General features: G+C 44.7%; 5 protein-coding genes, 1 non-coding gene and 1 pseudogene across 12 annotated transcripts; 3 read left to right on the forward strand and 4 right to left on the reverse strand.

The window, feature by feature from the left end:
• The first annotated feature begins 5,809 nt into the window (after positions 1-5,809).
• Positions 5,810-24,263, forward strand: RAB15 (RAB15, member RAS oncogene family). The gene is made up of 7 exons (XM_053400223.1): positions 5,810-6,400; positions 14,224-14,284; positions 16,029-16,089; positions 17,956-18,033; positions 19,297-19,386; positions 20,650-20,715; positions 21,476-24,263. The coding sequence occupies exons 1-7, from the start codon at positions 6,277-6,279 to the stop codon at positions 21,632-21,634; spliced, it is 639 nt and encodes a 212-aa protein (XP_053256198.1). The 5' UTR covers positions 5,810-6,276; the 3' UTR covers positions 21,635-24,263.
• Positions 24,264-31,640: 7,377 nt separating this feature from the next.
• GPX2 (glutathione peroxidase 2) lies at positions 31,641-35,618 on the forward strand. The gene is made up of 2 exons (XM_053400270.1): positions 31,641-32,535; positions 35,053-35,618. The coding sequence occupies exons 1-2, from the start codon at positions 32,314-32,316 to the stop codon at positions 35,401-35,403; spliced, it is 573 nt and encodes a 190-aa protein (XP_053256245.1). The 5' UTR covers positions 31,641-32,313; the 3' UTR covers positions 35,404-35,618.
• Positions 32,693-32,764, reverse strand: TRNAA-UGC (transfer RNA alanine (anticodon UGC)). The gene has a single exon. It is a non-coding gene; the product is annotated as a tRNA-Ala (tRNA).
• A 3,863-nt stretch (positions 35,619-39,481) lies between the features above and the next one.
• Positions 39,482-45,938, reverse strand: CHURC1 (churchill domain containing 1). The gene is made up of 4 exons (XM_053400255.1): positions 45,797-45,938; positions 44,268-44,403; positions 42,926-42,996; positions 39,482-40,130 (listed from the first exon to the last, which is right to left on the reverse strand). Exons 1-4 carry the CDS (start codon positions 45,833-45,835, stop codon positions 40,038-40,040), a joined length of 339 nt encoding a protein of 112 aa, XP_053256230.1. The 5' UTR covers positions 45,836-45,938; the 3' UTR covers positions 39,482-40,037.
• Positions 45,939-58,352: 12,414 nt separating this feature from the next.
• Positions 58,353-167,251, forward strand: SPTB (spectrin beta, erythrocytic). 7 transcript variants are annotated; one of them, XM_053400290.1, is made up of 37 exons: positions 58,353-58,554; positions 61,547-61,615; positions 104,431-104,629; positions 108,753-108,904; positions 109,698-109,871; positions 112,456-112,547; positions 114,146-114,226; positions 115,387-115,502; positions 117,693-117,805; positions 118,745-118,932; positions 119,950-120,067; positions 126,871-127,029; positions 127,273-127,575; positions 127,978-128,128; positions 129,878-130,748; positions 131,370-131,507; positions 131,628-132,384; positions 132,919-133,121; positions 135,188-135,278; positions 135,759-135,905; positions 136,205-136,468; positions 137,288-137,503; positions 137,985-138,074; positions 138,657-138,941; positions 139,105-139,235; positions 139,464-139,668; positions 141,147-141,521; positions 142,198-142,442; positions 142,805-142,943; positions 144,030-144,114; positions 144,282-144,478; positions 145,282-145,391; positions 146,182-146,260; positions 155,892-156,154; positions 158,738-158,911; positions 161,251-161,293; positions 162,540-167,251. In XM_053400290.1, exons 3-37 carry the CDS (start codon positions 104,482-104,484, stop codon positions 162,705-162,707), a joined length of 7,071 nt encoding a protein of 2,356 aa, XP_053256265.1. In that variant the 5' UTR covers positions 58,353-58,554; positions 61,547-61,615; positions 104,431-104,481; the 3' UTR covers positions 162,708-167,251. The 7 variants fall into 7 exon arrangements, with proteins under 7 accessions (XP_053256265.1, XP_053256258.1, XP_053256314.1 ...); XM_053400300.1 differs by lacking the exon at positions 58,353-58,554 and adding an exon at positions 58,754-59,052; XM_053400283.1 differs by lacking the exon at positions 61,547-61,615.
• On the reverse strand, positions 114,589-115,083 carry LOC128419533 (40S ribosomal protein S24-like; annotated as a pseudogene).
• Positions 167,252-168,633: 1,382 nt separating the features above from the next.
• PLEKHG3 (pleckstrin homology and RhoGEF domain containing G3) lies at positions 168,634-195,801 on the reverse strand. Its single transcript, XM_053400361.1, has 19 exons — positions 195,691-195,801; positions 194,086-194,450; positions 192,717-192,817; positions 191,281-191,350; positions 190,965-191,011; positions 189,876-190,026; positions 188,021-188,152; positions 185,015-185,197; positions 182,817-182,909; positions 182,206-182,292; positions 181,645-181,678; positions 181,078-181,182; positions 178,404-178,475; positions 176,103-176,141; positions 175,445-175,452; positions 174,751-175,053; positions 173,756-173,857; positions 171,676-173,131; positions 168,634-170,092 (listed from the first exon to the last, which is right to left on the reverse strand). Exons 1-19 carry the CDS (start codon positions 195,752-195,754, stop codon positions 169,284-169,286), a joined length of 4,221 nt encoding a protein of 1,406 aa, XP_053256336.1. The 5' UTR covers positions 195,755-195,801; the 3' UTR covers positions 168,634-169,283.
• Positions 195,802-222,480: the final 26,679 nt, after the last annotated feature.

Here is a 222,480-nt window from a genome sequence, read left to right on the forward strand (position 1 = left end):
AAATAATTTATTTTGAAATCTGTAAGAGATGGTGTTCTATTTTTAGACTGATAACACAAACTTTGGAGAATATAAATATCTTTAAGGAAGAGCAGAAGGATGGGACAGACCAGGTGCAATAATCTTGCCAAACTCATTGCTTTAACATGGAGAACAAGAAGCTTAGAAATGCCATGAATGCTGTTCAGTTGAAAGGTATTCACTGTTTAATGTAAAAATGGATGGCGTAACTAACATTCTTGGTATTGAGAGGCTGGGAGTTAAAATAATATCACCTTCTTTTGACTGACACTGATAGCCTTCGCTGCCCTATGGTAAGTGAATATGAAGTAATTATAGAAATTCCTCTGGCTGAGATTAGTCAGCAGTTACAGATTTTCTCATCCTGACACAAAGAATATATCTTCCACATTTATCAGCAATAGTGAAATTCCACATTTTAAAAAGCTTATGAAATGTACAGTAGCTTAAAGTAGTGGTAAAAAAGAGCCTAAGCAGCTGTGCAGATTTATTTGTTTATACACAATTGCCCTTTTTAAAATAAAATTAAGAAATCCCCCCTGCCAGCACCAATGTCTATTGGACAGACATGTTTGTTGTTCACAGCATAACATAAAATTTGACCAACCCGTTTAGCAATTCAGTGTTAAAATAAGACGCTTCCTTTCATGCTATCTTTAATGTTGATGTTTTGTGTCATATTGCATGAGAAGCGCATATTACATGAGAGGGATGTTGAATGCAGGTGCAGACTGTGAGCACACAGCCAGGTTTGTTATTAAAGGTAAAGGGACCCCTGACCATTAGGTCCAGTCGTGACTGACTCTGGGGTTGCGGCGCTCATCTCGCTTTATTGGCCGAGGGAGCCGGCGTACAGCTTCTGGGTCATGTGGCCAGCAGGACTAAGCCACTTCTGGTGAACCAGAGCAGCGCATGGAAACACCGTTTACCTTCCCGCCGGAGCGGTACCTATTTATGTACCGTATTTTTCGCTCCATAAGATGCACCAGACCACAAGACGCACCTAGTTTTTGGAGGAGGAAAACAAGAAAAAAAAATATTCTGAATCTCAGAAGCCAGAACAGCAAGAGGGATCTCTGTGCAGTGAAAGCAGCAATCCCTATTGCTGTTCTGGCTTCTGGGATAGCTGCGCAGCCTGCATTCGCTCCATAAGACGCACACACATTTCCCCTTACTTTTTAGGAGGGAAAAAGTGAGTCTTATAGAGCAAAAAATACGGTACTTGCACTTTGACGTGCTTTCGAACTGCTAGGTTGGCAGGAGCAGGGACCAAGCAACGGGAGCTCACCCCGTCGCGGGGATTTGAACCGCCGACCTTCTGATCGGCAAATCCTAGGCTCTGTGGTTTAACCCACAGCACCACCCGCGTCCCTTAGGTTTGTTATTACATGCCTACAAACTGAATGATAGTGTAGAAAGCAAAACAGTAATCATAATCATTACTACTTTAGTGTTTCTATGCAAGTTTATTTATTGAGCATTTTCATTTAGGAGCCTTGATGTTCTTTGTTTCTATAGTCTCCATTTCTAGCGGCGGTGACTAAGATGAACCAAGTGTTCTAGATGCGGGAAGCAAAGTGAATAGATTACATTCAAGTTTGGTGGCATAATCTGAAATAGACCCATTAATAGTTTTCTCAGAGTGGCTGAAACTTTCCCAGTTATGTAATGTTTGAGATAAAAGTGTGTCCTTGGCCTGCTAGTCTCCTTAAGCATTACAGGTATTAACTGTCATGCAGTCTCCATCTGCTTCGTTTCCTCCCCTGTCAACAATCTGAAACGATTCATTCAAAATAGAACAGCAATGTAAGGAAGGTGTCGCTTGTTCTCATGCACCTTGTTAGTCACATGGAGCTGATCCTCTGTATATTTTCTGAGGGCTCATGCAATATTGCTTGAACTACAGATATAAAAGTCTTCCTGTGTACATTGAGCAGCTCAGGGAACACTCCTGCTTTTGGCAGAAGTGAGGTCACTGTCATAGAGATCTGCCATAGCAACCAACGTGGGTACTGACAGATTCAAAGAAGGAACACTCATGTCAGTCATTATGGAGCTTAAGATGCAAAAGAGAGATGTATTTGCACTAGTGAGATCCTAAACATACTTATTCTAAAGTAAGCTCCATTGTTTGCAATAGGGCTTACTCACAGATATGTGTGCATAGAGTTTCAGCCAATTCAATGACTCCATGCACATAATTTTCAATGACTCCATGCTCATAATTTTGCTGATATATAACCCTAGATTCTTAAGGAGTAAGCCAATGCTTGCTTGCATCATGTAATGCAATGATGTCATTTTGAGTTTGCTTGCCTTTTAATCTGCTTACAAATATGTACTGAAAAAGGCGGGCCTTGTTGCCTTGAAGTTGATCTATGGCAAACAGAGAAATGTGTTTATCAGGCTATGTATTGTGCAGCCTTGATAAAATATTACACCTTTTCTCTGCCTCTGCTCTCAATCTGTAACATGTAGATTAGCGGCTCTGATCCTCTGCCTTAGGATACTGCTTTGGGAGTAACACCACGAGCAGCTCAGGATGGGAAGAACTTGTCAAGGGGAGAAAATATGTTGATTATCACACGCTTATTCTGAATCCTCTTGAAATCAGCAATCATTCACTGCTGCTAACTTCATGCTTGGCTAGCAGAGCACATATCTAGTGGATTACATATGTAGCAAAATCCTATTTACTCAGAAGAAAACCCCATTTATTTCAACTGAATTTGGTCACAATTCTGTTCACACTTTCTGGGAGTAAACCCCACTGAACTCAATGTGACATACTTTTGTGTAGTCCTGCATACCACATGACCCGGAAAGCTGTCTGTCAAATGCTGGCTCCCTCGGCCTGAAAAGTGAGATGAGCACTGCATCCCATAGTCGTCTTTGACGGGACTTAACCATCCAGGGGTCCTTTGGCTTTACCTGTGTTGTAAAGCCCTCTCCCCACCCAGACTGTTCATTGCACTTTTCCACATTTTAAGTCATTATCTATTGAGCTTTTTTAAGGATTTTACCCCGGGAAATACGGTAAACAGTCAGATTAAACCGACTGGCGGGCCAGATTAGGTCCCCAAAATGGACTTTGGACATCCCTGTTTTATGGCATATTTCATGAAGACCCCATCCTACTTAGAATGCACACAGGGTGTATTCACTATCTCTAGGCCAAAAAATAAAAATAATCAATACTTTTAAGGGAAAGTACTTCAGTACTCAGTGCTTTTAGCAGGAAAATAATCACAGGCACATAGATCAATCAGGAAGCAAAAGAAATAAAATTGAAGCAGAATGTTGGCTTAGAATGGGTTACATTCACCTGCATTGCCTGGGAATTATAATTTACATACACCCCTAGTCAAACAGGCTACAGCACTTTAGCCACATACAGCAAAGCTTCTTTCTCCTTTTGTCCTAAGAAGGTAGCATGCATAGAATTAAGATACTGACAAACCAGATCTGTCAGTTTAGGGACCTGGGGCAAACTTAAGAGAAGAAAAGAAGCAAACAAAAGCAAAGGTGCAAAACGGGTGACATCAGTTCTAACCAATCTCAGACCTTCCTCTCAAGGTGCTCAATGTACGTAAAATATTTACATTTCCTAAAGCATGAAATGTCAACTAGTTTCCTTGACATTCACAAGTTACAGGGTTGGACAGATTTTAAGGCTGCTGTCTTGCTGATCGTAAATCCTGTTGAGATCAATTGGATTAAGTTTGAGTAAGTGTGAAATTAAGTTGGATTTCCCATCTCTTCTAGCAAGAGCTTTGGGTAACTGCTTATATAATTGATTGGCCATTGATTTGGGCAGGGAAATCAATAGTTCAGGAAGGACACCATTTAACATTTGACAATCCATAGGGGTTTTAAAAAATGATTTCTAAATTATACTCTTGGCATAGCAAACTGCTTATGCTTCCTTCTCCCCACTCCCTTGCAAGTTACCTTTCATTTAACTGGGTATGTATGTGGTTTATATGCTACTCATTATATAGCGCGCGCATGCACACACACGCACAGCAGCCCTGTTTAGGGAAGTTTTTAATGTTTGATGTTTTATTGTATTTTTAATATTTTGTTGGAAGCCACCCAGAGTGGTGTTGGAAGCCACCCAGAGTGGCTAGGGAAACCCAGCCAGATGGGCAGGGTATGTATGTATGTATGTATGTATAAATAAATAAATAAATAAATAAATATCATCATCATCATGGCAAACACTCATATTTCTATGGCAATCATATTTTAGAAGCAGGACCTGCAGTGTGGAGAGCTGCTGTTCAGGTTCCAGTCGGCTAGCCATGCACTCTTCCAAAATCTTCCATTGCATCCACTTGTTTTCCCACCCCACCCCCTAAACAGCTGGCATCCCATAGCCACTGAGAGAGTCCCCCTCCATTACTGCCCTTTCTCCTGAGCTGAGTCTCCAGTTCTGAACACAGCCCTAAGGAACTCTGGCTAATCCTCAAATATAATCCTGGATTTCCCACCCTCTCAACTTTCATGTGTGTGTCTTTTGGGGATGGGGAGTGGATAAAGAATTGACCAAGCAAATATGCCTATAAAATCCTTCTTAGTTCAGGGAACAAGAGAAGTTACAGAGCTCTCTGACCTTAAAGGTAAAGGGACCCCTGACTATTAGGTCCAGTTGTGACCAACTCTGGGGTTGCAGCACTCATCTCGCTTTATTGGCCGAGGGAGCCGGCGTACAGCTTCCGGCTCATGTGGCCAGCATGACTAAGCCGCTTCTGGCGAACCAGAGCAGCACACGGAAATGTTTACCTTCCCGCCAGAGCGGTACCTGTTTATCTATTTGCACTTTGACATGCTTTCGAACTGCTAGGTTGGCAGGAGCAGGGACCAAGCAACGGGAGCTCACCCCGTCGCGGGGATTTGAACCGCCGACCTTCTGATCGGCAAGTCCTAAGCTCTGTGGTTTAACCCACAGCGCCACCCGTGTCCCTTCTGTCTGACCTTAATTTCACGCAAACAAGGTGTATCCTGAGCAGATAACCACAGAGAAATTTGGTTCCTCGTTTATCCCTGATACCTGGAAACTGGATTTCTCTTTAGTTATCCATGGCAACCAGGGCCGGATTTAGGTTTGATGAGACCCTAAGCTACTGAAGGTAATGGGGCCCTTTATATGTCCAGCTGTCCTTTGTCAACAACAAATTGTCATTTTTTGTGTTGAATATATGCTAATGGTAATATATGGACCTAATAGGTATCGTATCTGAAGCTATTTGCACATAACAAAATATGTATTCTATCAAAGTAATTGTTGAACTGAAACACAATTAAGAAGTATATTAATGGTGAAATACAGTTAAGAAGTATGTTAATAGTTAATAAATACCAGTGATATTTTAGGGAGCAGGCTAGCAGGCGGGGTTCATTACTTACATCATAGGAGCCTACAAAACACTGTTGCTGTATGTAGGTTTTATATTATTTGTTTTTTATCTTATATTTTGGAAATGTACATCCAGGTGTTTTTTGCTTTAATTTTTTGGGGGGGGGGCCAAGAGAGTGGGGTCCTAAGCTATAACTTGTTTAGCTTAAACGTAAATCCGGCACTGATGGCGATGGAAACTCGTGATTCAGCGCCCGCTCCCGAGCTTCTCACCCCATCTTACTCGGCCTATGTTCCAGGGTCACACCCCGGCTTCGGCAACAGGCGCCGCGGCTTGGCCTGCTCGTCTTCATTTGAGCGGGCCGCCTTCTCTTCTTCTCCGCCCCTTCTGTTGGTTGTTAGGCACGTGGTGCAAAGCGAGCACGCCGGCTGGCTGGCGAGCGCAATTTCGCCCGAAAAGCGCCGGCTGCTGCGTCTCGACTCTGCGCGTCCGAGGCGCCCGCCTTGCGCGCCCCTGTTTCCCCCGCGCTCTCCAATAGGGAGCGGTAGGAGCACCTTTGCAGACCTCCTCGCTTGGCGCTCCGAGAGCGGGGAAGTGATTCCCTCCCCGGCGCCAGCGCCTCGGCAGCAGCAGGCTTCAATTTCTCCCGCTCTTCTGGAGATTCACCCCCGGCGGATCTCAGCAGCCGAGGCGTCGGCGTCGGTTCTCCCTCCTTCCTTCCTTCCTTCCTTCCTTCCTTCCTTCCTTCCTTCCTTCCCCCTCGCTTCGCCCGCCGGGTCTTGCGGCTGGGGCTGCCTCTCCCCAGACGCGCACGGACGCCGCGGGCGGAGGAGAGCGCGCTTAGCTGGGATGGCAGCGGGTGCCGCGCGGGGCTGAAGCCGGAGCGGCGCCCGCCATGGCCAAGCAGTACGACGTGCTCTTTCGCTTGCTGCTCATCGGGGACTCGGGCGTGGGCAAGACCTGCTTGCTGTGCCGCTTCACCGACAACGAGTTCCACCCTTCGCACATCTCCACCATCGGTACGCCGGGGCGGGTGGGGAAGGAAGAGAAGTCGGGGGGGGGGATCTGCCAGACCGGCCTCTTCCACCGTCTCCACCGGGAGCGGGGACAAAGGCGGAGGAGGGCCGACGAGATTCGCCCTCGAACGAGAGGGAGCCGCGGCGACTCATTCGTAGGTCTTCATCAGGGTCCCGGCTGGAGGGAGGGAGACCTCGTGGGTCATATTTGCGGCCTTGGGGGCATCGCTGCTGGACTGGGGAGGAGGGGAGGGGACGGGTGGCTGGGTTGCATCGCGCGTAAAGACACTGCGTCTTTGGCACGGATTAAGATGACTGTACCTGCACAGTTGCCCATAGCAAGCCCCAAGAGGGAATCGCCCCGGGCGATTCAGATCTGAGGCTCAGGCTCCCTGAAGCAAAGCTGACTCCCCCTTACTAAGGCAGGAATCTCGAAAAGCGCCCCTTCTCCCCGAAATCCCGGTCCCCCCCTTCTGTGCCTTTGCTTCCAGTTACCTGTTGTTAGATGCTGCACCAATACCGGGCCTTGGCTCCTGCGTCGCCTGTGTTGGGAGCTAGTTTTTGTTCAATAACCGCCCGGCTCTCCGGTCACTGTAAATGTTGCTGCTGCTGCTGCTGCTAAATGCAGTAATGCCAGCTCACCTCAAAGGTGAAAATAAATGCGACGTCATTGTTCGAAAATATGAGGTAGGCATAACACCGTGAGTCATATGGGGGTGGGGAGAGGATAGAAGAGAGAAAGCCAGAGGGAAGGCAGACCCGTTTTGCTCTCTGAAATCCCCAGTGGTGGCTATGCTAGTCCCAGGGAATAAAGTCGGCTCCTCATGGGCTCTTAAAAAAAACAGCCCTCTGATAAGTCCTACCTGAGCCTAAACCCATAACGTGGAATATGCCTGTTTCTTTGGAGCATCTGCTTTTTTGTGGGTGTTAGCAGGCACATATGTGTGCTGAGAATCTGGAAGCAGCTACTGTATGAGCCCGTTCTATTTTTAGACACAGGAGTGACTTGTGGGAGCGTGCTGGTGAGCTCAGAACATAACACACAAAGCATCCTTAAGAGAGACTAAACATTGGCTGTGCCCCGTTTTACTGAGTGATGTGCAGGGCATATCTGAAGTGGCCAAGAGCAGATGATGGGATAAACTGGGGTTTTAGCTGTTTGTAGTACCAAGCCTTTATATTTTGCATTTATATTCCACCTTTTCTCCAAGGAGCTCAAGGCAGTAGAGATTTTTGCGTGGTTTATTTTTGCTTTTGGGGTTTAGTTGGTTGGGAAAGACATTACCTGCTCCCCCCCACCTCCGTTTTATTTATTGGGAGTGTAGGTGTTTTGGTCAGTTGAGGGGCAGTTCTGAGCATCACCAGTTTTTCTTTTGTGAAATGGGTACTTTATTGTGCGTTTGACAGTTTCTTAGATTTCAGAATATGCCCTTGCGCCCCAAAAAGGTTGGGGACCCCTGCCATGACAGCTGCACCACACTAGCTCCAATGGTTTGCCTTCACTGTTGGACCCAGTGTGCCTCTGGATACCAGTTGCCGGAAAGTGCAGGTGTGGAGAATGCTGTTGCACCCGGATCCTGCTTGTTGGCTTCCTATGGTCATCTGGTTGTCCACTGTGAAAACAAAGTGCTGGACTAAATGGGCCTTGGCCTGATCCAGCAGGGCTCTTCTTCTGTTAGCTCTGTTGGTCATGAAACACATTACAGTGGTACCTCGGGTTAAGAACTTAATTCATTCTGGAGGTCTGTTAACCTGAAACTGTTCTTAACCTGAAGCACCACTTTAGCTAATGGGGCCTCCCGCTGCTGCTGCACCACTGCTGCACTATTTCTGTTCTCATCCTGAAGCAAAGTTCTTAACCCGAGGTACTATTTCTGGGTTAGCGGAGTCTAACCTGAAGCATCTGTAACCTGAAGCGTCTGTAACTCGAAGCGTCTGTAACCTGAGGTACCACTGTAAATAAAAAGGGACCTTTTAAAACATGAATGGAGGTTCCCAGAGAATGACCTCAGTCAGGCCCCACAGTTCTGAAATTAGGCACAAAGCTTTCATCTCAGAAGGTGTGACTACTAGCATGCCTTTCATTTTTAGAAATGTAGCGAACGTCCAAAAATAACTTGTAGATCGTGCAGGATTTTTTTGGGTGGTGGTGAGATAATGAAGCGTTGCCTGAAATGTGGTAAAAGAAGTCTGTGGCTGAGCTTCCCCACCTGCCTCTGACTTTGCCTGCCGAGGGCAACATGTTGATGTTTTCCTGTAGAAACCATTCGTTTCTACCATTGTGCTAGGCATGCATAACCTATAGCAGGGGTGGGGAACATTTTTTTCCGTCCAAGGGCCACATTCCCTTCTGGGCAACTGTCCAGGGGCCACATGCCAGTGGGTGGGGCCAGAGGCCAAGGTGGGTGGAGCAATGAAAGCAAATTTTACATCTATACAATAAGTTAGTTTGTTCACACATTCTCTATCCTCCATCCAGGCAAGCAAAAGGCAATGCAGGTTTTCAAGGACACATTCCAGGCAGTCAAAAGTATTCAAGGAAAGGGTTAGGGGTGTGGCCTGGGGAGAGAAGGTGCCATATAGAGAGGTGTGATTGGCTGTATTTGGCCTCTGGGCCTGAAGCTCCCCAGCTATGGCTCGATTCCTCAGGCTTGCATTCAGTGGCTGGAAGCTTGAGAAGAAAGCTGCTTTGGGGCATGTCCATATTGACACAACTCCATCTGAAAGAGCTCTGTAGCCCATATCAGGCATAGGACTTGCAAGTAAGGCCAACATGCATGTGGGGGGGGGGTTGGGCATTAGTATTGAAGCTATTAATTTCAGATTTGAGTATTTGGTCAGTTTGCAAGCTTATGATGGAATTGATCTGGAAAGTGAGAAGTCCCCATTTTCCTCCATCATCCCATCTGTTTGGGACTGATGGGTGTTGAAGTTCTGTAGCGTTGGGGTGGAGGACACAGGTTTCCCATCCCTGCCATACACTGAAAAATTGCATATTCCAGTATTTAGCTTTCTGACTAATAAGTTACTTTCCTATCATGGTCTATTTTAGGAAATAGGATGAAATTCCCCTTGCTTCCTGTTTAATTGCTTTTGTAGTCAGTAGTCAAGAAAAAAATAAATTGGGATTTTTTAAAGAGTAATTTGTAAGAGTAATTTAAAGAGAAAATTTTCAGTTTGCATTGGAAAACGTTCATTTGCTCTAGAGAGTGGTCTAAGTTAGCAAGTTTATATTACTAATATTTAGTAAACCAACCTAAAATCATTGATACTGCCAAGCTTGCATAATATTTGTTTGCAGTTGGCACCCATTGTTACTAGCAAACTTATGAAAAGGAAAATTGTCCATACAGAAATAAAGCTCTGGTTTTCAAAAGCTTTCTTGGAACTTGTGGTGCTAAGAAAGCAAGGTTTTCTGCTTAGTCCCATGATTTCTTGTAAATCATGCTTTTCCAAATTTCACCCAATTCCTCACTTGTGATATGCATTTGCATCCATATGTTACAGAGTCTCTCCTCTCTTCTGCTTCTCCAGTTGTTTAATATCCTCCAATAAGTCACTAATTCTTCCAGTAACTTATCTGGCCAGTGTGCAGGCTTTAAGCTTTATTACAATTTGTAGAATCCTGAGGGTCACCAACTGAAGCCAAGTGTAAAATAGTGCTTCAGGAAGGCAGACACACATTAAGAATCAAGCACATATTCAGTCCAGGGCAAAAATCCATTCCTGGTTTCCCCACAAGGTTTCTTTGTTCAAGCCCTTTAATTTAGTGAGGGAAGCCTTTTAGTTGTCAGGGGTCCCTTTACCTTTATCGTCAAACAATTGAGAAACACTTCCTGATCTACTGCAAAACACCCAGAGATCTACCAAGTGGATCGTGGCCTACCTTCTGCCTAATGCTGCTGCCGTCCAATGTACCATGGGAACAATGGTAGTAAACAAAGAATGGCCGAGCCACTTCCAGGGTGTGCCCTAACTACCCCATCTGTAGGCTTGTAGCAAAATATACTACTCACAATGGTGTTCACACAGGGAGATTACCTCCTTTTAGCAGGGGTGGATCCACCAGATATTTGTAGAATTCCAACTCCCATCAGTCCCAGCCAACATGGCAATGGTAAGGAATAATAGGAGTTGTAGTCCATCAACATCTGGAGGGCCACAGGTCCCCCACTCTGCTTTATAGGGCTGGGGAGAGCAGGGTATAAATAATTTTTTAAAATTTATTATTATTATTATTAGGTCTTCCAGGTGAGTAGGCAGTGAAGACTATCACTAGGTTGGGTTTTCAGCCCCCACTTCCCTATTCTCCTGAGATGGAACATTAGGAGGGTTGCGGAAGAGTGGAGTTAACAGAAGTGCCACCTCTCTTGAAAAGCTTGTTCTTCGTGTCACCTGCTGCTTAGATCTGCTTGAGCTTAAACCCACTCAGGTTGACCATGGCCGGTTTTAGCCAGGTAGCTTGTATGTATGAATAGCTATGTAATGGGATATGTTCCTCCTTGAGTTTATATTTTCTCCAGCAGTGGACCATTTCAAAACGGTCCTGTTCTCCCACACGGTGACGCAAGCACACAGTCCTCATCTGCATTAAGTTATTGAAGTTCTCATTGTGACCACAGAGCGAGTAGAAAATGCCTTGCGGAGTACAAAGGATCACTTTCAACTTGTTCCTGCTTGGTGAATCGTGCACGATATGTGAGTCACCCTCAGAAAGCTACACAATTTTCTGAGGAGAAAATAAACTTAATCTTGGATCAGGGAGCTTTTTTTGTGCAGAATGCAAGGCTTTGTTTTGCAGGATCAGGCCAAGTGTCCATCTAGTTCAGCAACCTGTCTCCCAACAGAAGCTAGCTGGGTTCCTGGAGGAAATTCATAAGCAAGGCATGAGGGTCACCATCCCTTTTGGTTTGCAATCAGTTTCTAATAATTGGAACTATACTGCCTCTTAACATTTATTTCTCATAGTTAACAACCACTGGTAGATGTAGGAACCTGCCTCACACTGGTCCACCTACCTTGGTCTTCTCTTCTCTACCCTGATAGGCAGCACCTTTCCAGGCTTTCAGATGGGGCACTTCCCTCAGCCATGTCTGAAGATGCCAGCGATTGGACCTGGGGCCTTTTCCATGCAAAGTACCTGCTCTCCCATTGGGCCACTGCCTGTTTTGTTGCCTCTAACCTGCCCGGTCATAGATCTAAAAATTGTTGTCTTATGGATTCACTTCTGGGTTCGATTGCCGCAGTTATTTAAGCTATAGCTAACATGAAGAAGGCCTCATGCAAGGCTTATAAAGCTGGTACTCTCAATTAGCTCTACCCTGCCCTGCAATAGAAGAAGGGCAAACTCAGAAGAGAAATATTGCAAGGCAGCAGGTAGGCGCTGCTTGGTTTGGGCATATGTGTTAGTGCTGAGGTGTTTTGTCAGCCAAGCTTTCTCGCACTGTGGCACACCACCTTGGAAAGACGGGTTGCGTAGGAAGCTGTGTGCAGCTTTGGTGGCATTTAACTTGCAGTCCCCTGTGCTGTTGAAAGGTACCAGCTTCTTCAGCAGTGTGGGCAAGCGGCTGCAGTAGAAACTTCAAAGAAACACACAGTCTTTGGTGCTTTCTGCTTTTGCTGGCTGTCTGCAGAGAACTGGGGAGTTGGGCTGTTGTTCTTATACGAGGAGAAAAGGCTTCAAAAGAATCTAGACCGGATCACAGATAAGTTGAAGTTGCACAGCCTACCAAGGTTAGATCTCCAGCCTCTGACAAAATGAAGGTGAATTCACTAGTACTTTCCCATGGTTCCTTTCACAGGTATGTTCCCTACTCCAGTAAGATTTTCTTGTCCTGTTTTTATACTACTTTATACACACACACACATCCCCCATGGCTGAGCATGCAAAGACAATATATATTAGATTGTATAGTAAACTATTCCTTTATGACCCACATTGGCCTAGACCAGAGGTGGACAGCCAGCGCCCCTCCATATGTTTTTGGACTCCAACTGTCATCAACCCCACCAATGGCCAGGTCTAGCTCTGGGATGGAAATAGCCTTGGTCACCCTGGTGGATGATGTACTCTGGAAGGAGGAAGGATGGAAGGAATGCTACCCAGTTAGTATCAAAAGCCACTGAGAAGTCCAGGAAAGCTATCAGCCATAGTATCCTTCTGGGTCAACTATTGGGTATTGGACTTAGTGGACACTTTATTACTTTTGTTCTTGTTGTTCCATGATGGAAGTTCTCAGGTGCTAATGTTGGGCAAATCTTACCCTGTGCCCTATGGCTTTCAGGGTGCCCCAGAGCTCTGTTTTGTCTTCCGTGCATTTTAAGAGCTGCATGAAGCTACTGGGAGAAGTCATCCAAAGGTTGATGACATGGAACTCTGTCTTTCTTTTCCATCTTCTGATATCAGGTTTTAGAAACTCTAAACTGGTGCCTGGAGGCAATTCTGAGATGGATGAGGGTGAACAAGCAGAGGTTAAATCTAGGCAAGACGGAGGTGCTGTGGGCTGGGATATTCCCCAGATGAGGTTCCACTTCACCTAAAAGACCCAAGTCCGCATTGCAAATGCTGCTGGCTTGGGTGCTGAATAGTGAAGCCCAAGTAGTGTCTGTAGCTAGGGTAAGGTTCCAGGCATCCCTGTTTCCCGGGGACAGTCCCCAGATTTACAAATCAGTCCCTTGACAAAATCCATCTATTTAGTAGGAAGTTGAAAAGTGTCCCTGGATTCACTGAAAAAAATCTGGTAACCTTAAGCTAGGGGTGTGTTTCATCCATTTCAGCTGGTATGCCAATGGTGGTCATTTCTGCAGAGGACAAAATTAGCCACAGTGATCTATTTCCAGACTAGACGCAGATAAGGCACTCTGCATGGGGCTGCCTTTAAATAGTGTCTAGAAACTTCAGCTGGTCCAAAAAGCGGTCGCCATAGTCCTGATGGGTATACTGTTGTCAGCGTCAACAACATCTATATTATAGCAAGTATACTGGCTTTGTAGACCCATTTTATAGGGCTGGTTTTAAACTTTGAAGCCCTAAAAGGTTTAAGCTGTGAGCTGTCTGGCAGCAGCTGTGACATCTTGCCCACACACTGAGACCTCAACCAGAGGCCTGCTTGGTGTGTTCACCCCATATTCTGTGAGATTGGTGACCATCAGAGTGAGAGCACTAGTTTGAGTTGATTAAAATGAGCTCTGCCTAGCTACTGACTCTGCTGTAGTGTTATGGAGTTTGTATGAATATGTCAACTGCTCAGAAGTTTAAAAGAACTGTCAGCGCTGTATGGCAAGGCCAGAGACAGGTTGGGCTGATGGTGAGAAGGAGTTCAGCAGAGAAGGGAGGATCCAGCTCCTTAACAATGGTGATCTACTCTTAGATTGTGTGTGTGTGAATGTTGTTTGCATATTCACATCGTGGGGTGGTTGTGCAGTAGACTGAAGAGAAGATAGATATGGGGGAAGAAATTCAATGTAGCACCATGGCATTGGTTCCATCAGTGCAAGCATTTCAGCTCATCAGATGGAATGATTCCCCCCCCTCTCCCTTCCCCCAAGCATTGTTCTGGGGGAATCTATCAAGCCCCCTAAGAGCCAATTTTTGGACGGGGGAAGCAGTGTTGCGCTAGTGGAAGGACTTGCACAATCTTCTGCTATCGGGACTCCATTGAATCAAGCCCAAGGAAGATGCTGCACGTGAGAAACACCTACATGGATATTTGTGGGTCTCCATATATATGTTCTAAACATCACATAACCTAATTACACTCAGCAGAATCTACTGGGTAGGGATGGAGTCGCCCTTGTAACTTATCCTTTGCTTTTGTTATTCACAGGAGTCGATTTTAAAATGAAGACTATAGAAGTAGATGGCATTAAGGTCCGAATACAGATCTGGTAAGTGATTTTAGCTATTGCAATGTAGATCTTCGGACAGAGAGCTGATCTGGGAGACCAGATGAGAGTTCCTTGGTGTGAATACATTGTGAGAACTTTGATGAGTTGCCCATTCTCAGCCTCAGTTCTTTTATCTGTAAAATGGGAATGGCAAGTAACTCAGCCAGCAAGATTGCCATAAAGTGAACATGCAGAGACTGTAAAGCACTCTCCAAATGAAGTGCTTGGTAAATTATCAAAAGTACAGGGAATCAGTAAGTGGTTATTGAACACCATCTGCAAAGAGAGGTCCAGTAGGACTGAGAGGGAGAGGCCATTTGGGTTCCTTGGCAGTAATGTAACAGGCTGTTATATACCATGTGTGTAGTGTGGCCTTCCTGTGGTTGCCTAAATGAGGACTGGGGTTGTTTTTTGGGACGTGGATTAAAGCTCCATGCCTAAACTGCAACAGAGGCCATTTCAAACTATTATTGTTGTTATTTCGAAAAACCTACTTCTTTTAGGTAGTGTTAGTGTTACCCCAGCACCACTGACCCAGGAAGTTTTCCACTTTATGGTGTTGGTTTCTAATGGGTGTGTGTGTGTGAAATACTGGAGTGGGGGTCTTAGATAGCATTGAAAGAACTAATTAAAAACAAAAATAAGTCTTTTTAAAATGGGACATGGATGCTTTGTTGTATGTCAGCATGAAAATAATGATATAGTATATCTTTTCTGGGAAGACCCTAGATGCAATTGCCTTCACAGGAGTAGATTTAAAACAGCCCAGCAGGGAGCAGTCAAATCGCATAAACCTCCATAGCTGAAGTGATCCTGTGTGTTCTTGGGTGCCTGTACTGCAAGGAAATTACCTTGTGACAATATTAGTGACGATGACCATTTGTGGATCAAAGAGCAAGTCGGTCATAAGATGATACTGCAGAGCAACAATTAGTCATGCCTTATGACGACTTGACTGCAGTTTAGCACAAATCTGCTGTTTGGACTTGTCTTCTGACTGGCAGAAAGTCAAGGCTGCATGTTAGGAAGTGTGTTTGGCAGCTACTTTAGCAGGGGTGAGGAAGAGGAATTTGTGCAATGTTGAGAACTGCTCCTGGCTATCCCATCGCTCACTTTGCATAATACAGAGGGTGATTTGGGATAGCGGGGCCCAGTCCATTACATCAGCTGAGGCAGTTACCATTTGGCTCCTCTTCTCCCTGAACTATTTCTGTTCCAGCTGGTCACTCTAAGAAGTACTATGTAACACTTAAAGAACTGATGCCCAACTTTTCTTATTTTCCTCTTCCTTTTTCCTCTTGCATCATGGATCTTAGTTTGCAAGCCCGTGGGTAGTGGCTCTTTTGTTCTTTAATCACTTTGGAAACGATTAGCAGAATCCCAACAGTGCACAAGGAGACCTCAGCTTGCACAACAGGACTTCGCCTTCCTCTCCTCTCCTTGCAGCCCCTTCCCCCCTGCCCCATGCTAAAATCTTCTCTGGAGCTTATCCCAACCCTCCCGTGCTGATTTTGCAGCAGGGAGGAGAGGATGGTGAAGTCCTGTTTCATAAGCAGAAGTCTGTTCCACTCACTCATGGGCAGCGCTGGATACAGCCCAATAGCTGATGATAATAATTCCCTTGTCCATGTGAGCACCAACTCTGCTGCAGTCCAGATGGATCATGTGGATAAAAATTGCAGTGCATGGCCCTCAGTCTGTGTGTAACTTGGAGTAACTCTAATCACATCTGCTTTTGTTCCAGGGACACTGCAGGTCAGGAGCGATACCAGACCATCACGAAGCAGTACTACAGGCGAGCCCAGGTAAAACTGTTTTCTCCTAGACTAGAAGTAGCACAAAAAGCATGGAGAGACCTGGGAAGGACTAGCTGACTTTTGCAGGAATTGTCCCAGCATTGGACTCAGTGCTATTTCTCTGATATCTTCATCTGTTGCCAGAGATACAAGCATAGTGTAACCAAAATTCATGGAAGTGACCTGACAGAGGTGGACATTCTCTCCATTTTTTGATATTGAGTGGAATTAAACATTGTGCTAAGGAGATCATCCTGCTGAATTGAATCTTGCCTCTCTTTCACCCATGCACTATTCTAGGGGTTTTCCCTACCCTCCGAAGCAGAATTGGGGGGGCACATGGAGAGGAGGGGGTAGTATTGTTGCACCAGTGGATCTTGTTGCAGTAGCTTCTGCAAGTGCAACAACTTAGTTGAATCCAGACCATAAGTTCCTACTTGGAGACAGACACAGAGAGAGACACACAACTTTGGGGCTAATGCTGACAAAGGTTAGCACTGGAACACAGAAAGGGTCCCAACATTAAACCTCAGCTAAATTGAAAGGCAGCAAGCCAGCAGTCCCGGGTTGGGGGTGTCAGATGGCCTCAAGGGCTTAAGACAAGCTGCATACTTTAGGAATTTAGTGTTACTGATGCTATCTTGGTGCATAAAATGCAGTGATGTTGGCCCATGAGAAAGCAGTCCAAAAATCCACAGATTGCATGCAGCCTTCCCCACGCAGCCTCTGCCTGTAGGGTGGGCAGAGTGGGAGGAGGCAAGCAGACTGATAATGCTCCAGGGAAAGGCGCTGGCTGCAGCGATCAAGATATCTCTCCCCTCCGCGCCTTTCCCGTGGGGCAGAGGCTGTGTGGGGGAGGCTGTGTGTGTGACCTGTTTTGTCTTTGCGCAGCTCCATTTGTGTGCGGGCGGCGCAACGTTACACAGAAGGAGCGCAAGGCGCGATGTTTCACTGATGTTAAAGACACGCCAGGGAGGGGATATTACTCCTCCTGTGTAACGTTGCGCCACCCGCACACAAATGGAGCTGCGCGAAGACACTGCACGGCAAAAACGGACTGCCTACAGCCTCCCTCCCCACTGTAGGGCGGGCAGAGTGGGAGGAGGCAAGCAGACTACAGAGGCCCCACGGCTTGCCACTACCAGGAGCTGCAACTGCTAGAGCAAGTTCCGTATTTATTTTTATATTTAATTGCTATATTCTGTGGATAAGACAACCCATGATTTTAGACCTAAAAAAAAAAGATTAAAAACCTCGTCTTATAGATGGAAAAATACGGTAAATGTTGTGCCCCCAGACTGCTGCCTGTAGGTCACCTGTTGCCTGCCGTTTGATGCCCTGAGCCATAGTGGTGCTAGATCTCTGAAACATGAAGCCTAGTGTATAAGGAGCGTTTAGTAAAACTGCAGCCAAAGAAACCTGCCATATTTCTGCAGGGAATGCAGACTGATTAGCCAGGTCCCCAGGGGGGAAGACTGACATATTCATTAAACAGTTGTCTGTTATCTAGTATGGTGGCAGCCTGCTCTGTAACAATCTTGTAGGAACAACTGTCAAAACACAAATGCTTTTGGTTTATCGGTAGTAGTTAAAGGCCACATCTGCCATGAAGATTTCACAATGAGCTTGGCCTACATGCAGATGCATGCAGAATCTAACAGGACAGAAGAAAGAATAATCCCCAAATGTCTAGTTCCTCTTCTTCAACCCTCCAGCATAATTCCTGGGCAGAGGGTGCATAGGGAATGTCCTATTAAATTAACAGTTACACACACACACACACACCCCTTCCCTGTAAGTAGAAGTCATTTCACCATTGGGTTTATGTTGCACGTTTTACTCCATTCTGTTTTCTTGACCTGGTTCTCTCCCCAGGGGATATTCTTGGTGTATGACATCAGCAGTGAGCGCTCATACCAGCACATCATGAAATGGGCCAGTGATGTAGATGAGGTAAGCAAGGAAGTCTCCCTGCTTCTTCCCCCTATTGTTGGGGACTGTTGGCCCCAGTGTGGGAGAAGTTGCCATGGCAAAATCGGATGAACTGCTCCTGCTCAAGGCCTGTGTGTGTATATACATGCACTCTCTTGTCTTGAGAAGCCTTGTTCAAACAGAGAAATAGCACGTTTGGCTTAGGTGCTTGGTTTATCTAGAGATTGTAGGATTAAAATAGCCTTGGGAATTCAACAGACAGTCCGGATGTACTTGAAAAAGGCATAACACTTTTGGGGTGTCCTTATTTCCTGTAAAAGGACTTATACCTTGTGTAAGCTCCTCAGTATTTAGCAAGTGCTAACTAGAAGATTATGCAGGGACTAGAAGAACATCTAATAAACCTTAACCATGTTTTAAATCTGAGCTGTATTATGCCATCTCTGCTGCAACAAAAGACTGTTCTTTATTTTTTAATAATATTATGTTGTTTTGCATGTAAACCATCCAGTGAATATTTATTGATAGGTGGCTACGTATATAAATGTAATAATAAATAAAATACACTGCTGTTGAATAACTGATGGAGGCATCTTGGATACTGCCAGGGTGCTAACTTTGTGTCCTTGTGCACATACATTCTGCCTTTACACTGTTAGGGAATTTTTATAGATTAGCCTTTGCCAGGTTGGTGCCCTCCAAATGTGTTGAGACTGCAAGTCCTATCAGCCTCAGCCAGTCCTGGGGCTGATGAGAGTTGTGGTCCAGAACACCTGGAGGCACTGGGCTGGTGAAGGTGGTGCACATTTTGACATGGTGACTCTTAACACTCTGCCACAACTGGCACTGAAGTAATCTGCTGCTTTTGCAGTGAACTAATGGGAAGATGAACAGATCTGGACTGAAGGAGATGCTGTTGGGCATGTGCGATCAACTCTGTTGGCCCCTGGGTTTTGGGTGGGGATTTTCTAGCTGCCCTGTTTCTTTGATTGGCTTTGGTCTGTGGAAGCCTTGTTTTCTGTAAGACCATCCTACGATTCTTTTAATTGCTTTGTTAAGATCAGAAATGTGTTGGGCGGTGCCATTTTCCAGATGTTTGTGTTGCAGTGGTGGAAGAAGCCATTTGCTATGAAAATTCTCTGCCCTGTGCAACAGTTAAAAGGCAACAGGAATGGTGCATTTGACAATCCCAAGTCTGAACAGTGCCGTACAGCTCGGCTTTTAACTATGCTGCTTCTAATCTGTGCTGATTGGAATGGGCTAAAGTCTCTCCCTTCTCTCCAGTATGCCCCAGATGGTGTCCAGAAGATCCTCATTGGGAATAAAGCAGACGAGGAGGAGAAGAGGCAAGTAGGCAAAGAGCAAGGCCTCCAGGTAAACTTCTTGGGTAGCTGCTAGTTGTTCTCCTTTGAGACCTAAGCCTCACTCATAGCAGATGATATAGTAAAACTGACAGTGCCAGGTGGGTCAGACCATCTACACTGCCTAGGGTCTCAGACAGGGCTCCCTTATAGCCCTACCTGAAGATGACAGGGATTGAACCTCAGACCTTCTATATGCAAAGCAGATGCTCTGCTACTGAGCTGTTTCTTTTCACTCAGGCCTTGTAAATAACGATGTGGTCTGGGCCTCTCTGTTTTTAAAATCTGTTTTAACTTTGGCGGTGCAGTGAGTTCTGCTTTCGTTGTATTTATGTTTGTGCTTTTTATTTAAATGGTTTTATGTTTTAAATGGTTTTTGTAATTAATAATTGTGAGATGCCCAGAGAACCTTGTTATGGTATGGTGTACAAGTGTCCACTTGCCAGGCAGGCTGTAATGCTAACCGAAGGCCTGGTCAATGGCAGTCTCCATGGCAGCTGTACTAACCACAGGCATTTTTATATGGCTGTAGTGGCAGCCCCCATATCCTCCATTTTTAGTGCCTTGTGGGAAACTTATTGGGCTCTGGGGAGGGCATTATTCAGGAACCTATGTTTGATTGAAGCCAACTTGTTCCACACTGTACCACTTCAAACGGCAAAGGGGGCCTCATATGTTTGGATCTTGCCCCAACCAAATTCCTCTATATAAGACAATGGCATTGTCAGGAACCCTTCTTGCTATAGGATAATTTCTGTTGCTGTTGTTCAGAAGCACATGCAGTTGTGTGAGACCCCCACATAGTCTGGTATAGTCAGGAACAGGTTGATTGCCTCATCTGCTGTGGGTGTGAACCAGGGCAGAGTCTGATCTAGAAAACTAGATGGTAGGAGCAGTTAAATTTTGTCAATGTCCAGGAACTTGTGGAAATGGGTTCTGGAAGCTGGTTTCCTTCTGGCAAAGACAAGCTCAGTTTTACAGTGTCCCCGGGTCACTGTTTATATTAGAGATGGCACTGGGGTCTGGAGCTGGACTTCATTTAACTAGTTTTTCCAGCCCTGGTTAATCAGAGAGAGACGCTGTGCCTGTAACAGTGCTCTTTTTCCCCCATTCAGAAACTTCAAATGTTACCTAGCCTGTTTTTTAAAAAATAATACAAGTTATCTTCTCAGTCTTGGAGGTGGTGATGTTCTAGTTTCTCCAGATCTATCTGTACAATCTATTGACAGTCACTATTACACCTGTATGTAAAGCTGTCGGAACTTCTGTCTTCCAGCTGGCCAAGGAGTATGGCATGGATTTCTATGAAACAAGTGCCTGCACCAATGTAAACATCAAAGAGGTAAGAACTCTGCATATGGAACTTCCAGGTGTCTGGTGCTTTGCAGCCAGTGTATCACCTTTGCAGAGCAAGTGGAGATACAGAACAAAAGAGAGTTCATGGTGGAAAATCCTTGGGCTCACCTGTAGTTTTTGACCATAGCAGCCAGTAGGCACCTCACCTTTGGGATAGAAAGCAAAGTTGTACTATATATTGTTGCAAATGTAACATATATATTTTATTTAATCTCAGAAGTACTTAACACTTATGTACGGTGGTGTATCAGGATTCACACACCCCCATCTACTGTAGCCTTTCGTGCCATATCCCATACCTATTCTGGATGGTCTCTAAACCCTCAGGAGTGGGCTACAGTGGGCAGCAGAATTGGCAAAAATGGGGTCCATTGGATACGCCCTTATGTGTGATAATGTTAGCAGTTAGTGTCAAAACTCATACATAGATGGAGCAGGAGCCCACTGTTAATCTCAGTGGGACATATTTAAGCATGCACGTAACTCCTGCTTAAAACTGGATTGTAAATTGACTCTTGCATTAGCAAATAAAAATTGCCATCAAGTGGGAAACCAAACTGAAAGTTTGAGAAGTAGTTTTTTGTTTTTTAATCTACCTCAAATGTCTAAAACATTTAGACGTGCACCCAAGCACACTAGTAAATACATTGTGGGCTAGTAACTTGTGTAGACTTGTTTGCTGATCTAAAGCTATGTACTAAACCTCACTTTTTTTAAAAAAAACCAACAACCCTCATCTCTTTCAGTCTTTCACTCGTCTGACAGAGCTGGTCCTGCAGGCCCACAAGAAGGAGCTGGACGGACTCCGCACGTATGCGGCTGATGAACTGAACCTGGTTGAGCTGGAGGAGGAGGCAAGCAAGCCAGAGGGCACAGAGCACTCCCCCAAGACCTGCTGGTGCTGAAAGCCTCCCAGTGCTCTTCCTTTTCTTCTGTCCCCCAGTGCAGGCAGAGAGGCTGCCACCTAGAGAGGGCTCCATCTCTTTGGTCTCTGGTTGCCTGCCTGCCTGCCTGCCCACTCTCTGCCCTGCTGGATCCTCTTTGGATTTCCTGGTGTTTCTCCTTGATTGGTGATTTCTGTTGTTCCCCCAAACTCCCTGGATCCAAATCTCTCTTCGGGGGGGCTCACAATATGCAGAACATCACCCCGCCACCTTTGCGGAAGAGCTGTGGTTGGCGATCGCAGCAGCCGAGGCCTCTTCAGCAGCCTCTCAACCTCCAGGTGCTCTGCAGCCTTGCCCTTTTCCAGGGGGCAGCTGAGCCGGTTGGCTTCTGTGCCTGGATGCAACTAGGCCTGTCCTCTGAGAACAGGGCGCTCAAGGAGGGAGGAATGTCCCACTTCATTCACTCTCCTCCAGACAGGCCGTTTGCTTGCACACCCTCAATAGCAGGCCTGCTGAAGGCTTGTCCGTTTGTATCTGCCCCCGCCCCCACCCATACATTGCCTTGCCATTTCAGCATCTGCCCTAATGCCTGCATAGCTTTGTGCAGGGTTGGGGCTTTGTGGCTGTATTGGATACAGTGTCTTGTACATACCTGGCTGCCTGGAGGTTGTTGTTAAAAAAAACCTCTCACCACGGCACCTCGCCAAATTGGGGCTTGTTCCAAAGTGCGCAGTGGCATCTCTTGCCCTGCTAAGTGTAAGCTGCTGGGAGCAGCAAGAGTCTAGCCCTGCTGGGAAAAGGGGTAGGATGATGGAAATTTGGGGCTTTAAATTCAGACTCGCCTTACCAGCTGCAAAGAATGTTTGCTTCTTCCCAGGCGAAACTAGGCTCCTATTTTGTAACTCCTTGGAGCCTTGTATTGCACACCAAGCAAAATCCTTGCCTACTATTATTTACTCGAAAATTTTGTAGGGCATCTTCGCTTGGCTCCCCTTGGGTATCTTTGGTGGTGCAGGTACATCAGGCACCCGCTTAGCCTATATCCCTGCACCAATGGAGGCAGAGAGCCCACCCTATCTGTGTGTCACCTGTGTGGACCTGGCTTTGAGAGCCCCCTTGGAATGACTTTCCCAACTATTCACCAAAGCGCTGATATGGAAACACACTGTAATCTGTGCATAGAGCCTTCCCTCATTTGTTTCTTCTCACTCTTGAGGTCCAACCTGTAAGAAGTTGCTCAAGACCCTTTCGTGGGCTCTTTTTAGAAGTTCCTCCACAGAAGGAATTTCCTTGGAATCTCAGCCTGGTAGATTCCAGGGTATCCAATTTATTTGGTTCTTTTGCCATGTGCTGCTTAACATGGCTTGATCCGAGCAAACTGAAACCAGCCTGCCTGCCTGCATGTTGTACCAGCATCCCCCTCTCGCCTTGACATGCTTGGCGGGGGAGGCCTAAAGACACTTGGCAGTATGCCATGGTAATTCTAATCTATATGCGCCTGCCTGCTCCAGAGTAGCTGCTCCCTGCGTGCCAACACCTTGGGGAGGCGAAGACTCCTTTCCCTTCCTACGTACATGCCAGCAATGGGCTACATTTGCGGATCTAGAAAGGATGGGTGTCAACCAGAGGCTTTCTGGGTGGAATGGCGGTGCATAAGTCCTCCTGCTGCCTGGAGAGGCTGCCTTTGATGGAGGAGGTGGGGCTTAGGCACAACCCATTTGAGCGATAGAAAATGGTTCTTATATCCATGTGATGATCTGCCCTTCCCTAGCCAGGTCATACCAGAGAGCAGACTGATCTACATTTCCCTGCTCGTTTTTCCTCTTCCTCCTCCAGTTGGTTTTCTTGACTTTCTCTCTCAGAGCAGATGAAAAATATTTTTACCCAGTGAAGGAGAGGAAGGATAGTAGTGGGAATAAAGTTGGCTGCACTGTGATGCTTGTCCTGAAAGCAAGGGTGCCTTGCATTTCCAAAAAAGGCTCCACTCTCAAAACCACCAGTTTTACCTCTTTCTTTGTGCTGGGTGGGTTTGAACAGGTATCAAGCCACTGGAAATGTAGGGGGGAAACAGTGGAGTTCTACACACAGTGCCTGCTGTTGGCAGGAGCAGCTCTCCTGTAGCCACAGTCCCCTGGGAAGACCCCAGTCCCAGGGTCTGGGAAGAAAGAGGCACGAAACGGCTTGACCACAAGGGATCGCTTCCTGCAAGACCTAGTGTGAAGCTGGAGATATTGTAGACACTAATTAGAGACACACGTAGCTGGTAGCCTGTTTAGTTTTTGAACTACAACTCCCACCATGCCTGACCATAGGGCCGTGCTGGCTGTGACGGTATGAGGGGAGCTGGAATCAAACAACACCTGGAGGACCAAAGCTTCCTCCCAGCCATGATGTAGTAGGACCCAAATTCTGTAAGAATAGGTGAAAATGCAAAGAAACGAGGACTTGTGCAGGTGGGGAACTAGGCATCTTTGCCCTGAGAGAGGAGGCATGTAGAGACTGAGGGAAATGGATGGGCCACAGCAAAGGAAGAGCTTTTTTGCCTCTTTTGTAAGCCCAAACTGTTGGGCTGATTGGTTGAGGCCTTGCTGGCTTTGGTCTGCCTAGCTTGTTAGAAGGTTGGAATGAAGACTGAGGGCCAATCCTTGCACAGAGAGTCTACGTGGCCTGTGTTGTCTTCTCTCCCCACCCTCTGCTCCTGTTTTCTGACTGGATTGCACTGCACCCAAGCTGAATGGGCATGCTGTGAGTGCAGAAAGCAGGTTTGCACGACCACTTAAACCTACAGCGTGGAAGGCCTGTGGCAGCATGCAGAACTGCCATGCTAAGGCATAAGTGTGATGAGAAATGTGGAATAACTCACTTGGCATGTTCTCAGTGCAACTGGGAAACAAAAAACAACAACAGTGGCTAGCTAGTTGCCTGCAGAGAGTGGTTGTCTCTTGCGCCCAGTTCTTTAAAGCTCTGTTGCTAGAGCTGCTCTCAAGGTGGTCTGCCTGAAAGGATCGAAGAGAGGGATGTCATTCTGTCCCTGAAATGAGCACAGGAGGCTTCCCAGTATCTCTGGCTCTGCAAGCTAGGAGGGCCCAAAGATGTCCCCACTGTAGCTCTTCCTTGCCTGCTGCAATTCAGCATCACATCGGCACTGCTTGCTCCACCTAGGACCTAAGACCATATCCCACCAGTATAATAGAAGCTGGGCTGCTGATGCTGTTAATTATAACGCACAAACTACTAGACTCCAATGTAATCTTCACAACACACAAGACCAGAAAGGGGAACAGGTGAGGAGCTCTTTGCCTTGCTTATGGCATGAGCTGGAGTCCTTATTGTGTAGAGTCAGCAATGGCCTCTTAACTGGGTTGAACTCACAAACAAGTGGTTGACGAAGCCTCTGGCTCCCAACACTGAGCAAAATGAGCCACACTAACAGTGTGCATTCTGGGTCATTAAGACAACTCTTTCAGTGCGAGAAAAGCTCCCTAATCAATGCTGATTTTTCTCTGTGCAGATTGGAGTGGTGCTCTCAGGAGGCCACAAAGTGCTTCTTGGTTTCAGGCCAGTGCTTGGGGAAGGGAAGATGAGTCTGGGAATCTAGCACTCTCCAGTATTCTGAGGCTCCCTTCGTCCTGTTGAGTCACGGATCATTCTGTCTGTAGCGGAAACCGTTGCATATAAACTTGTCATGGGATCCAGCCAAACTTAGAACTTTCTGAATCCTCTGCTGTGTCTGTAATTTGTGGACTTTGCACTTTGACTGGGTTTTCTTGTATGGCCTGTCATTGTAACTCATGATTTTAAACAAGAAAGATCTTTACAAAAATAAAGATTCTCAAAGTGGTTGGTGGCTGCTCTAGTTCCTTGCTGGGTGGCTAACCCGGTCCTCTGCAACGAAGAAGCTGTGTTGCTGCTAAGAATCTCACTTGAAGTGAAATCTAGGAGGCCAAGCAGCAAATGCTTCCCTATGTAGAGAACACATTCAGAGCAGAACTATGTTTAATTCATGCTGCAAATGGGCTCAGTTGCACAAGAAAGGAGCCAAAGAAGCAAACCAGAACGGATGTAGCTTGGCGCATGCATCAGTGCCACCAGCTTTTGTCCAGAAAAATTGCAACAAGCAAGGATTAGTTCTGCCCACATGGGACCACCTGGAATTGGCAGAGTCCTGGAGTGAACATTATATGTATTTGCAGCTATTTTTGTACTGTAGCAAGGAATATAAAATCCCTCATTCAAAAGGAGACTGCAAGAGCTCAAGCTGCCTGCTACACTCTGCATCAATTTACTTGGGTGGGGAATCTGTAGTCTGCTAATGTTTCTGAACACCTTTTGGGCCCTAGTCTTCATAGTCAGTCTCCAGGGGTGATGGAAGTTGTGGGTCAACAGGAGGACCACAGCTTAGATGTTTTCGAACAGATGCCGCAGGATAGTGGCATATTGTTAAACCCTATCTCCCTCTATCTTTAAATCCTGCAACACTACAAATTTAGAGGAAGGAAGAGCAAACAAGTCGTCATCCAGAGTTTCCTCCACACCCCATATTCTCTCAACAGAGTGAAATGTTGTAGGTTTTCCTACAGTAGCTACATCTGCTGTTAGACAGTGGATGTTCAGAACATCAAGTTCTACCTCCTCTGGTGGAGGCATTGTGCCTCTGAATACCAGCTGCAGGGAATCACGAGTGGAAAGAGTCCCATCACACTCAGGACCTGTGTATGGGCTTCCTATAGGCATCTGGTTGGCTAGTGTGAGAACAGGATGGGCCTTTGGCCTCACCTAGCAAGGCTCTTAGGCTGTGTTTTAGCTAGGTGTACACATGAATGTTGAGCTGGCCGTAAGCCTGTATTGCTGTCTGCCCTATTTGATGCACTCAATTCAGGCAGGGGGTGTGTGAATCTGGTTTCATAGTCTGTAGTATAGAGATTTCACATGGTTGATGTGTCTGTTTGGAGTCAGACAAAACAGCTCTTTGTGCTTTTCATGTTTAGACTACTTTGCTGAGGCACTGAGGTAACTTGCATTAAGGTAAGTCCTCCATCCTATATTCTTTTTTATTATTGTTCTGCTCATCAGCAAAATAGTAATAAGCTCCCAGAGCGCATCTTGCAGATCCATAAAAACAAGACAATCCCTGCCCTCGGGCTTACACTCTAAAAGGCACAACACAAAATGAAAATTGATCAGGAGGGAAAAGGAAATAAGCAAGCTCAAGTACCCGTTCTTCTAAGGGCCAGCTAGGATAGATACACTTTACTGGAAGGAGCCAGGAGTTGCTGGTGTCTGAGCTGTGCTGGTGGAGTTGCCCTGTATCCCTTCCCTCCTCTGCTACAGAAAAATATCTGATCTCTGTACTTTGGTTACATGCCCCAGCTTCCTCTACTTGAGCTTACAGGGAATCTGATCCAGCTGTTAATAATTCAGCCTGCTCCTCCTCGTGGCAGGAGAAGCAGGATTCTCATTAGAGGTTTTCATTATCAAGCTGTTTTTGGAAAGGGGACGTGCATTGCAGCAGTGGAAGTAATTTTTCTTTTTTCCTTTCAAAACACTGCTATAATTCTCAGAACAGACCTCAGCAGTCAATAAAAAAACTATTATGGGAAAGGTTTGCATCTATTCTAGGTTGACACAAGACATGATAAATACTGTAATGCCACCCCTACTTCATTGAACCATGAGACATTTCAGGGGAGTTGTTCTTAACTGGGCCGGGTCTCATTTTGGGATGAGGGCACTGGAGGCATGCCATTGTTTTGTAATAATACTTGTTCTTAATTGAAAATATACATGTTGAGCATAGGTGGAGATACAGTGTTAAACCACTCCAACAAATACAGAAGTTCACTGTACCCCAGCTGTGTTTGTGGTGGGTGAAACTGCCCCTTCTGACACCGATGTTGTTGCTGCTTACCTGGATGGGTGGGACAATGGTGAGTCCAGAGCTATGGGTTGACCACCAGCCAACCTGATATTCCCAGCGGTGAAACTGCATGGCCCCAAACGTCTTGTTCCCTCCCCATCCAGGTAAGCAACAGTGACACCCCTGACACTTAAGAGTCAGGGGTCCTTTTACATAGAGAAAGCTGGAAAAGGAAAGGAAAAGAGCAACCCATTTTGATCTCTGCCAACCATTAATGCAGACAGCCATTAAGAGTCATTGGCCTGCAATTCACTAACTATGGGGATCTGCTAAACGGTATCTTCTCTGCCAGGTCTGAAGCACCCAATTAGCCTCTCTCTACAATCAAAGAATTGGAAACCTCCCCCAGCCCAGCTCATCTATTCAATCCTGTAGCAATACAAATTGCATAAGGAATATATGTGAGGAAATGTTCTTTGTTCGCAAAACAATTTAGCAAAGCTAGTTACTTGACTTTTTTTTATCCTTTATGCTTAGCCGAATGATGTACCATACACTGCTACATACACCTGTGTGTGCCCTCAGTATGTCCAAAGGGGCAGTTTGCACACCCTTTCAAATGCAGAGTTCTTACTTTTGATAGATGGTTATCCTGAGTGGTAATTATAAGCATCAAGGAAAAAGCTAGTAGTCCTTACCGAGTTGGGTCAATTCACTAGCCCAGTTGTCAGTCTGTTGCCTTGCGGGAGACCAATTTGCTGTCAACCTCAATGGCTCTTTTTTGCCATAAAGGCTCAGAAAGAATCTGCTGCTTCCTCCCCTAGTATTTGTTCTATCTGTAAAATGCAGGTTCTTCATCATCATTCGTGTTTGAATAGGGAGAGAGTGGTGATTAACTGTATCATCAGCTGCAGGAAGGCTGACAAATGTGACTGTTATCTGGGGCCCTTTCATAGACATCTTCAGCAGACTGTATCAAATGGACTATCTCAATAGTACACCTCAGAGAGGTGGTTCAGAAAGAAAAAGAAGACATGACACATAGCTTCCAAGAGGGATGCCAATTCCTGTTTCAGACACCCTGCATGGTGCTCCCTCCACCAACAAAGTCTTATAATACTTATGTTTGGATGCAGCTTATTATTCCCAAAAGATTGGTTGATTTTTCTTTCTTTAAACAAGTGGTTCCCAATTAGAGGTCCAGGGACCCCTGGGGGTCTGCAGAATGCACCCGGGGGGTCCATGGCCCATCCCTTGCCTCCCCCCAACTATTTTTTGTCATTTTTGCATGGTAATAGCACAAATTTTATGGTCTGTTTTAGCGCTGAGAGATTTTTCAATATATTGGCCCCAAAAATTTTTTTTTAATTAAAAAAATATTTTTATTAAAGATTTTCCTGGTTTACAAAAGCACATGCCTTGTCTCTTTTTTCAGGTTGTACAGTCTTTCTTACAAATCAGTTACATTGGTTTTGAAATCACACCATGATAACGATTTTGACCTGGCAATTCACAGCAACGTATCGCTGCTAGCATGATATTGCTGCTGATTTGAGCTGCCTTCCCTCATGCTGAGGGAAAACAGGGTAGCTGACTGCCCTCGCTTCAAGGCACCATGGCACTACCTTCCCCTGGCACTGAGGCGGAACAGCTTTTCTCAGTCAGCAGGAAAGCAGCAGCCACAGTGGCAGCTTGATGCCCCCCATCCCCTCCCGCTCAACCCATGCAGTGGATGGAGGTGACTCTGCTTCCTCTCCTCCCCCCATCCATCCGATCTCTGCAGCTGTTCTTCCCCTCATCCCCATGCCTGATCTGCATCCACCCCACCCTCCCGATCTCCACGAATGCTCTTTCCCTCATTCCCACCTCTGATCTCCAATTTCAGACCTTGGGATAGTTCAGAATATCACCGTGTTTAGAATCATAGAATCATAGAGTTGGAAGAGACCACAAGGGCCATCGAGTCCAACCCCGTTTAGCTGCTGATATATCACAATGTTGAAAACGAGATATTGCTCAGCCCTAGTTTGTTTTCTAAGGTAAAGGTAAAGGGACCCCTGACCATTAGGTCCAGTCGTGGCCGACTCTGGGGTTGCAGCGCTCATCTCGCTTTATTGGCTGAGGGAGCCGGCGTACAGCTTCCGGGTCATGTGGCCAGCATGACTAAGCCGCTTCTGGCGGACCAGAGCAGCACACGGAAACACTGTTTACCTTCTCACCGGAGTGGTACCTGTTTATCTACTTGCACTTTGACGTGCTTTCGAACTGCTAGGTTGGCAGGAGCAGGGACCGAGCAATGGGAGCTCACCCTGTTGCGGGGATTCGAACTGCCAACCTTCTGATCAGCAAGTCCTAGGCTCTGTGGTTTAACTCACAGCGCCACCCACGTCCCAGTTTGTTTTCTAGTATACCTAAAATCCTCTACAGGAGGCAGTGGAAGACAGGAGTGCCTGGAAGGGAAGATAAAACTTTATTCACATTAGCCATTGGCCATAGCAACAGTAAAATATTACAGTATACGCAGAAAAGGAAGTTTGATATAAGAGCACAATTTAAAGTCCTGACTCAGCCTTCAGTTAGTGGCCCTTATTCTGATTGCCCCTGCCATGAACCTAGCAACCTTTGCTGTTATCTGCTCATTTTGATCTGATAGAAGAAAGGATATTGTGGCAGTGGTTGAGCGCCCTGGGATGGTTAGTACGAGTGGGGTGATGATCTTGTTCCTCAGGTCTTTGTAGAGAGTACAAGACAGGAGGACGTGTGCCGCTGTTTTGGTGCTACCATCTCCACAGGGGCAAAGATGTTTCTCAGGCGGGATCTTTTGGAATCGACCCTCAAGTACCGCAGATGACAAAACATCCAGTCTTACAAGTGTAAAAGCACGTCTGTATTTTGGGATAATAAGTTTGTGCAGATATGGAACCAGAGAATCAAAATGGAGAGGTGGAAAATGAACGTACCAAGGGCAGAATTTCCTTATAGTGGCCAGGTTGTTCTGATGCTCGATATCTTTTAGACATTGACCAATTAGACTGTTTGCTTTAGTAGGGCCCATAGTGAGTAGGTGTTGTGGGGATAGGCCACAAGAGTGAAGTTTTTGATAGACGGTTTTAAGCCAGGCACTTTTATGGGAGTCTTGAAGTACTAGGGATAGTAAATGGGGGCGGGATTTGAGTTTAGGCGGAGCCTTAAGTTAAGAGTTCTTTGCCAAGTCCGTACTTCCACTGAAGGGAGACTTGACAGGAGTGCCTGGCGTGCTCTGGTCCATGGGGTCACGAAGTGTCGGACACGACTAAACAACAACAAAATCCCCTGCTTACTAGGGGCTACCACCCCACATTTTGTTTAAAAAATTGCTTTGCAGAGGTAACTACCATAGAGTAAGCAACATAGCAAGCCCCTGGAGTGGGTGGGTGTGCCCTGCAGCTAGGCCGCCCAGGGGGGTGGGGCAAGCTGCCAGAACTGTGTCCCTCACAGCACCCTCCACCTGGATGGCCGCTGAGTAGGAGGCAGTGTGCATGCGCCAGCCCACCACTGCCTGCGAAAACAGGCAGCTCTGATGCCCTGCAGTCACTCACAGTCGCCCTCCTGCTGGAGGGCAGCTGAGGGGGAGGTGGCAGGCGGATGCCAGCCCCATGCTGCCTTTTCACTCCCAGGAGAGACGCTTGGGCACACTGCAGGCCCAGCCCCACTCCTGGTGCCAGTGCGTGCCAGTTGCATCCTTCTCAGCCGCCATTCGGAAGTTGAGGGGGTGGGGTGGGGGAGACACAGCAGCTCAGCGCACTAAGAGCCCAGCCCCAGGCTGTGCTGCTTTTGGGAGCAGTGCACCAGGCTCTGGGGTGCCTGGACTTGCGCTTCACCTTAGGATCTGGCATGCCACCCCCAATGTAAGTGCCACATGGGATTCCCTGCCCCCAACTACGCTAGTTATCAAAATTTCCAATTTCCAAAAGGGTCCGTGGCTTGGCTTTTGAAAAATAGGAGGTCCTCAGTAATTAGCTAATTGGGAACCACTGCTCTTAATGCAGACACTACTCAAAACACACACACTACACCTCAGTGGACATGAAATGCTCATAGGCTGTTGGGGGTGGGGATGGAAAACTGTGGGAGAGATGGAGCGTCTGGAACCCAGAAGAGAAGCACTCCACGCAGCAACACTTTGTTGCAGATTCAACAGGAAACAACTCTCAGGCCCTGCTATAAATGGTTCAAAACAGCAGCAAATTCTTACAACACACCAATTTTTCACACCAATTCCGGCTCTGATATCGTACTGCAAATGTGCCTTCACTGGGCTCCACAGAGAAATTTGCAGGATGAACTTATGCAGTACCAAGCCTATATAGTTTTGCCCGGCCTAACTATTTCCTGACCTCTGTTAATGATCCCGAAGTGCTACTACAAAAGCAACAAACCACTGCATTTTCAATTCTTGCCCTCCCAGCCCAGGCTGCAATGCTAAGCATGTTTCCGAGGGAGTAAGTTCTACTGAGCACAGTGGGACTTACTCCTGAGGATCACACTGGCATTCTCCGAGTCAAGCTCCTTTGTCTTAAGCAACATGAATTATTGAGAGCTGGCCTAAGTATCACCGTGGCTTGGATATCCTTCCTCAGCTACATGCTTGCAATGGAACACACCGTGGCCTGACCTGCGCCTTTTGTTCCGAATCAGTAAAGAGCTGGATCGATAACAGGCAATGGCTCCACTTTCCGCCCATCCCAGCAGGACCCGGGTGTAGCCAATCGCATGAACCCACAGAGGAGCATTTTAAGCAAGTCACTGTATCTGCAAGGGGCTCACTGCTGTCCTGTTGCTGCTGCCCGTGGTCCTTGCAGCCATGACTCCCATAGCCAAATCTTTCTACGATCTCAACGCCACCGACCTCCAAGGGGAGAAGGTGGATTTCAACAACTTCAGAGGGAGGGTGGTCTTGATAGAAAATGTGGCCTCCCTCTGAGGCACAACGGTGAGGGATTACACCCAGATGAACCAGCTGCAGAGCAAATACCCTCGACGGTTGGTTGTGCTGGGTTTCCCTTGCAACCAGTTTGGCTACCAGGTAAGTGACCTGGTTCATTCTCTCTTTGGCCAGCCTTTATTGGCAAAAGATGGCTCCATCTCTTAACAAAGTCAGACCATCTGGCTCAGTATTGTTGACACTGACTGGTGGCACGGCAGCAGTCCAAATCTTTAGACAGGTGTTTCCCAGCTCTACCTGGAGCTGCCGGGGATTGAACCTGGGACCTTTTGCATGCAAAACAGATGCTCTTCCGCTGAGCTACAGCTCCCCCGTCAAGTAAGCCCATTCTCTTCAATACCCTATCATCATTCCTTTGTGGATCCTATGTACACTTGTTTGAGAAGTGAGGGATTGCAGCCCCTTTTAACTTAATGGGGCTTTGCTCCTACGCAGGAGGGTCAAGCTGCATGTGTATCGTGTAGGAGGGATAATTTTACTTATCTGAAAGACTCCTGGACTGTGACTTCTGAATAACTGTTCAATCCTGCAGGATTCTCAGGAGAAGAGAGAAGCAAAGTGCCAGGTGAATAAAATTCAAATACATTGTTCAGAAACAATTCAATTGCTATAAATTGACACTTATTCTGGCTCTTCTGTTAAGATGTAATTTAGCATATTTACGACCCTATAATATTGCCACTTTTAAAGGCATCACAAGGGCTCTATTTGGAGCAAAAATGTATAAATTTATAAGAGAATGTCTGTGTACACATCATACATTTAAAGCACATGACTTCTCCCAAAGAATCCTGGGAACTGTAGTTTGTTAAGGGTTTGGGGAAGTGTAGCTCTGCCAGAGGAAACTTTGGATCACTCCTTGATTCCAGAGAAAGCCATTATTATCTATGCCAGTTACATTGTTTTTACTATTCCTATTATTATTTCATTTATGACACTCCACCCACCCTACAGTCTCAGGGTGGTGTTAAAAACAGTTTAAACTTACTATTACAAAACATGCAATCATAAAAACTAATAAAAAGTAACAAAAGCTCATACAATTGCTTATGTTATATTTAGATTTCCAATCTTTCTGCATTATAAATATTAGAGGCCAATTTCTTTTAAAAAAGCGGGGGGAGATGCTTGATTCAAGAAGGTGTATACCATCCAAATATTGACTTATACTTTCTTCTGCTATCAACTTAGATACACTGATTTTTATTTTTACTTTAGCTTTTCAGTTTTTTTGAGCTGCTTCATTTTGGCATCTATTTCTTCACTAGGGATCAGTCAGGAGTTTAATTCAGTCACCATTTGTGATCCTGACACTACTTGCATCAGTTCCTGAGCTTGCCCTTAATCCATATGAAGATTTCTGTTGCCCATCATGCCAGGTGCCCAGGAAGGAAATTACTCATCACCACTTGTTTGTTCTGGGATAAACTTTGCTTTGCTAGCAATAATGCATGGGCTTTGTGCTAGCACACTAAACACATGACTTTGTCCCTTCCACTGCAGGCAGCAGAGGAGATGGTAGAAGTAGCTCTCATCAGTCTAGGAGCCAGCTATGAGGATTTTGTAAGGATGTTTGCAGACATGGGAGCAATTTGCAACAGGACTGTTTGTCTGGCCAAGGCTGCTGCTACTTGAGTGTAAATCCCCCTGAACAAGGAGTTCTTGCTGAGTAAACAGGCACAGGATTGCTCTATAAATTGCAAAGCAGCAGACAAACCTAAAATAGGTCAGAAAGACCTACGGTCATTGCCAATCCACACTCTCAAACTGTCTCTGTGCTGTCTCCAGCAGGCAGCTCCTTCCTCAGTGCCAAACACTGAACACAAAGGACCTGAATATAAAACAAATGCCATTGGCCAGCCTACCCAAGGAGAAAATATTCCTGGCACTGAACCACAAATGCACCACACTTATTTCCAGTTGTGGAAACCTAACACCCTAGAATAGAGATAACAAGTTATTTTTTCCCCGAGAGCCACAGTCACTCTTGGCCAATCATCTGGTGGCCTCATGCTGCAGGCGGGCAACCCACTCCTCTCTCCCACATGCAACCCACACTCCTCACCACCCCAGATAGGATCCATATAAGAAGGTCTGAAAACAAAAGATGTGTTCATAAGACTTTTAAAAATAAAAAAACAAAGGTTCACTGCATGTAGCACTTGACAGAATCCAGCCAACTTTAGAGTCAGTATTCCACAATTCCAGAAAGACTTCTAGTCTAGCAGCGTCTGTGGGAGGGGGATACTGCAATATGCTAAAAGAACAGGAAAATCATCCCACTGGTCAAAATGAAGATGATTCAAAACCAATTATTGCTTATAAACACATATATGAAACTCTTGCCTTGAAAGCAATGAGAATCCTTGTTTCTCACATCTGTTCTAGGGAGCCAGCCCCAGAATGTTGTGCAATATCCTCTTGTATGAGCTTCAGCCCCTACAAGGAAGACTCTTTCACATAAGTCAAACCAGCCATGCATTTGAGCATAGCAGGAACCAAAGCAAGATTGCATCCAAAGTGCTCTGCTGGATAGACTGAGCTTGACCTGTACAGGGTGTCCCAATGCTCATTGTGCTTCCCGCTTCTCTCCATCAGGAGAACTGCACGAATGAAGAGATCCTCAACAGCCTGAAGTATGTGCGGCCTGGTTCCGGATTCGAACCCAACTTTACCCTTTGCCAGAAATGCGAGGTGAACGGCAAGAACACCCACTCCGTCTTTGCCTACTTGAAGGACAAACTTCCTTACCCAGATGACAACCCTTCCTGTTTCATGATGGAACCCAAGTTCATCATTTGGAGCCCGGTGCACCGCCATGACATCTCCTGGAACTTTGAGAAGTTCCTGGTGGGGCCTGAAGGCGAGCCTTTCAAGCGCTACAGCCCCCGATTCCTCACCACCAACATCGAGCCCGACATCCAGCGCCTCCTGAAGCTTGCCAAATAAGAGGAGAACAAGCATCCCCAAGATTATTCCATTGGAGACTGGACCATTAGGGCAACCTCTGCCTGCCCTCACCTTATTTCTTATAAATGCCCTGGGACGTGGCACAGCCTGTCAGCTTCCTCCTCTTCCTTCTCCGTTTTGCTCTTGTAGAACTCAGAAGGAAGGAGGCTAAACTAGAGTTAGTGGGCTATGTCTGTCATTGGACCTGGCCCCACTTACTGGCCCCAATGGGCACCAGCCACCACTGGATTATTCTAAGTGTCTTGATGGAGCAAGGCGGGTCATAAGAATGGCTTGACGTTCACTGCGCTGTGATCATGGGTATCTCCTCCCTGCCCACCTGTAGAAAAAAACCCATGCCCCTACTCCCTCACCTTCTTTCTGAGTGTATCAGGTGCTTCCTCCTAGCTCCTGACAGAGCCAACATCAGACTTTTACTGAGTGACGGTGCCCTCCTAAAGCTCAACGGAGGGGGCCCGAAAGGTGTAAAGGTGCTGATCCCCTGGCCCTTGCTTGCTGGGCACTCCTTGTTTCATGAGTCCAATAAATGAGTTGACGAATCCCCCCTTGTTTTCTTATCACACACCTTTAAAATGGTTGCTTTTGCTTCCTAGGCTGAAAAAGCCAAAAACCTCGTCTGTTTCCTATTTCTGGCCTTCGATGTCCTTTTTATTCCCATTTCCCATAAATCGTGGCATTAAACAAAGCAGTATGTGTACAAGACCAGGCCGAATCACCGGGGGCCATTTATTAGCTTAATATTTCTGTCCTTCCACATCCCCCAAAGGCGCCAACCATTCAACGAGGCTTGAAAAATGACCCTAAACTCTGCTAGGTAAAAGCATTCCCTGCTACAATTCATTCCCCCCGTGAAAGTATAGACTTAACAAATATGACTTGCAGTATTCTATCAGGCCCCTTTGTCTTAAGATATTGGGACTATACTTAGTTAGAAAATTTACATGCTGCCCCAGCTCCATGCAGGAAGTATTAAAATGCCCAGCTTTGTTAACACATATTGCTAGTGCAGCGCAAATAAATTGGGCTTTGCTACTAAGCAAAGTAAATCATAATACCAGTTGCTGGAAACCGCAGGAGAGGAGAGTACTCTGGTGCTCAGCTCCTGCTTACGGGCTTTCCATAAGCATCTGGTTGGCACTGTGAGATCAGAAGGCTAGACTCGATCCAGAAAGCTCTTCTTATGTTCTGATACTCAATGCAAGTGGCAGAAGCTCTTCCTAATCCAGAGAAAAATCAGGCAATTAAGATTCTAATTTTATGGAATCTACCACCTCCACTTCTGATTATATCGCTTTCAGTGGTACCAAACCTCCTGCTTCTGCTTTTGTCTTGCCAGCTGAACTCAGGTGAGCCATTTATGTCGCTATTTTTCTTTATATGCTTTTCCTGCTCACATCCAACTCATTGGAACCTGCTCTACTCTTTACCATACTCTTATGCACATCTCAGGAAACATCCAGAAGCCTCTTCCATCTCATAAAAGAATTTATATCATAGTTTACTCTTTGTTTAACCTAGGGCAAATAAAATGCAAAATGCCCCAATCTGGGATTTAGGTTTGAGGGGCATGCACCTGGCACCCACTGCAGAAAAGCTGACCTGGTCTCATGAATTCTGCAGGCGGATGAAATGTCTGCAGTTCTGTTTATCATTCCTCCTCCACCACCACCACCCGCTTTCATCTGTCAGTGGCAGACTGCAGCACTCCCCGTCGCTGGCACTCTGTCCAACCAGCCAGGGAGAGCTGGCCACAAAGGTAAAGCAGAATTGTGGGGTGCCAAATGACTCCAAAAACTGTCAAGGTGAATGAGAGGGCACGAAGCAGGTGCAAAAGGAGACGTCTGAGTTAGGAAATGTATGTCTTGACAAAATGCCTTTTGCTTAAGGGAGGCTAGTCTGATGTATGCCAGAGATGCACAGGAGATTTAATTGCTGAGATTCATTATGATCATTTTAAATGATAAGCCCTCCTTCCCTTCACCTGGGCTTGCCACATCACAAACTACATTCCCAGTCTCTATATGCATGCCCCGCTTATTCAGTAAACTTCTCTTAAAGATCATGGGGAGCCTAATGCAGCTCCAGTGGCTGTCCTTTCACCCTCACGAAGAGACACATTAGCAAAGTTTTGACTAGAGAGAGCAAAAGGAATGATAGAACAAAGTAGAGATGCCCCCCCCCCGGTCACGATACAGCTTTCTGCAGGTATCTTAATATGCTGTATGGAACAAGGCCAGCTTTTGCAAACTGGGTCAGCTGTACAATGCGACGTGACTTCCATTCAAAGCAAGGCCTGCTCTTAACGGGAGTCACATTGCCAGATGGATGAAGAGGGATATTCAACGCTTGCCATGTCCTGCCGCTGTCCACCTGTATGACCCTGGGAGAGCCTACGCTCTTCAGGTATTGTAGAACCATAAAAAGCAATAATAAAAGCATGCTGTGGACCACAAAGAAAGGATGGGCGTTTTGCACATCAACACAGCCCCTGTTCTTTGCAGGGTCATTATTTCCAATGCATCCCTTACACTGTTGATTGAATGAGGTGGCTGCTGTAGTTTTCTTCGTGCACTTCACAATATCAAGGCCTGTTTACTGTATTTACAGCACCATATTTCATGGCAAGTCCTTCAGCAGGAATGAGGAGACTGCGACCCGCCGCTACCACATTTTTGACTGGCGGCAATACAAAGACTTTCCCCTGAAGTGCTTAAAGTGCAAGAGGAAAGAAACAGACATCTAATGAGTCATGTCCTGTTAGACCCCTCCCCCCTTTTAGTCTAAAATATAAATAAATCTATGAAGCTCATTACAGACTCCATTTAGTCAGGCCTTCCAGGAATTAAAATCAATACAAGTCCAAGAAACAAACACTAAGTGGCAAGAACAGAGGGTTTCCTTCAGAGCAAGGAGAGCAATGTGCAATTCTGCTAAAAGAAGTGCTGGCTAGTGTAACACTTTATTAAAAAATGGGGCAGATTTTTTAAAAAGTTGCGCTTGCAGGAGCCAGCACAAGAAGTCCTGCTAGCACAACAAGGCTTCTACACCTCCCTTCCCCAAAATCAGGACTGTGAGGTTGGGAGAACCACCAGAACAGTACACAGGGAAAGAAGAGAGGGGATTGTTTGATCTGGCAAGCAAAAAATGCTTGTGCTGATGGGATAATCCTAATAGCACAAGGTTCAATCCCACACAATGGGTGCAGCCCAGGCTCATTTGCCTCATTTATTTCAATAGGACAGAAGCATAAGCTGTATTGCACCTACTATGATGTCCAACAAGATGGCTAAAATATGCTTTATTTTCACCATGAAGCTTGTCAGTGTACCCTTGTGATTTTCTAGTGGGTCCGGTTAGCCATTTAGGAAAGAAATAGTTCCAACACCATGGGTTTAAAGAAAGCTTTAATTCCAAATGCAAGAACCGTCTTGCTGGATCACACCAAAGACCCATCTCATTAAGCACTAGCAGTTTTGTCCCCAGAGTTGCTTGCTTTGAAATCAGTGGTTAAACTCAGCAGAGTTCTGAAAGGCTCAGTCCACTATCGTGATTCAAAGTGGCATCCAATAGTTTTCAAACATAGACAAAAACCTGCTCCTTGATCTCAGAAACCACCATGCAAAATTTGGTTTTGGTATCTTCAATGTCAAAACGCATAGCGAACAAAACAACTGTCCAAAATATATAGTATATTACACTTCCAAAATGGGCAATCCAGAGGCTGATACTCAAGAATTATCAGAAGCAGTGGCTGAAAAGTTACAGCACTTGGCTTTGTTCCTGAAGAGCAACTTCACATTTTACTCAGCCTCACACCAGATCCTCCCCACTCCCCGCCTAATTTCACAACCCAACCAAAGCCAGGTAGAACTAGACAAGGACCACAGGCTGGTACTGACTTAGGACAGAACTGTAATTGTTAAACTAACACACTAACACGCTTCAGGTATTAAGTGTGGGGAACCTTTGGCCCTCCAAATGTTGTTGAGCTACAACTCCCATCAGCCCCATCTAGCATGGCCAATGGCCAGAGATAATGGGAGTTGTAGCTCAACTCCCATCAGCTCCATCTAGCATGGCCAATGGCCAGAGATAATGGGAGTTGTAGTACAGCAACATCAGAAAGGCCAAAGGAACCCAACACCTCCCATACTTGAGCCAATTTACTAAATATGTAACACTGACAAAAGACTTTTCCTGACACTGAAAAGGAAATAATCTGGGCAGTCCTTGCCCAGCAACCTTCTTTCCTGCTGAGGATTAATTTCTATTATCTCTCAGATGATGTTATCACTTCTGCATGAAGCCAACTGCAGAACAACCCCTCTCAGAATTATTATTTTTGTTTCTCCTACCAAAGCCAGCTGACAATGGGTCTTAAAAATTAAGCCCTAAAGCCAGCACAGAGGAAATTGGCTTCTTTATCACCTACAAGTTTAGGAAGCAGTATGTACCTATAGTGGAGAGGAGGTAAGCAGCTTGTAACTTAAAAACATGGAGGAGGGTTATATCACTTGACTCTGCATGGACTGAACAGGATCCCCCCCCCAATCCATGTTTCATAACTTGCTGTTACAAAATTAACATGATACAATCGGCTAAAAACAAGAGGCTCAGAACAATGGAGTCATCAGATGAGGATCGTCTGGCAAGACACTGATAGAATCTTCTGCCCTGCCACAGAGCATGCACAGCATGGTGTATTCCTAGAACAAGAGACAAAACATACATTGGGAGAGTGAGAGAAAACACTTGCTGCCCATAACACGGGCCAGGCCCCATCAGGCTAATCTAGCATCTACCTAGTTGAAAACTACAATAGAAAGTCTCCAGGTCATCAAAGAATGCTGCTGTTTTACAAACCAAGACCTTTAATGTGCAGTTTGCCCATGTCACATCATACTGAAGCCATGTTTGTTAGAACTTGCTTCTACATGAGCCAATACTTCTTCTTTTTTTATTATTGTGAAGACATGCCTGTACAATTCCAGCTGCTCAGAACCAGCGCGACACTATGAAAATGAAGTACTGGGTGTAGTCTTTCGCATCCGAAAAACCTCAGATCTCATTTTTTTTCAACCTGTTGTTTCTTCTCCTTATGGTCACAAATACAATCTCTAAAATTTGCAGGCAATGCCAGAATAGGGGGAGAGTAGACAAAAAAGCAGGCTTCTATATTTCCCTGTCCCTTCTCAGAATTATACCAGAGACCCAAGTATACAAAAAAGCAAGCACCGTATTTTTTGCTCCATAAGACACACTTTTTTCCTCCTAAAAAGCAAAGGGAAATGTGAGTGCGTCTTATGGAGCGAAGGGCGCTGCGCAGAGAGGGAGAACTGCGAAGCGCCCCTTCAGCGACGAGCCTGTCCTGCAAAGCGGGAGGAGGAACAGAAGGGGCTCCTTCTGTTCCTCTTCCCGCTTCGCTGAAGGGGCGCTGCGCAGAGAGGGGCTCCTTCTGTTCCTCCTTCTGCTTTGTTGAAGGGGCGCTCCGCAGAGAGGGAGAACTGTGCAGCACCCTTCAGCGACGCACCTGTCCTGCGAAACCGGAGGAGAAACAGAAGGGGCTCCTTCTGTTCCTCCTCCCGCTTCACTTAAGGGGCGCTACACAGAGAGGGAGAGGTACGCAGCGCCCCTTCAGCGAACCGCCTCTCCTGGCTTCTGCCTTAGCCGTGTGCAGCCTCTTCCGGGCAGGGGGAGCCTTCATCCTGCTGCCCAGGAGAGGCTGCGCACGGCTATTCCATAAACCAGGGCAGCAATTGGGATCGCTGTGCAGCAATCCCGCTTGCTGTCCTGGCTTCTGCCTTAGCCACGCACAGCCTCTTTGGGCAGGGGGAGCCTTCATCCCGCTGCCCTGAAGAGGCTTGGCGCGGCTATCCCAGAAGCCAGGACAGCCAGAGGCTATCCCAAAAGCCAGATCCCTCTTGCTGTTCTGGCTTCTGGGATTCAGAATATTTTTTTCCTTGTTTTCCTCCTCCAAAATCTAGGTGTGCCTTATGGTCTGGTGCGTCTTATAGAGCGAAAAATATGGTATATGCATATTTGCTTAACTGTTGCAAGAACTAGAGTTCAGAATTCAACAGTTCTTGACCCACAGTTCTATTATTTGTTTTTTAACCATGGAGAGCACATAGACATGGCAATGCAGAATAACTGCAGAAACTGAACCCAAGACTTTTCACTTAAAGCAAGGAGCCACAATGGAAGCTCCTTATGGGACCCACCAGATCTTCCAAGACTCTTTACAATCAGTGCTCTTTAATCTGCATCCTCCCCACTATGCCCACCCTTACCACTTCTGATCATATCTTTTTATCATCTACTTTTGGTGACTGCATTTAAGAAAAAGAGAGAAATATGCCTATGTGAGAGGATTTTATTATAATGGAAACTGTGGTGGCTGTCACTGGGAGCAGCATGTACGGGTAGCGACCCAGGAGTAGTACTGGGTTGTGTAACCATCCAGTTGAAAATTTAATAAGCACTACCAATTGTGCATGAGTCATAAGGACTAATGAATTATCTGAGAGAATGTTAACAAAGATCCAATATCCACCCAGCAGAGGGAGACAGAGATACAACATTGCGTTCGGTCTGGGAAGTTGCACTCAGGAACATACAGCTCAGAAGCTGACCAACTCTTCTAAAGCCTGGCTTTCAGTATGGGCGAGTGGGTGCAGAGTGGGCCTGGGCCAGCACAGGAAAAAAACCTTCTACTTTACCCCCTTGCTTTTCTTTCAACTGGTTGAGGGCTAGAAACTTGCATGTCTGCATATATAATGAAAGCAGAGATTCTAAAAAGCAACAGTCTGTATTAGATGCTAAATACTGCTATGCACATCATGCCGAATGTAAGCAATTATGCCATCTGCCATCAGCACCCATTTTGAAAACACATTGTTTACATAAGCAAACAAAAGACAAAAAGGAAAAAAATACAGCTATAAGAGGGGATGTGGACAATAGCACTTATCACCACTGAACATGATGTAAAACATTAAGAGCTATCTTTATATTAGAGGCTATGAGCAAAGCAACATCCACCCCCCATGCAAAACATACGGTAACTGACAAAGAAGTTTGGTAGTATCTGTTGGATAGTCTGTCATTTGATATGGACCTCATAGTGCCTTGACATATTTCTTAAATGAAAGACTGTTAAAACCCACACAGAGAGAATGAATAACTGTAAGCAGTGTAGCAGCTGCAACATATTCTGCAGCTAGTACAACCCAGAAGCATATCAGGCATATCACACATGGTCTTTAGATTCCCCCCCACCCAAAGAGTTGGAAATTTTATATTACAACTATACACAACACAATTCTGTGCTTATGTATTCAAAATACATCCTGGTATGTTCAATGAGGCATATTCCCAGATATGTACGCACAGGACTGCAACCTTGGATCCCAATACTTCTTGCATCTTAGTGACACAGAAGCTTAACACAAAAACAAGCAAAAAAGTTACAGGAGACTAATGAATGTCACAAGCGTTTTACCTGGTAATCGTCCACTACACTGAAAGTATATTCGTGCCTGGCTATCACATGGTGACAGTTCTTACATACATCTGAAAGGAAAACCAATGGATTTAGAAAAGATCATTAGCCTGGATAGCAGGACCACTTAGGCCCCAATCATGCTCATGCTCTGAATCAATCCCTTGTTTCAAAAAGATATTCACCCACACACATAAGCATTTGGGGGTGCACAGCCATTATTTATGCTTTCTCATACTATGTACACTTTGCTTTTTCTATCACTACCATTGTCCAAACTGACAGGAGAGAAGCTGCACATATGTAGCTACTATAACGCCCTTCCAGCTAGAAACAGCCATTGTAGCAGCAGAAGCTACGAAAAACGGGAGTAGGAACAATAGAGGTGTACAGAGAAGTTGGAGGGGGAAGCAGCGCAGTTTGACACTTGGTTGCTCATTTAAAATTGTTTGAATAGCCAAGTGGCAAAATCCAGGAAGATACATCCAATCTTAGAATGATGTTCCAAAAGAACAAGTTTCTTTTCACTGCCACAGCTGCTGAACATGGAAGCTTTTTACAGCCTTTGCATTTAGGTAATTAATCTAATCGCAACTTAAATCTTTCACTGCCATCACAAATTTACGACAACTTTATTTGGAAAAATTTACATCTCTACATGAATTGAAGATGGCTGATTTGGTTTCTAAAGAGTGGCACTAGCCAGGCAACACAAGAGAAATACTGGTTCATTCATTCAATCATCACCCAAAGTTGCATGCATTACATTTCCAAGCAATTTCACTGAAGGGGGGGAGTTCTTGGGTTGTTGTTGTTTTTATTTTGATTATGTATTTTGTGGTTTTATATTTTGATTTTTATTCTGTGAATCGTCCTAAGACATGTGAGTATAGGGCAGTATATAAATTCAATAAAGAAATAAAATAAATAAGCAGCTTTCAAGCATGGTGAAAGAGATGGGGATAGAAACTATTCTTGGAAGCTATAGGAAATAAATAAGAGGAGGGCTGGTAGCCAGAATGGCACTGCAAGAGACAGATTTCCCTAAGAGCCAGATAGAAAGAAATGGGAACATAGGTTTTCTTTCAGTAGCAACCACAATTCCGAGAGAATCTGGTCATGTGGTTACGCTTACAACTGAAAATGACTACCTCCATCAGCTGCAAAAAGTATCCTGGAGAGCACCATGTCACAGTGGATCACTACCACCTATTTGAAAATGTAACCATCAAAAAAAGTGCTTCTTCTGAACATATTCAGCTTTCAACACACAGGCTTCTGGGAATGAGCCTCTTAAGCCCTGAGCACGTCTGTACAGTTGGTAAAAGTTCAGCCTCCTTACGATCATAAGTGATAATTTCCTCTCCATCATCATCTTCTGCTACCTTGTTTGCTATCAACACGAAATCCTTTTTTTTACATTCAATGCAACCCACGTAGTTCATCAAATAGGACCCGTTCTCCAAGCAGGTGTTACCCTAACAAGAAGAACAAAATTATTATTGTGAAACCAATGCTCTCTTCTTATAACAGCTTCATTTAATTTTCAAATTATGCAATACATGGGAGTTCTGCAACTAGAACAAAATGCTTTTTTCTTTTTAAAAAATCAGCAATGGGGTGATTTGATTCAGGGCTACACAGATTCCCATATATAAATCCCTTCGTTGCTATTAGCTATTAGCAATGAAGGTGGAAACTTAACAGACACAATTTATATACTAGGTGTAAAATCTAGTTTTGCTCTAACAGACGATGTAAAAGTTGTTAATAGCAATGACTGGGCCTCTCCAGTTCTAGTTTTAGGCTAACTACAAACATTTAGTGGTCTCAGGCAAGCCACTGTCTTTCAGTGCCAATGTCTGTCTGTTTCCCTCCAGCCATCCACACAGACCATATGGGGCTAGTAATACTGAATTACTTTACACACATATTCTCAATTATCCTAACATAATATATGTAAATATAGTCATAGATTATAACCTAAAATAAGGTTACCAGACGTCCCCGTTTCCCGGGGACAGTCCCCGGATTTACAAATCACTCCCCTGACAAAATCCATCTATTTAGTAGGGAAAAAATTCATTGAAAAAAATCTGGTAACCTTAACCTAAAACCACTCTGTCACCTGTAAACCGCAACTCTTGACACTTACTGAGTTCAGCGGTGAGGCTTTTCTGGAATTTCAAATGTTCTAAACCAGGCTCTCTCAAACTGGCACTCTCCAGACATTTTGAACTACAATTTCCATCATCCATGACCACTGGCCCTGTGGCTGGGGTGATGGCACACGGCTGAAAAGGCTAACCTAGGGTTGTACCCTTCCTGCAGAAAACTGGGGTGCAGCCACCACCCAAAATACCATCATTCAGTATTCTGCACGAATATGGTTAGTCGTTCTCAACGCAATCCCACCCACCTACTCTGAATCTGACTTTCCGCAGCTGCCTGGGGCATCGGATGTCCCAATTAAAAGTGAACAAATCATTACCAAGGTGAAGACACTGGGTGGGAACAGTGCAGCACCGAGGAGGGGGGCGAGAAACAGGCCTGACTTTGTAAGAAGTGGGTAGAGGTTAGGACTGTCGGCTGCAAGTCACTTTTGACCTGGAAGCCCCCGCTAAACCCCCGCGTGCGAGAGTGGAGTGTAGCTGCCCAGATCTAACGGAGCAGCACTTCCGACGGGCCCAGAGGCGAGGCCCGCCTTATATTAAGCCAATAAAGGAAGAAACTGGACACCCGATGGCTTCATGGCAGCCTATAGAGTGGCGGGTGCCAAGCTGATCTGGAGCAAGCTGGGGGCGGGTCATTCTCGTGAACCTGCGGAGAGAGGCGCCATTAAGGAGAGGGCGCCTGCTGCCCGCCCCTTACCCGCGACGGGTACTCGGTCTTCACGCAGCCCCCGCACATGTCGCCTCTGCAGCTGCTTCCTGGTTCCGCGCGTCCCCTGACGTCACACTCCACGCGAGAGACAAGAAGGAAACAAACGAGACTTCCTCGACCCGACTCCGAACGTTCCTCTCTGCCTTGGAAGGGGGAGTCTGGGCTGTGGGCGGGGAGGAGGGGTTTGCAGGTACGCGGAGCTGAGGAGGAGATGAGGTCATCTTTCGGGCGCGGAACGTTCTGCGGTGCCTAGCGGCGGTGCGAAGGTGGCGTCTTAACAGCAGACCCAGATAGATAGATAGATAGACAGATAGATAGATAGATAGATAGATAGATAGATAGATAGATAGATAGATAGATAGATAGATTTTCCCTTGCGCCGCTCAGCCTTTTTGCGGACTATGTTTTCTTTACTATGCGCTCCTAACTCGAGAAAAATATATATAATGGAGCTTAAATGGGACCTATATGTCAAGCTTGCAAAAATCTATCATTTGCCCGATAATAAATGTTGGAAATGTAAAGAGACTGAAGGTACATTCTTTCACCTTTGGTGGACGTGCCCAAAGATTAAGGCTTTCTGGGAAATGATATATAATGAATTGAAAAGGGTATTTAAATATACCTTCTTGAAGAAACCAGAGGCCTTTCTCTTGGGCATGGTCGGCCAAGTGGTGCCAAAGAAGGACAGAACTTTTTTTATGTATGCTACAACAGCAGCAAGGATACTCATCGCAAAGTATTGGAAGACACAAGATCTACCCACTCTGGAAGAATGGCAGATGAAAATGATCGACTGTATGGGACTGGCAGAAATGACGAGCAGAATCCGTGACCAGGGAGAAGAGTCGGCTGAAGAAGATTGGAAAAAATTTAAGGACTATTTACAGAAACATTGTAAAATTTAAGAAAGTTGGAGGGTGTTGGATTGAAATTGAGAGGTTTCTAGCTGCAATAATATATAAGAACATAGATGGGGAAAAGAAAGGGTTTGAAAAATAAGGTAATGTTATAAGCTGTAATGCTTTAAATGAAGGATTTGCTGAACAAATAATCTTAATTGGGATACAAGAAGGAGAAGTATGAGGAGGTCTGAGAAATTTGTTATTTAAAAGTATGGTTTATGAATTTTATGCCTGTGTTTAATGTTTCTGTTTGTTTTGTTTGTTTGTTTGTTTAAAAAATTGGAAAATTTAATAAATATTCCTTAAAAAAAAAATGGGACCTATATGTACTGCTGCAGATAAAATAACTCACTCGCCCAAGGGTTACGTATTTCTCATAGGTAAACACGGCGCGCGCCTCGGTGTTTTCCCTCTTCTGTAAAAAGGGAACTGGAGGAGGCTTTCAGTCACAAAACTGACATCAGCAAATGGCAACGTCTAGATAACTAACATCCCACGGACGGTCTGTTGCTGATACGTTTAAGTCACCATGTCTTTAAAAAAAATAAAAAGTCTTCAGAAAGTTGGCTCCAGTCCAGCACTAAACTGCTGAACGAGAATGTATCAGTTCATTCATTCTATCCAGTTCAGACTTAACACGGACTGTGAGACAGCAATCCTATGCATTTACCTCAGAAAAAGTCCCACTGAACTCTGTGATGAATGAATAGAAGAGGATAGTTTTGCGACCCCCCCCCCCCCAAGGATACAGTACAACAGGGGTAGCCAACATAGTGCTCTTCAGATGTTGAGACTACAGTTTCCATCGTCCCTGACCACTGGCTGTGATGGTCAGGGCTAGTGGGAAGGGGAGTCCAACATACGGTAATCTGGTGTGTACCATGTTGGCTAACACTGCAGTACCATATGCAGTGCGGCCCCTATATAATATACACAACTAGCAATAAGACCCACAAAACATGTAAATATACATACAATGTACATACAGTGGTACCTCGGGTTAAGAACTTAATTCGTTCTGGAGGTCCGTTCTTAACCTGAAACTGTTCTTAACCCGAGGCACTATTTCTGGGTTAGCGGAGTCTGTAACCTGAAGCATCTGTAACCCGAGGTACCACTGTACTTCAAAGAACAAGCACATAAAAACAAGACAAATGGGTAATAATAATACTTTGGGACTGTGCCAGTGACACTACATATAGCCTATTCATTCACAGGGGGGTTGGAAACATGCCTCCAGTGCACACCCCAGAATCACAACACACAAGATGGTGCGATGCCACAGTACCCCACTTTATCAACCCTGGTGCACAGCCTTCAATGACCCTACAACTGCCAGTCCCCAGACATTCCCTACACACGGGTTCAAATCCCCTTAACGCTCCACACATGGCCACTGTTTTGCAAACAAACCACAAAGAGAATACAGAAGAAGGTGCACAAAACAGCATCCACAGAGATTCCTGGATGGGATGCCTGCAAAGAGACCTCCCTGGGACAAGTATTCAAGTCCCACACAGGAAGCAAAGCACTCTTTGACAAGCAGCCAATAGGAGAGGCCAGGATACACAATGGCAGCCGCAGCTGTGGGGTTTGCTCCATATGATAGACCAGGAGTGGCTAACCTATGGTCCACTAGCTGTATCTGTCCCGCCCCCCCCCCCAAAAAAACACCCCAACTATGTACACCATAAATTTATAACTGGGTCAATGTGGCCCTGGCTCAGAAAAGGATAAAGTACAGATCTGGGAAGTAGGATATAAAAGTTTAATCCCGACCAGAAGAATATGGGTAACATGCTCCCATTACCCTCTTCCACAGCCTCTTAAACAATGTGATCCCAAGGCAAAAGAAGGGGCGCTCCCAGCACTCCAACTCATCATACTGCAAGCATCAAAGGCTAGCTCCCTAACTCTCCAACCACTGTAATCAGACACGTTTTATGAGGCATTTGTCTCCATGCACACTCCCAATACCCAAGCAACATTACCAGGCTCAGAGGAGATTCAGGAGAATCCATGGTCTGGTAGCCTGCTTATCATTTACATATTTTCTATTTATCATATTTTTACCTCAACTTTTAGACAATTATTGTCTCTCAAATTGGCTTTAATTAATTTAAAAGAGAGAGCTAGAGAATGTCCCTGTCATCAGGCTTACAAACTAAGGTCGCTTTCAAATCATATATCCATTGAGCATTCATCTGGACTTATTTAGGGGTAGATTAGATTTATTGAGAAATCATTCCAATTTATTTATGGGAACTTAATATGAGGTTGCATCAAGCAAATGTTATCCCACAGAAAATTACCTCATGAGCCAAATTGGGACTTCTGGTGGGCCAAGTTTAGCCCTGGGCTGGATGTTCCCACCCCTGTAGTAGACCTACTGCACAGGTCTTACTTCCAGGGAAACATAATCCAAGCATAATAAAATTTAACACCTGCCTCGGTTAGCTTTTCAGGTTTGTATTACAAAATGTCTGTTTCATAAATACCAATACTGAAAAAATGAAGGTGGTTAACTTTGTGCTCTTCTTCTGAAAACCTACTATCTTATTCCCAGTTTCCCCCACCCCTGCTTTTAATTACCTTTCTCCCACACATTGTTTGAGTGTTAGTTTAAGTGGAGTTTCCTGGAGCAATTGCAGTGCTTCAGCCAGAGCTGTTGTCTGCTGATGAGTTTCACAGAGTTTGGCTAATAGACATTCACTGCCAGATGTTAATTAAGCAAAAACAAGTCAAGCAAATAAAAATGCTGAGATTTTAGGCTTCCAAATGCTTGGGTTTGAGGTTGGTTGGTCACAGTAGTTATTTCTTAGGGGCAATTCTATCCTTTAGCTCACATTAAATTATTTTGATAATTATGTAGTAGCTCATTTGTTTTCCTGAAGGATTTGCTATCTATGAGTGAATAATGCAGAAAGTGACATGATAGAACAGAACAAGGCAGTCTAACATTCCCATCAGCACTGGGGCCCAGTCGTCAGATGTGCAACATATTGTGGACTAATCTGGTGGACATAGGCTCTCTGCACATCACCTAAATTTTGAGGCTTTTATCTTCCATATCCACACCTCTTAAAATGGAAGGATGCACTAATGGTAATCTATTTCAAGTTGTGAGCTGGTCCCAAAACTGTGAGGATGGGGGGGGGGGCAGGGAGAGATGGCAAGACACTCTAGATTCCTGCAGTTAGATCTTGAATGCATGGATTCATGTTCTCATTCAAGTTAAATCAAAATATATGGATTTAATGTGATCTTGTTCGATTTAAATTAACACAGATATGGTTAGAATGACATGCCATGACAGCAGGCCTGTTTCTTCAAACTCAAAGGTTCATGGTAAGCTATTTATTAATATTACAATAAAGAAAAGCACCAGAAATTAAAGAGTAGGATCACAGCTAGAAGTACAAAAAAATTAATTACAGGAAATAAAAATAACTATTTCCCAAGCACATACCCACACTCAGAATCCTGGGAATTGTAGTTTACCCTTCACAGAGCTACACTTCCCAGCAACTACAGGGCCCAAGATTATTTGGAGGTGGGGGAAGAGAAAGTGCTTTAAAGGTATGGTGCATATGTAGCCCTAGAATAAACCAATTTAAGTCAGTGGGACTGTTGCTGAAGAAAACGTTTGAGGATAGCCTCTTGACTGACTTTAATATTGCCATATAAATCTGTTTAAATCAACATTGTTTCATTTAACTTCACTGTGCATTGAGGGACGCAGGTCGCGTTGTGGGTTAAACCACAGAGCCTAGGGCTTCCCAATCAGAAGGTTGGTGGTTCGAATCCTCGCAACGGGGTGAGCTCCCGTTGCTTGGTCCCTGCTCCTACCAACCTAGCAGTTTGAAAGCATGAAGTGCAAGTAGATAAATAGGTACCACTGCTCTGGTTCGCCAGAAGCGACTTCGTCATGCTGGCCCCATGACCTGGAAGCTGTATGCTGGCTCCCTCGGCCAATAAACCAAGATGAGCGCCACCACCCCAGTCTCGTCCGCGACTGGACCTAATGGTCAGGGGTCCCTTTATCTTTAAGGTTGCAATCTTAATCTCATTTACCTGGAAGTAAACCCAATTGAATTAAGTCCTACTTACTTCTTCTGAAGAGACATGATTCAGATTGCAATTATTGTTTAATGAGACTTATCTCAAAGTAAGAGTGCACAGAACTGTAGCCCTCTTTTCATTATAAAAATGAAAGAAGTTTTGACAAAGTATACCCTTTCCCATTCTGTCCATTATTTAATTGAAAATGTTTGTGCTTCCTTAGGGCTCGGCAAATTGTTTTTGAGTCATTCTGCGGTGCTGTTCTGAAATATATCTTCAAGAAAAAAAGCTATACTAAATGTCATATTTGAAGCATTTCTGACATTTTGTGCTTTTGACTCCAGGCTATATAGAAGAGGACAGAGACATCAATATTAGTAAATAGCCTGTTTCCACCCCTTGTTACTGTGCAGCAGCAAATCATAAGTCATACAAGTTATATGTTTAAATTGATTAAAAACATCTGGAGCAGCCTCTCAGCTCACTACAGCTCCCATAGCTCCTTCAGTTTACAGAGCAGCCAGAAGTACAATATAATCAGCTCCTTTTACAAAGTAAGGACAGAGTACAAATATTATAACTAACTTAAGTAAGTGTTACAAGCTATCTCCAGCCTTACCATATTTTGTTACCTTCAACCATCTGCTCCGGCTATTAACAAAAATAAGTTCTACCTGAGAGCAAGTGCAGCTGTGCAACGGTTTGGTTTTTTTTACTCTAAAGGAAAAAAGTGTGAGTCTAGTAGTGCAAGCCTATCGTGTCTACTCAGAATTAAGCCCTCTACTAAGTTTAGTGGGGTTAACTTCCAGTTAATGGAGTACAGGATTGCACCCAAAGGCTCAAACCGTCTTCCAACAAGTGGATCAACTGCCCTGGGAATTTGCTTGAAGGGGAGGAGGATACACATATAATAACAAATAAAACAACCATAGATTTTGCTTCTCCTAATAAACAGGAACACCCCCCAATTAAACACCAGGTGTAAATGGCTGTCCCATTATGAAGGTCCTTGCTATTGTTATGAGAAAAAACACTGCTCCTTTTCCCTTTCCCAAGAGCCCATATAGAGTCCTTTTGTAGTTTCTCTATCGGTAGGAGAAAATAACATCGAGACCAACCAGAGAATAATGAGAAGCAAAACAGCTAGTAAGCCTGATCTTTATTAACTGTTGCAACAGGGTGCCCCCCAACATGCAGGAGAGAGGAGGAGGATCCTGAGCCATGCGCGCAAGTCCTTATATAGACATTTTAAATTGCCCGCCCTGGAGTCCAGGACCACCCCAGAAACATCTTACATACATCACAGAAGGGGTGTAGCCCAAGACCACCCCACAGGTACATTATACCTACATCACAGAAAAGGCGGTCTACAACAGAAATTTGAATGTTGTTGTTTTTCCTGTCTGCCAGGTTATCTGATAATGCCTTATCTGATTGCCTTTTCTGGTAGTCTGGCCATTCCTTTGAGATGGTAATTACTTAAACATTTGGTCAGTTTGGGAGTTAAAATGGTTTCAGGATTGTCTTCCTGTGCTGCTTCAGACATGTGGTTTATATATTTATGTACGGGTTTGCTTGGTACATTTATGAACATTTATTATACAGTATATCTAAGACCTTAAAATTCTTATAACACTATACTGGAGTGGGTGTCATTCACCAAATAGCTCACACAGTTCTACAGGTCTAAAATAGATAGCTAGCTAATGAAAGCTCTTGCCACTATTTATCCCAGGGCATACTAAGTGGGCTGCAAGAGTACTTTGACACGGAACCCACCCACGGGCCACACACTGCCTTGTCACATGATGAGGCTAAAAATGGACACCCCCACATCAGCCATAGCATTGCCTTCCCAAAGTCAGCTAAGCCAGCCAGGCACCAGGCTTGGGGAAGGAGGCACAAGGCTCTGGCAGGGTCCTAGAGCCCTCATAAAGGTAAAGGGACCCCTGACCATTAGGTCCAGTAGTGACCGACTCTGGGGTTGCGGCGCTCATCTCGCTTTATTGGCCGAGGGAGCTGTCGTACAGCTTCCGGGTCATGTGGCCATCATGACTAAGCCACTTTTGGTGAACCAGAGCAGCGCATGGAAATGCCGTTTACCTTCCCGCTGGAGCGGTACCTATTTATCTACTTGCATTTTGACGTGCTTTCGAACTGCTAGATTGGCAGGAGCAGGGACCAAGCAACGGGAGCTCACCCCGTCGCGGGGATTCGAACCGCCGACCTTCTGATCGGCAAGTCCTAGGCTCTGTGGTTTAACCCACAGCGCCACCCGCGTCCCTATTAGAGCCCACATACCGGTACCTTCTTCCCAAAACAGGAAAAGAGCCAATTAGGCTTTGGGAAGGAGGAGAGAGGACTCTGGGACCCTGTCAGAGGCCTCACACCTCCTTCCCAAAGCCCAGAGCCTCACTTAACCAGCTTTCGGAAGGCAGCCCAAGGGCGTCAAGTGTTGCCAGAGTACTGCCAGAAAGGTCTTGGGGGGTGCAATCATTGAACCGCCCTGATTTATCCTATCCACAAGCTTATTTGTCCATGATTTTGTATGTTTTCAATTCTAGAATGCTAATAAAGGTAGCACTGGGTTTAGAATCAGTGCCTATAGACCACAACTACAAATATTCTGAAGAGGAGTATCTAATCATAGTTCAAACAAACAAACAAACAAACAAACAAACAAACAAACTGTCCAGTAGCACCTTAGAGACCAACTAAGTTTGTTCTGGGTATAAGGTGCTACTGGACAATTTTTTAATTTATTTTGATGGTGTCAGACCAACATGGCTACCTACCTGAATCTATTCATAGTTCCTTATCAAGATCTATTGTCTACTTATTGCAAATATATAGTGTATGACTTTTTTGCCTCAATTGCACTGTTGTACTAATCTGAAAGAAAATATTTTGGTGTTATGAGATTGCTGGTTGCTAGATAAAGATGTGCCTCCTCTTGATTGATCTTGTGGGGCAAGTTACTCACACAGTCCACAAGCTCATGCCCTGGACACTGGTGTAGATAGGAACACAGATGGGACTACTTTGGCTGCAAGATACTAAGATGCTGCCTATATGATCTTGACCAGTGGTGGCTGACTCTAGTCTTGGGAAGTCTATTTAAGGTCCTATAAAACTAAGAATGGAAGGACGGACAGTCATCTGTGAATGGATGATTCTCTATGATACAAGATAATCCTGCATTAAGAGAGAACAAATGGACAGTGTAACAAACAAAAATGAGACATTAGTAGAAATGAGACAAGTTTGAATCTGAATTGGGGCAATATGAGCACTGTACACTTTTTTCTTTTTTATGACCTAAATGACTGAAGCAAAGAAAATGCTGCATAGGATTTAATGAGGAAATTATGGAGTGATTACAAATAGTGTTAATGGATTGAAGCTTGAGCTAAATGATCTCCTGGGGTTTCCCTTTCAACTCCATGGTTCTGTCATTGTAAGACTTTTAAACTGATTAAACCAGGCAGACTGCTGGAGATTGTGTTAATGACCCAGGCAAGTAACTCTTTTGTTATAAAGATGGCTGGTCAATAGCCCTAGCCTGTTCTGAGTCTGGAAAGAAGGAAGCCTCTTTTCCACTTCACCCATGGGGATGGGGTGTGATTGGTGTAAGCAAGGGGCAGGGTGGACAATAGATTTGGAGAGACAGAGGGCTAAAGAGCTAGATTGGAGCTGCATAAGTTTTTGAAGCGCATGTTGTGTTCTTAAGATGTCAATCTTGACCTATGCTCAGACTATATTGTATATTTGTAAATGCCTGTAAGTTGCCAGTGACCTAATTCCAAAGCCCCCATAGCAGCTTATCCTCAATAAATTAGAAACTGATTCAGATTTTTCTTGCTCCTGGGCAACTATTTCAGTCAGAAATAGAATGTTTGACTAAATGTGATCAGGCTGGGGCATTAATTTTTTGTAATAATTTTAAAATAGCTATTATTATTACACCCTAAAATTGGTTAATAAACCTACAAAATGCAGATGGAATGCTGAGAATGTTTTGAGGTCTAAAACATTGCTTCTGTTGGATTCCCATCCTGCTCAAGACCCAGGAGTATAATAATACCTTACATTGGGAGTGACAAAGCCTACGTACCAGATGGAGCTGGTAAGCAGCTGCCCTGGACACAGATTTGACCTGTGCCTCCATGGACAGCTGTGAGTCCAAAATGACTCCCAGGCTGCGCACCTGGTCCTTCAGGGGCACAGTTACCCCATTCAGGACCAGGGAATCCTCCACACCTGCCCGCCTCCTGTCCCCCAAAAACAGTACTTCTGTCTTGTCAGGATTCAACCTCAATCTGTTAGCCGCCATCCATCCTCCAACCGCCTCCAGACACTCACACAGGACCTTCACCGCCTTCACTGGTTCTGATTTAAACGAGAGGTAGAGCTGGGTATCATACTGATGAACACCCAGCCCAAACCTCCTGATGATCTCTCCCAGCGGCTGCATGTAAATGTTGAAAAGCATGGGGGAGAGGACAGAACCCTGAGGCACCCCACAAGTGAGAGCCCAGGGGTCTGAACACTCATCCCCCCCACCACTTTCTGAACACGGCCCAGGAGGAAGGAGCGGAACCACTGTATGACAGGGCCCCCAGCTCCCAGCCCCTCAAGATGGTCCAGAAGGATGTTATGGTCGATGGTATCAAACGCCGCTGAGAGATCCAGCAGAACTAGGAAACAGCTCTCACCTTTGTCCCTAGCCCGCCGGAGATCATCAACCAGTGCGACCAAGACAGTTTCAGTCCCATGATGAGGCCTGAATCCCGACTGGAAGGAATCCAAATGGTTACTAGGCATTTGTGGGGACAGAGGGAAGGGCCTTCTTGGTGGCTGCTCCCAGATTGTGGAACCCCTTCTCTTAAAAATTTGACTGGCTCCCTCCTTGTTGTCCTTCCACTGGCAGGTGAAGACCTCCTTGCTCCAACGAGATTTAGGAAATCGACTGCTTTTAATGAAAGGGCTGGTGTTGTGCTGTTTTTATCATAATTATTTGTATGTTTTGAACAGATTTTATATATGTATATAGTTTTAATTCTGTTAATGTTTAATTGTTTAGAATTTTTTGTTTTTAGCAATTCTTGTTTTTCTCTGTAAGACATCTTGACTTCTGCCTGGGGGAAAGGTAGGGTATAAATACTATTATTATTATTATTGCTGTGTATTGCTTCCAGAATCTGAGGTTGTATCCTTCTGATTACCAATTGCTGGTACAGTGGTACCTTGCAAGACGAATGCCTCGTAAGACGAAAAACTCGCAAGACGAAAGTGTTTTTCGTTTTTTGAGTTGCTTCGCAAGACGAATTTCCCTATGGGCTTGCTTCGCAAGACGAAAATGTCTTGCGAGTTTGTTTCCTTTTTCTTAAAACCGTGAATACCCAGGGAATCCGTGCTTCGCAAGACGAAAAATTCGCAAGGCGAAAAAACTCGCAGAACGAATTAATTTCGTCTTGCGAGGTACCACTGTAATTGCAAATGGGAGTGGGGTGCTGTTGTGCCCATGGCCTGTTTCCAGGCTTCCCATAAGCACCAGAAAAGCAGCTGTGAAAAAAATGGGACTTTAGCCTGATCCAGGAGGCTTTTCTTATGTTCTTTAGAAGATGTTGTTCTCGACCACCAGCAGGCAGACTTCAGCCTTGACAATATCTTTGCACTGGAGCCAAGTGCAAAATAGTATTGAGTGTGGGACAACATACCCTTAGGATTGAAGAGCAGGACACATCTGAGTAAATCCTAAAACCCCTGTAAAAACCTAGTTCTTGTACCCCATCTCCAAGCTTTCTTCATATTAGTAGCCTAATCTAGATGAGAGCAAGGGAGATATTTTTTTGCTTGTGTTATTTATTCTTAAACAACTAGGAGTCAGAATCCTTGCTGATCCTCTACAAATCACTCAGAGTTCTGGTAGATCCCTGTCTATCTTCAGCCCACTCCTTCTAGACTTTTCCTCTGCTTGTTGGTCCTGAATAGGCGTCAAGATGCCCCAGTGGTTTCCATTTAAAATATTCCAGTATTTCTGTTATGCACATAAATTCCTTAAATTTTGTTTATTACTTTTTAAAAACGTCTAAAGCTATCAAGAACGTTAATTCCTGCATGCAAAACCTCCTCTAAGCATGTCTTAGCGACAGGACATTAATGGGAGCAAACCATGTTTGTGTCAATGGTGACCGTCTGCCACACAAGCAACTTTCTTTTGGCGAACGGGATTTGTTGACTTGGGAGAAGCAGGAGTTTGCATTGCAACAATCCTGCTGCAGCCGGGACCTGAAAAGCGGATTCAGCCTTCGTCCGATGCCCGCGAGCGTCTCTGCAGCTCTTACGAGGTGTGAGTCAATCGCCTCCCTCCGCTTGCATAAATCCTTGTCTCGCGTGTTGCGTCTGTAAGGAGCGTTTCAGTCCTCGGCGTGCCTTTCCCTGGTAGTTTCGCCGCGTAGAAAAATGCTGCTGCGGCCGTGGTACAGCAGCAGGGGCCGTTGGGGATCCAGCTCTTGCTTCCTCTATTGCCTGCCGCGCTTTGGTTCTGATGCGGAACAGATTGTTGAGGGCAGCAGAGCTAGCAATCTGAAGCGCAGCTTGATCGATCGCCGTGACTTGGGATTTCTGCTGCAAGTGAAGGAAAGAAGAAGCTCCTCTCGAGACTTGTTCGGTGGGCAGCACGAAAACGCACACAAAAGCCCACCGGGGGCGCGCGCGGGGCTTGGAACCTGTAAACTTCCTATTTTCCACTCGCTGAGGAAAAAAAGCGGGAAGCAGAGATACAGCCGCGCGGGCGGGGCGCGTGTGCGTGAGGAAAACTGCCAATTTTTAACCAGTGAGGCTGTTTTCCTGGCATACGGCCACCCAGCAGCCGTGGACACGGCCCCAGCCAGCGCCCTAGCTGGCCGTTTAGCCGCGCGTGGTGGGGCAGGCGAAGGGGGGAGCCAACACACCGTCAGTCGCCTAACGGTGCGGCGCGCGTTTTTGCAAGAGGCGGGAGGAGCCAAGGCCGGCTTCCTTCCCTCCCTCCCTTCCAGTCATTTGCCCGGGGTATCCCAGGCGACTCCCGCCTCGCCGGAGCAGCATGCTGCCAGCCTGCCTGTGGCAGATCTCCCTCACAGCTTGGCGTTCACGCTCGCGCCTCGAGAGAGCGAGGAGATTCTGGCGCCTTTTCCCACTTGTGCCCCCCCCCCCGCCGCCTCTTTCTGCCTTTGCTTGTGGCTCCTGCGGTCTGGAGCGCGCGCGGCGCTTTCCCTGCTCCTCCTTCTCCCTAGAGCGCCTCGTGCAAGGGCTGCTGTGCCTGAGGAGAAAGCGACCTCACACACACTCGCCTTACACCGGGCGCCCCGCCTTAGGGGAGCGCGTGAGGGTGGGGGGTTTTGGGGAGGAACGGAGAAGGACTCCCTCTCAGCCTCTGGGCAACAGCAGCAAGAGGCAGGTACCGGCGGCGGCGGCGGCTGCTGTGCTGGGCATCGCCAGGTGCCGCTGCTGGCGCTGGCCTGGGGGGGCCGCTGTGCTGCATTGCAGGGCAAGCGCCTACTCCCCCGCCCGCCCGCCCGCCTCCCCCCCTCTGTTCCCTCCCCGGAGGGAGCAGGGCTATCTGGGCCGGGCAGCAGAGCTGTCCCTGGGCAGGAATGTCCCTGCTCAACCAGATAATGTTATTTATATCGCCGGCTGGCAGGGCGGCTCCGCTCAGCGCTCCCAGGACCACCCGGGCCCCCGCGGGTCTCTGTCTCGCCGCCGCCCCGCGCTCTGTGCTGCTGGTGCCCCAGGCAGGTGAGTCTGACCAGGGAGAGACGCCGCTTGGCACCTGGAGCGCACGGCGAGGGATGGAGTCGGGCAGGTGGTACCAGGCTCGGGCTGCTGGAGAAGGAGGAGGTGGGGAGGGGGAGGTGGCGATGTCGCAGGCATCTGCCACCCCAAGCAGGCGGGGTTCTTATAAGAGCGAACGGATGTTGTGGCGGTGAGGAACACCGAGGGGGGAATTAAGAGAGGGGAAGGCTTGCAGTTCCTTATTGCCGCCCCCCCACCTTCTCCGAGGCTGACAGCCAGGGGGTTGGCGTTGGCCCACTGAGAAGAGAAGTTAAGATTCTCGGCTGCCCCCCAGATCCGAGCCAAGGTTGCTGACGGGCAAGGCGCGGGAGCGATGGGGCTGAGGAGAAGGCAAAGTTAGGAGTTTGCGTGTGCGTGTGAATCTGCCTCTTACAAGATTTTGGAACTGTCCCATTCCCAGCAGCGCACCTGGAAGTGGAATCTCGAAAGGGAGTCTTTGTGGTGGGTAACCTTTCCCAGACACCTAACCACGTCTCCTTCTCCCACACACTGTTATGTTAGGGGTGTCGATGTCAGGACTTGGGAGACAGCATGCCTGCTTGAATTCAGCTGTGCTCCTACCGTTCCCCCCTGCAAGGTGTTTTGTGCCTTCAAGACAATAAATGTCTTGTGTTACAAGACTTTGTTGCTTTTGCTGCGTACAGTAGAATAAGAGGTCCGCCCCCTCCCGGATTTGCCTCTTGCACACTTGCCCCCTGGAACCTGTTTGGACGTGTGATTTATGGCTTGCTCGTGCTTCCTTTTGTATAAATGTATGTCCCAAACCTGGAAAGGAGCACTAGGTGATGCAATATTATATTGTCCCACACATTTGTAATACTCAGTTAATGGGATTCAGCATTGGAGCATCTCTGTTTTGGGGAGATCCTATGATAGAGGAGATGTGTGGGTCGCATGGGCTGATGTAAGCAAGCTGTAGTAGCTTTGTATCATTTGTTGGGTGCAGGCAAGACATTGTTTTATGTTGTAAATATGGCTTTTTTCAGTCATTCAATTTTAGAAAAGTGTGTTTGTGTTTACAGGAGTAAAGACAAGGTAAGGACAGAGCCTTCTGAGCTGATGTTACATAAAACCAGTAACGATTAACCTGTAATTTTTTTTGCACAGGGCAGGACTCTCCATTTAACTTCTTACCTAAATAGCGAGCTAGCATTTCATGTGCTGGATTTTTTTAGCCCCATAATTTGTTTGTCCTCACAATAAGCATGTGTAAGCAAACTGAAGTTGCAAGTTATCTCCCTCCGCATTCTACAGAAATCATTCTATTCTATAGCTCATACATTCTGTCAGAAGGGCATAGCAAAGATGTCACGAACCAAATCTGATTTTAAAGTTTTTGCCATTTTTCTAGATTTTTTAAAAATGCACTTTGTTATGTCACTGCTTTGTAGAAAAACCTCCATCAAGTGGTATATAAATATTATGAGAGAAATAAATAAAGAGATGCATAATGATGCAAGAGGCTGAAGCCTTAAATGTCATCTTGTGATCTGCATTGTTTATGTGGGTTAATGTGGTTGCTGTACCTACCTATCTATATAGATGTGGGCTTGTTTGTTCTGTACAGCTTTAGGCTTCAGTTTGGCACCTTCAGTGTTCAGAACAGCAGAGGCTTGAAACTGTCAAATAATGGACGAAGAGTATTTTACTTGCTTGGCCTGCAGGGGAACCTTGGGCTGCAACTTTTGTCTGCTCATATTTATTGGTGTGACAAATACAGTTAGTGTAGACTATAAGACTGTATCGTTTAGATGCCAAGCAATTCTCAGTCTGCAAATGGTATAGTATTGCAATTCCTGTTTCTTAATATAGTCATCTTTCACCCTAGGATTGCCTTCCTTCTTTCTTTTAAGTAAAGGTAATTAGAATTTTTTTTAATAACTATTGATATAAATAATGGTATACCTGTGGTTATAAATAATGTATGCAGAAACTTTGAATATGAGAGAATTGTGTGATATGCTTTGTGGATATCTCAGGGATTTCACTGTGCATGTTTACTTTGAAGTAATTGCAGGGAACAAGTTTAGGATTGCAGCCTTGGACTGTGATGTCATAGGGGAAATCATCAGTGACATTGAGGAGGACTCGTTCCCATCTAAATGTGATTGGGGAGAAGAGTTTGGGCATACACCATTTAATGCATTGTGTTAATTGAGCTTCTGCTTGTTATTTCTGTGGTGTGTGTGTGTGTGTGTGTGTGTGTGTGTACAATTCATAACTATATACAAAGTAATCTGTAAAAGCAGGGATGAACAAAGTCTGCCTATTAGCATTAACTCTCAGATTTATGGCTGCATTATATAGGTATCCTTTTCCAACACACATTTTTCATACCTATTCATTATCTGTGGTCAGAGTCATAAATTATTGTTATCACAAAACTTATAAAATAAATCTCTTGTCTGGGACTTAGTCAAATATCTATACTGAAAAGGGCAATGTAAGTGTTTCTCTCCTAGTCTCCAAAAACATGTTTCTTCTGTTGAGGGAGGAAAGGTCCAGTAGCAAGGCTGTTGCTATTTTCCCCCCTATCTGTATTGATAAAGAAAAAGGTTTGTGTGATATTCAGTGCCTGATTTATGTGTAATCTACACTATCCATCTGTGGAAAAGACAACTGTTATTGTTTGGTAATACGTTAAAAACCCCCAATTTGACTCCTTGCTATCTCTGCAAATTGTGCATCTTCTCCGATGTGTCAGAAATATAGAGAAGGGGTAGAAATATAGAAACAAAAGATATGGGACTTACAAAAAAATACCCTTGCTTTTCTTAGCCTAAATATCTGTTAACTGTTGTGGGCTGTGCTATTATTAGCTTTCTCTCTCTCTCTTCTCTCTCTCTCTCTTGTACCAACCAATTGTGTATAATGTGCTTAAAAACATCCTATTCTTAGTTCTTATGCTTTGTTCTTCATTGTGTTGTATCTGCAGTCTCTCTACAAACCATTCGCAGTGCCCAGATCAACCTCCTTCGCCAGCCCATCTTGTGCTCCCTCCACAGTAAGCATCAAATCTCCCTGTGATCCCATCTGTCTTGTGGCACGGCCTAAATAAGCTACCTCAAAATTAGCCAGGGATTTTTTCATCCATATATTCTGCTTTTCCATTTGTGCCACCATTGTTTGTGTATAATCTAAAGGACTGACACACAACTGCCCTGTGCCAGACATGGTGTTGTGCTGACACTATCCATGGCCCTTTGCAAATGGCAGGCACATCAGGAGTTGAACAATCACACTGCCTTGCTTCTTCCAGTGGTGCTGCTGTAACTGGGATGTGGAGCAATTTTGACAAATTCTGTGGCATTCTTTCACTCACTGGTGGCTGTTGTGATTGGAGGGAGTTATTGGTATTAGAAGATTGAGATGGGTCTAAGATCTATTTCGTATGTGACTTATCCTCTACTCAGGAGAAAATGTTCCATATAAAGTATCCTTAAATAAGAAAGTACTCAGGTATGTAGGTTAGGGTTGGTCAGCAGCATCACATTCTCAAATAAGATAGGGAGCTGTTTTATATCAAGGCAGACTATTTGTCCATCTGGTTCAGCGTAGGCTGCAGTGGCTCTCCAGGACTTCAGGCAGACTCTGCCACCTGAGGTTTCTTAACAGAAGATTTCAGGGATTGTCTGGAGATCATCTGCAGCAAAGCATGTGTCCTTCCCATTGAGTTGTGGTTCCTCCCCTTCCTTTAGGAAGCTCAGTGCAATGCATATAGTTTACTACCATATCAGTCTAAACCCATATTGGTTAGATACCAACTCATATCAGCTTTTTGAGGGGAGGAGTCAGCTTGCTTTTTTATTTTTCATTTTGTACTGAACATGTTGAAACTCTTGTAAGGCCTGACTAGTCTAGTCTCATACTTTAGCCTTGAGGTGCCATGCAACCATCTATCAAGGAACTATTTTCCCAAAGTTGGAGATCACTGGCATGCTAATATAATAGTATGCTTCATACAAGTAGATGTGATTTGTGTCTGTTCTGTTTTATGTCACCTTGGCAAATATTTCCTGAACCGGGACATGAAAGGATATACTTATGGCTTTCCTTTGATTTTGTTATGACTTACGGTAAGTTTGTATGTACCGGTAATTGATGGTGGTAGCGGTGGGGAAATCACATTTGCTGCTATAATAGTACTCAATAAATACATTATTTTCCTGAAATATTCTGAATACTGTTTTTCATAAGTTAGTGAACAATCTATATTAAATAATTAGAAGTTACTATGCAGTTTGATTCCCAGGCTAGCCCTGAAAAGCAATGAAGGAACTGAACCTGAATTTGACAGACTATGTCACTGTTTCCCCAGCTGGACGTTCTTGCAAGTGGGTGTTCTTTTCATATGGAATGTATCAACTTGTGAAATGTTGTTAACACAGGGGGAAAAAATATGGAGGAAATGCGTTTTCAGACCAAATACAGGTCCTAGCCAATATGTTTTATACTGAAATTAGAGCTGGAGAATATGCCAACTCTGGTTGAAGAGTCGCATCTGGATATGGCTTGGTCTGCTCAGGTTGTTTTCTTTTGTCTCCTGATCTTATGGTTCAGGAGACTGGCCCTAAAACCTTATGCTTCCATACTGATCCATGTGCTGGAGCCTACTGTCTAAGCTGGAACTCCTTCACAGATGCTACAGTGTGAACTTTTACTGAAACTGTGAAATAGCTGGGCAAATAATATGTTACGTACCTTTTCTTCTGCTTTCAAAGAAGAATTGTACAAAAGGATTGTGAGGCTATATTGTTTGAAATTTTGAATTCTTAGTGAGTTGATACAAGTGGTCTGAACCCAGTCCAACATATTTAGTGTGATAAAGCAAGAAGCCCTTCATTATTGGCTCACTGTTGTACAGTATTTGGTTTTTAAAGTTGCCCAATCTGATGCTAGCCAACACATCCATTCCTTTAAGTGCTGTGTGCTTTTTCTTACTGGAGAATCCACACCTGATGCACTCTGTCCATTGTAGAGCTGTTTTGGCATACAGTGGTATGTGAAATAATAATAATCTTAAAAGCAGGGGAGCCCTTTCCAGCATGGGCCAAACTCTATGTAATGAGTTCTCTCCTTTAATAATAATAAAAAAAATACAGTTAGATTATTATCAGAGCAATAAACATATTCTACAACAAACTTGGGGTACCCCATCCGAACATAGGAAGCTTCCTTATGCCAAGTCAGACTATCATTCCATATAGGTCATTACTGTCTACACTGATTGGCAGCGGTTGCCCAAGGTTTCAGACACTCCAAACCTTAACTGGAGATTTAACATGGGACCATCTGTGTGCAAAGTGTTCCCTCTGAGCTGGAGCCTTTCCCTGAGTCATCAACATGGATGGGAGTCCTGTGGTTGGAACTCTCTCCTTTTTTTTCTTGAAAAGAAAATGAGTTTTTGTGGTTGTAACAAAAGGGGAGAAGGCTAGGAAGAACTGCTGGCAACATTCCTTGTTGGCCAATTGTCTCTTAATTTCCCAATAGTTGCTGCCCCCACTGCTCTATTTCAGACTTACAGCTTCACATGGGAGGAGAACCTGGGGGTGCTTAAAGAAGTATTGGTGCCTGCTGTCCTGAGACTAACACCCTGTATTTCCAAGCCAGTTCCCTCTGTTAGCATCCACATCCAACTGCCTCTCCATGAAACCCACTCTTCTTCCCTAGTAGCACATGTGGGAAATTACCAGAATCACTGTGTTTGGCAAAACCACACTTCAAACCCCAGCAGCCAAATTATATTAGACTTTTTATTAAGAATAAACAAGAGAAGACAATTGGACAAAACAGAATGAAAACAAATGGAGCTGGGTGACTCAAGCCTGTCTGCTTCTATGTGAATTACTCACAAAAAGGTGTTTTCATCTTCTCAAGAGTACAGCTGTAAGGAAAGTCAATTGCAGGTTTTCCAGGGGTCACTGGGGGATCAAATGTACCCTTGATCTGGAAGGGATGCCTCATGCATTGTCTTCAGTGGCACCTGCTCCTTTTGATTAATCAGCACCATGTGATATTTGGAAGGTACCTAGTGTGACACCTCTGTGGGGGGGGGGCAGGTTGTTGGTAGACATTGGGGCAGGCATAGATGGCTATCTCTTGGTGGAAATCTGTCCTGAGCTTTTCCAAATTTCTTGCCAGACCATGCTTTTCAAGAGGTTGGTGGATTCAGGAGCTAGCAGTATACGTGCTGGCCTTATTTGAGGAAAATGGAGGGGAGAATGACCAGTGGCAGGATTAGGACTTCAGTTTGTGTGTGTGCTGCAGCCCCAATTCAAATTTCCCTCTGAAAGTGCTGTTGGGTGCAAAGAGGAAGCCTTAAGAAGTACACAGTGTTCATATGTTTCCCTCTTTATAGTCAATAGCATTCTTGGGAAGAGATTAGAATAAATACAGGTTCAAATAGTTAGATCCCTTCCCCCCTACCACATCCCAAATCCAAATTGCCCCACACCCTGTGACTACTTTTTAAGAAATTGGGAGGGGGGTTCAGGGAAACTCTAGCCACAGAACCCTTATGTATCATAATATACATATTTTAACTGCTAGCTTTCATGAGCCTCGTGTAAGATTTCTAATCTGTAAGCACTAGATGTCACTTCCCTTGGTAGAACTTGAGTACAGAAAACACACATTAACCTCATCAATGGGCTGAGCTTCCTAATGGAGCCCAGCACAACTTGTGTTCCATAAGGTCAAACACAACCCACCAGCCTTGAATTGTGTCCTGCCAAATGATTGGCAACACTCCTCTTCCACATCCCCAGACAGGCTGCAAAAACAGGTGGTTTACTGCTTCTGGTGGGATGGCATACATAGATATTGAGCTGTGTCAGTGTGTGGTTTGATGGGTCATAGATTAATCCAATTTACTATATATATGAGAGAGAAAAGTGGTTTTGCACTGGACAGGCAAAATAAATTTTTCATTTGCTGTTGTCAGACTTAACTATTGTAGCGCCTCTTCTGTAATCTCTCCAGTTTTCCAGTTTCTTTTAAATGTGGAACACAGAACTCTGTGCAATATTCTAGAAGGAATCTTGCCACTGCTGTAAACAATTAACAGGGGTAAATTGTTTTATGTTCTCATTACTTGATGTTAATACAACCAGAAACCACATTAGTCTCTTTGGCTATACCACAGCATTGGAAACTTGCATTAAATTGCTTGTCCACCGTAAAATCATTTGAAGAATTACCTCTGGTGTTGTAAATTCCCAGATGCTACCCTTCCTTAATTAATCATCTTTGTGGATCTTATTGATGATTTGCTGCAACACAACTATGTCGTTTTGCAGGCTTTTGTTTGTGTGTATGTGTGCACACATGATTCTCCTAACTGTTATGTCTAGCCTAATAAAGAGACAAATGGAAAGGTAAATCTTGAGTTCTTAATCTTCAGTCATGCCTCATAAGGTGAATTTGGTGTAGCATTTTCAATCTTGAAACAGGTTTTGAATTCATGGGAATCAAAATTTATTCTTTTTAAATGCAGCTCCTCTGGTTAAGGATTGTTTTGGGCATTACTTAGCAATATCCCCAAAGGGTTCACAATATGGAGCTTCTGTCCTCTTCATGGGTTCCTCTCATAGAGTGATTTTTTGAAGCTACATTTCTATCAGCATTACCTATCTGTTCTCATACCACACATGAACGTGAATTTGAAGGTCTCTTCTGAAAGCAGAAGCACTTTTTCCAGCCTTAATGAAGAACATGTCATGAGATCAGAAGTCTGTGTGACTTTGCACAAGCTCTTTCTTCAGACCTTGTTAGGGCCCACTGTAGAGTTTACATCTTGTATTCTTCACCATGTTGCTCATACTGTAACAGAACCCTCAATACATTGCGGCGCTACACCGTGAGGAGTCTGCTAGCACTTGTTCAAGAGCTTTCAGAACACCACTATCAATATTTTCTCCTTCTGCTCGTGGTTCTTTGGACCCAGAGTATACGTTTCTTTCAAAGACAAATCCAGGAGCAATTTTTGAAATAATCAGTTTCAAATTAAGTTCTGCAGCAGAGTTGCAAGTTAAAAGTTTTATAAGTCATATTAGTTTGCATAATTTATTTTGAACATAGAAGTTTAATTCCTTTACAGAATCGAGATACGTTATTATGTATGTTGAGTATTCATCCTGAATCATTTATGGGAGGTTAAATTACATTGCATCAAAGCAAGTGTGATACCACATGCTGTGAAGTTAGGGATTTTTAAATAATAAAAATCCTTCTATTAAATTGTAGCTCACCTCATGCCAAAAGTAAAAATAGGTTTATAAAACCATCCAATTACTGTAAATCAAGTACGGTAGCTACCTTCGCTACCTTCGCTGACTAGTCTAACCCTTGACTATCTCAAATGAGCTGATACCAAGAACGAAAGAAAAACACTATTCTTGAAAGAACCAGACTTGGATTTTCTTTTTCAGAAGAAGTTGAAGAGCAGCCACCCAAAATGCCTCTTGATGTGCTCTTGCAATTCTAGCTTAGTATACAGGTGGTAAACCTAGGAGGTGTGTTTGACTGAGTTTAAAAATCATAGTGAGACATCGGGGTGGAGTTTTTGAGCATACTGACACCGGCCTAGGTCTCACCAGTTGTTCGTATCATTCTGTGCTATGGAATCTGTTGACCTTGATGCATGTGGACCCTAAATTAAAAGAAGACAGGCACACTTGACTCCAGGAATGGAATTCTACTAGCCTCTCCGAAAGAGATTTGGACATGTAATATAAATTATGAGAGATGGCAGCACTGAAATTTGTGAGACGCTTGTGTGTGTAAGGGGAAATTTCCAAGGCATTTTGTGTATGTGTGTGAGAGATGCTGTTTTGTTTTATGTAACGCATCTATTTTTAGTGTAAGATGTATGCGGAGCATTTGTGTTTGTTCCACGCTGTTGCAGATTAATTGACACAGGACACTCCAGTCGGTGTGCCTTTTTGGAATGTACTGTATGTAGGTTAGAATTACAATATCCGCTTTGCAGTTTGTTTGCTCCTGAGAAACTGTTTTGTGTATTAACAGGTCTTAGCCCAATGCTTCCTTTGCTCACTACTCCTGCAGCTCAAGAGGGATTATTTGCTAAATTACTGCTCCCCTTGGCTTTACTTTGCAGTAGGGCAGTGTCACTGTCATGATGGATGAGTTAATATAGTCAGGAAAAATTAACTGATTTTTAATAGGACAGGGGAGAGCTTAGTAGTTCAGAGGAGTTTTGAGACTACCTTTGTTTCATCCAACCCTTCACCATGGATTAATTGCTTTATCTATGTTCCTGCTTGCCCTGTCTGACCAAGCTCTGTGTCTGTTAATTAATTTGTTTGTTTCATTTGTAACCTTTCCTTCCTCCAAGGAGCTCTGAGTGGCATTTTTAAAACTTTGAACTGCCCGCTGATTTTGGTTGAAAGAGACTTGCCCAAGGCCACCTAGGGAGCTTGATAGCTGAGCAGAGATGAGAATAATACTCTATTCACTTTTCTGCACTTCCTTTTGGCTGAAAGGAGAGGGAGCCCTGTACTCCAGAGGAGATGATGGTCTAATAGTGCATTTATATTGATGTAGTAAATGTAGCATGTGGCTTTGATATGAAACTACACAAATGCAAAGAGGGAGAGATGGCAGCACCAAACAGCATGACAACACTTCTAGACCAGTGCCTGCCAAATTTAAAGACACAAGCTCTGCAGGACGACATAGTCTTAATTAATTCCCAGCTTAATTTTGTTCAATAAAACTTTTAATTCCAGATGGGAGTCAAATGTGCCCCTTGGGGTGTAAGTGCCTGTAGTATAGCCTGTGGTGCAATGGAATTCTGTTGCACATGCACACAGAAACGCTGCTACAATGAGCTTTCTGCCCAGCACGATCCCAGAAGCTATAAATCGCTGTGAATGACAATAATGCACAGTGCAATCCTATGCAGAAATCCTATACAGTCAGAAATAAGCTCCATTCAGTGAAGCAGGCCATACTCACAGGTAAATAGGTATACAGTGCAAATCCTATACTATTCAGAAACTCAGTGGGACTTTCTTCCAGATAAGTCTGTGTAGGATTTCAGGCACACTTCCTTGCTTTGTTCACCTTTAAGTATTTTTCAGTATTCTCACCTAAAAATGGAGTGTCCTTGTTATAGAATTCAAAGGCTGCTTCCGATACTGGTATGATTGGAGTTAGCTAGTAATTCTCTTCCATTTGTGCAAGGAAAGTGCAGAACCAAGAGCTACATAACATCATTGGACAATTATAAGACAGTAGCAAAGAGCGGGAAAAGGGTTGCACTTTACAGCTGAACTGAATCATCTTATCACAGTGAGCACAAAAGGTGCTTGGAATTCAGTTTTCTTTTTCTTTTTAATGAGTCCATATACTAATCCCCATAAAATAAAGTCATTGTATACAGGTTGCATTTTCCATCTGAGGCTGTCTGAAGTTGCTTTTTTTAAAAAAAAATCTTTTGTAGAAAAGAAACGTTTTTCAGACCTTTGAGCTTAAATGTATTAAAAGTAGCACCACTTAAATTTAGCCAGGTTTTCTCTCTCAGAAAGAAAGACCAAAACTTTAATGTCTCTTTGGAGAAGCAGGTCCACAAACTGCTTTCATGCAATAGAAAAAGCGTGACACATGTATGAACCAATCTTCCAAACCCCATTTTTCTTTCATTGTGAGAGCTGCTCTTTCTAGTGGTACAAACAGGCTGTACCAGCACACAATGACAATCAGTTAGTGTGGTTGAGATCCTGTTTAGCCATTTTGTAGCTCTTGAGCCCAATCAGTTATTTAAAGATTTGTCTTTAAAAATAAAAATAATTTAAAAATCCCACTCTCCAGCCAAAACTGATTACCAGGGCAGCTTCCAGATCACTATAAACAAGGCTGTTTATACCTTACGTGTAGAGCCTAAAATGGCACAAAGTGAAAATGGATTGTGAGGGAAGAGGAAATAATCAAACTCGGGTGAAAGTTCTTAGTTACAAGTTCTTCTAATGACCCACTCGGTTGGAAAGGTTTCAAATCTTAAAATGCACACAAACAAAAATTGCGATATAAGGCCTCCACCTGGAAGCCAGGGCCTATGAAGAACCTAAAATCCTGTCTGGCTTAAGCCTCCTTGGACTCATCAGCTGCTCAGATAAGCCCAAATATCAGTGTGGTGTAGTGGTTAAGAGCAGTAGACTCGTAATCTGGTGAAGCAGCTTCGCATCTCCGCTCCTCTACATGCAGCTGCTGGGTGACCTTGGGCTAGTCACACTTCTCTGGTCTCTCAGCCCCACTCACCTCACAGAGTGTTTGTTGTGGGGGAGGAAGGAAAAGGAGAATGTTAGCCGCTTTGAGACTCCTTCGAGTAGTGATAAAACGGGATATCAAATCCAAACTCTTCTCTTCTTCTAAAGCATGAACCAATTTACAGTACAAGACAATTCTTAAGAAGGTGGCAGAAATCTATTGAATCCCAACTCTCAATAAAATGTATTTTAAAATATACAAGCATTAATTCGTTTTAAAGCAAAACAAATGAGTATTTGCACTAAGTGGTGAAGAAAACAAAAGAATGAATGCTCTGCACCATCACTAGCCATCCTAGGGCAATTTAACATGCACAGCTCAAATGATTTACGCTTTCATAATGAAATTAATAATTTTGTATTTCAGTGTTAACAACAAACATATGTTTGAATAATGAGATCCAGCCAAGTGTTGTTGCTCTAGATCTGGAAGACTGGATCTGCTTTTGCACCAATGAAGTAGCTCAGCCTTGAAATTTATGTAGGAGCTGGAGGCTCACCCTTTCCAGGCTCTTAGGCCATGATCCATGCAGGTGCTTCCATGTAATGTCTCAGGCAATTATATGGGCACTTTGGCATCAGTATTTCTGAAGTTCCTGCCTAGCTCACCATCTTCTCTGTTCCTGTGGACCTTGGGGGAGATGGCGGGTGAGTCTGAGAGCTGTGTAGTAATCCAGGCAGTGTTGTGGGGAGGACATCCAGTCAGGGATGTCCAGCTTCAGTGGCTCCTCAGAATCATCAGCATTGTAGAGATCTGCTCCCCAGCTGAAGAGGCCTTCATATGACACAAAGCTTGCGTCTTGCAGATTTTGTTCTATTTTACTCTTTCCTCAGATTTTGACGTTCTACTCAGGTTATTGTTTGGAAATGATTTTGAAATAGTTTTGTGATTTGCATAATCACTTAAGTCGACTTCATTATTATTATTTTTACCTAAAAGACTTTAACCCACTTTCTTACGTTATGATTTCTAAAGAATCTCAAGACTGGCATAATAACTTGTGTCTGTTTTTTTATTTTTATGTAATAGATTTTGACTCCACCTGCTACGGTATCTACCCTCATTTAAATCTGTTTAAATAAATAAAAAGCCTGGGAATGTACAGATACTCTGTCTACTTATCTCTAGCTCCTGTAAAACATAATATGATAATGTAAAAATGTGGGGAAGAGAATGCCCTTCATAGAGAGCAATAGACGCTTCATATGTTGCTGGCTATTCAAAGAAACAGCTGTCTTGTATCAGAAAGTTAGTTTCTATACTCAAGGCATTTCTCAAGGACAAGAATGTGTGGACTAGAATTGTTGTCATGCCAAATGGTAAAGCCAACACTTCTCTGTGTGTCTGTTTTTTTGCATGGATTCTAGTCCATGGTCTGCACTCTAAACAATGAAAGGATTTGTGAGCTTCGCACACATCAATTTGGCATGCCTGACACCCAGTGGCGTAGCGTGGGTTGTCAGAACCCGGGGCAAGGCAAGTAATTTGCACCCCTAACCCGTGGATTTGCGCCCCCTAACCCGTGGATTTGCGCCCCCTAACCCCCAGATGTTGCGCCCGGTGCGGCCGGCCCCCCCTGCACCCCCCACGCTACGCCACTGCTGACACCTGCAACGGTTGTGCCAGTTACCATGCTGTTTACTGCTAGCCCAAATATACTAAAAGAATCTTAAGCAATTATTAAGTAGGGAGGCATTATCAAAAGGTAAACTAGTACAGTGGTACCTCGGGTTAAGAACTTAATTTGTTCCGGAGGTCCGTTCTTAACCTGAAACTGTTCTTAACCTGAAGCACCACTTTAGCTAATTGGGCCTCCTGCTGCTACTGCACCGCTGGAGCACAGTTTCTGTTCTCATCCTGAAGCAAAGTTCTTAACCCGAGGTACTATTTCTGGGTTAGCGGAGTCTGTAAACTGAAGCGTATGTAACCTGAAGCGTATGTAACCCAAGGTACCACTGTATCTTGGTTACTGGGCATATTTATTAATTAATTGTAAGGATACCTTCAAGTTGGCATCTGTGATATATAGGAATATATACCGTATTTACTCAAATGTAATGCACACTTTTTTGGCTAAATGACATCGTGAAAATTAGGGTGCACATTAGATTTGATGCCGCATTTACATTTGCCAGCAAATACTTTATTGGTTTCATGAGGTGCGCATTAGATTCAAGGGCACATTAGATTCACTTTAAAACGGTATTTCTTAGCATACAGGGAAGCACTGGGATATGCATCTTAGCATACTTGGGTATTGAGACTAAGTTTCCATTGGTGGAATAAGATATGGCAGACGGTGGTATGTTCAGGGAGAAGGTTTATGGTGCCTCATTACTACTAGATTTGACTGAACTGGGAGGAAACATGCATTGTATTATTAAGCTGAAGTTAGCGCAGTTTAAAGATTTGGAGAAATGATACAATAAGTATGTTAACGCAATTCAGGAAACAATAACAACACTCACTGCACCCACAGAAAAATACTGAGTTGTGACCCACTTCTTAGTCATGAAGAAAAAAGAATGGACATCATTCATATTCCTGGCCAGGAGTCAAAAGCAAGGCAAATTGCTGAGGGTTTACTATGACCACATTGTATTTAATCACAAAATCATTATTCAATGTATTTTTAATCTATTTTTTGAGGTAAAATGCTAATCTGAAAATGCTAATCCAAATATAACTGCAGCTCCAATCCAAATAGTCATAGTTGGGTAGAAGAATCCCAGGAGGGGCTGGGGGTGGGCACAGCACAGTGGGTCTTCTGCCGCAGCTGTACTAGCCAGAGTGGAAGGGAGAGGGTACATTAGTACAAGGACAATAATGCAAAATAAAAAATAAAATATTGCTACAGCATAACACTAACAATTGAACAGTTAACAATTCATTTAAAACACAAGTAAATAAAATTAATTGAGCATAAAGCACACCAATAAGTCAGTAAATAATATTCCGTATTATCTCCAAAGTTAGTACCTAGCAATTTCCCATTTATACCAAGACCCCAAAGGCTTGAAACTCCTCTCTACAGAACCCTAGCTCCAATGGGCAGGAGGGTGGAACAATGGCAGATGGAAGTTGCCACCCTGTAGTAGTTTGCTTTCCATTTTCTACTGTGTTTGTGAGAGAGATGATGATGAGACAGAGGGAGCGTAGCAAACACTTTATTCCAGGCAGCTTTCACATCCACTCATCTTGATTTCTTGCTACCTTCCTATGTGCTGCCACATATCTATTGTTGAGGCTTTCTGCCTCTAGAATTATGGAATGTAGAGATTTCTCAGGGAGGTGAAGGGGTGGGGACATCTTGCTGAAGTGGCAATATTAACTTCTTTGTCAGGGGTAATTTGCTGGCTAAGGCTTTCTCAGAGTCTAGGACACAAGCTGAAGCTGCCAGCCCAACCTTGTCCCCTCCTCCAAAAATAAAGAGAACCAGCTGTCATTGAGCCAAAATGCATTTATTGTTCCCAAGGCCAAACCTGCTGTTAGTCCTCAGAGAATTGCTGACAAAAGTTAACCTGAATAATGATCTGAAGTATTTCAGAAACTAGATAGGGACATGTTTCTAGATGTTGATTCTAAAGGCCACAAGGGGATATTACAGCAGTTCTCTGCTCCCTGCTCCTGCCTAAAAACAAACCTCTGAGGTTGTGTACATACACCCTTTATAACAGGACTGGCCTTGAATCAAGCATTATTGATGCAATCAAATGATAGCCATGTAGCCTGATGGTAGAGTGGCAAAAGAGAAAGTGGAGCTGTGATAGAAACCTTGAGATGGTGCAGAGACACAGTATTCAGGCGTGTGTGGTAAGTGGGGAAGAGATCATAGGGAATGTCAGAACTGCTACCTCTTCCAAAAAGAGCAAAGCCTCTATAGTTGCTCATTTGCACATGTCAATTTAAACATACATTTGAAAACTGCCTGTTAATTTGTAGAGTCTGTCTCTCAGGCTGTAACTCTGAGAATGTCCAAAAAATCGGCACTTTTATCGGCTTTAACTTTCTGGTGCTTTGCCAAGATTGGTGTTTTATATTTGCGCTGGTATTATCAAACCACTTAGTCTCTCCCTTGCATGCTGTGGAGGCCTGGGTCAGAGCTGGTTGCTATTTATGGAGTTGCATGCTGTCTGAAGATTCTGCATGAGAAACACTTAGGAACTCTGCATCAGAGAATGAGGGAAAGGGAGCCAGATGAAAGTGTTTGCATTTGTGGGCAAAAGGGAGCTGCTTCTCAGTACTTAAAACCAATACAGTATATATTGTGGCCGATTCCAAAGTCTACTAACTCCTGAATCCAGGTGGGGTTATTTGGAATATTCCCGGTTGGATTGAACTAGAGCAGAGAGAGCCAGCATGATGCCCTCCAGAAGTTGTTGGACTCTAACTCCCATCAGCTACAGTCAGGGATGATGGGAGTTGTAGTTCAACAACATCTGGAGGGCACCATTTTGGCTGCTCCTGATCTGGAGCTTGCTTGTCACTCTATGGTTTTATGCATGTCATAAAAGGGTCACAGTTTGAGGAACTATTTGCACAGATACCTATTTTCCAGGACATGGGTATAAGAACACTATTCTCCCTCAGTTCCCCTTCCCCATTTTAAAAGAAATATGAATGTTAATTTGAATTCACATTCCAGTATTTTATGAATGGGAGCCTTGCTTCTTATCTGCGAAATAATTAGTTGCAAATGTACAAGAGCCATAAAATATTTTGTACTTCTGTTATAGCAAATAAATTTCTTGGCTGCCCTGAAACAGGAGATAAGGCAGCAGGTTTTCAGTGCTCTGCTAATATGATTTTGCTGCAATTAATAAATTTTGTAAAAACATATCCATATGTTTTTACATATGCTGTTTAGGGAAGCTTTTAATGTTTAATAGACTATTGTATTTTAATATTCTGTTGGAAGCTGCCCAGAGTGGCTGGGGAAACCCAGCCAGATGGGTGGGGTATAAATAATAAATTATTATTATTATTATTATTATTATTATTATTATTATTATTTAGAACTTATAAAAATTAACAAAATGACTCAAAAGCGTCATGAGCAATCTTATACTGAATATTTGCCGGCTGCAGAAGCCTCACTACACGGCAAACACTGGATAAGTTGATGCCATGACAAGTAAGCTAGTGAAAGGTAGAGCATCCTGACAGTGGAGCTGTTTTCCCAGTGGAAACAGGCCTGTGGAGTGGCTAAAATGTGGTGGAGTTGTGACTCTGACAGTCAAGGAGCACACACGCCAGACTGCATATCCATTCAGTTCAGAGCCACATTGATATGAAACCCCAAACCTGGCACAAATTTCCCTCCTGTGTTAATGACTGCCCAGCTCAGGCTGTCACAGCACAACTGGCACCATCCGTATATAGTGCCCACATGTGGAGATCATCTCAGATTATAGGGTCTGTCTGGCGTATGTCATGTACACTTCAGCTTTGCATGGGGGAGGGTTTTTTTGGGGGGGATGAAAAGAAATGACACTTTGTATGCAAAGAGAGCACTTTGTACAAAACTACTGTATAAGATTTATTTTGGGTTGGGGGAAAGGTAATGGGTCAAATTCAGCTAATGTGTTCTGCTAGTGGGATATTTTAGCAAGCAATCTTCTGTAGACTTGGTTGCACTTTCGGCTGCTGCTTAGCCTTTTGTGTATCTTGCACACTGAGAATATAGTGACGTAATGGATATGCTCCAGCTTTCTCCCATTTGAGTTGATTTTCCTCCATGTCCATATTGTATGCAGACATTGCCCTGATTAATGGATAGTGTTATTGTTATTATTTATTAAATTTGTATAGCACCTTTCATCTGAAGAGAACACAAAATACATAACAAAAGGAACAAAATTGAACCAATAACCCTCCCCCTGGCCTACATACATATTTAAAAGGCTGTAGATTGTTTAATCAGCCAAAGACCTGGTTATAGAAAAACATACTTGCCTGGTGCCTAAAGATATGTAATAAGGCATTGGGTAAGCCTCCCTGGGGAGAGCATTCCACAAACAGGGAGCCAACACAGAAAAGGCCCCTTGTTGTGTTGCTAGCCTCTAGACCTCTAGTAGAGGAAACACATGAAGAAGTGCTTCAGATGATGATCACAGGGTTTGGGTTGGTTCATATGAGCAGAGGTGGTCCTTGAGGTATTGTGGTCCTGAGCCCCTTAAGGCTTTATAGGTCAGAACCAGCACTTTGAATTGAGCCTGGAAATTGATTGGCAGCCAGTGCAGTCAGGCAAGGATCACTGAGATATACTCAAACCGACTTGCCCTGGTGAGCAACCTGACAAGGTGGACATGTCTGTAACTTTTCCATTTTAAAATATATTTTACATGTTCTATGTTTGTCTCTTTTCTTCCATGTCTGAGCACACATTTGATGCAGTATTCATTCCACCAGAGCAAGGGTGCTGCATCTTCCTCCCAATCATAATTTGAGTTACGGTTGTATACTCATTATGTGAAATAAGTCTTCAGTATTTTTTGCCTGCCCTGGAACCTCAGGGTGAATAATATTAATAATAGTAATTTCCTATTTTGATCTATAAGAAAATATTCCTCTGCAATTAGAACGCTGTCTTCTTAAAGATGAGGACATACTTATAGTTGGATGAAGCGGTCCCTTTGTGCAACATGCATTAGCAAGTAAAGTGCTCTGGGATGAAAAGATGCAGTGGAGATTAAAGCATATTGTCAGGTTACTGCCTGATGCCAGGGTTCTAAATCTACACTTTCTTCTGTAAACAATGAGAGATGACAGGCTTTGGTACGGGAATTGCTGTGTGAGTTTGCCATATGAGATCCTAGGCTATATGTTGTGCATAATACCAGAGTATGGTTATTGTTCTCTTTGTATGCACTACTATAATATTTCACAGGTGAGAATAATTTATCTGGCTTTAAGACTGAGCTGTTTCTGCATGCTTAGGTCCATTACTACCGTGAGAAAGTTTCATATTGTATTTAAGTTTAGAGAAATGTGTGAGATCCTTCTGAAAGCTATTCATTTATGCATACGAAGAACCAAGTGGATTAAAATGGTTCAAATTAGTCCCTGACCTTATCTATATTTCAACTAGCAGCTTATGCAACTTTCCATTAACTACCATAAACTACCCTTTAATTTACAGTGTGTGTTTCACATTCTCAACACAGAGTATGCAGTAGCAATTTTTTTTTAAAGCATTCATATTAAAAATCATGTTCAGATTTAAAAAAACCAAGTAAGATAAATTGCAGTTTATCTTACAGTGTTGTACTGTTCCATAAATTAAAAACTGGGCATTTTAATCTTTATACATAATGAAAGCAACTAGTAAATTACAATATGTGTGTTGTCATAATAATGTTGCATTTAAAATCCCTGTTTTAATTTTATTTTGATCATAAATTAAATCTAATGAGTTGAAGGAGTTGCATGAGAAGAATTTTACTCCATGTCCCAATACTTTTTGTCTATTTTATTGTTTTGAGGCATCTGATCATAGCCTGCATTTTTAATCAAGGCTTATATTTTGATCAGATTCCTGTATTCTAAAAATGACCTTAAAGAAATATATATTTGTAAATGTTTGTATCTCTCATGCCAGGCAGAAACCATACTCTGGCAGCTGTTTATCTTCTTGATCAAGGGCCCCCTGATTTATAGCAGTGTCTCAGGGTTGTAAAAGGAAATTAAAGCCTGGGAACAAAAGGTCACACTGACCATACAAATTATAGAATACAATCAAGGTTGCAAAAATAGTAATTAATTATGATGCCTCCCATTAAACTTGAGCCACATCTTCCTAAGGTTAAAAGGGCAAGAGCTAATACAAACAGCAGCTGGCCAAGGGAAGAGGTCTCTCTCTCTCTCTCTGAAACTGCTTTGAAGCTTCAGAGAATTTAGAAAACTTATAGAACTTAGCTTTTACTAAGTTCCTTTTTACTTAAACAAGATCTTTGCTTCTAAAAATCTATATATGTTATATGTATGAAATATTGGCTTAAATGTAATTATGCAAAGGATTTAGAAAGTAAGAAATCATAGAATCATAGAATCATAGAAGAAGTTGGAATAGACCATGAGGGCCATTGAGTCCGGACCCCTGCCAGACAGAGAGACGCCATCAAGAGCACTCCTGACATATGGTTGTCAAGCCTCTGTTTAATGACCTCCAAAGAAGGAGATATTTCATTGATAATGTGTGGGAAGATGAACAAAAGATCTGTTTAGATAAAATTAGCCACCATCTGTTTTGGAGTGAATAGGGCAATAGGGCAAAAGATGAAATGTTAGTTAAGGCGCCTAGTCTAGGGCAAAAGGTTATTTGGTAATTAAGGTGCCTTGTAGAGGTTAATGGCTATTTATTTGCCAATTATAAATAGAAGGAAATATAGCTCTTTGTCTCCCATAAAAGGTAATAGGAAATGGGTGTATCTTTTATGATTGGTTCTAGCAAACAGCCAATAGGAATTTTAACCAGGCTGATTGGACAGAGGCAGCCAAAGGAGGAGCAAGGGGGCTGAGCTGAGGGAATATAAGTGCTGGCCATAAGGGCAGGAAGGCAGGCCAGAGCTTGGTAACCATATACCACTGTGCCTCTCATTTATTTGTCTGACAAATAAATTATTATTTTAATTTCTCTATTGCTGCGTTGAATATTTCATTCCAGCTAAGCGTTAACCACAAGCAGGGTGCTACATTTTATGGTGCCTCTGTGACTCGGATAAGTGGTCTGCTGGAACGCAGCCCCTTCGCCTTACTGGGCAGGGTACAAGAGGGAGGACCACTAACTGCTTACCCAGCGCGCACTGGAACATTTTTTCCAGGGGAACGCAGAAGTCTCGTCTGTCTGATACCCTGCTCACCGACGGCGACGGACCGGGGGGAACCAGAGAAATAAAGAGGGATCCGCTAAGGGTAAGTGCACAAAGGGGTTTTGGCCCTCCAATTAATTGGGAGGAAGAGAAGTCTTGATCAAACTTCTGCGTCTCAGTAAGGGGGAAACTGAGTACGCTACATGGCTGGGTACATCAGATGGTGATCTGGTGTAGGGAAAAGGGAAAGGTTGGGAGGTAGAGTGTGGTGAAGTATCCAGCGCATTGTATGTGTGAGAAAGTACAACCTGAGTGTGGAGTGGGTAGTACTTCGGTTCCCAGTAAGGCGACTTCACTGGGCAAGGAACCCCACGAAGCGAGTGTGTAAGTGACTGAGTGGATACTTCACAGGGCCATACAATGGGAGTTGGAGGTTCAAAGGGGGAAAATACACCTCTTGAATGTATGTTAAATAATTTTAAGAAAGCCTTCTCAGGGGCATATGGAGTCAAAATGACGCCAGAGCGCTTGAGAACGTTATGTGAATTAGAGTGGCCGAAACAAAATACTGAATGGCCATCTCAGGGAACCTTTGATATAAATTTAGTAAGCAAACTTTGGACTAACATCGCCAAAGAAACGGGAGGATGCCCAGAACAATTTTCATATATAGATTCTTGGCTGAGCACATTAAATAAAAATCCTCCATGGATAAGGGAATGCAAAGTCCAACGATGCAAATTATTGGCTGTAAAAGCCGAAGCTAGGAAAGGAATCTTGCCAAATAAACTCAAACCCATTTTTGAGGGACCAGAGGAAGAGGTGCTTCCACCTCCACCCTATGCTCCACATCGAAGGGAGCCTAATCCAAATACTCCACCAGTTGTAACCCCAAGGCAAGAAAGTGGAACGAATAATGGGGGTGGAGTCACAGAACTTGATTCCTTGATAGATTATGATAAATATCTTCAGGAGGCCTTGGAGTCCTATAATAAAGCCCAAGCAGAAGTGGTTATTCCACCTGTGAGTCCCAGTAGAACTCCATCTACAGTCTCCTTTAGTGGAACAACCAATTGCCCACCCCAAACCCCTGTACATCCAAATCCTAGAGAACTATTACAGAAGTTACAGGAAGACCTTGATCGGTCAGCAAGCAATACAGCAAGGCGTATAAAGCTGCTAAAAGAACGCCTTGGGACAGATACCATCCCCTATGATTTGAGGCCCCTAGAGCAAAGCGAAGAGAAAGGTCACGTAGTAGCCCCTCTTAGAAGAGTATTTGATGCACTTGAGGAGCCTGTGCTGGTTAACGGGCAACCCGGACCACGGCCACCTCGAACTTCGACCCTCCAGTATATTCCATTCACAACTACGGATCTGATGAATTGGAAAACACACACCCCATCTTTCGCAGAAAAACCTCAGGCTATGATGGACTTGGTGACTTCAATAGTAAATACTCATAGTCCTACTTGGACAGATTGCCGCCAACTCCTGAATACTCTGTTCACCACTGAGGAAAGAAGAGACATAATTGAAAAGGCACAGATATATTTGCGTGAGCAGGCCAGAGTGGGAAATATTTTTAATATTGACCGTCATCTCCAGGATAACTTTCCTTTGGAAGATCCTAATTGGGATCCAAACAATGCAATTCACCTGGCCAGGCTTACCACCTACCGCCAGACGCTTGTGCAAGGTATCCGCAGGGCATGCCAGAAGCCCACTAATATGTCTAAAGTCTCAGAAGTAGAACAGAAACCAAATGAGAGTCCGGGAGACTTTTTAGAGAGGCTGCAGGAAGCCTATCGTATATGGACTCCTTTTGACCCTGAAGCCCCTGAAAACAGCAGAATGATTACTGCTACATTTGTGGCCCAGTGTGCTTCTGATATTCGTAAGAAAATTCAGAAATCAGAAGGATGGGAAGGGATGCTGATGAGCCAAATTATGGCCATTGCACGCCGAGTTTATCGGAATAGGGATGAGGCTGAGAAACAAGAGAAGAAGAAGTGGCAGAAGGAAAAGATGGTGATGCTAGCCACAGCAGTGAAGCAAGACTACCGCCCCTTAAATGGAGGGAGAGGGCGGGGAAGGAATCCACCACTGGGAAGGAATCAATGTGCGAATTGCAAGAAGGAGGGTCATTGGAAGCGGGAGTGTCCTGAACCCCTGAGGTTGGAAGAAGTACGCCCAGGTCCAGGCCCAGGCTCCGGCCCAAGAAACCAGGGACGGGGACGGGGAATGATCCGAAATGGAAGATATCAGAGACCTGGACAAGGACAGAGTAGAGACAATTTCATTGGACTGGCAGAGGAGGATTTTACCCAAGACTAGGAACGACCGGACTCCATAAAGTTAGGCTTCCAGGAGCCCACGGTCACGATTCAATTAGGGAGCCATTTAATAGACTTTATGATTGATACTGGGGCTGAATACTCAGTACTCCCAGAACTATTGCAGAAAAAGGCATCCAAAAGTGTAGTCATTAAAAGTGCCACTGGTCAGTCAGCTAAGAGGTCTTTCCTCCAACCTTTGGAATGCCAGATTGGGGGACATCGTTTAACCCATCAGTTTTTGTATATACCTGAGTGTCCAATACCTCTCTTAGGTAGAGATATGCTGTCCAAATTGCAGGCCCAAATCACCTTCACTCCTCAAGGTCCAGAAATGAAACTGCCATCAAAGGCAGCAGGAATAATTACCCTCTCAGTACCTAAGGAACAATCATGGCGCCTAATGTCAGCCCTGCAAGTCCAACCCACATTGGATACAGAATTAAACAAGCTCCTCCAAACCTTACAGGTGCCACCAGGAGTATGGGCCGAAAATAGCCCACCAGGAATGGCTAAGAATATAGCTCCAATTGTAGTAACCCTAAAACCTATGGCTACCCCTGTATCTGTAAAACAATATCCTTTACCCCGGCGAGCAGCAGAGGGCATCCAGAAACATTTGGACCGCCTATTAAAATATGGTCTGCTTAAGCCCTGCCAATCAGAATGGAACACACCCCTTTTGCCTGTTCGGAAACCTGGGACAGATGAATACAGGCCAGTACAGGACTTGAGGCTCGTAAACCAGGCTATCGAGACCTTGCACCCAAATGTACCAAACCCATATACCCTGCTGAGTTTGATCCCACCAGAAGCAACATTTTTTACTGTATTGGACTTGAAAGATGCATTCTTCTGTTGCCGGCTGGCACCACAGAGCCAACCTATATTTGCCTTCCAGTGGGAAGACCCTTTGACAGGAACAAAAGGCCAGCTAACCTGGACAAGATTGCCCCAGGGATTCAAAAATTCCCCAACTTTATTTGGTACTGCCTTGGCGAAAGATTTAACAAGTTACCCCTCAATACCTGGAGAAAAGGTGGTTCTGCAATATGTAGATGACCTTATACTAGCGGCAAAGGATTTTGATACCTGTAAAGAAGGGACAGAGGAACTGCTCCACTTGCTCTGGGAAGCTGGCTACCGAGTTTCCCAGAAAAAGGCACAGTTATGTTTAGAAAAGGTCAAATATTTGGGCTTTGACATCTCACACCAACAACGAGCATTGAGACCAGAGAGGAAAGAAGCTATTTGCCTTATTAAGGAACCTACCACAAGGAAACAACTCAGAGGATTCCTGGGAACAGCAGGGTTTTGTAGACTATGGATACCTGATTTCAGCAGTCTGGCCAAGCCCTTACATGAAAGCACTCGAGGTGCAGAAAAGGACCCATTCGTATGGGGACCTGAGCAGCAACAAGCCTTTTTAGCTATCAAACAACGACTTATGGAGGCCCCAGCCCTTGGACTGCCTAATTCGGAAAAACCCTTTCAGCTGTATGTACATGAACAGAATGGGATTGCAGCGGCAGTCCTGACCCAGAGATTAGGAAGTTGGAACCGTCCAGTAGCTTATTTGTCAAAACAATTGGACTCAGTAGCAAAAGGATGGCCTCCATGCCTAAGGGCAGTAGCGGCCACTGCAAGCCTTGTCAAAGAAGCTGATAAATTTACCTTTGGCCAGACGATGTATGTGAATGTACCTCATGCTGTTCTGACACTTATGGAATATAAGGGTAGTTATTGGCTAACAAACCCAAGGATGGCTAGATACCAAGGCCTATTGTGTGAAAATCCCAGGATTCATCTACGAGTAGTGAATATGCTCAATCCAGCAACTTTGCTGCCCCTACCAGAGGTAGATGATGAAGAATCACATGATTGTCTCCAAATAATGGATGAAGTTTATTCCAGTAGACCCGATCTGAAAGATGAACCATTGAAAAATCCAGATGTTGTATATTATACTGATGGTAGCAGTTACCTGCATGAGGGTGCCAGACGAGCAGGATATGCTGTGGTCACCAATGAGGAAGTTGTGGAAGCTGAAGCTTTGCCTGCTGGCACCTCAGCACAAAAGGCTGAACTTATAGGTTTAACTAGAGCTCTGCAATTGGCAGCCGGATGTAAGGCAAACATCTATACTGATTCTAAATATGCCTTCTTAACCCTGCATGCACATGGAGCTCTATGGAAAGAAAGAGGTCTAATAGGAGCCCACGGGAAGGCCTTGAAATATGGACCTGAAGTAGAAATCCTGTTGGAAGCAGTATGGGCTCCAGAACAGATTGCTGTAATGCACTGCAAAGGTCATGGACGTGGAAGGGATCCAATAACCAGAGGAAATCATGCTGCTGACAAAGCAGCCCGAGAGGCAGCCCAAAAGCCTGTGGGAGGATTTATAGCAGCCCTCATACCAGAGGTAGTTCCAGAAGAAGTTAAACCTCACTATACCCCAGAAGAGAGGAAGTGGGCTGAACAGGAAGGGGCGATTGTGAAGGACGGTTGGATGATCCTGCCAGACAATAGGATTTATGTACCTCATCACCTAGCAGGTACAATTGTAAGAAATTATCATGAATCTACTCACCTTGGCGGTACTGCAACCAGAGAGAGTCTCAGTCGGAAGTTGTATATTATTAACCTATCACAATTAGCAACTTGCATTTCCCAGAAATGTGTTCTTTGTGCTAAAAACAATCCCAGGCAGGGACCGGTACAACCTCCTGGAATCCAACATGTGGGATACGTCCCCATGGAAAGCCTAATTGTGGACTTCACAGAGCTGGTCCCTTCTAAGGGATTCAAGTATCTCCTTGTGTTTGTAGATACTCTTACCGGATGGGTTGAAGCTTTTCCCACCAGAACTGAAAAGGCACGAGAGGTAACTAAGAGACTCCTCACTGAATTGATCCCAAGGTTTGGATTACCTAGATGCATTGGAAGTGATAATGGGCCAGCGTTCATTGATCAAGTAGTACAAGAAGTATGTCGAGTCCTACAAGTGAAGTGGAGACTGCATGCAGCATATAGGCCTCAGAGTTCAGGGAAAACTGAAAGAATGAATCGGACTCTGAAAACCCAATTGGCAAAATTAACCCAGGAAACAGGATTGGGATGGGTAGATGTGTTACCCATAACACTGTTTCGTGTTCGGTGCGCACCCACAAAAAGACTTAAGTTGTCACCTTTTGAGCTCCTGTATGGGAGGCCGCCCTCCTTTGTTCAGGATATTCCAGCTGACCTCAAACAAATAGGAGACTATGTGACACAGGGACAAGTGCAATCTCTCTCCCGTGTTTTTGTTTCTCTTAACAGGTGGGCCCTCGAGCGCACGCCGTGCAGCATTGCCGAGCCGATTCATCAGTTCCAGGCTGGCGATAGCGTATGGGTGAAAGAGTGGAAACGCGATCCACTTGCACCTAAGTGGCGTGGACCTTACACCATCTTGCTCTCTACTCCAACAGCGGTGAAGGTAGCTGAGGTGACCCCCTGGATTCATCACTCCCGTTTGAAGAAGTCCGAAGGCAGTTGGACGTGCAAAGGTGACCCCTCTAATCCTTTAAAACTGACTCTCTCCAAAAACCCCTGTATCTAGCCCTACGGGGAACGGGCTAGGTCACGGGCAACATTAGACGACAGGCCTGCTGCAGCCACAACCTGGAAGCTGGCTGACCTGCGCACGCCTGAAGCTTGAGGAGCGTCTGAACCAGCGATTGTAAACGGGAAGATTCTCTTATACAATTGATTGACTGCCCCCCCTGTGGAACAATTATCAGAGATATTACTCATTGGGGATCCTTGGGACATATGTTTTGGTCTTGGTGGTTCCCCATTTCTGTCACTGGGGGAATTATATTGGGACTAATATTTTTTTGTTATCACAATAAGGTAATCTTTTGTGGAAGGAATGCATATACTAGACATCAACATGATTTTATTATTAATCCTGATCCCTTGGGAAGGGGAAGGGTCCTTGAATTTGAGCAAATTTGCTAAATATGGATTCCGCCATGACCACAATATGTGGGTAGGCTTAGCTGAGATGGTAGCCAATGTTACAAATAGGACCAATTGCCTTGTTTGCTCTCTTGGGCCAGATGATTCAGAGGGAGGTATGCCCTTATTACCAATACCATTAAATGCCATTGGTATGGTAAGCGAAATGCCACACCAAACAGAAGTACAGAATTTCCCCGGATGGAACTCAACTAAACCAATACGAGTTATACCTGTACAAGGGGAAATCTGTGTACATAAATCATCAGAGGCAGCTGATTCTACCATGATAGGCTCTTCTCATTGCCACTATACTTGGGATTATATTAAGAATAGTCAAACCTGGGCAAACGGTACTACCTATCGAACTCGGAATACCTTGCCCTGTGCACCTCCTTTTATTCATGCATGGAAAATGGTGTGGAACATAACTGTGACAGAAAAAGGCAATCTAACTTACTGCACTGTGAACTCTGTACCCCTTTTGATATTTCGCCTTATGCACTCCACGTACCAAAAACCTCAGACCCGATGGTTGTGGTGGATATGTGGAGAATGGGCATACAAGAAACTCCCTTCCAAATGGAGTGGGACTTGTTTCCTGGGATGGGTATTACCACCAATGTGGATTATGCCCACTAGTTCAGCCAAGCGTACACGAAGAAACGCTGATATTTCTCATATAGCAGGAGGAAGTACCCAAAGTTGGAGCGATACTGATGATTGGCCACCAGAGCGCATTATAGCCTATTATGAACCTGCCTCCTGGAATCCTGATGAGCTCATACAAGGGGCTCGAGATCCTATTTATAATCTAAACAGAATAATTCGATTGCAAGCAGTAGTGGAACTTGTAACCAATGCAACGGCCCAGAGTTTGAGACTTATTGCACAACAGTTGGATGAAAGTAGAGCCGCCATTTTGCAGCTGAAAATGGGAATGGATTATGTACTTGCCAGGCAGGGAGGCCTATGTGGAGTCTTGAACTTGACAGGGAATGCCTGTTGCTTTAACATTTCTGATAATGGTGAGGCAATCCGTGTGTTGGCCACAAAGATGGAGAATATAGCACATGTCCCAGTACAAACATGGGAAGGATGGGATATGGGATGGCTCACCAACTGGTTACCAAATGTCGCAGGACTCAAAGGGATACTATTGTCTTGCTTGTTTTTCTTGACGGTAGTAGTAATGGTTTTGTGTATGGTGCCATGTATCATTTCATGTTTTAGAAGTACAATTAGCAAGATGATTTCAAATGAAACTCTACCTCATATCATGGCCCTATACAGAGCTTTACCTCAGGAATATGATGAAGATCAAGCTATCAAGGACACTTGGGAAGGTCCTTGAGCTTGAAAGGGGGGAATGAGGCATCTGATCATAGCCTGCATTTTTAATCAAGGCTTATATTTTGATCAGATTCCTGTATTCTAAAAATGACCTTAAAGAAATATATATTTGTAAATGTTTGTATCTCTCATGCCAGGCAGAAACCATACTCTGGCAGCTGTTTATCTTCTTGATCAAGGGCCCCCTGATTTATAGCAGTGTCTCAGGGTTGTAAAAGGAAATTAAAGCCTGGGAACAAAAGGTCACACTGACCATACAAATTATAGAATACAATCAAGGTTGCAAAAATAGTAATTAATTATGATGCCTCCCATTAAACTTGAGCCACATCTTCCTAAGGTTAAAAGGGCAAGAGCTAATACAAACAGCAGCTGGCCAAGGGAAGAGGTCTCTCTCTCTCTCTCTGAAACTGCTTTGAAGCTTCAGAGAATTTAGAAAACTTATAGAACTTAGCTTTTACTAAGTTCCTTTTTACTTAAACAAGATCTTTGCTTCTAAAAATCTATATATGTTATATGTATGAAATATTGGCTTAAATGTAATTATGCAAAGGATTTAGAAAGTAAGAAATCATAGAATCATAGAATCATAGAAGAAGTTGGAATAGACCATGAGGGCCATTGAGTCCGGACCCCTGCCAGACAGAGAGACGCCATCAAGAGCACTCCTGACATATGGTTGTCAAGCCTCTGTTTAATGACCTCCAAAGAAGGAGATATTTCATTGATAATGTGTGGGAAGATGAACAAAAGATCTGTTTAGATAAAATTAGCCACCATCTGTTTTGGAGTGAATAGGGCAATAGGGCAAAAGATGAAATGTTAGTTAAGGCGCCTAGTCTAGGGCAAAAGGTTATTTGGTAATTAAGGTGCCTTGTAGAGGTTAATGGCTATTTATTTGCCAATTATAAATAGAAGGAAATATAGCTCTTTGTCTCCCATAAAAGGTAATAGGAAATGGGTGTATCTTTTATGATTGGTTCTAGCAAACAGCCAATAGGAATTTTAACCAGGCTGATTGGACAGAGGCAGCCAAAGGAGGAGCAAGGGGGCTGAGCTGAGGGAATATAAGTGCTGGCCATAAGGGCAGGAAGGCAGGCCAGAGCTTGGTAACCATATACCACTGTGCCTCTCATTTATTTGTCTGACAAATAAATTATTATTTTAATTTCTCTATTGCTGCGTTGAATATTTCATTCCAGCTAAGCGTTAACCACAAGCAGGGTGCTACATTTTAGACCATCCCATTTTTCTTGTGCTAAAGAATGTTTTCCTTTTTTGCTCTGTGGGAAACCCAAGCTATATTAAATGGAAATGCTGCATTGAAGATTCTCAGAGAACTGTCAGGTACAAAGAAACTCACTCCTCTCAGTCCCTGTCAAGCTCTATGAGAAGTATACTAATAATAGGAAAAACATTTTCAAAGAGAATCCTTAATTGAACAGAATTGGTTTGAAAAGCAAAGTGGAGAGAGGAACAGGCCTGTTTGACTTGCATAGTTTTGCAGCAGAGAGCTACTTAAGGGCCAAACTAAATGAGACACCATTCATGCAATTAGCAACTGAGTGAAGGACTTAAAAATAAATAACAAGTGACAGGAAACCCCTGGCATATGGGTAGCTTTAGCTATTTACTCTTCATAGTCCCTATGTTGTAGTCGTTATCACAGGGGGTGTGCATTGGGTGCATCAGAATAACAGCTATTATGCAAATGGAAGATCCCACCAATGAAAATAGCAGATACAGGGAGCCAGCGCTAGATCAGGATCTCAGCTGGGGGTGGGGTGTAGCAAAGCGAGACCCACTATTCCCCGTGCTAGGTGCTCAATCCATATTGTGCCCTCACATCAGCTATTCACTTTAAAACACCATTCACATTATTACTAATTGCACAAATGATGTCTTCTCTTCTCTACGTAGTTTGGTTCCAATTCTCTCACCAGTATGAGCTATCTAATGATTTCCATCAAAATTGAATGTGCAGTTTTTAAAAAAACACAAACCCTTTGTGGGCCAGTTTGGGATCACCACAAACCATTTTGTATCATGATGGGAATAACCCACAGCAAGCCTTGGTCTTGCACTCTACTGTAGTTTTCCTTCTCTAGCACAGATGTAAGGAGGATTCAGGAAGCTTTTGCTTGCTTTAGATTCACCATAGCTTGTCATTTCATCCGAAACGAAATTGTGTTTAATCTTAACTATCATTTGTTTGTAGCAAGCCTTCAACTTCAAACTATGAATAATGGAGCTGTTTGTTGCAACAAACCATAATTAAGATCAGGCATAGGCAAACTCAGCCCTCCAGATGTTTTGGGAGCACAATTCCCATCATCCCTGACCACTGGTCCTGTTAGCTAGGGATCATGGGAGTCGTAGGCCAAAAACATCTGGAGGGCCGAGTTTGCCTATGCCTGATTAAGATTAACTGCAGATTACAGTTTGGATGCAATGCTGCACTGCGGTTAACCAAAACTGAAAGCCACAGAGGAGATGGAAGGGGGAAAGTACAAACCTGAGTCTTGCTGCAGCTCATTCCAATTGCAATAAACCATGGTTTATCTTGACGTACGAACCACCTTGGTGTGTTTCAGAAAAAGCTTCATGCAGGTTTATTAAAAAGAGTTACAGTACAAGTCCCTAGTAAGACTATAAAACACAGGTCTGTAAAAGGCTTTCTCTAACCCAAGGAAAGAGGTAGGCTCTGAAATTGGATTCTATTCAAGGAGATGGTATGCATATATAGCACAGCTGCAACCTATCCCCTTGGCATCTCTCATTCAATCTTATTACTCAAATAAAGGCACAATCCCCTCCCCATTGAAAAACAACTGAGGAGAAGCTGCTCTTGCCTTTTTTTCCTTGGGCAAGGAGAATAGGATGAGTCCTACCCACGTTGAACCAAAAGTAAGACTAACAAAATTTAGACATTAACTTTGCAGATTTTTGCCTCTGCTTACGGTATATAAAATATAGGGATGCGGGTGGCACTGTGGGTTAAACCACAGAGCCTAGGACTTGCCAATCAGCAGGTAGGCGGTTCGAATCCCTGCGACGGGATGAGCTCCCGTTGCTCAGTCCCTGCTCCTGCCAACCTAGCTGTTCGAAAGCACGTCAAAGTGCAAGTAGATAAATAGGTACCGCTCCGGTGGGGAGGTAAACGGCGTTTCCGTGCGCTGCTCTGGTTTGCCAGAAGCAGCTTAGTCATGCTGGCCACATGACCTGGAAGCTATACACCGGCTCTTTCGGCCAATAAAGTGAGATGAGCGCCGCAACCCCAGAGTCGGTCATGACTGGACCTAATGGTCAGGGGTCCCTTTACCTTTTTATACAAAATATAAGTATTTGATAAAATTATTTTAGACAGTTCAGGCTTTTCTAGTGACCAGCCCTACATCAGCAGTCCTACAACAGGTATTGATTCATCCTCAGGAAGCTTACTCTCCATACTCTTTGTCATTTGTGTGTTTTTCTATTACAGGCACAGGCAAACTCAGCCCTCCAGATGTTTTGGGACTACAACTCCCATCATCCCTAGCTAACAGGACCAGTGGTCAGGGACGATGGGAGTTGTAGTCCCAAAACATCTGGAGGGCTGAGTTTGCTTATGCCTGCTCTATTACAATACTGACACGTTTACTTCCAATCTTGCTTTCCTCTGTGTATCAAGCTTGCTCTTTCCTGGCTCCAGGCTGTCGCTATTTTGGGTGGAATTCAATTACGGTACATACCAACATATTTGGGTTGCATAATTAAAGTTGATTTGGCATCCTTGCACAATAAACCTGTACACACACACACACACACACACACACAACTCTTTGCAATAAGGAAAGTGATGGGAAACTGCACTGGAAAATATGGAATAACACATGCTAGGTGTGTTGTCATTTAACCTCCCTGCAAACAAATCAGAATGAATGCTGGGGGAAAATAACTGATGTCATAGAAGAGCCCCACAAATGCACAAATCAGGATTTGATGCTAAATAAACAGGCAGTCTGGAATTGACAATAATCTGTCACTACTACTAATCTGTGCCATTGACTAAACCCCTTCAAAAATATTTGAAGAAGGAAGAGTTTAGTCCATCTTGAGGTGCCACAGTGTTCTTGTATTGGCCCTGTTAATTTGGGGATCCAATCAAAGCTAGTGCATACCATGCCAAGTCTTAGCCAAAGTGCCAACAGTACTTGGATCCTGTTGGAATTTGCTTGGCAGCAGCCCAGTGAAACAAAATAAAATAAAGCACAACCAATGATAACCACAAACTCAAGATTGTGACAGAAATAAAAATACTTCATCTGATCATAAGCATTTAATCTCAGTTTTCAGCATGCCAAGGCTGTGGAATTTTGCTGTGTATAACCTTTTAAGGGAAGGTATCAGTTCATGATTTGCCATGCAATCCTATATCGTGTAGCCATTTACAGTTCATGAAAATGACAACTAAAGAAGACAGATTTGCATAACATGTGCATATGCTGATTCAGGTGCTCACTTTTGATGGGTTACTTCTGCTGCCCCTTCTTATCTTTAAACCCCGCTTGGACTGCTCAACCCTTGAAATGGTGGAATGACTATGGCAAACATCTCCTTGTTTGAATTAACCTGTATTACTGATAATTAATATTTTATGTTGAAAATAAATTTGTCTAACCTGCTGCCAGCCAGTGGTTCTTAATTCCTGGAATTACGTACACAAATGAAAAATGCAGTCTTCTAAAACTACTCATGGTATTTTCACATTCACATTCTTGTTAATTAATATTTAAGTATGCAAAAAGTGCTTTATAGGCTTTTTCTTGTGCCAACTTTCAACAACCCTGTAAGGGAAGGGTTTTGCTGTTCGCATGTTCCAAACTGGCAAAACTGAAGGTGCAAAGCAGAGCTTCCTCAGGGCAGAAGTCTCCAGCCCTCCTTGCAGGACAAAATGTGCAGATACCTTCTGAATTATGCTATAATTTCTAAACAATTTCTGTAAAATGAGAGTGGTGTGCTACTTTGTATGTACAGTGGTACCTCGGGTTACAGACGCTTCAGGTTACAGACTCCGCTAACCCAGAAATAGTACCTTGGGTTAAGAACTTTGCTTCAGAATGAGAACAGAAATCATGCGGCAGCACAGTGGCAGCAGGAGGCCCCATTAGCTAAAGTGGTACCTCAGGTTAAGAACAGTTTCAGGTTAAGAATGGACCTCCAGAACGAATTAAGTTCTTAACCCGAGGTACCACTGAATTTCCTGGAATTGGGAATGCTCCCTGTCATTCTTTGACAGCAACAATCTCTCTCTCTCTCTCTCTCTCTCTCTCTGTGTGTGTGTGTGTGTGTGAGAGAGAGAGAGAGAGAGAGAGAGAGAGTCTTCAAAAGACCAGTGGGACATAGCTGACTTCCCATGGTAAGCACATGGTTGTCTCTCTAATTTTGTGTTCTGTCACGCTTCCCTTGGCAGCCATTTTGTGTTATGCTACACACACATACACCCCACATGGCAGTCATCTTGTGAATAGTGCCCTAGCACTCTCTCAAAATTTGAAATGTGCCCACTAGTCCAAAAAGGTTGCTGACACCTAATTTATGGCTTATTGAAATTTATTGGAATTTTTTCAAAGTACTATGTGGCTTACAAGCTATAGCTATCTCCAACTTTAAAAATACAGTGTTTTTAAACAGCTGGAAGTGGTTGAGAGAGACATCATTTTCCTTGGTACATAGATTCACAGAATTGTAGAGTTGAAAGAAACCACAAGGGTCATCTAGTCCAATCCCCCTGCAATGTTCGTCCAGTGTGGGGATCGAAATGCATTTATTTTGTTCCCTGTAACTTCTGGAATGCTTACAAAAACAATGCAAAACCTATTTACAAGAAGCAAAAAGTAAAATTAGCATCTTCACCAGAAGCAATGACCCTTCTTTCAGAATGCCTTCAGCTCTCTAATAAAACTATTCTCTATCTCCAGCCTTTGTTACATTTCATTAACCTCATAAACAGTTACTGTCCTTGATGATGCTATGGGATTGGCTTAAGATGTAGCTGCATAGCAGCCTTGGTGATTTATGCTGCTGTTACTGCTGGTCTTGTGGCTGAATTATTCCATTAACTTGAGAAATGGCTTTCGTGGATCAAAAAAGTTCACAGGGTGCCATGTAAAGGGACATTATTGTTGCCTTTTCCACTGTTGCACTTCAGCTTTTGAATGCTACACCTGTGCTGCACAGGATCTGGGAAGGAAGTGCTGGTTCTGGGTCTCTCCCACTGGAAGCTATGTACTGTTGCCTTGGCTCCACATGATGTTCCAGCACTGGTTCATTAAATATATTCATTTTTGAAGGGAGGAAGAGAAAACAACAGATATATTTAAATAAAGGGAGGCTGATCGTACTGTCCACGTAGTATACTCTGCTGCCTTTTTTTAAGATTCAAAATTAATACATACCAGTCTTTCTAGGGACTTAAGCATTTTTGGCTGTTTGTTTTGTTTTGCTCAATCTTCATTAAGGGCTGACAATTGTAAAACTGCAATGTGCAGCTTAGCAGAATAATGTTTTTTTATTGTTATTGAAAGCGGAATAAATTTGAACACGGATTTTAGATGAGCCAGCACAAATTGTAGAGTGCTTAATGGTATCTGTCTGCATTCAGAAAAGCATTGAGCTAGGAGAGAGGCTTCACGTGCCAACATGGAAAAGCCTTCATGCTAATGTGATTGTGCTGAGAGTTGTCAGGAGGTGTGGAGGGAGTTTAATGTCCAAGAGTGGCTGACAACTGTTTAAAATATCAACTGTGAGCTCTTATGCTCCAGGGATGTTGAGCCCAAAGCAGTTCACAAGTTTTATTGAATATCTGTCAAAACAGAAATAGGGCACAAAAATGTTTGTACTTGCCTGGTGTTTTCCTGGCATTAATGTGATTATATAAAAGCAAAGTAATAATGCTGCTCAACTGATACCAATGCACAAGTTTCATTGGAAATCAGTAGGGTTAGCTTGTTGGTAACTGTGTGCAGGATTGTGGCCGAGAAGAGAAAGCAGCCTTCCACATTCTTATGCATAGGATGTAGCGCCTCCCAGTCAGCCTGCGATGGAAAATGATGTGCATTCCCACTTCTTCAAGCAGAGTGAATGAAAACCTTGGCTTTTGTTCTCATTAACTGCTCTGAAATAGCTGACATAGCTACCACTTAAATTTTGTATGAAAATTTGTTCAGTGCAGTTCAGAAAATGATGCCTGCGGTACTTGACATGGAATTAACCCATGAACATGTTGCCATGAATGGAACAATGTGTGAAGGCTGCTGCTATTTGCATGTACATAAGAGGGATTATATTTGCCAGAGTTCTGCAATGTGGTGCTTCATGCTTTCTACCCATTCAGCAGGCAGATGGAAGTTATTTGGTTTAGGCTCTGTCCCCAAGCAGCCGTAACTGGTATAATCCGTTGGAGTGATTTACATCACCTGGCAGGAAATGAGGTCTCTTCTACAGAAAAGGCAATTAATTTCCTGGAAATATGTTTCTTCCACATTTTGTGAAATAGGCATGTTTTCCTCCACCTCACTTAGCTCAAGGAATCTCAGCTAGGGAGATTTGCACATGTAGGGCCCCTATTCAGACTGGGGGCATGCTATTCAGGATGGGCAAAGTGAGTCACTTCTGTCCACATTTTGGAGTCCCCTGTGCCTGTCTCGCCCATCTAATTGTCTTGGCATGGTGTGCATTTTCCCAGTTTACAGTCTGGTATTGTGCAGACATTTTGCGTGCTGTAATTATGGCACAGATAACAAAAAAGGTGTTACATTGGCATCTGGGCCCCCCCCCGACAGCTGAGAGTGGTGGTGAAAAGCTGGCTTTCTTTAACAAAATTTGCTACAAACATAGCCTTGAACTTTTCTCATACGGCAGTAGTAAAGTGAATACTAGGGTAACAGTAACCACTGGCTGCAAGAACCCTTGGCAGGAGCTACAAACACAACGCAGAAGAGGAACTGCAGAATTTCCCTCTCCCGTGAATTAGAATCTATTTAATAGATACAGTAGTCTGAAGGGAGGGAATAGGCAACTTCTTTGCTGAATAGATTAAAATGTTGGACTAACACTCCTGAGACTCCACTGCCCTTCTTCCCAACTTTGGCTTCTATATTTCTGGTTCTTTCTTTCCAAAAGTTGAACCCAGGGGTGAGGAACCTGTAACCCTCCAGATGTGTTGGACTCCAACTTCCACCAGCCTCATATTAGAATAGTTATGGATGATGGAAGCATCATGTTAGCAATACCCACTCTTTAATGTGTTTCCATTCAGTTTTATTTATCTCAAGCTTTATCTCCAAAATGGCAGACCATCCTTATTATGATGTTTCTGGCAACCTATTCTTCCTGTTGTTGCTACGCTTCTTAACTCAAATTTGGTGAAGTGGGTGGAGAGTTGGAATTTGAGTGTAAGGAGATCAAAGTGCAAATTACCACTGAGTCACTAAGCTTGCCTTGGGCAAGTTGCTGTGTTGCAGTCTAACCCACCTCAATGGATTATTTTCAGGATAGACATGGCAGTTGTACAAGACTTCACACGCTGAAAGATGCTGTATAAACTAACAGTGTCTTTGTTGCTGCTCATACTCCACAGATACATGCTGGGGCTGCAGGAGAAAACCTGATCCTCTTAGAGCTGTTCTGAACTAACAGCTGCTTGCAGACAATTTTAGATATATGTGCACACACTTGCTATCTATATCTTTCAAATGACCTGCACTGGCATGCACATACTTCCCCCACCCTCTCTATCGTGCCAGCCTGGAGTGACAGAGAAAGAGAGGGAGAGAGACTTGACAGTTGTCATTCATTGTTGCTGCCTTTGGAGCTGGGAATTGTTTGCAAGAGGCATACCACAAACTTCTTTAACTAATTCTGGGCTGAAAGAGAGCTTGAGGTAAGCAGCCTTTCTGTGTAGTTCATTTTGTGTGCTTGTGCGACTGTAGTCCACCAACAGCAGCTGATTGGAGTGATGTAACACTTATCTTCTTCAGTAAATGTTATCGGCCTTGCATGTACCTTGGAATTACCGTACTTCGCTTTAGGCAGCGGTATTTGATGCGTTCAGCGTGGTGTCCAACACTTAAAATCCTGACACGCTTGAAAGGAACAGGAGCATGATAGACTAGGTGATCTTGGCTAGAGTTTTCCTCTTTAAATGCATTGGAAAGTGTGGATATCATTGTTCATTTTTGACAACAAAGCTGCCTTTGAAGGCAAATGGCTGGCATGATTCACCTCTGGTTTGGTAATGAAAATATGGTTCGGAAAAAAGAGAAGTTGCAGACAGGCTGCCTTCAAAGGAGACTGGTAGTAAAAAGTAGAGCATTGTATAGTTGGAATCCGTAGGGTGGGAGTACTGATGCCGGTCTGCCTCACTGTGTGCCCAGTGTGTAATGGGAGTGAAACAGCTGCCTTGCACAGATCCTGCATGTCGGTGATGTAGCATAGATGCATTCCACTGAAAGTATGGGTTGGGGCCTGCCAAGAACATGTGCACCACCCAAAAGTACTGAGAAAGATGTCCAAAAGAGAATAGGTAGAGGCTGCTTTTCTCCAAAAGATCATTTGATTTGAATTTTCTTAAGGGAAACAATGGATTGTGAGAACCCAGCAGACTGAATTACATATTGGAAATTCATAAATTTAGATGGGAAAATCATTTGCATGCTGTTTCTTTAAACTTAAAGAGCTATGAAACCCTGGTCTGACCTGACAGGGAATAAAGAACTTTGCTGGATTCCAGGACAGAATCTTCTGAAGATTGTATTTTGATTTTGTGTTCTCAAGTCTCAATTCTAGTAAATCTGGATCAGGAAGAGTTCCTTCCTTGCTAGTCCTGGGCACTCTTGGATTCTTCCCACCACTGGCCCTGTGGTGCCTAGCTCCCCTGCCTTTGTACCCTCTACCTTCCATGATGATAAACAGTAAAGATTCCACTGCCACCCCTAAAATAAAATAAAGTGAAGTATATGGATGTTGGAGACACCATTGATGCAAGGAGGAAAAGGGGGCAGTTTTGAATACAAAGTTATTCACTTGGGATCTAGTACCTCATGGCTCCATTTGCTCACCCAGCAAAAGGAGCCAAGAGACACTGGATCCTGAATGGAGATCTGTGTACTTAGTGGAACATTTTTTTAAAAAATACCCCATTTAATTAGCACTAGTTAATTAGTTTAATTTAATGGTGCAGGAAGCATTCCCAATACACATTAATTATACTTCTGTACATTGCCTGTGACAACAGCAAGTCACGAAGTGCTACTATCAATGCCTGCACATGGATATACATGGGTGGGGTTAGAGGAGAGGCTAGACCAGGCATAAAAACCCAGATAACACTCCTGGGTTAAGTTGCAAGGGGTTATGCCTTAAGTGGGTGTGGCTCAGTTCTTGAACTGACGTTTTGGATTCTTGAGAAACTTTTCTTACTACTGGATAGGTTTCTCAAAGAAGCGAAAGTAAGAGAGGGACTAATGTTCATCCCATTTTTACTTCTGGTAAAAAGGTTTTGCAGGGTTTTATATTCTTTCAAAAACCTGATTGACCATAGGTAACAATGGGACAAAGTAAATAATGCCTCTCTCAAGGCATCCAGTTTCCTCCAAACCTACTGCCTCAGACCCTCCAAGTGTCCCTATTTTCCAGGGACATCCCTGTCCTGGTTTCTGATTTGATCCCGGAATGTCCTGATTTTCCTTAGGATGTCCCTATTTTCATTGGAGAAATGTTGGAGGGTATGGAGTTATCCAACCCCCAAGCCATCTGAAGGCAATCCTGTATAGGAAAGTTTTTTTTTAAAGTGTTTAATGTTTTGTTATGTTTTTATATATGTTGGAAGCTGCCCAGAGTGCTGGGGCAAACCAATAAGATGTGTGGGGTATCAATAGTAAAATTATTATGGAATGGGATGTCCCTATTTTCATCGGAGAAATGTTCAAGGTATGTGTTCCTGGCTCCTGCTTGAGAATTGGAATGTTCATGTATTCATCCTCTCACATGTTCTATACTTCCTGCAAAAAATTAAAATCTTTTAAAACTAATTCAAAACTTTCTCTACATGGGAAAGTGATTTTTCCACCGTCCAATAGTTTCCCATGATATTCACATAAGCGGGGAGCAACCACTTGGAAGGGGCAGACAAAGAAGGGCCTCCCTGGGATGATGAATACAGGGTCTGGGCTGCTTCATGAGAAGAGATGAAGTTTCCAAGGTTTTGGGACTGTGAGCCACATAAGGCTTTATAGGTTAAGCCAGCACCTTTAATTAAGTCCAGAGATAATTGGAAGCCAGTGCAGTTGTGCCAGAATTGGTGTTATATGTTCAGACCTTCTTGCGTTGGTCAACAATCTAGCTGCCGAATTCTACATCAGGTGCATTTACTGATCCATTTTCTTAGGCGAAATTATATAATTCATTTTTGCTTGGGGCGGCGTGCATGTTCACATGTCTTCCTTTAGCCATTTGTTCATCCCACACTTTTCAACGCATTTCTCATCACTTTCCAAACTGCAAAAAGTCAGGTTCTTTTTTAAAAAGTGAATTAGTTGCACCAGGATGACAGAGCCCTTTAATCCACTTTAAATGCATTCCCCCCAAATAGTGACCATATGGAGGCACCTTTGCTCTACTTCAGGTAGAGGATGCCCATTTGACTCACAAGGTCATTTCTGCTAAACCAAGCCAAGCCCATCTGTCCTACACCTGATGTCATATGTGACAGCAGATGTGGGACTATTAATGATCTAGCTTAGCCAAAAGGGACTTTGTAGGCACTTCAGCTGAATGGCAGTGCTCCACAAGCCCTGTTAACAGTGCTCCACAAGCCCCAACTGTCAACTGATGGTTGGGTATTGCACAGAGCATTGCAAGGGTCTAGTGAAATTCTTTGCGATGTACTCCACCATACCTGTGTGGGCAAAAAACCAAAGAGGTCCCTTTTGGGTGAGCTAGATCATTAGTTATCAGGTCAAAGATGGGTGGGTGACCCTCCCCACCTGTCAGACTTGGCCCACAAGGGATGGGGGAGATAACTATCTGGCTTGCTGGCCAGATCCAGCTCCCCACCCCTACTTTACTTTTATAAGTAGATCTTGTAGCCCAGCCTTCCATCTTAATATGGAATTACGGTATAATGCTGGCCTGAGGATTGTTATTTGGCTCAACATCCCCGGATAGTACTAAGTGCCTAGCAGCTTGCAGCATATTGAATTCCCTTGCCTGGCTTCTTTCTTTCCTTCCTTCCTGAAGTTGAGGCCCTGAAAATCACTCCTTGTAGGGCTCTGATAAATTGCTATGGAGACAGCAAACTTTTCCTCTTCCTTACTGCACAGGTGGCTGTTTTGTCCTACATTCCATCCTAGCTCACTTCCTGTTGAGGGCTGTTCTAGGGTCCTGTTTCAGTGATCATAGAAGCAGTTCCAGTACACAGAAATATCTGAACACTCGGGTATCCTCTGATGACAGGAATGTTGGAGCTGGGATGGTATTATTAGAATAGTGTTTGGCAAGGAAGTCAGAGCAGGGAGCGTGTTTACTAGAGAGCTTTGTGCCCAGGCCAAAGGCATTAAAATGCTTGAAGATCTGCAAACAGATAAGAGAGAGTGGAGAGAAAGTACTTAAGATGGCAGAAAAGGTGGCTGTAAAAATAATCTCTATCTGGTGGGAATTTTTGGTCCGTTTCATAAGACAGAAAAATCTCCATTTCAGGGGACATGGCCTAGAAAAGTTTTTACATCTGAACAGGAAGACACAGCTCAACAGCAGGGAACAGCTGCCTACACATAACTGCTGACCAGACAGAGAGAATCTTGCAAAAATAACTTACCTATCTGCACAATTTTCCATATTTATACATCTGTCTGTGTGTCCACCTTTTCCTCCTGGACTCACTTTGCTGACGTGGGAAGTGATGGAGAATATAAAAAGCGGCTTAGTCATTAACTTGAGACAATAGTTTATAAGCTGGCATGAATGTCTTCGTGACAACCTCAGCCATCTCCTCCTCCTTTGCACACCTGTTCATATGTTTACCATTCTGCTGCCATCAAGTGACATGGAACTGCTGAGGTATTTCAAACTGTTGTGGCTCTCACCTCAGACTGTGTGTTCAAATGAATTCTGGTCAAAAGGAAATGCCTGTCATGCGTAACAAAAGCCGAGGAGCAATTATAATTATAAGTGTTATAGGTTCAGGCTATCACAGGTCCAGTCTCTCATTCCTTTCTCCCAAACATAATCACAGGACAGGTTGAAGCAAATTGTATGTGCAACTGTATAGGGTTAGAGCAGCTTACCTGTATGCTTTATTATGCTGCCTGTGAGGTCTGGCTGAGGGAAATACACAGAGTGACTGTCAGACAAATTTTATACCTGCCCCTTAAAGTGCTTTTGAGCTTCTTTCCATCTGTTGGTGTGAATGTGTGAAATGCAAAACTGCTGTTTTAAATTGATTGTATTGGGGTTTTTAAATTGATTGATGACTAATGAAGGAAGGTGGATTTATAATCTTATTTCAACTTCTGTGTGCTTTTATGTCACCTGTGAAAAGACACATTCTTTCTGCTTTTTAGTACCCCACCCATCATTTTCCTCATCTCACTATATGTATTTGGGATTCCCCCCCCAACATTTTAACCTTGGGGAAGGCCTCCTTATGTCATAGTTAACAGGCATAGTTCTCTTGCCCAGTTCCCTCTCCTTCCCCAGGGTTGCCTGCTTCATACCATCCCCTTTGGTATTTCTCCCGTCTGCCTGGTCTGGGTGAAACTTGACAATCTGGGGTCAAGCTCTGCCAGTTGTGCTAGCATTTGTTTCCTCCAAGATGATTTGCAAATGCCCAGACGGCTTTTTCAGACTGTGTTCATCTCAGGGATGACCAGAGAGTGGTGAGAGTTGTAGGAATTCTCATGGGTGAAATCGGTTGTTTTCCTCTCAGTCTTGTTAGTTACATCGGAGGGGCAGAGAAATGGTGAAGGAAACTGCATTGTGGAACAGGTAATAGTGAAAGAAATGGTGGCAAGACGGGGAGGAGAACGGGGCAGGCAATGAAGAAAGGGCAGTACACAGTGTTCGGCTCTGGCAACTACAATAAGCGATAGGATTATATTGGAGTCTGGTCATAGGGAAGTATGGACCAGCATCTGAGAGAGGCAAGTAAGGTGAACATCTTTTGCTTGAGCAGCTAGACATTTAAAGTAGGAGACCCATGATTTCTAAGTGGTGATAATGCACACTCACTGAAACAAAGGAAGATTCCCAAGTGCACTGTGATATGCCTGTGCTAGATTATGCCAGTGCGATTTCAACCTAAGTGTGTGTGTCAGGGGTGAGGAACCTATTGCCTTCAAGCTGTTGTTGAGCTCCAATGTCCCAGCCAGCACAGAGATGTTGAGAGCCATATGTCCCCAATCCCTGGAATATGGGCCATGGAGTATGTCTGTGCATGTGCATGTACAGATGAATATGTGCATATATAGACTAGATAAATAGAAGCTGTAGAGCGCAACCATGGGATGCTCGAACCAGAGTGGGAGAAGAGAGCAGTAGATGTGAGAGAACAAGGTGGTTATCCACAGTGCAGCTGTGAGCAGACTTTGAGAAATATTGTCCCAGAGGAAGAGGTAAATATGAAAATAAAGATAAGCATTATTCGTGGAGTCTCCCACCCTTACATGTTCCCACTGTTTGCTGGGAATCTGGCTAGTAAACAGATAAAATGGGGGAGAACATCCTCTCATAGGCCAGCTGAAAGATAACTTTTCCTTCAGTCTGATACATTGGGAATGTGGGTCTTGTCTGGTAAATATTGAAGAACACTAACACACCAGCAGAATTTTTTAGTCTTTTGGCCATACTCTCAGCAATCATGGATCACATGAGCACTTACTAAATTGTGTGAGACATTAAATCCTTATTAGCAGCTTAAACATAGCCTCTTAGCCATAATTTCACATTTAGGTTTGCTGGGCCAATTTCTCCACTTTAGAAGATCTGATCAATTAAATGTGTGTTACTTGTGTTCTGCAAAGCCCCTGGCTTGAAGCATCATGCAGAAAAAAAGATACAGTTAAGAGAAAGTGAAACACACTTTAAGTCTCGCTGAAATAAAAAATAAAATAACACTGTGCTTAGATCATGCTGATTTCAGTGGATTGTATTAGTTGGGATTGTAAAGAACTATGGGTTCTATCCAAGTTCAGATAGAAATTAATTAGCCACATTAGTTTAGTTTTCTTAAATTTTTCCATCACTTACCATGACCAAAGGAAATCCCAAAGAAACTGAGCAGAAAAAGTGGAAAAAATGAATTCTGATAAACTATGCAGTATAACAGTATATAATGCAGTTTCTGTGCCCTATCTTCCCTCAGTTTATCACAGGTGTTACAAGAAACAGTAGTGCCAAGGGAGAGAAGCAAATCTTAAATAACAGGTAGCTGTGTTGCTATTTTAGCATTAGTGGCATGTTTTGGTTTGGTTTGGTTTTGAAATCCTAAAAGAGCATATTTGGTCCAGGACTGCAGTCTTTACAAATGTTTCAGGAAAGAGGAAGTTTTGAGTATGTCCATTCTCTTGTAGAAGGCCTTGTATAGATTGTAATGCTATAAGCACAGTTTATCTGTAACACTGTAGACAACTGGGGATGCAGGGATTTCTTGAGCTGCCCTGCTTTCACTATAATGTCAGCAGCTACAGTATAAATTAGGGATTTAAAGGCTCAAAAAATTGCATCCCCTCTCCAAAATTTTCAATTTGATTTGGCAATGCATAATCAGAAGCATCTAGTCCACCTTGACGGATTAGAGCTACCAGAGCAGGTGTTTTGGTTTCATTCTTTCAGACAGTTGGAGGTGGTTCTGTTTTTATTTTTTTGGATGGGGAATGTAGTGCCAACACCCTGAAATGAAATGCCGATCTGATTCCTGGAGAAAAAGTGGTAGGAATCCAATTTGGAATTTAGTGAGCGTAACTGTTTCCTGATTTTGAACATGCCTTTTTTATGCAACATATTTTAGCGTATTGTGGCATCTCTACTCCATGTATTTCTGGATTAAACTGATTTTTAAGATCCTTTCTGGACTGGTTTTATGCCTGGTTTTGGAATAAAAACTTTTGATTGCATTAGTGCATAAGTAGCCAAGGCAATGCCTTCAAAGTGTTATTATACTACAACTCCCATTATCCCTGACCATGTTGGCTGCGGCTGATGGGTGTTGCAGCCCAACAACAACTTGAGAACATCAGGATGGCTCCCCCTGTGTAACCCATATCAGTAAATGGACATAATGAGTGTGACCTTGTTGATTGTCCTGGGCCTCTCACATAACTTGCAGTGCAATTTACTATGGTATGTTTCTGGGTACTTTGTGGTGGTAGGATTAGGGAACACAGTCTTGCAGTGGTTCTGATCATTGTGGAGGATTGATCCTAGAAGGTGGTGCTGGGAGATTATAGACTTTATAGCCTTTGGCATTCAGGGTACCACAAGTTTTCATCTTGTCCCCATTGCTTTTTAATATCTGTATGCAATTACTGAGAATGGTCATCCAGAAGTTTAGGCTGAAGTGTCACCATACACGGATGAAATGCAGCTCTACCTCTCAATATAAGCAACAACCCTGAGTAATTAATGTGGGTGAACAAATTCAGTGCAGATAAGACAGAGGTGCTGTTGACTCAATGCAGATAAGACAGAGGCTCTGTTCCTCTGCGTGACTATAGTCAAATCTGTTTGGGACTTGGTTATCCTTCCTTGTATCCTTACCCCTTCCTTCCTGGATTTGCTGGTTGTAGCTTTTTTCCTGTTGCTTCATGATGAATGGAACAAAGTTTTCTCCATTCACTTGTAAGGAGGAGGGAAAGGGGGCTGAAGCAGGAAAATCCCTTTAGCGGGAAAACAATCCCTACCCTTGCATACAATAAGATATGGCAGATTGTATAGGGTGAAAATCAAGTTTTAAATTTTGCCTAGGATTGCAAAAGAGCTTGCACTTGTGTGCATTATCTGAGCTTTTCTTTCTGCTCTTTTAGAAGGTTGAAGAAGGCAGTCAGGATTCATGTTACGTCTTTCCTCCCAAAAAAGGACAGAAAATGTGGATTGTCAGAAAGAGAGAGGACCAAGTCCTTCTAGCTCCTTCCTGTGTTCTTCCCAGTGTGAATTCATTTCCCCCTTTTGGAGAATATAGTGTCTACAACTCCATTTCTGTGTCATGCCGAGCCCACTAGTAGCCCACCCACCCTGTTCCAGAAACAGGAGTTCCATTTTAGGCATGCACACAGGCATTTGTTTACCTGTCCATTGCCATTTTTTAAAGAAAACAACAACAATGAACTATGTTTTCTAGTATAACAGACTTGCACAAAACAGTAGGTTAAAAAATAAGAAAGTGTGTGTGTTGTGCCTAGATGCACAAACAGTCCACCAATGGAAGTAGAGAGAATAGTCCCCACCCACATTGAAAGAACCCACACAATGTGCTTCAGTATGTCCACAGTTGGGTAACATGAAAAACATGTTCGTCCCTGTCCCCCCTGAAAATCTCAGTTAAAGTTGGGAGGATGGAGAACAACCCCAGCACAGGCTGCCACTTGAATGAGGACAGTTTCGTGTGGACAGCGTGAAAAATATACACACATGGGATGCATCGATTCCACTTCAAAGTAAATCCTGAGACTAGCAGAATGTTTTTCTGAGAGCTCCACACAAAGGCAGGCTGTGCTATGTGAAATGCAATCTTCCTGTAAGTTATATCCCCACCTACTGGGCACGGTTAACTCTGATGCATTCAAATACCCTGCTGGTGGCTGCTGCAATATTTCATAACGTGCAGAAGCCAGGAGTTAGAAAAATATGTAAATGGCAGTTGTGGCTTGTAGCTTCCTTGAATTATCTTGAGGTGTCTTGTTTTGCTTTTAGATATGTGTGTGTGTGTTTTGGTGGCAGTGGGAGACTAAGAACATGTTTTCCTGGGAGAGGTAACACTTTGCTTTGCTTCCCTTCAGGGGCCTTTTCATGCTAACTAAAACAAGAACAGCAGCCAAACGCCCAGAACTATGACATCGGCCACTGATTTTGATCACTTGGAGATTCAGCAGCAGTACAGTCGGATCAACGCTCGCTGGGACGCATCTGACGATGAGCTGGACAATGACAACAGTTCTGCTAGGCTGTTTGAGAGATCTCGGATTAAAGCTCTGGCAGGTACACACGGCATTGCCTCATGGAGACATTTCTTTATATGCTGATCCCTAACTTTTCTCTCCTCACTGAGTAGTAGCACACGTTGGTAGGATCTGTTTTTGCTGCTATCCCTTCATTTTTTAAAGAGCCCTCTTAAGAGCTCTGCACAACCTGCAGGCCGCCAGCTCAATTACCAAGCACCAGTCTGCCAAGTTCTTGATGGCTTCTCTGTTTTTGTAGTCCCAGGCAGGCAGGCAGGAAAAAACAAGAGCTTTCTTAAGACTCTGGCAGCCTAATGTATGTGGCTGGTAGGTTGCATTTGGCTTGGGTTGGTCAGGTTGTCTGGGGTTGCCTTAGAGCCTAATATTATGTTAGGTGGTGCTTATATGATTCTTCACCATAGGCTAGTGTCAGAGCATCTTGGAGGCTTTAATGTAGCTTTGCAGATAAATACTGAGGCCATATATCACCTGCTGTGGCCATCTGCCCCTCTCTCATCCATCACTCCCTTTTGCTACCATCATATCAAGGACAGTCTCTCAAAGAGAAGGGGAGAGAGCTCACACACTTAAGTAGCTATATAGCAGGCTGCTGTTTCCCCCCAGCTGGGGAAATGCTGTATGGCTACAAGACCCTGCAAGCACATACTCACATACACACATGCACTTGGAAGGAAAACAAGAGACAAGGTGTATGCAGCAAACATATTGCTGTATTGTGTTTCCTTTGTGGCCAATAATCAGGTGCAGAGAAGTCTGAGTAGGCAGGTGGCAGTGGGAAAGGTGGACAGACAAGGGGGTTTGTCAAGTCAGGCACCCACTAAAAGCTTTGTCTTCCAACTAGAAAGCCAGTGCTTGCAGAACAAGACTGTTAAGTGTTTTTAACAGGCTTCTTTGCGCTTGGGAGAAAGAGAGATGGCATATACATTACCTACTGAACCGCATAACTTTGGGCACAACACAGCCGTGTGGAATGAATGAAAAGCTGAGTGTAGACAGATGAAAGTGGTAGGAATTTATGTTTTGGCCAAGGAAAGGCCTTCCAATTCACTGAGAGAGGAGGCAGAAATAGTGGGAGATTCTATTTGTGAATCTACATGGGTTCTTTATTTAAAGGGATATTGCTGTATATTACAGGCCAGATTTCAAGGGCAGAAGAGTGGCCACCTAACTTGGTAGCCTTCTGGATGGAAGCAAGAAACTCTCCCCATGTCATTCATATATCTGGCCTGAAATCTCTAATTTTTAGCAGAAAAAAAACATTTTTCAGCCTTGATACAAAATGCTAATTTCAAACCAATACAAATCTAAACAAGTTTCAGACTTGTTTAATTATTGCAGCTTCCGGCCTAAGATCTTTAAAGTTTATAGATCTTGGAAGTGGTAATGAAGTTTTAACAAATGATCCTCAAAACAGCTCACATTTGCAGTGTAGAAACATAGCTCAAGAATTCCATATGATGAACCACCTGCTGTATCTTCATGTGAATTGTTCATTTAATAACTGGGGTGCAGGATGATAGTTCCCAGCCTGCGTTTTAATGCTTTATGTGCAGCCTCAGTCCTCTAATGAAGGCTTGAATCTGACATGTGCCTCAAGTCACGACTCTTAACAAAATCTGAATTAGCTGAACACTAAACTGAGATCATATTGTCTAAATATTACTCACTCCCCAGTTCACTTTTGTATTTGAACCCATCAGTTTGGCTAAATAGAATTTTAAGCCCTTGGGAGCCTGGAGCTCATCCAATTAAGTCGGGTGGGTGGGAGGAAGAATCTAATGCAATTAGAGGGGTCCCAAGTCAAATGCACTTTCTCCCTGCAGGGGAAACATGCAATAAACAGGCAGTAATGTTTCTTAGCACAATATATTGGGGAATAGGGGAAGTGAATTCTGCATTGGAGGATTCTAGGGGAAATAGGAGAATGAAGCAGTGATAGTTCTCAAGAATTTGGAATTGCCTGCAAGCTTCCTGTTGACAATACACCCTGTGGCAAACCCAGTTGCCTGGGTCTTAAGAAGCAAGTTTTCTTTAAGCATGCCTTCTGTGTGGCTTCACAGCAAGTTCAAATGATGTGGGTTAATTATTTCTGAACCTACATTGGGTGCTTCCAGATGGCCTGTTTTATTGAACATTTATCCTGATTTCTTCTTACGGAGATTAGATAATGTTGGCTATCTAATGAACAGCCATTCCAGTTTGTTTGCAGGGAGGTTAGATGATGTGTCAAACCATTATCCTGCACTTTCCAGTATATTTCTCCATCACTTTCCTTAGCACAACCTCCCCACCCTGTCCCCCATCCTTTAGGGAAGTGAGTTTGTTGCACAAGACCTCCAAATCAACTGCAATTTCAGAATCTGAATTTGCCAGTATGTGATTGGATCCAATCAGTATATAGTGACAGCCTGGAAGTGACCATGATGTACCATGACTGTGAGGACAAAAGAGTGGTGAAAAGGATGGATTTTTCTTTGAGTGGCACGCAGGTGTGCCTTGTGTTTGTCAGAATGCTTGAAGGAAGGCCAAGGAAGTGCCTGAGGGCTTATCCACACTCACCTTTCCTCCACTGTTTCTAGGCATGGTCCATGATTTAAAACATTGTGTCCAAGCACACACACACACACTGCTTTTTTTTTTTCCCTCTGGCATTTTCTCTGCAAAAACCTGCTCTTTAAAGTTCAAAAAGAGCAGGACAAAGAGTAGGAAAGAGCAAGGCAAAAGGTAAGTGTGGATAAGCCCTGCGTATTACTGTGCCCCAAAGCACAGTTTGTCCCTTCTTCAGATGGGTTCAAACAGTACCCTGCTGTTATCAGTGATTCTGGTAACTGCTATAGCTATTTTAGTCACTCTGACACATGACTTGAGAATTACGTTTTGGAAATTCCGGTCTTGGATTCCTGACACATCGCAAGCCCTGTACCCAGTAGCTAGCTTTCTAAAAGCTGCCTGATTTTCAAATGGGAGTGCACCTTAGCTTCTTTCTCTTTCATGGCTGGTCCTTGCCTTCCATTCTTCGCTTTACACAAAGGAGGGGGAGGCAGAGTGAGAGGAAAGGCTTAGGATAGTTTAAATTAAATTACAGTGATGATGCAATTAGATGAGCTGTGTATTGTTCATTTAGTTTTCTGGTCCTGGGAAATGCAATTAGCATCAGAGTAAGTGTCAAATTGTGGACATGCTGCACCTAATAAAAAGTTCTCAGAACAAATTCAGACTCTCTCTTTAATTGATCTGTGTAACTGAGCTTCAAGAAGTCTATAAAGATATAATAGTGAAGAAGCCAAGTTCAGGAACATATCTTAAACAGCTCTTGTTCTTACTGCAGTGTCTTTTTAAGCTTCAAAGATCATTAGTGTGAAGGACAGGAGGCAAAAAATACTGTAAGGACCAAGCAAGGACCAAAGTTCAATATCCTAATACTGAAATCCTAATATTCATATCAGGCCTGGCCAATCCAGAGCTTCATACTGCCTGAAAGTCACATTTGCCAGTTTTTCAGAGCCTTGTTCTGTACTGTGCCTTAAGATGGTTCTGATTTGTCAGCACATGCAGTCTTGATTGGCTCAGCCTCAGCCAATGTGATTCCCAGTTCAAGGCTTTATGTCCCTGTGACAGAGTGGGCCCTGGAGGGTCACATGCACCACACAAATTAAATGGAAATGCAAACAGCTGCTGTCACAGAGTAGACTCCAGTGTGGGCAAACCCCCAGGGCAGCCATACTGCTTTGTTTCCAATAAGTGCATGTCCAGTAGCTGCCTGCTGAAATGTTGTAATTCCAGAATGGTATTCTGGAGAGTAGTGGTAGTTGGGCTTTGGAACCTGAGTGCTAGAGAATAATAGTTAGAGGTACAAGGAACTGTGCAGGGCACTAAATTCTGACCTTTACAAAGCTCCTGTCTGGCTTTGGGGATCTTTCCAAATACTGTCCAAACATTTAAACTTTCCTTGGATGCTATAAGGCCTAGAAGCTGACTAGTTTTAAAACAAAAACAAATCATTGAGATTTTCAGAATACAAAATTTCCCACCGCATACCAGAGTTTGCACCTGTGCAGCAGTTTTACAGAATTCATGTGGGTGTGCATTTTTATTATGAGTGTTTGAGTTCAGTGACTAAGATAGTCTTCCCTTGTTTTCAGATGAGCGGGAAGCTGTGCAGAAGAAAACCTTCACCAAATGGGTGAATTCCCACCTGGCACGTGTGACCTGTCGCATTTCTGATCTCTACATGGACCTCAGAGATGGAAGGATGTTAATCAAACTGCTGGAGGTTCTTTCTGGAGAGCTGCTGGTAGAATTCTCTCTTACTTTCGCTCTTCTATGGAAGTAACAGTGCATAAGATACATGAATTCTTGCCCTAAGGAAAATAATCATGCTCTTCCTAAGTATACTTCTCGGATTACAAAATTATTTTTCTGCATAGAAAACAAGGTGCAGATTGTGTGTAAAGCATCAGGAGTAATGATTGTGGATACAGGTTTTTCACAGCATATATTGGTACCAGGAAGCCATTTTGTGTTTCCGATTTTGGAATTAGTTTAACCTATAAAGTTACTCTAATGCAGGCTGTTTTTCAACAGCCATCCCTTGCGTGCTGTCCTTCATCTTCTCCTTTCAGCACATGGCACATTGTAATCTAGATGAGATAAGATGACCATTGGAGAACAAGATAAATGGAAGGTTGTGCTTTGGTGTTGTGGACTGGGTCTCACAAAAGTGAGCTTTGTTCTGGTTCCATGGTTGTATGATATCAGATATCATATACACATACTATGTTTTGCATTTTTTGCTTTTGAGAACAAAAAGTAGGCAGCACGTTTAAGTAGGTGAGAAGAATTAGTAGGCAACTTTGTAATAGCTGAAATGTATGTATGTTCTGCGTATTTGGAAACCTACCATTTGTCATTATTTTAGCAAAGGTTTAGAGTCTGTGTTATTGAGGAGATCCCCTTTTGCTATTGCAAGAATTAGAATTTGTTTCTTAAAAGAGAGTAGATGCAATGTGGGTGTTCTCCCTTCAGGGAATTGGGTGATGGCCAATCACTCTTAGAAGTCTAAATACCACCTTTTCCTCACTTCATAGCCCAAACCCACTAAGGGGCGCATGCGGATCCACTGCCTGGAGAATGTGGACAAGGCCCTGCAGTTTCTCAAGGAGCAACGGGTACACCTGGAGAACATGGGCTCTCACGACATTGTTGATGGCAATCACCGTCTGGTGCTGGGCCTTATCTGGACAATCATCCTGCGCTTCCAGGTGAGTGCTAGGCCAGAACCCCCCAAAAAGACGAAGAGGAGTTCTGACAGCAGCAATAAACTAGGGTTTATACCTGTTGGCAGATTACTATTTGGGGTTTTCATATCCACACTCTTGCTTGTCTAGGGTTGCAATATTTCAGAAAGTGAAAATCTGGACAGAAAAGTATTTTTAGTTTTGCCCAAAGTTGATGAATTTTTTCAGTAAAAAAAATAAAACAAATGATGTTTCTGAGCTATTTTTAAGGGAAATTGGCAAAAACAACACTGCCGACATTGGTTGCCATACGTTCGGATTTCCCCGGACTGTATTCTAGGAATGTCCATGAAATTCCAGACATATACCAACCCTATGCTTGTCATATGCTGAGAATTAATTCTTCCAGGCTGGAGCAAGTTGCCAGCGTAGAGTTTTTATAGAATGGATGAAGCCATGTCTTTTATTGTATGTTAATAAATGTTGCTCCATTGAATTGTAGCCATTAGCACTCTTTGACTTTTCATGCCGCTAAAGGACGTAAAGAAAGCAGAGAAAGAAGCAGGGAGATCTTGCCACCCAGGGATGGGAAAGTCTGCTGTGAGGCTTGGAGGAAGGAAGAGCAAGCATACTCCTGAACTCTTGAGCTCCCAAAGCATGAAATTCCTCTCTCTCTTTCTTATAAAAGCAGCATCCCCATCACTGTCAAAAGCCCTGTTTATGGTTTCCCCAAGCTCCACTGGAAGGTTTCAGTGCAACTCTCAATGACAATTTCTTCAAGGATGAAATGTTGCTTCCATAGTATTGTAACTTCTGCTGCATCGACCATTGTGCCAGAGATAAGGCTGTCCCATAATCTGAGTATGTGTGCTAGAATTGCTCTCAGGTGTCATTTTAGGCTGGATCATGTCTATTTGTTCTGAGGCTTGTGCAAGCAAGTTACACATACAACTGCCGCTGTGGGCAGCAGCTAATCCCTTTTTGGTTGTACTAATCTGACCCATTGTGATATGAAAGGATGCTGGTGGTTTTCAAAGCAGTTCAAGTGTAAGCCTTTTTGGAGCAAGACTGTGCCTTTCTGCACTGTCCAGCACAAAAGCCGACATGCGGCAGTTTATACTTAGCAATGTTAATAATACCCTAGCTGAGAATCCATCTTTTTTTTTAACGCTGCAAATAAGATGTCAGGAGAAGAATGAAATGTTTGGTATGTTTGCAACTCGTTCAGTGCAAACCTATGCATGTTTACTCAGAAGTAAGTCTCACTGTGTTTATTGGGGCTACATAGGATTGCAGCCTGAATCACTGGGAGACCAGTGACTGAGGGTAGGGTGGGGTTTTTCTTCTTACCAGAAATAGGCGCCCTGAAGTGTGCCTGTCTTACAGTTTTACATTGTATTATAACATTTATATTGGATTTTCAACTTTACGTTATAAATAATTTTGAGAATTTAACTTTAGTGTGCGGTGGTGGATAATCTAACCACCCTTATGTGATGCGTCAGATGTGCAGAAACAGCCAGATCCTGAACTTCCCCTTGCCATCCTGTCAGGCATGGTCCCTTGGAGTCTTTTTTAGTGGGAGGTGATCTCTAAATGGCCAGCGGTAGACAGCATGGTGGTTAGATCCTTATGAATAAGGGTAGGGTCTAGATCAGTGTCTTAATGACAGAAGGGCCAAAGCTGGGCTTGGATTCAGAGGTTGACTAATAATTTTGGAAATGACATCAGAAATATTTTGCCAAGAAGCTTGTCACACTCCCACCCTAAATGTATAAAGCTCCCTCTCTTGTTGCGGCCCCACCAACATTGGGATGAAGTCGCAAAGGTGATGCGAGAGAGCTTGACCAGAGTCCAGTGCCAGCAGAGCACTACCTTCAGCATTGCCTCCTGGACTTTGGCCAAAATGGTCTTTATAGGAGGCTTTGCCCATATTTTACTCCAGGGGTCTTCATATAGTGTTGAGCCTGGGTCGTATTCTCATGCCTAGTGCAATCCATCTGCATTTCCCATCTTGCAGTCAATCAGCAGTTTATAAATAAAAGAAACAGAACCCTTTGAGTACGAAGCAGAATGTTCAAAAACCGTGGTGAAGCACAGACTAGTCACTTCCTTGAATAACCTTTTAAGGAATGTCCTAATCTGTAACGACTTAAGCCAGGAGTGTTTAACACCCTGAAACTTGTCATGTAAGACATTCCTTGTCTAGGTCTCCCTCTAGTCATTAAATCTCTAATTTTGTACAACCCTTTTTCCTTCCACCCCTGATATGGAGCATATGTATCTTGAAAGTGGAAAGCAGGGTGGTCAAGAAAAGGTAATAAGGGGGAGTCCCTGGAACAAATAATAGTGTTCAAGGTGGAGTGGAAATGGTGCTGTGCAAAGTACACTTTGGAATGGCAATATTGTTCAATAGAAGAGGCATCATAATCCATTTACTGTGCAATTTCAGCAGATTCCCTCTTCCCCATGTTGTAATGATGTGAAAGGACTGTTACCTTTACTAAGTTGTGTGTGCTAAGAACCTGAGATGCACATACTAATACACAAAGCATCTGTAGTGATGCAGAATACTGTAGTGAGTGGAATATTTTTTATTTCAATTTAGATCCAGGACATCATTGTTCAGACTCAAGAAGGCCGGGAAACCCGTTCCGCGAAGGATGCATTGTTACTCTGGTGTCAAATGAAAACTGCTGGGTATGATGACTGCTAATATTTCCAACTCAGTGAATGCACTGTAACCAGTTGACTTAAGCCTGCAGAACCCAGCTAGGGAAACCTGGATGGGACCATGATGTTGGGCCATGTTCCTACTCAGTTCTTACCAATGATATAACTAAATCTCTCGATCAAAGTATACCACAAAGGACGGAGATCTTTCAGGGCTGTGTCATAAGGTTGTTTTAAAATGGGACATATGACTGTTTTTATAATTGTCCTCATAACATTCTCCTTTGTGCCACAACGGCCCCGTTCTCTGTAAAGAATCCAAGCACAGCTTCTCTCCCCTCCACCACCATTACCCTGGTATCTTTCGCTTTTCATGAAGGCTTAGGCCTTGTAATTGATTCCTTATATTTTTGAAGGAATCTCTGTTGGATTGTCCGATGTTTGGGACAAGGTGAAAATATTTAAAGTGTCTTCCAACATTGCGCTTTGGTGGGTATACAAATGCTCGCAGTGGAGGGGAGCAAGAATCCCAGGCAGGGCATCTCTGGGGGCCTGTTCTTTCAGCTCTGTCTGTAATGTAGCCACTGCACTTGCTGACGTCTTGTTTCAAGTGCCATGAACTGAGTCATTTGTGGGTAGACTGATAATGCATGGAGAACTCTCTATAGGGCCTTTTTATTTATCACTTTATCACTTGAAAATCTACTTCAGGAGGGTGCAAAAAGCCCAAGCATCCCACGATATGTTGACCTTGACATGACTGCCTGAGCGCAGATGAAACTAGGAGCCAGAACATTTCCATTTTCACAGTGAGGAGAATCAATTGCAGGAGTAGCCCCTCTGATCCTCATCATTATTTATTGTTTTAAAATGGGAAAACTGCTTCCAGTATGATTAAGGGAGCATATATCTTTGTGCATTTTTGGAGTGCATAGAAGGAAGTAGCTAGAAAGGATGGAAACAGCCTGTGGGCCAGAGTCAGCATTCCGCAACCCAGTGCCCTTCAGATATTCTGAGCTACAACTCCTGTTATCACTAGCTATGTTGGTTGGGGCTAATGGAAGTTACAGTTCAAAGCAACTGGAAGGCACCAGGTTAAGGAAGGCTGAGCTTGTCCATCCCATGGAATGCTAATTGGTCTTTGCTGGTCTTAGAGCAGAATTCAGGAGCTACTAACATGGTGCCTTCCAGAAATTGTTGGACTACAGCTCCCATCATACCTGACCATTGGCCATGCTAACTGGTGCTGATGGGAACTGGAGTCCAACAACATCCGAAGGTAACCATGTTGGCTACCCCAAACCTGGATGATCAGAATTGTCCATCCAGACCAAACATCCTTCTTTTTATAGAGCAGCACCTGCACTTTGACATGCAAACTGTGCCTGATAGCATTTCCCACATCTGCCTTTTAATTAAAAGTTAATTCTGATGTTTTCCAAAGTACAAGATGTGGCTCGAAAATGTAACTTGTGCCAATCGAATTGTTCATTGGTTGTTTTCTCTTTTAGAGAAAAGCTTTTCCTCATATAAAATAATGTCTGTAATTGGATTACTGTTTTGTAAACTCTTGGTCTGAATTATAAATCCTTTTGTCTTCCCTGCTATTTCCCTTTGTAATGCAGCTATCCCCATGTTAACGTCACCAATTTTACATCCAGCTGGAAGGATGGCTTGGCATTCAATGCCCTTATTCACAAGCACAGGTAAGGCCTGGGGACAAGCCCTTCAGAGAACTTAAGTGCAGTGGGTTGATGGACACCTGAATGTTTTGCTGGTGTGCCTGAGCTAGCCTAGTAATGATGAGCATACGTGCACACATTTGGCCTCATCTTTCCTCCATGAACTCTGCCTCCACTAGTTTGCTATAAGTCTCAATTATCATTCTTGCTATTTCTGCTATTTGGAGGTGAGTGTCATTTCTTATGTGTCCAAAATGTCATGATCCATGAACACAAAAGAATGAGGCCAATGAGGACTGAGCATGCCCAGCAGTCGTGGAAAGCTGAAATAGACTTGCATTCAACCAACTTTTTACTCAGAGTAGACCCTTTTTAATTTAATTTAATTGAGTTTTCACAGAATTTATTTGACCGGAATGCAACACAACAGTACAATCTCCATATATTTTCTGCGAGGATAATTTAATTTCTGTTAAAATCCACTGCTGGCTCACTTCTTGCCAGCTCCAACATTTGCTTTAGCTGTTCCTCTGACTTTCTTCATCCTGTTCTTACGTTCTTTACGCTGTTTCCTTGAAGTCTTTTTCTTTGCCTGGCTAGTCTGTGCTTTGGTTCATTTTTCTTTGCATAGTTGAGGGAATCGTAGATCATGCCAAAGCCTGTTGTCTTCCCACCTCCAAAATGACCTGAAGCCAAAGATGAAAATGACATCTGGGGTTGTCTTGTACATTTTGGCCAACTTTTCATGGATTTCAGTTTTGGGAACAGTGGCCTTTCCAGGATGAAGAACATCTATCACCATCTGCTTACACTGAAGCAGCCTGTTGGTCATGAACTTCCTTGTTTGGGTGGTGACTGTGTCGTTCATCTTGGCGGCGTCTCTCAGAGTAGACCCATTGAAATGAAAAGTCCTAGGTTATTTGTCGCCATGAATTCCCATGGGTCTATTCTGAATAAAAGTTAGTTGAATATAACTCTGAATGTTGGGGAGGAGGGGGATATTGTGTGTGAGGAGGAACAGAATGGAGTATCTCACTGACAGAGACACCGAAGAGGAGCAGACCACACTGCAGCATTTTGTTGCAAGCCTCACTGGTAAACTTAGCTTTCACTTCCTTTTGCATGGTCAAGTTGGCCTACCATACTGCGTGCTTTAACTTTCCCACTGTCCTCTTAATTTTTAGGCCTGACTTGATTGACTTTGAAAAGCTGAAGCACTCGAACGCCAGGCACAACTTGGAGCATGCTTTCATTGTGGCGGAACGGCAACTTGGCATCACCCAGCTTCTTGACCCAGAAGGTGAGTTTGTTTGGCTCTGTGCCTGCCCTTTTTAAATTGAGAATTGAGCTGACGAGGCAGATGAGAATTATACAGAAGAAGTGTCTGTAAGTGCTGAGGAAATGGTGGTTCACCTGAGGAAGCCTCTGAATTGGCTGCAGAATGTCTGACTATAGAATATCATGAAGTTATGTATACATAAAGGGGGATGCAAAGCTCTGAGTTTTTTTTGCAGCTGTAAGCTCTCCCACAGCACAATCCACCAGAAAGCTCTTCTGTTGCTGCATTGCTCTGAAATGAAAGGGAGTTACAGGGATAGCTCAGTCAGCAGAGCATGGGACTCCTCATGTCGTGGGTTCAAGTCCCATGTTGGACCAAAGATTCCTGCCTTGTGGAGGAGTGGACTAAATGACCCTCACGGTCCCTCCCAACTCCATGATTCCTTGATTCTAAATCTTTATTCTGGTGCATGCATTTTTTAATCAGAGCCTTTGATGCTGTATTTTTAGCCTGCTGTTCCTGATCATGGGTTTTATTATGATGTGTTATGTGTGCTTTGTTGTTCAGGTTGTTTTCCTTCTTTCCTATATTTTTATTTATGAGCCACATTCAGTCTGATTTTTTTATAACAGAAAGGAAGGCTATAAAGTCCAAAATTTAAGCCCTGCTGCATGCAGTATGATAAAGTTCTTGGTGGAAGTCGTTCCTCCAGTTGTGCTCCATGAATGTTTTTCTGTAAAGCCAGCATAGCTAATGGCTAGGAGTGATGGGAGTTGTAGTCCCAACAGCAGAGAGGACCACAGATTCCTCCTGGTTTGACAGCTGTGGAGTACATTAAAAAAAAAACATCCCCGTAGCACTAGTCACAACTTTGGCGGTTTAGGCCTTGGGTGGAATCCTATAGTCTTCATCCAGTTGGGTGGTGGTGGTGGTGAAGTGGTTCTCTGCAGTGGCGATAACAGGGTACCCCATTAGAGGGGTCTGGAGGAAAGTCTCTGTCCAAAGAGCCAGTTGCATAGGGCCAGTGGGCCATAGAGCTTCCCTCGGCATTGGGGGGCCATCCATGTGAACTTGCGTTTTGCAATGGATCCATCCCCAGAATAGACTCTGTCATGCCTCAATTCCCCAGTGTGGGAGCTGGCAGGGATACACACCCAATGCCTATGCCAAGGCTTCCTACATCTGAATTCAATAAAGTTCCATCCATATTAAATCGCAGACCGTTGTTGTGTCCATTCATTTTCCCTGTGTAGCCAGGAGATGGGTGGATAGGTGGGAAGGGGAAGAAGCGAAGATCTTCCTGGGACTGGTCCAGGCGGTCTATCAAGTGACAGAAGTGGAGTGGGAGCAATGAAGCTGAGTGTCAGCTCAGTTGCAATCTGAGTAGGCTGTGGAGTTCTTTTGCTGTGAAGAGCGAGGTGTGTGTATCTGAGTGTGCTGTGTTGCTTTCAAGGGGTGGGGGGTGGCAGTGCACACCAACTCAGCTCTGCTCCGTCCACTTGCTGTGTCCTGGGCTATAATGACATGGCAGATGCTACAGTGATTCTCAGGTATTGGTCATCACCTGAATGCACAGGAGGCACTGGATCGGGTTGCTCTCACTTCTTTCTAGAGTTCTCCCAATGCTGGTGGTGCATGAAATCTTTTCCTCCCCCCCCCTTTTTTTTTACACCAGCAACTTCTTGTGGGTGATAAAATTGCTTGCAGGGCCTATAGTTCACCATGCCTGGTTAGGTGAGAGGGAGTTTGTGCCCAGCAGTAAGTCAGCTAATTAATTACCAAGCAGGGCTTTCTTGAAGTCAGAATGCAGTGGTGCTGAACCCCATGATCCAGTTTAGATGACACACCTACACCTAGAAATTGTGAGAAGTGTTCCTGCTCCTCAGTAAGTTGTCGTACTGTTAGAAGGCACATACCTTTTTCCTTTTGACATATCACATATCCTCCCCATGGAATTCAGTACAGTTGAGGTTGTAATTATTTTGCTTTTGTTTATTTATTAGAGAGTCAGGGCTGCTACATGCATTATTCCATTTAGGAAAACAAGTTCTTATGCCTCTATCTTTCCTCCCATGCATTCCATTGTTTTCTTATCTGAGGTTGGCTGGGTGGTGAGGTGGCTCGTTCTGCTACATTGTGGTGTTCTGCTACAAATTGGAAAACAAAGAAAACACAGTGCAGAGCTCTCTTGACATTCTGTTTTCTATTCAGATGTCTTCACAGAGAACCCGGATGAGAAATCCATCATCACCTACGTAGTTGCTTTCTACCACTACTTCTCCAAGATGAAGGTGCTTGCTGTGGAGGGGAAGAGAGTTGGAAAGGTAAGGGCATGGTCACATAATACCACCGTACAGCAGGCAAGTCCCCTTTCCGCCCGCAGAAAACAGTCTCTTTACTACTTCCTTACTAAGCCATAATGACTGATAAGCAACAAAGGCCAGTAATTTGCTGTAATGGCAGCCTTGCCACCTCTCAACCTCCTCTTCTGCTAGGCTGGCTTTCTTCACATATAGGCTAGTCCATTTAATAGCTCTTCTTTGCATCTATTCTAGTTTGAACTTGTTATTACTGAATACGAACAATATTGTATTATTGTTTATTTGACATAGCCATCCCTTTCCACAAAAAATGCCTCTAAACTACTTAAAAATCCATTAAATACATAAAAGCATTACAATAATTTAAAAACAAATGTATAAAGAACCCCATTCCGCTTTACTCTTTGATTCCCAGAATGCAGCTGATTTACTCAAGCCACTGAGAACTGAGGTAGCCCCTATCATCATATATAGACCCAGCTTGGTTCTGTTAGTATCTTGGTTAGGCCCTAACTGCCAGAGGTTGTGGAAACTTCTGACAGAAAAATAACTGTGAGGGGTGAGAGACTGTTAACTACCAGGGAGTGGCTTTTCCCATGTGCCTTGCCCCGCCCTCAAACCCTAGGAGCCTTCATAAGGGAGTTGTATGGTTATAAAGAAGTTTGTGTGTGATAACTCAGTTTTAGTTCCTCTGCCTTAACATTTGGTGGCATCTTGCTATTCTCACACTTCCTTTTACAGCTGGACAGGTGGTTCTTGTTAATCTTCCCTGACAGGCCTGAGACTTCCAGCCTGACACGCAGCCCAGAATTTCTAACGTCAAGCTTGTTGACAGTGCAGAAGATTCCCATATGCAGGATCTGTAGGTTGACAACGGGCTTGACATATTTCCTCGAGCAGCAGGTGCCAGGGGAGCAACACTTTGTTTATTCCTTTCCTCAGGTAATGGACCATGCAATGGAGACTGAGAAAATGATCGATAAATACAGTGGACTGGCTTCAGACCTGCTGACGTGGATAGAACAGACCATTACCATTCTCAACAGCCGCAAGTTTGCTAATTCTCTGGCAGGCGTGCAGCAGCAGCTCCAGTCCTTCAGTACATACCGCACAGTGGAAAAACCGCCCAAGTAAGCACCTGTCAACTGGAAGGAGGATGTCCTCCCCCCGCTTTTTGCTGATGTTTACCATTTCCCCCCCAGTAGCTTAAACTGTGCCCATCTGCATTGTGACTCATTCGGTTGTGATCCGAGGCTTTCTGTGCAGATTGGCACATCGTGATGATGATGATGATAATGATACTGTAACAAATAACAGTGAGGAGCCAAGCTGAAGGGGAACAAGGCAGTTGATGTACCCTGAATTGCATTTTGTTATGATGCCAAAATAAAATGCAGTTTCAGTGGGTTCTTTTGGTGCAGTTCTGCTGCCTTCCTTCTTTCAAACAGGAGGAATTTGGCAAATGTTGCTTTGTGAATGCCTAGCGATCCCCTAACCTTGAGTTTCAAAGAGAGGAAAAGGAAAAATGCTTCCCCTTCTATAACTGTTAACCAAGGGTTTCTAAACATAAAGATGACAACTTGATGGTAGCTTGAAAAAGATACTACGTAGTGCTGGTGTTATGTTTTAGAGGCTGTAATCCCAAAGATGCTATTGCATATGTGTAGGTTTGAATCAACCCCAAATAGCTATAAGGTGTTTGTGTTCCAGTTTTTTAAAAGGACTTTTGTCACCATCATTCTTTTTAATCTATTTTTATTTATTATTTATCTGCATGCAAATTGCAATAACTGCCCTAAACGTGGGGGCGAGCCGGCGAAAAGAGGGCGAGCCCCCTCCGTGCCGGCCCTAAATAGGGCAGGCCATGCCCCCCAGCCAGCCAGCTGATTGGCTGGGGGGGGGCAGACCCGACCGGGATTCCCCTGCTCTCGCGGGGGCTGGGACCAGCCCCCGCTCACGTGGGGTGGGCGTGAAGCCCGCAACCCCACCTCCTGGGCAGGCCGGAAGTGGCTTTACCGTTAAGCTTCTATGGCCTGAGCTCAGAACACACTGTATTTCAGTGACACTAATAGACATTGCTTGTGTTGCTCATTGTATCTTCTTCACCTAAAAGTATGTTTTCTCATTTTTGCTGTGTTCTTGGGCAGGTTTCAGGAGAAGGGGAACCTGGAAGTCCTGCTGTTTACCATCCAGTCAAGAATGCGAGCCAATAATCAGAAAGTGTATACGCCTCACGAAGGAAAATTAGTGTCTGACATCAACAGGGTACCTAATGCAGTCCCTTAAAATGGTTAACAGAAATGTGATATATTGAGAATTTCAGTGATAGGACGTTTCTTCTAGAATTTTTTTAAATTCTTGTTTAATTAATTTAGCTGGTTGGGAAAGGGCCATAGGTTAGTAACAGGGCACCTAATTTGGACTCATAACATCCATGGTTCAATCCCTACTACTGCATGGCAAAAAAATGATACAGCAAGATTAGAGAGGTGATCAGCAGCTAATGTGGAAACCAAGGAGGAAGCTACAGGGACAGCTGGATGTGATCCCACACCACAAGCTGAATATGTTTCCCTTCAAGTACCGTATTTTTCGCACCATAGGACGCACTTTTTCCCTCCTAAAAAGCAAGGGAAAATGTGTGTGCGTCCTATGGAGCGAATGCAGGCTTTCGCTGAAGCCTGGAATGTCGGGCCAGCCGTTACAAATGGCGCTTAATTCAGCATAAAATAAAGACGCAGAGAGCTAGCTTATTTCCTTGGACTGATGGAGCAGCTCTTTCAGACATCTTCTCCTCTCCAGTCCGTTTTTATTACCCTTTGTTCTCTCCAGCCGCATGGCTGCATCCCAGTGTCTCATGTTACCTCATCCGGCCAAGCTTAAACCCACCCACACCATATAGGGTCAACACTGCCCAGAGGAAACACAACTCCTTTTAAGGTCAATACAATCCCAATACACTGTAAGACACAGACATGCTGGTCACTGGGTCAGCAAGACACCAGGTGGCACTACAAACCTTGCCAGGGCTTTCTGGCTCCCACCCTGGCTCCCACATGCCCTCTTTCTTTATATTTTAAGCATAATCATATATATCAGTACCAATGGCTTTGTCGAGCGTGATAAGCGACTCTTTTGACACCGGAAGCGGGCCGTGGACTGGAGAACCATGCAGTACATACAGAAATTAAGAATGAATACATTGTATATAGCAACACAAAATAATGCAAATAACTACTATAATAATCACTATAATCAATAAATGTCGAAGCCAACTTCCATCTGGAAGCCAAGAATATAAGAATTCTGATTCCATGCTGCATGGTAGGCTTCCTTTCTAGTTTATTAGCCATGCACTGGTGTCACTTCTATAGCACTGAGATTGGTCACTGTATGTTCCTGTAAGAGAACAAGAGCTATTAAACATGAATTTCAATGTATATTTACAGTTTGGATATATGCCCCATGATTCTTTCCCCTCTTTAATTTGAAAATAACTGGGGGCAGGCATACATACCCAACATTTAGAAGCATGCAATAAACTAGTAAACTTAATCATAACTTCTACAAAAATATTATTCCTCCATATCTTATGATAATTTCACCCCTAAAAGTCTTATTCAACAACACTGTTCTTCTAGTTCGAGAGTGGCTGAGCCGTGAATACTGCCAGCCAGTGTAGGATTCAGGCAACTGCTGCTTGCCAGCCAATAAGGTGAAATATGGTGGTTTCAACTGGACTGTGTCCTCTGCTTCTCTTCCTTGTATAACGGTGCAGCAAAGGATGGCAAGGCAAATGGTTAGGAAGCACTTCTGCAGTTGAAACCCATAAAGGCTTGTCCTCGATGTCCACTGCCGCGTACCCTCGTCCCCACGTGATCAGCGGGACAGGTCCATGCCATGCGGGATCAGGCAAGCGTCTGTACACCACCAAGGGGCAAGGGAGTGCCTCCTCCTTCCTAAAATGCAATTCCGCGGGAGTATGGGTCCTAGTATTTGGATATAAGAGAAGGTTAAACACAAAAAGAACTTGGTGAACAGCTGAAGGAATGAGTGCTGTTGGATGTTTCGGCCGCCAAGCTGTTTTAGCAATAGTGTTTTGAACATCAGGTGCGCTCTTTCCACTATCGCTTGCCCTATGGAGTTAAAGTGTATACCATGAGTTAATTTCACATTCCACAACATACAAAATTCTGAAAATGTTTTAGAAATATATGCTGGACCAAAGGAATAGAAAACTGCTTAGCCAATGCTTTTGCAGGGAGATGAAGGTTGTTATAACATAGTATAGGATCAGAAAAGAGAGAAGGCAGAAATGTTCTTCAGAGCTGAATCTGCTCTTGAATTTCCCTCTGCTAAATACCCTGGGTGTGATGTGTGGGAGCGAAGATGTGCAACATAATAAGGAACTCTCTGTGCTGAAGTAAGGCCTACAGGGCAAGAAACAAGGAAAACAAGTCAGAATCCAAGGAAGGAGTTATATAAGATATTGGTAAAATAGCAAAAAGCGATATACATACTGAGTATCCACAATAAGATTGAAAGAATGAGTAGAAAAGGATTGAAAGGCAAGAATCACAGCCGCTAGCTCTGCTCGCTGGGCAGAAGACTGTGAAGAGGTAAATAACCTTTTCCATTTTCCTCCCTCTTCCCATGTCACCCCCCCCCCTATTTTTCGTTCCATCCGTGAAAAGGGTTAGTGCAGAGGGGAGAGGTGTGAGAGATAAAGGGTTTGTCAAAATATAAGTGACTTGTGTCAGAAATGTCAAACGGTCATCCTTTGGAGGATTAAAAATGATGACCTATAAAATCAGCCAAAACAATTTGCATGGCAGCATTTGTGATCAATAAATGCTGCTGTTCAGTCTGTGAAAATGGCATATAAATTGATGCAACATCAAAACTGCTCAAAGTTATAGCACGTGAACGTCCTTTGATAACAATTGTCTGATGTGGATTCATTTGCTGAATAAATGTTCTTCAAAGGGGTATGAGGTAAATGTAAGCATTCTATAATGCAGATAGTCTTCTTCTTGTCCGTCTGAGCATATAAATTTCCTGTTGGCAACAATGGTGTAGCAAATATTGCCAGATGCAGCTTGTGTTCAGCACCTCTAGGTGGCGCATGCGGAAAGGTTTCAATGCTTCATTCACAAAATTTTGGCAAAGTGTAGGGGAGTTCCACATGCTGTTGTGGCAGAACAATCCACTGATATCACTGGGTGGATTGCAATTTGTTATATACTGGCAATGTAAAAGCAAACTGTTCCTGTCTGCTGGATCCAGTGGGATAAAGATGTTTCAATGTAGCCAAAAGTTAATTGTTCAGAGATAAGCTGTTCAGAAACGAGATGGTGCCATTGCTGCGGTTTTTTCTTTTGGTGGAGGCCACTGTTCTACCCACACTGAGGTATCAGTGATCTTGGTTTGCCATGCTGGAAATGTTGTATTCATGGCTACAGGCTGGTTTTTATCTTGCGCTGCTGCCAGCAATTGAGCCTTGTGGGTGGCTGTACCAACAGACTGACAAATGCGTAGCATCGTAGTGGCAGGAAGGTGTATTATCGGGCGCGACGCAACCTTACAATCCTCAGTGGCATTTTCAAAGGCCAATTGTTTGATAATTATTTGTTTGGCTTCAGGATTTTCAATTTGGCTACTCACTGCTGTAATCAGCCTGTCCATAAAGGAAGGATATGATTCTCTAGGTTCTGGGATTTTTCTCATTGCTTGTTTAGCAGCAAGAGCTGTATCCCTCAATAAGATCTGCAGCAGTGTGGCTTGTACTGAAGCCTGAGCAATGGGGCCATGCTCCATCATAGCATCCATCACATCTGCGAGGGTAGGATTAGGATTTTTTCCTCTGATTTGTTGCAGTAAAGCAGGAGCATAAACACCACAGGCAATTTCCCATTCGTGAGCAAACAATACACCAGCTGATGGGGGTAAAACTGTACGTGCCAAAGGCTTGAATTCATCTGGAGCCAAAAGCTGGGCTTGAATTCCTGCTGGAACACCAGGGAATGCCTTAGTATCCTGAGTTAAGGAACAGGCAAATACTGCACGTTGCAAAGGGGTAGCTGCTTTTGCTGCTGCTGAAAGAGCAGGATCATTTCCAGCCAGACCACGGTATTTTTGCAGATTTGGGTCTTCTGGTGAGGAACTGCAGTCTGGAGGTTTGGGATCTGGGGCTGCAGGCAAAGCAAGGGCTGGAACACATGGCAGGATAGCAGGCTGAATTAAAGAAGCTTGAGCTTGTGTTGGCAATGCAGCTATGGAGATATTTTTTGGTGATAAAGAACCCATAGCATATCGAACCTTGCACCATGCATTTAAATTCCGTACACCAATGCTGGGAAGCCCATGAAAATGTGTTCCAATATCATCCCAATGTTTTAATTCCAAAGTTCCTTCTGCAGGAAACCAGGGGCAATGTTCATCGATTGCCAGAATGAGCTGTATCAAATCTCCCTCAGGAACTTCCAATTTGTTGCAGGAGAGGAGAAATTTTAAGTCTTTTAAAAATTTCTGTTGGGGAGTAGTCAAAGAGCTGCCCATTTTTCTAAAATCAATATTTAAGGGATCGACTAACCTTGGATCCGTAGATGAATAGCGCTTGCAGCCTTTTCCAGGCGAGGTAAGTCGATGAATATCCACTGCTTGGATCAAAAATCTTCTCACAGTCTTGCCCAGACTGTTTGCTTCAATCTTGCTTCTTTAGCTCTCTTTTAAAAACCTCAGTCGTATCTTTTATTCAGCCTCACACGGGGCACCACTTGTCGGGCCAGCCGTTACAAATGGCGCTTAATTCAGCATAAAATAAAGACGCAGAGAGCTAGCTTATTTCCTTGGACTGATGGAGCAGCTCTTTCAGACATCTTCTCCTCTCCAGTCCGTTTTTATTACCCTTTGTTCTCTCCAGCCGCATGGCTGCATCCCAGTGTCTCATGTTACCTCATCCGGCCAAGCTTAAACCCACCCACACCATATAGGGTCAACACTGCCCAGAGGAAACACAACTCCTTTTAAGGTCAATACAATCCCAATACACTGTAAGACACAGACATGCTGGTCACTGGGTCAGCAAGACACCAGGTGGCACTACAAACCTTGCCAGGGCTTTCTGGCTCCCACCCTGGCTCCCACACTGGAATGTGAGAGGGGTGGGTGCGCACCGACCCCTCTCGCTCTCCAGGCTTCAGGAAGCTATCCGCTAGCCGTGGGAGACCCAGCTCTCCCACGGCTAGCGGAGCGCTGCATTAATCCCGAAGCTTGGGGCGTGCGGAGCTCAGCGCGCCCCAAGCTTCTGGGTGCCGGCAAGGTCTCCGCTAGCCGTCTAGACCTTGCCGGCACCCAGAAGCTTGGGGCGCGCTGAGCTCCACAGCCCCAAGCTTCGGGATTAGCGCTCCGCTAGCTGTGTCTAGGCTGCGGATAGCAGCCTGCTTCCCGGAGCGTCGGGCGCCCTGAAAGCAGAGCGCCCGGCGCTTCGGGAACTCATCCGCAGCCTAGGCAACCCTGCGGGAGGTCCCGCAGGGATGTCTAGGCTGCGGATAGCAGCCTGCTTCCCGGAGCGTCGGGCGCCCTGAAAGCAGAGCGCCCGGCGCTTCGGGAACACATCCGCAGCCTAGGCAACCCTGCGGAATGTCCCGCAGGGATGTCTAGGCTGCGGATAGCAGCCTGCTTCCCGGAGCGTCGGGCGCCCTGAAAGCAGAGCGCCCGGCGCTTCGGGAACACATCCGCAGGGTGGGGAGCCCTGCAGGAGTTCCCTGCAAGGCTCCCCAAGCTGCGGATAGCAGCCTGCCGCCCGGCGGGTGGGGCGCCCTGAATCAGAGCGCCCCTCGCGCCAGGCAGACATCCGCAGGGTGGGGAGCCCTGCAGGAGTTCCCTGCAAGGCTCCCCAAGCTGCGGATAGCAGCCTGCCGCCCGGCGGGCGGGGCGCCCTGAATCAGAGCGCCCCTCGCGCCGGGCAGACATCCGCAGGGTGGGGAGCCCTGCAGGAGTTCCCTGCAAGGCTCTCCAAGCTGCGGATAGCAGCCTGCCGCCCGGCGGGCGGGGCGCCCTGAATCAGAGCGCCCCTCGCGCCGGGCAGACATCCGCAGCTTGGGGAGCCCTGCAGGAGTTCCCCGCAAGGCTCTCCAAGCTGCGGATAGCAGCCTGCCGCCCGGCGGGTGGGGCGCCCTGAATCAGAGCGCCCCTCGCGCCGGGCAGACATCCGCAGGGTGGGGAGCCCTGCAGGAGTTCCCTGCAAGGCTCTCCAAGCTGCGCATAGCAGCCTGCCGCCCGGCGGGTGGGGCGCCCTGAAGCAGAGCGCCCCTCGCGCCAGGCAGACATCAGCCAGCCCCACAAGCTCGGGGGACAGCAGGGAGGCGCAGCGCCACTATCCCGCTGTTCCTCGACCTGGTTCGGTTTCCCTGACCTGCTTTTGGGGGGGGAAATAAAGGGAAATTTTTTTTCCTTTATTTCCCCCCCAAAAAACTAGGTGCGCCCTATGGTCCGGTGCGTCCAATCGTGCGAAAAATACGGTACCTTAGATCTGCTTTGTACAATACTTTTCCTATTCATTCTAGCAACACTGAATAAATGCTCACATGGACAATCACATGGACCATTTTCACATATATAGTCTGCAGCACTTTCCATGAGTTTAGTGGGGTTTTTTGGGGTGGGGGGGAGTTTTGTTGGGACCATAGGAGTTGTTACCAACTAGTATCTGTTATTGTTCAGTTCGCCACTCTGTGTGTTTGTGTGTGTGTGTGTGTGTGTGTGTGTGTGTGTGTTCACATGAGCAGGTTCACATGAGCCTGGAAAAAAACAGGGCTACTTGCATATACAAGAAAAGTGTTGTGAGAACAATCCCTTAGAGAAAAATACAAGGAGGAACAATAGCTCTTTATCTGGCCAAGCAACATTTTGCTGATGTGAGGTTGGTTAGCGCAGCCTGTATAAGAATGGAATGCTTTGTAGAATGTGCCACGCGGCATTACATAGGAATTGCTGCGGCCTCTTGATCGTATATTCTGTACCTGCATACTGAATTCTCATTCTCCTGTGTGCACACATTTGCACAGGCCTGGGAGAAGCTGGAGAAGGCGGAGCATGAACGGGAGCTGGCGCTGAGAAACGAGCTTATTAGGCAGGAGAAGCTGGAGCAGCTCGCCCGGCGCTTTGATCGCAAGGCAGCAATGCGGGAGACGTGGCTTAATGAAAACCAGCGCCTTGTTGCACAGGTAATGTATGGCTTCAGGGACTGTGCTGGCTCCAGTCTCTGATCTGCCTGGTGGCATCAGAAACAGCAGGGGATGTTGGGGGGACACAAGCACTCTCTTGGCACCAGCTTAAAATGGTACCCAGATCCCTTCTGGGGAATTTGGCATGACCACCCCCCGTAACCCTTTGCTCTATAGCATGCACAAGAAAAGGCAACATGCCGCCACACAGTTGCTAACCAAAGGCGAATTTAATTTGGGCAGGATAACTTTGGAAATGACTTGCCAGCTGTGGAGGCAGCAAAGAAGAAGCACGAAGCTATTGAAACTGATACAGCAGCCTACAAGGAACGGGTCCAGGCCATAGAGGAGGTGGCCAAGGAACTGGAGATGGAGAATTACCATGACATCAAGCGCATCAATGCTCGCAAGGACAACATCCTGCGGCTCTGGGAGTACCTGCTGGAGTTGCTGCAGGCCCGGCGGCGGCGGCTAGAGATGAACCTTAAGCTCCAGCAGCTGTTCCAAGACATGCTGCACAGTATTGACTGGATAGATGAGATGAAAGTAAGGAAGGGCTTGGGTGGAATACTGCAGGTTGATAGAAAGAAGCCAGCAAATTGAGGTGGAGGCTCATCCTGTGCTCCCATTGCCTGCCATTTCCCCAAGACAGATCGTCTTCCCAAGTGACTCCCCCCTGCACACACACACCTCCGGGTTCAAAATGCATCATTATAAACCCTAGGGAGGCAAGCTGTGTGTGGTAATTTGGAATGAAGAAATGGCAGGCAGGAAAAGGATTAAGCTTTATTTCTGCTACTTTTCTGCTCAAAATCAATTCATTCTGAAGCTGCTTTTCTTAAAATAACAATCGCCATCAGGCTGCACTACATGTGGTTGTACATAATGTGTAGCCTGCCCCTAGCAGAGGCAGAGAAAAGGGTACATTCTTCCTTTGTGCTTCTATAGGCTAAACTCCTGTCTCCTGAATTTGGGAAGCACCTGTTGGAAGTGGAATACCTTCTTCAGAAGCATAAACTGATGGAGGCGGACATGGTCATCCAGGCTGAGAAGGTTCGTGATGTCAGTGCAGCTGCCCTTAGATTTGCCAACGGAGATGGTAGGTGTTTGTTTTCCAAGGAGAATTTTATGACTTCCGTGAGTGAGTGAATGATGAATGATAATTTCTGAGTTGAGAAGCCCTAAGTATAAAAGGGGAAGGAGTGAGGGGAGACCATCTGTATCCTTGCCTCTTCCTTTTAAGAAATGGTTTAAGGAAAATGCCTCTGTCCTCTTAGAATCACAGAGTTGGAAGGGACCCTGAGGGTTGTCTTGTCCAACCCCCTGCAATGCAGGAGTCTTTTGCCCAACGTGGGGCTCAAACCTGCGACCCTGAGATTATGAGTCTCATGCTCTGCCGATGGAGCTATCCAAGTCATCTCCTGTTCCACCTTAAATTGACTGAATTTATAGTAAAACGGGTCCAAAGTGCACAAATTAATTCATAAGTAGGGCCTTTAAGTTCAGCTAGAATCTATAGCACTTGTTTCCTTGAAAACTGCTGGGTCCTGGCGTTTCAGGCGGCTACCTCTTGGGCCTAGCTGGTGCGATAGTAGAAAGAAGGATTGGGAGGCAGAGTCTGGATGATATTGGAGGCTGTTCCAGATAATGATTTTCAGTGCAAAAATTGCACAGTTGTTGCTCATTTGTTGTACTGCTTCCCATTGTCTTCCCTCAAAAGATGTGCTTCTCTCTAGGGAATATTACATTTACTCAGGATGTGAATGTCAGTGTATTGTGTGTGGCAGAAGTGCAATTCTCACCTCTACTGGTTGACGAGTGTGGGTGGGAGTGCTGACTGAAATGTGGGTGTGTGCCAGTACCCCAGCAGCTTACCTAATAGTATTTGTGACTGGGGATGGGGAAGAAAACTGATTCAGTTCATGTTTAAAGGTGAACCTACATACCGGTAATTCATACATTCTGAAGCTATAGGCAAGCTGAAATGTAGCCATCCTTTAGAATTCTAACTTTTCCCAATGTTGCAAGGCAGTTCTTCAGCCAAGTACTTTGTAAAAAAAGGGTGTTGTTGTTTTTTTAAATGCAGGCACTAGGGCAAAACGTGCACGAAAATGCATGTATTGATGAAAATAACATACAAAAATGCATTTTATTAGGGAACATGGCTTTGTAAATATGTGCGCAATAAGCAAATATGTTATATGTTAGGAGAAATTCACACTAAAATGCTGATGAGTTTTCCACAAAGTGTTTGGAAATTTGTAGAACTGAACTTAGAAGGGAAAAAAATGAAAAACTGAGAGAAACCAAAACTGATAAATTCATCTGTCTCTGTTTGTTGAGTGCCACTAATGAAAAATGACATAGTTCCTACACTCTATGTGCCATTTTTTAAAAGTCCACTTTAAACTATTTAGAGTCTGTCCACTGTGCATCTAAAGCTTGCAAGCACTCATGTAACCTTTTAAAATAAATTTCAGTAGCAAATTCCATCGGAGCCACTTTCTCCACTCATACCTGTACTCCACCATTTCAAGCAACAATTCCTTTTTCTGTTTCCTTTTTATTTTTGGGATGGTGTGCATTGTCTTTCTGAAGCTCTGCAAAGCACATATCTCCTTTTGCTTTTTTGTCAGAATCAATTAACAAATGGAAAGCACAACTATAGTTATTCCCCCATAGCTGTCTGTCTTCATGTCACAGCTACTTAACCACCTGTTAGGTGGGCTGGTCCCTAGCACCTGAAAAGTGCCTTATAGATGTTGTGCCTTTTCCCTTTCTGACTTAAAGGAAAATGCATCGTGCATGTCTGCTGATAGTAGCTTTTTGTCCACACATGCTTGTACAGGTTATCGGCCTTGTGACCCAAAGGTGATACAGGATCGGGTGAACCACCTGCAGCTGTGCCATCGAGAGCTGATGGCTTTGGCTGCGGAAAGAAAAGCTCGCCTGGAGCAGTCCAAGCGCCTTTGGAAATTCTTTTGGGAACTGGATGAAGCTGAAAGCTGGATCAAAGAGAAAGATCAGATCTATTCCTCCCTGGATTATGGGAAAGACCTGACCAGCGTTCTCATCTTGCAGAGGAAACACAAGGCTTTTGAGGATGAGCTGCGCGTTCAGGAAACCCACCTGCAGCACACCATCAAAGAGGGAGAAGCTATGGTTGCTCAGAATCATTTTGGTGCACTTAAAATCCGCAGAAGGATTGAGGAAGTGAAAGCCCTCTGGGCCCAGCTGCAGGAACTGGCAGCTTTCCACAAGAAAAACTTGCAGGATGCTGAGAGCTTCTTCCAGTTCCAGGTTGATGCGGATGACTTGATGGCCTGGCTGCAAGATGCCCATCGTCTGGTGTCGAGTGAGGATGTGGGGCATGATGAATATTCCACTCTAGCCCTTGTTAAAAAACACAGGGACCTTTTAGATGATGTAGCAGACAACAAGAGAGTCATGTACAACCTGAACAGGCAAGCACAGAACTTCCCCACGGAGTTTCGGGATGATCCAGGATTTGAGAACAGACTGAAGGCCATCCAGGCAATGTACAATGAAGTTGTGTCCCTAGCAGATCTGCGTAGGCAGAAGCTGCAGGATGCCTTGGATCTCTACAAAGTTTTCAGTGAGACAGATGCATGTGAACTTTGGATGAGTGAGAAGGAGAAGTGGTTGGAACAAATGGAGATTCCTGATACCTTGGAGGACCTGGATGTTGTGCAACACAGGTAAATGTCTGAGATTGTTCCCTGGGCAGTGTATGTTCGATGTCTGGAACATTTGTCTCAAACTAAACGAGTTAAGGGTGTGGAGGGAGTGCTTCATACATTAACTGCAACAATTAAGGAGCAACTGCAGGATCTACAGTAATTGTGGAACACGTTTTTGTGGGTTACAGTCCACTTTGTAAAGAACTACACATTACCCTGGCAAACATGATTTCTTTTGCATGAAATGACCTCAAAAATATAGCACTAAAGTGCAGATGAAGGGCTTAATTCAAGGTTCAGTGTGTCAGGCCTAGTCCTTAGCAGCCTGAACCTCCTCCATTGTCTTCCTGTATTGCCATACTGTACTATATGAAGATAGACTGGAATCAAAATTACCATGTATGCAAGACTCAGGGCCACAAGGGCATGGGGAAAGGCTTTTTACTCTGGATTTCCTTTCCCCTGGTGACCTACCAATACCTGAGTTTAGGTGTTTTTTGAATGTGGCATGAGACTTTATAATTCAAATTGGGTTTTGGAGGAATAGGACAAAGACAACACATTCAAAGTAGGACTTTAGAAATTATCCACTGTGCATCTTGAGTTTTCAATTAATTAATTAACTGATCTTGATTTCAGGTTTGATATTCTGGAGCAAGAAATGAACAACCTGGCTTCTCAGATTGAAGGGGTCAATCAAGCTGCCTTTGGACTAATAGAAAGTGGGCATCCACGCAGTGTGAGTGTGAGGCAGTGTCAGCAGCGTCTGAATGCCAGGTAAGTTCCCCTTAAAAGGACCAAAACAGATGCATGAAAAAGAAGGACCTAAAGAAAAGATCTATGCTGCATTCAATGCAATGATTCTTTCATTCATTCATTTTGCTCTGCTTCTTTTAGATGGAAAGTCTTCCAGGAGATGGTAGCTCAGAGGCGGAAAGCTGTGGACTTTGCCCTTAGCCTCCACAATTACTGTGTGGATTGCGAGGAGACAAGGAAATGGATCCTGGAAAAAACCAGTGTCATCGAATCTACGCAGGACCTTGGCAAAAACCTGGCAGGCATGATTGCCATGCAGAGGAAGTTATATGGCATTGAGCGTGACCTAGCAGCTATCCAAGCTCGGCTTGCATCCCTGCAGCAGGAAGCACACCGGTTAGCTGAAGAGCACCCTGACCTAGCTGACGACATCTACAGTCGACTGACAGCTGTCACTGGAGTCTGGCTGGACCTGCAGAATACGTTGCAGAGCCAGGAGGCCTCTCTTGGAGAAGCCAGCAAGCTGCACAAATTCTTGCAGGACTTAGATGACTTCCAGGCATGGCTCTTCAAGGCCCAAAAAGCTGTTGCTTCAGAAGAGGTGCCCAACTCACTGGTAGAAGCTGAGCACCTCCTGCAGCAGCATGCTGCCATTAAGGAAGAAATTGATCAACACAAGGATGATTACCACAGTGTCAAGCAGATAGGAGACAGAGTGACCCAAGGACAGACAGATGTTGAGTATCAGCAGCTAGAGCAGCGGCTTCAGGGCATGGATACAGGCTGGAATGCCTTATGTAAAATGTGGGATAGCAGGGAGAAATTCCTCAACAAGTGTCTTGGCTTCCAGGAATTTCTTAAAGATGCAAAGCAAGTGGAAATCATTCTTACTAATCAGGTATGGCAGCAGGGAACATGCATCTTATAACTTTTATGTATGTTACATCAGTGTCTCAAGATTGCATCCTGGTGCTTGAGTGTCGTAAGTGTTGCACTCTACAGAGAAGCAGTAGTGGAATTTGCCATCTGAGCACTTGGATGTCTTACAAAGCTTGTCAGCTGGCATGTGGCAGCCACAGAAAAATCCTGCCCATGCTGTGCACCCTCTCCTGTACAGGAGCTGCATTTCAGCACATATTGAGAAATATTGGAGAAACAAGTCTTCCTGATGCATGCTGAAAGCCGAATCCTGTGCTTAGCGGCAAGTTGATAGAAGAAGTTTGCAAAAGCTGAGCTCTATTTTATGCAGGCATTTCAAGTGCTTTCTCTTTAGCTGACATGCATATGATGGCTGCAGTGTGCCAAACTAACATGCAGACTGTTGTGGACTAGAATTCGCTTTAGGCTTTGCAGAAGAGAGTTGTTGTTTTTTAACTGCCTGTGCTGTTTTTCTGAGTAATTGACTTGTTTTCTTCCACAATATCTGCTTTAGGAATACACTCTGGCTCACATCGAGCCCCCAGACACCTTGGAAGCATCAGAGGCTGCTATCCGAAAATTTGAAGATTTCCTTGCTACTATGGAAGCAAACGAGGAAAAAATTACTGGGCTGGTGGCCAGTGGGAACAAGCTGGTGGCTGAAGGAAATATTTACTCTGATAAAATCAAGGAGAAAGTGCAGCTGATTCAAGAGAGGTAATTTTCGTGGAATAGTTTCAACGGGACAGCTCAGGACTATTGCTCACATTACAAGATACAAAAAAATAAAAAATTTTCCAGTAGCACCTTAGAGACCAACTAAGGATGTTCTTGGTATAAGCTTTTGTGTGCATGCACACTTCTTTAGATACACTGAAAAGTTGCTGAATTACAACTTATCACTAAACTGATGGTTATGGAGAAAACTGGTCTTAATAGAGATATTGGATTCCTGTCTCATTACATGTGCTAATTATCTGCATACTATCCCTTGCTTTTTCCTGTAGGACTAATTGCAGTCATTAACAGTCATCAACAGGTTTACCATACCCATTGAGTCAATCACCCATCTCCTACTACCCTCCTGAGAAAAACCCCACCCCACCCTCCCACTATATATAAGGGTCTGGTCACTTCTGTTTCAGTGCATATGAAGAAGTGTGCATGCACACGAAAGCTTATACCAAGAACAAACTTAGTTGGTCTCTAAGGTACTACTGGACAATTTTTTAATTATTATATATATATATATTTCTACTGTGTCAGACCAACACCTCCCTGAAATTACAAGATACTGCACTGTACTCTGATATCACAGTGAACAGCACTCTGGAGAAGGTGTGTGGAAGGGGGGTGGGGAGAGAGAAAGGGAGAGATTTGGTTATCTCTTCAAACAGAGCAAAACCATCACCCAGATTTTTGTTCTGAGGCAATAGTAGCCCAAAACAAGAGATGCATATGAGGAGATCTGGGGAGGCCTTTTCTGAGCTGCAAACCCTTCCTTCCCCACAAGTCCTATTAAAAAGGAAAATCCATATATCTTTAACCAGGATAATAAAAGACAAGCATGACAACAGTCTGAGCTTGCAGCTCCAAACTGAAAGCTGCCATTTGAGGAGGAGCAAAAATGTAGTTAAGGCAGGGATGGAGAAGTCAGTTTACTTGCTTTCACTATTGTGCTGTGCCCTGTTTACATTGCAGTGATTACTGTATAGAATCATAGAATTGAAGAGTTGGAAAGGGACCCCAAGGGTCATCTAGTCCAACCCCTGGGAATGCAGGAATCTTTTGCTCAATGTGGGGCTCAAACCCACGACCCTGAGATTAAGTGTCTCATGCTCTGTCGACCGAGCTGCCCCATTTCTAGCCTACATAGCAGCATTCTGTTTTTGACCACATACAAGGTTTGAGCCCCATTGATGTGTGATTCTTATTTTCTGCCTCTGTGCTTGAGATATGGAATGATTCAGGAGTTTAGGAAGCAGCTCATCTAGCTCAGTTTTGACTATGCTGACTGGCAGTGGCTCTCCAGGGCTGCAGGCAGGGAGTCTCTCCCAGCCCTACCTGGGGAGATGCCTGGGGTTACACCTGAGACCTTTTGCATACAAAGCAGCTGGTTCTACCACTGAGCTACAGCCCTTCCCTAAAGGGCTGTCATTGGAAATCTACAGTGCGCAGCTGCTTTACACAAATACAGACAAATGTAGCAGGGTTCTCTGGGTTGCTGGGACCAGTGTGTTATGATTCTGGCTAAGCCAGTGGTTTTCACTGTGGCACCCTGGGGTGCCTTGAATGATGGTCAGGGATGCCACGGGCAACATTGGCCTCTGTCCCTCTTTCCTTCCCTCCCTCCTCTGATGCCCTCTCGCGTCTCTGCCTCCCAACGGTTGCAACAGCCCAGGGTATAAGCTCTGCAGGTGAATGGTGCCTCTGGGAGGCACCTCCATTTGGGGTGGGGACTCAGAGACCAGGGAAGGCAGCAGCAGCAGCTGCCCAGAGGACTACCAAGGGGGGTGGTGAGGAGAGGAGGTTGAGGGAACACTCCACAAGGGAGGGTGTTGGAAAAAGGGAGAGAGGCTGCCAGCTCTGCAGAGAAGGGGTGACATAACTGGGCTCCTGAGCCCCACAAGGTTGCTGCAGAAAGAATGTAGTTGGTTAAGGGAGCCGTGGACTCAAAGAGGTTGAAAACCTCTGAGCTAAGCTATTGGACAATTGGGAGGAAGGGCAGGATATAAATTGAATAAATAGTAGCCATTTAACAATGGCACTGTTGTTGTTTCTAGGTACAATAGAAACACTGCAAAATCTCAAGAGGCCTTGGTGCTGCTGAAGGACAATCATGAGCTGCGGAACTTCCTACAGAATTGCCAGGAGGTAAGGATGCCAGGCCTACTACTCCTGCCTGCTACCACTAATCTAAGGTGCATCTGCATTTATCCTTCTTCTCCAAATGGTGGTTATAACTTTGGATTATGCCAGCAGTAAATACTTCTCACTGCAACTTTCAGCTGTCAAAAAGTTATTCCTGATGTTTAGTCGGAAACTCTTTTCTTGTAACTTGAATCCAGTGGTTCGGGTCCTAGCCTCTGGAGCAGGAAAAATAAATTCCCCATCTCAGCCCTATGATTCCAAGTACTTCAGAGAAGCACAAGCAGTCATTAAAAAGTGGCTGAAATAAAGTGGGTGGGTGGGGAGAGAATTAAGTAAGAATATGAGCAAAACAGTATTGAGTTTGTTTAGCTAATTATTTTACCCGCATTTATCACTTAGGCTTCAAGTACTAGCAAAATGTTAAGGGAGTTTGGCAAAAGTCTATAACCGTCCTTTGTAGTATTTAACTTCCTTTGTTTACAGCTTACTATCTGGATTGATGAGAAGATGCTCACAGCGCAAGACATATCCTATGACGAAGCCCGGAACCTGCACAGCAAATGGTTGAAGCACCAGTCTTTCATGGCAGAACTTGCTTCTAACCAAGGATGGCTAGAGAATGTAGATGAGGTAAGTTCTTGCAAGACTTGGAGTAGTGTGACATCTCTCCCAGCTCTTTTCTCCCATTGTCTCTATACCTTAGTGACTCTTGATATTTCGGAGCATTATCCTGTCCTCATCCAGCCACCAGCTAATGTTGTGTTGCCTGCAACCACTTGGAGCACTGCATGTAGTTGACTACAAAGACCCATCTCCTTCCAACCCTGTATTTCTTACTCTGTATTTTCTTGATGAGAAATAGCCAGTCCTTTGCTCTGACAAGTGCTTCCATGTCTCTCCCCCCCCCATCCCCTCTCTCTTTTCTCCAGGAAGGGCAGAAGCTAGCAGAGCAGAAGCCCCAGTATGAACACATTGTTTGCCAGAGGCTAGTGGAGCTGCACCAGCTTTGGGACAAGCTGCAAGCAACCACAGATGAGAAGGCTCAGCACCTGTTTGATGCCAACCGCTCTGACCTTTATGCACAGAGTTGTGCTGACCTTGATGCATGGATTAGTGAGATGGAGGAGCAGCTGAAATCTGATGCCCAAGGGAAAGATCTCACCAGTGTCAACATCCTACTGAAGAACCTGAAAGTAAGTCACAGGGGGTGGCATTCGCCGATTAACGAACATGACTAAATTAGGTACATTATTTTCAGTGGGTCTAGGCTGATAAAAACTTAGTCAAATACCACTTCCAGGGTGGAGGGAGGAGTCGATGCAGATACCCATTTCCGGGGGGGGGGGGGATCTGGAAAGTCAGTTCAAAGCCCTGCTGCCAGGCGGCAGGGGTGGGGGTGGTTATCTGTTAACAACCCCCCCGCCCGCACTAGGGGGTGTGGCAGGGCTGTGTCCAGCTTTTGAACTGCCCCCCTTTTTTTGCTCCAGAACTTTCCTTGTTAAAACACCTCTTTAAAGTTCATTCGGAGCAAACAGCAATCCACGAAAGCCTGACTTGACATTTGTTCCAATTGAGTGCTACAGAGTGGGTTTTTGTGGGGTAAGCTCCAGGGCAAAAAAACACACCAAACCAACCAGCACTCAGACACAGAGCTTAGGTCGTGTGCCTGGAAAGACCTTAGATACTGCAATAATCCCTTTTCACCCTGATTCCAGTGTATTCTTTCACCTTTGCCATCAGAACAGGGGCTCTCCATTTTTTGCTGAGACCACCATTTTCTTACCCCTCACAAAGAAAGGCCCAACCCTCCTCAATTACTGTTTCCATGATGGTTCTCTTCAAGTCTCTCCAGTCTCAGGTGTGAATAAAAAGGGTGTCCTTGTTTTTCTAGGAAATGAAATGGGAAAGTCAGGCTGGAAATTTGTAAATATGTCACCAAGCCCAAAGCCTATGCCCCCAAAAATATAAATTTTGACAAGATGGCTGAGTTAATAGAGGCTTTCTAATTTCAGCGACTAGATGAGCAAGTAAGTGTGAGGAAGAAAGAGATGGAAGACTTGCTGTCTCATGCCTCTTCAACCAGCGGAGACCTGCATGAAGCAGATGGCAAGCATGAGATCATTGAGAGAAGGTTCCAGGATCTTCTGCAGCCATTGGATAAGAGGAGGAAGGAGCTGGAGACAACCAAGGCTCGATACCAGTTGGACCGGGATCTGGAAGATGAACTGGTGAGCTATCATCTGAATGTGCCATTAGGAAGGACTTCTAGTCAACCTTATTACTTTAATTTAGAGGGCAGGGGGCTCTGTTACAGTACAACTGGTCCCCATGAGACACATAGGCAGTCTGTGTTAGATAAACAGAGTAATGCAGTTGTACCTTGGAAGTCAAATGGAATCCGTTCTGGAAGTCCATTCAACTTCCAAAACGTTCAAAAACCAAACTGAGGCTTCTGATTGGCTGCAGGAAGCTCCTGCAGCCAATCAGAAGATGTGAAAGCCCCATCGGACATTCAGGTTCCAGAAGAAAGCTCAGAAACCAGAACCGTCACTTCCAGGTTGCAGTGTTCAGGAGCCAAAACGTCTGAGTTCCAGGATGTTCAGGATCCAATATACAAGTGTTACTTCATCCCCCACCCACCCCACTTGTGTACACATATATAGCCTGACTTTTCTGTACCTGCACTTTAGTAATTCTTCTGTATTCCAGCTTTGGGTACAAGAGCGATTGCCCCTTGCTCAGTCCACTGACCATGGCACAAACCTCCTGTCAGTACAGATGCTTACGAAGAAAATGCAGGTGAGTCTGTCCACCACCTCTGAGTTTTGTCGTCCCGTCCCCCCCCCCCCAATTTAATTTAATTGCATTTTGGAATGAACACATAGGCTGGCTGGGTGGATTTTGGCTGTGGCTGCAAACATCCAAACGTTCAGTGGTGTCTGTATAATAGCTGTTAGCAAATGGAGTGGGAGGATTTCTCAAATATGCATGTACCAGGAGCTCTCCAGCTTTGCCTACTCACCACTCTCTGCCAGATGCCTCATCCCCTTGCCAAGCCTCCTCCCTTTACAGCTTGATTTGAGAGTGATGTTGTATGGACGATGCTGCATAAATGGGGACACAGGCAGACCCTAGCCCATGCTAAACTCTGGTGTGTACAAGCCCTGAGTCAAAGGATTTCCCTCAGGGTGGGTGAGGATGCAGGTAGATGCCAAAGTGCTTCCCTTTGCAGCAGCCTGCAAGACCTGAATATTGCCATCATGTTAGACATTGTTGTCAGTAGCCCCTATTAATGACTACTCAGTAAATGGGAAGAACTCCCTTCAAAGAGGTTTCTGATCTTAACCAAACCTCCTTAAAAGTGCCTCTGTCCCTTGCTAGACACTGCAGAAAGAAATTGCTGGCCATGCCCCACGCATTGAGGACGTCCTTTTCAGAGGGGAGGCCATGCTGGCTGGAGCGGAGGGGGATGGAGACTTCCGGGATACCGAAGAGCGCCTGAATCAGCTGAGGGATTCCTGGAGCACTTTGCAAGAGGAAACGTCAAAGAGGTTGCAGCGCCTGGAAGAAGCAAGTGAGGCTCAGCGATATTACTTGGATGCTGGTGAAGCAGAGGCCTGGATAAGTGAGCAGGAGCTCTATATGGGGACTGATGAGAAGCCAAAGGTAAAGGTGCTAATATTGCCGGAAGCTGCTGCCACATCCCCAGGTCAGGGGGGGGGGCAGTGATGGGGCAGCACAGTGAAATGGGATGCGCCACTCCTGGGTTGGCTCCACTCCGGGGCAGGATAAGATGCCATCAGTAACTGGAGGGGTTTTCTTTTCCTAGGATGAAGAGAGTGGCATTGTGATGCTGAAGAGACTCCTTCGCCAGCAGCGGTCCATAGAAGAGTACGGGAAAAACATCAAGCAGCTGGCTAGCTGGGCTCAGAAGCTGCTCTCTGCTGGACACCCGGAAGGGTAAGTATGTTTGGCTGCTGTTTCCCAGTCTCTCAAAGCTTTGGAAGAGAACAGCAAGGAGATTTTTTTAAAGTTCTGTGGAGCGTGGTATCAACTGACCCATCATAGATCCCATATCTTGTCATTTGGCTCTCCGGAAATGCAGCCCACTGCATATCTGCTGGATTGTGTCTTTCTTCCTTTGGCGGGCGATATGGCTCAGGCACGTCCTCCTTTGGTGTTTTTCAGGGAGGAGATAATCCGGCTGCAGGGGCAAGTAGACAAGCAGTATGCAGGCTTGAAAGACCAGTCTGAGGAGCGCAGGCGTAAGCTGGAGCACATGTGCCACTTCTTCAAGCTGAAGCGAGAAGTTGATGACCTGGAGCAGTGGATCGCAGAGAGAGATGTAGTGGCATCATCCCCAGAGATGGGCCAAGACCTCGACCATGTCACTGTGAGCAAGCACTGTCAGAATGTGCATTAGGCAGCCCATTGTGGCCAGGTGTCTTAGTCCCCCATCTCTCTTGAGATGCCAGTTCCACTTTAGGGGTATAAGTACCATGTGAATGAGGACAATGGGTGGTGAGTGGTGTTATTTGACTGCACACGGTCATGTGGTGGCCAGATGAAACATTGGTGCTAGGTGGTACAGGGTGTGTTAAAATTCAATTGCATTTAACATACAGGGAACCCCCGATGTACAGAGGGTTTAACCACTGCACGTTTACAATGGGAAGTTATCATTTATTCTTATGCTGAAAGAGTGGCTTGTTAGGGTATGGGAATCAGCCCACATGGCAAAGTTAACTAATGTTATAAGTTGGCGTAAAGGCACAAACAAACAAGTAATTGTTTTTTAAGTGGAATAATCTTACCATGTACTGGTGCAATAAGGCACAAGAAAATAAGTAACCGCATATGCTGTTGCAAACTATTTAGTAATTTAAAGGATAATTTAATTTTCTTATTTTGTCCTCTTGATTACATATATATTTACATATTCACATTTTTTCTTCTTTTTTCTCTTTTACCTGTTAAAATTATCCTGTGTTTAATATATCTTTTTGTGTTTACATGTTTAGGCACTATCTTTTTTTTATAACAAAAGACATGCAGCCTGGAGTGCAGAAATCACTATAGTTTTCTTCAAATATTAGGAAAGTAAAAGTGTGTTGGAGACATGGCGCTGTGTCACCTCTACTCCTGACTTTACCACATTCAGCAGCAAGGTCACAATTGGGCTCGCAAATGTGTTCCCTTGAACATGCTTACCAGCCTCCCTGTCCTTGGGATCATTCAGGCTTCCCAGCCACAGGGGGGACTTGTAAGCACGCTCAAGCAAACTTGCTTAGGAGCCCCCTTCAGACCATGTTGCTATGTCTAGTCAGGGACAGGCTGGAGCGCATGGTGCTGTCACTCCAACATACCTGCACTTGGCTAATGTCTGAAGAGAGCTTGTGTTATGACAAGAGTGGCTGTTGTAAGCTGTTTTCAGAAAATCAGCCACATTAGTGTGCTGCAGAAAGAACATTGTGGTACCTTAAAGGCTAACAAATGTCTTATGGCATAAGCTTTCATATGTTGGTAGGCTTTTTCAATTTTGGGTGACAGTCTGCAACTGAAAACAACAACGCTCTTTTACATCACTATGCAAAATAAAAGAGCCCTACGCTCCTTTGCATATGGTTATCCTAGAGAGAAAAAGGAGAAAATTGGCAGATTCTCTCTCTCTCTCCCTCTCTCTCTCTCTCTCTCTCTCTCTCTCTCTCTGTGTGTGTGTGTGTGTGTGTGTGTGTTTCCAAGTAAGTCTCATGTTGTAATTTGGGACTGAACATGGGTTCTGGATCTACAGAAAGTGACATTGCATCCATTGTTGAATGAGATTAGACCTCTTAGAATGCTCATGTTCTCTCTGGTTTGTTTCTTGGCTAGCTACTGCGAGATAAGTTCCGTGACTTCACCCGGGAAACAGGAAACATCGGGCAGGAGCGGGTGGACGGTGTCAATCTCATAATTGAGCAGCTGATTGATGCTGGCCACCCGGAAGCTGCCACGATTGCGGAGTTGAAGGACAGTCTGAATGAGAGCTGGGCTGACTTGTTAGAGTTGATTGATACCAGGATACAGCTGCTGGCTGCCTCCTATGAACTGCACAAGTTCTTCTATGATGGCGGTGAGATCCTGGTTCTCATTGAGGAGAAGCACAAGGAGTTGCCGGAGGAGTTGGGCCGGGACGTCAACACAGCAGAATCTTTCCACAGGATGCACACAGCGTTTGAGCGAGACATCCACTTGTTGGGACAGCAGGTAACCACATACCTTACAAGTCTATAGCTCACTACTGGACGACATGGGGAACTGTATTGGTATAATCCCTGGTATAGATCAGAAATATATGTGTTTGAGCACTCCAGGGATGCTCGGCCTTGACCTTCCACATTTTTCTGTCATCTGTGTGTCTTGGCTAAAGGGAAATTGAACAGGTTTATGTGGTGTTTTCCAGAGCTGATTGAAGTTAGCATCCTCCCTTGAAAGACTTTGGAACATAAGGAAAACAGTCTCTTCTGGCTTAACTGGCATTCTTGATTTATTGCGCTACGGAGCCCAAACCAGATTCTCAATGTTTTCGTTTCCCTATGAAACTGGTCCTTTGTGCTTCCATTTTAAAATTAGGAAACCATGTCTGGGAGAGACTTGCATAGCTAGCATGCTTCCATACTACCCGTATTTTTGAGCAGGCTTCTGTCGCGTCTAACAAATTCAGGCTGCAAAACAGACACTTGATGTGGACATCCAAAACAAATTTCCCCCAAAACCGAGACTTTTTGCAGTAGGGAAAGTGTTGGATAATGATGCAACATTGTCTAATCTCCCCACAGACAGGCTGAATGCCCATTAAACAGGTTTCCTGGAAGTGACTCTGGTCTTAGGTGTGAAGTGTACGTTCTTGGGTTGCAATATAAAGTTCCCTCTTCTCTGGCAGGTTCAGCATTTCCAGGAGGTGGCGGTACGCCTGCAGGCAGCCTATGCTGGGGAAAGGGCCGTCGCTATTCAGAAGCAAGGGCAAGAGGTGGTGAAGGCCTGGAAGGCCCTGCTGACTGCCTGCGAGGGGCGGCGGGCTCAGCTGGTTGACACGGCAGAGAAGTTCCGCTTCTTCAGCATGGTCCGGGACCTCATATCTTGGATGGAGAGTGTGATCCGGCAGATTGAAACACAGGAGAAGCCCAGGTAACAAGATGGAATGGGAATGGACTCCCCCCCCCTTTTTTTTTTCTTTTCCCACCCAGATGCTAGAGAAACCATTTGTAGTTCCTGGCATGCTGATGCAACCCTGAAGAGCTGCTTACCAAGTTCATAATCTCCCCCCCCCCTTTTTTTAAATCAGCCCTGTGAACTGTAACATTCTGGGAAGCAGCCTGGCTGGAAGCCAGTTGCACATCACATTTGCTGATTCAGGCTTTGCATGCCTTTGAGACTGGTTTTCAGGAGATCTCCTACAACTTGAGAAAAAGTCCTTGGGCTGAGGACCGCTTGGGTGTTAGTAACGTTCTGCTGCTTGTTTATTCTTCCATCGTTTTCCCCGTTTAAAGGGATGTTTCGTCTGTGGAGCTTCTGATGAAACACCACCAGGGCATAAAGTCCGAGATAGACACCAGGCAGAAAAGCTTCACCACTTGCTTTGATCTTGGCAAAGCCCTGCTGCAGCGCAGGCACCATGCTGCAGATGAGGTGAGGGCTTCCCAGCACAAGCTTTGTTGTGACAGATGACTCATATATATGCAAGACTGCATTAAGCATGGCTGCTCCCCACCTTGGGTTCCTGCGGGTGTAGATGGAGGCACTGGCTTTCTGGAACTAAGGTGCTTCCTCCTTCAGCCCTGAGTCCAGGTGGCATTTATGAAAGAGCAGCCCCTCTCCCCCTCTGACATTTTCAGCAACCCATTCAGAATTCAATTTAGGGGAAGGGGAGCCTTTTTCACTCTGGGGAAATCTCATGAACATGTGTGACAGATGAGCGGGACGACCTGCCTGACAATCATTATGTCATCATATGAGTGACCGGTAGTTTGTCCCATCTACCTGTTAAAATCCCTTATGTGAGTTTCCCAAGCACCTGAGAGCCAGATGGGAACCATAGCACACGGGGCATTGCCAGCCGTATGCTTGGCACTTCAGAAAGGGATGAGCATAGGCTGGCAAAGCACTTCTTTCTCCTGCCCGTCAGCTGATGGGGAGAGTGGAAGGGGGTTCTCCATTGCACAGTGCATGCCTGCAACCTCACGGTGGGGGTGGGGTATGTGCATTGCTCCAAGAGGGGGAAGAGGATCTGTGGAGGGTGCAAAAAGCATGAATAGGTAGGACAGTTCAGTGCCTACCACATACATGGAGCAAACTCTCATTTAAAGACGGGGTCTGCTGCCATGGCATAAAACATGGGCCTGAGCTGCTCCCTATTTTGCCTGTGTTTTTTGCTCATGCACAATAGTTTTAATTGTCCCAAGAAACTACAGAATGAAAAATCCCCACACTTCATCTATATTATGTGAATATCTAATAGGCATTCCATGCCTTCTGTCCACAACCCAGCACAGAGGGAAATCTAAGGCACTTAGGTGTGCTTAGCTTTGAGCATCTGCCCATGTCATCATTGTTGTGTGTGTGCGCTGTCTTAGGGTTTTTTCTGGTAAGAAAGAAAAGCGGGATTCGTGTAAGCATTATACATAATTAGAGCAGGAAACTCTGTGCACTTAACCTAACTGCCATGAAACCTGTGGCAGGGATGGAGAGATAAAACTTTCCTCCCTCTCCTTTTAGATAAAAGAAAAACTGATGCAGCTGGCAGAGAAGAGGAGGGAGATGGTGGAGAAGTGGGACAGGCGTTGGGACTGGCTTCGCTTGTGTAAGTATCCCGCGAGGTGTTTCCTAGGTGGGCTGACTGGAATGAGGCTTTTCCACCCGAGTGGGCACTTTTCCATGTAGGGCAAGGCCCAGCCATCAATGTGTGTGCATCCTACATGCTGAGTCATGACCCTCTCTCTGGTTTCCCTTCTCCTCTTCACACACCAGTGCTTGAGGTGTGCCAGTTTTCCAGGGATGCCTCAGTGGCCGAGGCGTGGCTCATTGCCCAGGAGCCCTATCTCTCCAGTGGTGATTACGGGCAAACTGTGGATGCTGTGGAGAAGCTACTGAAAAGACACGAAGCCTTTGAGAAATCCACAGCCACGTGGGAAGAACGTTTTGCTGCCTTGGAGCGTCTGACCACAGTAAGTAGCCCACAGAAGGAGGAGCCTGCCAGCACTTTGTATGGTTAACAATAATGGAAACCTACTAACCAAGCTGGTTTGGAATACGGGGATCCAACTGTTGCTTCTTATTACTACAGTGGTACCTCAGTTGTCGAACGTAATCCGTTCTGGAAGACTGTTTGACTTCCGAAACGTTCAACAACTGAGGCACAAAGGGCGGTTGGCAAAGTCAATGGAGAAAAAAGAAGAAAAATGCATCGGAAGCCGTTTGACTTCTGAGGTGCATTCGAAAATGGACGCAATTAGTTTTCGGTGATTGGGTTCCGAAATGTTTGGCTTCCGAGATGCTCAAAAATTGAGGTACGAAGTTAGAAAGCCTAATTTGTGTTCCATTTTATTTTAATGTGAAGCTTTTCAAAAATGCCTTCTTGAATATTCCTGCAGGGAGTTTTGGGCTGAAAAAAATAATAATTTGAAGATGAATATACGTATATTTGTCAGGAAACAAATATTGGCCGAAGCACTGCTTTCAGTGCCTGTTATAGCACCCTAATGCCTTCTAATACCTTTCTCAGTAAAACCAGTGCTAGACCCTAGAGCAGTGATATGGCAACATAAAAGGCAAATAGCACAGTGAAGAGCAATATGGGGGAAATGTGTAGGTGTAGGAAAGGCAAAACTGACCCCTGAAGGGATGGGATAGATGAAAATGAGGTCACAGGTGCAATAGGGAATGGGGAGTGGCCTCTTTGACATCTACCTATACAAAAAACCCCACCCTGTGTGTTCTTTAATACCCCCCCCCCAATATTATTTTTCAGCTTGAATTACTAAGGAATAGAACGATTCCAGAAGACCTTTCTCAGCACAAAGTGGCTAGGACCACAGACCTGGAGTTTGACTTTGAGACAGAGCCAGAAACTGAGATGGGGTAGGTCACATGTATGTAAGTTGCCCTTTGGGCTGTTACTTCCCCGAGTGTCAGTAGAACTCCATCAAGAACAGGCCAAATCCTCAATTCCCAGACACAAGAACCACCCACCAACAGCATCTCCATTTTGTTAGGATTCCACAATTAGGATTAACATTTCTGTCCTATGCTGGAGTGCAACCTGAGACTATTTTTTTGAGTCTGGTGTATTAGCAGAGGAAACAGCTATCTCATGAATGAAGAGTTGATCTTTGTTGAGTTGGAAAGAAAAAAAGGACTGATATGCTGCCCTCTTGTGGTTGTGAAAACTATCCTACTTAACCTAGGGCTGAAATTCCTAGTGTCTTTGTTGCTGTTGTTCCTTACTGAGTTTGGTTGTATGGGGTTGAGTTCTGGGTTTTGCATGCACATTGTTTACACAACTGGAAACGTCAGCTCCACACTCTTCACCGCTGCAATTATATGGTTTTCTTTGCATAGACACTATATATATAGTTTTTTCTTCTTTAAAAACACACACAAACAACTTCAGCAGTAGGCTGTATCTAATTGGTGATGTTGCACAGGCAAAGGGGCTTTTGATCCAGCAGGAGGCATTCACTAATGGAAGAGGGTAGGCAATTTTTGCTAATTTCTGGCAGCTCCTCCCTCCCCAATCTGTTCTGGAAGGTCCCTCGTCAGCTATTAGTGGACATCTCTGCTCAAGCAATAGCACAGGGAGGATGACTTATTCTGCTCCATGTTGTTTCCATTTTATATACTGGACTATGTTCTTCTGTGTTTACTGTAGGCCTGAAGAAGAGAGGGAGAAGAAGGAGGAGTTAAGTTTAGAAGATGCCATTTCTCCTGATGCAGAAGACTCATCACTGGTCAGTTATCAGTTTTAGTTCCTCCTTCCTGGAAACCTCCACAGCTTAATTCAGTTATCCAGTTTTGTTGCATCTTTGTAAAAATACACAAAATGTATTTTTCTGGCAAAAGAAAGAGAAAAAGAATTCTCTTATGTTCAGTTATTTAGAACTTTAACTTGCAATGCTCTTCAAAGTCTTCTTCTTTGATAAATATAGTAAACATCAGGAAATTTGGAGCCAATATGTATATCTGCAAAATGGATCTGTTAAATAAAGATTAATGTTACTATTTTAATATGTACTTTCTCAACTTGGTGCTCTTGAGATGTTGCTGGACTGCAGCTCCCATCATCCCTGGTCATTGGCCATGCTGGGTGGAGCTGATACTTAGTTGGAATCCAGCAGCATCTGGGAACACAAGGTTGGGAAAGGCTGCTCTACGGTTCCCCCTAAATTATATTTTTGCTGTAACAGATCCTTCAAAGACTCACTTGCATATATGTTTGAACTGGAGAGCTGCTGTATTCTCATTGAAGGAGCTACTGTATCTGACGGTGTCTAATGCTTATAGCATGGTGCACAGTTTTGACCGTACATGATTAGTCTGTTAGCTACATACATTTTTCAGTTAGGATCCTGGCAACAGCACACAAGCCTAGCAGTGTGCTTTTTGGAATCGTTTCTGTGTCAGAAACCTTAAACCCAGGGTTATCGTAAGTAGTGTAACTAGATGGAAAAGAAGATAAGACTTCTGGTCATTTAATAGTGGTGTAGAGTAAGGCATTTGTGCAGAATAGTGTTGGGTTTAGAGCTCTAGATGGAGGCACAATATCTGATAGTTCTTGTAGAAAAAGTGTGAAGCCAGGTGGAGAGAAGAGTACAAACACTCTTAGCTTAATCATTGACTCACCTTCTCTGGAGTGATTCCTGAGGCACTTTCCTCTTTACAGGCCTGATCCTGATCTCTTTATAAAGCCAAAGAAGCTCCTGGCTTCCAAGTGATTTTAATTAGTCCAGCCGCATCAAATGAATGAATGTTTCAAAGATATTCACCACCTGATCTCCCTGCTGTTCCTGTGGAGTCTTTCCTGTTCCCTACCCACAGCTCCGAATGCTGTCTGGATCAAGGAGTCAAATGTTTATTCGAAACCCAACTGTACCCAGAAGAGAGGGTTGTTCTATATATATTTTATTTTTCAGGCATTTGGGAAACCCTTTTGAAAAGAAGATCTGATCTGTCTGGGAACTTTGTATCCAACTTGGCCTCTCTAACAACATATTTTTTGTACGTTGTTTTTAATAAGCATTTGCTTTCTTCTTTATTCCACTCTGCCCTTATAAGGAATCAAGATAGGCCTTGTTGTACTCATGATGAAAAGAAAGTGATGAGCAAAATTCCAGCGTGGGCTACTCAGGCCCACATCCCAGGTTGCTCTGTCATCTTAGGATCCAAGTTTCATTCTCTTGCAAGGGAAGAATGTGTCAGGTGTATTGATGCATAAGTCAATACATTTTCACGTGGTGCAATGCAGTGGCCTGGTGAGAAGAAGAGTGGAGTGATTGAGCCTACAGAAATGCATAAAATACACCCTATAGTTAGTGAAGAGAAATCACAAGATGGAATTCATGTCTGCATTGCTGTCTTTGTTAGCAATTTATAGAGTGACCTTGCCCTTTCTGGAAAAGTGGGTTGCTTTTTGTGCTTGTAAAACGGAAGATCATGGGCAACGAATGGACGGTGATGAAGGTGCTGTGATCATGACCTTTCTTAAAAGCAACTGAGAAAGAACCATACCTAAAAGATTTCTTCCAATGTAGCTGTGATACTATTAATCTTACAGGTGCTTCCAGAAACATCAAAATGAATTGTTAGGACGATCCCTGCTATACCAGAGGCACCCAAACTCATGGAAACTCTTAATTCTTTTTTTAAAAAAGTTGGGCTTACTTTATGACGCAGGGTGCTCCCTGACACACAGGTACAAAGGAAGACCTGTGGCAATGCACCTCAGTATAACATGCCAACAAAAAGCAGTTCTGTGGTTGCTTTTCACTTTTGCTGTAAACCAGGTCTAAAGAACCTATGGCCCTCAGATGTTGCTAAACCACATCTCCTATCAAACTGACCCATTGGCCAGTGACATCTAGAGGTCCACAGGTTCCCCATCCCTTCTGTAAATGGAGGTTTGTTACTGCAGATAGATGTGGCAGTAGCTCTCCTTCCACATGTACCTCTCGACGTGATTCGGAGGCACCGTGGCTTCACAAAACAAGCCCAAAACATGCAGTAAAAGTTTCCCTAAGCAACAGAAGCACAATGCAGCCAATAAATGTTCTATTTTGTTCTAAAAAGGCTCATTTGTTGGAGTGTGAAGACACAGCATTAAGGCACAGTAATCTCAGTCCTGCACACTCACCCACAAGTGTGCATCCACATCCATTTTCATGTTGTATTTATCCAAGGCAGTTGTGTATCTGAACATCTAAAAACTACACAAGTATTTACACTGGGAAGCACAAGCCATCATTCCGAGAGGATCAGTCTTCGCCACATACACTAATCAGGTCTTTGCTCCTACATGATGATTGATAGGTGCTTCCTCATTAACAGTGCAAGACATGCAGCTCAGCAGATAATCTGCAGGCAGGCCCTTCTTGCTGCCAACTTTTTTCCACTGCTCCTACTCATCCCCACCATACTGTCCAGCAAAATATCCACAACTCTGCCAACACTTTTGTTGCTTTCTGTAAGCCTTTGCGCTTCTCTGTGCCATTGTTTCTCTCAGCCTTCTTTCACTTTCCCCCTTCTTCTTAGTCTTACTGCTCTTTTTCCCCCCTTAAGCAGCATGCTTACAATATCTTGAAAATTTTCTTTGTGTCCTGTTGCCGCCAGCTTAATATCTGAAGACAGACTTTCAATGTGCCTTTAATGGACAAGTCATCCAAAGTACTCCCTGGGAGTAATTATTATTATTATTATTATTATTATTGTTATTATTATTACTACTACTCCTCCTCCTCCCTGGCTCAATCTGTGCCTGTCGTCCCCTCTTGTGCTTCTTCCCATGCATCCTTGCCTCTTTCTTCCCAGAATACATGAGCCTCCTTCCATTCTTGCCCCGCAGGCTTTGGGCCATACTTGGGAGTGGGGTGCCAAGCAGCACTGACGTCTTCTCTGAACCTTTGTTCAGATCAGCTGATGCCAAGGCTCCACCTCTGCAGTAAGTGCCTGTCTGAAACAGCCTCTCCAGTGGTCAAGCCATTTTGCACGACCAGATGAATGATTGGTCACATGTAAGTCTAGCAATAGAATGGTACCGTGGAGCAATCCCTCACAGGTTCACTGTTAAGGATAAGTCCTGGAGGCCTGGAGCAGTGTTTTGAAGGAGGCCATCCTGCCAAAAAAAGAGAAGGGAATCTCTGCTTCTGTTGCTGCTTTTCTCTCATATCTGCTTCCATCCAGCCTTTTCTACTAACTTGGTAGCAATTACTGGCCTTGACATTTGTGGCAATTGGGTATGCATGCTACACACTGCAAAGTAAGTTGTGGCTAATCACAAAAGAAGGCAGCAACTTGAAGCCACTGTTTTCTCAGTACACACGCTTGCAACAAACCCTCACTTGTAAGCATTTTGTTTTGCAGGCAATTCAAAAGCCATTTTTCTTTAGTCCCCTGGGGACTGACTGTTCTGTAATATCAGTTTTCTTCTGGGACTGGTTTATTGTGACCATCTACTCTCTGCAGGTATTTAAGGTCTTGGAGCTTTGCTGCTCTCTGTGGAATAGCTGATCACTGTCACAGTAGCAAAGGCCAAGTGTCTGGATAAGGTGCCCTGCAAAAGAGTGCTTGTGAGAAAACAAGTCTTTGTGGAGCTGTTCACAAAGTTGAGTTTCTATGGATTCCTGCAGGCATTGGGACAGCTCGTTCCATACTTTGTCTTGTTCACTGTGATGCACCAAGAAGGCCTGTTGCAATGAGATAAGGAGGGCAGAGGGCACCAGGAAAAGGAAGCACAGCTGTAGTTTTTATAGTCAAAACGGTTTAGATTTTTCAGGTGTTTCTGGCACAGCACTGAAAAATAACTGCACTCGGGAATCCCAGCCAGCCAGCAGATGCCAGCACGAAAGGACAAGGCATTGGACCTAAGATTGGGGCAGGGACGATTAAGACTGAGGAACACTTTGCTAGGGGCTACCTTTGGACGAATTATTTATTCCACTAATTTAGATTTTTAACACCCTCCCCCTCTTCCAGAGACTCAGTTGTTGAGCTGTGGCGTCTAGGTGTATTTTGCCATGTGCCTCAAATCAATAAGAGTTGCGCAAGGTTTTTTGGAATTACATTCAAAACTGTAGAAGCAAGAAGCGCTTTGCTAAAAAGATTCCTCAGAAGTCATACATGGAGTTGCCTCAGGTAGCCTATTTATTTGTCCCCGGAGCACTTTTCAGCCTTCCCCTAAAGCTGGGCTAGGAGTTCTGTGGCCATCCAAATGTTGCTGGGCTACAACATCTGAAGGACCACAGGGTCTCCACCACAGCCATAAAGCCATAAAGGCCAGGTCACAACTGATGAAATGCATGTATCATTCCTATAACTTGCCATGTTATGACAAAGCTGCTTTCGCTGTTGTTGTGCTCATGGCAAGAAGCCTTGATTAGCAGGGGTTTCCTACAGCATGCTTACGTGGTGAAATAGGCACCTGTGCTCTTTTATCACAAAATTTATTCACACAACAAATGGTGAGGAAAATACTCTCCCCCCCCAAGCAGGCAAGCTTTTGACATTTTGAAAAGTATACCGTGGAGTTATTGAAGATCTCAACAAAATAAGTTCTGGCCTTAGCACTGCTCCATTAGAAGTCAGCATTGGTAGGAAGACAAGAAGAATAGAATCCTACCTTTGGCATCAGGCCCAGTAATTTCTCTGACCTGACGCAAGCACAGATCTACTGGTGTGCTTTACATTCAATGTGTGATGCCAATGCAGAATTAGCCAGTATAACCTAAAGAGCCTTTGGCCAACCTGGTACCCGCCAGATGTTTTGGACTACAACTCCCATCAATCCCAGCCAGTGGGCACCAAGTTGGCAAAGGCTGACCTGCACTACTCTGCACAGCTGGTTGAATGTTGGATGCATGCTGGGGATAGTTACACTGTGTGGTCCAAGTACAGATGTCTTAGGCTGCACTCCTGGCCACACCTGGCAATGTTCTATTGAAGTTAATGGAACTTAGACACGCATAAGATAGAGCTGTTGATATTTTCCTGGCACCTAAGCATGCTGTTGGCTCCTGAGTCTCGAGTTTAGTGCCGTTGCTTACCCTGGGGTTCGTTCCAGCTTTGTGGTTCTATGGTTACATTCTGCACTTAGACCCACAATCACACAATGCACTTGCAGCTCTCAGTGTTGCAAACACAAAGGAAATTCAGTTGATAATGAAGTTCTTCTACCAGTTATTCAAAGGTAAGTCCACTAGGCCTCAATGGGGCTTATATACTTGCAAACAACAGCAGCATCATAAACCTATTCTGTGGTAACAAAAGCAAATCTTAACCAAAAGAGTTTTAATTATCTTTCTGAAGGCTGGGAAGGGAGTCTGTGAGCCTGGGCAGCACAACCATGAAGATATTCATCAAGCAACCTCAAATGATAGTAGGGTGAACAGCAGAGCATCCAAGAGGATCTTAAAAGGAGGGCAGAATCATGAGTGGGGAGCAGATAGCCCTTCAGATTTCCCAGACCTAAACTATATATGGCTTTAGAGGTTATAGCCAGGGATTAATTGGGTTTGGACACACGCCACAAGCCAGTGCAAAAAGCAATACAGTCAAATGCTCCAAATAAAAGACCTCTAGTAATTGCCTGATATTCTGAGCCAGCTATAGTTACTGAACAGTTTTCAAAGGCAGCCTCACATTAGAGTGGCCCAAAGGATGTGTGGTAGTGGCCAGATCCCCCCTTTTCTGGAAGGGACTGCTCCTGGCACACTAAGTGAAGCTGTGTGGGCCCACTCCTGGCCATGGCTGAACCATGCCCCTCCAAGCACTAGCAAACTGAATAATCACTCTCTGGTTAGCTTTCCAGCTGACCATAAGAACTCTGTCTCACCTGGTTTAAATTTTATGTAAAACTGGGAGCAATATTGCAGTCAAATATTACAAACCAGCTTACAGGTTGCCTTCATGAGCTCAGATTACGTCCACCATAGATTCGTGATAAATAGTTTCGCACAAGTATGAAACCGACAGCTGCAGTTTCCACAGGAATGAAACAACTGCATAAATTGGTCCTTGGATGTGACCTTTCCAACATCCTCTATTCAGGCTTTCAACATTGCAGCTATGTTGGTGACTTGTGTGGTGCTGGAAGTGTGTTGGACAGGAACGACGCTGAGACTCACATTGCATATCTGTGCTACACCTTTGTAGCAGTATTATATCAGTTTAACGGTCATGGCTTCCCCCCAAAGAATCCTGGGAATTGTGGTTGCTGCTGAGAATTAGCTATTAAGAGATCCCTACCCACTGCCCCCCCCCAACAAAACCTCAGTTCAGTGGAGAGGTGGGATGACAACTGAAGCCACTTTAGGTGTCCAACTATATATTGCAGAGAATACCTGGATGTCAAGGACATCCCCCTGCCAACATACAACTCCCAGTATTGTTTGTTAAAAGAAAAGTGATGTCAGTATTTCTCTGCCCTTACTTATGCTTATCTCTGCATTCCCTGCCGGCTACTGCTCTTCTCTGGGATCACACATTCCTAACAGAGACATTACAATATGCTCTCTCTTCTTAGCTGTGCTGTGGACTATTGACCTCAGTTCCTTTTGCTTCCTCTGACCCACTGAATTGGTGGCAGTATGAGATGCAAATATAAGCCTCAAGAAGTGCCTAATGTTGCTGGCTTTATATGCCCCTACCGACACAAAGCACTTCTCTGTCCCTCTTGCCCTGTAGCAGCTGATCCATTTAGGCAGCTTGGAATCGTAAGAACATAAGAGGAGCCTGTTGAATCAGGTCAAATGCCCATCTGGATGCTCTCACAGTGGCCACCCAGATGCCTTTGGGAAGCCCACACGCAGGACCTCCCCACTTGTGATGTCCAGCAAGTGGTATTCAAGAAACACACTGGCTCTGACAGAGAAGGTAGAACATGGCCATCGATAGCCTGATCCTCTAAGGTTATCCAAGTTGGCCACCACTACATCTTGTGGAACATCTAAAACGCCGGACAAAGTGAAGCCAACTCCAGCCACTGTACAGCCTATGATGGTTCCAAGCTAGGATCATCAGTTGTGTGGACCACTGCAAACCAAAGCATCCTTGTGCATCTGGAATGAGGGGCCTTGCAAGTAAATGCCAATCTACACATTCAGAAAAATCACATGACACAGTCTGTAAGGCACTATAATACTGGTGTGGAAATTCCACAGTGGAGTGTTCCCTTGTGGCAGAAACACTGCTTACACAAAGAGTGCTATTGTGTTAGGAAGACAGGATCTAAACCTGTCTGGCATGCTGGTTAGCTAGACATGCACCAGAGATTTTGTATGTCAGGGAAATACTTAAAACATGCAAACTCCACCGGTGCCCTGACGTATGATACCAGGGAGGCTGCACTATATTGTTTCCCCAGGCATGTACCGGTAGTTTGGTACTGAAAAACTGGACAATAGGATATGTGGGAGCCGCCCAGAGTGGCTAGGGAAACTCAGCCAAATGGACAGGGTATAAATAATAAACATTATTATTATTATTATTATTGGAGAGCTGAGCCCACCGGTTTCTGCAGAATTAATGTTTGAGTTGTGCCCATTCATCCTTTTCATTAGGGATTCCCACTTAGCTCAGGTAAATTACTGAAATGTACTGCTTGTGCATGATGGTTGGAGGACTTGTCTGTGAATTGATAATGTGCCTGGCTGATGTTATTGTTGATGGAAAAGAGAGGGCACTAGGATTTGTCTTAGGCTAAGTCTTTTGGTTTGTGGTTGACTGCTGGTCATGAGTAGGGATTGCATGAGTAGCTGTCCAGCTTCCCAGCAATCTATCATCCAAAGGTTGTCTCCTGCCCTGTATGCTCAGAACTGACTCCCATAACATGTACATGGTGACACCTCTCTTATTTGAAATCCCTCACCAGAAGTAATATTTTCTGCCCACAGTCTTTAGCACAAACATTTTATTTCCTATGTATTCCACCTAGTGGTGCAGCAATAAAACTGCTAGCACATTTGCAAAGCTCAGCGGGGTCTAGTATGCTTTCAAGTTGGATGGGTGACCGTGTGTTGAGATTCCAGCATTGCAGGGGGGTGGCCTTTGCGGTCCCTTCCAACTCTACGATTCTATGATTATAAGTCATAATGTAGTCTGTTGGCTAATTAAGCCTAACCGTGTGTATTTGAAACAACCATATATTCCTTCTCTGCTAACTTCTGCAGCTTTTCCTTTCATATTCTCTAAAGTACCATGCACACTAATGGGGCTACATAAATCAATGCATGAAATATATTGCTGTCTGTAGACTATTACAAACTTAGCCTTCTTTGAAATAATGGTCATTTCCCAGGAGTAGTTGTAGATCCTCTAAGATGGCTTTCCCCAACCTCATACTTTCCAGATGTATTGGACTAGAGCTCCCATTAGCCCTAGGCAGCACAGTCCAGCTGGCTCAGGCTGATAGGATTTGCGTTCCAAAACATCTGGAGGGCATGAGGTTGGGAAAGGCTGCTTTAGGATGCGTCAGCAGGATTTTAGGGTTCATCCATACTTATCTTTGCTTTGCATTTGTAGGCACAGGTTCAAGCTTTCCAGATCCAGATCTGAACTCTTTTTTGCCCCACGCTTTCCCTGCAAAACCCTCTCTTTCCCATTGAATTGGAGCAAACAGCAATCCACTGAAAACCCAAATTGCCATTTGCACCTATTTGTTGTCAAAGAGTGGATTTTCCTGGGTGAAGCACTCAGACATGGACTGGAAAAGTGGGGGGAGGGGAGAGATGGGATGGGATGGGTGAGTTTCAAACCACTGAATCTCTGTGGCTTTAGTGTTGCGATTTAAAGCTCAGTGTTCAGGTTATCCACTGAGATCACTGCATCTACAATCAGATTTTAGGTGTTGGTTTTAAAAATAAAGCAATAATATAGTATTGGCAGTGTTGGCTGCCACCCCCCTACACACACACACACACACACACACACACACACACACACAGGCTTCTCCATGTACCCAAATAGTACAGGAAGGAACTTGGTTGCAGTGGCATCTCTTTTTTACAAACATAATTTGAGTAAAAGCCTTGAGATGATAAGCGTGGTAGAATTTTGCAAGTGAGGGGTTATATTTTGATTCCTACCCCTCTGAAAAAGCTCCCTGCATGTAGTAAGGGAGAGGGCTATACAAAGCAATCCCCACTGCTGTGCCAGGGGAACCTGTGGAGTGATGGGCATTTCAATATATGCTTCTCTCCAGCCCTCTGAAGTGGTATGGTACAGCATTTGTTCACTACAGTCAACTGCCTCAGTCTACATAATATGAAGAAAGACTCTCCCTTCCTTCCATGGAATGGAGCAAAAGTCAGAAACACACACACGCCATCTTGAATGGTTCTGTTTTTGGTTGAACAAGTTGTCCCTCTCGTGCAGATGCAAGAAAATGAGAAACCACATCACGAATTGGTTTCAGAAGAGCTGCCCGAGGAAAAACTGCCTGAGATGGAGATCAGAGTGGTTGGTGAGGAAACTTCCACAAAGGAATCCCTTTTCAAAGTGGTCCAGACCCCTGTGAGCGAGATCGATGAGACAGCCACCCTTCCTGCACAGCTGGATAGATCTCACAGCGTACAACTTGAGGGCTACCTAGGACGGAAGCACGATATAGAGGCACCTAACAAGAGGGCTTCCAACAGGTACAGTTGAATGTTTGCATGGCTTCTGGGCTGGTCTCTTGTATGAAGAATTGGCAACAGCTTCCCTAATTAACATAGCAGCCATTGCCTACCTGGTGCCTTCTGGTTGTTTGGAACTACAACTCCCATGATCCATGACCATTGGCTAGGCTGATGGGAATTGTAGTACAAAATTTCTGGAGGGTACCACATTGACAAAGGCTGCTTTACAGAGTTGCTATTGCTGGGGGCAGGTAGGTCTCCACTGCAGGACAAATGAAACGAAGTAAAATCCTATGAGTTCACAACAGATCGAGGCAAATGATGAAGATTATATAGGTGGCGGGACCAGCATTGTCGCCCCTGCTTGTGTGAAAGGTTCTTGGCACGTTGGGCTTTATGGAAAGGAGAGGTGAAAAGCTTTCCTGCAGTGTAAGGCCCATGCTGGCAAAGTCTTTGTGCTTGAGAGGAGATGGGGCCGAAGCAAGTGTGGTTGTTGTGAGACTTTTCTTAGCATGACTGTAGCATTTGTGGCATCCAAATGCAGGAGCCCAGTGAGGTCAGCTCAGAAAGGCAATATCCTTAAATTCAAGAACAAGGTGTGGTCCACAGTGCCTGTAAGTCAGGGGTCAGCAAGGTTTACCTCACCTGGGCCGGTTTGCTCCCGCGGAGATCGCTCTGTGGGCCAGAACACATCTGCGCAGATTCAATTTCCGGCATCTGAGCACGCGCAGACGTGATTTCTGGCGCCATGGAAGCGAGTCCCCGCTCTGCACTGTGCTGGTTTAGCGCAACACGTGGGGACTCACCGAGTGCGAGGCTCGGTTCGGGGGCAGCTCTTGGGCAGCTCTTGGGCTGTTTAAACGACCCCGTGGGCCACTTGTTGCCGACCCCTGCTGTAAGTCCTTACAAGTATCATGAGCTATTTTAGCCCAAACAGGTGGAATCTGGCACTTATTGGCTGGTTGTGCCGCTGTCTCATAGTTGGGATATGTTGTGGCCGCTGTAATATACTTGTGCCGCATCATCATCAGAAAAAGCTGCAGGGTGTGTAACTCACATCTTTGTGTTGAGTAGCCAATGAGCATATTGAGTAACAGGTTGGAAGAGAAGAGCAATCCATGGTGTCACTGATTCTGTCTGTAGACTCCTCTGACCCCCTTCTTTTACCACATGTATTTTGCAATCCCTTCCCGCCAGGTTACGCAAAGGCTTTGTCTTCCACATGGAATGAAGAAACTTTTTTTCACGCTTTCAGATCTAAAATTTATTCCTCCCCTCACAGTTCAGAATACATAAATGTATTTTTCTTTCTACAATTACGGCATTTTAAAAATAGTACTCTGGTACTGCTTTCTGTACTTTCTCCTCAGATCTGATGGTTTACTATAAATGTGCCCCAATGTGAACCAATGATTCAATGTGCCTCAGGGTCCCCTCTATCAAAATTAGGCTTGAAACACTCTATTGTAACCAATAGAATAAGCTGCTCTCTCTGCCCTCAACAGTTTCTTTGGTATGGAGATTTACCCACAGTTTATTCCCCTCCCTGGAAATAAGTGGAATAGCTATTGTTAAAAGTTCACTCTTCACTTCCCCAGCTGGTGGAAACTTATGGGAGTAGTACTAGAGAGTTTAGTTTTTTTTGGAAGAGAGAGCACTGAAGACTTATAGGCATACTTGTAATATTTGTTTTATTTACAAATATACAAGTAGAACATATTGGAAGCAAACTGACCCTTCTGAAGCAAGCAGAACATCGCCTAACACTGCATCAGTTTTCCAGGGGGCAGCTTCTGCAGCCCCCTCCTATTAAACTGCACCTCATCATCTATAAATTGTGGATCTATTTCAAACTGCAAACTGGCCCAAAACTGTTTCCTGTTCTCTGGAGGTTATCACCTTCCTCAAATGCTGAAACCATTTCATACCAAACATTGGATTTTAGGCTTTCAAGAAAAACTCCTAGACATTCATTTTAAGCACCATAGAGTTTATTTTGTTAAATTCTCTGACCACTTACAGTGATCAAGAAAGATGGCCAAACTCACAATCTGCTTTCTGGGATATTTTTATTAGACACAGAAACATCCAGCTGGTCTTGGCATGTTCTGTTTCATTTTGTTCTCTTAATAGACACTCCTGAACAAAGATCCTTTTAGGAATAAGTCTCTTTTGCTTTTCTTTCTCTGAAAGATCTTTTGTTTTGTTTTGCCTACTACAAAAAATCATTTAAAAAAAATTATCTTCATGTATATTTAGCTTTTGCCCCTCCTGGGGAATACAATAATAATAATGTTCTTCCAACGCCAAAAGTTAAATCTGATATTTTAAAAAACTTGTTTTACCAAAGACACTAATAGCAAATTCTATTTAAGAGATCAAAATCAAACCCTGTTTTTCTGATTCTAGAAAGTGAGCTAGGAATGAACAAAACAAATCTTTTGAGTCTGATGGGGGGTGGGGAGAGTCATGCAACACAATCCTATAAAAGTTTACTCAGAAGTGAGTCCTGTTGTGTTCAATGGGCTGTGTTTCGGAGTGTGGCATGCAGCATCAGAAGAGTTTGTGTCCCCTATTGTAAGCCATGTTTCTTCTTGGCAGGTCCTGGAATACGTTATACTGTGTGCTCAGAAACAGTGAGCTGACTTTCTTTAAGGATGCCAAAAGTTTGGCTTTGGGTGTGCCTTACCATGGAGAGGAGCCTTTCCGGCTGAAGAATGCCTTCTGTGAAGTAGCTGCTGGTTACAAGAAGAAAAAACACGTCTTCAAGTTGAGGTAAGGCCCCCAACAGCTTTCCAAAACTTTGTTCCAGTGTGAGCCAGTTTGGGTATAGGCAATCTTCCGTCTGAACAACCAAGAGGTTATCTGGGGAAATGGTGCCTTTCAAGGTGTGACTCAGAGTGGAACGCATATTTTATGGTCATGATTTCTGGAAAATGTTTACTCAGTCCAAAGTGATGAACGCATAAGAGAACTCTTCGTTGCATCAAACCACAGGCCCATCCAGCCCAACATCCTGTTTCCCATAATGCAACCAAGATGCCTAGGGGAGCCCACAAACAAGGCATGAACACAATAGCTAATCCCTGCCTCTGATCCTGGAGGCAGCATACAGCCAGTGTGCCTTATCCCCTGTGCATTTGTCTAATTCACATCAAAAATTAGGTTGATAGCCACCAACAGCTCTTGTAGCTGTGAGTTCCATAGTTTAACTATGCATTGTGTGAAGAAGTGCTTCCTTTTGTCTGTCCTATATCTACCACCATCCAGTTTCACTGAATGAGCCTGGGTTTCTAGTATAATGGGGGTGGGGGCACGACACACTTCTTTGTCTTTTACACGCCACTCCAAACATGGGCATAGCTAGGATTTTTGTTGGTGGGGCAGAACTGACGTGATTGGTCAGTTAGTTAAGTATTTCTATTGTTTTACTTGATCTAGCTCCCCCCCCCAGCTATGTCCAAGACCCCAAATGTTGTAACCTTTCCTTCTAGGGAAGTCCCTCCAGCCCCTTGATAATTTTGAATCCCCTTTCCTGCAGCTTTCCCAGCTTGAGTTACTGAGATGCTCTTTTGTTAATCCATCTCAGCCTCCCAGACACCAGCATTTTTGCTTTTTATTAATTGTGTGCTTCTCTTGTTGCCTCAGATCTTTTTAGTGCACTTTGGTACATTAATTAAAACACTTACTTACCAGAGTCAATTCAAACTGTTTGTTTGCTTATGATGACCTTTATAACCTGCCCTTCCTCCCAAATGAGCCCAGGGCAGAATTAGTTCATTGAGCAGTTTGTATGCACTGCGCTTACTCTTCACAAGGTGCACATACTGTACAGGATTGTGAGGCAGGGCAAGGGAGTTAAACGAGGTGATGTTTTGGTATCTTCCAGCTCTGTAATGATTGGGTTCTTAAAGCATGCAGTAGCACATATTTGCACTTCTCACTGTATTCAGAGAAGGATGACAAAGATGTTGAGGAGCCATCTTTGTAGAAAGGTTAAAGGAGTTTAGCCTGGAGAAGAGATGATTGAGAGGTGAAATGATAGCCATCTTCAGATGTTTGAGGGGCTATCACATAAAGGATGGAGTAGATCCCCCCCCCCGTTAACTCCAGTGGAATAGGGTCTGAACCAATGATTCATTAAAGGAATTTTTGACTAAACCTTAGGAAGAAACAAGCGGTTGAAACAATGGCACGGACTAGCTTGGAAGGTGTGGATTCTCCTTCATTAAATGTTTTTAAACAGAAGCTAGATAGCCACTTAGGCACTGTGGGTTAAACCACAGATCCTAGGACTTGCCGATCAGAAGGTCGGTGGTTCGAATCCCTGTGACGGTGTGAGCTCCCATTGCTCGGTCCCTGCTCCTGCCAACCTAGCAGTTCGAAAGCACATCAAAGTGCAAGTAGATAAATAGGTACCGCTCCAGCGGGAAGGTAAACAGCGTTTCTGTGTGCTGCTCTGGTTCGCCAGAAGCGGCTTAGTCATGCTGGCCACATGACCCGGAAGCTGTACGTCGGCTCCCTCAGCCAACAAAGTGAGATGAGCACCGCAACTCCAGAGTCGGCCACGACTGGATCTAATGGTCAGGGGTCCCTTTACCTTTACAAGATAGCCGCCTATCAAGGATGCTATAGCAGTGGATTTTCTGCAACGTCAGGTTACACTAGATGACATTTTGAAGTCCCTTCCAACTCTCTGTGTGGACCCAGGGGCGGAGGAAGGGGGGTGCGGTGGGGTCGGGCCACCCTGGGTGTCACCACTGGGGGTGACAAAATGCCAGATGGCACTCCTGGGAGTAATGTGGTGGCTTGGGTGCCCACAGGCTCTGTGCTGCCCCAAATGGTCCGCCCTCCATCTCCACCTCAGCTGTAGGGTGGCTGAGTGGGAGGAGGCAGGCAGACACCTTGGAGGCCCCGTGGAGCATCCTGCCCTGGCTGGCCCTGCCCCTGGGTGCACGACATGCACGCTGCCCCAGGCGCCCGATTGGCTTGCTGAGCCACTGTGTGGACCTCCTGACAAGAAAAGCAAACTCTTAGAGTCACTCTTAGAGCCAGGTGACTTTTTTTTTTTTAAAGTGTATTATATAATAACTGCAGCTTCTTGTACTTTGCAGACTCAGCAATGGGAGTGAATGGCTCTTCCATGGCAAAGATGAGGTAGGTGCTGTCATGAATCCTGGGCTTAAGAAATGAACTGTGTGTCATTGTATGTCACTGTTCCCATGTACTGAAGTAAATGGTACCACTTTGCATCATACTGTTTTGCTAATCAAAGCTTTGACACGGCTGGGCCACTAACCATGACTGCTCATTGAATCAGCAGTCAAGTACAGCTAGGGTCACACCCACTTGATGGCGTGGGAAGGAGCTGGAATATATTTAGGTTTTCATAGGGTAGGAGAGAAGGAGTTTGTATTTCATCAAATAACTATTTTAAGTTACTAGAGCTGGCTAGCAAAATGCCACCTTGGGGCTTGCTGTTGCTTTTTGAGGACTGAGTGTATTAAGACTAGTTGCACCTGTGTGTCTGCTTGCATCTCAACTGCTCCATGTATATATTTGAATTACCAGATATTAGAGGGAAAACTCCTCAAGTGTCCTGTATTCTCATAAGGGATATTGCCTTTAAATGACTGTTCCTGGAACTTTGGGGAAGTCAGGAAAGCTCAGCATTCTATTCAGAGCCAACTGAATGGCTGCAGCCATATGTAGAAATACTGGCATTAGATTGAAATGCCATGTGGAAAGCAACTAACATTGATTTCTAACAGAAAAGGAAGCAAAATAAAATGGATCTCTAGGTAGGGTTCCGTGAGTAGAATTAATGTGCAACCTTTTTTTTAATAAGGAGATTGAGGCTGCAATCCTATGCCCATTTACCTGGGAGTAAGCACCAGTGAACTTAATGGGGCTCACTTCTAAGTAGACACATATAGGCAGTGCTTTTTTCTGGGGGTACACATACCCTTAAACATTTTGTGACTCTAAGTTTGGCCTCATTGAGGGGTAGTACTTCAATATGAGTAGGAAAATGAGAGTACCCCTAAACATTTCTTTTTAGAAAAAAAAGCACTGCAGCTGAGTATACATATCTACTCAGATGTATAAATCCTTATGTGTGAACTTGGTAATTGAATTTATTGGCTTCTTAATCTATTTTGAATTGTTCTACTTTAACATTTTTTCCTTCCTTAGTTCAATGTGTTCCTGCCCCTCTGCTTTTCTCTGGGGCAGCTAGCCACAATCAGCCAATATTTTGGATGTTTTTGAAGAAACATTTAAAAATGTAGAAAGTACATAGTCAAAACTGCTGAAATGTCTTTTTGTCTTTTCTTTTGGCAACATTGCTTTGGGTAGCAATTGGCAACTGAAGTGTGTGTAAACCGGATTTTGTTGTTGGCAGGATGAGATGCACACCTGGCTTCAGGGCTTCAGCACAGCAATAATCGAATCCCAAAGCATTAAAACCAAGGCCCAAAGCCTGCCTCTGCCTTCCATCACTACCATGGACGTGAGTCTGACCAAGAAAGACAAAGAGAAGAGATTCAGCTTCTTTCCCAAAAAGAAATAGCTAGACAGGTGGCTTGGTCCAGCCAGATGCCTATGTTCTAATGTGCATAATGGGGGGGAAACCTGCATGTCCGAGTGTCCCTGGGCACTCCTGGCACCACTCAAAACACTGTTCTCATCTCCACAACACAGCCCTGCTTCTCATTTCCCACCACATCTCCATCTCTCTCCCCCACACAACCCAGGGCATCAAGCCAGTGTTTCAGGTAACAAGGCAACATCCCTGCTGCAAGCAGAGCTGCAAGGTGTGTGTCCTTGGTTGGTTCATTGGGAATGCAGAGTTCAGCAAGGCTGACCTTGTGCGTGATCATGCTTTGTACACCTGTGAACAAAGAACTGCTTCAGGGGAGAAAACAGTGTGTCGATTTCAGGGGCTTTTTATGGAAAAAAGGAGTGAAGCAGGAACCTAGCCCACCCCAAAAGAGAACTGAATGAAAACCATGATGGCTCTGGAGCAATTCTGCTTATCTCGGAGTTTGGGGAAAATATGACCTCAGCTCATTGCCAAAAGCCCTGGTTCCCAGAAGCTGCTTTCCCAAATCGTCTGTTGGAATAGAACCGTCATGTGGAATTTCACCGTCATCTATAGCACAGGCACACCATGCATCAAGATCCAACCCTCATGCTGGAAGTCAGTTTTCTCTTTTCAGCAGGTCTGATGCTCTTCTTTGCAGGGGCATCTGTGACGTACGCACACACGCATGCACAATACCGTGTCACAAAGCACAGAACTTTCTCACCAAAAGGTTCCACCCAGAGTCCACTGCGTTGGTGGCGGAATCCTTGCTCGATTATAAATGAATCAGGGTTGCAACCAAAGAGGAGAGCATGACCCATGTTCAGACTTCTGCACTAAATTGGTTAGAATGGAGATGTGTTAGAAATGTGTGTGTGTGTTTGTGAAAAAGAGAGGAAGTTTGCTCACCCGCTGCAAGCACTAGGAATACAACGAAGCTGAAGTTAGTTGCAGCTACGCCCCACTGAGAAGCAGCCTGTTGGGTTTCAGTGGACTTTAGCCACCATTAACTTTTGCTGAATTGTGCCCCACATTACTTAATGAGGTTTTTATCAGCCCCACTATATTTATGCCAGGGTTAACTTTGTGACTAGGCTGAATCCAGGTGCCCTCCCCTCCCCTGAGCTTTCTGTAAACATCTGTTCTGTGTTGGCTCAGCTCTCCAGAAGCAAATGGCTCCTCTCTTATCCCTCCAAGGATGCGTTGTGCCCAAGCATGGCCTTTGGTAATCCACTGCACTGCTTACACTTCTGTAGAATGGAGTGTGGCTTTCTCAGTTACTGTAAATGCAGTCTTAATCCCAACTGCTCCCTTCTGCAGAGACCTCTGCCTGTGATGTGTGGGTGTCTGAATGGCTGTTTAAAATATATACAGGCACATCTAGCTCTGACCTTATGATAAAGTTCACACGCCCCTTATCCAAGGAAGGAATTCATCATCCCCCCTCCCAAAGACAGATGGCTGCTCAGCTTATTTGCTCTTTTGGAACATATTGCTGGAGAGCTAATTGCTTTTGACATTGAGTGGAGCCTGGAGATTGCCTTTCCTGCAATGGCCTCTTTGCAGCGATAGTAATACTAAGGATTCTGAAAACAGCAGGCTCCCATTCTTCAGTTGTCTTTTGAGCACCCCACCCCTAGGGCTCATTGCAATTTCTAAATCATGTTTTCTTTGTGGGTGCCATATACCATACAAAAAGTGCCTTAACCTAGGGGCATCCCATTATCATCACTCCAGGAGTGCGCAGGCTCTGTAAACACCATGAACAGATTGGTTTGGATTCTCCTCGCTCGAAAAGGAAGCTATGAAACTGTCTCTTTAAGCAAAAGAGATGGGGATCCGGGGGGGGGGGGCTGTCTTTGCCTCACACCCACAGCTGTGGGAAAAAGCAGGGCTTGGCTTGACACTTACTGTCATGGATCCAGGCACCAACAGCTGAGGCTTGAGGTTTTTCCACATGTTACCTTTTGTCAAGTCTCAAAAGTGTTAAATTTTTCCAGATCTCCTGGGCTGTAATGGGTAGCTGACAATCGGCTGCCTCACTATTGTGATGAGCAGAGCAGATTCTTCCACAATGCTACATTCGAAAAGCCAATACATCTAAATGGTTTTGAATTATAGTGTTCCGGGTTGTGGAGTCTGGTAGCATTAACCCCACTGAACATTACCAGTGCAGTTATACGACAGCTTAGCTGCCAGTCTTCTCCTTTCTGCCATTATAAAACATCACTGCCATAAAAGATGATCTTCCCCCTTTTATGTTCAGAGTAGGATGCACACCTAGGTGACTGCTGAACAGCAGGTTGTACCACAACCCACATATTGCAAAATTGGATTTTTAAATATGAAATTAATCAGTAGGTGCAGGGATGATTGCAAGGGGAGGTGGAGAAGAAAGTTGAAAAGCAGAGCAGGCAGCCTTACTAATTAAGCATCCCTCAATGATGCTGGTAACTGGTGCCAATTGGGGGCTGATAGGGCAAAAGGCAAGGAGACCTGCAGTAGGCTTAGCTAGAGCCAACTAAATCTGGTTTTGCCACTGTGTTCTACAAGTGCAACACCAAGACTGAGGAGCAGTGCCACACTCTTGATTGGTTCTAAGTGGAAAGGCCATGAGAGCCCCATTAGTTCTAATGGAGAAGCTTCCACTGCTTCCATAAGCCTTTCTTGCTTCCAGAGGAAGAGCAAGCAGCGCCCGTAAAGACCCTCAGTCAGAGCAGTCAACCCACTAATACTTCTCTGTTGCTGCACAGTTTGGACACTAGTCAGTGATATAGCATGCTATTACAACAAAGACTTAAATATTGTGGATAATTTGCCACAGCACTGATATTCAAGGCATGCAGCCCTAGCCTGTGCAGATAAAGCTCACTGAAAGCAGTTAGCTTAGGCACATGTGAAACAAGGCCTATTTAAGCAGAATTCCTTTATGCTCCATTTCAAGGCTAAAACATGGAAGGATTCTCTCCACCAGGGTACTGATGGTTATTGCTAGGGAGACCTCAAAGGTGCAAAAGGGAGAGGGAACTCTTCTCTAGCAAAAACAGTGGGCACTCTTAGGAACAAGAGCCCCCAGCCTGCCTGGAATCGGCATTCTTCTGGTGACCTTGCAAAGCCGTGCTGAAAACCTGCGGGCTGCTTATCGTCAGCCTGTTCATTGGTGCCCAGACGACGATGCCAGCACTGGGGAAGAGCAGTGCGTCTTTGAGCACATGCAGAGAGGTCCCGTCCCCCCTGCCTGCCTGCCTCCCTGCTTGCAGCTGAGCAGTACTGGCACCTTTTTTTCTAGAAAAGAAAGCACTGCCTGCCATACTTACAATCTGAATGCCCCCAAAGTGGTATTTTCCCCACTCTTCCAGTCCATGCTTATAGGGGAGAGATATACTTTATCAGCCTGCTGAAGTGAGCACAGAATGGCTCAACTAAGAAAAGGGGGAAAAAGCAGGATGTTTTGACTTCATTGTGGGATTTAAAAAAAATAAAATCTTATGTGAGGCAGCTCTGTCTAGGAGAGGCACCAGGCAAGGAATAGTAGGGATCCTGCAAGTTTAGGGTGACCATTTTCTTTTAGACAACAAAGCACATGAGAATTAGGAGGAGCCGATTCTCCAGCAAATGCCACCAGGAAGAGAAATATTTACTAAACATGCTACCCGACTGCAATTGTACAACAAATATACCTTTGGGACCTCATAAGCATTCTGGCTTTAGCAAGCTCAGCCATCCCTTCCCTTCCTGGAGGATATTTTCACCTGTCAACTCCTGAGTTTCAGGTATGGTAAAATGCTCCTTTTCAGGAAGCTGAAAACACACAAAGCTAGGCTGCAATGTTATTTGAGACTATTCCTGCTGTATGACCACTGCCCTATACTAGGCTATGTGCTAAATAAGGAAGTTGCTTCAGACCTTATGTGTACTTGTTCTGCTCCCCCGTTTCTTTAACCTTTTGCTTGTGCACAGCACCATAAGCTGTGCTCCCAGACCTCTGTTTGGTTTCAGCTTGGCACGTTTCGAGTGCAGTCGTTGTCGGTGTGCCATTATGTCTCGCTGCATTGTGCTCCTACCCATTACAGACCCAGGGAGTGTTATCATTTCCCTAGCAGGAACCATTTGCTGTCTGGCAACATGCAGCCTTCCCATGCCTGGCTGCGCCTAGCTCTTCCTTCTTAGATCTAAAGCGACTTCACCTCCGTCAAGCGGCTCCTCCATCAGGCTTAGCTCTCCAAGACCCCACTACTAACGCAGAGGTCAGGACCTGTCAGAAGGGAGCTCCACATGCACCAGGCCTAGAAAATGTTTGCTTCAGAAGAGCAAGGGCTGTTTCTTGGAGATACGGAGAACAGCTAAAGTAGCCCAGGACCTCTCCTACAGGTTTATAGGGTTTGGGGGTTCATACTCTTTTAAAAACAGCTAGGCACCAAGTTCCACCTGCTCCAATGTGCTTCCACTGTCCAGAGAAAAGAGCTAAAGCTTCAGAATGTGCTTCAGAAGCAATTTAATAACATTTTTCTAATAAATGAACAAATAAACCCTTCTTGGCTCCTGGATTTTGTGTGCAATTTCTGTTCGTTAAGGGCTCACCCACAGTTACCTGCAGTGTGGTTAAAGACACTTGTGAGAGCCTAGGGGCCTGTGTGTAACACCTCTGCTCAAAACTCTAGATGTCCATTTTCTAACAGGCCAAGTTCAAAGTGTTACTATTGGTACGTAAAGCCTTTACCGGATTGGGACCAGTTTACTTGCGGGATCACCTTACCCCACATGTGCCCTCTTGATGGCTTGGGTCTGCAGAACTGCCGCTGTTACAGGTGCAACATAAGACCTGTTCTGCACTTTTAAGAAATCCACCTTTTCATATTGCAGCACTTGCACTTTGAAACTCCCTTCCTATTGACATCAGGCTATATTATTTTTGGCGCTTGCTTAAAACATTTCTGTTTAGGCAAGCCTACCCAGACATGGAGCAGTTACATGTGTTTTCTCTCTCTTCAGCTACTGTTATATTTAATAATGCTCTGGATGTTTTAAAATGTCCATACTGAGAATTTAAATGTTTATATTTTTGTAAACCCCTCAGTAAACCCCTTACGATCAAGCGATAGATAAATTTTGTCAAAATTAAGGAAAAACAAAACACTATGCAGTCATTTTGCTGCCTGGAACACCCACACCGTTTCAAGCTTACAAAAGAAAAGGGAGCACCCCCAAAAGTTATCTTGAATAGCTTTTAATGCAAAGTATCCTTGAACATGTCCAGAGATGATGCCTAAGGACCTCTAGGATAGTCTTTGGCAGGCAGAGGGAGGAATGGAGCAGGCCCTTGACATTTTCTGTTGTTTGAAACTCACCCTAAGAAGGTGGGCATTGCTTCTCTGCTGTTTGGTGGAGAAATAACCTCAAATACTTCCCACCCCAGCTGATGAAAACCCACCATTGCACCCTGAATCCTGCCCCCGAAATCCAGAATGTGTTTGTGCCCCCCTTCTCTCAACCATCACTGCCTACCCTTCAACCCAACATTCGATAATTAGACTGGGCAGCTGCAGCACTTTCCTGACTTGTTCCTATTTCTCCATTCAGAGCTCTCCTCTAGTGGAGCTGCATTGCTTCCTTTGGCAAAGTGTCCCATCTTAAAGACATCCAGTAGTGGGGGTGGGGACAGTGATCTTTCCAGCGCTGACCAGTGAATAGAATAAATCTTCTACCAAGGGATGTGCAGGTCTTTTAAGACCTCCTGGCACTATAGTGGATCAGAACCGCACTAGCGTTAGCCCATGCCACTAGTGAACTTAAGAGAGCTCTGTGATGCTCAAGACTCTTCTCAATCTTACTTCTGCAGTGAAAAATCATAGGCTGCAATCCCCCCCCCATTCCCCCCACCCACCCTCCTAGTGAAGAAACCACAGCCACATTTTCTGGTCAAAAGTGGTTATTGCACAGTGCGTACAGACTGAAATGTGTACACAACCAATATTATTAAGATTATATACTATCAAACTGGAGTCTTAGATCAACCCTCTGCCAGCCACAGTAAAATCACGCTCTTAAAAATAAAAAAGTAAAGACAAAAGATAATTTGGAACAATAACTTATGGTTATCCTATGAGACTGAGCAACAGAAGGCTCATTCATTTCTGCTGTGGCTTGGCAAAGCAAGCATTTGGTCTTGAAGGGAAAGGAAACACCTTTTCTTACTGGACCATATGGGTAGCTGCAAAGGAGTCTCTGATTTGTGGTATGCCTGTCCTGATGGGAAGCTTCTCAGTGCTTCCCGGAAACGTGTGAAGAGTACTTCCCAACAGCGTGGCCAATGAAGGACAGCAACCACCTGGCTCAGAATGCACAGCCATGAGCTCAGCAACTTCCCAGAGGGTAGAGGCAGCTGGACACGAAGGTTGGAGCACAATGAGCCAGGTGGCAATCCAGGTTGGAGGAGGAGGAAGAGACTGTCACCCGTCCTTTCTCCTCTCAAGGACCTGGGGGAGAAAATGACGTCAACTCCAGAACCATCCTAGTTCATAAAAGAGGGCTTAGCAGCATGGGAGCAACAGACATAGGAGCTCAACTGTTGGAATTGAGGGTCTGGAATTTCTCCCTCAGGTTCTTTACCAGGCTCTGCTGGCTGCTGTCTGTTTTCTCCCGGCAAACCTGCTGAAGTGCTTTGTGGGGAGCTGCTTCCTGGAGGTCCTCCTCACGCCTGCGGTATTCTTCTGAGTCCTGGTAGGCCTTGCACCTCTCCACCACGGCCTTGAGAGAGATCTTCTCCCGGGACGTAGGGGAGCGAATCTGCACATAGCTCTCGTCCGGGTCGACAGTCACATCCAGCAGCTTTTCCATGACAACCACTCGCTGACGGTTCTCCAGAGAGGTCTCAGCCGTAACGCTCAATTCCTTGTGCGCGTCGCAGGCGTGGCCCTGGAGGATGGAGTCCGGTGGAGCTTCCCTTTTGCAGCCTGGCAGGCCCCCTTGCTGGGGTTTGTCCGCTGCCTTCACAATCCTCTTGGAGCACTGGTGCTCCTCCAGAGCTCTACCAGCTGTATCCACCATTTTTTCAGGGGCTGAGCGGCTCCTGTTGACGGGTTGCGGCCTGCACTTCTGATTCCCTGATGGACAGGAATATTTGGACCTGAGCTCCCGCACGTCTGGCCAGTTGAACTTCTCAGCTACGACGGGGCTGAGGGGGCTGCAAGACAGGGTGCTGCTGGTGGGGGAGGCAAGCCGCGGGCTGCTGGAGGAGGGGCTGAAAGAGAAGCGCTTGGGGGACTTCTCCAGGGACGAGGTTGACGATGTGGGGAGAGTCAGTGGGCTGGCCTCCTGCAGCAAAACTTGCTCGTAAGTATTGGGGAGGGTCAAGGCTGGCTTCCGTTTGCCTAGAAGAAAAACCAGCAAGGAATGAGTGAGGCAGCAATAAGGCAAGGGGTTTGCTGGGTGGGCAGGCTGCAACGGTGGTCCCCCTCACTCCCCAATCTCAGCAGCTCCATTTTTGTCGGCTGAACAGCAGCTATGCTGTTTCCCTTTAAAACAGCAAGGAGGGAAAGAGGCTCCCAGAGACTGTTCAGCTTGAGGAGTTGAGAATTGCCAAGTTCTTGGGCACTTTGGTGAGGACCCTTGTTAAAATATCCTAGAGGTGGAGGTTTGTCCTAGTGGAAACCTTTCGTATTCAGATATATCCAAGCCAGAAAGTTCCCTCCCCCTTTACCTCTGCAATCCCCTCTGGGGCCTCCATCAATTCCATCTCAGATATACAGTAGCTGAATGGGGCACCTGGAGCTTCTCCAACAGAGGGAGAAGCAATGGAATTAATTGAATTAAGCTAAATCAGGGTGGAAAACCTTTCTTGGCTCAAGGGCCAGAAACGACTCCTACCTTTGCACTGTAAACTACATTTCAGAGGTTGTTATAATCCCCCCTGCCCTCTCTAGCCAGGCAAGAAAAGAGGCATTATCACACTTCAAGGGCACAATCTGGTCAGGAAAGAGCACCTGAGAAGGTGTGGAGCAGGCCTGGATAAGGGCTGTGGCCAGGGGAAAGAGGAAGGTGTGTGTGGCTAGGACAGAGAGCTCTGAGGAGACTGGATACACTGGGGCAAGAGTTCCCCCAGCACTGAGAAAAAGGCAGAGTTCAGCAGTGAGTGCAGCCCAATGCAGGAACAGGCTAGAGAGATGGAGCCCCCTTCCTTCAGTTCAGACCATTTCAACTTTCTCCTAGATGCCAGGAAAGAGAGTTTTCTCCCCAGAACGTCTCTTTCTATCTCCAGAATCTCCAGATCTGCAAATCTGTTCTCTTTGCACAATGTTTACAAATTGTGCTTTTTCCTGGTTTGGGGGTTGGACAGTGCTCACCAAACACAACTGCCCCAGGGAAAGAAATAGGAGCATGGAAAGCTGCCTTGAGGATGCTGGGAGGTCTGAAAAACAGGCCACCCACTTGGGCTTTTGCCATTAAAGTAGCACAGGTTCATGGTTTTGAGCAGCCACAAAAATGTGGCGTGTGCACTGCCTCTTGGGTCCTCCCTGCCCAGGTGATATTCCTCTGGCCCAGCAAGTGGTGCCTGGCTCCGGCTGTCAAAGAGTTCTGCTCTAGAATATAAACTCCTCTGAAAACAGAATCCACTACTACTATTGTAATAAGCACATTTCAGTATTTTTTTTTAATGTGGCTCTTAAAACATTCAATATATTATATTTTACAACTGTTTTATATCTATCTGACACTTTGTGAATCTTTATATTTGGTGGATGTTGCTGGTGGGGTGTTTTTAATGAAGGTTGCTACCACCCACGAGCCCAAGAGGAAAGGACAAGTCATTAATCTAAAACTTTAAAATTTAAGTCACAATGAATTTCCTATATTTATGCTCACAGCTGTGGCTTCTAGGCACTGCTGAAATTCATATAATATGAACAATGAGGTCCTGCCTGTGATAGCACAGTGCCCTCTGGCCAATACATACCCTTGCTTTTCTTATCTGCCTCCGGCTGGACAGTCAAGGTATTGCCTTTCATCTCCTCCTCCAGCTCAGCAAGCCTCCTATGCGCTGCAGGCTTCTGGCCCTTGATTCGGAGGCTGTACTGGCGGGCCAGCTGGTAGACCTTGTTCTTCACCTTCTCCGCCAGCTCTGCCTCCGTCAGGTGGGCCAGCTGCATTATCCGGGGGTGCAAGCGGGGGAGATACCGATCTTGCTCAGAGCCCCCTAGCTCATGGGCCAGCTTCCAGGGCTTCCTAGAAGGCGCAGCCCGCTCCACGGGAGACTTGCTCTCAGGCGAGGGCACCGCCGACTCCTCTGTGATGGCCCCAAGATCCTCGTCCTCCAGGATGAGAAGCGGCTCGTGGAGGTCAAAGCCGTTCTCCTGGCCACGGAGCCTCTCCGCGTGCCGCAGAGAGGAGCCCCCGGCCACCTGCCCATTCGTCGTGCCTGGCCGAGTGACACCTTCAGGCCTCCTACTCCAGCCCTCTCCACTCGGCTTCTCCATCTCCTCCCAGATTTTAATCATCTCAGCCGGCGGCCTGAACTCCGCTTCCGTGATGGGCAAGGGGCTTCCAGCAGAGGCTGCCTCGGAGCGGGGGGCCTGTAGCCCAGCCCCGGGTCTATTTGACAACACCCAGGCTGCTGTGAGGCCAGCCCCACCACTGGCAGGGCCCCCCAGCCTCTTGTGCTTCAGCCCCTCCTGCTCAGGCTCTGGCTGGGGAAGGCTGTTGATCCTGAAGACGGAATTCCTCACCATCCCTTTGGGGATGTAGGACAGGCTCTCCCGCCGCCTGACGCTGAAGCCGGCATCCTGGTGCTCTGCGTAATCATAGTAGTTCTTGATCTTGTCTAGCAGCAGCCGGTCCTGATGGGAGAGCATGGACTCCTTCCGCTTGCAGGAAGCATGGTCCGTCTCGAGCAGCCCAGGCGAGGCAGCCCCGCTGCAGGCACTGCTGGGCTCACCCGGGGGCTCTTGCAGCAGGGAGTCTGTGGTGCTGTTCGTGCGACATCCGGCCTTCTCGCTGCCGTCCAGGCTCAAGACGCTGCCGCTGCGGCTAGCCTGCTTTGGAGTCAGGTGGCCCTTGCCCTCTTCGAGTGCCAGGCTGCTGCGGCGAGAGAGGCTGCTGGCAAAGCGCTCTGCAATGACGCTGGCCTGATCCAGCACAGAGAAAGGGAGGATGCTTCTGGTCTGGGGTGCACGTCTGTCCTCCTCCTCTTCCTCCTCTTCTTCCTCCTCCTCCTCGCTACTAAGCGGCTTCAGTTCAGTATGTTCAGTGGGCTCCAGGCCATCTGAACGCTGTTGATTCAGGGTCCCCCACTGGCCTGCCAGGACTGGCTCCGGGTTGCCCATCAACTCGGGGTCTGAAGGACCCTCTTCCAGGTACTCTTCCTTAAGGGGAGACGCTTCTAAGACCATGCTGAGTTCGATGGCTGACCGCGCCTAGGAAATGTGCCCCCAAAAAGAGAAGGGAAATTTTGCAAACTTAACGCACAACCCATTAACGCACAACCCAAAAAATGGTGGTCTTGCAGATAAACAGTTTAAGGGCTAAGTTAATAGTCACTACTCAAATGCAACCAACTCTTGTACCCAGCAAATATGTTGGCTTCTAAGGCAAGGAACCCACCAACCACTAAGCTGACTCAACAGCAGACAGAAATATTGCTCATTTTTATGTCGTATCTTCTGGGAACAATGTGGAGCATCCATTGGAAAGGACAATGGCATAGAATACCCAATATGGGCACTGAGTCTGGGAAGTGGAATGTCCAGGAGCCTTTGGCTTTGAATCCTATTTTTAGTGTTAAGGGCCAACAGTTTCCTTGTCTCAGAATTGGCATGAGCAGAAATTCCATTCTCCCCAAGGAATGTAAGAAGCTGCCTAACAGAGCAGACAGCCCTGACCTGGATGGACCTGTGATCTCCCTGGTTGAGGTTCCCCAGGGTTTCAGAAGGGACATTCCCAGCCCTCTCTGGAGATGCCAGAGACTGAACCTGGGAGCTCTACCCACTGAGCAATGGCACTTCCCCAAACAGCACCTCCACCAACCACCAACCACTCACCTTTGGGACAGATGAGACATTATCCCCGGCCCTGTTTTTCTCACCACTGCTGCCTGGCGACTGGTATTGCTTGGGCCCTTCCTGTGCCTTGTGGCTCTTGGCCTGAACCAAAACAGAAACATTAGAGAGTTGAGTACATGCTACTGGGAAGAAGCCATTGGACAAGAGCAGCCAAACATCCCTAGCCATTGTTATTTGTCATTCTGAAAAACCATATGACTTTACAGAGGAAGTCAGAGATCATAGCTTGTCCCAGATAGCTAAAATGCATCACGTGCCCACGCAGGTCCAAGTCCAATATTCTAGCCATTGGATGCAGCAACAAAAACCACCTGATGTCGCATCCATCAGCCTTGCAAGCAGCAGGTGAACGCAAGTACTGGTGGCTCTGGTTCACTTGCTGCCCTGGCACAGAGGAGCCTTGCAGTTGCTTAAGCCAGTCCCAATTTCATCCAGGAACACAGCTTTCCCGAGCAGACTCTCTACACGTCTTGCAGCACTTTGGTGTGGCTGGTGGAGTGCACTAGTTAAAAACTGCAGGCTGATAAACTATCTGGAAGGTGCACAGTTAGTGCTGGATCCAGGGACAGTCCAATAGCACAGGCAACAGGACTTGGAAGAGGATCCTGCTTAACGTTAGCTTTGTCTCATTATCAAGCTGCTAACGTGGAAGAACCTTCCTGGCAAGAGGACAGGGAACGGCAGGAAAAGGACCTCCCACAGATACAGAGATGGTAAGACCTAAAGAGCCTCTTTTGTTATCAAGCCACAAATCTTGTTAGCCCCCGTGAAGGACTGCACAAAAGCACCAAGTCAGTCAGTAGTATCACCGAAGGGTTAAAACAGCTGCAAAAGAAACCACACGGGAACCTCTGGGGCTGTCCCACATCTGATTAACAGGAAGATGGCACAGAAGGAACGGAGGGCAGCCGCGAGCCATGCAGCAAGCCAGCATGCAGGAGGGAGACGCAGCAGGGGTTGAACAGGCACCTCACCGTGCTGCCCCAGGAGAAAAGCAAAGCGTTGGCCCGATAGTGCCAGCAGTGGAGGACGGCCATCAAGGAGCTTGCAAAGTCTGCCACCTGCTCCGTTCCTACCAGCCTCTCCTCCTCTTCCTCTTCCTCCTCCTCTTCGTCTTCTTCCTCCGGCCCCATATCCTTCTCGCTGCCATCGCTTTCAGCCAACTCTTCCAGAGATTCCTGGGGAAGGGCCTGCCGATCCTGCTGCTGCTGCGGCAAGCTGTTGGTGGGGTGCGAGGGCTCCCCAAACTCCAAAAGGGCTCCGTCACTGCCTGCATGCTACGTGAAGTGAGGGCAAGCAGGGGCTTTTAGAAAGGCCCCAGTGCTGGGGCACCAACAGAGACACCGCTTAGGGTGCCCTTTCCTTAACCTGCGCTCTATCGCTGCCTGCTCAACATGAGAGCAGAAGCACACAGCTTAGCGCTGTGAGAAGCTTACTGGCCACCCTATGGGAGATGGCAGTGGTCAGAGGGAAATGTCAATTTGTTATTAAAATGAATAATGGCCCCTGCACCAACATTTACCCCAGAGCAGTTTACCTTTAAGGTGGTGTTTTGGTAAGGGACCCAAAGCCCATCGCATGTCACCCAAGACTTTAATTTCCTTAGAAAGGGAAGACCCTTCTTCTTTTCCCTCATTTATTTTGTCTTCTAGAATTTCTGTCTCTTACCTTTAGTCCTATTGCCAGATTTGCAGCACAGGAAGAAGGAGGGGGGAAAAAGAAGCCATTAGGGAAAAGGTGGGGTCTTGTTTCCCTGCCCAGGTAGTCTTCCTCTCTATTTCCCAATCTCCATTTCAGGCACACTCTTACTCAATATAAGCAGCAGACACAGCAAACATGCTGGCAGAGAGCCATTTTTACATCACTTATATCTTATTACAGTCCCTTCCAGCGGCTGTGGGTCCCCTGAGAAGGCAGTGGGTCAACCACAAGGCAACAGGAAGAAGTCACTGCTGAAGGAGTGACTGAGTAAAGGAACAATTCAGGCTTACACACTTTGAGCAGGGGTGGGGAAACGTCATCCCTTCGCCAGCCTTGCTCTCTGGGGCTGGTGGGAGTCCAGTCCAACAACATCTGGAGGGCTCCAGGTTCCCCCATCCCTGCCTTTCAGCATCTAAGGTGCCTTGTTTAGCAATATAGAATTGCCCTGGGCTCAAAACTGCTAGCTGTAATAAATCTGAGATAGGAGTGACCATTGGCATAAGGACGGGCACCTGTCAAATCCCACCCACACTGGTCAAGTAAACCTGGGACTGGGAAATCTACTCAGTACAGAGCTTCTTCCTCCTAGGCTGGGGGGATGTGGGAAAGGGGGACATCCACTCACCTCTGTTGCTCAGTTGCTTGAGAATCTGTTTTGTTGGTTCTGCAATGAAAGGAAAGTTTGCGAGATGAGTTCTTGAAATGCTGGTTCAGAGCCCAGAAATACCAGAAAAGGTGGGGAGAACCCCAGCACCAGCCTCAGCCCGCCACCTCTGCCCCTCCAGAAGGAAACACCTTGAAGCATCTGAGTGAAGTGCAGAACAGCACTAGCCTCCTCTGTGCAGTGCAGAACAAGCCTCTCAGAGAACAGCATCACCAGTCTTTCATCTGTCAAGGATCACCTAATCCCTCCATCCCTGCCCAATCACAGGCCTTCAGGGGAGTCCCGGTTAGTAGTTCTCCGTGGCTCAGACGTATGGCTCTTATCCACAAAGAGCAGTGTGTTCAGTATTGTGGACCCAATTTTATGGAATGCCCTTCCAGTTGAGGTCAGACCGGACCCCTCCCTGTTGGACTTCCAGTGCCTACAGATGACTTTTTAAATTATTGTTCCAACAGGCACTTACTGAAGTTGGATTTTCTAGTTTTAACCAGATTTTACCTTTTCTGTATCCTGTTCTTTGCACACTGATTAAAGACTATTGTAGCAGTATATAAATTGTTTAAATTTAAATAAATAAATCTGTGCTTACAAGCCACCAAGACTGAATGAACTAGGAGGCCAAATAAACCAGCAGATTTTTAAAAAGTGAGCCCTGTCTCTCACCCAGTCTTCTACAGAAGGGGCTGTGTATACTCCAGCAGCAAATAAAAATAAAAATCCAGATTCTGCTGCCCAGAATCAGACACCTCCCCCTGCAAACTCAGCAGTTTCTTATTATGCAGGATTTATTCCACTTTGACAATCCAAGTTGGACTGCAGGGAGCAGCAAATAAGATGAAAGGAGGCCAAAAGCCCAGGCAGGAAACAGGGTGTCCCACTTTCCAGGTGCCTGAAGCCCTGTTTGCCCTTCTTAGGCTTCCATGATTTCGAGAGACATTTCCCACACCTTTTTGGAAGCCACAAGAACTTCACATTTACTGTGCCTGGTGCTATTGCATTTCAATACAGAGATGGGGTACTTCAGGGTCAGGGGCCCAAATGCAGCCCCCTAGGCCTATCTGAACTTCCAGTCTCTCTCCAGGCCTCATCTTTCAACAGTCTTGCTTTGACCCTCCCTTGAGTGTTTTTGCCTGGCTGGAATGTGTCCTTGAACCACGCTAATGCCCCTTTATTTGCCTGCAGTGTGTGTCAAAACTGGCCTACTGTACAAACGTAACCTTCAGCCATTGCGCCACCCACTTTTGCCTCTGGCCCTGCCCACCAATGACATGTGGCTGCTGGAAGATTGTCCGAAAGTGAATGCAGCCCCTGAGCTAAAAGGGTTTCCCACCCCTGATTTAACATGCACCAATGTAGAATTAGGGAATGTAAAATTAGGGACGCGGGTGGCGCTGTGGGTTAAACCACAATGCCTAGGACTTGCCGATCAGAAGGTCAGCGGTTCGAATCCCCGTGACGGGATGAGCTCCCGTTGCTCGGTCCCTGCTCCTGCCAACTTAGCAGTTCGAAAGCACCTCAAACTGCAAGTAGATAAATAGGTACCGCTCCGGCAGGAAGGTAAACGGTGTTTCCGTGAACTGCTCTGGTTCACCAGAAGCGGCTTAGTCATGCTGGCCACATGACCTGGAAGCTGTACGCCGGCTCCCTCGGCCAATAAAGCAAGATGAGCGCCGCAACCCCACAGTCGGCCACAACTGAACCTAATGGTCAGGGGTCCCTTTACCTTTACCTTTAATGTAGAATTAATCTAAATAAGCAACTACGAAGAGGGAATGATGTTGGGTAACATATGGGTGTGATCAGATTTTTGAATATTGAGTTGACTGTATACTGTAATTAGTATTCTTTTGACACATGTGCAAATTAATCGAATTATTGTTCTCCTTGTAGAACATGATTTATTTTCTATGCTGACTTCGCTAAATGAAATTAACTATGTAGGTTCTATAATTAGTAGTATAGTTGATAAAAGAAAAAGAGAGGAGGAAAAAATGGGATTCCCGCAATTCTGTGTCAGATACCAATTTGTGAACTCATGGAATAAACACAGCCCTGCCTATAGAGCTTAAAAGCCAGCATCATCTATTACGTTTGCTGGAGACTGAGAGGCATGTTCAGCCAAAATTGTGTCGAGGAGGCAAAGCCCATAAGCTACTCCGCAGTAAGGTTTGACCCAAAGAGCTCCACCTGCTTGCTCCCAGCCCCACAACACCAGATGGCAGAGCCCCTTCGTGCCACATGCTAAATGAGTGGAGCCCGCACCAGATTTCCTGCGGCCTTTACGCTCGAGTCCATCTAGGAGCCTCTCAGCAGTGTTTTTGCCACGGAAAGGCTCTAAGGATAGGATATAAGATACCTGTTAGAGTCAGTACCATTCTGCTGTGGGTGTTACTAAAGCCCTGCCTCCTGGGGCCTGCACCACACTAGGGATGCTGTGACTCAGTGCAGCGGTGCACCTGGACCAGCGTCAGCCGTCAGCATCCTTGGGCACCTGCTGAGGATCCATCTGCTGTCCCAGATTCCCTTGTTTGCCACTTTGATGAACACAATGCTGAATTGCCCACAATGCCCCAGAACAATGTACTGGGGGCAAGTACAATGGCAACGGCTTGGTACCCAGAGAGGTGCTGCTACCACTGCCCTTGCCTTCCTCCTTTGGTAAGCGTACTTGCCCGCCTCATGTCCATTGGAAACAGAGGAGGAGGAGGTGGTGATGCTAGGAGAGAAGAACTGCCTGCTGCTGGGGGGTGGGGGGAGCCTAAGAGGAACCTATGCTGTATGGTCCTATACTGCTGCCAGTTGCAGTGTGAACTAGATTATTTGTAGGTTCTCCTTCCAACTCTCTGGGTCATTCTAGATTATTTTCAGGGCACAAAGAGCATGTTGTTTTGACACTCTTGTTGCAGGCATAAATATTACGTTGCGTTTTACTCAGAGCAGACCTGTTGAAATTAATAAACATGACTACATTAGGTCCATAATACCACCCAATAGCTATTTAAGAGGCCCATTTTCTCAACACTCCTGGATAAAACCTTTTAACGATCTGCTTTTAACAAGCAGGTGCCCTTCAGAAGATCCTCTAGTGAGCTCTCTTTTTAGAAGCTGTCTAGGCTTGCAGCACCCAAGACTTGAGCTCAGCAGTTCTCTCTTGACACAGCAATCAAACAATGCACACAGGACCTCAGCACACTTTTACACGCCACAAACTCAGCCCAGCACACAGAGACCCATAGGCATCTACTAGAGTTGCGAGTCGCAAAAGCAGGCCATGATGTGTGTGGTTCCCCCCCCCCCAAAAAAACCCCTATGCTGTGTAAGGAGTTGTTGACAGCAAGAGCACCCTTTGTTAGGATAAGAAGTCAAGGAGGAATAAAAGGAATTTGGAACGGCTTCCATGTTTTGGTATGAAAGTACAACACCCAGGAGAGTCAACGAAATGGAACCAGCCTGCCCTGACTTGCACAAGCTTGCCTGACACATTGGTGGAAGGTGGTTGTTCTACACAACAATCTGAAGAGCAGTCAGAGGGAGCAATGAGAGAGGGGTCACTAGTTCAGTGGTAGACTTCCCAATTCAGCTCCCAGCCTGGATTTCAGGTAGAAGGAATGGGAAAAGCCTCTCTACCTGACACCTTGGGATACTGACTCAGATCAAGGACTAGCCCGGTTGAAGTCTGTCAGCTATGTGTCTTCAAGTCCACCTATCCTAGCCTCCTGAATTTGGAAGCAGATTGGCCTGAATGTTGTGAAAGAATGGTAAATACTTCTTGAGTGTGGAAACTGCATAGGATAGCATTTGCCAAACATTTGCCTCCAGATGTTTTTGACTACAATTCCCAGCGAAGACTGCCCTAACAGCAGCACTGATGGATCAGACCAAAAGGCTGAACCAATTCATCACCTTGCTGCCAATAAATAGTCAGGTTGCCATTGCCACAGTTTTTCCACAGTTTAGGCTACTGATGGCAGATGCAAGAGGGACTAGGTGAGGGGAGAGGACAAAGTTGTTTACTGGCATGTTCCAACTCTGAATTACCTGTTTCTGAAGCAGAGGTTCAAAACAGGAAGGAGAACAGGCTCTAGTACTTACTTGAAACAAGACCTCTTTTTAGCTCTATGTGTGTTGTTGAATAGTGTGTTTTTTAAAACAAAAGTTCAATATGGTCTATGACAACCAAAGTTTTGTAGTTTTTATTTTGCATTTATGTATGTAAACATGTATATGGTATAAATGAGTATTATCCTATGCTTAAGAATCAGTATTTCAATGTCCATTAACTCCATTTATAGCAGGTATGGGGAATCTTCAGTCCAACAGATGTTGCTGAACTATAAGTCTCAACATCCCTTGCCACGCTTTCTGAGGCTGATGGAAGTTGTAATGCAGCAACATCTGGAGGGCCAAAGCTTCCCTATACCTGGTCTACAGCTCCTGAAGGGGGAGTATCTCACTCCAAAATGTATAGAACGAAAATGAAAAAGTATTCTACCAGTAAGCACTGGACCCGTTCTCCTTTCTGTTTTGATTCTTCATGGTGCTTCCTGTATTGCTGAAGTGAAGGTGACAAGTTCACAGTGACACTGGGAGAAAAATTCCCATAGAACTGTCCAGAACAAACAAAGGTATGTTCTCTGAACATTGTCTGTGTGTGTTTGTGGTGTGCCAGAGGTCATTAGGCCTTGGCAGAGTAAATGCTCCAGCACCTGTCAGCTGCACTAAGCTCCAAGGCCAAATATTAATTGCTATCAACAGACTACTGGACAAGCCACTACAGAAAACAAAAACTTCTGCCCTATAGTCAACAGCAACAGGTACACACAAGGTATGCCATCAGGATACAGTAACAACAGCTACACCTACACACAAACACACACCCCTACACACACACACACACACCCCACTGCTTGGATAGGTACATCCCTGCCCTGTTTACCTGATTGCCGGCGCCCCTGCCGGCCATACTGAGGAATGTCTTCTGTAGGTTGGTATGACCAGGACTTCTTCAGCCTCTCTGGACTATATTTGTAGCGAGAAGGATCTAAAGGAAGTGGCAGGAGTGTTTGAGAACCTGTTAACTGCCCCCACTTGGTATGACCAACCCCCTAATGCATGAACCAAGCTAACACCACCTTAGCATTCTAATCCCCTGAATATTACATTTAGCAGCAGAGGCCCCAGCAAGCAAACTCAGGCTTGGTTCGCAATCCGAGGAGGTGACAATTATATTCATTACAAGAGACAGAGAATTGGATCATCAATACAGCATCACATCTCAGAATCACATTCCACTTATTGTTGATTTCTGTGTTGTGTAATCTTCCTGCAACCAGATGAAAGAACCTAACCCCACGAGGCAGAGTACATTCTTAGACTTGTGTTGGGAAATTCCGACATGTCTGCTGTCTTGCCCTGATGAGGACACAGTAAGCAGAAGGAGGGTTTCTAAGAACAAACTACTGGGACAATTATTATTTTTTTTTAGAAAATAATGGAAACTTACAGTATGAGTCCATTTCCAAGATAGCTTCCTTGGCCTGAAGAAAAGAAGGTATTGGCTTAGCACTAAACTGGAAATCCAGGATCCTGAAACCTGAGGCAATGGGGGGTTCCCACCTCTCTTCCCTCCCCCAGAGAATAGCAGAGAGATAGGAAAGGAGAAAGGAGGTTCCCCTCAGCCCCATCATCCCTGGACACTAGGAACCAATTCCACCACAACTGTTGCCCCTTTCTCGGTTGGACAAAGGAGAAGACAAAATTCCAAACCCCAAACCTTTCATACCCACGTTATGGAAGCTCCTAGGCCTAGGCCTAGCTTGATATGGCTGGGCTTTGTATGATTCAGTAAAGAGAACCAATCAAGCCTATTCAAGAGTAAAGAAAAAGCAAAAATGTATAGAAGAAAGAACACCTCCGATAGCACACCTCTGATTCAAAAAAGAAAAAGAGCATTTCTTGAGACATGGCTTAGACTAAGCTTTAAAGAAAGGCAGAGAACTCCATGGGGTCTCCAGCATCCATTCTACAGGCATGCGAAGGAGAAGGAAGGAGACCCTCCACTTACTTTCTGAGGGATGATGGCATGGTGGTTTTCCAGAATCAGGCGCTTGATGTGATGAGTCCAAACCCGCTTCTCCTCCCCTGATTTGGCCTGGGAACAAAAGTACGCCTTATGCATCTTGGAAGCCAGGATTACTCACCTGACTCAACTACACCTCAGCCCTTTTTGAGTGTTGCCACTCTTTCTGCTGTTACCATGCAAATGCACACACCAGGGCTCCTTCCCAAACCTTGCCACCAGCCCCACCTGTTGCGGACACTTAACAACTCACACTCTTTTGATAATCCCCAATTGGCATTCTTATCACCAGTATCTCCACACCGCTGACAAACATTGGTGGCATTGCAACACACCACCAAACTGCCCTAACCCCTCATTCACATCCTCTTCCTTCCAAAACACACAACCTGACCCTTGCATTCTCTGCCCCAAAACCAATCGACCCATTTTCTCAGGTCCTGTTACTGGCCCTCTTATTTCCACTGGGAGCCTGCCCTTATTCAGGCTGCCAGTTCTGCATCAGGCACCCCATCAACACATGTTTCCAACTATCTCTGCACCTTGCCCCCATATCACTTTCAAACCCCCTTATAAAGGACAGTGGCTTATCTCACCTGGATGTTGTACTGCTGTTTGCTGTGCTTGTAATGGGTGACGGTGAAGCACAGTGAGTCTCGTGTACTCTCAATCAGCATCAGGGAGGAGCACTGAAGGAGCAGAGGGAGAGGTGTCAAACCAATGTACCCTTTACAACGTCAACAACAAAAGTTCGCCAAATCTGCCATCTCTCTGAATCATCCAAGGGCTGCCAGGATAAACAGAGAGGCATCCTCAGAAGGACGACAAAGACCTTTTAACTTGACCAACTTTGGGTGGCCAAGGTTTGGGGACGACGACCATAAGGTTTGTTATAATATTTATAAGTGTGTGTTTGTCAATTCCTGTGTTGTTGTCAGTTCCTTTTTAAAAACAATGTAGTGTACTGAATTTTAGAACAGACATAAATAATATAAAGAAGAAAAACATACTGTATTCAGAACTAAAAAACACCAGTCCCCCTCCCATCCCATCATCCACTGACCCTCTCTCCCCACCCCTTCCACAGAGAATTTGATGCCATCAGCACATCCAAAGCATATTCATACTTGGTTATGGTAGGGACACAGATTCAAGTAAAGAAAAAGTATCTGGTGCATACACCTCTCAGGCTTAAAACAGCCAAACAGATTTGTATTGGGTTGGAACAGATCTATTATCACCTTGCATATGCACATGTTGTTGTTGTCGGTTCCTGTGCCTTTGAGCTGGGCGAGAGGGGCACATATAAATATATAAATGTTTGATGTACAGAAAGATTAAGGGTAGCCTTTCTTGGCAACAGCAAACAAAGAGAAAGGAGATGGGGGTGAAATTTGGGGCAGTCACTTCACACCATCACATTGTGGGGTCAGCAGGTGCCACTGCAATTTATATACAAGCCAGTAGCAAGAAAAATGGATTCCCCCCCCCACTCCCTTTTGGCTGTGTGGAAATAGCAGCACACCCATTGATAGCCTTTTCCTCTTAATTAGTCTGGAAAAGCCACCACTCCTTTGATTTTGCATTCAAAGTCACTAATGCAAATGTGTCTGTGGAGCAATCCTCCTCGTTTTCTTGCAACTGGGTATTTGAAGGGTAACAAATTCACACTGTTGCTCTCATGTATATGTCCTTTGAGAAATGCCCTCGCCATCCCTCTCCCCTCCTGAGTTATGCCTAGGATTGTGCTGGAAGACGGAAGGCGGCAGCAGTGGGAGAGTCAGGAGTCAGGTAGAGAAAAGTTTGCCTTGGGGCCTTCTACCCTGGATCATAAATTCACATCTGTTTCAGCTGTCAGGTATGAGTTCCAAGCCTATTGTGTGGGTGGCGCTGTGGGTTAAACCACAGAGCCTAGGGCTTGCCGATCAGAAGGTCGGCGGTTCAAATCCCCGTGATGGAGTGAGCTCCAGTTGCTCGGTCCCTGCTCCTGCCAACCTAGCAGTTTGAAAGCACGTCAAAGTGCAAGTAGATAAATAGGTACCACTCCGGCGGGAAGGTAAACGGCGTTTCCATGTGCTGCTCTGGTTCGCCAGAAGCAGCTTAGTCATGCTGGCCACATGACCTGGAAGCTGTACGCCGGCTCCCTCGGCCAATAAAGTGAGATGAGCGCCGCAACCCCAGAGTCGTCTGCGACTGGACCTAATGGTCAGGGGTCCCTTTACCTTTACCTATGAGTTCCAAAGTGACAAAGAATGATTCATGCTCACACCCCTCCTACCCTGATACCCAAGATGCCCTCCTGACCCCTCAAAAACAGGGAGGAAGAATTAATCACACTGCCTACTCATAGGGAGGAGGGGGAGATGAACTTCTTTTCAGTTCACGTTTAATAGTGAATCTACTTATTTTGCACTTGTCAAAACAACACATGAAACGAAACTCCATCAGCCTTTGGAATTCGCATTTCTCCAAATTTTGCAGTGCAGTCCTCCAGCCAAGTAATGTGTACAAAAATGCAAATATTAGGGCAAAGTGTGCATAAAAGTACATGGATCAGGGTAAATAGCATAAAAAATATGCTAGGTTAGGGGAAATTGCTTTGCATAAATGTGTATATATCAGGAGAAATTCACACTAAAATGCTGGTGAATTTTCATGGACTGTAAAAAAACAAACCAACTGATGTGGAAATGTGGATGACTGGACTTAAGATTAGAAAATTGACAGAAACCAAAACTGAAAAGATTCACTCATCCCCGTGAATGAACAGAATTGCAAGGTTGGGACCACTTACTGGAATGTGGCTTTTGTATATATAATGATCGCCCCGTTTCTTTGTTATCAGCAAAATCTTGTCAAACAAGAAGAAGGTTCTCTCATTCCTGACCCGATGGACCCGGAAAGTACCCTCCAGCACAAGCTCTCCATAAGTGGTCAGGTCAGGACCCTTCCAGTTTATAAGCAATGACTGAATCTCCTGTAAAACAGCAAAAAAAGGGGGGTGTCAGAAAAAAGGTGAAATATTTCCATCCCTATTAGGAACCATTTCAAGGCAACCCCAAACAGAGTTACGAAGATGTCAGCATTGGTTGTAGTCTGTGCTGTGACAGAATTACAGCCACTTGAGAAATTTTTTTTGGCGGGGGGAATGTTTTATGGTATGTGGGTAGTGCCCAATGCCACACAAATAGTGTTCCACTAGTGCAACAGGGCTTCCTCTCCCCACATGTCCCCAAAAGTTGCTCCAGGAGGTCTCCCTACCCTCTGGAGCAGATTTTGAGTATGTGCAAGGGGCTTGAGGGGAGATAAGAGCAGAGAGGGGGGAAGTCCCATTATACAAGAGGAACGACAGCATTGGATACAATGCTATACATTTAGCCTGCAGAATACATTCATTTCAACACAACTCAGAATATAAGTCCCCCCCCCAACACTTCCACTGTTTAACCTTCACAAACATTCAAAGTATTTTCGAAATCTGTCAGCAGTCTTGAAAATAAATGCCTAGCATTACCAACAACAAAATGATCTGAATGGTTTTGTACCCAGAGGGTCTCTTTCATCTGCAAAAGTTAAAGAAGGGAATCTTAAATATTCTAAATATTTGTCCCTTTCTCCTACTTAGTTTGAAAGGTTCTAAGGATCTTCCATATGAGACACTGGAAAAGTAGATTAGTCCAGTGTAAAGTCACTCTGTGAGGCTGAACCAAAGCAGAAAGTCCCTATTTTTATATATTTCTGTCATTTATACCCAGTCTTCTAATGAACAATTCAAGGCTGCTTCTCTCTCTGCCTCAATGTTCCCTCTGCTATCCATGAGAACATGTACACCTCCAAACTGGACTCCAATTCCCTTCAGCCCCAAGTCAGCACGGCCAATGTTCAGGGATGATGGGAGTTACAGTCCAGCAACATCTTAGCATGGGCACAGGTTCCCCATTCCTGAGTCAGAGGGTTCTAATGTTACAGGTTGAAGCCAAAAGGGGCATCGTGACAAATCATTCAGCCGGAACTCCGGTATTATTACAGGACATTCCATCAGCAATTCCTGCATCTTGCCCGAAGCCCAGTAAAGAAGCATTTGCTACACAGCCCCCACAGATCAGAATATGATCCACAGCTTGTGTAATATAAACCACCAACCCATAAAAAGAGTCATTTAGAAATTATTTTGCTCCCACCATCTTCCTTCACTCTGGACAGATCGCTACAGGTGGCAACCCTTCATTTTTAGTAACTTGCTCTTTCTTTTTAATCCTTATGCAGTTTCCAATTTGTGGATGTTTTCATGCCATTACAGTGGTACCTCGGTTTACAAACTTAATCCGTTCCTGAAGTCCGTTCGTAAACCAAATCCGTTCTTAAACCAAGGCACGCTTTCCCTAATGAGGCCTCCCACTGCCGGTGCCCTTCCACCATTCGGTTTCCATTTGTAGACCAAGGTAAAGTTTGCAAACCGGAACACTACTTCCGGTTTTGCGGAGTTCGTAAACCGAATTGTTCATAAACAGGACTGTTCTTAAACCGAGGTTCCACTGTATATTGCAGATGACTAAAGAATTGATTGCCCCAGATCAAATTACTTTTGTAGTTATCTTAAAGCTTGCCTACTGTTTCCATAGGGTGCCATCATCACCTTGCTCAAATTCCCTGCAGAAATAAATGAATTGGCTGAAAACACAGATGAAAACTAAGGTAAGGCCTGACACCACCTACAGCAGGCATGGCCAAACTTGGCCCTCCAGCTATTTTGGGACTACAGCTCCCATCATCCCTGACGACTGGTCCTGTTAGCTAGGGATGATGGGAGTTGTAGTCCCAAAACAGCTGGAGGGCCAAGTTTGGCCATGCCTGACCTACAGCAACCTACGTGCACTTCTAAAACCTCAAGAAGAGAAAAATTTAAATTCAATGTTTGGGAACTTGTCAGTAAATATCCATGACACTAATGCTGATAAGGGTGGAGTCCTCACAAGGGTGTTTGCAAGACTGAATAATGTAAATGAAATCTGGAACGATGAGAGGATAAGGAAGTGCAAGCAAACTGGGAATGCACTTAAAATCTGCTGGGGTGATATTTTGAGGCTATTTGCAGGACTCTAATTGTGTTAAGGCTCAGACCAAAAACTGATATTCAGTACTAGGGGGTCAGTCCCTGAACTTGTTAAGCATCAGAAAAGAAATGCAGATAATCACTTCCTCATCTGGATTTTCCAGGCTTGTGTCTTGTCGCATCTCCTTGATGTTAAGCTCCATGGGTATTGTTGGAAGGGCCATGAAGTTAAACATTTTATGAAAGGGCTTAAATGACTGGCACAAGATGTTGAAAAGTGTGCTGCTGTGATGTGACTGAAATAATGGGAAGTGGGGGGAAATGCAGCACAGGAAAAACAACACAGTGTATGTGTGTACTGAGGTCTGAAAAAAAGGGGAAATTAGACATTGCAAACTGGAATGAGGAAAAGGGAATACTGGACCAAAAATGCCTTTTATCTATTGATCTATCTTAAAAATCCCTTTAGCTAGCAACACCTCATGGTAAGAAATGTTGCAGTGCTAGGAAGCAGCAGGAAAGAGAGCAAACCACTAAAGATAGTAATAACACACATGGTTGCCATCGTGTTTTGCAAGTCAGTTTCATTTTGCATATACGTACTTAAGGGAATTTCCCTTTATGGGTTGTGAAAGGTGGCATTGCCTGATGCATCAGCCAGTGTGAATATACAACACTTACTTGTGAATTGCCACAGCTCTCCAAGGATAATGCCACACCTGGGACAACTTTCCCCTTTCAAATTACCTGCAGGCGCACAGCATGCTCATGCTTCCGTTTCATGTCATTGATATACCAAGCCACACAGGTCATGGTGTCAATCGCCTCTTCCACCACTTCATAGCCATCCTCTTCTATGTCGAAGTGCTTTGCTATCTCCTAGGACAAAACCACACAGCCAAGAAGGTAAGCCAAGAGTCGTAAGGCTCTCTAACACAAATTGATTTCACCAGTTTGTTGTCTCTTGACCACTGCCCAGTTTACTAAGCTCTGGGGTCCAGGAGAGTACACAAGGGTCAAGCCAAGTAATAATTTAAAGCCATTTAAAAAACCCCATTATGCTGAGTGAGTCAGATCATTGGTCAACCTAGTTCAGCACTGTCCATAGTGATTGACAGCAGGTCTTTCGAGTTAGGTAGGACATTCCCACCCTACCTGGAAATGCCAGGGATTGGACATGAGACCTTCTACTTTTGAAGTTGATACTCTTATCACTGAACTATGGCCCTTCCCTAAAGCCTTGAGAAGCATAAATCATGACATAAATACTGGTTGTCTCCATTGGAGCCCTTTCCATTCATGAAAAAGGCTTCCTGATCCCAGGGGAAGCTTCTTTGAACAGTTGGGATGTATGAGACAATGTCCGTTGATTCTTCTTCCCTATGTAACACCATGATTCCTCAAAAATCTGCTCCAGAGGGTTGGGAAACCCTCTGGAGCAGGTTAGGAAGATGGCACGGGAGCTGTAGGTAGAAGCAGCTCATTTCACCCTTTCATGGAAACTTCTGCTGGATCAGTGAAATTTCCATAGGTTTTTGAGGAGAATCTTTGAAACCAAAGTCCCATGCTTTCTTTAAAAATAACAATGCAAAAAAACTTTTTCAACATGGTGGCATGTTGATTGCAGCAGTGGCAACAACAAAAGTCACTCACCTATGGAAGTACAAAAAGGTGACTATTATCATCTATGGTGGGATTGCTTGGTAGAGTCTAGGCTAGCAAATTCAATTAGACCTGGTCTTTTTCCTTTGAACCATATTGAAGGATCAGTCCATTGGATAAATACGAGCAAGAAATCGTAACTTACTGCAAGAAGTTCAATTTACACAAAAGATTGTGTGGGATTTGGCCATTATGGCCATATTAATTGGAGAAAGGATCAGGGGTGGAATCATTTCAGTGGTTATATTAAAAAAGCACACCCATTAAGTTACTCAAATGTTATGTCTATTGTTGTTAAACTTAAAATATGACAGTATCAAGAACGTTTTATGAAAATCAGCGTAGGAAGATGTAGGCTTTAGTGGTATGATGAATTGCCTGCAGGCTTCTGACAGGCTAATCACCAATTACAGGGTGCTGGGACAGATGGGCCTTTGGCCTCATCCACCAGGGCTCTTCTTACATTACTTTTTTTGTTATTTATTTGAATTATGAAAAACATAATGTTGGGGAAATTGGGGAAAGTCTCCTATCTCTGCATAAATGGATAAACACTGGTAACACTGGGGCGGGGTACAAATAATAAATTATTATTATTATAACATACAAATCTGATTCCTTCACAGAAATAGGGCTGGTTTTGAAATACATACAGAGATGCTGAGAAACCATTTTCTTATATAGCTAATTCCTACAATCTATATTTCCTCATGTGTGACCCACAGAGGCTATTTGTATAATTGCAAATACTCAAACTCTGTATTAGTTCTCAACTGTTCCCACTTGACTAGTGGCCAATACATTTTCTAAGAGAGAGGTGATATTTGCTTGAACACAGATCTGCACATTTTATGGTTGAATTTTAGACAAAACAGGTAGAGTTTTGGTTGAATTTTAGACAAAATGGGTAGACAACACAACTAGGCTACTGCTATATTACCTGAAGGAGCAGGTGATATTTGAGAATGCGCTGGACAGGCTTGAGAAGGTAGGAGCCAAGGGGCAATGAGTGACGGATTTGCTCTTGCCGCTCGCGAAAGAACTTGGCCAGCTGTTTGTTCCTCATGCATTCGGTCAGAGCTGCCACAGAGCTAGAGGGTCAAACCCATCATGGTATAATGAATAGCACTGAAGATCAAAGCAGAGAACCTCCCACCTTCCCTTGAAGATGAGTTGACGGACAGGCATGCTCAAACACCCCGACAAGGGACTGCAATGCAAGGGTTTAAAAACAAGATCCGGAAGCCAGTGACAGCCAGACTAGCTAACAGAGAGAAGCAATCAGACTTTGGCAATATAGCACATCCTGTACCTCCTACAGGGAATTTCCTTTGATGAATGTGGGGAAACCTGGAAAGTCAGCCTGTTAGAGGGAAAGAAGAGGAAGACCCCTGGAGGAGGACTTTTGAGAACAGCTGTGGGGCTTCATTGCCTTGCCTTGTTCTTTGCCTCTTGCTATGATTTGCAGAAACTTTTATGAAAGATAAACAGATTTATATAAATCATGCAAATCTGCTTAGCTTTCATAAACATGTTTTGTTTCTGCTAGACTATATAAATCAAGGGCAGCCAACATTAGGTGCTTTGTGGTTTTATTCTGTATTTTTATGCTGTGAAATGCCCTGAGATCTTAGGACGAAGGGAGTATACGAATTTTATTAATACAAACAACAACATGTTGCCCTTCAGATGTTGCTGGACTACAGCTCCCATCAGCCCGGACCATAGGCTAGGCTGGGTGAGGCTGAAGGGACTTGTAATCACACAACATGTGGAGGGCACCACAGTGGCTATTCCCAATATAAGATGTACAGTCTGAAGAATTCAGCTGGTTTTAGTGCAAGATTTGGGTTATCTTGTCACTGAACGCTGACTTAAAAAAGAAAGCACCTACAAACTATTCTGTGTTCCCCAGAGACAGAGGCTGACCAAAGGTTTCTTCTGTGTAAAAAGATTAAGTTATTAGAGGGGAAAGGGTCACCCAAGGCCCCATGAAACCAGTTCTCCCTTCACTGCAAAGGATACTCACTTAGGGTAGTTGTTACAGTATTGAGTGTAGATATCAAAATCCTGACTCTGTTGCAGGGAGAGAGAGAGAGAGAGAGTAATCAGTAAAAGATGGCTGGATATTCACTTAGCAATAATCTCAGCTTGCCTCTCAAAACATGCCCAGTACAGCTGTATAAAAGGAATGCCAACCTCACCCTACGTACTGTTTGTTTAAGCCCTCATACCTAATGGAAGCACCCAATAAGGGTGTCGAAAGGGCTTGTGCAGCAGAATTCTGTGACACTCCATTATATAGTCAGAGATTACCACAACACAGTATCTGCTCATCTCCTTACCCTGTCCACAAAACATCTTGCCACGGCAACAGGATCATTGTGGCAGCTGTCCAGATCCTGCAGAAGCTCACTGAGCAGAAATTGAGAAATGGAAGAATCAGTGAGTCAGACAGACAGACAGACAGACAGACACACACACACACACACACGGTGAAGCCTCTTGTGTCACATATTCTAAGCACAGCATCTCAGTAGCATAGGCACTCAAGGGACAGGATGGGTACATGCGGGAGGCAAAATGCAAACAACATTTCCCTCCCCTCCAAGTCCCAAACATAGAAGCAAAATTCAAGGCATGCAAAGATTTGGGAACAGTACTCACAGCACCCACCTGCACAGGGGAAGCCCTTCCACTGTTGCCAGGGAGCCAAAAACACAAGGCAGCCATTACACAGAAAGAGGGGCACTCATTGCTTAAAATGGCCAACTAGCTGCTCCAGCAACTATTCGTGTAGCCTATTTGTTACAAACAGCATTTCCCCACTGCCCAAAGTGTCTTGCAGTGACAAGCTATGAGCTCATGTCTGCCCCAAGGAACTTTTTAATTTGGGGAGGGGAAGCTAGTTCACAGAACAGGCAAGCAACAAAACCAAGAACGCCCAGTAAGCCGGGAGCAATTTGAACTCAGTCTGCCCCTCTGACCTCTCCTCTCCTCAGTGCTTCATCATACAGGGAAGGATGTTGCTTCCCTGCTCTGAGACCAACACTGTCTCTCCACTTTCCTTTCTGCAGCCATGTCTGCCCAAGACTGTTCAAATAAACCCCAAGGGTCAAACATCCATGCTGTTATTTTGCAGACTTTCAGAATGAGACAAACCTTCTGGCTAAATGTGAAAGAATGTTGGCTCCCGCTTTCCAGCAATAGGGGAGCTGGATCAAGCGAGGAGCAGAACTTATAGAAGCTTGCCGCCCACACAATCCAAGCTTGGTAACACAATCAGTAGGCATTAATCTGCATCTATCAGCTTCCATAAGATGCGTAAAGTGTTTCAAGTTCACGGCAAAGAGGTGACAGGAAAATGCCTGTCCCAAAGCAGACTTCTGTAATGTGGAAAACACAGGGCTGGCTTCTCATTAATAACAACGCAATCTTAAATGACGTCTACTTAGAAGTTCTACTGATTATCCCGGGTAAGTGGGATAAGGGGATAAGGGGTCCAGTATAGTTTCAAATTGAATGGGGGAATGTTGAGATTCCTTCATTGCAGGGGGTTGGACTATATGACCCTCAAGGTCCCTTCCAACTCCATAAAAGCAAGTGAGTCTCCTGCCATCCACCAACCTGTCCCACTGTCATGATAGGACTGTGACCATTTAGGGAGGGGGTACCTTCTGCTGTGCTTACAGATTTTCAGTCCTCTCTGGCAAATACAGAGATAAGGGGTGGGGCAGGGGCAGTTGCCAGTGAGGCCGTGTTGCTCAAACATCGCACTCACCTGTTCAGTTCATAGATATCCTCGATGTTCCCAAAGAGTGCACTAACTTGTTCTGGCCGTAGAAGCAGCTCTTGAGTGTCTATGATCTTCGCCAAGTAATTCTGCCAAGTCACATTGTGTCATAAGTATTGCCATGTAGCAAAATAAGCAAGCAAATACGACAGACTGCCCCAAACTCCAGCCACCTAAACATGTGGTGGGGGGGGGTCTAATCAACCTAATCAATGTTCTAGGGAATTCCCATATTATCCAGGGGTGAGGAACCTGAGGCCCTCCAGAGCTTGTTGGACTGCAACTCCCATCATTCCTGACAGTTGACTCTGCTGGTTGGGGCTAATTGGAGGCCACCAACATCAGGAGAGCCTCAGACCTGCCCCCCATCCCCAATATAATTCATTATTATTATTATTAATTTATTATTTATACCCCGCCCATCTGGCTGGGCTTTCCCTGCCACTCTGGGTTGCTTCCAACAGAATATTAAAATACAATAATCTATTAAACATTAAAAGCTTCCCTAAACAGGGCTGCCTTCAGATGTCTTCTAAAAGTCTGGTAGTTGTTTTTCTCTTTGACATCTGGTGGGAGGGTGTTCCACAGGGCGGGTGCCACTACCAAGAAGGCCCTCTGCCTGATTCCCTGTAACTTGGCTTCTCGCAGCGAGGGAACCGCCAGAAGGCCCCCAGTACTGGACCTCAGTGTCCGGGCAGAACGATGTGGGTGGAGACGCTCCTTCAGGTTTACTGGACCGAGGCCATTTAGGGCTTTAAAGGTCAGCACCAACACTTTGAATTGTGCTCGGAAACGTACTGGGAGCCAATGTAGGTCTTTCAAGCCTACAGCTTTCAAGCCTACAGCCATACACTCTCTGTTTCCTACACTCAGCCTAAACAGTGTCCCAACAGGGCAGAAAGCCCCTTTCTATACTCTAAACCAGGAAATAATTAGCACCAGAACTACCTGGCCCTTCAGCCATAGCATGCAAATAAACAAGGTCCATAGCAGTGCACACAATGCGCTGCATTCGCACACTGCAACATGGCAAGCAGGAAGTGTTTTGTGCCTCTGAAAATAATGATCAGTACATCCCTGTTTGGGAAACAGTGTGTGAAGTTTGCCGCTGAGGGCAAAGCAGAAGGACTCTGCACAGTAAAATACTGAGGGGTTTTCTTGGCCTGAAGGCTGATGGAAGGTGTGCAGGCACCAGCTCCTAACCTTCTGTCCAGGCCAGGTTTTCCTACAGCTAGATAGAATACATCTTTAATGCCCAGATCAAAAGATGGGAGGCCCTTATATGACAGAACAAACTGCAGCAGTGAACTGAAGAACTCCATCCTCACAGGCAGGCAAGCATTATGGGCGCGCTTACCTCTATGATACTTCGCAAATCCCGCACATACATGCGTTCCGACTCCACAATCTCCAAGACCACACGCTCCAGGTAGCTTAGTTTGGAATGGGAGACAGCAGAAGAAAGGGATGGGCTCTTCAGGCCTCGCCAGGGCCCTGAGGAGGCATTGTTGTTGGCATTGTGCAACAGTCCAGCCCTCAGTGAGGTAGCATCAGAAGGTGTTTGGGCCACATCGCTCCAGTCCTCCATAATGTGGCTAGCATTGGTCAGGGCTGCAGGCGGGTGGTTCAGAGGGTGCTCTGAAGAGCTCATGCCTGAGGCAGCAGAGGTTGGAACCACGTCATCTCTGCCAGGAGACGGGGTAAGCAGGAACCGAGGGAAGTCTGCACGGAGAGAAAGTTTTGTCAGGGAATCCTGAAATGTTAAGGTTCATCTTACACAAATTATACCTGACACATAAATTAGAGGGAGTTGCTGGGAACAGCAATTTTAATCAAAGTGAAAACCACCAAGATGAAAGGGCTGCTGTACATAATTGATTTAAACATTTTCCAGCTTTCTAATTCAGCTATTTCCTAAATAAAGCGTATCTATTAACTAGTGCAAAAACATATTCGTTTGCAACTCAGCAGAGTTTTTGCACTATCTAGGAGTATGTTCCAAGGAGACATATAGTTCATGTATCTTTTGCTCAATAAATTTTATGTACATTTATGGAAGCAATCGTGAAATTAAGGATTTCTACTAGGTTTTCACCATACATATGAAAGGATGATAAACAAGTTCTTGGAGACTAAGTGCCCAGAACACTCCACAAGTGAGGTGTTCTCAAGGCGGAAGCTGAGAGCAGGTCAGCAATAACTCACAAAGTGCCTGTGAGGTTAACTCTTTATTCAAAGAAACAAAACATCTCAGGCCTAGTGGTCACAGCAACTGTTCCCAGCACATCTTGCCCCAATGAGGCAGCTGCAAGGACTGAAGGGTCTCTGCTTCTCCACCGCTCTCTAAGGCTCCTCCTATCCTGAGGGTCCTTTGTCTTGTCTCTCTTTGATCTGCCCTCTTCATTCCTCTGCATGTTCTGGAAGACCAGGAGGGAGGAGAGCTGATCACAGCAGGAAGGGGAGACCCCCTGGCATCTTCAGCAGCCTGCCTCCACTCTGCCTCTGGGCCTCCCTCCTTTCCAGACTCCACTTCTGACTCTGACCTGCTCTCTGCCACAGCCTCTTCCTACACATTATACCTTTAAAGCTTATGTGAAACATATTCATTCCCTCAAAGAATTCTGGACACTGTCATTTACCCTTCACAGAGTTATCATTCCCAGCAACTCTGAACAAACTACATTGCCCAGAATTCATTGGAGGGGGGCAGGAATGCACTTTGAGTGTCCTTCAAGGGTATAGCGTAACTCTGCCTGGCTTTCTCCACTAGCTCCAAGCAGGTAGACAAGCGAGTGGCAACAAGCCCATGTTCTGTCAGCTACTGTAACTTCCATCTCTATCCAGATTCCTTCTGGCTGCCAGGAGGAAACTTTCCCTGCTCCTAGACCCATTTCACAAAGTCCTAGTACCTGAACGAGGGGGCGGGGATCACTTTTTCTTCAAGAAAAACCCAACTCCTCACCAAACAGCTTAACAATCTGCGACGGAAGCCATTCCAGGGTGCTCTTCTCCTCCCAGATCAACATCCCTCACTCGTTTGTCTGCCAGGCTGTCTGCGCTGCTGCGCAGGTGACAAATCTGCCAAATAAAGCTGGGAATGGCCTCTGAACCCTGAAGGTGTGGAGGCTGCTGACGTCTTTCTCCCCCTGCCCCCCCCAAACACTCCTACATGTGAGCACCACGCCCAGAACAAAATCTGGCTCCTCATTTCCCACTGAGGACTTCGGCTGAGACACACACACACTTCCTCCCACACAAACAAGAGAGGGAGGAAAGAGGACACAGCTGGTCTGGCTTGGAAGTGTCCGGAAACACTTTCGTGTGCTGGCAAGCTGCTAAAATAGCACTGATTCTAATCATGGATTTCCCCATCCCTCCAAGTGTCCTAGGAGGCATGGGTTATTATGGCGTTATAAAACCATTCATCTCAAGGGATTTCACCAAATTTGACACTGAGTAACTCTGAAATCAGGAACCTCGCAGGGACTTTCTGAAGACTGACAACAATAAAAATTGCCTCTAAAAGGTAACTGCATACTTCTGTATCGTGTAATACTCAAACTTATTTACTCAAATATATGGCACACATAGTATGCTTGTTATGTTTGCCACTAAATGTCACACACGCACAAGAATGGGGCGATCTTTTAAATCTCAGTTTCTAATTCTTTTGAAAAGGCTTCTCTTTTGGATTTTTTAAAAATAAAACCAAAATTAAAAGTAGTTTTAAAAAACATACTGGGGTCCAACTGCAAAAAGTGGGTTCATTGTGAAAACCATGAGAGCTGGATGTCCACACAGCTATCAGACACCACGATAACACTGCCATGAACAGTTTCAACAATTCCTTAACTCTTAACACACCCTTGAGTTCCCATGATTTCATGGTGGACCTATTTGCCTCTGACACTGAGCACCCCATTGTATGCACCAACATATTACCCATCATCTTCCAAGCTCATCACTGACAGGCAACACACCTTCTACCTTTAATTAAGGGTTCCTTGTGTAGAGGGACCCACTGGAATGTGGTGACATAATATTGGCGTGCTCATTTGATTCTGCACTAGAAGCAACAAGCTCTCCTCAACAAAAAAAATCCAAGGTCTCTCCTTTTATGACTTGGAAGACATGAGCCTTTGCTCTTATCATAGGGTAAGGCTGGGCCCTGCAGAGATTCTATCCAAGAAGGGTAGGCTGAAGCCATGAGACTGGATGCAAAAGGGATGGATGCTGCCGTGAAAGGCAGACCAGGGAAAAACAATGAAAAGGAAGTGTTTCTGGCCAAGTGTCTGGGAACCTGCTTGGCCTGAGTCTCCCTGCTAAAGTGCTGTTTATTTAAGAACCACTTAACCTGACAGCAGTTTGCAAACTAGCTGGAGGAGCTCATATGACTGACTAAACAGAAAAAGCCCACGTTCTGAAGGACCAATGCCTATAGTGTCTATTACTTTTCACAGCAGGGCAATCCAAAAGTGGGAGCCTCAAGAGAAGTGTTAGTCATGTGCTCCAGTCCCCATATTTGTCCTGGAGAAAGGTTGTTTGCACAATGTGCCCTTTCCCCATAATTCTGCTCCCTAAGGTTCCCCTTTATGAGCTCTAAGAGTACACAACCAGGCAAATATAGCCCCACCTTGCATGGACTATCACCAGTTATGGTCTCCCTGTGTGGAATTTATACATCTGTGGTGGGGTGCTGATACTAAGAGCTGAGATACCACAAATAAGCGTAGCACATGATGTTTTGTGGTGGGAGGAGTCGATGTGGGGAAAGCCATTTCCCCTCCTCCCACTGAACTTAATGAGAAGGGAATTTCTTGAGCCAGGTCTGGAGCCAGTGTAAAGTTACACCATTAATGGGAGTGTGGGTGTGGCCTGGAGGACTGCATAATATAGCATAATTGTGCTCCTTCGCTGCTGCTCTGTCCTGCCCATGGCTTCACCCCATTTTGGTCATTCTGAGAGCATGTTCACGGGCAGAATACTTCAGATAGGCCAGTGAAATGATCTGCCAGTATACATTGAGTTCCACTAGCATAGTAGGGCTTCTGCCATATGCTAAAGCCCCTCAGACAGCATTACTCAATGAGAGGATTGCTCAGTTAGTCCCAATTTCTGCTAGGGGATTTACTTCCAATGAAGTGTGCACTGGATTGTGGGCTAAAATCAAAGGAATCAAACACCTTCCTACAAGGAATGTCTGGTTTTCTAAACTAACAAACTCAAGAGGGAGGGGGAAAAGGGTGGGATAATAAGAGTTCCATAAAATATGAGTGGGAAAGCAACACAAAGATAAATGTTTCTCACACTCTCATAATGCCAGAACTTGGAACACCCCTGAAGATGATTGACAGTAGGTTCAAGACTGACCAATGTATGTACTGTCTGAAGAAGTATCTCATGGAACCCTGAGGTATGAACTTTTACCTCAGGTGACTTTTTTGAAGGACTGGAGAAATTCAGAAAGAATAAATCAGTCAATGCTGGATAGTGGAGGCAGCCCATTGATGTTAATGGGCCCAAATTAGTCGTGCCTATTCCCTTCTATGTGTCTACTCTTGAGTAAGTTAGAGGCAAGCTTTTTTGGGGGGGGGGTGTCAAATCCCATCCAGGTGGATTATGTCTTCACACACACAAGGTTCCTGATTGGTGCAAGGAGAGTCTTATGACAAAGCTCATTCCAGACTTCTAGGCCTGGTCTGGATCCATCCCTTGCACGCATGTTCACACTTCCTCCCCTGCTCTTTTATGACTTGTGGCTTTGCTTCAGAAAGGTGTTTGTCTGTGAGAGAGGGATCTGAGGCACTGTGTTTGTTTCTGTGTTAATTTAAATCCCAACCCTCTTGTGGCGGAATCCTCATTAAAAGAAGGAGAAATCGCAAAAAAAAGAAAGAAAGAATAAATCAGAAGCCATTAGCTAAGGCAGCTAAATGAAACCTCCATGGTCACAGGCAGTAACTCTCCCAAAGCCAGATGCTGCAGACAAACTTCCCCCTTATTAATTTTCAGAGGCATTTGATGAATAGAGCTGATAGAAACAGAAAGCTGAACTTGCAAGACCTTGACTTTATCTAGCAAAAACATTTGCATCTTTATTTTCACTTTTGCTGAGATCAAGCTTACAATTTTTTTAAAAAAGAAAGTCCAGGTAAAGAAAGAAGTTTGTAAACATTGCTTTGACCAAAGGTCTTGTTTCCAGGAATTCTCTAGATACTTTGCAGAGTAACTCAATAACATTTACTGAATAGGTTGGACACTGCTGACTGGAAAAGTAAAATCATATCTCATTCCTCATTTGAAAAATGTCTAAATAAATTTCAGGTTAGTCTTACTTAACTACACTTAAGTAGAGCAAAATTCTCATCTTTAAAGTTAAATTGTATCTGCTTGTTCAAAGAACAATCTTAGAACATATAATACATCCAACTGATTTATACTCCTAGCTAAAATTGTATGATAGTAGCAGTTTTATCTTGAAACCCTTTCCTCACAGTCCTCAACAGTGAATCTACCTTTTTCACTCCTGCCACATACTGGGAGTATTTTTGTTGAGCTGTGCTCCACGACTCCAAAATCTCTTTTCTGGTCAGGAACCACCAGCTCATAGCCACCATATGTGAAGTTAGGATTTTTTGCCCCAATTCAAATCACTTTACACTTGCTTAGACTGAATTGCGGTTGCAATTTTAATGCCCATTCAGCTAGTTTGGATATACCCTTTCGGATCTCACAATCCCTTGTTATACCACACTGAACATTTTGGTTTCCTCAGCAAATTTGGCCACCACACTGCTCACTCCAAACTCCAAGTCACTTAGGAGCAAGTTGCAAAGCACAGGAGCCAATATCAATCCCATTGTTTTATCATTGTTATTGATATGTATATATACACACACACAATACAATACAACCTAACCAGGGATGACAGGGACTCTAAACAAATTTTCTCAGTTGATACAAAATCACAATAGAGAGACACAATAATATATAAAACATTCACATATTCTTACATACAGTATGCCATGTATGTAAGGGACGCGGGTGGCGCTGTGGGTAAAAGCCTCAGCGCCTAGGACTTGCCGATCGAAAGGTCGGCGGTTCGAATCCCCGCGGCGGGGTGTGCTCCCGTCGCTCGGTCCCAGCACCTGCCAACCTAGCAGTTCGAAAGCACCCTCGGGTGCAAGTAGATAAATAGGGACCGCTTACTAGCGGGAAGGTAAACGGCGTTCTGTGTGCTGCGCTGGCTCGCCAGATGCAGCTTGTCACGCTGGCCACGTGACCCGGAAGTGTCTGCAGACAGCGCTGGCCCCCGGCCTCTTAAGCGAGATGGGCGCGCAACCCTAGAGTCGGACACGACTGGCCCGTACGGGCAGGGATACCTTTACCTTGCCTTACCTTTATAGCTACAATGTCCTGAAGGCTATTTGTAGCAGTGTAAGAAATGAACTCTCCTCACACGGGATGGAAATGTTCCAGTGTTTTGAATCCCTTGGAAGCATTCCAATTATGCACTATTTTCCTCACTATCCCAATGTTCCATACATTTTTATGCCACAGGAAAATATGTACCGTATTTTTCGCTCTATAACACGCACCCGACCATAACACGCACATAGTTTTTAGAGGAGGAAAATCCGTAGGCATGCCACCCGTAGGCATTCCCTCCATAACACGCACAGACATTTCCCCTTACTTTCTAGGAGGAAAAAAGTGAGTGTTATGGTGCAAAAAATACGGTAATCCTTGCAATGTCTTCCACTTTTGTGCAAGTAGATATCCTGGCTGCTGCCAACAACCACAGTTTTGTTCTTGTTGTGTCTGATCATCCCATACATTGAAAAGTGAAAGTTGCGGAGTTATTTGAACAGGAGTCCTACAAACAGTAGAAATTCCCAGATACACCTCAGACCAAATGTTCTGTACAAGAGGACACTCCCACTGTAAATAGAAAAACAACAACCCTTGTGCCTCCACAGCCACACCAACAACATGATGTAATTTGTGAAGTTATATATGAAAGATGAAACAACATGCACCAACATCTTTAGATGTTCAACAAACATACCTGCATATAAGCCAATATAGTTCATAGGTCCATAATTTCTTCCACTTAGTTTCTGATACAGTGGTACCTCAGGTTACATACGCTTCACGTTACAGACCCCGCTAACCCAGAAATAGTGCTTCAGATTAAGAACTTTGCTTCAGGATGAGAACAGAAATCGTGCTCTGGCGGCGCAGCAGCAGCAGGAGGCCCCATTAGCTAAAGTAGTGTTTCAGGTTAAGTATAGTTTCATTTTAAGAACGGACCTCCGGAATGTATTAAGTACTTAACCCGAGGTACCACTGTATAACCATCCCCATATCCATGTCCCATAGTGTCTTAGTACTATAAGGGATCTAGTAGACAGATCTAACAATTTCCTGTATATTGCAGATACAAGCCCTTTCTCTAAAACACCCTGAGTTTTCACCCCAAGGTTTCAAATTTAGTAAGATTACTATTAGGTGTTGCTAGTAGGTGCATAAGTTGAAGTGTTTAAAACCATTGTGAGAACTTCTTTTTTTCCTACTCTCTGCTTCCTTTTCCTTAGCCAATTACTGATCTATAAGAGGACCTTCTCCTTTTATCCCATGACAGCCAATCTTACTCAGGAATCCTTGGTGAGGGAATTTATCAAAACTTGTTGAAAGTCTAAGCACAGTGGTACCTCGGGTTACATATGCTTCAGGTTAAATGTGCTTCAGGTTACAGACTCTGCTAACCCAGAAATAGTACCTCAGGTTAAGAACTTTGCTTCAGGATGAGAACAGAAATCGTGCTCCAGCGGCGCAGCAGCAGCAGGAGGCCCCATTAGCTAAAGTGGTGCTTCAGGTTAAGAACAGTTTCAGGTTAAGAACGGACCTCCAGAACGAATTAAGTACTTAACCCGAGCTACCACTGTACATAATTCACTCCTCACGATAAGCTACTGAACACCATTCAAATCTAACTTACAAGTTCTCACGAACTGGAGATGCACTAGTCTAAATCATCTATCCTTTATCCACATACATTTTAAGCAAGAACGTGCCCATGACCTTAAATTTACCAGTCTCATTTTCAACTAATTCTGTTGCCTTTTGCTTAGGAGGCTCAGAGCCAGACCAAAGCCACAGCACCACCCAGTGGATAGGACACTATGTGAGATTAGCAGTCACCCTCACCAAGCCACACTCAAAACTTCCGATTAGTGAATCGAGAAGTCCAACCCACTATATTGTTTTTAAGTGGCTAAGAATTATGCAGGAAGCAATTCTTTCTGTTGCTTTACTATATAGTTTTTGGTAGTCACTGATCATACAACCAACCTGTTGAGCCCAAAGATCATGACGTCTGATACAGTATTGCTAGGAGCAGAGTGTGCGGACAATCTCACAGTGAGTACATGTTCTCATATCAGTTGTGGCCACAGTGAAGGCTGCAGCATTGTCATCTATTTAGAAGAAGCAGGATATGCTCCTTTACTCACTGTGGTATCAAAGTCCATTATATCAATAACAAATCTAACAGCACTTTTTATGCCTCTCAGTTCAAAGGTCTACCTCATTATAACAGCCAGCATTATAGCAGATAGCAAGCCAGGTCACACCTCAGATTGGGTACACAGGGTGTGAAACTTCCCTTTCTTACACTTCCAACAATCCTCATTTGGAGTAAAGAGGGATTTTCAGAAACAACCAGGAATATCTCTTTTTCTTCAGTATCTAGATAAATACTTAATCCAGGAAGTTGCATAGGGTTGTAAAACTGTATTATCTAGTTTTCATTGCTACTGATGTCACCTACATTACCAGAATGTGAAACTTAAATTAAGTCGGATCTAGGACTTCAGTAAGAACTTGCAAGACTCCACTGTAATACTACACCTATCCACGGATGTTGAGCAGAAAAGTTTCCATTGTGGCAAATGTCCCACTCCTGTATTTTTTTCAGTGAAACATTTTCCATTTCTAAAACTGCATTGTTTCATAACATTACAAATATAGTTAATGTATATAGTACCAGTCAAATGAGGCACATTCAAAGGGGTAATTAACTTTCTTTTCCAAGTGACGACCCCTAGGAAAAATGTGTGTGTGTTTTGTTTCCAGACTTCCTGCCAGCAGAGTTCAGCTCACAAGATGTTTCTGCTGAAGGGGGGGGAAGAGAATTTTGCTAATTCCCCCTTCCCCAAGCCAGGACCCTCCAGACCAGTTTGGGAGATGGCACTGGGGGTTGTGCAGGGAAGGGAGTGAATTGGGGAAAAAACCCTTCCCCCACCCTGCCACCCCACAAGAGCCTCTGTAGGATCCCAGAAGGGCAACCCAGCAAATAAAGATGCATAGCTCTTTGAATGTGCGAAGATTAGTATGTTAGCAGCTCTCAGTGCTTTAACTTTTTCCTTAAAACTTAAACAATGTAAGTATATACACTATTGAGTTGCTGCATCTTAAACATATTTGTTTAGTAAAAAATATTTAAATATTCTAATAAAAATAATTTCCAAGTACCGGTACATCCTTGCATTAGTTTTAATTCATTTGAACCTCATTTCTGGCAGCAATCCTATGCACACTTAGCCTGGCAATGTGCCCCCTTGAATACTAGGGGACTTATTTCTGAGCAAACATACACAAGATTGCACAGCTAAGTGTCCTTCAGTTATATTTTTCCTAATCAAAACATTACAGTTCAAATACTTTTAGCTACTGGTAAAATCTGCTGAGATGTTTGTAGGCATGTAAATCAACATAGCACACATTTAGTAAACAAAACTTAAAAAAGAAGTCAAATACACATTCTAAATCAATCAATTTAGCGCATCTGAAAATTATCCAGAAAACTGTCTACCTTTTTTTCAGCCCACATCACTGTGCATGACTTTCATTTTGTCAATCAGGCAGGAATCTGAATTTATGGAATCAGATGGGATTTCTAATCTACCCTTATTTCATATACTGAAGCTAGAACTTCTGTGCCCAAAGATTCCTAATAAACTAGCCAATACAACAGGATAAATGTAAGGTTTAGGATCATCCAAGCTCTATTGCAAGGATAACAGTCATGTAAAATCCAAATGATATCAAGCACCTATTGTAAAGCACTGCAATGGCTAACTCTGCATTTCAACTTACCGTAAGCAGGAAATGGGAAGGTAGGTTTCAGGAAAACAGTATGACAGAAAGGGACTAACCACAATATTGTGGATGGGGGGCAGGATGTGTACAGAGCTCAGTTGTCCAGGGTTCAGTATTGACTCACAGGAAGAACAGCTAATCATGACTGAAACAACATGGAATGTACCTGGAGGCCTCTCTTCTGAGAACTGCACCTGCCGCACCTTATTTTACATGTGGACATGGAACTCTTCCCCTGAATTCCAGTCAGCAGTGAAGCCATAATTTTCGTTAGCATGAAAGCGGCCATAGACTTGGAAGACAAAGGGCAGCAGACACTGGGGGGGGGGGGGGAGTGTTTCATAAGAAACTTTTGAAACCGGTTCTGCCAGCATGTCAGATTCTCCACATTTCTCCAGCGCTAAGAAGATGGGATCAGGATCAAAGACCAAAATTTGCCAGTGAGCCAAAGGATTCGATGTTGCTTGGTTATTTGCTTCAGTGGGATATGTATTGTGATGAAGAGTGGAATCCTTTGGCTTCAATGGTCCCCAGAATATTTGCAAATAGAGGCAAATATTTTCAAAAAGAAAAACTTTGGGACTCTCATTCAAAGAGAGCCCTGTCTGTAATGGGACCAGAAGTGTTCAGTCACTGCCTGCCAGCCACCTGAGGACTGTTTCATGCGTGTAACAGGGGCAAAACCAGGCAGACACTCAACAGGTAGCTGCAGCCCTTCCCCAGCAGGTGTACCTTTTCTTAAAATATATTTATAAATTGTTTATAAGCTTTGCATTGTAGACAATTTTTTAAAAAAGAATGAATTACTATACATAAAAAGGTAAAGGTACCCCTGACTGTTAGGTCCAGTCGCGGACGACTCTGGGGTTGCGGCGCCATAATAATAAAAAAAGTTAGGTTAATGTTACATGAACAAAATAGTACAGTCATGTAACATTAACCTAACATTTTTTAATTTATTCTTGTATTAATTTCATTATATTAGAATGTGGTCTATTCCATTCTATCTCAGGTTCTTTTTTCATATACCTCTTTGAAACACTTGTTACATTCAGTTTACATTCCTAGATGCATATCCAAGGGCCAAACTAGATGAGATGGCAAGAGATCCATGATTAGATCTCCAAGGTGGGGTTTTTTTCTAATTCTTTTTTAAAACGTTATAAACAGCCATGGGAGGTATTAAGTATAACTACATCCCCACTGCTCCATATCTCCATTTGGTTGCAGGGAGGCAACACTTGCCTTGCTACTTTCCTGCCTTCCACTCTATGCAGTTACCCTATGCTAATTTTATAATAACCACTCTGCAAGTCCCTGCCTGAATTGTGAATACCATAAGGCAGTTAAGACATATTAAGAAACAATTCATCTACTGATCCTTCCAATTATATACTCTTAATACCTTCCTGTTCAAATGCAGCTTCAAAAGTCTATGCAATCGTGGCCACAACTAATACTTCCCCCCTCCTATCCCTTAAAACTCACACCATTTCAGAAGCCTTCAGAGAGGACAAATAAACAACGTATATGTATTTGCTTTTCCAGCCTAGATTACACTAGCCTCTTTGGGCTACAGGGTTTCAGTTCCCAGCTTGACCTTTATTTGCAATGAGGCGGACAAATTGAAAAGCCATCAAGGACTTTACTTGTTGTTTTTTGCTAAAAACTAAGTGTTTCCAGAGCCAGTCTAGCAGCTTTCACCAGTTCTGAAATTCACCACAAACATCAAGCTAATGTTTATCAAATCCCTGCCAGAACTGGATGGAACCAACGCCACAGATGAAGGGCATGAGAAGCTGGTTTGCTGTGGACATTCAGTCCGGCCTTTGCTGCTGCTTCTTAGAGGCACAGCAGGGCTCACACATCTCTTACTTTACATTTTCTATGGGGCACAATCTGAACTCAGTTTATAAACCAGCCACCACAGTCCTCTTAATGGAAATGGTGTAGTCTCCAGACAGGAAGAACCAAGGGTTCCCAAGCCCCTCACTGAACAACAAAAAAGCCAACTGTCTTTTCTGCCTGCAGCTCCCAATTCCAGACTCCATTCTGGCTGGCAGGAAATGTTCCCAACTCTTTTGGCTGGCCTACTAGGACAAACGGGGCACTGCCCCACCAGCCTTCCAACTTCTGGACATGCAGAAGCAACATGTGTTTTATTTAGTTTTAGCTACTGGTGATGTCAATCAACTTTTGAGTATCTTAAACGCCTGTTTTTACCTGTTTATCAATAATTTTCATGTTTTGTTTTATACTTTTGTAATTTGCTTAGAGGTTCTCTTACATTCATGGGATACATAAATTTTGTGAAATAAAGAAACTGCTCTCGGCCAGATCCCACCAGCCTGCCCTGCCTGCCTTCATACTTACAACCTGCCCAGGGGGTGGCACAATGCTTGCCAGCTCCCTCCTGCTTAATCTCAGCATTACCTTTGAGGAACTCAACTAGAAAGAGTGTGGGTGGGGGGGAATCAGAACTAGCTGTTTCTGCCTGTCCACTGACTCTGCCTTCACCTTTTGTTGGCCCCTCTGCCTCCTCACTGCCAGTCGCTTTTGAAGACATGTTTGGAATAACTGGGGAGGAGAACCTCACTATAGCCATTTAGCTAAACCTCCCCTTTAGCAGGCAAGGGCCAGGGCCCTGCTACAATCACCCCCTCCATCAGCCAGACATCCACCTCCTGCACTCTAAATCCATCCTGAATTCATACTTCACTAACTTGTGTTACGATGTAAATTACTACAGTGTGCATGTAACCAGGAAGGAAGATGGTTGTATACCACACTGCCAAAGGAAGCTGAGAATTGCATCACTGCCCGGCTTCCCCAGCTCTCTGACACAGAGTGAGAATGTGCAGTAACTTTCTCATCCACGTCCCCATGTGGCAGCCAGGCAGATATTGGCATGTTGCTGCTTTGTAAAATGGTCGCCATGTTCGCCTGCAGGGCCCTTTCATCTTAAGCATTTTTTTAAAAATCCTTTTTCTTTGATGATTATGGCCAGTTTTACTTTTCCATGCTTGCACAGTAGCAGCAGACAGACCTTTCCAGAGGCTTGTTTAGAGTCTCAAACAAATATTTGCACTGGAATTCAAACCAAATATTTCCACTGATCCTTCACTGGGCCAGTGTGAGGGAGCAGGAGGGGAGGGGAGAGAAGAAAGGCTGATAAGTGGTGTGGGTTCATGGACTTATTGTAAGCGCAGGGAGACCCTTTGCTGGTACAAGGTTTTTTGAAGCAGATGCTTTTATCAGTGGGTTGTGATCTGTGACCATGGGGGCTTAAACCTTGATTATGTTCCTAAGACACTGCTGCCCAACCAAGAATAAATGCCTTTGTGGAATTTTTAGAATCCTTTTCATGTCACCTTTAAGCGCCACCCATGACACTACATCCACTGAGCTCTTCCTGACCTTTTGAGAGACACTGAGCAGATTAGCAACCCACCCAGGATTACACCCCCGCAGAGACCGCTTGATTGCTGGAAAGTTACGCAGCATACCGGTTCTGCTTATCCATCTGTATACTTATCCATCTGTATACGATGCCTCATGCACATTCCTTCCTTTTAGTTAGCTCTGATCCCTCACATCTAAATCCATCCCATGAGAAGAGAATGCCATTGCTCCTTTCCCGGCAGGCTGTCAAAATCTGCAGATTTCAATCTCTCTGCTACTTCGGAAGCAGGCAGCCAGATTAGATCTAACTTTACCCTTAAGAGCAGTGTGCAAGCTTTCCAGGACACAACCAGCTTGATCAGAGTTATTGGCAAGGAGCAGCGGAAACTCCAGTCCAGCCCCCCCCCTTACTATTCCCACCTCAGCCAAGGATGACAGATGGCATCACTGTTCTCCTTTGCTATGGTACACCAAGTCAAACCAGCACCACAATGAAAATCTTTTTTGTTTTTGTCAAATGCTACGGGCACCACTGAAGAGATCTTTGTGCAGAAATGATAACTGCATTTCCAAAGATCCCTGAACAAGAACCTTTAAAAAAAAGGGAAGAAGTCTGATGGGGTTGTTGCTTCTGTTGCTGATTTCACTGGAAGATTTGAATGGTCGTTGTCTTCAATTTTACACTCCCTACTTCTCAGGGGGATGCCAAATAGTCCGGCTTTGGAGCTAGATTTCTCCATTTCCCTGTGGAATGAGCTTCACATGGGACAAGTTCAGCTTTTGCTATGCATCGCTAAATGATATCAGCAGAATGGAGAAGCCCCTGATTACATTTTTCTCTTTAGCAACCAAAATACTGAGAAAACTTGCAGAAATGTACAACCTATTGAAACACTAAAGAACATCTTATCCTTTTATTTGGAAGGAATTTTAGTCCACATCACATTTAACTAGAAGGCCTTGCAATATGTGCTTTGGCTCACTATCTTGAAGCATCTGGATAATTTTACACCGTCTACATAAGAAGCCTCAGTCACCCTGGCACTAAGCTTGTGGCACACTGTGGTCTGGATTATACAAGAAGTGGGTGGGTGAGTATTCCTGCCTTAAGGCAGGAAGGTGAACTGCAAGATGCTCTGGTACCTGTTAACCATAAGATCCTGTCTCAAACAAGCGATCCATAATAATTATTTTGCAGATGCTGAGAGCTGCAACTACCCTTAAATTAGAAAGCAGAAAAATTCTTAGTTGAGGTGAAAGTTGCATCTGTTAGACCAGTCTATGAACATTACCCCATAACAACATGAGTTCAAAGGCACAACAGACATGGAATGTGACATTTTCCAGGGGACTTCTCTAGATCCAGTATATTCAAAGGGATCTCTCTTTTTAAAAACCAACTCTGGAAAATCTCACTTTGGTACTTTGCCCATTTAGCTCTGTTAGCAAATTGCAGCTTTTACTGCTGTGTGCACTGTGATCTACTATGACCTACAAGAAACAAGTTCAATGTATATGTGACACATGTACAAAATCAAGGATGGCGCTGTTTGAATGCATCATCTCCAATCTACCTCTTCAGTTACATAACAACAGAGAAAATTATGAATGGCACAAAGGTGTTCTCAAGAAGCAGGTCAACAGAACTCTGATGCTACCCCTTTGGGCATTTGGACAAGTCTAGCTTATTTTTAATAATCACTGAACTTCATTGCCACAACTTCTAAAAGGCTTTGTTAGAATGTTCTAAACTATTTGTATATTGTTCAACACTATACTTGCAGTCAGCAGTTTTATACAATCTGTGCCCAGTGCAAGTCTGCACATCCTCATTTTTTTACATAGCGGGGGCACTTCTGGGCCTAGGATCCGCAGTTTGGGTTGGGGAGTGCAATGGCCCTTAATAATTCTATCAATAAACAAGTATATTCAAAATACTGTATTAGGATTAAACAGTCCTAAATCCAAGTCCACCGGCTTAACTTGTTTGCGATCTGATTATCAGTCCGTTTAACACATCTATCATCCCATACCTGCCAGGGAAAGATAATAACACTAGATCTCACTATCAAGATCACCCATTTTATCGCCGCTCTGAGCCCGGCCTTGGCTGGGGAGGGCGGGGTATAAATAAAAATTATATTATTATTATTATTATTATTATTATTATTATCATCATCATCATGAAATAATTTGGCTCTTAAATTCTCATGCACGGTAAATGCCTCCCTAATTAAAAGCAAACACAACACACCTTCCGCTTTACCAAATTACTGCTGGAGACAAGCTGTGCAATTGTCAGGTCTCCGCAGTGTGTTGTGAACAACCTACGTCTATGTGTGTATGAGTGTGTGTGTGTTGGGGATTGTGGATGTTTCTGTGCAAAGCAGCGTAGTAATGGGAGCATGCTCACGCTTGCAGACTGGTAATGCACTGGGTGTGACTGTTGATTCAATGAGGCTTGTCTGCTAGGCTCTTTTAATGGCACAGCTGGTATTTTTGTGAGGCAGCTGCTTGCAAAAGCCAAATGAGCTCATCAGGAGTCACCCAAAGACTCTGTGTGAAGAACGGATCCCCAGAGCGGTCTCACAGTGGAGGCCCATTCCCATCTGCAGAGGACGAACACTAGGAATAAAGGAAGGGAAACATCCAATTCATAACTGTGCAGCTGGGCAAGAAAGGCAAATTGTATGATCAATACAATACTAAGAAACTAAGGATCTGCCCCACCTCCCACATCCTACACTTGAGGGCAGGATTACAACAGTCACACCAGGGATTACCTCCAACCTCAGAGATTGTCTTTATTATCCATCATATTATTATTGCCCATTAATCATCTCTTCCTCCTTGCACTGTTCTAGCTCATCTCTGGGCTAAACATATACTATATGCTTGTGTGTTGCAACAGAGAGAGAGAGAGAATATCACAGGTTTCAGGATCTCTTCTTTTCAGATGTATGTTCATTTCTAGTGCTTATGACGGCAGCTGATTTCCACTGTACAGGGCATGGATGAAAGTCCAGATAGCTCAGTGCCCTTTACTGTAACTTCCAGCACTGCCCACAATCACTCTTCAGCAGACACCTTTCACTTCTTGCCTGTTACTTCTTTGTGACTTTGCAAAGAACCAAGGAATTAAAACAAAATGAAGGCTCGTGTTTTGCATTTCCCCCCCACCCTTGACCTGTTCTTGTTAGTCTTGTCATGTTTTATTATTTATGTTTGTACGCAGAAATTATAATAATTGCTTTGTGAAGGTTTTTCACGGATTATGTAACAGATAATTAATAAAAATCTAATATAAAATAATGGTCAATAATAGGATGGCCCACTATTTCTCAGTTGACCACGGCATAAGCAACAGCGCACAGCTCAGGCCGTGCTGTACCAAATGAGAGTTGTGGGGGAAGGGGCCCCCCAAATATCAAATCACATTATTGCATAAGAAGTTCTGAAACACAGCACTGCCTAAGGTGGTTTCATAGAGCTCATTATTCCATTCTGAGTCCTCGGTACCCACGAGTGAGGGAGGGAAGGGAATGGGGTGAGGAGGGGATAAGGAGCTGAATAGAAAAGTATGATGGAGCAGAGAGTTTGAAATTAAAGGGCAGCAGAGGCCAAAATGTCATTCCTGCAGCTGTAGCAGCCGCCGCCACCAGCCTGTCTGGAATTCCAGTGCCAGCTCCCCTACACACACACTTACATATGCACAAGCACACACACACTCCTACTAGCTAGCTGCATCGGGAGTTATTGTTTTTGCCAAGTTAACATTTCTGAATCCAGTTCATTCTTGGAGATTCGGTGCTCATACTGTGTTTGCCTATGCAAATCACACTGTGGAAGAGGAAAAGGGTTTATAAACTATATAATGGAAGGGGTTCCGTACTGCATTTGTACGCAAAAGCCAATTGCATCGCATTGAGAGCTGAATCTACAACCTGAGAAGGAGAAAGAAGATCTGTGTCTCTTGAGAAGTCCAGGGCTGCTCACTGAGAGAGAGAGAAGACATTTAACTAGGAGATTCTACGTTGTCAAACACACCTTTGTTAACCTAGGCGTTCTCCTTTGTATGCAAGAAGGACCTTGCAAGGAAATGCAACACAGCTATTAATGTAAGAGCACAAGGGCCTGCTAGATCAGGGCAAAGGCCAATCTGGTTCAGCATCACAGTGGCCAACCAGAGGCCTAGGGGAAGCCTGAAAGCAGAACCTGAGCACAACCACATCCTCATGAATTCAAGCAACTGGAATTCAGGAGCATGCTGCCTCCAACAGTGGACAATGTGGCTAGTAGCCACTGGTAGCCTTATCCTTCATGAATTTCTCTCTCCTAAAGCCATCCAAGTTGGTAGCCATCATTGCTTCCTGTGAGAACGAATTGCATAGCTATCTATGAGTGTGGGAAGAAGTACTTTTGGGGGGCTGTCCCGAATCTTCCAACATACGGCTTCACTGGATGTCCAAGAATCGCGGTATTATGAGAGAGCAAGAAAAGCTTCCTCTGGCCATGTTCTCCACAAGATGCGTAATTTTACTTGCCTTTTCTCAAAACTGAAAAGCTCCTTATGTTGTAGCCTTTCCTCATGGGGGAGTTACTCTGTTTCCTTTATCATTTTGGTTGCCTCTTTTGGAATGCTTTTCCAACTCTACAATATTCTTTCCAAGGTGAGGCAAAGAGGCAAGTACACAGTATTCCAAAGGCAGATGCACCATAGATTTGTATAATGGCATTAGGATGTTGGCAGTTTTATTTTCAGTTCCTTTCCTAATGATCCCCATCATGGGATTTATGTTTTCCACAACTGCCACACATGGGATCGACATCTTCACTGAGCAGTCCACTACCTGCCTAAGTTCTCATTCCTGATCAGTCAACTCCAGTTCAGACCCCATGAGCATATATGTAAAATTATTATTATTAGTAGTATTAGTATTATTATTATTACCCCCTTGTGCATCATTTTGCACTTGTTTACAGTGAATTCCATTGGCCATTTTACTGCCCATTCCACCAAGGGGTTCATCCACACTTCCGCTTGCCCCATGCTTTCTAGGCATGGGTCCAAACAGCCTTTCATTTATCCAATTGCTTTCCCCAGAAAAACCCACTACTATCACAAACATCAATCTGCCGATGTCAATCAATGGACATTTGCTCCGATTCAGTGGTAAACAGCAAGTTTTCCCAGGGAAAAGCAGCGGGACAAGCGGAAAAGTGTGGACAACCCCTAATTTAGGAGACATCCCTTTGGAGCTCTTCACAGTAACTTTTTACTTTAACCATCCTCAACTATTTGGAACCAGCAACATCTCTTATTGTTTATTGGCTGCTATATGTATTAATAGCATATCATTTGCTCTTCAACTGGTGGGTCAGGACCCACTAGTGCGTTGCTACCTGAACCAAGGTGGGTTGCAACAGGAACATGACCACTATGCAAATAAATGGTAAAAGATCAAGAAATAGGTCCCCAAATGAAAAAATGGGTTAAAAGTGGGTGCTGCGTCTGAAAAGGTTGAATATACATATATTATATTCTAGTCATTTGGGAAGGAATTCCATAGCAAGATGAGCAGGTGAGGATCCAGTGGATATCCGGCTGTGCAAGAAAGTTCCAAACACAGCCAGGCTACACCAGCTTAACTTCCTCATCCTCAGCTATATCTCCCCCATCTCATCTCAGCCAGGGCCCAGCTGGCCCAGTGGAGTTTAATCTGGCATATGCTCTGAAAAAGGGGTGCTCTGGGGGCAGGACATGGGCAGAACCATAAAGCGGCAAGTTAGGCTGGATCCTAAGCCTGTTCAGATCGGTCACATGACCTGGTAATGTGATGCACCTGGTTAAGCTAAAAAGAGTGCTGTAATTCAAGCACTATTTTAAAGGCTCATTTCGCCTCTGCCAGCCTTAGGCCACCTCATTCAGCAGTAGCCCCACTGCTGAACCATTTCAATCTGATGTAACTGTACTCTGTCTTCACTTACACCAGCATGCTTTTTAGCAGCTTCTTGTGTATTGGATTGCTCTCTTATGGGTATGTGACTTGGTTAGTTCACTCGGGATCTGAATATTATGTTTTCTATTCACATCCAAACCCAATACCCTTGCTGCTGCACCATGTTACATCAAAATAGCCTACTGCCATTTACCACCATTGCAAATGAAGCAGTTGCGAAACAAAGGCAAATTATGGTTTATCTGTCAACATGGCCAAGCACATAATGACATTCTCTGTCATTACCCTTCTCAGGCTGGGTTATCAGGGACAAGTTCTGCCCTGTTTCAACAAGAAAACCCAGTGATGTGGGCAGAAGTTTTTTAACATTATTGTGAACAACCAAGGCAACCACATCTCTCCAGGAATGTGCAAAAGGAGATTGGGATACTTTGAATTTTCAGTGCTTGACATAAACCTGATTGAAGCTGTACTGTGTGGCAGAATGCCTCTGTGGCTGTGTGACAGTTTGCACAGTGCATGTCAACACCACAAGCTGGGAAAGGCCTTCCCTGCTGGAGACACATCCACTAAACATGAATTTACTAGCTCCTTATCTGTTACAACAGAATATCTGAGAAAAGGCAAGTGTAAAGTAGGCCTGGGCCACAGGTTGCAATAATACCAGTGAAGCAAGAATTTTGGGTTGCCTCTTTCTCTTTGGATAATAATAACCAATTCCTATGACTAAACATACTGGATGGAAGCTTGAAGTTAAGAGCCAAGCTATAAATGTCCAAGAATGCCCTGCCAGTTGAGAATTCACATTATGTTAGCTTTAGGCACACAGGAAGGTGCTTTAAATGGGAAAGCATTTAAACAAATTATCCCCTTATCTGCAGCCTGAAATGACATGGCCCAAATAATGATGTACCATGTGATATTTCAGCATGCATAGTTTTCCTTTGAGCCTTTGAAGTAGGACTTAATTCCACATGCATGTGTTTACATTCATTGCATTACTTCCCTCCAAGTTTTAGCATTCTCAGAGCATTTATGCAGCTCAAAACCCTCCAAGGTTGAAATTCACACACTGAGGTCGTACATGATGTTAGTGGGTTGGTTGACAATCAACACATTTTAAAACAACTGCACCTAAATGCAGGACCTTTCAGTCCCGTAGACCACAAGTAGTTAAAAAAAACCACGGAGGGTTTTCTGGCTACTTTCTCACATTTTGAAATAAAGTTTTGTTGCAACCCTGAGATAACCGACTGAGATAATATTTTAAACTCTTTTTTGAATTTTTTTTATCATTGCTGCCTCAGCCAAACATGGTTGCTTCAGGAGGAAGGGCAGGGTATAAAAGGAGCAATAACGATAATAACAAGGGCAAAGCAGGAAGAGAAGCCCACAGGGACAGAACCTAAAGGGAAAATCTGCATACTACTACAAGGGCACAATCAGGCACCATATTGAGGGGTGTCCCAAATTATTTCAGTGAAACACTGTAAAAAAACCAACCACAATATTTGAGATGTCAGTCTCAGAGAATAAAGGCAAAAAAGGACTTCTCTTATTAGACCAATGATATGTGTAAGGAAGAACTCAAAAACCACACAGACCTCAATTGGTTCAGTGATAGATATTGCTTTCCCTATGTATAGGTCCTCAAAAATCTCCCAATACTGAGAGGTCGTCCCCCCACTTTTACTATGCAACAGGGGTTGGGAACCTGCAGCTCTCCATATCCTGTTGGACTCCAGCTCCCATCATCCCTCACCATCAAGCCATGCTGGTGACAACTGGTGGGAGTTGTGGCCCTATATATGCTGCTGGGCTACAGGTTCCCCACCTGCTACTACACAATCATGTTTTAAAATTTCTGAAAAGCCAGATTTAAATAATTTACAATGGGAGTTGCCCAACCTAAGCAAGCAGACACACACCCCACAGAGGGAGGAGGGGCAGGAGGGAAGCAAGGCAGAAGTCAGGTGAGGGGTGAGACTATAGGCCAGAGTGTTTTAGGGAAACGATTATATGCACATGTCTGCGCTGATCTCCTGACATAACAACATTCCTGAACAGCAGGAGATGGAGAGCTACAGTTTTCGCTCTAATAGCCCCCTGGGGTCACTGGCCAGCCTCGAATTCCCTCCTATTCCAAAGCTATTCACACTATCTTCAGGTTCACACACAGCCATCGTTTCCCCTGAAGGGGGGGCACGCACACAGTTTAAGCCTCAAACCCAATTTATTTCCCAGTTGCGGTTAAAAACTCACCACTCCCGGTGGCTGAGGGCACATACACACCATTAGGCCACATTATTTCTGGCGAATTGCTCCAAAATTCCTCAGATTCTCCAGTCCCGCCTTTCCAGTCCACTATTCCACCCATGAGAATTCGCTTGGAGGGGTCGGAAAATTCACCTCAGCTGTGCAACCGAAGAGTAACTAAAAGCGATTTAAACGGCAATCTTTCCCTATCTGCTTTCCTGGAAGTAAACCGTCGGAGCTCAACGGGTCTTACTTCTTGAGCCAGGCACGTATGGGATGGAAAACTATAGTGCCTCAAGGGACCTTAAGGAAAGGGAAAAAGCAAACATCCGCGATTTCCTTCTGTGGTACTTTAGGGAGGAGGATGCATACGGACTTGCCTAATTCAAAAGGTGCATCAAGAAAGGCGCAACTGCGCCCGCGCGCGTGTTTCCCGGGCTCAGCAGGATCCCAAGAGCCGTCTACAGAATTCCCGGGTGTGGGTGAGAGAAATAACTCTTATTTACAGACGGCCGTGCGAGAGCAGCAAAAGTAGGTCCACGCCTCCCTTAACAACTCGGGAAGCGCGCGATTATATGTAGCCGCACAAACCAATTTCCGCGTGGGCGGGCAAAGCTTTTTAGAGGATAAGCGATTTCGAATAATCCCTGGGGAGGTGGGAACCCCGACGGCAAGGAGGCACCTGCGCCCGGATGAGCACACCCGTCCGGGGACGGGGCCGAGTCCGGGGAAACGGCGAGCGAGAGACAAGGGGCTGAAGGAGAGTCGCCAAATCCCAGTCCGGAGCATGCACACGATCCTTAATCCTGTCTCCGGTGCAAAAGAGAGACTCGAGAACCCCCGTCCCATAGGGGTTTGGATCCAGAGCCACTTAATGCACGCAGCGATCCCGCCCCCCCCCCGCCAAAAAACCTCCAAGAGTTTAGTCACCCGATATTTAAAAAAAAACAAACCAAAAAACTGACCCGGGTTCGGTAAAGCCGTGCAAGCCGCTCCGGCGCTCAGCAGTTCAAGATCCACGCGACGAAAGACTCCGCTGAGATTAGAGCTGGCTAGGCAGGAAGCTCCCCGCCGAAGGAGGCTTTTAGGGAAAGAAGGGGGAAAGAAAGAGCGGGCGGGTCACCAACGCTCCGGGTAGGTGGAGACTCCGGAGCCGCAAGGAGGGGCCGTGGTCGGAGGAAGCGAAGCGGCTCTTCCCTCTTCCTAGTAATTATTAACCCAGAGCTACCTGGGCCGCCGCCGCCACGCGCAGTTTCTCCTCTCCCGGGGAGGGCGCGCCACTAGGCCGGGCGGAGCAAGTCGGAGTTGCTGAGCTATAGCTCGGGGCAATGGCACCGCCCCGAAACTCCCGCCTGCCTTGCCCTTGCCCTCCCCGTGCCAGATTTAGGACAAGGTGGTGGAGGGGGGAGACGCTCCCCTGGCCTGACCCTGTCGGTATCGGACTCGGAGGCACCTGCTAACGATCGCCTCCATATGGAACGCCACACCAAAAAAGGGGGACAAAGGTGATGTTTTTATATTGGGCCAAGCTTCCGTTAGTATAACAGTAGTACAGAAACTGCTGGGATGTAGTAAACTAGCCGTAACGAACCATATATCAAACGTTATAATTTGTGGATTGAATCCAGACTACGAATTTTTAACCATTATATGGGTTAATTGGCTTACCAATTACAGGACGCCTGTGTTGTCAACAACTGTTTTGTAAGTTACCACAGCTAATTGCATGATTGCACTCTTCTGCATTTGCATTTGCTTTCACTCTAAACTCATGGTGTATAATTACCCCCCTTCAAACCATGTTGTACATATGTAACATTTCATGTATCTGGTTCAATGGATGGGAGTCTTTGAAAACATATGCAGTAATAAATTTCTTAGCCTTTTAGGTGGCTAGAAAAAATCCTTGTTTTTGCTGCAAGAGACTTCGTCCGATGAACAATTGTCCATAAAAGCTGGTTCTAGAAGAAATTTGTCAGACTTCACCTGTGCTACAAGATACGTTGCTGTCAATAATGGCAACACAATAGATGGGTAGGGCTTTGAGTGAGGATAATAATGTGCTTGACCTTATGTCTGATCTGTATGTTATGGTTCTAGGTCTGTGGCTGGATATAGACTCTGTACATTCACTTGAATAAAGTATGTTTTTAAATAATTCCTCATTTAAAAATAAAAAGGAAACAGGATTTTAAAGTAAATCCCATTAGAATCAGTGGGACTTTTCCCAGCCAAGCATTCTTAGGATTAGGCTGGAAAATGTTATGTTTCAACAAGCATTTCCAAACTATAGTAATGTCACATAGACAAAGGAAACTGCTTTGGAAAACCTGTCACTTTTTATTTGACCATTTATACAATTTCAGCTGAGAGTGCTGAGTTAACCACTTCAATAGAAGACCAGACTATTGATCTTGTAGTATTTATTTTAATTACAGCTGCCAGTTGCCACTTCACTCATTCACATCCATCTTTTGTTGTGTTTGGCACAAAACTCAGAGATGCCATGCCTGTCAAACAACGGATTCCACAGCTATGGAAGAAACAGAAAACTAAACCTATAACCAATGCTTATAAATGCTTAATGGATTTTGGTAAGGCAGAAATTCAGGAACTTAGAGAAGTGTGGAACAGTGAATTAGAAGATATTACACACCCTAAACAATAGAATATTGCTTTAGAGTCTATACAGAGTATATTCTTGGATCTGAGATTGATTCAGGAAAAAATAATACTTTGAGTATATTGGACTCCAAAACTTCTGTATAAGATTGTACTGTCTAATACAGAAGGATGTTGTAATGCTGAAAATGCCTCTTTGAGGCATATGTTGTGAGCTTATCCAGTGGTCTGAAGTTGTTAAAAGGTAAAGGACCCCTGACAGTTAAGTCCAGTTGCAAACGACTCTGGGGTTGCGACGCTCATCATGCTTTACTGGCCGAGGGAGCCCGCGTTTGTCCACAGACAGTTTTTCTGGGTCATGTGGCCAGCATGACTAAGCTGCTTCTGGCAAAACAGCAGCACAAGGAAACGCCATTTAGCTTCCCGCCGGAGCAGTACCTATTTACCTTCCACTTTGATGTGCTTTCGAACTGCTAGGTTGGCAGGAGCTGGGACTGAGCGATGGGAGCTCACCCTGCCGCGGGGATTCAAACCGCCAACCTTTTGATCGGAAAGTTGTTACTCGCCTAAATTTTGTATTGGCAAAATCCTTTATATTTGCTGACATTTATGGTGCTGTGGGTTAAACCACAGAGCCTAGGACAGGGGTCAGCAACCCGCGGCTCCGGAGCCGCATGTGGCTCTTTTACACCTTTGCCGCGGCTCCGGGGCGGATACTAGCGAGGGGAGGAGGCGCATTGTGTGCCCCGACACTCCCCACTGTTTTAAATGTCGCAATGGTTTTGCGGCTCCCAGTTGTTTTTTCTTCGGTCCAAGTGGCTCTTTTTGTCTTAAAGGTTGCAGACCCCTGGCCTAGGACTTGCTAATCAGAAGGTTGGCGGTTCGAATCCCCGCGACGGGGTGAGCTCCTGTTGCTCGGTCCTTGCTCCTGCCAACCTAGCAGTTCGAAAGGACGTCAAAGTGCAAGTAGATAAATAGGTACCGCTCCGGCGGGAAGGTAAACGGCGTTTCCGTGCACTGCTCTGGTTCGCCAGAAGTGGCTTAGTCATGCTGGCCACATGACCTGGAAGCTATACACTGGCTCCCTCAGCCAATAAAGCGAGATGAGCGCTGCAACCCCAGAGTCTGTCACAACTGGACCTAATGGTCAGGGGTCCCTTTACCTTTACCTTATATACTTTTTAATTATGTCCCTATAATATGAGGTTTAATGGATGGGCAAAAGTAGATTTTGCACGCCTTTATGGTGGTTAAGAGACTTATATTTCAAGCCTGGAAGGATAAATACCTACTGCCAAATACACAATGGTCTGAGGACCTCACTGCTCAGCTACGTGAACATATTTCATATAGGCATCAGTTTCAATTTGGACATCTGGAGGGCTTATATTGATGTATATGTTTAATTTAAGATTTATTTATTGATGGTCACTGTATCCATAATGTGAACTAATGGTGGTTTCTGTTACTGTTACTACTACTACTACTACTAATAATAACAATAATAATTTATTGTCATGTTGGTGTTTTGTGTTCTCTTTCCTCTTTAATTTTATTTCCTCTTTTCCCATTTCATTTTCCATGTAAAATCTGCAAATTAAAATAAATAAGTAAATGCCATGGGAGAAACAGGTAAACATTTTATGACTGAATACTTAGCTTTCCCTGTCAGCGGTAGCAATTTACAGTCATCTTAAATAAAGCACATAACATGTATAGGTAGGCAGGCCTGATTCTAAGTTGGTATTACTCAAACATTTCAGCAGCCCTCAGAATTCAAATATGGGTTGCAGATTTTTTTTTTAAATGAGCATCGGTCACTGTTTACACAACAGAAAGGGAGGAGCTAGAGGGGGGGTCATTCCTGAGGACATCTGTGATTGGCACGGGATTTGTCTGAATCTATCAAGTAAGGCTTATTGTGAGTAGCAAAGCAATTTCATCCAATGAAATGAAATGAAATGAAATGAAATGAAATGACCTCTCCTTTGTGATTATGGTTATACACTGAAAATTAATAAAACTTATTATTAACAAATAAATTAAAAAGACCTCTCCTATGAAGTGCTTCTGTGGTAACATACATTGAAATAAATTATTCCCAGAGACTCATGCGCAAACCTGCATTGAACCTAAGGGAGGCTGATGCTGGCCCTATCTGGTGTTTTACCCTGGATGCACAGCTATTAGTCATTATAGCTAAATAGAACCTCCATGCACAGAGACAGTATATCTTTTCATACTGCATGGGGATGGCCATCAATTTTATGCCCTGCTGGTAGACTTCCAGAGGCATTTGGCTGGCTGCTGTTGGACGAATAATGCTTATTTAGATGTGCAGTGATCTGATCAGGCATGCTAGGATGTGTAGACAAAAGTATGAGAATAAAAATGTGAAAATAATTCATGCAGTACAATATATACGTGCAATATTTTAGGAAATAACAAGAGGCCAGGGTATGCACCATGACACTATATGATTACATGTGGAATTATTTGAGCTAAAATAGGATGCTTGATGCCTTTTTTAAAGCTTGACTGAGTTTTCATGAGCATCTAAAAAGCTGTAATCTACAGAGCTGCAAACTACCTAAATGTAATGGCAAATATATCTTCCAGATATCCAAAACATGACCCAAAATACAGCCAACCAGCATTGTGGGTGTCAGGCACCCATAATTTCTGGATTTAGTAAGTGTTAGAATGCAATCAGTGTTTGAAGAGTTAAACTGGTAGATACACTCTTAATAGCTGGACTCATCTTCCCTTGTTCAGGCCAGCCAATGGCTGAGTCATTAAACAAACAAAGACAGGGTGATGACCCATCAAGAAAGCCATAAGCAAAGCTCTGGGTTAAGTAGAAGAACAAAGGCCAGTAGCATAGTTCAGGTTAGCGGTTTTTGCTTAATGTGAGTTGGAGGGAAATCGTTCCAATCTGTAAGCAGCAATGCAACAGAGAAGCAATATTAGTGGGGTGGGAGAGCTGAGAATAATGTCAATATATTTTTATGGTCAACGTTGCAGGGGGTGGCCTAGCTGACCCTTGGAGTCCCTTCTAGCTCTACCATTCTATGATATGGAGGGGGGCTCTCCCATCTCACTATATAGATGGCTGCCTAGTACAGGTTTAGGAGTGATACAATGTAGGAGTAAAGCAACAGATTAGAGACAGAGAACCCGATGGCTGGCATCCTTTAGAATCCAGGGCTGCACCTAGGATAGAAACAATAACCTCTGGGAGTGTAACGCTGTGCACCCTTCCATCATAGGCTCAGGTTGTATATGTGTGTAAATAAACCATATATCATAAAGACACCACAGTCTCTTCTGTGCCTCATTGTCCAAAAAGGAAACACAAACACAGGGTAAAACGTGCCTGGAACTCCCTGGAATCTCACACGGCTGTGAAGTTTGGGGGTGGTGTTTAACAATGCCTTAACGAGCATATAATATTCTAATTACACAGCAAGAAATGGAATATGCCCCTCTGGGGAAATAGTATATCTGCCCCACCCACCCCACTAGCTTGTTCACTTCTATAGCTTCTTCTCAAAAATGTGGAGTTGTGGACTAAGATGGAAGGATATTAGGTAGGACCTGAGAGACAAAGATTAAAATCCTCCTCAGCCATGAAGATCCCTGAGCCAGTCACTGTTGCTCAGCCTAGCCTCCCCCACAGAGTTGTTGTGAGGAGAAATTGGGGAGTGGAAGAACCCTGAGCTCCTTAGAGGAAAGCTAAAAGCAAAAAGTTAGTAGGTGAGGGCCCCCCATTACCTGAGTATAAGCCTCCTTGAATACACATGCATAGGATTGGGCAGTGACAGGGAAGTTTCAAGAGTGGGAACCCTGATTCATAAGTGAGCATCCCTTCTCACTAGGTAGGGGGCAGGGCAGCAGGAGACAGCCCCAGACACACCATAATCTCTTCCCCCATCCACCCAATACCACCCAGGAAGAAACAGTGGTGGTGGGGGGGAGAGGACTTGAAGTTAAAGAGGCAATGCAAACCCCGCTGTTTCAGATTCTGCATCTCTGAAGGTGACTTTCAGTTGGAAGGTATCTCCTGCAGCCATCAGATAACTTTATGCATGCATGCAGTGTTCAAAATTCCCATTGTTCTAGGTGCATTTTGCAACAGGGAATTTCTTAGTACTGCGTCTAAGATTTCAGATTAAAACTGCAGAGTGGAAGGAAACAAGGACCTTCCAGCTACTCTGAAGACTGGAGAAGAGACCCTCTTAAGAACATTAAGGGGGTGGACAGGGGAAGGACTAGGCCATACGAAAAATGAACATATATTTTAGCTGCAGTTCATTCATTTCCAGATTTGTATTTTTGTTATAAAAAAGTGA

Source organism: Podarcis raffonei, chromosome 1 (genome assembly GCF_027172205.1).
Source record: "Podarcis raffonei isolate rPodRaf1 chromosome 1, rPodRaf1.pri, whole genome shotgun sequence".
In the NCBI taxonomy this organism is placed as follows: Eukaryota; Metazoa; Chordata; class Lepidosauria; order Squamata; family Lacertidae; genus Podarcis; species Podarcis raffonei.

What these genes read in the sequence shown, in the direction of transcription:
- CHURC1 (XM_053400255.1), bottom strand. Translation starts at nt 45,835, where the DNA reads ATGTGCGGGGGCTGCGTGAAGACCGAGTACCCGTCGCGG. An exon ending in AGACCGAGTACCCGTCGCGG is followed by an intron (nt 44,404 to 45,796) that starts GTAAGGGGCGGG and finishes TCTTCTTGTTAG; the next exon opens with GGTAACACCTGCTTGGAGAA. An exon ending in GGAAATTATCACTTATGATC is followed by an intron (nt 42,997 to 44,267) that starts GTAAGGAGGCTG and finishes TTTTCCTTTCAG; the next exon opens with ATGTATGTAAGAACTGTCAC.
- SPTB (XM_053400290.1), top strand. Translation starts at nt 104,482, where the DNA reads ATGACATCGGCCACTGATTTTGATCACTTGGAGATTCAGCAGCAGTAC. An exon ending in CAGCAGCGTCTGAATGCCAG is followed by an intron (nt 131,508 to 131,627) that starts GTAAGTTCCCCT and finishes TGCTTCTTTTAG; the next exon opens with ATGGAAAGTCTTCCAGGAGA. An exon ending in AAGACCTCGACCATGTCACT is followed by an intron (nt 139,669 to 141,146) that starts GTGAGCAAGCAC and finishes TTTCTTGGCTAG; the next exon opens with CTACTGCGAGATAAGTTCCG.
- RAB15 (XM_053400223.1), top strand. Translation starts at nt 6,277, where the DNA reads ATGGCCAAGCAGTACGACGTGCTCTTTCGCTTGCTGCTCATCGGGGAC. An exon ending in AAGGTCCGAATACAGATCTG is followed by an intron (nt 14,285 to 16,028) that starts GTAAGTGATTTT and finishes CTTTTGTTCCAG; the next exon opens with GGACACTGCAGGTCAGGAGC. An exon ending in CCAATGTAAACATCAAAGAG is followed by an intron (nt 20,716 to 21,475) that starts GTAAGAACTCTG and finishes CATCTCTTTCAG; the next exon opens with TCTTTCACTCGTCTGACAGA.
- PLEKHG3 (XM_053400361.1), bottom strand. Translation starts at nt 195,754, where the DNA reads ATGTTGATCTGGGAGGAGAAGAGCACCCTGGAATGGCTTCCGTCGCAG. An exon ending in CAAGATGTTTTGTGGACAGG is followed by an intron (nt 191,012 to 191,280) that starts GTAAGGAGATGA and finishes TCCCTGCAACAG; the next exon opens with AGTCAGGATTTTGATATCTA. An exon ending in AGCATGCTGTGCGCCTGCAG is followed by an intron (nt 185,198 to 188,020) that starts GTAATTTGAAAG and finishes GCTGTTTTACAG; the next exon opens with GAGATTCAGTCATTGCTTAT.